The 272,950-nt window shown below is 38.2% G+C and overlaps 1 protein-coding gene and 2 long non-coding RNA genes across 3 annotated transcripts; 2 read left to right on the plus strand and 1 right to left on the minus strand.

The window, feature by feature from the left end:
* Positions 1-24,688: 24,688 nt before the first annotated feature.
* On the minus strand, positions 24,689-156,537 carry TET2 (tet methylcytosine dioxygenase 2). The gene is made up of 11 exons (XM_020901220.2): positions 156,449-156,537; positions 117,815-117,958; positions 64,692-68,140; positions 63,009-63,099; positions 61,507-61,600; positions 60,673-60,881; positions 47,407-47,557; positions 45,445-45,534; positions 34,574-34,711; positions 31,491-31,845; positions 24,689-29,521 (listed from the first exon to the last, which is right to left on the minus strand). The coding sequence occupies exons 3-11, from the start codon at positions 68,092-68,094 to the stop codon at positions 28,026-28,028; spliced, it is 6,027 nt and encodes a 2,008-aa protein (XP_020756879.2). The 5' UTR covers positions 68,095-68,140; positions 117,815-117,958; positions 156,449-156,537; the 3' UTR covers positions 24,689-28,025.
* Positions 155,543-179,061, plus strand: LOC139030234 (uncharacterized). Its single transcript, XR_011482531.1, has 2 exons — positions 155,543-156,180; positions 177,821-179,061. It is a non-coding gene; the product is annotated as an uncharacterized lncRNA (long non-coding RNA).
* Positions 179,062-195,706: 16,645 nt separating this feature from the next.
* LOC139030235 (uncharacterized) lies at positions 195,707-207,270 on the plus strand. Its single transcript, XR_011482532.1, has 2 exons — positions 195,707-195,764; positions 203,998-207,270. It is a non-coding gene; the product is annotated as an uncharacterized lncRNA (long non-coding RNA).
* The last annotated feature ends 65,680 nt before the right edge of the window (positions 207,271-272,950 follow it).

The following is a 272,950-nucleotide window of genomic DNA, read 5'->3' on the forward strand; positions in this document are numbered from 1 at the left end:
AGCACAGGCTCAGGAGTTGTGGCTTAGCTTAGCTAAGGCTTAGCTAGGTTTAGCTAGGTTTAGCACAGGCTTAGCTGCTCTGAGGTATGTAGGATCCTCCTGTATCAGGAATCAAACCTGTGTCTCTTGCACTGGCAGCTGGATACTTTTACCACTGAGCCACCTGGGATAGAATTTAAGTCACATTTGTTAAAGTCTACGTTTTCAACTTGGGTTTTATTTTGTCATTTTTATTGTGATTAAATATGCATTACAAAAGTTTTTTTTTTGTTTTAGCAGTTTTTAGGTATGTAGTTAAGTGGCATTAAGTACATTAACATTGGTGTGCAAACATCTCCATTATTCATCTTCAGAAATGTTTTGGCTTCCCAAACCAATGTTCTCTATCCATTAAACACTGACTTCCCATTTCCCCCTAGACCCAGCCCTGACAACAACTATTCAGTTCTGTGTCTGTAAATCTGACTACTCTAGGTGTTTATACATCATATAAATGAAATCATATAGTTGTCATTCTGTGTCTGGCTTATTTCACTCACACAATGCCGTCAAGGTTTATCCATGTTGTAGCATGTATCAAAATCTCATTTTTGTGACTTCATGATATTCCAACATATATATACATACTGCTTATACATATTTTCCCTTTTGTCTTAGTCAGTTTGGGCTGCTGTAACAAATTACCATAGACTGGGTAGCTAAAACAGTAAACACGTTTCTAATACTTCTGGTATTAGAAGTCTGGTGCCAGACTGTGTCTGGTAGTCAAAGATCAAGGTGCCAGCAGATCTTGAGTCTTGTTGAGGTCCACTTCTTGTTGTGCAGATGACTGACTTCTTGTTGTATCTACACATTTTGGGAAGCAGAGAGAGGGAGCAAGTTCTACTGTCTCTTCCAATAAGGACACTAATCTCATTCCTGAAGTCTCCATCCTCATCACCTGATCACCTCCTGAAGACCTCACCTACTAATACTATTGCATTAGGAGTTAGGATTTCAACATGTTAGTTGGGGAGAAGGGCACAAATATTTATCCATAATACCATTCACCTGTCAGTGGATATTTGGGCCGCTTTCACTTCCATTATTATGAATAATGTTAGGTATGGACATGGGTGTACATATATTTGAGTATTTCTTTTCAATTATTTTGGGTATGCATCCAGAAGTGAAATTGCTAGATGGTATGGCAATTCTGTTTGATTTTTTTTTTTTAAGAACCACCAGACTGCTTTCCACAGTGATTGAACCATGTTATATTCCTACTAGCAGTGCATAAGAATTCCAATTTCTTCACATCCTTGCCTACATTTGTTATGGAAATCCTGATGGTTGTTGTGGTTGATTTGCATTTCTGTGATGATTACTGATGTTGAGCATCTTTTCATGTATGTCTTCTTGGGAGAAACGTCTATTCAAGACCTTCACCCATTTTTTAATTGGGTTGTATGTTTTGTTGTTGAGAAAGATAATTGTTTTATATTTTTTGTCTGGTAAATCTGATGCCTGTGCTTTTTGAGGTGCATCCTGCCAGTTTATTTTCTTATTTGGATGTACCGTATTTTCCTGTTTCTTTGTGCACCTTGTGATTGTTTAAAATCGGGCATTTGGGAAAGCAGCAATCCTCCCCAGTCATTGCAGACCGGTTCTGTGCTGTGGTCGTCCTTTGCTAAGTTCGGTGTGCTCTGGGCCTTGGGATAAGCCTGAGTTGAAAATTTAAGAACTTTTCCGAGCATGAGTTTTGTCTGGGCCCACGCATAACTTTTAAAATCACGTACATACCTACACACACACACACACACACACACACACACACACACACACACACACACACACACGGCTCCTTTTGAATGTTTTACTTCTCTAGGGTGTCTCACCCAGCATCTCTGCAAGGCCTTTGATTGTCTTTTGTATGTCTTCCGCAATACCTACTGGTCTCTGTCTCCTTGTAACTTTTGTGAGCAGCTCCTATTCCTTCTCCCCAACTGAGCTTTAAGTTAAATCAAATGGAGACTGGCTGTTCAGGTGGACCCCAGAGAGGCTAGAATGCTGCAGGTGAGGTCTGCTGTGACACAGGACATGGGAGGGAATTGGAAACGGATGCTCTTTCCAGACTAAGAATCTGCTTCATCCAGGGACCCCCGCCTTTCCTGGGGGGTGATAGGGCCAGGGCAAGTGAAATGGCACAGAATGTCCCACCACTGTGAGTGTGTCTCTCTTGACTGGGTGTTCTATTGGTTCCTAGCAGACCTTTGACTTTTTTCCAGTACTTTTTTGTTTTTGGCTATTTTTTTTTTTTTAGCATTTTGTAAGATTCCTCTATGTTGTTGAGTGCACTTGTGATAGAACTTTCTTACCACTTGAAACTAAAGGTTTTAATTTAAAATTAATCAATTCCAAGGAAAAATCCAGATTTATGGAATACTAACCTTGGACATGAGTTTGAGTAAACTCTGGGAGTTGGTAGTGGACAGGGAGGCCTGGCATGCTGTGATTCATGGGGTCGCAAAGAGTCGGACACGACTGAGCGACTGAACTGAACTGAACTGAACTGAACCTTCCCTAACCACTATTTGCTGAGGATGTAGTGACAGACACTCTGCTGAGAACTGACATCCATGAACAGTCTTATTTAACCCTTCAACCCTTTTTCTGAGGTGTAGGTATCATTTCCCCCACTTTCTTGATAAACCCAAACATAGAGAAGTTAACTAGCTTGACAGTTAATTACAGGCTCATAAGTGATGGAAACAGTGTCAGACTTTATTTTGGGGGGCTCCAAAATCACTGCAGATGGTGATTGCAGCCATGAAATTAAAAAACACTACTTTGGAAGGAAAGTTATGACAAACCTAGACAGCATATTAAAAAGCAGAGACATTACTTTGCCAACAAAGGTCCATCTAGTCAAGGCTATGGTTTTTCCAGTGGTCATGTATGGATGTGAGAGTTGCACTATAAAGAAAGCTGAGCCCCGAAGAATAGATGCTTTTGAACTATGGTGTTGGAGAAGACTCTTGAGAGTCCCTTGGACTGCAAGGAAATCCAACCAGTCCATCCTAAAGGAGATCAGTCCTGGATGTTCATTGAAAGGACTGATGCTGAAGCTGAAACTCCAATAGTTTGGCCACCTCACGTGAAGAGTTGACTCATTGGAAAACACCCTGATGCTGGGAAGGATTGGGGGCAGGAGGAGAAGGGGACGACAGAGGATGAGATGGTTGAATGGTAACACCAACTCGATGGACATGGGTTTGGGTGGACTCCGGGAGTTGGTGATGGACAGGGAAGCCTGGTGTGCCGCGGTTCATGGGGTTGCAAAGAGTCGGACATGACTGAGTGACTGAACTGAACTGACGGAACTGATGGAACCCTCAGTTTGGACTCAGGCCTTGCAGTCAACCATGCCTATGTTTAATTGACCGCTACTCTTATTTGCCTTTTCCACATAGGATGTCTTTAAGAAAGTGTTGACTCATTGGAAAAGACCCTGATGGAGAGACTGAGGGCAGGAGAAGAAAGGAGCGACAGGGGATGAGATGGATGGATGGCATCACTGACTCAATGGACATGAGTTTGAGGAAACTCCAGAAGATGGTGAAGGACAGGGAAGCCTGGCATGCTGCAATCCATGGGGTTGCAAAGAGTCAGACATGACTTAGCAACAAAATGCAATGGGGTCAAACTAAGGGAAAAATGGGTCTGGTTCTGATTTCGAGATGGCTATCTTTTAGCAATCTGCTCCATGTGATTGTACAGCTTCCCAGGACCTCTTCACTGTCATGAACCTCATATACATGGACCCTTTGGGTCCTCTGCCCACCCTACCATCAAGGCTGACACAGGGACCCAGAGCCCAGGAGAAGAGGAAGAGTGGACTTGGCCACCAGCCTGTGTGTTACAGATTTCAGCCTCAGCATAGAGTCAGAAAGAATTGTTTCCTAGTCATGTTCTATTTCTTCAGGTCCCAACAGTCACGGGTCACAGGCCCAGCTAGAGGTTGACTCCACACCAGCTGTTCTCAATATCTATGCAGGAGGTGGTGACCTTGGCTTGAATCAACCCCAGTTGAGAACTGGATTCCTCTGGCAAGTGGTGAGCTGCATCTGTGCAAATTCTCTCCAGAGGCAAACCCTCCCAGTTTGGGATTTACTGTGCTTACTTCCCAGCTGTTATTAACACACCATTCAGAATGATGCAAGGGTTTTTTTTTTTTTTTTTTTTTCCCTTGTTAGCTTTATGTTGGGCCAACATTTGGCCTTCTCCATTTTTGTAGACCATAAATACTCCAGGGTTGCTTTGACTCCTGCCTTTGCATTCATTTCGTGAAAGATACCAGTAAGCAAGAACAGAGCTAACATGAGCACCAGCAAAGGCTATATTCACACCCCCTCTTCTTGCTACTCACCATGACCTGTCCTCAAATATCTGTTCTCCTTTTCCTTACAATTTTTTTGTTTTAAAAAAGTTTTTTATTTGCTGATTTCTACAGATGTTTGTCAACATTTAACCCTTAGTTTAGATTTTTCACTTTCTCAGTTTGGCAGGGGGGTGGTGAAATGCATGCCCTCTGTCTCAGGTCTCTTTACTAAATTCTCTTATTCAAGCCTTCAAGCCTTGGGGTGAGCTCTCTCAGTGTCACCAGCTTCCTCTGTCAGTTCAACACTTTCCTTTATCTCTCTGTTGGTTTTAAAGATATATACTTTCTGGGGTTTTTTGTTTGTGGCCTTTTCTTATTTCCTCTGCTTATCTAACTCTTTAAAAAGTGTCTGTCTCTGGCCTCTCCCCTTTTCTGTTCCACTTCCTCTTGTCTAAGATAATGATTTTTAAACTGGTAAGCACAAATTCATGCTCCCCGCAGCCTCTCTGAATTGTCTGGAAGAGCCAGGCGCCTTGCTGGACGCATTCCCACGCTTAGCTCATGCAATCCTTGCAGCCACCATTGGGAGAGACCTGCTACTACTGCCGCTCAACAGAGATGAGGAAATTGTGCCAAAAAGCACAGAACCGGGAATCAAACTCAGGTTTATTCAGAGCCAATATTTTGTCTGCTTTCCCCCTTGCCTCCAAGTCCTTGGACATTTGATAACTGTAAAAGAAAACTGTCCAGAGGAGACAGGTCCCATCTTACAGTCTGTGGGGGGAGTTTCCTAAAGAGGGCCGGTCAGACAGTATTTCCGAATCCATTTGGGCTTTGCTGGTGGCTCAGATAGTAAAGAAAATGCCTGCAATCCAGGAGACCCAGGTTCAATCCCTGCATTGGGAAGATCCCCTACAGAAGGGAATGGCAACCCACTCCAGCATTCTTGCCTGGAAAGTCCCATGGGCAGAGGGGCCTGGTGGGCTACCGTCTGAGGGATTGCAGAGAGTCTGACATGGCTGGGTGATTAACACACATTTACCTAACGAAATCCTTCCATCCTTCAAAGCCCAGCTCAGACCTCACCTCTTCTGCGCAGCCTCCTCTGGGAACAGCCCCTCCCAGGGCCCCCTTGTTCCTTTGAATAATCCAGAGGCTTGTTTGATCTTGTCTTTGGCAACTACTTATTTCACACTTTTATTTCGTTGTTCACACTAAGGCACATGCCACCTCCCAGGGCGGCGGTTCTTTCATGCGCTTTCATTTATCTTCCAAGTTGCCCTGAACACAGTTTGTACCCAGGAAATACATTTTGATAAACTGGATTATCATGTAGATTCAGGTTATTCTTTCATCATGCATTTTGTTCTTTCTCCCTTTTCCCAAGTTTAAGCATTTACTCTTGAATCTCCCCTTTGCTTGCTACTCAGCAAAGCCCTTGTATGTTTCCAGGCAGCTCAAGTGTCACCATCCTAGGCTGCTCCATGTCTGTGTCTCCTGCCTTTGAGCTTTGTACCTCTTAACAGCAGCAGCCTCCATGGGGCTTCAAGCCTCTGCAACCCTATATTGATACACCTTCGCAATAAATTCTTTTAGGAAATTGTTATTCAGTATCATTCAGTATCATATATGACAGACACTAGGTGGGGAATTGAGGGGTGGGAAGTAAAATCAGGACCTCTAGTGACCCCTGGCCCTGTTTCCGAGGACCTAAGCAAGCCATTATAGCCTGATGAGTGGTGTGAGATGGGAGGCGGGGCTGCGGGGGAGAGATACTAACCTGGCTTGGGCATTGGAAAATGTCCTGTGAAGAATTGCTGCAGTAGGGAACTAAGGAGAGTCAATATGTCCAGAGGGTAAATTGGGACTGCAGATAGGGGGCAGAGGAGGGGCAGGAGATGTGAACAGAAACTGAAGCCTGGGTCCATCACCAAGGATGTTGTAAACCCTGGCCAGGAGATTGACCTTGATTCTGGGAGCAGTGAGATGCCCCTGAAGGGACCTGGTCAGGCATAGGTGCTGCTCTCAAAGCTTGTCATCCTGACTGCTAAAGTCTTGGAAAGCAGATGCTTGTGTAGGTTTTCTGTAGCTCAGCAGTACTTGACACATGCTTGCTTAGCTATTGCTAGTGACGAGGAGCCAGGGCCAGGATGCTGGCCTTCCTCCTACTAGCCCCGATGTCTGCAATGGAACCCAAGAAGGAAGCAAGTGGACTGCATGGACTACATGTGTAGCAGAATGTTCTGGGCATTATTTTATATAAATAATTTTACTTAATCTCCACAGCAACCTTGCAGCAAATATGTTATCCCTCATTTACCAGATGTGTTAACAAAGCTTAAAGAGATTAGATAATTTAATTAATAATTGTCTAATAATAATTATTAGATAAACTGAGTTACTGCAATTGAAGTGTCCAAGAAATAACCAATTAACTGAGTTAAGTTTACACTTAACTCCCAGTTCAATCTGACTTCATAGATGGACCTTATTAAAAATGCACTCAATTATTTTCTCCCTCAAATGTCTGTCTTAATGAGGCTTACAATGCATTATATTCTTTAAAAAAAAAAAAAAGGAAGAAAGAAATAGGAATAAGCCTCAGCAAAGATTGCTCTTATCCAAGTTCTATACTAACTTGGACTAGAGTGTCTGTGTCTTCATAATATATCTAGATGGTAATGCTTCCTGGTTAAGAAACTGTCCGTACACATTTGGGGTAGGAGAGAAATTTGCCTACTTGTGATTTACAAATGAGCATTTGAGGCATGAACTGTTACTACACCAATTTTTTTCATTAGTTATGAGCTTTATATATGAAAGACCTACCAGCACTTCTGCTTAAAAAAAGCACCACTTTAGTTAGGAATGGAACATATATTTGTCACAAAATGGCATTTATTTAATACAGCAAAGGAGTCTATCAAGTCAGTGGGCTTTTATCTCCCTGTCTCTCTGCCTTTAGTCACGGGGCCCGCACTTGTGTGATCAGGTGGGAAACCTCTTGCAAGACAGAGCAGAGGCCTGGGTTCATCCCTTACTGCCTTGTGACCTCAGCCAACTTGCTTTACTACCCTAGGCCTCAGTTTCTTCAGCATTTTTTTTTTTTAATTTAAAGAAATCTCTTGCCACCCCAAGTATGTCAGTCCAGAGTTCTTCCCTCACTCTTTCTCCTGCATCATCAGTTTTCCTTCTCTACTGGACCATTACTGTCTGCCTATAAAGAGCTATGGTATCCCAGCTTCACCTTGCTTCCACCTGCTCTCCAGACACCCCCTCATTTCTCTTCTCTCTTCATAGCGAAACCCCTTGAAAGAACCACTGTCTGAAACTCCCTCTTCTCTACTTCTTTTTTTATCTAATTTTTAAAATTGAAGTATAGTTGATTTACAGTGTTGTGCCAATATCTGTTGTACAGCAAAGTAACTCAGTTATATGCATATATACATTCTTTTCTTATATCCTTTTCCATTATGTTTTGTCAGAGGATATCATATTTCCATGTGCTGTATACAGTAGGACTTGTTGTATGCCGGTCCCAAATGTAATAGTTTGCACCTGCCAACCTCAAACTCCCAGTGTCCCCACCTTCCTTCCCCTCCTCTTCTCCACTTCTTGACTTTGTCTAGTTGGGCTTTGGCCTGTGCCATTCTCTCAAAACAACTCCTGTGAATGTTGACCATAATCTTTTATTTTTTTACGTGGTTTGTCTCCTTCTCATCCCCACTGCCTCCTATATCATTAACGGCTCTTTTTCAGTCTCTCTTGCAGATTTCTTTTCCACATCTCAGTTTCTGAATGTTTTAGAGTTCACCCACGCCTCCCTCCTTGAGTATCTTTTCTATCTATACTGCTCCTTAGGTGATTTTATCTAGTCTAATGGCTTTAACATCATCTTATTCTAATGATTCCCACATTTGAATCTCCAGTCACACTTGTTCCTGGACTCCAGGTTTTATTTCCAGTTGACTTTTCCCCAAACCTCCACTTGAATATCTGGTAGGTATCTTAAACTCAACATCTTTGAAGCTGGACTCCTATCTCTTCTCACCCCAGACCCCCAACCTTTTCTTTCTGTAATCCTCCCACCTGAATTTCATTCTTTCCTCCTGAGTAAATGACAGTTTTAATCTTCCAATTGCCTAAGTCAAAAACTTTGAGGTCACTCTTTTTTCGTACCCACATCCTCGATTCAGCCACTTCTTATCACGTCTGTCACCCTGGTCTCTTACTTGGCTTATTACAGTGGCCTTCTTCTGCCTCATCTCATTTCCATCATTACCTTTTCCACCAGCTTTTTTGAGATCTCTTGACACAAAACATTGTATAAGTTTAAGATGTACAACATGTTGATATGATTCATTTATGTTTTGCAAAATCATTACCACCACAGGCTTAGCTAACACCTCCAAACTGTCATACAGTTATTTCTTTTGTTGTTGTTGTTGAGAACACTTAAGATCTATTTTCTTAGCAACATTCAAGTATATAATAAAGCACTATTAGCTAAAATTACCATTCTGTACATTAGATGCCTACACATGTCAATCATATAACTGGAAGTTTGTACCGTTTGACCAATGACCACCACTCTACTTTCTGTTACTTACTTTGACTTTTTTAGATTCTACATATAAGTGAGATCATAAAGTATTTGCCTTTATCTGTCTTACTTAGCACAATGCCTTCAAGGTTCAATCCAAGTTGTTGCAAATGGCAGGATTCCCTTCTTTCTCACGGCTGAATAATATCTACTAAGTATCTCAACCACATCTACTTTATCCATTCATCCATTAGCAGACCCTTAGGTTGTTTCTATATCTTGGCTATTGTGAGTAATGCTGCAGTGAACACAGGAATGCAGACATTTCTACAAGACCCTGATTTCAGTTCCTTTGGACACATATCCAGAAGTGGATTTCTAGATCATATAGTAGTTCCTTTTTTAATGGTTGAGAAACTTCCTTGCTGTTTTCCATAGAGGCTGTGCCAATTTACATCCCCACCCAAGTGCACAAGGGTTCCTCTCTCCACACCCTTACCCATACTTGCTCTCTTGTATTTTGATGATAGACATTCTAACAGGTGCGAGGTGATCATCTTATTGTGGTTTTGATTTGCATTTCCCTGGTGATTAGTGATGTCAAGCACTTTTTTCTGTCCCTGCTGGACCTCTGTGTCTTCTTTGGAAAACTCTTTACTTGGTGTGTCTGCCTGTTTTTCCATCAGGTTGTTCAGTTTTTTGTTTTCATGTTCTGTTGGTTTGTTTGTTTTGCTATTGAGTTGTGTGAGTTCTTCATATGCAGTAGCCCCCCTTGTCTGTGGTTTCACTTTCTGTGGTTTCAGTTACCCACTGTCCACCATAGTCCAAAATATTGATTGAAAACTCCAGAAGTAAATAATTCATAAATTTTAAATTGCATACCATGCTGAGTTGCATGATAAAATCTCACTGCTCTGTCATTCCCAGGATCCCCAACAACTGACATGGTCATGGCTCAGTGATCCAGGAGCCCCTAAAGCAGGTGATTGTCTCCTCACGTGTTATCAGAAGGCCAGTAGTAGCCTGACACTAGGTTACAGTCCTGTGCCCTTCACTTCCCTTCATCTCATTACACACACACACTTTCTATCATCTCGCATCATTACAAGAAGGGTGAGTATAGCACAATAAGCTATTTTGAGAAAGAGAGAGAGAGAGATCATATTTACATAACTTTTATTACAGTATATTGTTATGGTTCTATTGTATTATTAGTTGTTTTTAATCTCTTATTGTGCCTAATTTATAAATTAAACTTTTATCATAAATATATATGTGTAGGAAAAAAACATAGTATATACAGTGTTTGGTACTATCCAGTTTTAGGCGTTCACTGGAGGTCTTAGAACCCTGTAAGGACGGTCTACCACTTTTGGATATTAACTGCTTATCAGATGTATGATTTGCAAATGTTTTCTCATTCCATAGATTGTCTTTACTTTTTGTTGTTTCTTTTGCTGTGTAGAAGCTTTATAGTTTCTTATAGTCACATTTGTTTTTGCTTTTGCTGTCTTATCCAGGAAATCACTGCCAAGAACAATGTCAGAGAGAGTTTTCTTTATAGGTATAATGTTTTCAGGTTTTAAGCTTAAATCTTTGGTTTATTTGAGCTATTTTTTTTTTCTGACTGGTCTAAGATAGGGGAATAGTTTCATTTTGTGTTTGTGTTTGTTTTCTTGCATGTGGTTATCCAGTTTTTCCCAGCATCATTTATTAAAGAGACTATCTTTTCCATGTTAAGTATTCTTAGCTCCTTTGTCAAATATTAGTTCACTTTATATGTGGGGGGTTCATTTCTGGGCTCTTGATTCTGTTGCATTGGTCCTTGTGCATATTTATGCCAGTACCATACTATTTTGATTTCTATAGCTTTGTGGTATAATTTGATACCAGGATATGTGCTGTTTCTGGCTTTGTTCTTTCTCAGGATTGTGTTGGCTATTTGGAGTCTTTTGTGGTTCCATGCAGATTGTAAGATTTTTTTCTATTTCTGTTAAAAATGCAATTGGAATTTTTGTAGAGATTGCATTGGTGGCTTTGGGTAACATGGATGTTTTAACAATATTAATTCTTCTAATCAATGAACATGAGATATCTTTCCAACTGTTTGTGTTCTTTAATTTCTTTTATTATTATCTTGTAGTTTTCGTTGTGCATCTTTCATCTCCTGGTTTCAGTTTGCTCCTAAGTATTTTATTGTTTTTTGATACTATTGCAAATTAATTGTTTTCTTTTTCACATATTTTGTTGTTAAAGTATAGAAACACAACTGTCTACTATATGTTTGTTTATTTTTGTATCTTGAAACTTTGCTGATTTTTTAAATCAATTATAGCAGTTTTTGGTGGAGTTTTTAGGATTTTCTATACATAATATCATATCATCCACACACAAAGATAATTTTACCACTTCCTTTCCTATTCAAATGTCTTCTTAAAATTGAGATATAACTGACATTCTAGTGTTATATTAGTTTCAAGTATATGTTAATAACTTAATGGTTTGATATATGTCTATACTGTAAAATGATTACCACAATAAATCTAGTTATCCACTACCACACAGCTACAACTTTTTTCATTTTTATGATAAGAACTTTTAAGATATGTTCTTCTAGAAACTTTCAAATATACAATACTGTTTTATTAACTTTAGTCACCATGCTGTACACTATATCTTCAAGATTTATTTATTTTGTACTGAAAGTTTCTAATTTTGGAGTCCCACCCCCATCCAACCCCTGCCTCTGGAAACCACTATTCTGTTCTTTGTATCCATAAGTTCATTTCTGTTTTGGTTTTTAGATTCCACATATAAGTTAGATTGTAGGGCATTTGTCTTACTCTTCCTGGCACTACTCTTAGCAGAGTGCCCTCAAGGTCCATCCATGTTCTTGCAAATGACAGGATTTTCTTTGTATGGCTGATTAACATTCCATTGTGTGTATATATGCGTGTGAAGTGTATATGTATATATGCATATATACATATAATACACACACACTTTATATATTCTTTACCTATTCATCCATTTATGGACACTTAGTTGCTTCCTTTTGAGCTATTGTAAATAATGCCAAGGTGAACATGGGGTACAAATATCACTTTAAGTTAGTGTTTTCTTTCCTTCAGATAAACACACAGAAGTAGGATACTAGGTCATATGGCAGTTATATTTTTAATTTTTTGAGAAACCTCCATAGTGCTTTACATAGCGGCTATACAAATTTACATTCATATCAACCATATATAAGGTTTCCTTTTCTCCACATCTTTGCCAATACTTTTAAAAAATTATTATAGCTATTCTAACAGGCACAAGGTGCTACCACATTGTGGTTTTGATTTGCATTTCCTTGTAATTAGTGATATTAAATACTTTTCATGTATCTCTTGGCCAGCTGTATATTTTCTTTCAAAAAATTTCTATTTAGATCTGCCCACTTAAATCATATTGTTTTTTGCTCTCAAGTTGTCTGAGTTGTTTTATTACTTGGATATTAATCCTTTGTCATATTTTCTATATCTATATGATTGAAAAATATTTTGATTGACTCCACAGGTTTCTTTTAAGTTTGTTGTTGGGTTCTTTTGCTGTGCAGTGCTTTCTTGGCTTATCTAGTGCCACTGTTAATTTATGAATTTGTTGGTGTCCAGTCGAAAAAATCATTGCCAACACTGACGTCAAGGAGCTTACCATCTATATTTTCTTCTAGGAGCCTTGCTGTTTCAGGCCTTATATTCAAGTCTCTAATTCATTTTGAGTTAGTTTTGGGTATGGTATAAGACAGGGGTTCAGTTTCTTTTGCATGTGGAGATCCAGTTTTCTCAACATTGTTTATTGAAGAGGCTGTCTTTCCCTCATTGTATTAATATATTCTTGTCTCCTTTGTCATAAATTTATTGACCATATATGCATGCTTTTATCTCTGGGTTCTCTATTCAGTTCCGTTCATCTGTGTCTAGATTTTTTTTTGCCAATACCATCTGGTTTTGATTATCATAGCTTTGTAATATAGTGTGAAATCAGAAATTTTGATGCCTTCACCTTTGTTCATCTTTGTCAAGATTGTTTTTGCTATTCATACTCTTTTGTGATTCCATACTAATTTTAAGATTATGTTTTTCTGCATCTGTGAAGAATGAACATTTCAACAATGTTCTTTCAATACATGAGCACAGAATATCTTTCCATTTATTTGTATCTTCAATTTCTTTCATTGGTGTTTTATAGTTTTCAATGCACTGGTCTTTCACTTCCTTCATTATATTTATTCCTAGGTATTTTATTATTTTTGATGCTAGTGTAAATAGGAATGTAAATGAGATATTTTTCTTTTCTCTTTCCAATAGCTCAGTAAATAGCAATGCAGCTGATTTTTTTATGTTGAATTTTTTGTATCCTGCAACTTTACTGAGTTCTTTTATTCTAACATTTTTTGGTATCATCTTTAGAGTTTTCTAGAGAAAATACACTGTCATCTGCAAATGGTGACTATTTAACCTCTTTCCCATTTGGATACTCTTTTATTCTTTTTCTTTCCTAATTGCTCTGGCTTGGGCTTCCAATGCTTGGGCTTCCAATACTATGTTGAAAAGGGTGGTGAGTGGACATTCTGTTTTGTTCCTGATCTTAGAAGGAAAGCTTTCAACTTTTCATCATTGAGTACATGTTTTGTTATATATATTGCCTTTATTAAGTTGAGGTACATTCCCTCTATACCCACTTTGTTGAGAGGTTTTTTTTTTTTTTTAATCAGTTTTTTATCAGAATGGATGTTGAATTTTGTCAAATGCCTTCCTGGCATCTGTTGAGATGAACATATGATTTTAACCCTTTATTTTGCTAATGTAGAATATCATATTCATTTATTTTGAAGATGTTAAATCATCTTTGCATCACTAGAATAAATCCAACCTAATCATTCTGTATAATTATTTTAATTTATTGTTGACTTTGGTCTGTTAATATTTTGTTGAGGGTTTTTTGCATCTATGTACATCAGGATATTGCCCAGTAATATTATATTCTTATAGTGTCATTATCTTGTTTGGTATCAAGGTAATGCTAGCCTTGTAAAGTAAATTTGGAAGTGTCCTATCTGCATCAATTTTTTGAAAGTGTTTAAGAAGGGTTGTTGTTAATTCATTTTTAAAAAATTTTTTATTTAAGTCTATTTGACTTACAATATTAGTTTCAGATGTACAATATATTAATTCAATATTTTAATATATTACATTCAAGAGAAAGTTATTAAATATTTTTATATTCCCTGTGATGTACATTACATCCTCTAACATTTATTTTATACCTAGTAGTTTGTATCTCTTAATCTCTTTCATCTATTTTGACCCTTACACCACCCTTCTCTTCTCTAGTAACCACTAATTTATCCTCTGTATCTGTGAGTCTGTTTCTGTTTCATTATAATGGCTTGTTTTATTTTTTAAGCAAAAACATACAGTATTTTTCTCTTATTTTTCTAAGCATTATACCTTCTAGATCCATTCACATCAAAAAAGGCAAAATTTCATTAGTCTATTTATTTTTTAATTGGAGGAAAATTGGTTTACAATGTTGTGTTGATTACTACCATACAGCAACATGAATCAGTCATAATTATATATATATATATATATATATATCTCCTCCCTCCTAAGCCTCCCTCCCCTCCCTGCATCCAACCCCTCTAAGTCTTCACAGAGCATCAAGTGGGCTCCCTGTTATATAGCAACTTCCCACTATTTCACAGATGAAAGTGTGTATATATATGTCAATACTACTTTCTCAATTCATCTCATCCTCTCCTCAACCTTCTGTGTCTGCAAGTTTGTTCTCTACATCCACGTCACCATTCCTTTTCTAGATTCCATATATATGCATTAATGTATATTGTTTGTTTTTCTTTTTTTGACATAGTTTACTTTGTATAAGAGGCTCTAGGTTCATTTTTGTATGGCTGAGTATTTAAGTGGGTGGGTTGGTGGGTATATCTCTCAGTGGGCCTTTAAGTTGCTTCCATAGTTTGACTATTGTAAATAATGCTGCAATAAATTCGAGTCTGTATTTTTTTTTAACTAGTATTTTTTCTTCAAATAAAAACCCAGGAAGGGAATTGCTGGATCATATTTGTAGTTCTATTTTTAATTTTTAAAAGAATCTCCATACTGTTTCCCATAGTGACTGCTGCAAGTTACATTCTTAGCAACAATGCACAAGGGTTCCCTTTTCTCCACATCCTTGCTAACACTTGTTATCGTTTTGTAATAGTCATTTTGACAAGTGTGAGGTGATATCTTAGTATGGTTTTGATTTGCATTTCTCTAATGATTAGTGATGGTGATCACCTTTTCATGTGCCTGTATTCTTGGGCACAAGAATATAGGGGAAGATACCTATTCAGGTCCTCAGCCCATTTTTAAATTCTGTTGCTTTTATTTTTGATATTAACTTTTATGAGTTATTGAAATACTTTGGATATTAATCCCTTATCAAACAAATTGTTTGTAAATACCTTCTCCCCAAATTTTGGAAAAAGTAGGTTGACTTTTCATTTTTTTAATGGTTTCCTTTGCTTTGCAAAAGCCATTTGCTTATTTTTGCTTTTGTTTCCCTTCCCTGAGGAAACAGATCCACAAAATATTGCTAAGACCAATGTCAAAGAGCTTACTATTTGTTTTCTTTTAAGCGTTTTATGGTTTAAAGGCTTACATTTAAGTCATTAATACATTTTGAGTTTATTATTGTATATGGTGTGAGAAGATGTTCTAGTTTCATTCTTTTACACAAAATTCTCTGGTTGTCTCAAAACCACTTATTGAAGACACTCTCTTTTCCAGATTGTACATTTTTGCCTCCTTAATCATAGATTAGTTGACAATATAAATATAGACTTATTTCTGAGTTCTCTTCTATTCCATTCATCTATATATTTGTTTTTGTGCCAGTATCTTATTGTTTGGATTACTGTAGCTTAGTAGTATAGTCTGAAGTTGGGGAGTATGATACTTCCAGCTTTGTTCTTTTTTCTCAAGATTGTTTTGGCTAGTCAAGGTCTTTTCTGGTTCCATACAAATCTTAGGATTATTTTTTCTAGTGAATAGTATCACGAGTATTTGATAGGAAATTGCATTAAGTGTGTAAATTGCTTTGGGTAGTATGGACATTTTAACAATGTTAATTCTTCCAATCCATGAATGTAGGGTGTCTTTTGATTTATTTCTATTGTCTCCAGTTTCCTTCATCAATGTCTTATAGAGTATTCACATCCTTGGTTAAATTTATTCCTAGGTTTATTCTTTTTTATTTTATTACATGTGGGATTACTTTCTTGATTTCTGTTTGTGATAGTTCATTATTAACAGGTGAAAGCTCAGCAAATTTCTGTAATTATTGTATCTTACAACTTCACTGAATTGAATTCACTTATTAATTCTAATAATTTTTTGGTGGAGTCTTCAGGTTTTTTTTTTAATATATCCTATCATGTCACTTCCAGATAATGACAGTTTCACCTCTTCCTTTCCAATATGGATGCTTTTTAGTTTCCTTTCTTTGTCTGATTCCTGTGACTAAATACTATCAATACTATGATGAATGAAAGTGATAAGAGTGGACATCTTTGTCTTTCTCACCAGTGAGAATGATGTTAGCTGTGGGTTTGTCATAAATATCCTTTATTATTTTGTGCCATCTATACCAACTTTGATAAGATCTTTAATCTTAAATGGATGGTGAATTTTATCAAAGGCTTTTCTGCATCTATTAAGATTATCATGTAATTCTTATACTTCTTTCATTAATGTGGTATATCACATTGACTGATTTCTGGATATTAAATCATACATGTATTCCTGAATAAATCCCACTCAGTCATGATATATGACCCTTTTAATGTATTGTTGAACTTGATTTACTGATATTTTGTTGAGGATTTTTGCATATATGTTCATCAAGGATTTTGGTGTGTAATATTCTTTTTCTTCTTTTAGTGCTTTGTCTAATTTTCTTATCACAATAATGCTGGCCTTGTAGAAGAGTTTGGAAGTAACCCCTCCTATTCAATTTTTTTTGGAATAGTTTAAGAAAGATCTCTTCTTTAAACATATGGTATAATTCCCCTGTGAAGAGGTCTGTCCTATTTATTGAGAAATTTTGATTACTGATTCAACCTTATTACTAGTAAATGATCATTCAGATTTTCTTCTTCCTGATTCAGTCTTGGAAGATTAAATGTTTCTAAGACTGTTTCTGTTTGTTCTAGGTTGTTCAGTTTATTGGCATCTAACTGTTTATAGTATTCTCTTATGATTATATTTCTGTAATACAGGTTGTAACTTCCTCTCTTTCATTTCTAACTTAATTGGACCCTCTGTTTTTTTTCTTGATGAGTCTGGCTCAAGTTAAAATTAAAAAAAAAACAACTCAATTTCATTGATCTATTGATTTTATTTTTAATCTTTATTTCCTTTATGACCCTTATTTCCTTCCTTCTGTTGAATTTGGGCTTGATTTGCTTTTCTTTTTCTAATTTCTTTATATGGAAAGATAGGTTTTTTGAGATTTACTTGTTTCTTGCTGCTGCTGCTAAGTTGCTTCAGTCATGTCTGACTCTGTGCAACCCCGTAGACAGCAGTCCACCAGGCTTCCCCATCCCTAGGATTCTCTAGGCAAGAACACTGGAGTGGGTTGCTATTTCCTTCTCCAATGTGTGACAGTGAAGTCACTCAGTCATGTCTGGCTCATAGTGACCCCATGGACTGCAGCCCACCAGGCTCCTCTGCCCATAGGATTTTCCAGGCAAGAGTACTGGAGTGGGTTGCCATTGCCTTCTCCGTGTTTCTTGAGGTAGGCCTGTATCACTATAAGCTTCCCTCTTAGAACCACTTTTGCTGTGTCCCAAGGGTTGACTGATTGATTATTTATTTATTTTTGGCTGTAGTAGGTCTTCATCTCTGCACAGGCTTTTCTCTAGTTGTGGCTCATGGGGGCTACTCTCTAGTTGTGGTTCCTGAGCTTCTCATTGCAGTTACTTCTCTTTGCAGAACACAGGCTCCAGGGCATTCGGGCTTCAGTAGTTGCAGCTCCCAGGATCTAGAGCACTGCTGCTACTGCTAAGTCGCTTCAGTTGTGTCTGACTCTGTGTGACCCCATAGACAACAGCCCACCAGGCTCCCCCATCCCTGGGATTTTCCAGGCAAGAACACTGGACTGGGTTGCCATTTCCTTCTCCAATGCATAAAAGTGAAAAGTGAAAGTGAAGTCGCTCAGCCATGTCCGACTCTTCACGACCCCATGGACTGCAGCCTACCAGGCTCCTCTGTCCATGGGATTTTCCAGGCAAGAGTACTGGAGTGGGGTGCCATTGCCTTCTTCGATCTAGAGCACAGGCTTAGTATTTGTGGCAAGTGGGCTTAATTTATGTGATATCTGCTTGACTCAGGGATTGAACCTATGTCTCCTGCATTGGCAGACATATTCTTTACCACTGAGCCACCAGGAAAGCCTTGTCCCATAGATTTATCAAGTTATGTTCCTATTTTCAATTCTACTTATATAACATTGTGGCTGGAAAAGATGCTTCATATTTCAGCCTTCCTAAATTTTTTGAGACTTGTTTGTGGCCTAGAATGTGATATATCCTGGAAGAAGTTCCACATGCACTTAAGAGGGTGTATTCTACTGTTTTTAGATGGAATGTTCTATAGATATTGTTTGGGTGAAATGTATTATTTAAGGCTATTTTCCTTATTGATTTTTTTGCCTGGAAGAACTGTCCATTGATGAAGTGGGTGTTTGTTCTTTAAATATTTGGTAGAATTCACCAATGAAGTAGTCTGGTCCTGGACTTTTATTTTTTGACCTACTTGAGTGCTGATTTAATCTTTTTACTCACTATTGACCTTTTATATTCTATTTCTTTACGATTCAGTCTTTCTAGAAGTTTTTCTGTTTCTGGGAATTTATCCAGGTCTACATTATCTAGTTTTGGGCATGTAACTTTTTAATGGTCTATCATGATACTTTGTACCTCTGGGGTATCAGTTGTAACATCTCCTCTGTTTTTTGTGATTCTGAGTCCTTGTCCTCTTCCAGTTTTTCAAAGTTTGTCTAACTAAAAGTTCATAAATTTTCTTTATCTTTAAAAAAAAATAAAATCAACTCTTAATTTTAATAATCTTTTCCATTGTTTTTTATGGTCTCTATTAATTTCTGCTCTGATCTTTGTTATTGCCTTGCTTCTGCTAACTTTGGGCTTCATTTGTTCTTTTTTTCTAGTTGCTTGTATTATAAACTTAGGCTGTTTGAGATATTTCTTTTTTTCTTAATATAGGCATATATAAACTTCCCTCTTAGAACTGCTTTTGCAGCATTCCAGTTTTAGAAATAATTTATTTAATTTTTGGTTGTGCTCGGTCTTCATTGCTACATGCAGATTGTCTCTAGTTGCAGAGAATGGGGACTAGTCTCTAGTTATGGTTTGTGGGCTTCTCATTGTGATAGCTTCTCTTATTGCAGAGCACAGGCTCTAGGAAGCATAGGCTTCAGTAGTTGAAGCACATGGGCTCATGAGCTGTGGCTCTTAGGCCCTAGAGTGTGCAGCCTTCAGTATTTGTGGTGCGTGAGCTCAGTAGCTGCAGCTCCTGGGCTCTAGAGCACAGTAGTTGTGGTGCATAAGCTTAGTTGCTCCACAGCATGTGGAATCTTCTGGATTAGGGATCAAACCTGTGTCTCCTGCATTTGCAGTTGATTTTTTTACCACTAAACCACCAGAGAAGCCCACCATCTTTTTTACTGTGCTTCCATTGACAAATTGTTGAACCTAGAGCTATTTTTATGCTTTTATGACTTAACCTTTATTCTAGAGTTAAATAGCACATCACCATGTTATAGTATTAGAGTATTCTGAATATGACTGTGTGCTAACCTTTACCCCTGGGTTGGAAAGATCCCCTGGAGGAGAGCATGGCAACGCACTCCAGTATTCTTGCCTCGAGAATTGCTACGGACAGAGGAGCCTGCCAGGCTACAGTCCATGGGGTTGCAAAGAGTCAGACAGGACTGAGTGACTAGGCACAGCACAACACAGCATCAATGTGGGATACACTTTTATGTTTTTACTTTACTAGTTAGCAATTTTTCCTTTCACCTCAAATAACTCATTTCAGCATTTCTTATAAGGCTGGTTTAATGGTGATCAGTTCCCTCAGCTTTGGTTTATTCCGGGAAGTCTTATTTCACCTTTAGTTCTGAAGAACAACTTTGCTTGGTAAAGTATTCTTGGTTGGCAGTCTCTTTGACCACTTTGCCTGTATCATCCCCATACTCTCCTGGCCTGTAAGGTCTTTGCTGAGAAATCCAGTGATAATCTGATGGGAGAAAATTTTTGTCTCTTGCCTCTTATAAATTCTTTTTTTCTTTGGTTTTAAACAGTTTAGTGATTACCTGTCTTGGAGAAGAATGTTTTGGATTAAAATTTTGAAATGACCAATTAACTTCATGAGGTTAGATCTGTCTTTACTTTTTAAAATCCACTCAACACAGAATTACCCTTTAAAACACAAATCAGGTCATGTTCCTCCTCTGCTGAGAACTCTTTAATATCATCATCTTAGAGTGAAGACCACCATCTGACCTTATCCTCACCACACTCTTCATGGCTCATTCTGGTCTGGCCACAGCTTTTCTGAGTTTTCCAACTTTAGAGCTTTTCTCCTGCTTTTCTCTCTGCTTTTATACTCTTTCTCAAATATCCACACGACTTTCATCTTCAAATATTGTCAGTAAAACCTCCTTGGCTGACTACTGATTATTTAGAAAATCCAGCATTCCTCCCAATAGTAGTGCTCCCTTTCCCCTTAACTTGCCATACTTTTTCCTCCTGCACCTATCTATTAATACTTTATTCTGTGTCTATCTTTCCTAGCTAGAATATAGGCTCCAAGAAGATAGAGACATATTGGTTTTGCTCATTGCTGGATGCCTAACTCCTAGAAATGCACTTGAAACCAGCTTTGAGAGTAAAGGTTTAAACTATTTCTTAATGGATGGGTGAATGAATGAATGATTATACAAAACCAGGGTGGTGGAAAAGGTGATTTCTAAGATCTCATTCATATCCGCTTATCCCTGATTTTGTAAGTTGAAATGTACTTCCTTTTCCTCATTAATGACTTGAAAATGCATAAAATAAAACCACTATGTTAGGAAATTATAACTTTAGCTCAACTAATTGACATAATATCTGACTTTTTTTTTAGTTTGTTTGATGTGCTTTAAATGAACTCATTTATTCCTCACAACAACCTTGTGCTATAGTTATTATGATTTTCATTTTGGGGATGTGTAAATTGAGGAAAATAGAGGACAGATTAGCACATAGCCCAAGGTTGCATACTAGTAATGCAGAGCCAGTATTTGAACCCAAAGTTATAGTTCTTTATTGTAAGTCATCACCTAGGGAATATAAAAATGAAAATTTAAGCAGTGGTACATAATATTTAAAACATAATCTTTCATTTTAATATATTCTCCCTTAAAATATTTTATTCAAATACACATATGTGAAACATGGATGTTATAGACATTAATTTCATGAAATATATACCTGTTAGTAGGTGATATTATAAGGAAAGGAAATACAAATATAATTTCCTCAGTCATTTATTTTATGCTCTGGTTGATTTTTTTTTTCCCTTCTGATTTTAACTCAAATTGTTTGAGCTTTTTATTGGTCTTGGATGTGTATTTAGTATCTTAGAAATTGTGATGTCATTCCAATTACTGGAATTTTTACACAGTCACCAGGGAATTATTTACTATACCCTGATGGCTCAGGCAGTAAAGAATCTGTCCGCACGCCGTGCAAGAGACCTGGGTTTCATCCCCGGGGCAGGAATATCCCCTGGAGGAGGGCATGGCAACCCACCCCAGTATTCTTGCCTGGAGAATCCCCACGGACAGAGAAGGCTGGCAGGCCACAGCCCATGGGGTTGCAAAGAGTCAGATCCGACTGAGGGACTATCACTTTTACTTTCTTTTCTGGAATGATTTGCTTCCCTGAAAATCAGTTTGAGCCTTAATCAGAGTATATGACAGAGAATTATTTCCTTGTTTCTGTCCCTGTCTTCCCTCTGGCTTTGAGGTCCTGTTGGTGCTTCATGATCAAGAGCTCATATGCTGTTACACAAACCTGTTTGGTCAAGGGTGAGGGATTCCAGGTCCTGTGGTGAGGAGTCAGTTGGATGAACACTAGGGTGTGATCAGTGGGATGCACCTGCTGGCATGAAGCATGAAGCAAAGGGGAGGGAAGGAGGGGAAACACTTTGTAAAAATAACCGTTTATTCTAGTTTGCACTCAAAGTTTTAGATTCTTATTAATCCTTACCATATCCCTGTGAGGAATGCACTGTTTTACTGATTTTTACAGATGAGGCTTAACCAGTTAAAGTGCTAGTCTGCATCCAAAGCCTGATGCTTTCTGCTATATTGCTGCTGGAGTTTCATCATGTTCCTTAAAGCCTCAGGCAAGAGCTGCTTGTGAGAGAGGCATTAGGCCACCAGGGGCATCTCAAGTTTCAAGCAGCACCACCCAGATTTCTATTAATGGGACTCTTCTGTGCAAGGAATATAAGGCAAGTGCTCAGTGAATATGCCTAGAAATCCTTAATTCAGTGATTTTAAATGATCCGAATTCATTCTTGTGGGGGTAGGGAAGAAGTAGACTATCTCTGTGTAACTACTATTTTACTCAACACCTAAGGAGAAATCTCATTTCAGTTTGAATTAAGAATTGATTAGAGAGTAAAATGTCAATTTGAGTCGAGAAATTCTTTTGAAATTGCATAAAAGGAAGAAAGCATATTTGTGCAGCATACATGCAAGGGAAAGAGTGGCTCCTTTCAAGAGGGAAATGTTTCGAGAGGGAGCAAAGACATTTGTGAGAAATTGCCTTGTAAGAGAGGGAAATGCAGGCAGGTGGCCTCGAGAATATGGGAACAAAAGTATCTTTGTTCTTCGAAACTGAAGAGTGCTGGCAAAATTGAAATAATCTATAATTACTGCTAATTCTCTGCTGGGCATCTTTTGTGAACATTTTCTCACCACTCTAACAACTCGAGAGTGTGTTTCTCACGGGAGGGAGGCAGGGAGGAAGTGCCCCACCCCTTACTGCAAAGCCTGAGGCTGAAGTTAGTTAGCAAGTGTCTTCCTGTGGCCAGCAGTCTCCCATTACATTGATTTGAGAAAGATGCTGGACACTCGCCTCCAGGTGGCCTTTAAACCCACAAAACCAATTAAAAATTCTCTGCAGCTTGAACAGTAGCTGCCTGGATGAATAAGGTCTTTTCTCACTGAATTTGGTTCTTACACAGCTGATGGAAAGGAATAGAAGCTCGAATTACCCAAAGCAGGAGGGCTTTTACACTAGAGCAACTGAAGGGACCGAGGAAAGGAGTGAGGGGTCCTGTGTGACCCGGCAGCTGTGGGCATGCCTGCTGGCATGAAAAGGTTCATTCTTGGCAGTTATTTCCAGAGGAGGCAAGTGGCCAATAAAGCTTTTGACGCTGGCTCGTCTGTCATTGGCAGCTGTCTCCCGGGTTCAAGTCCACCTGCAGGCTCGGCAGCAGCAAAGTGGCCCACACCTTCATTTATGGGGCATTGGCATCACCAGCCTCTGCCAGACCAGTGAGACCAGGAAGGCCCCTGGCAGGAAAAGCTTTTGCACTCACAGAATCTTAAATTCCCCTTGCCTGGAACAGTGCAGGCTAGCAAACCTGAAGAGCTAGAAGTTCCCAAGGTTAAGCCAGAGGATGGATTGTGAAATGAGAGCTGACAACATCTTCAGAAATTAAAAACAAAAACAAAACCCACAAATGGTTGGATTCCTGCTTTTTAATGGTGAGGTTGCTTCTTAACACCCAGGCTTTGAGTAGAATGCTAGAGGAATCACCCAGGCAACGAGTTCAAAGGTTATTAAATGGCAGTCATTTTCTGGGTTCAAGAATGACTATTTGACAGAAAAATATGAGAAAGAATTCCCTTACTTCGTGCGTGATGTAAATGATTTCTCTACCAGTTTCAGAAGGGGTGGGGACGATGGTTGGAAGACTCAAGGTAATTAGAACGTGTAACTGTGCTTGCTATCTTGCGTTTCTATGCAGTGTTCAGCAGGTGCGCACAGGGGCTGTGTGAGGAGTGGTTCACAGGACAGGGAAGGGATAGAGCAGGACAACCTGGCTTCCGGCCTCCTGAAGCCACGTGGGTGGATGTGGACATGTGTGTTTGGTGCTTCTCAGTCCACCCCTCCCCACGCCCCTTCCTAACACTGCCTGCCTTTCTGATCGGCAGGGAGAGGAACTTTCCATTAAGAGTGGACAGGAAGAGGAAAATGAGAATCTGAGAAAAGGGCTGGCCTTAGACTTAAGCCACGTGAACTCAACTCTGGGGTCCCTGCTGCCGCCGATGGTGCAGAGACTGTTCACCAGGAGGGATGGTCAGCTGAGGTTCTCAGAGGAGCTGTTACTCCATTCCTGACACTGGCTACACGTGAAAAGTGCGTAGGTTAAAGAGCAAGCTTGAAAAAAAAGTCAGCTGAGTAGCTATTCAATCATAGAAATATTTTGGCCTTAATTATTTGGATGCTACCTTAGATATAGTTTACTATTAAGAATAACCATCTAAAAAGTATCTTTAAAAAGCTACTGTTTTTTTTACCTTCTGCCCCACTGAGGTGGCAGTAATTCAGGAAGTGAACAGAAACTTCAACAACAAGACAATACTTAGAGTGCATTAAATAAATATAAATTTTATTAAAAACACTCACATAGCGTTATCAGGAATGATATAATAATAAACGCTTTCAAATAACCTGCATTCATAACATTACAATACTTACAGTATTTATAACCATCCTCAGATTTTTATAGACAAACCAAACATCTCATGAAAATAAGTTTTTAAAAAAAGCGTAGAAAAATGCACACAGAACTCATTATCTTAGTGTCAGACTGCAGAAGTTTCCTACACAAGTTAACCACTAGCTTTAGAAGTGAACTGTACACCACTGTGCGTCAATCAGGATGAAAAATTCATTCAAGTAAAGTTGACACCACTCAGAAGCATTTTCAAGTATGGCTATATAGTCAACCTGATATTCCTATATAAGCAAATTGGAGATCTGCTTTCCATTCATTCTGAGGCAGGTTTGATATTTACAATTATAGGTCTGATATTTACAATATGCCACTTAATTTCTTCTCCTTCCTACCTCAACTCAACTCTCTCCTCAACTCCCCAAACTATACTTCCTGCTCTGTTGGCCAGCAGTTTGACAAATGACAGTGGATTGGTACAGAAACCAAATATTCACTCATCTAGGGATGGATGACTCAAAACCAACAAATGTGCATGTAGTAACCAAATATTTGGGGTTAGATACATGGCATATGCAAAACATTCAAATCATGCAGTTTGACATATATAAAGCAAATGTTCTTGAAATGCTTGTAAACTGGTCACAGCCAAAAACTAGAGAAAAAAAGTTTTTTAAAAGACAAAAGCCATGTTTTGACCAAAAAAAAAAAAAAAAAAAACCATGAAGATTTGACCAATAAAACACAAAGGCCTCCATTGATTAAGAATTTATTTGAAATGTTAGTAAGCAAAAATGTACACAGACTAAGACATAATTGTACAGTTGATTGCACGCCATCCCCTTAAGTGTTTTTCTTATGTAGAAAAGTCCTGTGGATCTGTACCTGTATTGATTACAGGATCAAAACATCTTTTATTTAGAGAGCTAAAGACTCTAGCCAACAGCCACTTGCCAAACTCCTGACTTACAATTTTCCCTTTATCAACTCAGTGCATTCTATTTTCATGTAATTTTTTTCTGCTTGAAACAGTCAAAAGGATTTTCCAAACTCTTAAAATGTTTTTCTTTACAATAAAAACAGCCAACAGATTTACAAGATTAGTTTTAATTACATCAGGACATATACAAGTAAAATAGGAGGGATTCAAAATAAAAGGGTTAAATCCCTGAAAAAGAATATATTTATTAACCTACAACAATTTTACATGAACACAGGTGACATGTTGGCATAAGGAGAACATGAGCTGAAATATCCCTGAATTTTTAGAACAAAAAGGTTGAAGTTCAAGTTATACTTGCTAAGAAATCAAGTATTGGAAAAAGGTATGTTTTTTTTTAACTAAAAAAAAAATAAAAGCCTTGGAAAAAAATGATGGTACACAATGCTATAAGCTTTCACTCTCAGTTCAATATCCTATTGCCAAACTAGTGTTGAGGTATATGACAAGTAGGAACAGCACTCAAACCTTTAATGAATTCTTAGCTCACATTATGATATATTTGTAGCAGGTTGAGTAGCACCATCATGATGTGAATTCTGTTTCAAATCTATATATATATATATATTTATATATATATGTATATATTTAATTTCTTTTTACAGTACTAAAATACTAAAGCATTGCGTTAAAAAAGTTTGTTTACAATTTAATTTACTTACTATACATCTCTTTCATTTCTTTATACAAATTAATGATTTAAAACCACCACAGCAAACCAGCTGCCTGTTTTTTTAATTTTTTTTAATTAATAGATTCACATGGAACTAACCCTGTTTATTCATCTTAGGCAGGCATCAGTCTGCTCAATCTTTCTGGTAAAGAGGACACTTAAGCTAAGAAATGACAACATTAAAATGTACAATTATCAACACAAAGGCAGACTGCCATTTGGTTCACCAAAGGGAACCATACAGATCCATAAAATAGCATTGGCTTAAGTGAACTAGCTTTGTTGAGTCTGTAGCATGCTTTTATTTATTACCTGCAGTTAATAGAAAATTCTTAAAACTCTACATATTTGAGCAATGAACTTGTCATACAATTTTGTATAAAACTGTTTTACAGTATAGCATGTGAGATGAGCACCAGAAAACATGTGTTTTGTGGACTAATGTATTCCCTTGAATCCAGTAAGCCCCATTTTGGATTTAACTGGCTGTAATAAAAATGGATACATTGCTCATCAGCAGATGCATGGCTAAAAGCAAAAATATTTTAAAAGCTTTCCTTAAAAAAATCAACTTTTCATTCTAAAATGAAAGTAAACGTTTTTTTCTTTCTTTTTTTTAAACATCTCAGTACCTTAGCATTGTTCAAGTTGTCAAAGCTTAGGTAGACAAAGTGCTTCTAAAACACCATTTAAAATATTTATAGATATACATGTTTGTGCACATATACATATGTGTATATATATGTACATATATACGTTTATTGTCCTACAAGGACTTCACTGGATGAGCAAAATCCAGAGGCCTTTAAAATGTCCACATTTTAAAAACTAAGCTTGTGTAAGAATAGGTAATTATGATTAAAAACTTGAATGAAAAGGTACCCCCATTATTCAAGGGCGTTGGAGTACACTGATAGCATCATGATGATATAAAGGCATTAAGTTTTTAACTGTGAAAGACACCATTTTCTTAGCACCATTTCTTAGAACATCCAAACAAATTCAGTGTTTTGCTGTCTATTCATGCTTCCTGTAGCTATTTCGATAAATAAAAGTTAATATTAAGATTACAGTAAAAACTGCATGTTTAAAAGCCATTAATTCCAGTATTTCAGTACATTGTGTATTCAGCACCAGATGGTATTTTAAGATTCCTGCCCCTGTTAACACTACAGTACTTGATTTGTGTTCCATGACTATGCAAACTCGGTATTATTAAAAGTGGTCACAGATGTGTAGAGTTGTAAGGGGGGGGGAATCACATTTACATATCATCTCGTCCAGTAATAGAACCAGTGTTTAAAAATGTAAATTGTGGAACACTTCCTTCTCCACCTTCTTTTTGCATAGAATGCTTTGGTCTTTTGCCTAGATTCCATCTGTGACCACGGAGGAGTCAGTGGAAATTAAGTGCTATGGTCAGACGACCTCTGGTTTTGCTGGTGAGCCGAGGTTCCTCCCACCACATTTGTCAGGATTACTGTGTCCTGGCACCACTGCCCACGTCATGAGAACGACACTAACGGACAAGTTGGTTGTGGTCTTTTCAAATGAGGTAACCAACTCGAGGGGCGACATCATATGTATCTGTTGTAAGGCCCCGTGACCCTAGTGAAGGCATATGGGGACGTAGTCACCGTGGAGTCTGTGGTCACGGACATGGTCCTTTCAGCAAGGGACTTGATGAAGCGCAGGTACGTGGGTTCGGAAGGTTCATGAGGCTCAGTGGGCTCCCGTTTCACTTTTTTGCCGTGGGTTTTCTGGGGCACATAGTCCGGGCCGTACTTTTCACATTCTTCCTCTTTCTCACGGGCTTTCTCGGCCATTTTGGCTTCCCAGAGCGCCAAGCCATGTTTCGGCTCATTCATGCTCTTGTGCTGGTAAAAGACGAGCGAGATCCTGGTGGGGTGATTCCTGTTGGGATTCTTTAAAGGGGTTGTGGCGTGCAGCTCGCGCTTTGCACACTCGATGAGGATCGACCCATGAGTTGGAGCCACAGCCACTCCCCCGATGTCAGGGTCCAGGAAGCTCTGCTCGCTGTCAGACCAGACCTCATCGTGGTCCTCGGAGGCCGAAGGCTGCTTTTCCTGACTGCCAGCCTCGTGTACCTTCTGCAAGCCTTCCTGGACAGAAGGAGTTCTCTCGTGGTTAAGACCCGGAAGCACCTTAGATAAGCCATTCGCCGTGTGGGAGAGCATGTCGTTCTCCTTGTTTTGGAGATGCAGAGCATGAAGGGAGCTGCTGAACATGCTCGGAGCTGCACTGTAGTTATGGATTAAATGAGAAGCTGGGTGATGCTCACCGTTTTTATAGTCTATGTTTGAACTGCTCAAATTGGGTGGTAATCGAGAGCTGGCTCCCATGAAGTGGCCATCCATCTCATGCATGGCATAAGGAGGAAATGTCCCTACGTGGTGTACATTTGGTCTGATAGTACAACTGCTGAAGGCATCTCCTTGCATATTTTGGTTTCCGTAACCTAAGTATTTAGAAGTAAAACTCTGGCTGTTTCCGAACCTTGGCTGGTAAAGCGTGTGGATGGGTGGCAGATTTAGCTTAGAGAGAGGGTCTTGGTTTGGATACCTATAGAGATCCATGGGCTGAGACTGGGGAGAATAGGAGCCCAGATATTGGGAGCAGTTGTCCATTGATATGTTTCCATTGCATTGATATGATGGATACTGGTTATTCTGATTCAAAAGCCCAGGGTAGGGGCTCATGGGATTAGAAGAATTCAAATAGGAACCTGCAGCTTGGGATGAGGTGGAATAGAGGTTCACAGGGTTGGCACCTCCATAAATATCTGAAGTGTGCGAAGAGCCAGGATAAGGGCTCATTGCATTGGGCCGTCTCATGTACAGATTGGTGGATCCAGACGAAGAGTAAGAGCTGACAGACTCTGACTGAGAGTTATTAGTTAAGGGATGATGTGGCTGCTGCTGCGGGGGCTGCTGCTGGGGTCGCTGCACCTGTGGCAGCTGCTTCTGCGGCTGTGGAAGTTGTTTCTGCAGTTGGGGTTGGGACTGGGGCTGCTGGGATGGCTGCATGACTGGTCCTGAAAGTCGCAGAAGTTCTGTGGACAGGATAAGAGAGAGCAGGGGCAAATATGCTTGATTATCATTTTATGAAAGCCAGCGAGGATGTTTACATGCATGTGAGAACCAGGACTAGAATTATGCAAGACCCGTCAAACAAGGATGAGAGTAACATCAGAGCTCTCTAATCACTGTCTTGCATAATTTTCTGTGTCTAAAGCGTTAGAAATACAATGGCAGAATCCATAACAGTACAACTGGGTGAATGGTGGGAAATGTAGTAAAACATCCAAAAGCCATTCCACTGATAGCACCATGTGCTCTGGAGCTTCCGTGCTTTTGATCACGCCACGCTGTCTCCTGGAAGTGCCCTGCCCCGTCCTCCCCACCCCCTGCCCTTGACACAGTCATCCCTTCAAGGAAGCCTTCTCCAAACCCCACTTCTAGTGCTTTTGTAATTCTTGGTCATGGCCACTGCAAACATAAGTCAGATGAAGCAACAGTCATAATATACTGGATGTTGGAATTATATATAATGGATGCTGGAAGTTTTAGTTCTTTCTTCACCTCACTGTAAAGCAGTTTCTTGAGGGAAAGGATCATGTCTCATTTTACTTTATTTCTCCATTGCCTGGCAAACAGTGTTAAATGGGTAAAGGAGCAAGAAAATTTGTTACGGAAGATTTAGCAATGCTATGAGAAAAAAAAAAATGTCATTCATTTAAATAGCCAAAACACCTTATACAATTGGCAAACTCTATTTCATTAGCATGCTTTCCAGGAAGGAAATTCACACAGTTGTAGATAGAACTTTAAAGAAACTTTCAGCTTTGTATGTGAAACTGGTAAAAGTCATACATCTGTTTCACTTTAAAAAAAAAAGTGATATGAGATCAGAACAGATAAATGGAGCTGCAATGGCAGTTCTGAGAACTGAAATGATTACTGCAGAGGGCAGTTAGAAGGAACTAGATGCAAAGTTCTTACTGATTATAGTATACAGCTAACTTAAAGGAAATATCAGGGAATGGATAGGATTTACTTAGTGTAAATCAACCTATCAACAAATGTTTACTAAACATCTTTGACATATGATTCTAAATTACGTAGTTTTATCTCTGAGATTCAGAGACAAATCAATCAATAGGGAGATTCACCTTAGTGAAGCAGAGATGGGTAGTTCCAAGCAAAGCAGGATATTAATGCAAAAGATATACATTTTTCTTTTGTTACGGCTAGGCCAATACCATCTCTTAAATTTGGATATGGACAACATGTTGTATGCTTTTATTTTTTAGAGTATTAACTATAGTTATAAGGCAAGAACCTTTAGAAAGAGAATATTCACTTAGCATTGATAATAATGCTCTATTGCTAGAACTATAGATGTGATCTACTTTGATGGGTAAAAGGTTTATAAGAACTATATGTGCATACCTGGTTGCATACCTCAGACTCAACCTGGCTAAGGAAAGGTATCTCATTCTCCTGCCCCTTCCCCTTCCATATTTCAATAAATAGTACTATTATCTGGGTTAATAACTTTAGAGTCATCCTTAACTATTTTTTCTCCTGCGTTCTAATGGTTTGTCACTGATGTATTGATAATCATTTTGGAAGAATTCGCTTCTATCATCTTCACTACACCAAAATCCAAGCTCTTCTTATCTCCCTCTCAGCTCACTGCATTGGTCTCCAAACTGTTAGTTACTCCACCTCCAGTTTGGCTTGCCAGTCATTGCTAATAACTAATTTCACCACGTCACTTACCATAAAACTCTGCCATTTATTAGAGAATAAAATCCAAACTTCTTCCTCAGACTGGGGCTAATGGTGCAACATCTCATTACATCTCCAAGAACAAAGCCTGGGCCTTGCTACCTCAGAGAAAATTCTAGTACAGAACAAAGACCATGGCTGAACTTAAGCTTCCAAAATGAACAATGTTCACTTTTAAAATAAGTGTCATCTAACACATGTATCTACAGTGCTTCACACTGGATTTACCTGCTAGCTGTTTAGCCTGGCTTGCATTTTCAGTCTGTTTCGGACGAGATGAGGCTGACTTTTCTTTCTCACTCTTATTTGTGCTGTTCTCCAAAGAGGAAAGCTTTTCAGCTGCAGCTTTCTTGGCTTCTAGCTTCTTCTGTCGGCCCGTCTTGACCGGCTCTGCTAACATCCTGACCTTCCGCCGGAAAGAACTCAGTACCTGAATGGCGCCGTTCCGTTTTTTCTCCTCCTGAGCTTCTACACTGCCAAATTCATCAACATCAGAGACTTTGTAGAGAGGCAGAACGTGGAGCTGCTCATCCTCAGGTTTTCCTCCAATTTCTCGATTGTCTTCTCTAGTGAGGGTGCATACCTGGTGGGGAAGTAAGAGCACAGCTTCAGTTTCAGTCCAAATGAAACCTGTGAGTGTGAGTGTCTCCTCAGTATTTAGATTCATGGTGCTGGGCCAGACTGGTTTGTTACCATAAAACCATATTTGTCTGTTATTAATGAAGACTGCATCAAAATGGCACATCAAGATAAATAAGTTCATGTTGATTTTTTTTTTTTTTGAGTCTATCAAGAATTGTTAGTGACCCTGTTCCTCACAGACATTCTAATGGAAGAAACTATATTGTACCCAAAGTGTAGCAATCTTCCACTTTTCACACTTACAAAATAGATGTGCTAGAGGCAAAGCCTCTTCAAAAAGAAACTACGGTTCCCCCACCAAAACGACTTCCTCTGTTTCTGGTAATATCACATTTGCCTCATTTCATACTTTTGTGCACAAAGAAATTTCACATCTTTCTTCACACCTAACTCTCCTTAACTGTGTTTAGGAAATTTGCACCAGATACCAAAGTGAAATCTAAATAATGTAAAATTGAAGATTTGATTCATATGTAACATAATGCTGTTTAACCTTTCTTTTCTCTCCTCTATACTCTGTGAAATCTAGCTTATTGTTTCTCTTCTTTCTCATTCTTTTCTAAAAAGGAAAAAAACCTACTTCTACTGCTTTGATAACTTGATGGTACTTTTTTCCTTTAGTTGGCCATAATCACATTGGCTTTGAAAGACTGTTGGTTGGTTTTGAAATACTAGCTTTGAGTATTCAGTGTTTTTAATTAACAGAGAAAATGTGACCACAGTTATTTAAAACCCAAGGTAACAAAAATCATTGGAAGTCACGATTGAAAGGAATGTGATGGTTAGATTTATGTTTGTAAATAAGTTTAATGTGCGATGGTATTAAAATGGTACACAGAAGTCATCCCAAATCCTTGTCTCTCAGCATCTGTCACCTTTCCCACAATTAATCCCTACTCACTTCTACTTCTCTTGTGCAGCCTTCCATCTAACCTCACAGAAATTGCAGTTTATCAGAGGTAAATGCCCCTCCACTTAAACACTTTTTCTTCCTCTGCCTACTCTCCAGCTCCTTGCTGAAGAGGAATCTGGTTATCTTCAGGACCAACTATAGCTCCATCTATCATTTATTTCCCCTACGCCCCAGAATCTAGCAGCGCCTCTGAATGAGCAGATGTTCAATACCTGATTAGTGATGATGTAAGATATTGTAGATGATAAGCTTCGTGTTTGTTCTCCCGGATCAGAAGTCAGCAAGCTTGGGTTAGCGGCTAATCTGCCTCGCAGTCTGTTTTGTGTATGGCCAGTGAATTCAGAATCTTCTTTTTTTTTTTTCATTTTTAAAGAACTTTTTATTGGGCAGAACCCAAAGAATATTACAGACATCCTATGTGGCCTGCAAAGCTTTTTAACAGAAAAAGTGTCCAAACCCTGCTCTAAATCATAGGTATTAATCAATACCTTCTCTGCTTTTCAACAAAGATTTCACACCAGCTTCCTCAAATTACTTCTACTGCCTACTACCTCTCTGAATTATTCTCTCCTCTGTAATAGAACTATGGTGCTTGACTTATATTTTCCATGTTAGGTCTCATCTTCCTCAATGACACTTATTTTTATGTTGATGACTCGCTGTTCAGTCGCTCAGTCATGTCCGATTCTTTGTGACCCCATGGACTGCGGCACGCCAGGTGTCGCTGTCCCTCAGCATCTCCCGAAGTTTGCCCAAGTTCAAGTCCATTGCATCGGTGATGCCACCCAGCCATCTCATCCTCTGATGCCCTCTTCTCCTTCTGCCCTCAATCTTTCCCAGCATCAGGGACTTTTCCAATGAGTCAGCTGTTCGCATCAGATGACCAAAATACTGGAGCTTCAGCTTCAGCATCAGTCCTTCCAACGAGTATTCAGGGTTGATTTAAGACTGATTGGTTTGCTCTCCTTGCTGTCCAAGGGACTTTCAAGAGTCTTCTCCAGCACCGCAGCTTGAAGGCATCAATCTGGCATTCTGGAGGAGGGAATGGCAAACCACTCCAGTGTACTTGCGATCAGAACCTCATGAACTGATGACTCATTGGGTTGATTAATTTATAATTTCTGTACTTGAGCTTTTTCATTCTTTACCTCCATCCTGGGTCATCCCTCTAGGTGCATGGCCACACTCTGGGTTTTGTTGGTATAGAACACACTGCTCCCTCCTAAGATGGGTCCATTTTCTCCCCTTAGCAAAGTTTCCAGTTAAGGCCAATTCATTTCACTGACTGTAATATGTAGCTACAATAGGTTGTTTTGGACTTTGAACCTTCTATAGTAGTTACTGTGACAATGGCGACTCATTTTTCATATATCTTCTCTATGTAAGTTAAACTGGTATCTTGGCTTGTGTATGACTTTTTGCTGAACTGATTATAATATTTGATACTAAATTCTGAAAGATGTTTTTTGACGTCCAATTATAGCTAGCCATGGTTAGTCACCAGTTTAGATTAGCACCAAGAATTTTCATGATTTTCATGTACTTCTAGACAGTTTTCCACTGATGTGATATGCCAACCTGTTATATGAGAACTAGTTATGCCAAATAAGGTCACTTACAACAGCAATCATTCATGAAAACACTGGCCTCTACAACGACATCTGCAGGAAGCAGATCACTCTAATTAAATGCTGCTAACTTCCGTCCTCTGCTCTTCAATAGCACATGCTGCTGACCTCCGCTCAGCCCCACCTACCAGTGTGCTGCCATTCTGCATGTTTTGCAAATCTCTGTGGGCATGAGCGCAGAAGTCCAAACACGCGGTGACCCCTGAGAATGGACGGCCTTCCTTCAGACCCAGACGGCACTCTGGTGCTCTGTGTTCGTACTCAATCTGAAAAACAGAAGTGTGTCCGTGAGTGGGAAGTACTTAGGCATTTGAAATTCTCAGGCACACATTTGACAAAAAAAGTATAAGACGGGTATAATGAGCAGGTCAAAAAATCCCTTTGTATTATATTTTATATCCCAAAACACAATGGAATGAGGCAAAACAGGGCAAATGCTTTGACATAGTAAAGTTTTTATTTTACAGTGTTATTGAGATATCATTGACATACTTTAAATATATGCTGTTTAGTGTACTGTTTAATATGTATATCAAACAGTACACTATATATATATATGAAACCATTGTCACAAACAAAATAATGTACATAACCATCATTCCCCAGTTTCCTCAGGCCTCTTTACTTTCATGCCTCCTACTTTGTTCTCAAGTAAGTAAGTGAAAGTCGCTCAGTCGTTTCCGACTCTTTGCGACGCCATGGAGTATACAGTCTGTGGAATTGTCTAGGCCAGAATGCTGGAGTGGGTAGCCTTTCCCTGCTCCAGGGGATCGTCCAACCTAGGGACTGAACTGGGGTCTCCCACATTGCAGGCAGATTCTTTACCAGCTGAGTCACATGACTTTTTTCTCAAGTACAAGCTACTGATTGGCTTTGTCACTAGAGATTAGTTTGCATTTTCTAGAATTTTATACAAATGGATACGTTTTGAGTTAATTTCTATATAGGGTGTGAGAATAAGAGTCAAAGAATTTTTTTTTTTCCATATGGATATTCAAGTGTTCAAACACCAGTGGGTAGAAAAAGTTTATACTTACTCCATTGAATTGTCTTTGTTGAAAATCACTTGATCATACATATTGAATCTATTTCCAGACTATCTGTTCTGATCTTTTGTTTTTAATACTGTGTGTGTGTGTGTGTAGGCCAATAACTAACTGTCTTGATTTGTAGTAAATGTAGACTTGTAGTAAATCTTGAAATCCTGGAGTATAAATATTCAAATTTTGGTCTTTAAAAAAATGTTTGACTCCTATGGGTTCTTTATAGGTCTCTCTATATTTTAGAGTCACCTTGTCATTTCCTTCAGAACACCTGGTAAAATATTGGTAGGTCATGTACTGAATCCATTGATTAATTTGGGAAAGCTGACATTTAAATAATATTTAGTCTTGTGATCCATGAACACTGCATATCTTTCCAGTTATTTGGGTCTTCTATAATTTCTCTCAGCAGTGTTTTGTAGTTTTCAGTGCATAGGTCTTGTACAGTTTTGTCAAATAGGTGTCTGTGAATTTCATTTTTGATGCTACTGGTTTTCATCTCAATTTTTAATTGTTTACTGCTAGTATATAGAAATATAATTGCTTTTTATATTTTGCAACTGTTGTAAACTATTAGTTCTAGGAGGTGTTTTTGGTGGATTCTTTGGAATTTTCCATGTAACACATGTTGTCTGCAAACAAGGACAGTTTTATTTCTTTGTATTGAATCTGTATCCTTGCCTTCTGCACTAAAATTTCCAGTTAGATGTTAAATAGCATAAGCTACAAGGATATATTATATAGCACAAGGAACATAGCTAAAAATTTACAATAATTATAAATGAAGTATAATCTTTAATACTTTTGAATATCTATGTTGTACATGTGAAACTTATATGGTAAATCAACTATACCTCAATTTAAAAAATTAGGATGCCACACAAAGCTTGCTGCCAAGATGAAAATTGAAAACCTATCTTGAATTTTATTAAGAAAACATCCACTTGATAAAGATTTATGTACTTTTATTACTGTATGACAACTGTACATTAAACTTATGTTTATAAACATGGCACAGAGAACACTCTCAACAAACAGTAAAACCTAGTTGAGAAGTTAAAAGAAAGATGTTAACTAGAAGTGGTAAGAGTGGACATCCTTTTCTTATGCTGAGTAATATGTTTTCTTGTTTTTTAATTTTAGCTTTCCATTTATTGAGTTTTCACAGATGTCAAAGGTCTACCTTAGATAACAGGCATGATCCCATCACAAAATGGATGGGTGGCTCAGATGGTAAAGAATCTGCCTGCAATTCAGATTCGATCAATGCAGATCAACCCAGGTTGGATCTCTGGGTCAGGAAGATGCCCTGGAGTAGGAAATGGCAACCCACTCCAGTATTCTTACCTGGAGAATTCCATAGATAGGGGAGCCTGGTGGGCTATAGTCCATGGGGGTACAAAGAGTCAGACAGAACTGAGCAAACACTCACTTTTTATCACAAAATAACATTAAAAAGCTTCATGTCACAAAATAGAGTAAAGCAAATTACAGTTCTACCTTGAACAAGTTAAGGAGTGAAATGCTTCCTTAACTTGCTGCCATGCCATAAAACCACTAAGCACTTTAGTTGTTAGGGGTAAAGTTTTCAGTCTTTCACCATTACTCATGTTAGCTTTAGGTTTTTCATCTATGACCTTTATTAGGCTGAGAAATTTTCCTTCTATGGATGTTAAATCTTGTCAAATGCTTTTTCTCTGTTGAGATATTCCCCCCCCCCCAATATGTTGGTTAATATAGTGAATCACATCAATTGATCTTTGACTGTTAAATGAACTAACTGTTCCTGAAATAAACTCCATTTGATCATGATGAATTATCCCTTTTACACCATTATTGGATGTATTTGCATGAAATTTTGTTAAGAACTTTCTTATTAATATTCATGAAGATCACTGGACTTTATTTTTTCTTTAATGTCCTTGTCTGATTTTAGTATCATGATATTTCCAGTCTCACTCCTTTGCTACTTTCTAGAAGAATTTCCATTGTTATCTCTTTCTTAAATAATGGGTGAAATTTGGAAGGGAAATCATTTGGGTTTGGAGTTTTCTTTTTGAGAAAGTTTTTAATTACAAATTCAGTTTCTTTAATAGACACAGAAGTATTTGTGGTATTTATTTTCTTTCTTAAAATTTATTTTTAATTGGAGGATAATTGCTTTACAATATTGTGTTGGCTTCTGCCACACAGCAGTGTGAGTCAGTCATAAATACACACATGTCCCCACCCTCCCCCTCACCCTGCACCCACCCCAGCCCTCTACATTGTCACAGAGCGCTGCGCCGAGTTCCTTGTGTTATCCAGCAACTTTCCATTAGCCATCTATTTTACATTTGGTAATGGATATGACTTACTTCACTCTGTGTAATAGGCTCAAGGTTCATCCACCTCCCTAGAACTGACTCAAAGGTGTTCATTTTTATGGCTGAGTAATATATGTACCTGGAGAAGGCAATGGCACCCCGCTCCAGTACTCTTGCCTGGAAAATCCCACGGACGGAGCAGCCTGGTGGGCTGCAGTCCATGGGGTCTCGAAGAGTCAGACACGACTGAGCGACTTCACTTTCACTTTTTGCTTTTATGCATTGGAGAAGGAAATGGCAACCCACTCCAGTGTTCTTGCCTGGAGAATCCCAGGGATGGGGTCGCACAGAGTCGGACACGACTGAAGTGACTTAGCAATATATGTACCACAACTTCTTTATCCATTCATCTGTCAATGGACATCTAGGTTTCTTCCATGTCCTATTTATTTTTTTCTTTAGTAAGTTTTAGTAATTTGTGCCTTTTAAGGACATTGTTCATTTCATCTGAGTCACTGATTTTATTTTCATAAAGTTTTAATAATGTTTTCTATTATTAATTTGTAGGATCTATAGTGATTTCTCATCTCTAATTCTTGATATTGACAATTTGTACCTTCTGTTTTTTTCTTGATTAAACTGACTCAAAGAAATAGCTTTTGGCTTCACTGATATATTTTGTTTTCTGCATTCTATTTTATTGATTTCGGTTCTTAACTTCTGCTTTTCTTTCCTTCTGTTCCTTATAAGGCTAAAAGTGCTCCTTTTCTCCAAGTTTCATAGGGTAGAAGATCACTGATTTGAGGCTTTACACTTTTCTGATATAACTGTTCGATGCTATAAATCTTTCTTTAAGCAAGGCTTCATTGTTGCATCCCACAAATTTCAATGTTGCATCTTCATTTTCATTCAGTTTGAAATAGTTTCTTTGTTGAGATTTGTGATTTTTACTTTGTAGGGTCAGAGAACATACTTTGTGACTTTTAAATTTACTGATAGTTAATATTCCAGGTCACCAAACAATTATCTTGGTAAATCATCCTTGTACACCTGAAATTAATGTTAACTCTGTCACTGTGTGGGGAGTTTTATACATGTCAATAACATCAATTTGGTTAAAAGTCCTCTGTTCCCTTATTAATTTTCTGTCCACTTGTTCTAACAGTCATTGAGAAAGATATACTGAGAACTAATTGCAGTTGAAGATTTCTTAGTTCTATCAGTTTTTGTTTAATATAATTTGAAACTATTATATGCATAGTTAGGATTATGTTCTCTTGCTAACCTGACCTTTTTATCATTATAAAATGATCTTTATAATATTCTATGCCATGAAATCTACCTTGCTATTAATATCACTCTAGCTTTTGACTGACATTAGTACAATATTTCTTGGTTCTTGCCTTTTTAAATAATTGTTTTGCATCAGTGTGATTATTCAATATCATAAGCTCTACTTTTTAAGTTGGGAATGGTAAAAAAATTTACTTTTGATGTGGCTTTTTTATATTGCTGGGATTAAATATACCATATGCTATTTGTTTTATCTTTGGTTCCATATTTTTAAAAATGCTTTGGGATTCTATTCTCATCTCTTTACTGGGGGACTATACACTTTTTTAAGTGGCTGCTTATTTTAAGATTTATAGTGCAGTGTAATAGTTTATCCATGTAGTATTATACTATTCCATATATAAGAATCTTACAACCATATCCTTCCAATTCCCCAGCTTCTGCACTTTTACATGTTATAAGCCTTAAATTACATTTTAAATATATTTTAAAATAGCAAATTATCTTTTAAAGAAAAAAAATTTTTTTTAAGAAAATTTTTTTAAATAAGAGGAAAAAGTGTTTTTTCTTAAATATCTACTATTTATGATGTCTTCATTCCTTTTTGTCAATCCAGATTTCTATCTAGTATTTTTCTATCAGAGGGCTTCCTTTAACATTTTTGAAGTGTTAGTCTGCTGGTGGAAAATTATTTCAGCTTTGGTAGGTCTGAAAATAAATTTTTATTTTGCCTTCAGTTTTTAGAGTCTTTACTGATTTCAAGGTTAATAGTTTTGTTTTTTTTTTTCCCCAGTACTTTAAAGATGTTTCTCCTCTTTTTTTCTTGCATTTTTCTATGCCTCTTATAATTTTTTCTCTATAAATAATGTCTTTTCTTCCCCTTCTCCATCTGTTCTTCATGTTATTGATTTTAATGTGACTTTATGTAGCCTTCTTTATTAATCTCCTTCCCCCCCACCCCCACCCCACACACACACCCTGTATTTGTGGCTTGCCGAGCTTCTTCTAGGATCAATGGGTTTATTGTTTTGAACAAACTTAAAGAGTAATTGGCCATTATATTTTAAAATATTGTCTGTCTTCCTTCTGGGATTCTAATTACACTATATTAGGGTAATAATACTGTGCCATAGGCATTTGATCAATTCATTTTATTTTTCAGTTTTGCTTGTCCTCTTTCACATTGGGACATTTCTATCACCACATATTCAAGCTCACTAATCTGCTGTTAATTCCATCTACTGTATTTTTTATTCAGATATTATATATGTTTTTCATCTCTAGAAGTTCAGTATGGGTCTGATGTCTTCTTAGCTGTTTCGAAAGTCATGCTCATACTTTCCTCTATTGTCTTGAGCAAATGAAATATTAGTGATTTTAATGCCCTTGTCAATATATTCCTATCATATGTCATTTCTGGAACTATTTCTGTTGATTGCTCACTACCCAAGCACCCCTGCCCCCCCCAATTATGGGTCATGTTTTCTAATTTCTTTGTATACCTGATAATTTTTGATGAGTTACTAGACACTATTAATTCTGTCTAAAAAAATTTTTTTTTGTTCTGAGATGCTGTCGTGTGTGTGTGTACTCAGTCGTGTCTGACTCTTTGTGACCCCCATGGACTAGAGCCCGCCAGGCTCCTTTGTCCATGGAATTTCCCAGGCAAGAATACTGGAGTGGGTCGCCATGCCCTCCTCCAGGGGATCTATACCTGACCAAGGGATCAAACCCACATCTCTTGCATCTCCTACGCTGGCAGACGGTTTCTTTGCCACTGCGCCATCTGGGAAGACCACCCCCCACCCCCATTAAGTTTGTTCCTTTCAAGTCTTACTTTTAAATATTATTAGATGGAACCAGAGCAGCCTAATCTACTTCTGTTACCAAGGCCAGAAAATTCTAAATACTGTATTTAATATCTGTCCTGTTAGGGTGTCTTTTCCTTCTGGATGGTATTAGCAATAACTATTCCAAGTACTGCATAAAATCAAAGGATAGTTTTGCCTGTTTCTTTTGATGATTCTTTCCGTTCTTTCCCTGGTAATCTCTTCACATGCGTGCAACATTTAGTACACAGCTGAAGACTCTACAGATTTCTGGAGCTCTTCTCAATGAAGCATTCTCCTCTTTGGGACTCTGAATTGTGAATTCCAGCACTTTTACCAAATTCTGAACTTCTTATCCTAACACAGAGAAAACCATGGGGTCTGTGTAGGTCCCTCCTTCCTGCCTGAAGCCTAATGTGCTCTTTAGGAAGCAAGTTGAGGTAATTGTAAGTTTACCTTTTTAAATTCCCTTCTCTCTAGTGATAGTATCTCGAGTTTCTTATTGTCTTATATCTAAAAACTACTGTTTTGTGTATTTTTTCTTTTTTTTAAATGTGTGAAAGTAAATCAGTTTCTGTTAATCTACCATGGCTAGAAGCTGAAGTCATAACATAATAAAGTTTGTTTTGGCTTGAATATTATTTACTGTTAGGTTTATACAGCATTTTTGAGAGACTGGTTAAAGGTAAACAACCACTATATTTCACAAACCAGTGGTTTGTGACTATTTAGTCCATGCTGTGGTCTAGTTTGCTTTATTCTCTTCCTTGAATAAAAATGATACAAAATCTAGTTGGTTTTTAGACTTATGTCATCTTATAAGAAACACCATGCAGGGGTCTGTGAATGAATTACTGGAAATTCATCTGTCTGGAAGACAATTCTAAGTGGATGACTTTCTGATGGTGTAAAGCTGTGCTGTTCAATTTGGTAGCTAGCAGCCACATGTGGCAATTTAAATTTAAATTAATTAAAATGAAAATTTCATTAAATCAATTGCACTATCCACATATCAAGTATTCAGTAACCACATGTAACTACCATTCTAAACAGTGTAAACAGGAAATATTTCCACTGTCATAGAAAGTTCTCTTGATCTAAAATGTCATCTCCACACATGATGAAAGCACATGATTTTAAGATTTAAGTCTGCTAATTCAGGCCTAAACTTTAGTGGTAAGATAATCATAGAAAAGACAGAGAAATACAAATCTACTGGCAGATATGAAGATATATTTAAATTAAATAAATATATTCTAATATCATGGAGCTGACAGAAGAAATGCTGTGAAGACCCAAGGAAGCTTAACTTTAGTAATAAGATTTTATGAAATCAAGGACTAAAGCAAGCAAAAACATGCATATGTGAGAAATAAAGGTATTATATTCAGCTGGGGAAAAGGAAGCAAAGACCAAATAACAGACCTTGGAAGCATCCATAACTTTTATGTTTTATATATTCTATAGAAATGATCACATGGTTGTTTTTCAGATCTCTAAACCATGTTAAGACATATGGATAAATATTGCCAATAGTACCTCCCATGAAATTTAAAAAAACACCTTATTCATTCTTAGCCATTAGTTGATTTAGTTTATATAGACATTACATCTATTTTTTAATGTATAAATGTCTGTATGTATTTTATGGTGGTAAGAACACAACATGCGAGCTATAATTTTAGAAAATGTTTAAATGTAAATTTGTTGATTATAGGTACAATTATACAGTGGATCTCCAGACATTATTGATCGTGCTTAACCAAAACTTTATGCCAACTGGTTAGGCTCCCTTGACCATGGGATTTCCCAAGCAAGAATACTGGAGTGGGTTGCCAAGTCTTCAGGGGATCTTCCTGACCCAGGGATCAAATCTGGATCTCCTGCATTGGCAAGCAGATTCTTTACCACGGAGCTACCAGGGAAGCCCATAGTACATCTACACATCTGCTCATATACAAATATTAAAACACATCTAAGGAATTATATATAATCATAATCATGTTGTTAAAACTTAAAAATTTGAGGCTCCTTCGTATTTTAGATATTCCAGGTTTAGGAAATGCATAAAATACTCCAAACACAAATAGAGAATATAGATGCTTAGATAATCAAGTTTGTATGATAACAGTCTAGAGTAAGAATGAAAGGAGTAAGGTGAACATCAATGCTTGTTGTTTTGTCCCATTCCTCAGTTAAATCCACTTGATTAATAACCCCTATAAAAAATTCATTCAACAGAAAATGGCCAAACTTGAAATCTAGCAGTATAGACTCAATTCATTTTCTTTTTATAGCTTGATTTATTGTGTTGCTTACCCAGAGCTGTTTTACAACAGTATCAAACCATTCCTTATACTTTCCTGTGACACTGATTAAAACAGGTAAGATTGTAAAATAACAATATTAATCCCACTGTTATTAACTGCATTTAAAATAATTTTCATAGACAGTCACATATATATCTCTAATAATCTTGGTGTGACATAAAACAACTTATAAAGAGACAATCATTAAAGTTGCCCTCTTTGCTACTTAAAAAAAAAAAAAAGTGAATTGGGGTTTGAGGAAAATATTGAAGTCCATGTGTTAAAGCATAGCTACATTGTTAATTAGAATTGGGTCCCCTGTCTCTGCTGTGTAGACCAATCTAGTCCCCTTAGAGTTTTTAACATTGTTAAGTATTGCAAATAACAATGGTTGCAAAAATGTTGCGCTTCACACTTCCTCATATCCCTGCTGCTGCATACTCTGAGTGAATACCTTCTCATCACTTCCAGCTTTCCCCCATCCATCAGTCTCCCTCTTCCTCTTAAATCTTTAACCTCTCCTATTCCACTGTTCCTGCCCCTCCCCCAGCCCTTTCTTCAATGGTTTCTCTTCCTCCACTCACCCCTAAACTGTTAAATGTCAACATCGTTAGCCACTTCTCATCTTTATAATCTCCACTCTGAAAAGTTGCATTTACTACTAACTATTTCCTGCATTTTGATAATTCCTACAGTGCTAACTTGGACTTTTTTTCATATTGTTTTTCTAATTATCCTAGAAATATGTCAACTCTAGCATGTCCAAAATGACATTTATCGTCTTCTCCTTATCTCCTCCAAACTTAATTTTCTTCACTGATTCCTAATACTAATTAGGAATTAATAGCCACCTAAGCCAGAAATTTATGAAATATTTGAGGTGGAACTGATAGTGACCAATTGGATTTGAGGATGAGCAAAAGAGAATTTGAGGACCCAAATTTGGTGGATCCTCAAATTCTCTTTTGCTCATCCTCAAATCCAATTGGTCACTATCAGTTCCACCTCAAATATTTCATATATTTATTTCATTTTATCACTGCTGCTATTTTGTTAAATTAGGACCTTAACATGTCTTGCCCAATGACTGCAACAGTTTACTTCTCTATTCTTCCACTAATCTAGGCTGTATTTCATTAATTTGGCTTGAGTAGCCTTATAGAGTTAAAACATTTCACTCTCACCACTTCCCCGGTGGCTCAGACAGTAAAAAATCTGCCGGCAATGTGGGAGACCTGGTTCGATCCCTGGGTCAGGTAGATCCCCTGGAGGAGGGCATGGCAACCCACTCCAGTATTCTTGCCTGGGGAATCCCGTGGACGGAGGAGCCTGGTGGGCTACAGTCCATGGGGTTGCAAAGAGTCAGACACAACTGAGCAACTAACACTTTCACTTTCAACCTTACAGAGTTAAACTACTTCACCCTCACTGCCCCCAATATACACTTAGAACACACCCCAATATACACTTAGAACACCCCAGTGATAGGTCTCTTCTCGTGTCTACAGGATTTTAAAGTTCAAAGATCTTTGTATGGCCTCCAAGGCCATTTATGACCTTATAGCTCTCCTCTACTCAGGGAGAAGCTTTTTTTCCTTCAGAAATGTGTGTATACCTCTGTCTCAGCTGTTATCATTTTATTCTATAGTTGGCATTTTACATTTCTCCTCTAAAGAAGGAGTTTATTGAAACCATGTAGACTTCATGGTCTTTTGCCTCCTTCATGAGCATCTCTAAACAAATCACCAAGACTTCCAGATAGGCAGAACCTGGCACACACTTAGAAAATAGGGGGAAACTAGCAAAATCTAATATATCTCATCACATGTATATACATTTACAAAGTGGTACACCCATAGCTTTATATGTATAGACTTGCTATGAAAACAGTTAACAGGTGGTTGGAACTATATACTTTAATTAACCACTAAAGCCTGTCTATAGAGATAAAATTATCCATATGAGAACAAGATTAGTAAGTAAAACAGCTTGTGAGCCTTAAAAGCTTTTATCTTTACAGATTAAAAGACCAGAAATATGCTCTTTTGGATGGTATAATTTTCATATATCAAAAACAGAACACTACAGTGGCTTCAACTAGGATGAGAAAAAGTTACATAAATGAAAAGCATTGCTTTAAAAATATTTCTGAAAAGACAGGTCATCAATAATGAGTAAGTAAAGTGTCTCAATAAGTGTTAATAATTGTTTAAACTTACCTGATTATTATATGCATCGGGTGCAAGTTTCTTGTACGTTGGTGCCATAAGAGTGGACAGGTTTTGTAAATGAGACTCCAGTTTCTCTTCCTGTATAAAATGAATAATTCTGCATATTAAATTCCAAATCCATTCTATCCATATATGAAAGGTGATTAGATTTTTTCCCCTACATCTTAGATCCAAATCACTATATATAGCATCTCTTATTAAATAACTGCCATCTTAACACACTATTTCTAAGTGAAAAGCATAGACCATTTATAACCTATTTTTGTGTTGTTAAATGTCTATCACTTTATTTTAATAAGATTAATCAATTTTCTACTTTGCATGCATTTTATCAATATATGTCTATACAAGTAGTAGATTAGGAGAATGAAGCCATACCATTTTAAAAGGTCACATTCTTTACTCCTCTCCAGTTAGTGGCCAAGGAAGATGGGGTGTTCAAAGGATTTGTTTGGTTTAACCTATTTCCAATCTTTATATTTTTAAATGTTTATGAAAATAGCATTTCAAAATTTGAAATGATATCTCCATAGAACTAAAAATAGCTAGGTGATTCAAATATGAATAAAACTCTAAGAACTACAATGTGGTATATGTGAAAATTTTGTAAAGTTTAAAAGAGGAAAAATGTTCAGTTACATTCCCTCCCCCACCAAAGAATATGCTTTTTTTAAATGCTAGGTGATAATAGTCCATTGTTCCATTCATACTTAGAGGTTCTCATTTCACTTTGATATTTCTCTAAAAACCATGGGAGATTTAACCAGCTGGCTGAAAAACATTTGTATTTCAGAAGGTGAGGAGATTTCTGACTGAAGCCCTCCTATCTAACAGACAGAGGATGTTACTAGCCATCCCCTGGATTTGGTTCACATGAAACACAGGAATAAATATATATGAAGTAGTGGTGAAAAAGCTCTCCAGTGTGAAAAATTAAAGTGGAAGGCAGCATGCAAATTTGCTATTCATTAGGTTTGTTAAATAGTTGGGTGTTTTTCTTTATGAAAAGAGGACTCTAGCACATTAATAACAGCTTATTAAAATATTATGATTCTATGAAAAAAATTATATCATGACTTGAAGAGCTTTTGCACTTTATTAAATTTCCACTTATTATTATAATTACAAATAATAGAGATAACAAATTTTTCAATTAGAGGGACATGTAAAAATTATTACATCAATAGTATACATATCTATTTCAATTGCATCTAAAATTTAAAAGAAAACTATACTGTGTACAGATTCACTAAAAATTTGATCATATTTAATGCTAAACATACTGAAGTTTTCCAATTAGTCAATTAACATACCCTAGAACAAAAGCTACCCAAAAGTTGTTAAATTTGATACCAGTTTACAAGTTATATTTCGAGAAATTGATAGTCTAGAGAAAGGACAAACCCAGTGATGTCAATGAGAAATCAGAGTTCATTTATTTCAACTACATTTTTATATTAAAATATAAATATGTTTCAGTTACTTGAATGCAGTTATTATAGTAGCATTAAACCATCAAATCTCATGGGCTGAAAATGTGAATAGAAATGGTCTTTTATGAATGTGGCAGTCACAAACATGGCTTCTATAATTCAGGTTTAAAAGATGAAAGTTTTAACAGTGAAGTATTAATAATTTTCATATGGATATGACAGCTGTGTAAAACTCTGGGATTAACATAAAAGACAAAGAATAAAAAGCCATAAGCATAAAGAGTTTGTGTTGCTCAAACCCTATTACTTTGGTATCACATGGTTGTTATCACGCAGAATTTTATAAAATGTTATTTTGTGTGTCTACAGTTTAGCCAAAATTTTATTGATCAATCTTTGAGATGAAATTCTCTCTGATAATGAGAGTTTAACAGAGTATATCATATTATTCATTTCATCTGTGTTCATCAATTCTCCATGAAAAATAAACAGATTATACATCAGGAAGTAAACAAACCTCTTTTGGGTCATCCCCAAGCAGCTTAAATTTTCTTGGGATCTTGCTTCTGGCAAACTTACATCCATTGTAGTACATGCTCCATGAACAACCAAAAGAAAACGAGGCACCACAGGTCTCTGGGTCCAGCCCCTGACAGGCACAGGTTCTCCTGAGAAATCAAAGAACCAAGTTCATGACTATGGGTAGCACTGTCTGGGCCATCTATCTCATATTCTGGGTATCTACATTCCAAAATGGGTGCAAATTAATTTTAAAAGTCTAACTTTATATTAAGCTGTGCCACAATCAAATGAGAAAAGAACTATTTCAATTGACTCAAAAAGACCGTTTAAACAAACATTTTATTGTAGTATAAACCATAGAAAAGTACACATGATTTTATAGTTTGCAATCACTCACAAATGGAACATACCCACGTGGCACTTAAACTAAGAAACAAAACATACACTTGCACTTTCAAAACCCCATCCTTTCAGGCGCTGTCCTCCTAACAGGAACTTCTATCACAGATTAGTCTTGCCTGTTTTTACACTGTCTGTGTGCCTGTGCCCATACATTCAGGCATGTCCGACTCTTTGCGATTCCATGGACTGTTGGCCGCCAGGCTCCTCTGCCCATGAGATTCTCCAGGTAAGAATACTGGAGTGGGTCGCCATTTCCTTCTCCGGGGGATCTTCCTGATGCAGGGATCGAATCTGCATCTCCCGCATTGGCAGGCAAATTCTTTACCACTGAACCACGAGGGAAACCCTTTATACTATATCTACTACCGTGTCCACTGTGCATAGTCACTCAATTGTGTCCAAATCTTTGTGATTCCATGGACTGCGGCCTGCCAGTATCCTTTTCCCATGGAATTCTCCAGGCAAAAATACTGGAGAGGGTTGCCACTCCCTTCCCCAGGGGATCTTCCCGACCCAGGGATCAAACCCAGATCTCCTGCACTGCCAGTGGGTTCTCTACCATCTGAGGCACTAGGGAAGCTCTTTATACAATACATACTGTGAACCTACTGAATATAGTGTGTATGCGTGTGTATATGTATGTGAAAGTTAGACATAAAAGTGAAAAAGTGTGTGTGTGTATATATATATATAGTTTTGCCCATTTTCATACTATGTATAGTATAGATCACACATACATTTATAAACACACACACACATATATAGTTTTGACTATTTTTACACTACATGTAAAGAAAAGGCAGAGGAACCAGAAATTAGAAAAGGCAGAGGAACCAGAAATTAGAAAAGGCAGAGGAACCAGAGATCAAATTGCCAATATCTGTTAGAACATCGAAAAGGCAACAGAGTTCCAGAAAAACATCTACTTCTGCTTTATTGACTACAACAAAGCCTTTGACTGTGTGGATCACAACAAACTGTGGAAAATTCTTAAACAGATGGGAATACCAGACCACCTGACCTGCCTCCTGAGAAATCTGTATGCAGGTCAAGAAGCAACAGTTATAACTGACCATGAACAACAGACTGGTTCCAAATGGGGAAAGGAGTCCGTAAAGGTTGTATATTGTCACCCTGCTTATTTAACTTATATGCAGAGTACATCATGCAAAATGACAGGCTGGATAAAGCACAAGCTGGAATCAAGATTCCTGGGAGAAATATCAATAATCTCAGATATGCAGATGACACCACCCTTATGGCAGAAAGTGAAGAAGAACTAAAAGGCCTCTTGATGAAAGTGAAAGAGGAGAGTGAAAAAGTTGGCTTAAAACTCAACGTTCAGAAACTAAGATCATGGCATCCCGTCCCATCACTTCCTGGCAAATAGATGGGGAAACAATGGAAACAGTGACAGACTTTATTTTTGTGGGCTCCAAAATCACTGCAGATGGTGACTGCAGCCATGAAATTAAAAGACGCTTGCTCCTTGGAAGAAAAGCTATGACCAACCTAGACAGCATATGAAAAAGCAGAGACATTAATTTGCTAACAAAGGTCCATCTAGTCAAAGCTATGGTTTTTCCAGTAGTCATACATGGATGTGAGAGTTGGACCATAAAGAAACCTGATCATTGAAGAATTGATGCTTTTGAAGTGTGGTGCTAGAGAAGACTCTTGAGAGTCCCTTGGACTGCAAGGAGATCCAACCAGTCCATCCTAAAGGAAATCAGTCCTGAATATTCATTGGAAGGACTGATGCTGAAGCTGAAACTCCAATACTTTGGCCACCTGACTCATTTGAAAAGACCCTTATGCTGGGAAAGATTGAAGGCAGGAGGAGAAGGGGATGACAGAGGATGAGATGGTTGGATGGCATCACTGACTCGATGGATATGAGTTTGAGCAAGCTCCGGGAGTTGGTGATGGACAGGGAAGCCTGGAGTGCTGCAGCCCATGGAGTCACAAAGAGTCAGACACGACTGAGTGACTGAACTGAACTGACACTACATGTAGTATGCTATATATTTTATACTGTAGTATAAAAATAGGCAGAAATGTGTGTATGTATATTATACACATACATACATACATAACATACACATGTACATGCAATTATTTAGTATAAGCTTATTTGTATCTTTTCTTTAATATTTTTTGGATGTTGCAACCATATTGTTACATGTAGTTTTACTATGTTTACATGCATACAGTTTTCAATTGTATAAATATGCCATAAATTAACCATTCCAACACAGATGGGCCTTTGAGTGCTTTCTAGTTTTTGGCTAAAATACAGTACTGTGACTTTATAGACCAAGTCAGTTCTATCCTAAGGGCAATAAATAGGCAACCAAGCAAAGAAATAAAAAATTAAAAACAAGATAAAACAAGCCACAAGGAAAACTATATTCAGTAGGTATTTTTTTCCTAGATGTACTGAGGTATAATTGAAAAATAAAATTGTACATATTTAAAGCATTCAATGTGATGATTTGATATAAGCATATATTATGAAAGGATTCTCCCATCAAGTTAGTTAACATATCTATCACCTCACAAATTTATCTTTTTTTTTCTTGCAAAGAACATTTAAGTATGACCCTTTTAGCAAATTTCAATTATACCATAAGGTGTTATCAACCATAGTCACCATGTTATACATTAGAGCCTCAGATTTTATAATGAAAGATTATATATATCCTTTTACCAATCTCTATTTCCCTCAGGCCCTAGACTCTCACAACCATTATGCTACTCTGTTTCAATGAGTTTGATTTTTGTTTGTTTTTACCTCCATGGATAACTGATACCATTAGTATTTGTCTTTTTCCATCTGGTTTATTTCACTCAGTTTAATAATACCCTCCAAGTTCATCCACATTTCAAAAATGACAGGATTTCCTTTTTTTAAAGCTAAGTAATATTCCTGTGTGTGTGTACACAAACCACATCTTTATCCATTTATCCATTAATGGAATCTTGGAGAGCAGATACTTCTTTGAGATAATTATTTCATTTACTATGAATACATATGGATAAGTGGATTGTGGCATCTTTCATTTATGTATTGCTCTCCTGACCTCACTGGACAACAATAGTCTTATCTGTAGTAATGATATTAGTTTGAAGTTACTTATGTATGTTCTGACATGAAGAAATCATTGTTAACTTCAATTGAGAATTTCGGTGTAAGATGAAAGAAGTCTAAAGATAAGTAAAGATCCTGTAATCCTATGAATAGGAAATAGCATGAATTCATGGGTTAAAAAGTTCAAAATTTCTCTTTCTAAAAAAAATTTACATATCTGCCCACTGAAAATACCTAAAGTAACAATATTGTTGTAGCAATGGGCACATCTGGATACAGATTGTGATCTCTAAATACCATTTCTCATTGAAAAGAACACAAGTTAAAACCCATGAGGTTTTAATTTTTCAAATCAGTTAATAATGATATCAAAAAGAAACCACAAACTAATCATTTTTGGATGGTTTACTAAGGCAGCAATTCACTATTTTGAAATTTCACAACTAAAGATACTTACCATGCATTATTCTATCATTTGTTTACAAACTATATGTAATGGTAACCAATCAGTTAATAGGGAAAAGATTTTTAAAGTCAACTTTTCAGAAATATGGAAATTAACAAAAGGCTTATAGCAGTCCAGTAAGCATTTATTCAAGAAGAGCAGTGAAATTTCGATAAGAAGCTAAACTTTACACAATGTTTTAATTTGCCCTATTCCCACTGTCCCAGAACTCCACAACAGCCTTGAAAAGCAGCAGTTCACATTTATGGTGAAAATCAGCAGGCTGACAACCACTGGAGAGGACAGAATTAGGCTGGATATCCTCCAAAGCCCTACTCCTGGAGAAAAGTCACCGTTTTACCTATCTGGCAGCTCTCTAGAAGACCCCACTGACAAGGCTTTCTTTATTTGATCTGACCTGGAGCTCATCTATTATACACAGCCTTTTCCCCACTGGAGGTATTTGTTGACAATAGTCAGAGGCAGTTGTTGAACACTGTAGCTGTCTGAGGTCTTGGTAGACAAAACTAGCTAGACTGACCAAGAAAAAGAGAGAAGACCCAAATTACTAAAATTAGAAATAAAAAAGAGGATATTACCAATGACCTTATTATAAGCATTATAAGGGAATACTATAAAAATGATCTATTAACAAATTAGATAACATAGAGGAAATGGACGAAAATCCCAGAAAGCACAAACTACTGAAACTGATGAGACAGAAATCTGAATATATCTATAACAAGAAGATTGAATCAATAATCAAAAAAAATGCCCACAAGGATAAACCCAGGAGTACATGATTTTCCTGGTACATTTAAAGAAGAAGCCCCAATCCTTTACAAATTCTTCCAAATAATATGAGAGAACCCTTTCCAATGTATCCTAGGAATCCAGTATTACCCTGGAACTATAAAACAAAGACATCAAAAGAAAACTATAGACCAATATCCCTTATCAATACAGATGAAAAAATCCTCAATAAAACACCAGCAAACAGAATCCAGCAATATACACAAAAAGTATACACTATAGCCAAGTAATAAACTATGCCAGAAATGCAATGTTGGTCCAATGTACAAAAAAATCAGTCAATATTATATACTGCATTAACAAAATGAAATACAGAAAAAGCATCTGAGAAAAGCCCAACATCCTTTTATGATAAAAATATTCAACCTAAGAACAGAAAAAGAATCTTCCTCAATCTGACAAAGAATGTTTACAAAAACCCTACATTTAGCATCATACTAAGTAGTGAAAAACTAAAAGTTTTCCCCTTAAAATCAGGGATAAGACATAGATGTTTGCTTTTGCTAGTTCTGTTCAATATCCACTATACGTTCTAGCCAGGGAAATAATGCAAAAGGATTTAAAAAAAAATAAAGACACTCAGATTGGCAATGAAGAAGTTAAACTATCTCTATTCATAGATGACAAGCTTTTTATATGTATAAATCCTAAGGAATCCACTAAAAAAATTAGTACTAATCAACTAGTTTAATAAGTTTGCAGGATACAAGGTTAATATATAAAAACCAATTGTGTAAGTGTATCGTAGCAATGAACAATTCAAAAATGAAATCAAAATAATTCCACTTAAAATAGCATCAAAAATAATAAATTACTTAGGAATTTGACAAAAGTACTTGTATACTGCAAACTATAAAACATTGTTGAAAGAAGTTAAAAACCTCAATAAATGTAAAGACATACTGTCTAATAAATAGGAAGATGTAATATTGTTAAGATGTCAACAGAACCTCTGTCAAAATCCCAGATGGGGAGATTAATACGTTGATCCTAAAATACATAGAGACCTGAAAAGGATACAAAGTAGCCAAAACAATCCTATAAAAGGAAAACAGATTTACACACCCAATTTCAAAACTTACCACAACTACAGCAGTCAATACCATGAAGTATTGGCATAAGGACAGGTATGTAAATTAATGAAATAGGAAAGTCCTGAAATGACCCATACATCTTTGTCAATTAATTTTCAACAGGAATGACAAGACAATTCAATATGGAAAACATAGTCTCTTCAACAAATGGTGCTGAGACAACTGGATAGTCACATGCAAAAGAATGAAGCTGACTTCTTATCTCACATGATAACTCAACAGTGATCAAAAGACTCAAATGTAAGAGCTAAAACTATAATACTCTGGGAAGAAAACATTGGTGTAAATCTTAAGACCTTGGATTATGCAGTGATTTCTTAGATGTGACACTGAAAGTACAAGCAATTGATTTCATCAAAATTAAAAACTTCTGTGCTTCAAGGATATCACCAAATGAAGAGATAACCTACAGAATGAGAAAATATCTGCAAACCATATATCTGATGAGTGCTAATCCAGAACAATTAAAAATTGAGCAAAGATTTAAGTAAAGATTTCTTCAAAGAAGATAGAGGAATAGCCAATAGCAAATGAAATAATGACTAACATCATTACTCATAGGGAAATGCAAATCAAAACCATGAGATACACATTATACCCACTGAAAAGGTTATAATGAAAAAGGCAGACAATAAGTAGTTTTGATTAAAATGTAGAAACATCAGAACCTCTATATTTTGTTGCTAGGCATTAGGAGTGTTGCAGCCATTTTGGAAAACAGTCTGGCAGTTCCTCAAAAAGTTAAACAGCATTACCATATGACTAACAATGTCATTCCTAGGTATATACCCAAGAGAAGTGAAAATATATGTCTATACAAAAACATGTACACAGATATTTATAGTAGCCAAAAAGTAGAAATAACCAAAATGTCTATGAACTGATAAACAGAGAAAATGTGGTACATATACACAATGGAATATTATTTAGTCATAAAAAGAAATAAAGTACTGATTAATGTTATGACAAAGATGAACCTTTAAAACATTATAAGATACCTAGGAATAAAATCCTACCTAAAGAGGCAAAAGACCTGTACTCTGAAAACTATAAGACACTGATGAATGAAATCGAAGATGACAAAGATGGAAAGATATACCATGTTCTTGGATTGGAAGAATCAATATTATCAAAATGACTATACTACCCAAGGCAATATACAGATTCAATGCAATCCCTATCAAATTGCCAATGGCATTTTTCACAGAACTAAAACAAAAAATTTTTAAATTTGTATGGATACACAAAAGACCCTGAATAGCCAAAGCAATCCTGAGAAAGAAAAATAAAGCTGGAGGAATCAGGCTCCCTGACTTTGGACTATTCTACAAAGTCACAGTTATCAGAACAGTTTGGTACTGGTGCAAAAACAGAAATATATTAACAGATCAATGGAACAGAAATAAAGCCATGTATCTATGGTCAATTAATCTATGGCTAAGGAGGCAAGAATATACAATGTAGAAAAGACAGTCTCTTCAATAGGTGGGGCTGGGAAAACTGGACAGCTCATGTAAAAGAATGAAATTAGAACACTCTCTAAAAACATACACAGAAATAAACTTGAAATGTATTAAAAACTTACATGTAAAGCTGAGCACTAAAAACTCTTAGAGGAAAATATAGGCAGAATAGTCTGTAACAAAAATTTTGCAGCAATAGCCTTTTTTGATCCACCTTCTAGTGAAAATAAAAACAAAAAACAAATGGGACGTAATTAAACTTAAAATCTGTACAGCAAAGGAAGCCATAAACAAAATGAAAAGATAACCCACAGAATGGGAGAAAAGATTTGCAAAAAAAGTGACTGACAAGGGATTACTTTCTAATATACAGTTCATGTAGTTCTATATCTCCCCCAAAAAATAAAAAAATGGGCAGAAGATCTAAATAGACATTTCTCCAAAGACATACAGATGGCCAAAAAGCACTTGAAAAGATGCTCAACATTGCTAATTATTAGAGAAATGAAAGTCAAAACTACAATGAGCAATAACCTTACACCAGTCAGAATGGCCATTATCAAAAAAATCTATAAACAGTAAATGCTGGAGAGGGTGTGAAGAAAAGGGAACCCTTCTACGCTGTTTGTGGGAAATGTAAATTGGTACAGCCATTATAGAGAACAGTATGGAAGTTCTTTAAAAAAAAAAAAAGAACTATTTTAAGGAACTTAAAAATAGAGCTACCATATGATCCAGCAATCCCATTCCTGGGCATATATCTAGAGAAAACCAGAATTTGAAAAGATATATGCACCCCGATGTTTACTGCGACACTATTTACAACAGCCAAAACATGGAAGCAACCTAAATGTCCACTGACAAAAGAATGAATGTGATATATATATACAATGGAGTATTATTTGGTTATAGAAAAGAATGAAATAATGCTGTTTGCAGCAACATGGATGGACCTAGAGATTACCATACTAAGTGAAGTAAGTCAGAGAAAGACAGATATCACATGATATCAGTCATGTGGAATCTAATTTCTTAAAAATGACTTACAAAACAAAGGAGCTTGGGATTAGCATACACACACTACTATATACAGAAAACCAACAAAGCACAGGAAACTCTACTCAGTATCCTGCAATAATCTATATGGGATAAGAATCTGAAAAAGAATGAATATATGTACCATTGAATTACTCTGCTGTGTACCTGAAACTAAGACAACACTGTAAACCAACTATACTCTACTAAAATTTTTAAAAAAAATTTAAAGAACACACATTATGCTAAGTGGAAAAGGCCAGACAGACAGGTTAAATATTGTATTATTCTATTAATATGAAATGCCCAGAGGGGGCAAATTTATAGAGACAGAAAGTTGATTAGTAGTTGTCATTTAGGAGAGAAGAATGGAAACTGACTAACTAATGTCTATGAGGTTTATATTTGGGAGTGATAAAAATATTGCACAACTTCATGAATATACTAATGCACTGTATTGTATACTAAAAGGGTGAATTTTATAGTGTGTGAATTACATCTAAATTTTAAAAAATCACTACATAACAAAGTGACTTCAAGGTGATTTCCTACATGAAGTGGATACTAAAAAGGCACATTTCTTTTGACAGAGGCCTTTCAATTCCGGTTAGAATTTTCACACTGTAGCCTCATTTTCAACATGACTCAGAATTTGGCTAATTGTTAAATAACAAATCAGAGAAATTGTAATAAAAATATTTGCCTATGCAACATATTTTTAAAGTGCTTCAACCTCTTTGGACTTCTAACTGTAAAAATGAAAAAAGAAATTTAAGCTAAAAACTAGATCAGCTATTCAAACTTATGCAAGCATAGAAAACTAGCAAAATAATTCAAATGTATACAACACATAAATTTGTACAACATTAAAAAATAAGAAACATTTCAATTTTCAAACTAATAGAAGCAGGTAATATTCATCAATGGATGTGCTAAGCCGTTAAGTAAAAGTTTTCTAGGAAACTTTATGATGGGTGGATCAAGCTAATAACTTCTGAACCGAACACTGATAATGTCACTATAAATGGGACAAAGCAGGTATTATGTCCCTCATGATGGGCCTAAAGAAGTAAGATTATTTCATGACCACTTATGAAGCATTTTGCTAATATACATGTATACATACATATTTAAGTCTCTAACTACCAGCGTATAGAAGATATTAGTGGCAGAGTAACAAGTTAAGCAAGTGTGCACAGTCAAATTCAGAGTGTGGGAAATTTTACAAAGCAAATCAAAATCATACAGTCTAACAAATTCATTAAAAGAGGGGAAACTAGTCACAAGAGGCTTGTGAATCATATACTTGATCTTACAAACTGGGACACTTTTGAGAATAAAAGGAAGTTCTAGCAATAATTATGCTAGATGATAGGCTTGAACTAGGACCTACTGAAAAGTCTCAATCAAATGCAAGATACAGACTTCCTTTTTCTCAGTATTTTTTTCCTCTCTGTGTATATTGGAAATAGGATCCAGTTAGGGAACTTTAAATGTGGCCTCAACATTAAATGATATTCAAGAATCACTCAATTTTGAAATGAAGGATAATGCCACTGTGACTAGGTTTTGTTAAAAATGTCCTTATCTGTTAGTGATATACATCAGCGTGAACGTAGCTGAGATGATATGGCATCTGTTTTGCTTTTAAACAGTGGTGTATGACAAAACCCACTGCAATGTTGTGAAGTAATTAGCCGCCAACTAATAAAAATAAATGGAAAAAAAAAAAAACAAACCAGGGCGGGGGTGGGGTTAGGAAGTGTGGCGGGGAGGATATATGGAATAGTATTGGCAAAATGTTGATAAATGTTGAAGCCATGTGATAAGTTTCTAGCGATTCATTATCCTGCACCCTCCATTTATGTATATTGGGAAATTTTTATAATATACAGTTTCTTTAAAAGCTTAATATCACCCAGCATGGCAGAGACAGTTCTGGCTTTGACTTTCTTATAATGACATATAACACTCCCACAACTCTCACTTGCCAAAAAAATACTGGTGAGGCTTAGTCCATAAAATGGACATCTCAAACGGAAATCTTTAAAGGAGAAACAAATGGCTTGGCTCAAAGGAAAGGTAAAAATTCATTCTGACTTTCCCACTGGAAGATGCTTTCAGAGTTTGTTTCTGGACTCACAGTGGGTGGTTATGGTACATGAGGGCACTGGGATTTATAAGAGTTCAGTGATGAGGGTCACACAGCTTTGAACATTAAAAGGAGTCAGCAGCCCCAATTTGAGATTATCCTTCATTGTTGTTGTTTAGTCACTTCAGTCATGTCTGACTCTTTGTGACCCTATGGAGCCCACCAGGCTCCTCTGTCCATGGGATTCTCCAGGCAAGAATACTGGAGTGGGTTGCCATTTCCTTCTCCAGGGGATCTTCCCAACCCAGGGATCGAACCCAGGTCTCCTGCATCGCAGGCAGATTCTTTTCCTACTGAGCCACCAGGGCAGCCCTTTGACCCTGTTACCAGGAATTTTTCAAGGCCTAAGGATAGAGAAACAATAAACAAGCTACAATAAAAATAAAATCTCATGCCATGAAAATAAGTATTCTTCATACTTGGCAAATACTAATAATTTTAACTTTTGCCAGACATGAAATAAAATTTATTTTATAGGGCAGGAGAAACTTCATAAGCTGTATCTGAGTGATATATGGTATGTCATTGGTTAAGTGTCTATTTGAATCATGTACTTCAAGTATATTTTTTGTTTTTTGGGGGACTGCTCTAAGTATGAGTAACTCAAAGCCAAAATATCATCTAAATAACTCCTCATCTTTACTTTGAAATTCCAGACCAAGTTAAGCAAAAGTATATAGACTGCCCTTTAAAATGTTTTAATATTTGCAGCACATCTTTTAATAGTTTTGTACCTGCCTCCTATTTAGACCAGTGAAACAAATTACAATTTTTCTTAGACCCCCAGCCCCATCAACATTCGTGATTTTCAAAAGCAAAATAATGTAATTTAGCAAAGTTCTTAACATAAAATCTGACATATAGAAATAAATTCTGTTTCAGACAATGGCATTTATAGGAATCAAAGAAAAGCCTTCAGGGGAAAAATAACAGATGTATAATATTATAAAAATTAAATCAGTTACAAAGGATGTGAAATATAGTTTGCAAGAAACTTTAAGAAATGTAAACAAAACTGTCATTTTCACAAGATCTTTGGTGGTTTAGAAGTTCCAGCCACCAAGTCTAAGAGGAAGTCTGCTTTATGAACACAAGGCAGTATCACTGAATTCCTGAGAAAAATGTCACCAACACCAGCTCAAGTTGTCTTAATGTTCATTTTCTTTCTGATTAAAGGCACCTAAATACATTTTTTTTAAAAAGATGAAACATGAGATGTTAGGATAAATAGAATATTACCTTACACCTAAAGCAATGCAGAAGACCCCGGTTCGATTCCAGGGTTGGGAAGATCCCCTGGAGAAGGGATAGGCTACCCACTCCAGTATTCTTGGGCTTCCCTTGTGGCTCAACTGGTAAGGAATCTGCCTGCAGTGTGGGAGACTTGGTTCGATCCCTGTGTTGGGCAGATCCCCTGGAGAAGTGAGAGGCTACCCATTCTAGTATTCTGGCCTGGAGAACATCATGGACATGGGGTCGCAAAGAGGTGGACACGACTGAGCGACTTTCACTTCACTTCAAAGCTGTCAACCATAAGTTTGAGTCATGTCTTATGAATCAACAACTTCAATCCTCCATCTATTATTTGTGAAAGTGGGTTTATGGCCATAAGATACACATCATGAAATTTCTGGATCATAACTATCATAGAAAACCAAGCCACATTTTCATATCGAAACAGTAATTTTGATAGATTATTTATAGCTGATTTAGGACTCCCCTACCTGCCCCCAGTGTCCCAGAGGGAGCACCTAACATATACTAAACCATACCAATTAGAGTAATAGTCAATGAAACTACAAATTTGGTTAGCAGTGAGTTGTTGCAACGAACAGACAATATTTCCATAAGCTCAGTAAACTATTTTGTCATCTGGTGGACATGGGAGAAAGGAGACTAAAGGAAGAAGCACAAAATTAAATGTGACTAAAATAGTTACATAGGATTTCAGTGCAGCACTGTGAATTTTCCTGTATTTTTTAAATGATATACAAGAATACCAAAGCAGAAGGAAAATTAAAAAATATACTTTCTTCAAGTGAAGATTTAAATTTCCTGCAAGTAGATGAGATTAAATAATAAAAAAAACACAAACAAACCATAAATTCTTGGTTGCATTAAATATATTTAACTGTATACCCTTGCTTTCCTATTTCAAATTTTTATATTCCTAGAAAATAACGCCCATCCATGGCTAATGTGTTGATTATTTAGCAGCAGTAAAAATAGAAGCAATTTTGATTATTACAATAGAAGTAATGAACTAGATTGCAGTGAAGTCAAAACCAGTTTGTTCCTACAGGATCTCTACAGCCTTGTATTTTTGTCTGCTACAGATATAGTAAAATCCTTGATCTGGAAACCCTAAAGTTTCTTACCAAGCTTACTGTCTCAAATACTGCAGCACCGAAGTGGTATCAGTATTCTAACATGATGGCCAGGCACACAAAAAGAGCAAGCTTGCAGCGAGCAGACACACAGATATTTTCAAGTTTATAGTATGGTCCAGTTTGTGGATATACGCAGACTTCCAGCAAGCTGCTTCTAACTCAGAGCTACACTGTCCAAAGGTACAAAATACTAGCGAGTGCACCTTCCTCAAAGTATGCATGTTAGCAAATACAAGATCCTACTGCATGTTTGTGAAGCGGGCATTTTGAGCCCTGTTCTATAAACATGAAAACGCAAGTTTGACTCTTCACCCCCAAGCCGATGGTCGGGTTTTCTAGCAGCGGGGGAGGAGGAGAGGCCCCCGGAGGCACTTACTCTTCGTTCAGGGCGCAGCGCCGGTTGGTGAGCATGCCGTACTTCCTCAGCGTCTCGGTGAGCTCCGAGTACAGCCTGTCGGCCAGAGAGACTGGGATGCCTTCCCACACCAGGATGAGAATCACGATCACCGCGGCCTCACACGTGTGGCCAGCTCGCTCCCGCACCAAGCACAGTAGCTTCTCCTCGCTGCAGCTTCTGCGGACCACCTGTCCGGGTCGCCATTCCCCCCCAACACCCCCCCCAACCAGAACAAAACAAGGGTCACTTTCAGCAGAGGACAGCATCGCCTGATGTCTGTATATTCTCTCACATCTGGTCACAGTCAGGTTGACGTCTATCACACATGCCACCTGCCTTTCGTTGCCCATCTACAACGCTGGGGCTCACCCCGGGGTCAGAACCAGGAGAGCTGCAAACGCAGGCTGTGTGGAGCAGACACACTCCCCAGGACACTGCGGGCAACGCTCCCTACATTAAAGCCAGAGCTACATGGGCAACACTTTAAAGTTCCAGGGCTTCAAGAATGACAACATAAAGATTAACTGCAGGTTTTTAAAGGATTAAGGACCTCACATGCTGGGAAGAATTACACTTCTAGCAGGCACCTGGACAGACCTCCTCCTCACCATTAAGTTCTTTCAATTAAGTACAGTTTGTACATGGTTTTAAACTGCCCTTTTCTTAAGAGATGACACAATAACAAATATAAGCAATATTCCTTTCTGCTGGCATAAACGACTGTCTGATCTGGGCAACCCAATTCTCAGGGTCAGATGAATGAATCAAAATGCCCAAGACTGAGGATCAAAGGCCTTGTCAAGTCACACTTACCCATTTGGCAATAGGACATCCCTGAGAACTTTTGCCTTCTTTACCAGTATAGATGACTCTTTCAATCCTAATAGCTTTACCCTTCTGTCCAAACCTTAAAGAAATCCACAGAAACACACACACACATAAAATTAGCAAATGAATCTAAGAGGCAACCAAAATACTGAACATTTGTGCATAATTTTATTCTATGATCACATCCTGAGAAATGAATAGTTTAATTTATTAAAAAAAAACAACACAGAACTAAGCCAAGGAAACTGGATAACAGACTTTAAGCCTTGTATCTCTTTAGTATCAAAATATATTGATAATTGTAATGAACTATTTTGAAATTATATGTTGGGTAAAAATAATGGGGAAGCTTATTTTTATACATAATTTCACAAAGCACAAAACTTTTCCAAGTTTGTTAAATTTAGTCTTCCAAGATATGTACTATTTGATTTGTCCTTTGCTGAATTTAGCTATTTTAAAACTTGGGGAATCTTAATAGATTTTAGTTAGAATCTGTTCCTCTAAGAATCTCTCTCACATTGTTTAAAAGGCTCTCAAATAACTAGTATCCAGCAATTTTGAAACTATGGGATAATTCTAGAAACAGATTATATTTTCCCTTATCACCAAGACACTACTTACTACTTGCTAATAAAAGAGGGCACTTAGGTAAATTCACTATTTTTGCCAGGCTACTAGATGATTATTTAGTGAATTTTTATATGCTAATTTAGAAATAAATAATTTGGAATTGGGGCAACAATGATACAGAATATGTTCTTGCTGCCCAGGAGGCTTCCTAATGTATTTTAATGATGAAACTGCCTACCTCTTAAAGAAAAGGCACCCTAGCATAACAGCAGCTCAGTGCTGTTGATACCTATATGAATGTCTCTCTCTGACTGATTCTCACTCATAAGAGTCTTCTACATGCGGGAGGAACCATGTAGATTCAGGTAAGTACCTGTATGCTTATGACTGACAGTTAAACATAAATGTAGCTATAAATAGAATCTGTCTCTATTTCTATTCGGTATATCATTCTTGCCCTCTGCTCATACCAGTGGACAACTTCCTTAGAGATAGCTACTTGTTTACAACTGGAGGTGAATTTAACTCCATGGTTCCTTTCTTATACCACCTTTCCCCCTTTCTGACACTTTATCAAGTGGGAAAACCAGAGCGGGGCCTCTCTTTGCAGTCTGCGCCAGCACCCTTATGCCTGGCAGGCTGGCTGGCTGGCTGGTTCTTGTCCATGCCTGGGTTTTCTGGCATCCATCTCAAAGTGGGCAGCCTGTGCCAGCTTGCAGACTATTAGTCCTGTCAAATATTGTGACTCTCTGGTGAATAGCACAGTGTGTAGCGTTGGCAACCCTGGAATAGCTAAGCCTACTAATAATTACTCAGTTTACAATTGTTTACTGCTTTGTATGTGAAAGCTGGAAAAATTCTGACATATACAAAAGGATAACCGTTCATCTGCCCTGTGCCTTTGTGTTAATTACCTTTCTTCCATGATTTCTCTAATAGCTGCCACATTAGGACCTGCTCCTAGATGGGTATAAAAAGGACCTTCATCTTTTTCAATAATTTGCTCTGTTGAGATAATAGAAGATTATTATTTTAGACCTCAATTATACTAAATATAAAGGCTACATCCACAAAGCTTATCCCCCAACTGTACAGTAAGGGCCCTAAATGTGACTTTAAACATTTTTTTTCCTTTAAAATGAATTGATGGACTAATCTATTAAAAAATGTGTGAAATAATTAAGTATATGTACATTCTGCCTGTTGGATAAAAATATATTAAATACATTTCAGATATGGGATAAGGAGCTATTTTAAACCAAGTAATTGGAAGTAAACAAAGAAAACAGTGAGGGAATTAGAATATATTATATGTAATATCAACTACAATCCAATTTTTTAAACTGAACAAAAAAATTACAGCTTACTAGAAGCCTGCCTGCTATTTGGATGTTAAAAGATTAAAAGTAAAATCTCCTGTCCTCTCATCCCCCAGGATCTTGTTCAGTTTATTGTCAAGATACCTTTTTCTCCTCTTCTTTTCCCACAACATTCAATCACTCTGTTTTGAAAATAAGAACACTGAATCCAGATCCATGTTTGTATGTACTTTAGAACAACTTATGATGAGAGAAAACTTAAAGAGAGGGTCAGATAAAAGGAAGAGGCTCTTGCATTCCATCAAAGATGACAAGTGCGGGAAAAAAGGGTTAGTGTGATAGGAGCGGGGCGTGAAGATGAGGATAACTTACCCAGTGTTGTCTATGACATGTGTGGCACATTAGCCCCATGAGGCAATAATATTAACCACACGCCAAGGGGCAGTATGGATCCTCCCTCCATCCTCCTATAAAAGGTGGGGTGTCCCATTGTGAGAGGAATAACATGGAGTGGGTGGACTATTAGCCACAGTAGTTTAACACTGGTTTTTACAAATACTGTATCCAACAATACACCTATCAAGCATCTTGAATTTTAATAAAAAGAAGCTTGTTTAAATAAAAAACAAAGGGAAAATACCATATTTTCTATCAAATAGATGAAATTTTAAAGAGAAAATATTATCAAAATACATATAAATCACACAATGTTTCAAATGAATACACAGAGAAAGGGCAACTTTATGAGTATTCAGAACTTCAGCATTATTATTTCCCCCAACTCACTGAGGCAGAAGGATGATCATTTCCCGCTTAACTGGAAGTTAACCTTGAAAGACTACTAATACATTCAACCTTGAATTAAAAAAAATATTAAAAGCTCCTACATCAATTTGCATATGGCAGTTATTTTGCCATTTTAATGAGATGATTTTACAGCTTGGGTATCTCTCCAGGAGTTGATACACAAAGAGTTAAATAGATTGGTTAGTCTAAAACAGATACCTTTATATTTTAAAGGGTTTGATGGTAGGGACAAATGAGCATGCACAATTATTATTATTTTTTGAAAAATTGAGTGTAAATGAAGTTCTCTCTTGCACAGCACAAGCATCTGTAATTTAAAGACAAGAAATGTAAGCTTCAGGTTTTTATGAGCCTTCACAAATTGCTGCCAGACTCAAGATTTTTTTTTAAAAAAGAAAAATCCCATATCTGAAGACAAATTTGCTAATTCTGGATAAACACCATGTGTCTCAGAACATTTCTGGCACTTACCTACACATCTGCATGATGGGAAATCATACTGAGTCTTGACAGGTGTATCCAATAAATTTTTTATAGGAGTATCTAGTAATTTGGAAGGTGACTCTAAAAAATTATTGAGAACAGAACCAACTGTTCTTTTGGTTGGTGTCTTTTCTGAGGAAGGCGTTGCTTGCTGCTCTAAAGCTGGGGTGTGGGTCTCAAGTTCTGCAGCAGTGGTTTGTCTAGTTAAAACCGTGACTGGCCCTGACATTTCAACTTTTACTTGCTTCTGTGATTTGAGATTAAGAGCCTTATGGTCAAATAATGATTTGACCTGAAATTGCTCCACATGCTGCTCCATGGTCTCAAGGATGCTCCGCGGCTGCACACTGTCACAGCTGGGAGGTGGAATCTCTTGCTTGGGTATCTTTTTCCACATTTTATTTTCTGGCTGTGCTGACAGGGGGCGCATACAGGCATGGGGTTTGGATCCAGGCTCGACCTTAATCGGCCTTTGCATCTGACTATGGCAAGACTCGGCTTGGAGTTGTGTTTGCTGCTGTTCTTGCTTCTGTAAGAGGTGCCACCTCAGAGCAGCGTGCTTTTGAATGTCCTTCTGAGGTGGGGTCTGAACATGAGTTCCTGTCTGATCGGGCACAGGGAATGCATTTGCTTGGTTTTGCATCAAGTACCTTTGCTGAGCGAGTTGTGCAGCTTGTTGACCAGACACGTCTTGGTTCCTACTTTTATATCCCTGCAGAACTGAAGCCTGTTGAGGCTTTTGTTCCTGTTGTTGAAAGCACCTGTGAAGAATACCTTGCTTAGGGGTCACATTATTTGGAAAATATTGCATGTGATGCACGTTTGGGGTCTTGTTTCCTGCAAACAGGTCAGAATTTACAGTCTGTTCTTTATTGTCTGGAACCAGCTGTATATGGTTTGAACCAGAAATCTGTACTTTGCTTGCATTTGACTTCAAGATCTGCCCATAGGCAGAATTTATACTGTTCATATTCTGTACTTGCTCCAGCCCCATTTGGGGATTATGAGTCTGGAACTCACTTGATTTTGAATATTGCTCTTCACCAGGAAAGCATTCTTCTACTTTAACCTGGCTAAAGAATGTTCCTTCTCTTGGCTCATCACTGTTGCCCTGGAACTGAGGAAAGGTCTGGGGCATTTGTTCTTTATTCTTCAGCTGTAATTTTTGCTGTTGTTGCTGGTTTTGAGAGAGATGTGAATTCTGGGGTGGTTGCGTTTGTGCTGCCTGCTTTTGAGGCTTATGCTGCAAAAGGTGTGAATTTGAGAAGGGTTCAGTCTCTGAAGTCTGTTGATTCAAGTGCTGTCTTAATGTTGGGGGCACGAGTTTCTCAGTTTGGGGATCTGGTCTTTGTTGGAAATGACATCTCGGGGCACACAGTGACTGCCTGTGAGTGTCAGGTGAAGGCTCCATTTTGGAGAAGGGCACCTGGAGTGAGGGGTTTTGGAACTGGAGATGCTGGTCCACTGTACCTTGAGACTGCCCTTGATTCATCTCAACTTGGTACCTTGGTGGCCTCTGCTTCGGCTGCATTATTTTCTGGATATAAGCCTGCCCTGGGAGCCCCCCAGGCATTTTGGAATTTCCAGTGTATTGTTTGGAGGTCATTTGATTGGAGGGGTTGGACTGATACTGAAGAATTGACCGCAACGTTGCCTCATTACATTTTAGATGGGATTCTGCTTGATGATAGTGAGGGACCTTCAATTCAATCCATCCTGGTTTCAGATAGGGCTGTGCTGGGAGCATGAGGTCACGTGTTTGTTCCTTGTCTTGACTCTTGAGAACCTCTTGCTGTTTGTGTCCCATCAAATGCTGGCAGTGATCCTGTGGATCTCCACTGCTATGAAGAATTGCTGGGTTAGGCTTGAGATGTTCTGAAAGTTGTCTGGTTTTCTCAGAACCCAATGGAATTGTCATTGTCCCTGGAGCCTGACTGTCATTCTTGTTAACACAATTATTCTGAGGCCTTACTGGAAGCATCAGAGAGGGGTTGGATACATGGGCGGAGGGAGTGGGACTCTGGGGTGGTGGTGCCTCATGCTGACCCTCTATTTTCACTTCCCTTAAAAGAGTTGGGTCACTTTGGTTGGGGTAGTGATGGAGTTCTTCCAAAACCCCATCATTCAGAGTGCCGTTTCCTTGAGAAGGAAGCTGAGGAACCTGTGGAAGAGGAGGAGGGGGAGAAAGAAGCAATTGTGATGGTGGTGGTGTGGTAGTGGCAGAAAAGGAATCCTCAGTGAACACTGAGCTTTGCTTGAAGCAAGCACCATTCATTTCATTTTGCTTTAAATACCGTTCAGAGCTGCCGCCAGGAGACTGCAAATTGCCACTGGGACCCAAGCAGAATTCTTCACCAGAGCCTAGCTTTGCAGTGCCTTGGATGTTACTGTTTTCTGCTGGAGATGGGCATATCTCAAAAGCGGACTTCTGCTGTTCTGGTTTCTGAAGGGGGCAGGCCCCTAGCGTTGCAGCCGGTTTACTGGCACCATCAGCCTCACAGCTCTCAGTCGCCGCTGCGGCTGGCTCTGGAGGCAGCTCAGAGTTCGAGGTCTGCAGGAAATTGATCTGCCCTGAGGTATGCGCTGGGTGAGTGACCTCACAGGACAACTCATTAGTAGCCTGACTATTAATGGCATGTATGTGAGATGTGGTTTTCTGCACCGCGATGGAAACACAGTCTGGATAATATTGAGACAGTGTTTTTTCCAGGAGTTCACCGTGTGTGTTTTCCATGGAAGAGGCAGAAACTGTAGCACCGTTAGGCATGAGCACTGCCTTGTTTAGAAGTAATACAATGTTCTTGTCGTGGTAGTTAGCACTCTTCCCCTCCTGTTCGTTCAGAATCTGAAGCTCTGGGTTTTCAGACCCACCGCAATTGTGTGTTGGAAAACTGGTGAAATCTTTCACTTCATTTTCTTGGGCCGCAGAGCTCACAGATTCCCTCTTAGCACTCACATTGGAGACATTTGTTTGACTGCTGCCTTTGTCTGGATTTCCTTCTTGGCTTTCCCCGAAGCTCTTTCTTTCTCCATTAGCCTTTTGGTCTGGTTTCAGTTTCTTGTTCTGATGGAGCCCAGAGAGAGAAGGTTCGCTAACTGTGCGTTTTATCCCGCCATTCTGCAAACATCTGGAATACCCTCTACCTTCCTGTATGAAATCCGGACTCACGCGACTATTTTGGCTTCCTTTCATGTGGGGTATTCCATAATAACTTTTGAAAGACTGCCACTTGGCGTCTCCATTCACTTCCAGATAAGGTCTCTCGGTTAATGGGCTTCCATTCTGGAGCTTTCTCGCCAGAGGTTCTGTCTGGCAAATGCGAGAAGGAGATGGTATCAGGAATGGACTTAGTCTGTTGCCCTCAACATGATTGGTTCTGTCCTGTTCCATCAGGCTTGCTTCGGGGCCATCCACAAGGCTGCCCTCTGAATGAATTCTAAAGAGCAGAGAAACAAAAAAAATAAAGTACATTAATACATATCTAACACTAACAGCACACCTTACAGAAAAACTGTGGCCTTAATAATATTGGTATTCCTAGACATAGCAAACTGTGATACTCCTTTTCATGTCTCAGAGTGACAATCAAGAGCTACTCAGGATAAGCTTATTCGTGTCTTCCCAGCAACCCTCAAATATTTATGCTCACAAAAAACAAAGATCAAAATCACCAGCTAATGTGAGAAGTTCACACTGTATTAGTAAATATTATCAACTTCCTTCCCAATAATTTTTCTTGTCAAAATGTGAAGAACAACAGAGGAAGACTACCTCCTTTCTTTCTTCTCTAGCACCTTACGTATCCAATCGCTCGTTAAATTCTATCAATTCCATATCCTGTGTATTCCTTGAATTATCTTCACTGCCATTTACTGCCCAGATCTACATTATCTTGCTTCACTATCTACTGTAGTAGTTTTTTAAAAGATTTTTCTCTGGAACCCAGCTTGTCCTCTTCCCAGTTCTTCAAGGATCCTTCAAACTGCTATCAAAGGGAAAGTTCTAAAATGCAAATCTGGTGTCATACCCTTCTTCACACACTTTGGTGGTGGTTTGGTTTCTCCGTTGTGTCCGAGTCCTGCAAACCCATGGACTATAGCCCACCAGGCTCCTCTGTCCACGGGATTTCCCAGGCAAGAATGCTGGAGTGGGTTGCCATTTCCCTCTTCAGGAGATCTTCCCAACCCAGGGATCAAACCTGGGTCTCCTTTATTACAGGCAGATTATTTACTGACTGAGCTACCAGGGAAGCCCACACACTTAACTAACTCTCATTGCTTGCATTAGCAGTTCTCAAACTCTTTACCCAAACACACCTGGAAGACAAGGCACAGTCCCTGCAGTGTTAACAGTCCAGGGGGTGGGGTATAGGGGTGAATGTATAATTTATATGCCCTTTCTAAGTGATTCTGTATTTTCCTCTCTAGGATCCGGCTGCCTCCCTCTTCTGTGAATTCCTGCCTAATAGACATGGTTTTTCATATGCAAGTTTCTATTTTTCTGTCCTACTTGCTCCCATAGATTATACTCCCCCCATAACAACAGCTTATAAATACCCACACACTGTAAGCTGTTTCAGATCTCCACAATGTTGTTTTATCTCCTAGAATGCCTTCCTAGTCCCCGTATCATGCCCAGTGACTTCTGTATCCAGCTAAAACTCTCTCAGATCACCTTCTAGGGATTCCCTTCTGATTTTCCAGAAGAATTAGTCACTCCCATTTCTATTCTCCTTCTTTACCTTATATATAGTCTACTGCTGAACACATCACATGCAATTGTATCTTGCTTGGTCTCTTTTACTGGGCTGTGAATTCTTTAAAAATATCCTACTCTGTTTATTTTTGTGCTTACTATAGAGTAAACATCTAATCAGTTTCACTTAGACTGATATAAATTTATTCATCTTGAGTTCATTTCTTTATTCAGTCATTCATTCAAACATTTTTGAGACCAATATTGATGGATATTTTGAAGTCCAAATAATAGGGAAAGCAGGATGAAATGGGCACTAAAAATAAAAAATAATCCATTATATAAAGTGAATGCTGTCCCATTTATTATGCAGTCATGCTTTATTTTCCCACAGTTTTTCTCATTAAATTTATTTTAAGGATGTAAGCAGAAAAAGAAATCAAGACTATTTTCCCTTTGGGCTATAAAAAAGGCCTATTAAAATAGCTACTGCTTACTAACCAGGACAAATGAAACAGAGGAAGAAATAAATATTAGAAAGCAACACTAAAGTTACCATTTGCAGAGAATAAGATTGTACACTGGCCAACCAAGAGAATCAACTGAAAAACTGTCACAAAGGACAGTAAAGTAGCTAGAGAAAAAAATCAGCCACCTTGGTACCTAACAGCAACAACTAGTCAGAAGCTTTGGTGAAATAAAAAACTGTAAACTTTTTTTAAACACTAAGAATACACTTAAAAAGACATGTGAAAGGCCTATCTGAATAAAATGTTAAAACAAGACTGAGGGATCTATAAATACAAACACAAAACAAGTAGAAAGGTAGTATATCTTCTTACAGAGTGGTCAAATCAACCAATTCATTTAATATAGTTTCATAAAAATACTAGCAGAATGTTTTGAGGAATTAAGAAGCCAGACTGTAAAGTTTATGTGGAAAATAAACAAATTGGGTATCCAGGAATAATGTGAAAGAGAATTGTAATGCGGTCTGAGCAGGGCGGTAGCCAAATTGAAAGATATTAAAAAGCAACAAAAGCTCTACTTAAAACAGCGTGTACTTGCACATCAATAGATAATAGGGTGTTTATATGACCAATGGAATAGAATATAAAGAAATAGATTCAAACACGCACAGAAATAGGGTATGAGGTAATACTAGATCGATGGGATAGTGTTCTGAAAAAATGATGAAGTCGGATTAATTCCTTATATCTCATACCAAAATACATTCTAGATAGATTTAACATCTGAATATGGAAAACAAATCACTAAAAAATTTAAAAACAGTCTTACAAAACTTAAAAGCATAATCTAATGACTGGACAAGTTCTTTGTGACACAAAATCTAAAGCCATGAAAAATGAGGAAGTTCAGTAAAATGTATGCATGCAAACATAAACCCCTAAGCAAAGTTAAAAGTTACATAGTACTTTTCTTAATATGTAAGACTCATACAAATTGATAGAGCAAAATAGAAAAAGTGAGTCAAAACTAATACAAATAACATAGAGGGGATTTAGCAATAGCTACAGAATTTCATAAAAACTTCCTTTGATTCTTCAGTTTTAAAAACTTTTCTAACAAATATGCTCATATATATATGTTAAATGATGTATGCACAATGTTTTGCACTAGCAAAAGTTTGGAAACAACCTACATTTTCAGATAAAAGTATTTCCAAGTAATTAAATGAAATAAATAAAGCTGCAGGACAGTACATATAAGAATGCCACAACCTGCACATTTACAAGAATAAAAATAAAATGAGCTCTGGTTTAAATACTTTGCTTCCAGGAAAAGGAACGGAGAGGCAGGAAAACAGCACTGAGAGGGAGATTGCTTTTAACTGTGTCATTTTATAACATTTAGGCTTGCATATAAGTAAATAAAACTTAAATCAAAAGGTCGCAATTCATAATGGACAAAGAAAAACAACAGAACAAAGTGATATCTTAATTTCTGCTGGACCTACTTCCTTTCAAATATTGAGAGATGGCCTAGATGTGTATCATCACTAGTCACAAACAGCCATTGGGCCTTTGAAACCTGTTTAGTCCAAGTTGTAGTTCTGTATTTCAAAGAACTTAGTGTGGACCAAAAAAATATAAAATAAGTCAATTCTTATTACTTGCTGAAACAATGCTATATTGGATATAATAAGTAAAAACAGATCACATTGAATTTCATTTGTTTCTTTTTACTCGTTTTACTGTGAGTACTGGAAAATTTTAAAATTTCAAATGTGGCTTAGGTTGCATTTCTTTTGGGTATCTGAGCTAAACTGATACTTGTAATCACTGATAATCTTTAATAAAAATAACCTTTAGCTTTCAGAATCATTAATATTGATTTGTTGTCTTTGATAGAGGAGGTTTCTCCAAAATGAGGGCATTACCATTTTTCAAAAATTAAGAGGCGTATGAGAGCAGCCAAGATGGCAAATTGGAAGGACCTTAACGAGCACACCAAAATCACAACAATCTACAGAACCATCCTTGAAAAAGGCTGAAACCTACCAGAAAACACCTTCTACAGTTAAAGACAGAACCACAACCAGACTAGTGGTGAACTCCCAAGATAATCAAATCCCATACCCCTCAAGTGAATGACCCACAAACTGGAGATAATTACATCACAGAGGTTCTCCCACAGAAATGAGAGTCCCATCCAGCACTGGGAAGAGGAGCCCTCCAGAGCATTTGGCTCTGAAGGCCAGTGGGGGTGGACTGCAGGAGCTCCCCAGGATTGGGGGAAACGGAGGCTCTTAAAGAGCACACACAAAATCTCACCATGGAATATTACTCAGCCATTAAAAAGAATTCATTTGAATCAGTTCTAATGAGATGGATGAAACTGGAGCCCATTATACAGAGCGAAGTAAGCCAGAAAGATAAAGACCATTAACAGTATACTAACACATATATATGGACTTTAGAAAGATGGTAACGATAACCCTATATGCAAAACAGAAAAAGAGACTCAGATGTATAGAACAGACTTGTGGACTCTGGGAGAAGGCGAGGGTGGGATGTTTCAAGAGAACAGCATTGAAACATGTATATTATCTAGGGTCAAACAGATCACCAGCCCAGGTTGGGTGCATGAGACAAGTGCTCGGGCCTGGTGCACTGGGAAGACCCAGAGGGATCGGGTGGAGAGGGAGGTGGGAGGGGGGACCGGGATGGGGAATACATGTAAATCCATGGCTAATTCATTTCAATGTATGACAAAAACTACTGTAATGCTGTAAAGTAATTAGCCTCCAACTAATAAAAATAAATGGAAAAAAAAAAAAAAAGAGCACACACAAAATCTCATGTGCACCAGGACCCAGGGCAAAAGCAGCAATTTGATAGAAGCCTGGGCCAGACCTACCTGCTGGTCTTGCAGGACCTCCTGGTGAATGGTGGTGGATATATTGGGGAACATTCATCTGTGTGAGCTTTCCAGGAGGCTGACGTTTTGGCACCAAGACCTGGCCCCACTCAATAGTCTTAGGCTCCAGAGGCGGGGTGCCTCAGGTCAAATAACAAACTGGATGGGAACGCAGCCCCACCCATCAGCAGAAAGGCTGCCTAAAGACTTCCTCAGCCCACAGCCTGAGAATAATGGGAAAAAAAATTTGCAGATAATGCTACCAATAAGGGCGTAATTTTCAAAATGTACACACAGCTCATACACCTTAATATATATATTTTTTAAAAAAGGCAGTCTAATCAAAAAATGGGCAGAAGACCTAAATAGATATTTCTCCAAAGACATACAGATGGCCAACAGGCACATGAAAAGATCTCAACATTCTTAATTATTAGAGAAACAAGAATTAAAACTACAATGAATGAATTATCACCTCACACCAGTCAGAATGGCCATCATCAGAAAGTCCTCCTAATAACAAATGCTAGAGAGGGTATGGAGAATAGGGAACTCTCAGACACTGTTGGTGGGACTAAAACTGGTGCAGCTGCTATGGAGTTTCCTTAAAAAGCTAAAAATAGAGCTACCGTATGATCCAGCAAGCCCACACCTGGGCATACATTAGAGAAAACTCTTAATCTGAAAATGTATATGCACACCAGTGTTCACAGCAGCAATATTTACAATAGGCAAGATGTGGAAGCAACCTAAATGTCCATCAACAGATAGATGGATAAAGAAGATATGGTGGGAGCTTCCCTGGTGGCCCGGTGGTAAAGAATCTGTCTGCCAGCGCAGGAAACATGGGCTTGATCCCTGGGCCAGAAAGATGCCACATGCCGCAGAGAAGCTAAGCCCATGCGCCACAACCATCTAGCTTATGCTCTAGAGCCTGGGAGACACAAGTATCGAGCCCATCTGAGAGCTGGTGCTCCGCAAGAGGGGAAGCTACCACAACGAGAAACCCACGCCCTGCAACGAGGAGCGGCCCCTACTCACCGCAACGTGAGAAAAGCCCACGTGTAGCAATGAAGACCCAGCACAGCCAAAAAGAAATACAATAAAGCGGATGTGTATATATTGGATATGGTATAATGGAATTATAATTCAGCCATTAAAAAGAATGAAATAACACCATCTGCAGCAACATGGATGGACCTAGAGATTATCATACTAAGTGAAGTAAGTTAGACAGAGACAAATATCATATTAATATTACTTACTTGTGAAATCTAAAAACTGATACAAATGAACTTGTTCACAAAAACAAACACAGGTTCACAGACATAGAAAATAAACTTATGGTTATCAAAGGGAATAGTAAGCGGAAGCAGTGGAAGGATAGGGTGGGGGAGATAAATTAGGAGATTTGGATATGTATACTACTATATATAAAATAGGTAAACAACAAGGACCTAAAGTATAGTACAAGGAACTATACTCATTATACTATAATAACCTATAGTGGAAAAGTATCCAAAAAATAACATGTGTGTGTGTGCCAGCATGTGTGTGTGCATGACTGAATCACTTTGCTGTATGCTTGATACTAACAAAACATTGTAAAATAACTATACTTCAGTTAAAAGAAATTAAGTAAAAAGCACAGATATAAGCTAGATAATTCTTTATAGGATTAGGTCAATTATTTTCCAAACACCATAGCAAAAAATGCTATTTTGGCAACTGTAAAATCGATTTACACATACACCAAACATATATATATGCACACACATACACATGTACATTGAAGGTGAAGTCGCTCAGTCATGTCCGACTCTTTGTGACCCCATGGTTTGTAGCCTACTAGGCTTCTCCGTCCATGGGATTTTCCAGGCAAGAGTACTGGAGTGGGTTACCATTTCCTTCTCCAGGGGATCTTCCCGACCCAGGGATCGAACCCAGGTCTCCCGCATTGTAGGCAGACGCTTTTACCATCTGAGCCATCAGGGAAGATATTGTTATATATTATATGAAATTTGCAGGCCCTGAATATATATTGTCCTAGTTACTTTTTTAGATAAGAAATATTTATATATTAAGTGGGGGCTTCTCTGTAATGCAGAAGACGTGGATTCAATCCCTGGTTGGGAAATAAACATCCCACAAGTCTTGTGGTGTGACCAAAAAAAAAAAAGATATTTATATATAAAGTAATACATTATCATAATCCATACCACATAATTTGGACATTCTTTAAAGTGTCAAGAAGAGAATTACAATGGATGGAGTCTGCAAATCTTTTATGAGCATAATAATAGCTTCTAAGAAGAAATGAAGGTGACTCGAAATTTATTTCAATATGGAGTTTTACACACATTAGCCAGTTTTAACACTACTTTAATCCCAGTATCAGAACTATTCTGCCCATGACAGCAGTTCCTTTACTGAGTACAGCCATCAGATGTAGAAAGCTACATGGTTAATTCTTTCAGGGAGGACAGGAAAATTATATTTTATCTTTTCATTTTTGGATGGGGATAACTTATGTGAGAATTATTTGTTACTGGTCTATGAATCTAATTCAGACAATTTAAACCAAAAAAGTGCCATTTTAGAGGGAGAAAAGAGAAATATTTTCTTTGACTTCAGTTTGTCCCAGACCACACTTTTTGCATATGTACCCCAGAATATTACACAATCCAGGAGCCCACTTGCAACAGCGCTCTTAAAATCACCAAGTGCTTTCATACTGACATTGGAACATTATTTATCTTGTAATGAAAGAAGAAAGAAATGAGACCTGTTCATTTTGATCATTGTATAATACTGAAAAAGCTTTCCTGCTGTAATTTTTACAGTGTATATAAATATTAAAAGTCTTTTCAAGCTTACAGAAGTCAATAATTTGTATATATGACAAAAAATCTTCCAAGATAATTTTTATCTGCTAAGCTGTGAAAATAGAGTTAATATTTTTACAAATTCAAGGGGAAAAGGGAAACGTTTTTCATAGTTAAAATAAGTGGGGTTTTTTTTTTTGAATGAATGTAAATTTTTTATTAGAGAGATATTTTTGTGTGGCATTCCTTTTGCCTCACAGAGACTAAAAAAAGAAATAGAGTTTTTATTCATTCATATCTGTTCTTCTACATGACTGATCGCAGAAACATTTTTGAATCCTCATAATTGAGATTGAAATGGAATATCCTTCATTTTTCCTACACTAGAGAGCACATAATTAATATGATGTATAGTACTAATCAGGATGCTATTCCATTGTGAAGCAATATTAAAATGTTTTTAAACTAATACCAGCTCTTGGAGGTTTGTATATGATAATTTATACCAAATACACTTGTCAAGTAGTTAATGCCAAATAAAAGTATATCTATAAAAATCAGAAGATAGAATTTTTGTTTTAGAATAAGATTCAATTTCTACAATAAGGACAATGATTTATCTACAGGGACAATGGCCAATCAAAACTAAGGCACTAATTTTTTCTTAAAACTGTTAGGAAGTTTGTAGGCAGGAATATAGGCAGAAGAGACTTTGGCAGACCTAGAAAGGATGACTGGCTAAGCTTACCCAGTAATTTTTTTTTTCATGGTGTCAACACTTAATGTTATAGCATTTAGTCACAATTTTAAAATAAATAGTGAGCTTTTAACATATTCCTTAAGAGATGTTCTGACAGATGATGGCTAATTTCAAGCTATCAACCGCCAACTCACAAAATTCCTGAAAATTCCACAACCTGCTCTTGCAACCTGTTAAGAGGTAGTTCTAGGCACACTACTGTTAAAGCTACTGAAATATTAACAAATCATATTTGTTTCTTTTCTTCTTTTTTGGAAACAGAATAAAATTCCCTGAGAACAAATACGTGCCATTTTATTTGCAGTAGTCTTCCTTATTTCCAGAATAGCAGTGGACAAGGCACTCTGGCCTATAGACTTACTGAACTGTATGTTAAACTTTTGGAAGGCTAAGAAATTTTTAATTATTCAAAATGAGTGATAAATGTGATGATGATGGTCATGACAATGTATAAAACATCTCAGAGCATAAGAAAAAAATCTAGTTCCACTCTGTTATTTTACAGATGCAAAAACTGAGCAGTTTGCTTAAGTTAGGCAGCAAAATAATTGCTCCCACAGAAGCTAAACTGGCAGCGCCATAGAGGCATAGGTTCTGCTCTGCCCTGGACTGCGCTTTTGGTAACACAATATGAGTATTCAGTTGCCACAGGAGTACAGGAGAGGGGGAAAACACTTCAACTGTCCAGGTCTGCATGCTGTCAATCCCAAGTTCTCTCATGAAATTTAACTCCATTCCCTCTTGCCGTAAGAGAAATACATGTGCCACTAAGTCAAAGTTAATTTTAAAAGGATGACAATGCATCTGAGCCTCTTCTTCTGTTTTGCATATAGGGTTATCGTTACCATCTTTCTAAATTCCATATGTATGTGTTAGCATACTGTAATGGTCTTTCTCTTTCTGGCTTACTTCGCTCTGTATAATGGGCTGTATAGAACAGACTTGTGGACTCTGGGAGAAGGCGAGGGTGGGAATGTTTCAAGAGAACAGCATCGAAACATGTATATTATCTAGGGTGAAACAGATCACCAGCCCAGGTTGGGTGCATGAGACAAGTGCTCAGGCCTGGTGCACTGGGAAGACCCAGAGGGATGGGGTGGAGAGGGAGGTGGGAGGGGGGACCGGGATGGGGAATACATGTAAATCCATGGCTAATTCATTTCAATGTATGACAAAAACCACTGCAATGATGCAAAGTAATTAGCCTCCAACTAATAAAAATAAATGGAAAAAAAAATTAAAAAAAAAATAAAAATAGTAAAAAAAAAGAAAAAGGACAATGAATGTTCATCAAACAGATCTATCAAAATCACTGAGGCGGAAGAACTAGTGTTCTAAGTAGAATATACATCAGTAGTTATCAGATACAGAGGGGACTACATAAAAAAAACTCAGTGCCTTAAAAAAAAAAACCAATATTCAATAAATAACTTATGGAAACTTTTCTGGCTATTGAATCTTTAACTTCGGAAAAGCCATGGCATATATTTATCTACTTTAAGTGCTCTAACAGTTATCTTTGCTAATCAAAATGTAATAATGAGTTTCCCAGGTGGCTCAGTGGTAAAGAATCCCCCTTACAATGCAGGAGACGCATGAGACACGGGTTGACCCCTGGGTCAGGAAGATCCCCTGGAGGAGGACATGGCAACCCACTCCAGTCTTCGTGCCTGGAGAATTCCATGGACAGAGGAGCCTGGCAGGCTACAGTCCCTGGGGTCGCAAAGAGTCAGACACGACTGAGCATGCACAAATGTAATAAGTAACTCATTGCTTAAACTGTGTACACACACTACCAGCTTTGGCAATTTTTGCAAAGCCTAAAGAAGCAGTTTTAGAAATTACCTAAATGATGGGTGTTAATTATATCATAGCTTAAAATGTCATAATTTAGATTTTACTAGTCATGTTATTTATGTTTCTCCATTGTAACAGTCTAATGTTCCTCATGAAGTATGGTCTTCTAAAGAATCAAAAACACTTTTGTCTATTATAAATACAGCCGATTTTTTTGAAACCTAAAGGTCAAGTTACAACCAGATAATAGAAATGTACAAGAATATGTTATGGCCACTTCATGATTTCAGCAACTGCTCCAGGATAATTTTTTGTAAGCTATAAGGGAGAGGAAGAGAAAGATACTGAGATAGAGACTGAGAACTTTAAGTAAAAATTCCAAGTGTCAACCTTCCTCCTCAGTGTTAGAGGTACACATTAATGAAGCCCCTTTATCTCAGTTGAAAATACTAGCCTTTTGACTAGTAGCTAACATTTTTGGTTTCCTAAGACCAAAACAGTCACAGCAGCTTTCCTTTGGTATTTGATTTTGCTCCTTCTCCCACCTCTCTGACAATAATTTATTATGAATTCAAGTCACATTGGCAGCATCTGTGAAACAATTACTCCATCTAGGACTGACTCTGCAGTCTAATCCATCATAATTATGACAGGCCTCTTTGAAGATGCTATGATGCATGACTTAAAAATAGCACATTAGTGTGCAAATGGATCAGCATCTCATTTCACCAATACGCATTTAGGGTTGTAATTTAGCTCAACACCATTTGACTCTCTTTGAATCATTCGAGAACGGTAGCTGCATCTCTCACCACATAAAGCTGTAGATGATGCTCAAAATTTGTGAAAAGGGCTTTCTGTTTTTGCTTTTACTTTTTGGTTTATTGATTTTGTTGGTGGTGTGGCTTTAACTGCTCCAAAAGAAAAGAAGAAAAAAAAAGTCATTTAAATCTCATGTCAGCTTTTTCCAAGGAGACCAAAAAAAGTCAATTTATAGATATGTATAGCTACCATATGATAAGACAATAATTTTTTTCTATAAAAAAATTGACTTCATGTTCTAATATTGAAAGTATATAAAATACTCTGCCATCATCATATGAGTCCTGTTTATTGACACAGGCACATTGCAGGGAGTAAATTCTTAAGACTAGTTACTTTCAAGTACCTGTGTCTCAGCATCAGCCTTAGATTACTGTATATCCCTATTGCCTCCTTGACAGGCTCCGTCCCTACTGTAATTCAGGTGTTAGGAATTATTTAGTTCCTAACATGGAAAACATTGAATAAAGATGATATGTTTCACTACCCTTCCTGTGAAGATGGCACTATTCTCCAAAACTATTTTAGATTCTTCCCACCAAAGTGGGAGATAACTTGAGTTGACATATTTATTTCAAGATGCATGCAGGACAACAGGCCTTGGTTTTGTCTACTGAAGGTCCCCGTGGGTAATGCTCTAAAATTCTGACAGATTTCCATCCCTATTTTCTGCATCTATCAAATTCTCTCCACTCAGTTTGACTTACTTTCTTACTATATAATATCAGTATTGCTAAGTCCCATTCTGGAAGTAAGCAAAGTGTTTTTTATAGGGCATAACTTAAAAAATTAAAAGTTAGTTTTCATTAATATTAAAGCAAAAATTTTCAAGAAAAATAGTCAATCTATGCAAAACCAACTTTAAATAGCAAACTTTGTCTCCAAACTACATGGAACATAATGCCTTATATATGCATTAAATATGGAGAATATAAAGTGAATGAATATTTTTACTTCAAAAATGACTTTTCAATGTCTCATCTAATAAGAACTTTAAATTTTAATATTAAGAAATCTCTTAAGATATACGTCCCATGATTTGGGGGAAAAAACCCAGCAAACACACAAAAGTGTATGCATCTCAGAGAAAGTGTCTGCATTTCCAGAAGTGTATTAATTATACAAGTAGCTATGCACGCAACCAGCACTTTGCTTTGCTCCTGTGCTGTGTCACCCATGCTGATAGAGAGGACTTGTCCAATTTTTCATAATCCTCAGTAGAAACTATATAGTCCCAATGTTGCAAGTTTTAAAATGTGTTTCTTATCTTAAAAATAACGGTATAGACGCAACGATTTGAGGGAGGAGACAGGAGAAATGTCAGTGAAGATTAGAGAAGAGGCCTGTAAATAGAAGTCTGCATGTAAAACGTGCAGCCACCTGGCAGTTTAGAAATAGATCTGCTTCCAGTTTACAACTCGGGTCAACTGGTTTCCCAACTGATGAGATGGGCATGCTCTTTTGTCAGTTTTCAGTTATCCCCATATGTGTTAATCCTGGGATTGTTTCTTGAATTTGGACTTATTCCTGGTCTCTAACTCTCACCAAATTAATATGTGTTGAGGGAAAAGATCACCAAACATAATTACAAATGCCATTTGTCACAAGCATCATTTGTTTCTCATAAATTAGAAAAGTTAGATTTTTCAGCTTCAGTCCATTTTCATCATTAGAACAGATAATTGTGAGTGGCTCATTTTTACTAGGACGCTGGGATACACTTTTGGAATACTCTCCATCCAATGCCTGACATTTTCAATTAAAAAAAAAAATGTATTGCAGAAACTGTCGTTCTTTGGGCTTGACCTCACTGACATACTATCTGAAGATCTGTCCGGTGGACAGGCACTGTGACACAGAGAGCGTGTGGAGTGGACCTGCTGCAGGCAAAGCTGAGCTGGATGCAGTGACAGGAGAAACTGAGAGGACGGACTTCCTGGCCCGGCAGCTGCGGAGGAAGAGCCCCTGTGGGCGCCTCTCCAGAGCCATAGGCGTCAAGACAGCCAGTGCTTCAGCGCCTGCCCCAAAGTCCATGTCAACCACCAAGACAGCGACATTCAAAGTCCTGCAGCCTTGTCCTGCAGGCGAGTAAGGAGCCCTGAGTTTCCGTCCTTCCTCAGCCCTGCCTAACTTCCCTGTGGCTGGTGTTTAAAATGGAGGAGGCGGGCGCAGAGATATCCAGAGTCAGACTCTCCACGTGTTGGAGCCACAGATAAAGACTCCGCTGGGGGAGGAAGAGTACTGGATTAGGCTTGACTTGGGAGTTTTAAGATGAGTAGGGCTGAACTTCAAAGACCAAGATAAAACTGTTCTAATACCAGAGGATGCTGTCAAAAGTGTAGAGTCTAGCCAAGAAAACACCATAGGGATAGTGGGGTGGGGAATGGGGGGACACTATCATAGCATGTTTGCAGGTAAACTATAGGGGAAAATGCTTTTATTTTTATATCCTGGAGTATGATGTTTCCAATAAAACTGCCATATAAATCCAACAAAACGGTTTCTAGTAAAATAAAAGAACTTTGTATAATTTTTGACAGGGTTAATCATTCAGAGGCATAAAAATAAAAAAAAATAAAATGATACATTCACATTCAAACTAATATTATCTCAAAATATAAAATAATTTTTGTCCATCCAGAAGAAAATAAGTTAAAGAGACTTTCTAGTAGACAAAGCATTAAGAAAATGGGAAACATCAACTATATATATATAGTGTATATATATATAGTGTATATATAGAGAGAGTGTATAACCACGTGTTCATCAGAAACATTTTCCCATAAGTTACGAAGGTTACTGTCATCTTTTTTGATCTTCTGTGTTCTGTTAGAAGATCTGATAAATACTTCATATTGTCCCAAATTATAGTGTACATTTTAACTGGTATCAAAATAGAAATAAAAAGGCCATACATTTTTCTTTCCCCTCAAAAAGGCTCTTACTCTGGATATAAAGTCTTAAGGGATCCAGAAGAAGCATTAAATATCTATCATTAAAAATTCTGAATTACTAGATTGGTGGGATAAGACATACATATACAAGACCAGCTCTTCAGATCTAGTCCTGGATATAGATTTTTGGGCAAGTCATAACATTTGCACATCACAATTTAAAACAAAAACAAAAACAAAAAACCTCAATTATAATCTGAGGGAAATGAACAGGATTATGTCGAAGATCTTTCTGAGTGCTAAAATGATATGATTTTTTAAAATTGGCAGCGATTAACAACTACTGTGGAGAAGGCAATGGCAACCCACTCCAGTCCTCTTGCCTGGAAAATCCCATGGATGGAGGAGCCTGGTAGGCTGCAGTCCATTGGGTCACTAAGAGTTGGACACGACTGAGCGACTTCACTTTCACTTTTCACTTTCATGCATTGGAGAAGGAAATGGCAACCCACTCCAGTGTTCTTGCCTGGAGAATCCCAGGGACGGGGGAGTCTGGTGGGCTGCCATCTGTGGGGTTGTACAGAGTTGGACACGACTGAAGTGACTTAGCAGCAACAACTACTGGGGTCTCAGTGAAATAAGTCATCACAAAGACTAATCGTGACCTGGAAAGTATACTTTTCACTTCATTTAATAATAAGTAAATAGAAGCTAAAAGAGTAAAGAAGCTTGGCATAGCTGATACAGGGCAGATACAGATATGAAACACAGATCTGTCAACCTCTGAGCCAAAATGTGGCTAGATGGAGGTGGTCAGTTCACGGCCAAAAAGCAGGTTTGGTGCTCCTCACAGCTATATAAGCACTCTATATACCGTCCTGGGAAGAGAAACTCCAGATTGGCCAATATGAGTACAGTCACTAGCTGAGCAAATTCTCCGACATGTGAGGAAGACTGCTTTCTTTATTTTTTTATTATTTATTTATTTATTTATTTATTTATTTTTGACTGCTTTCTTCATTGAGATCTAGATAAGAAAATATTCCTTAAGTTCTCCAGATCCAAGAAACACCGGGCACCCTGAATGCAGGTACTTTGGACAAGGCACGTACGTACATCATATTAAGAAGTGTGAATTTCTGATTATGAATTGAGAAATATATAAGTTTATTTAAACACCAACTTCACGTGCATTTGATTAAAACAAATCACTTTCAATCCAATCAACTCTGAGAAAAAGATAAAATTGGGTTTCTGGATTTTCAAATTAAGGAGCAGATTCAGGGCAATGGTGTTCACCCCCAAGTGATATATCCTTGACATTTCTAGCAAGTCTCTTTTTAAGTGTGTTGCTAAATACACTGGAGATTAGTCTGTATGTACAGTTGCAAGAACACAAATAGACAACCAAACTATAGGAAGAAGGTCACATCATATGATCTATAAAGTACTAGTTCTATTGCTTATTAATACATGTTTTTAAAAGGAAGGACAAGGCTGAGAGAAAATAAGGAAAACTGGGTTATAAATAAATTTAAATCTGCTTTTAATGAAAGTCCTCAAAGCCGTTAATATGATGATGAGATCCAAAAAAAGTCAATGCATGTGTGGCATTTCCCAGACATAGCTTGAGTGTAGAATCACAGTTTACAGAATACCCTGCAAAACCAACATCCCACGGAACAGCACACACTAAATAATCCTAATTCAGATGTACTTGATGACTTTATGCAGTTTTAAATATGTACATAGATCTTGAACATGTGGTCTAGGAAAATATAAATTCATATCCATAACTTAGGTGTAAAGAGCTCTGAGTTCATCTTTGAGAGCCAAAGACATCACATGTGCCAGCCTTGCTTTAACTTCAAATTAAACATGTAAAAACTATTCTCCCTAATTTCTTGCAATTTTATCACCATTCTAATACTTAAACTCTTCCTTAGAAAAGGCTCTTGCCTTTAGCTCAAAATCTCTTCTGTCCTGATGAATATATTTAGGAATGGCTACAAAATCTCAAACCAAAATGTTTTGAAATAGTGACTCAAAATTCTTCAATTAACGGTAACAAATCTTTCTCGGTAATTTTAAGAGTAGAGTCATTTAATTAATGTCTAAAGTGATTTACATTATACATAGATATTTAAAGAGACAAATAAATACTTGCTTTTAAGATTAAATCTTATAAACATAAGTCTTTGTGATATCTGTGTTACCACCTGCCACATGAAGAAAGCCACTCCTAATTGTCCAAGACCAGATCACATAAAAATGTAATGGAAGCATGAGGACTGACACAAAGTAATTTTTTATGTACTAAGTATAAATAATAGAAATAAAATCAGATTATAGCTGAGGAACTACAGTAATTAAAGAATCCAATTAAGGATAATATTGGATAAAATAGGAATAGAAAATCTAGCTTTTCATGATTATTTTCTAAACATCGAAAGTGCCAATACACATATATTTAGGAGAAAAAAATTCTATCAGAAATTTCTTCAGCCTTGAAGTGAACAATTAAACTTTTGATAACATAACTGCAAAACCCCTTTTTCTCTCTAAATGCTTTCAAATCTACCATATATTAGAGTACAGTCTTTAGCAATAATATTGAATATAATAACCCTGAAGTATACTTTTAAAAATAAAATGAAGACAAACAGGAAAATTCAGATTCCCAGCAGCAATTTTACTCATGAAACTATCCTACTTTGCTCTAGTACTCAGAAATTGCTAATTTTCTGTGTGTGAATTAAATAGATCATTTAAGTCATACCCTTAAAATTAAGAGAAAGGCTGCTCTCAGGGTGTAATCTGGGTGACTGTTCCTTTAATGGAGCACTGCACTAACGTAATCTCCACAGGGCACGTGGAAAGGATAAGAGGAAAAAAAAAGGATTATAAACTCACTAAATCTAAACACTGAGAAAAACTAAAAATATACTTTGACTATGTCTGTGTTAAAAATATCATCTGAATTCATGAGAAGATTTAATAACCTACAAAGTAATTTCCATACAACCACAGCATTATTTAGGGGATAGCACAGATTCACAGGTCACACCAAAGGATGCATTAGAGGTTGATTTGGCTAGTGATTTGCACAACAAACATAGCTATATCTATTATCATGACTATAACTAAATTCACTAAAAATGAATTCGCTTTTGTTTGAAGATCATTTCAAATTAATAAATCAGTGAATAATACAAGTTCATGGCATTTTCATAGAAAACAATTTTCTAGAGAAAAGAATATTATAGAAAATGTCATATATTTTCTGTCTGTTATCAAATTGTCATGTTTACACTTCAGTTATATTTGAATATGGTATATGTAACATAGAGCTTCCTTTGGAGCTAGTGGCAAAGAATCCACATGGCAACCTACTCCAGTATTCTTTCATGGAGAATCCCATGGACAGTGGAGCTTGGCAGGCTACTGTCCATTGGGTTGCAAGGAGTTGAACTCAGCATGCCACATAACATGCAACTTATATGCAACATAAATCTGAAATAATGTACATTTAAAATATCACCAGCTCTCTAAAAGTTGTGCAAAGTTCCCTTGCACCCCTTTCTTCCTTTCCATCTTTCAGTGGGTATACACACTCAGACTTTAACTGTCATCTTATAAAATGGTACCATAAGATAAGGTTACTGGTTAAAATATTCACTGAATTAAGAAGAAGAAAAAGAACATCCTAGAATAACTTACAAAGTTTACAGAAATCTAAGAAGCAGAAGTACCAACATTTCCATGAACAAACTTTATTAAAAGTCAAAACAGTATTTCCTTTCAGCTCTCCTCCCCCTCACCTGTTGCAAAGAATTATAGACAAATAAACGCATTTGAAACAAACATTCATTTGCATTAGTCTTTGGCTTTAAAAATATTTATTTCTACTCTACTTGTCCTCTTTCATCTCCCCAAGAAACTCTAACCAAACTCCAAGTCCACTATCTCCAGTATTCAAAGTGTGGAAATGTTTTACACAGTCTTCTAAACCCATGGTGAGCAATAAGATCATAAAATTTTGTTTTTTGTTTTAGTTGCTAAGTTGTGTCCAACTCTTTTGTGACCCCATGGACAGATCATAAAATACTCTGAAGCAAAATTAATTTTATTTGAGGGGAAAACAACAGGTAGAAGGCAACTATGGTGTATCTCCTAATGGGAAAATTTCTTTAGTCACATATGGAGAAAACAAAACTCTGAATTGTCAAACTTTTCTATTCAAAGGTAAAATGTTCCTCAGGCCACCCATTTATGGTACTGCATAAAAATTCTACACTGTTCTGCTGAAAGAGGTTATGGGTTATAATCCCAGAACTGAGTTGGCATTCTGGTCCCCCTTCAGTTTCTTACAATTCAAGGCAAATTCCCATGTTTAAATGTTCTCTTTGTGGCAAGAGGCAGCTTGAAGAGATGGTGAAATCATTGCAGCCAAGAAAAAAAAAAAGAAAACTGGCTGATCTCATCTTAACTATCGTTAATGCTTTGAGATGATGCTTAAAATGGCATTATTGAAGCAATACTGGGAAAATGCTGTATTCCTATCTGCTTTTTCATTCATAATACTTTCAAAACTCTAAATCTTTCCTCAGAATGGACTCCAGCATTTCCAACTTTGGAAGACTGCCACAGAGTTACCAATCAAAGATTTTAAATACCTACAAGCTAATTTAAGTTTTAAATAATTGAAATTATAATATGCAGAATAAGAATTCAGCTTCTGGGTAATAAATATAAGTCAAGACTCACAAAGTTTAAAAAGCTCTTTCATTAATTTTCTTGAACATATATTTCATGATCTGCTAAGTGATCATAAGATGTTACTACAGAAAGAAACTGAAAGAACCCATTCTTTTCAGTTTAAATGCTACTTACTTGAAGAATATTCAATTTTATTAAAAAGTCTCATGTGGCATTTTCTGTAAAAGTAAGCATTATATCTATATTATTATACATGATAAACTTTCATGGTATGTTTTCTGACATACACTTTCAAATCTGTAGGTCAACTTACAATTTATTAGGCCTGTGAACTGAGTACTATGCTAGATACCATGAGAAAAACAATGACGATGGTCATAGTGCTCTCAGGGAACTTATACCTAACTTAGAGGTGCATCATAGAGTTTTAAGAAAATCAATGAAGGAATTCCCTGGTGGTACAGTGCTTTGGACTTGGCACTTTCACTGCCAGGGGCCAGGGTTTGATCGCCTGGTCAGGGAACTAAGATCCTGCAAGCCACATGGCACAGACAAAAATAAATAAATAAAATTTAAAAAGAAGATAAATGCTAATTGAAAAAGAAGATAAATGCTATCAGGCTCATACAAACACAGAATCACAGAACATAATGGAGATGATTTTTGTAGAAACTCAAGAATTTTTAGGATATCTTCAGTTGCAGTGAAATAAGAACATCGAGCCAGAGGGAAATGCTTTAGGAAATTTATAGAAAGGGGGCTTGAAACAGATCTTAAAATAACAAGAAATCTATTTGATCAAGCAGATACATAAAACCTTAAAATGAGAAAGGCATAGAGCATATAGATGTGATAGCAATTAGGGTGTCATTTTGAGTAAGATTATTTGTGATTATCACTATAAGCTTTGATGCACAATCACTCAACTTGATTAAAATTGGCTAAAAAATTTTGGTTTGCTTCTTCTGACTTTACTGCTTCTGAGTATACTTGAAGAGCTGAAAGTGAAAGTTGCACAGTCGTGTCCAACTCTTTGCGACCCCATGGACTCCTCCATGGAATTCTCCAGGCCAGAATACTGGAGTGGGTAGCCTTTCCCTTCTCCAGAAGATCTTCCCAACCCAAGGATGGAACCCAGGTCTCCCACATTGTAGGCAGATTCTTTAACAGCTGAGCCACAAGGGAAGCCCATTACAACCTCCCTAAATTGTACCTTTATAATCTTATGATAATCAAGTAAGCATACTGTCACATTTCAGCAAAAATATTGAGCTCTAGTCCTAAAAATAGCCACTGTAAGCTATTTCATACTGCAGCTGTATATTTCCATCTTAGAAGGGTTGATGAGTTGAGTCAAGAATTAAACTCAGACTTGATGTAGTTAAAAAGAAAACAAAGAAGCAGATACATTTGCAAAATAAACTTCCATGGAGTCTTTTGGTGGGAGAAGGGTATGGTGAAGAATGAATGCATTTTTTTTTTAAATAATGGAAAGTTTAAAAAAATTGAGATTAATAACATGAACTCAACTTTTTATGTATTTAAAGAACAGCACTAGAAAATATAGACAACCTTCACAATTTCAGTTTCCAAAATCTAGGGTATCTTAACTTTCACTCAGTGTGCACAAATGAATAATTTGACTCTAGCTTAAAATACAGGCTTGTAAACTAAACTCAAAGCAGAAGGAAGGAACTAATAAAGATTAGAGGAGAAATAAAATTGGATAACAACTGAAAAGATTTACAAAACTAAGAATTGGATCTTTGAAAAGATAAACAAAATTGACAAACTTTTAGCTGGACAAGAAAAAAAGATAGGACTCAGATTTTAAAAAGAGATATATTACAACTGATACCACTGATACACAAAGGATCATAAGAGACTACTTTGAAAAACTATATGCCAACAAACTTGGACACTCTAAAATAAATGGATGAACTCCTAGAAACATACAAACTACCAAGAGTAAATCATGAAGGAATAGAAAATATGAACAATAATGAGTAGGGAGATTGAATCAATAAGCAAAAAACCTCCCAAGAAAGAATGACTCAGAACAAGATAGCTTCACTGGTGTATTTTAATAAACATTTAAAGAAAAATTAATGCCAATCCTTCTCAGACTTTTCCAGGGAATAGAAGAGAACACTCCCAAATGAGGCCAGCATTACCCTGATACTAAAGCCAGATAAGGACACCACAAGAAAACTGCAGGCCAATATCCCTAATGAATATAGATGTAAAAACTCCAAACAAAATACTAGCAAACTGAACTCAACAAAACATTAAAAGAAGGATACTACAAGAAAACTGCAGTCCAATATCTCTAATGCATGCAGATGCAAAAACTCTCAACAAGATACTAGTAAATCAAATTCAACAACACATTAAAGGAATCATACACCATGATCAAGTGGGATTCATCCCTGAAATGCAAGGTTAGTTCAACATACCCAATCAAGAAAAGTGGCACATCACACTAATAGGATGAAAGATAAAAATCATATCATCTCAATAGATTCAGAAATAACATGACAAAATTCAAGATCCATGATAAAAAGAAAAAAAAAAAAGACTTTCAACAAACTAAGCAGCGTGAATGTACCTCAACATAATAAAGACCATTTATGATACTCAATGGTAAAACTTGGAAAAAGTTTCCTCTGTGATCAGGAAAAAGAAAAGGGTATCTACTCTCACCACCTGTATTCAACATGGTAGTGGAAGTCCTAGCCAGAGGAATCAGGCAAGAAAAGGAAATAAAAGGCATCAGAACCAGAAATGAAAAAGTAAAATTTCTCTGTTTTCAGATAACATGAGTTTATATGTAGAAAATCTTAAAGACTCTACCAAAACACCCTAGTCAACAACTTCTGTGAAGTTGCAGGATATGAAACACTACAAAAAGCAGTAGTGCTTTTATACATTTGCAATGAATTAGCTGAAAAAGAAATAAAGAAAATTATTCCATTTACAATAGCATCAAAAGCAAGAATCCCGGAATGGGTTGCCATTTCCTTTTCCGGGGGATCTTTCCAACCCAGGGATTGAACCAACGTCTCCTGTACTGGCAGGCAGATTTTTTACCACAGAGCCACTAGAGAAACCTGGGAAAACTGAATATTTACATGCAAAAGAATGAAACTAGATTCTTAATTTCTACCATTCACAGAAATTAACTCAAAATTTATTAAAGACTTAAGAATAAGAGCTGAAACAATAAAACTCCTAGAAAGAAAACATAGGGAAAAATCTCCTTGACATAGATCTTGCTAAAGATTTTCTGGGTTTCTTTGATGGCTCTGATAGAAAGGAGTCCGCCTGCAGTGAAGGAGACCCTGGTTCAATCCCTGGATCAGGAAGATCCTCTGGAGAAGGGAATGGTAACCCATGCCAGTATTCTTGCCTGGAGAATTCCATGGACATAGAAGCATGGCAGGCTACAGTCCATAGGGTCACAAAAATTTTCTGGATATGATACCTAAAGCACAAGCAACAAAATATAAGATGAACAAATGGGTCTACATCAAACTAAAATGTTACTGCAAAGCAAAAGAAACAATCAATAAAATGTAAAGACAATCTATGGACTGTGGAAAAAAACTGCAAATCAAGTAACTGAAAACAAGTTAATGTCCAATGTATATTAAAAATTCATACAAGAGCAAAAACCTCAAATAATTCAATTATTTGAGCAAAGGACCTGAACAGACATTTATACTAAGAAGATATAGGTATGGCCAACAGGTCTATCAAAGGTGCTCAATATTAGGGAAATGCAAATTAAAACCACAGTGAGATATGTAAGCTCATGGCTTTTAGAACAGCTATCATCAACACAACAAGAGACAACAAATTTTGGTGAGAAAGTGGAGAAAATGGAACACTTGTACACTATAGGATTGTAAATTGGTGCAGCAGCTACAGAAAACTATGGTGGATCCTCAAAAAATTAAAAACAGAACTGCCATATGATCCAGAAACTCCGTTTCTGGGTTTACATCCAAAGTAAATAAAAGCACTATGTTGAAGAAATATCTGCAACCCCATGTTCACAGCAGCATTATTTACAACAGTCAAGGCATGGAAATAAGCTAAGTGTATGTTAGTGGATAAATGGATAAAGAATTGTGAAATTATTATATATAAAGTTGAATATTATTTGGCCATACAAAGAAAAGGAAATCCTGCTATTTGCAACAATATGGATGGACCTTGAGGGTATTACGCTAAATGTCAGGCAGAGAAAGACAAATACCACATGACCTCAAACAAACTCATACTACAGAGGATAGATTGACAGTTACCAGAGGCGATAATGACAAAATGCATGAGGGTGAGCAAAAGGTACAAACCTACAGGTATAAAATAAGTCAGTCATAATTAGAGTTAACAATATTGTATTGTAGATTTGATAGTTGCTAAGAGGTAGATTTTATAAGTTCTCATCACAAGACAAAAATATCTCTAACTATGTGAGGTGATGGATATTAACTATTCATGGTGATCATTTTTCAATAACTACATATATCAAATCATTGTTGTGCACCTTAAATTTGTAAAATGTTATGTGTCAATTATATCTCAAAACTGAAAAAATAAAAACCAACACACAACTGTTATAAGCTTAATCATTTAATAGTGTTTGGTGATTAAATATAATCTTTGGAAAGTCTGCTATTCCTCTCAATCTCAAATGGGCTTCAAATGATCAGTAGAGATCATTTGGCAAAGTAGAACAATAAGGGGATAAAGAAGAGGTGCTCTTCATTATGAGTAAATTGGACTTGTCAACCATCTGACAAGATAAAAACTGCATGGTTCAAATATTTTAAATTTTCTCCTATTTTGGGGACAATGAAAATGCTACAATGAGAATAGTTAATTTTTTCCTCAGCCTCAATTTTTCTTGATACTATAATGGGAATAAAGAGTATCTGGGTTCACTGCCACCTACTCATTCACACTTCATTCCATCACTGGCATACTGTTATTTACAGGGTAGATATGAGGTTTTTATACAGAATCTCAATGACAAGTCAGAACAAAAAGAAGTAGACTTGCAGTCAGGTAGATCTGCATTTAAATCTTCATTCTTCCACTTACTGTGTAACTCTGATGGAGCCTTTGTTTATTAGTCTAGTGTCAACACTAACACTAAAAGGGTTACTGTTAACTGAGGTATATGAAAGGTTAATGGGATGACTTTCTGTTCCCTACCAAGGCATGTATATTCTGCTTCTCTGCCTCCATCTCCTCCTTCTTACAAGATTTCCCTACCTATCTGCCAAGGTGCAATAAAAATTTACTTCCTCCATACAGCATTTCCTGTTCCTGTCCAAACAGAAGGGCTGCTCTTTTCTGAACTCTCTTTTCCTTAGACTTGTGTTAGGACACTCTCACTTCAGTAACATCTTGAGTCAGCTGTTGTCTATTTCTCATTGCTCCTTCTCACTGTCCTACCAAGCTCCTCTCCCTGTTTATTCATTAAATGCCAGTGTTCTTGGGGTTCCAGTCTACAACTTCTTCAATGTGCATCCATCTATCTACTCATTCTATTTAACAGGGACCTATAATCAAGGTATTGCTCTGAATTCTAGGGATGTAGGGATGAACAAGCTAAGCTAGATTTCTTCATTAGTGGTTTATTTAGACAAGCAAATAAACAAATAAAACAACTGCAGATTGTTAACTGCTGTGAAAGAAATATATCTGAATGATGGGATAGAGAAGGATTAAAACAGAACTATTTAATAGAGAAGTTACAGAAAAGCCTCTTTAGTTGCTGACATCTATCTGAGCTGAACGAAAAAGCCAGTGGTAGGAAAAGTTGGGGGAAGAATGTTCCAGTCAGAAGGAACAGAAAGTACAAAAGCACTGAAGCATAAATGAGCTTGGCTTATCTGAGGAACAGAGAAACTGGTTTGGGTGGTTCTCAGTAAGCAAGAGAGAGAGGGTTTAAGATAAAGTTGGGCTTCCCCAGTAGCTCAATTGGTAAAGAATCCACCTGCAATGCAGGAGACCTTGATGTGACTCCTGGATCAGGAAGATGCCCTGGAGAAGGGATAGGCTCCCCACTCCAGTATTCTTGGGCAGCCTGGTGGCTCAGATGGTAAAGAATCCATCTGCAATGAGGGAGGCCCGGGTTCAATCCCTGGGTTGGGAAGATCCGCTGGAGAAGGGAAAGGCTACTCACACCAGTATTCCGGCCTGGAGAATTCCATGGACTGTCCATGGGGTCACAAAGAGTTGGACACAACGAGCGACTTCACTTTCACTTTTCAGATATATATATATATATAGGCCAGGCAGGGGTGAGGCACATAGCTGATGTTGTTTCTCAGTTACTAAGTCAGGTCCAACTCTTTGCAACCCCACAGACTACAGCATGCCAGGCTTCCCGGTCCCTCACTATCTCCCTGAGTTTGCTCAAACTCATGTCCATTGATTCGTGATGCTATCTAACCATCTCATCCTCTGTAATCCCCTTCTCCTTTTGCCTTCAATCTTTCCCAGCATCAGGGTCTTTTCCAGTGAGTTGGCTCTTTGCATCAGGTGGCCAAAGTATTGGACCTTCACCTTCAGCATCAGTCCTGCCAATGAATATTCAGGGTTGATTTCCTTCGGGATTGACTGGTTTGATCTTCGTGCAGTCCAAGGGACTCTCAAGAGTCTTCTCCAGCACCACAATTTGAAAGCATCAATTCTTTGGCACTCAGCCTTCTTCATGGTCCAACTCTCACATCTATATATGACTACTGGAAAAACCACAGCTTTGACTATACGGACCTTTGTCTGCAAAGTAAAGCTTCTTAATATGCTATCTTGGTTTGTTATAGCTTTTCTTCCAAAGAACAAGCATCTTTAATTTCATTGCTGCAGTCACCATCGTCAGTGATTTTGGAGCCCCCCAAAATAGTCTATCACTGTGCACCTAGATTACTATTTAAATCCAATGGGAAGCCATCTGAGCATTTTATGTAGAACAGTTGCGTACTCTGATTTGGACTTTTAAAAGATCACTCTGGTAGTTTGTGAAGGGTAAACTGAATGCATTAACAGCAGATACATCAATATGGGAGACTGCAGTAATCCAAAAGAAAGCATATAATATCCTGGACAAGGATGACAGCAGTGGAAATACAGAGAAGTGAATGAATTTGGATGCATTTTGGAGGCAGAAACAAAACTACTTGGTAATAGATGGGATGTGAGGTACTGCATGAACGAGAAGAAGAAACCAGGATATACTAGAGTTTTATCCTGAGTCACAAGATTGATGATGGTGCCATTTACAGAGAGGTGAATGCCAGTAATGAGATTAATGGAAAATTATGAGTTAGGTCTTATACAAGCTAAGGCTGAAATGCATATTATCATTCAAATGGGTATACTAGGCAGGGAGTTGGGTATAAAAGTTGAGAACTAAGTAAGTAGTCTGAGCTGGAGTTGACTTTGAGCTGTGTCAGCCTACCAATGGTATTTAAAGCCATTTTATACTTACTCCATGAAATTATCTTCAGAAACAGCACAGTTAAAGATGGTCTAAAATGGGAGCTGAGAAATCTTTAGAATTTAGAGATCTCAGTGAGAAAGAAAAGAGAGCAAGGTAACCCAAGAGATAGCCAGAATGATAGTAACATAACCATTTCCTGGGTGACCTATTTAACACCCATGCTCTCAAGTTGTAGACCAACCTCAGATCTCTACTTCTAGTCCTCAGCAGAGTTGACAATTTGAATTTACAACAATCTCCTCGTCATCTATATAACCCAAACTGAACTCATTGTCTTTTGCTCCAAACTTATCCTCTCTTGTGTATTCCTATCACTGGTAATATCATCTATCTACCCAGTTACTTAAGAAGGGCAATCCCAAAGAAGGGAATGCCAAAGAATGTTCAAAGTACTGCGCAATTGCATTCATTTCACAGGCTAGCAAAGTAATGCTCAAATTTCTCCAAGCTAGTCTTCAGCAGTACATGAACTGAGAACTTCCAGATGCTTAAAATGGATTTAGAAGAGGCAGAGGAACCAGACATCAAATTGCCAACATCCATAAGATCACAGAAAAAACAAAAGAATTCCAGAAAAACATCTACTTCTGTTTCATTGACTATGCTAAAGCCTTTGACTGTGTAGATCACAAAAAACTGTGGAAAATTCTTAAAGAGATGGGAATGCCAGACCACCTTACCTGCCTCCTGAGAAACCTGTATGCAGGGGAAAAAGCAACAGTTAGAACTGGACTTGGAACAATGGACTTGTTCCAAATTGGGAAAGGAGGACATCAAGACTGTATATTGTCACCCTGCTTATTTAACTTACATGCAGAGTACATCATGCAAAATGCCGGGCTGGATGAAGCACAAGCTGGAATCAAGATTGCCAGGAGAAATATCAATAACCTCAGATATGCAGATAATACCACCCTTATGGCAGATAATACCACCCTTTTGGCAGAAAGCAAAGAGGAACTAAAGAGCCTCCTGATGGAAGTGAAAGAGGAGAGTGAAAAAGTTGGCTTTAAACTCAACATTCAAAAACCGAAGATCATGGCATCCAGTCCCATCACTTCATGGCAAATAGATGGGGAAACAATGGAAACAGTGACAGACTTTATTTTCTTGGCCCCAAAATCACTGTGGATGGTGACTGCAGCCATGAAATTAAAAGATGTTTGCTCCTTGGAAGAAAAGCTATAACAAACCTAGACAACATATTAAAGAACAGAGACTTTACTTTGCCAACAAAGGTCCATCTAGTCAAAGCTATGATTTTTCCAGTAGTCATGTATGGATGTGAGAGTTGGACCATAAAGAAGGCTGAGTGCCAAAGAATTGATGCTTTTGAACTGTAGTGTTGGAGAAGACTCTTGAGAGTCCCTTGGACTACAAGGAGATCCAACCAGTCAACCCTAAAGGAAATCAACCCTGAATATTCATTGAAAGGACTGTTGCTGAAGGTGAAGGTCCAATACTTTGGCCAGCTGATGCAAAGAGCCAATTCATAAGAAAAGACCCTGATGCTGGGAAAGATTGAAGGCAGGCGGAGAAGGGGATGACAGAGGATGAGATGGTTGGATGGCATCACCAATTCAATGGACATGAGTTTGAGCAAGGTCTGGGAGATGGTGAAGAACAGGGAAGCCTGGCATGCCGCAGTCCATGGGGTTGCAAAGAGTTGGACACAACTGAGCAACTGAAAAAAGTTACTTAAGAAGAAACTTTGGATGTTTAATTCTTTCTTTCCTCTTACAAACATCCCATCAAAACCAAGTATTATTGGTTCTACCTTCTCTTTGTATCTGGAATCCATAAATCATCCACATCCTCATTCTTACTATCATGGTCTTACTGTCACCATCTCATTCCTAGATTACTACAATAGACCATTAAATGGTCTTCTTGCCTCTGGTCTTCCTCACCTTCTACCTATTCTCTATACCAAAGCCCAATGATGAACACTCTTGCTTGTCTACTTACTCCTATCATTACAGTAGATCCTCTTAGCCAAAAGTCCTTAATCCCCTTAATATGACCCTAAAGCTATCAGGATCTACCAGTGACTCCTCTCCAAACCTTTCTCTGACCTTCATTGCTCCAGATTCTTACGGATGTGTTTATAATTTACAGTTTCTTTAACTCGGAGGATTCTCTCTGTTTCTTGTGTCTTTGCACATGTGGTCTTGTTTGTTTCACAGTACAAATCTTCCCCATCTCTTTCTTCACCCTTCCCATTCTAGACAAATTAACTCTCATTTATTCTATTCAGATCTTGATGTAGACAGTACTTCCTCTAGGAAACTGACTTTCCAAGGGCATGCAACATGGTTGCATTTGGTTTAAGAACACCATTGTATTATTAGATGCATTGCTGTATTTTTCTTCAACATAGCACTTAACACACTGTACTCTATCTGCCAATTTCCTTCTCTGCATCTTCTACTAGGCTTAAGCTTCTTGCAGAAAAGAAGCAGTCTACTGGTTTCACAGTCATAATCACAATAGTTAACCCAATACCTGGCAGAAAATACTCAATATTTGTTGAATAAATGATTGGGTATACATATTTTCTCTCCTACTGGTCTATAAAAATCTTAAGATTTAAAATTCAGCATTTTTACATAGATATTTATTTTAGTGAATAAGTGCATTAAAAACTAGAACACAAAGTACTCGGTAAAGAGAAAAGGTACAGGCAGGTATAGATAAGATACCACCTGGAAAAAAATAATACCTGGTTATTGAATTAGCAGTTGAGGAAAAATAAGTTTAAAATCTCTTGCCATACATATTTATTTTAACCCAGGTCCCACACACAAAAAAATAAATCCTCACAAAAACTACTTTGACTACAATATAAATGATTTGTTTAGTTTTTAGCACACAGGATTAAAAGGCAAGGACCTCACACAGGGTTTCTAAATTACCTTAGTGACTTCCCTGGTTATCACTAACAAGGTCTGTCCATCTTTGACTCAGCTTTGGACTCCCAAGCGGCAAATTCCAGGTCTTATCTACCTTACTTCCCAACCAAAGCCTAGCAATATATGCAAAAGGCACTCAAAAAGTGACTATTCACTGAAAGAAAAATAGAAGAGATACAAATATTCTAGATGGTATGTGTATGTGTATTCTCAGTCGCCTAGCTGTGTCTGACTCTTTGTGACCCCGTGGACCGTAGCCCACCAAGCTCCTCTGTCCATGGGATACTGCAGGCAAGAATACTGGAGTAAGTTGCCTTTTTCTTCTCCACAGGATCTTCCCAATCCAGGGATCAAACCTGTGTCTCTTAAGTCTCCTGAATTGGCAGGCAGATTCTTTACCACTAGCTCCACTATAAACAACAAACACACCTAAAATGTCAGTAAAATATCTATAACTAAATATTTTATGCCAACTACATGGGGAAAATATTAGCATGTTAGTATTCCCAGATGATGAGAAATAAACTTTAGTTTTCTATATCTGTTTAAAATAGTAATTGCATAGCTACAAGTTTAAGATTTCTCAATTTTCTTAGGCATCTTTTATCAATAAAACATCTTCACTGTAGAAAAGCAAAATCATATATTTAATTCCATTAAGAAACACAAAAACATATCTGAGAAATCTGCTGTTAAATTTCTGTCCTATTTCCACTGGGACACCCCAACCTGGCGTGTATCCTATTTTAGTTACAAGAAAGTTGGAAGTGCATTATGTCAGGTATGAACCTGCACCAAAGGATTTAGATCTCTAAACCTGAAAGTCAGTTCAGCCGACTACTTAATGTAAAGATCTAAAGGCAATGAGTTGTGTATCCAGGATCATCTAGAGCATCTCCGTTAAGGTAAGGACAGATATTTCAACTTTCCTCACAAATAAGGCTGAAGACTTATTTTGATTCAAAAATCTGTGATTATGCTTGACTTAGCCTAGAACAAATTCAGCCTTCAAATACTGCCATTCTCATAGCTGGAATGAATGCCAAAGGTGAATGTATAAACAATATTATGCAGACATTCATCCCAGTGTATTCAGTTCTGCTGAACGCGGCCTCCGCCCAAACATACACACCATGCATTAGGCATCTATTTGGATTTCTGTTGTGCAAGTTGTAACGTATTAAATACCAAACTTAATTAAACTGGCATGCATTTTAATTGTTCCCCGGTAGATGTTGAAATTTAATAGCTTTGCTCTTTTATTCTGTTTCATCTAAAACACTTATTACTATTTGAATTTGAGATTACATTTGCTGACAGTTCACTTCTTTGGTGGAAGGAGGCTGGTTTTAATTGGCACCGAGTTTCCTGCTGTTTCCTCTTTGTTATGGCAGGTCACTATGTCAAAAAAACAGGAAGATACCAAAGAACAGAATTAATGCTAAATTAATTCCAAACATGGAGATTAATTGGAAACACCATCTACTCACCACTATTCAGCCTTTACACACTATTTTACTCATCTTCATCCTATAAGCTACTAAACAAAATTGAGCTTGCTCAGCATCTTTTCTATGATTGGAAAAGATGTAAGAAATATAGAAGGATAAATGGTTAAACAAAGATGCCTAATAAACTTTAACTTCCTGCACATAAAAGTAATCAAGCCTCCATGTCCCTTATACTTAATGGCAAAAAAAATAATTAGATGTTAAAAATGAATGAGAAAAATGGTTTCCCAATTTGGGAACTTGATTCCTCAGAGAACTCAAAATGTAATTCAGAGAAAGATGTTGGGGAGTCCTGCTCAATGCTGGCCAGTTTGGATTGTTCACAAATCGAATGATTTGTTCAAATTTCGCTGAAAACTGTTCTACCAGTTCCCACCAAACCAAAAGTGCACATGAAAATATTCTGATAAAGTGGGAGCTGTCTCATCCTGCTAATGCCTAACAACAAAGGTATTTATAGTGCCTTCCACAGCAGAAAAAAAGAGCTGGGCTCCCCTCAGAAACCACAGACCTGCAGAATTGCCATCATGACCAATCATTTCAGTTCCCTCTTATGATGCCTTAATATAGACACTGAACCTGATGTCATGGCCAAAACAAACTGACTGTGCTCTCTACTTGTCTTTTAAAACTCTCTGCTTCTTCCTCTTCAGCATACTCAAGAACTTTGCGATCAGGACTGTGTTAAAATCTAGTATTAATTCTAGATACACTTCGAATGGTAGCAAATCTAGTTTTCTGCACTCCAGTCACATATCTTCACTCTCCTTTATGTAGCAAAACTAGAAACTCATCAGATGGTACATTTTTTACTTAATTTTCTTATATATTTACAGCACTAGTTCCTAAATTTTGAGATCCCACATTGAGGATCTTAAGAAAGCAACTTAGTCTTCATATCCTAAGAAAATTTATGGAAAATTTCCAATGAGCTTATAGATTCTTATCAGTGAATGCTTAGGATCCTTATCAGTTAAAAATTTTAGCTCTCTGGTTTCATCTAAAGAATTCAACTTGAATTGGAAATGTTAAAAAAAAGAAAGAAAGAAAAAATTACTCCAAAAAACTTGGCTTATTTTTATCCTTGTGAGACTGACTGATAATTTATTCTCTCTTCTTGAGAGATTGCTTTCTATTCTGAATTTCCTTGAAAGCAGCATCCAATATTAAATTCATTTAAGGAACTAATTTTCATCATGTTCAAGAGCAAAATTAGGCTGAAGAACTTGGAGAGAGAAATGGTAACATAACACCAGACATCCAAGCCCTTTTTCCATTACATGACTGAAATAATTAAAAACAAAAAAGAAAAGTGGAAATATCCTACATGAGTACTAAAGTAATAGAGAATAGTGACAGCTGAGAGACAGTAGTTTTGAGGAATTTCTGGATAAAATGCAGATAAATCCACATTAAAGGAAATATCTAAGAGTCTAATCTCAGCCCCTCTTTTAGGCAGCTGTGGAATGAAGAAAATGAAGAAGATGCTAGCCAACTGCCCCAAAACTCTTTCATTAAGGCATGGATCGGGGCAGTCAGGGCTAACAGGAGAAAAGGAGATTTTGCAGTGCAAGTCCTCCATTACTATACCATAGCTGAGAGGCAACTGAAAACACAAACTGAACAGAGCTGTGGTATTTCTCTCCCAGCTACACATTCTTGTGGCAGGCTCACCCTGACATAGGGATGCTCAACGTCACTAGTTCAGTTCAGTTGCTCAGTCGTGTCTGACTCTTTGCGACCCCATGGACTGCAGCACATCAGGCCTCCCTGTCCACCAACTCCCAGAGTTTACTCAAACTCATGTCCATTGAGTCAGTGATGTCATCCAACCATCTCATCCTCTGTCGTCCCCTTCTCTGCCTGCCTTCAATCTTTCCCAGCATGAGGGTCTTTTCAAACGAGTCAGCTCTTTGCATGAGGTGGCCAAAGTATTGAAGCTTCACCTTCAGTATCAGTCCTTCCAATGAATATTCAGGACTGATTTCCTTTAGGATGGACTGGTTGGATTTCCTTGCTGTCCAAGGGACTTTCAAAAGTCTTCTCTAACACCACAATTCAAAAGCATCACTTCTTCAGAGCTCAGCTTTCTTTATAGTCCAACTCTCACATCCATACATGACTACTGGAAAAACTATAGCCTTGACGAGATGGACCTTTGCTGGCAAAATAATGTCTCTGCTTTTTAATATGCTGTCTAGATTGATCATAGCTTTTCTCCCAAGGAGCAAGTATCTTTTAATTTGATGGCTGCAGTCACCATCTGCAGTGATTTGGGAGCCCAAAAAAATAGTGTCTCAATGCTTCCACTGTTTCCCCCTCTATTTGCCATGAAGTGATGGGACCGGATGCCATGATCTCAGTTTTTCTGAATGTTGAGTTTTAAGCCAACTTTTTCACTCTCCTCTTACACGTTCATCAAGAGGTTCTTTAGTTCTTCTTTGCTTTCTACCATAAGGGTGGTGTCATCTGCATATCTGAGATTATTGATATTTCTCCTGTCAATCTTGGTTCCAGCTTGTGTTTCCTCCAGGCCAGCATTTTTCATGATGTACTCTGCATATAAGTTAAATAAGCAGGGTGACCATATACAGCCTTGATGTACTCCTTTCCCGATTTGGAAGCAGTCTCTTGTTCCATGTCCAGTTCTAACTGTTGCTTCTTGACCTGCATACAGATTTCTCAGAAGGCAGGTCGGGTGGTCTGGTATTCCCATCTCTTGAAGAATTTCCCACAGTTTGTTGTGTTCCACACAGTCAAAGGCTTTGGCGTAGTCAATAAAGCAGAAGTAGATGTTTTTCTGGAACTCTCTTGCTTTTTTGATGATCCAGCAGATGTTGGCAATTTGATCTCTGATTCCTCTGCCTTTTCTAAATGCAGCTTGAACATCTGGAACTTCACAGTTCACATTCTGTTGAAGCCTGGCTTGGAGAATTTTGAGCATTACTTCGCTAGCGTGTGAGATGAGTGCAATTTTGTGGTAGTTTGGGCATTCTTTGGCATTGCCTTTCTTTGGGATTGGAATGAAAAGAGAAATGCAAATCAAAACTACGATGAGGTCAGAAAAGCCGTCATTAAAAAGACCCCAAATAATAAATGCTAGGAGAGGGTGTGGAGAAAAGGGAACCCATCCACACTGTTGGTGGGAATGTAAACTTCTGCAGTCACTATGGAGAACAGTATGGAACTTCCTAAAAAGGCTAAAAATAGTTACCATATGGTCCAGCAATCCCACTCCTGGGCATGTATCTGGAGGAAACTCTAATTCAAAAAGATATATGCACACCAATGTTCACTGCAGCACTAGTTACAACAGCCAAGATGTGGAAGCAACCTAAGTATCCATCAACAGATGAATGGATAAAAAGATGTGGTATGCATGCATACACACACACACACACACACACACAAAATATGGAATATTACTCGGTCACAAAATATAATAAAATAATGCCATTTGCAGCAACACAGATGGTCCTAGAGATTATCATATTAAGTGAAATAAGTCAGACAAATATATGATATCTTGCAGAATCTTAAAAAACAATACAAATGAACTTACTGACCAAACAAAAATAGACTCGTAGACATACAAAACTTATGGTTACCAAAGGGGAAGGAGGGATAAATTAGCAATTTGGGATTAACAGATATACACTACTATATATACAATAGATAAGCAGTAAGGAACTATTCTATAGTACAGGGAACTGTATTCAGTATCTTATACTACTCTAAAATGAAAAAGAATAGATATATGTATAATTGCATCACTTTGCTGTATACCTGAGACATTGCAAATTGACTATACTTTGATTAAAAGAAAAGTTTTAAAGTACTCATTGCCTATAGGATGGAAGAAAACACAAGAATAAATATTGCAAATAATGACAATAAAGTGAAGTATAAACTGAAGCGATTTTTATTTCTTTTTCTAAATAACTTTTTGTTCAGAGAAATTAAAACTTTTATAAATTTCTGAAAAAAATGATAATGAATACAGCACATCTCAAAATACATGCAAGTTAAAGTCGCTCAGTCATGTCTGACATTTTGGGACCTATGACCTATACAGTCCATGGAATTTTCCGGGCCAGAATACTGGAGCGGGTAGCCTTTCCCTTCTCCAGGGGATTTTCCCTACCCAGGGACCAAACCCAGGTCTCCTGCACAGCAGGTGGATTCTTTACCAGCTGAGTCACCAGGGAAGCCCAAAATATATGGGCTGTAACCAAATTATTATAACTAGAGTCTTAAAATCCTTTCATTGACAACACAAAATAAAATAAATGCCTTAGGCATTCCAACCAAATAATTTAGGAAAACAAAACAAACGTAAGTGGGAAAAAAAAAGCAGGGGCAGATTGACAATAATAAGAGAATTAATAACAAAAACCTGTATATTATACTTAATTAGTGAATTCAAGTGTAAATTCTTAGAAAAGATAATACAGTGGATAGAAAAATCACTCAGGCAATTTAACAAAAATAAATAAATAAACCTAAGTGCCATATCTATAGATAGAAAGAATATTAAGAAAAATAATAGAATGCCATATACTTTAGACCAATAAATTAGAAGACCTAGCTAGATTGGTGTTACAGGGAAATATATATTGCTAAAATCAAGTCAAACGAGTTATAATGTCTAAATAAATTTCAACTTTTGAAAAAAAATTTATACTTTTGGCATATTACCTTTAAATTTTTCAAATTATTGTTCTGCAATTAGACCCAGAGCTCAAGTATTCCCATAAGCAATACCTTTCAATTTTCCAAGAGACATCTTACTTTTATCTCTCTCTCTCTCTCTCTCACACACACACACACACACACACACACACAAATTCCCTGGCAGTCAAGTGGTTAGAACTCTGAAAGAAAGTGAAAGTGAAAGTGATAGTCACTCAGTTGTGTCCAACTCTTTGCGACCCCATGAACTGTCCATGGAATTCTCCAGGCCAAAATACTGGAGTGGGTAGCCTATCCCTTCTTCAGGGGATCTTCCTGACCCAGGAATCAAATCAGGGTCTCCTGCATTGCATGTGGATTCTTTACCAACTGAGCTATCTGGGAAGATAGGACTCTGGGCTTGGCAGGAAAAAAAAAAAAGCATAACTAAAGAACCCCACTAGAAAGTTATTCTGAATAACTGACAGCACTTCTATCTACTGTTTGCCTAATATTATACAATGTCTATAATTTTTGGCAGTAGTAGCCCACTATTCATTCAAATATATCTGTTAAGTGTCTGGTATGCACCAAGGATTCAAGATTCTTGTCCCTGAGGAAGAAAGTTGCTTTAAGCACCGAAGAAAACAGAGTGGTTAGTTTCCTAAAAGATGGTATACAACATGCTTTGGAGACATAGAAAAGACAGGGGATAAATTTACCTCAAGGAGTTGGGATGCCGTCACAGAGATTACATATTCCTTATTATATTGAAATTTTACTTCTCTCAACCTTGTTAATCTGAGTCCTTTTGGTATTACCTACTGCTCAGCAGCATCAGTACTGTAGTTAAGAGCTCAGGTACCTGTGCACGCCTCTCTGTGTGATGAAATGTACTGACAAATATACAAAGGCATTTCATGGACAAAAACACGTTCAATTCCCAACTGTTCACAGTATTACTTAGGATATCTTTTAAAACTAGAAATATTATTTCCCAGTAAATTCAAAGTATAAAACCCTCACCTACCACTCCTTCCCAAATCTTCTATACAAATTTAGTTTCATGTATTATGGTATAATTATACAGGCCAAATATGAATTTATATGGTCTACATAAGAATGGAAGTAGTTCTTCACTTAGTATAACATAGTCATTTTTCTCATATAAACTTACATAAAATGTTTTAAAATAACTAACTGGATGTTAGTATTTTTCCAGCTCTCCTCCTTGTTTAGTAATCATTATAGATCCACCAAACATTTATTATTCTAACATGTGCCAAGCACAGTGTTAGGAATCCTAATCTAAGTAAGAGGGAAGTCCAAGTACTTCATGAGCTCAAACTCCACTATGGTCATTTTCAGTTTACAAGGATAACTATGAAATACAATGTTTCCAGTGACATTTCTGAGAGGGTTTCACTAAAAAATATTTGCCCAGGTATCCAACTCTATTTGATACTTTTACTTACTCACATTCTGTTTTGTTTCAGAAAATGTTTGTATTTACCAGTTTCATTTTGCCTGCCATAGTAACAACCAGCCCATGTCTTCATAATAAAATCTTTATAATGTTAACATAGTATCCACTACTCTTTGACAGTAACTCTGTCACAAAACTATGGAACCTAAAGACAAAGTACTCTTTGATAAATTATACATGATAATAATAATAAAAACCCAAGCCTTGCTATAAAAAGAGAATGTGGTTCAAAATAAGGGCTTGTTGTGGCCATTAACTAAAGTTATGATATTACTAAAACTACTAAGTGTTATTTAGAAGAAACTAAACAACTATTGCCTTTGAGAAAATCAGAATTTCAGAGAAGAAAAATGTTCACTAACTGAAAGCAATAAGTAATTTAAAAAAATCTTTCCAGTATTTATTTAATAATCATAGTTAAGGGAAAAGATTTAAAAAATAAAGTATGAATTACAGATTTTTTTTAAATAGAGGCAGGTTGTAGCAGTGGAAATAGAACCACTATGTATTCAGAGGATTGGACAGGCAGATCTGTGCCACAGTAATTCATCACTCCACCCTGAAGCAGTCACCTCACCTCTCAGAAGACTTAGACTTATCAATGATAAAGGCTAGGAAAACAATATCAATAATTTGATTTTCATATTATTTTAAGCATCAGCTACCCATTAAGTAAGATTAATACATGTTTGCTACTTATCCACAGTTTTTGCAAGCTTTCCATAAAACTGAAGTTTGAAGAGATAGCTATGTAAGTACATATTCATTATATTTATGAGTCAGGGAACCAGTTCATTGGACATATATCTATGTTTACAAGAAGTCAAAGAAGAGAGAAGATGGGAGTGCTTGCTATCTCCCAAAATATACAGTTAATTTCTATGGTCACACAGATCTGGAGGACAGTAGACAGTAAACCATAGATTCTGGATGAAGATGTCCTGGGAGGGATTCAACTCTAGTCCCAACTTGGAGGTGACTTTTTATTGCTTTAGAGTTTGCTTTGTAAAATTCATAATAAGTAGCCTTGAAACCTCTCAGTGAAATGAAGTTTTTCTTTAAAAAGCTCATGAAGAAGAAATAACCCCACTTAAGAAGTTCCTGGTTTAAATATTATCAACTGATGGTTTTAAGACTGAGCACTGCAACGGGAAGAAAAACAAGCATTGCACCAAATGTACTCACAACTTATCATGTAAAAAACAACGCTTTTGCCTCAATATATATTGTGTTGATTGCTATCAATAAATGGAAATACAGTCTTAGACCTTCCATAAAATTTTTAGGAAATACTTTAAACAATAGAGCAAATATGGTATGTAAATATGAACCACCTCAACAGGAAAACAGTTCTCAATTACATATTTGAAGGGGAAATGGTGTCTTTTTTGAGAAAGAGATAATTTTGCCTTTAAAGGCAATTCATCTAACTTTTAAAATATATCCGTGGTACATACAATGGAATATTACTCAGTCATAAAAAGGAATGAAATAGCACCATTTTCAGAGATGTGGAGGGACCTAGAGACTGTCATGCAGAGTGAAGGGAGTCAGAGAAAAAAATATTGCTTATATGTGGAATCTAGGAAAATGGTACAAATGAACGTATTCGCAAAGCAGAACCAAAGACACAAGTGCAAAGAACAAACTTACGGATACCAAATGGGGAGAAAAGGGAATGAGTTGGGAGATCAAGATCGACATATACCCAATACTGTGTAAAAAATAGATAACGAGTGAGAACCTACTCTACAGCATGGGGAACTTTATTCAGTGCTCTGAGGTGACCTATGTGGGAAGGAAATCTAAAAAAGAGAGGATATATGTGTACACATAGCTGATTCACTTGGCTGTACAACAGAAGCTAATGTGACATTGTAAAGCAATTATATTCCAATCAAAATTAATGAAAATAAATAAAAATATATCAAATGGAATGTTTCTAAATTAAGCTCTTAATTTAAAGGTATTTAAATGATTTAGCTAAATACTTGAATTTAAAGAAGAATTTAATTCTTTTCACTTTTCTGGGGTAGAAGGATTCAACTACAAAGATTTTTAATCATAGTATTATCGAGTGTCTCAAGTCATAACAGCATTCCTGCTGGCTCAGACAGTGAAGAATCTGCCTGCAATGCAGGAGACATGGGTTCAGTCCCTGGGTCAGGAAGATTCGCTGGAGAAAGGAACAGCAACCCACTCCAGTTTTCTTGCTTGGAGAATTCCATAGGCAAGGAACCTGATGGGCTACAGTCCATGCGCTCACAAAGAGTTGGACACAACCGAGAAACTATCACTTTCATTTCACTTTCAAAGTCATAATTATCTCATGAACATAAACCTTAGACCTTGAACATAAAACCTAAGTACCACGGTAAAGTCAAATTTCTTTCTTATTTTGATGAAAAGTATGACATGAGTGTGTGTGTGTGTGTGTGTGTATATACATGCATGTGTGTGTGGTATATAGAAATATAAATAAATATGTATATCTGACACATGGTCTCTGAACTACTGAACAGCAGGAATCAGTGTTCTCAGAAAGGGAGGAAAATGAAAAATGGTTTAACAAGCAGGAGGGAGGAAATGAGAATTAAATGAAAAGGTAATTATACAAAGGTTGAATAAACATATAACAAGTAGAGATGTAGCAGGATTTTTAAAATTAATGTATCTTTTACTACATTCACAAAACAAAACTCTAGAAGAAATTTTCAAAATAGTAATAATTATTGAGCTGAGGCTTAGAGAAATAACAGTGGAAGTTTAAAGCTTACATTTTCTCCTGAAAAAACAAATTCACAGTTTTTCATATCAGTGTCAGTTGTGCATATCATATCATTGTGACCTTTGTATTCTAATAGGATATAAACCAAACAGTCTCAGGTTTATACTATCTATCATCAAGAGTATTATCTGCTATTGCTGATAAACTAGTTTGATGGAAAAACAGTCTACCAATGGGTCAAAGATGTTAAGTACATCATCTGCAGATCCAGCAGGAAAGCATTTTTCCCCCCTGTGCTATATCGCTCCAGTCCTGTCCAACTCTTTGCAACCCCAAGGACTGTGGCTCATGACTCCTCTGTCCAAGGGATTCTCCGGGTAAGAATACTAGAATGGATTGCTATGCCCTCTTCCAGGGGCCCTTTCTGACCCAAGGGGCAAACCCACGTCTCTTATGTCTCCTACTTTGGCAGGTGGATTCTTTACCAGTAGTTCCACCTGGTAAACCTGCATTGTAGATGGATTCTTTACTGTCTAAGCCACCCTCTAAGGGGTTGGGAAGCCCTAAGTAAAGGCAAGTTCAATTCAGTTCAGTCTCTCAGTCGTGTCCGACTCTTTGCCACCCCATAAACCATAGCACGCCAGATCTCCCTGTCCATCACCAACTCCCAGAGTTTACACGAATTCATGTCCAATGCGTCAGTGATGCCATCTAACCATCTCATCCTGTTGTCCCCTTCTCCTCCTACCTTCAATATTTCCCAACTTCAAGGTCTTTTCAAACGGCAAAAGTAACCACAAATCCAAAAGTGAGACAATTGCTTCTACATGTTCAAGCCTACCTTCTAATATACCCTTAAGTTCATGGTTCATCACTGGCCTAGTTCAGTGAGGTATCACCTCACACCAGTCAGAATGGCCATCACTGAAAAGTCTACAAATATCCGTAATAAATGCTGGCGAGGGTGTGGGGGAAAAGGGACCTCTCCTTCATTGCTGGTGGGAATGTAAATTGGCGCAGCCATATGGAGAACAGTGTGGGGACTCCATAAGAAGCTGAAAATAATTACCATATGATCCAGCAGGGCTTCCCAGGTGGCAGGAGTGGCAAAGAATCCACCTGCCAATGCAGGAGATGCAAGAGACATGGGTTCAACCCCTGAGTCGAAAAGATCCCCTGGGGTAGGAAATGGCACGCCACTCCAGTATTCTTGCCTAAAAAATTCCATGGGCAGAGGAGCCTGGCAGGCTACAGTCCATGGGGTGCAAAGAGTCAGACACGACTGAGCGCATGCACATACACATGATGCAGTAACCCCACTCCTCAGGATATATCTAGAGAAGACTCTAATTTGAAAAGATACAGGGACCCCGATTTTCATTGCTGCACTATCTACAATAGCCAAGATGCAGGAGCAAGCTAAATGTCCATCAACAGAAGAATGAATGAAGAAGGTGTGGTACATATATACAGTGGAATATTCCTCATCTATACAAAAGGATGAAATAATGCCATTTGCAGCAACATGGATGGCCCTAGAGATTATCATACTAAGTGAAGTAAGTCAGACGAGAAACACCAATATCATACGCTGTGAGATCTAAAAAAATGATACAAATGTATTTATAAAACAGACACAGATCCACAGACACAGAAAAGAAACTTATGCTTACCAAAGGAGGGGTGAGAGGGTAAATTAGAAATCTGGAATTAACAGATGAACAGTACTATATATAAAATAGATAAACAACAAGGACCTGCTTTACAGCACAGGGAACTATCTTCAGTATCTTGTAATAACCTATAATGGAAAAGAATCTGAGAAAAGAATATATTCGTGCGTATATAACTGAATCTCTTTGCGGTATACCTGAGCTAACACATTTGAAATTAACTGTATTTCCACTTTAAAAATGGTTTTTAAAAATGTATGAAATTAAGTAAGGGAAAAAAACCTTTTTGAGGCCATCTGGTTTTATACTTTTAGTAAATATATATCAAAACTCTATACATTTTTCTGTTGTTGTTCTAAATAAAATACATTTAAAGTGCCCAAGTATTCAAATCTGCATTTGATGTGGAAAGTTTATTTACCCTCCTCTGAAGCTATGAATTTTAATAAACATGTCACTGTTTGGTTAGGGAACCTAGAGCTCAGAGGTCTTTCCTGAAATGCTCTCTAGAGATCCAGAAATATTGATTTAGCCCTGCAAGCTTGCATACATTCCCAGCGATGTCCTCATATCATCACAAGGCACCTGGATATCTCTGCCAAACACACGGCTCCCACAAAAGCCTAGATTCAAAAGTACACTGACCAACCTGCCTCCTCTCCCCTGATGGTGAAAAACAAAATAAAATAAAAATCTGCTGGGTCAGAAAATCCATCATCAACTAAACTTTCTGGAATTTTCAGGACATTTCCTGTATTTATGTCTCACCAAGCAAGGTCTTGAGTGTGTTTATTCATTAAAACTATCACCCAATAGACATCATATATTATTTATAATAGTTTTTAAATTTCTCTTCCTATGGTGAAGCATTTGTGTTATTGAATACTCCTGGAATCAGAATATCCTTAATATCTCCCAAAATAGCCAACAATCCCAATTGTAATCAATTTACTTAGGGTAGGATACTTCAGGGATACTTTCTAGGTGGTGCGAGTGGTAAAGAACCCACTTGTCAATACAGGAGACATAAGAGACATGGGCTTGATCCCCGGGGTGGGAAAATCCCCTTGAGAAGGGAATGGCAACCCCCTCCAGAATTTTTGCCTGGAGAATCCCTTGGACAGAGGAGCCTGGAGAGCTACAGTCATAGGGTCACAAAGAGTCAGACATGATTGAAGTAACTTAGCAAGCACGCACTTTTGGAGAAGGCAATGGCAACCCACTAGAGTACTCTTGCCTGGAAAATCCCATGGATGGAGGAGCCTGGTAGGCTGCAGTCCATGGGGTCACAAAGAGTCAGACAGGACTGAGCGACTTCACTTTCACTTCTCACTTTCATGCATTGGAGAAGGAAATGGCAACCCACTCCAGTGTTCTTGCCTGGAGAATCCCAGGGATGGCGGAGCCTGGTGGGCTGCCGTCTATGGGGTCACACAGAGTCGGACACGGCTGAAGCAACTTAGCAGCAGCAGCAGCAGTAGCAGCATGCACTTTAGAGAAAAAACACATAACCATCCAATGATACTTATGCAAGTGATAGTTACAACTGGGCTTCCCAGGTGACTCAGTGGTAAAGAATCCACCTGTGGTGCAGGAAATGCAGGTTTGATCCTTGGGTCAGGAAGATTCCCTGCAGAAGGAAAGAGCAACCCTCTCTAGTATTCTTGCCTGGGAAATCCCACGGACAGAGGAGCCTGGTGGGCTACTGTCCATGGAGTGGCAAAAGTTAGACCAGGACTGAGCAACTCAACAACAACAGTAACAGTTGAGTGTCTCTGAGGTTCAAGTTCTGAAATAATGTAACTCTGTACACAAAATAACCAAGTCTAGACACTGCAAATTCTAATTTACCCTCCCAGTTCCTCCTCTGCCCCATTCCCACTTAAGGGGCGGCTGTTGTATCTATTTGAAGGAGCCAGAGAGAACAACAAATAGAAGATATGATCACAAAGTGAATTCTTTCTTCTGAAGAGTGTGATTAAGTGCCTACTATGTAACCAAACACTGTACAAAATGTTAGGCATGGAAGATAAGACAGCCTTTGTCCTAAGGATTTCAGAGAAGATGAGCACCAGGACTCCAATAAGTGTGATGTTTGAGGGACGAGAAATGCCACAAATATAAGGATTTGCTGATAAGAAATCTGAGCTGAGGCTTTATGGGAAAAGAACCAGGAAAAGTTAACCAGGAGAGGAACAACAAGCATAAAGACTTGAATGTATGAAATATAATGCTATGTTTAAGCACTATAGTTAGGAATAATTATACCACACAATCTGAGAGACAGTCAATATGGTGACAGGAAGTTGAAGAGTAATCAAGAGTCAGATAAGGAATCTCAAACACAGAGTTTGATCTACTTCTTATAGGCCAATGGTTTCCCAAGCTGAGTTCTTTAGATTGCAAGAGTTCATATAGCTCTTCAGGACCACACTGGCTGAAAAGGGGGTAGGTAGGTGGCCCTACAAGTCCCCACATTGTATCCAGTTCTGCACTTACCAAATGAACTTCATTCTAATTGTAATAACTCTGAAAGGCAGGTGTGTATGGAGGGGCATGGGTGCTCTAACAAAGTTTGCTGACATCTATCAAAGGGTAGTAAGAAGTATACATGCTTATGGGCTTTCCTGGTGGCTCAGAGGTAACGAATCTGCCTGCCAGTGCAGGAGATGTTGAGTTTGATCCCTGGATCAGGAAGATACCCTGGAGAAGGAAATGGCAACCCAGTCCAGTATTGTTGCCTGGAAAATAATACGGACAGAGGAGCCTGGCGGGCTACAGTCCATGGGGGTCACAAAGAGTTTAAACAACAACAACAACAATACATACTTATATTTGCATTTAAGAAAGAGCACACTAAAGTGCTTTAAATTGACCAGTGGAGGGCGGGGGAGGGGGAGTGGAAGAAAAGAATCACAGGGAACAATTAGGAAATGATTAATTCATGGAAAAAGGAAATTAAGAGTGGTAAGAATGAGCAGAGAGACATGGACAAGCTGGATTTGTGGGTGTGAGTGGAAAAGAAAGTGGAAGACATTCCTGCTTAACGAGTACACTGCTCTCAATGAAGTAAGAAGAAAGATGACCGGAAGAATTTAAGGAAAGATGTGTGTGTACATGTGCATATGAGAGTGATTCAAGATCTGGAAAAGATGGTCAAGGTATTTTCTTGGTTGCTTGGTTGTTTTTGTTTTGTATTTTTAAGTCCCCTCAACTCGACCACTAACACTCAAAGGACTGTATGTGTTCTTGGTTGAAAATTACATGACTGCATGCTAAGTTGCTTCCTTTGTATCTGACTGTTTGTAACCCTAGCGACTGCGGTCCATCAGGTTCCTCTGCCCATGGGATTCTCCAGGCAAGAATCCTGGAGTGGGCTGCCATTTCCTGTAACAGGGGATTTTCCCAACCCAGGGACCGAACCCACATCTCTTATGTCTCCAGTATTGGCAGGTGGGTTCTTTTCAACATTAAAAAAGCCAAGATAACAAATTAATTTCACACTTTAAGGAGAAGGTTTGGTTAGATTAACATCTGTAAAGACAGGTAAACATTTCCATTGTCTCTGGTTGCATTGCAACTTTCTTTCAGAATACAAAGTGTTTTCACCAACTCTTTCATTTATGCTTAAAATATCCTATGAGATCAATAGAGGCAGCTGATGCCTTTTGATAGGGAAACTGAAATACAAGAATGGTGGAAATAACTGTCATAGGGTGCAGTCTATTTTAGCATGGCTGACTCGTTCCAAACTCACAGTACGTGTCATTCGTGGACAGGCACTGATGCCCAAAGTCTTCCAGTGCTATTTGTGAATTCAAGGACTGCCAAAGTTCTCAGCAGAAACCCGTGTCTTACAGAATTCACTCTCTTGGGACATAGAGACTATGAGGCCAAACTGAGCATTATATGAATATAAGAGAAGATACCATAGATAATGAAGATTTTGCTTTCATGACTTGTATTATAATGTGCATGTATAATGGAGAAAGTAAAGGAATGCATAAAGAAAGACGTGTAGCACTATTGAGAATAGAAAATTAAAATTTTCTCTTTTAAGTACATTTCTGCTCCTTTGTTAGAAAGTTACATTTTATTAAAAATGAGAATATATTTAATAACAAATAGATGGGTAGCAAAATAATAGTTTGAAGACTGCAGTTTGAGGAGCATTGCATTGGACAATCTCTAGGGTATTTTTTTTTTAAGTCTTATGGTTCAAAGGAAAAATTGATCAGGTTTGTCAGAACAATGACAATGAATTTCAGTTTATAAGACTGATCTTTATAGAAGGGACGTCTGAAGTGTTCATTTTAAAAATATGGGTGGTGATTTATATTTAGGATGACAAAAACCATTTTTCTTTAGAAAAATAAGCAGGAAAAAAAGGTACAATAATAGAAATAACTGTTTCATCTCAAACTACTGAAAAGACAGTTTTAAATCAGAAAACAATAATCATCACAGGTGGGAGAATCTAAGCATATACGATGAACCTCTTCTAGTTTTACCAATGCTTCTTTGGCCCTTTCTAAGCAACGTAGATCTGTTTCATGTGAGAGTAAATAAAAATGCCCACATTAATTAGAAAAAGTGGCCATAAGACAGTGTCAACAGGCAAATCCAAACAGTCTAACTCTGTTCTCCACAAGCAATCTGGCAAAAAACAAATCACTAATATTTCCTACAGAAGGCACAGGTGCAGAGGTAGGAGCTGTTCTGCCAATAACCAGTGACACAGATTTAGGGAAGCCATACGTCACCTCTGGGTACCCTATTTCCTATAATGGCCACACTTCATTGGTCACTTTAAAACTTGAAAACATTTCTTCTTAATCTCTTGTGTGCAATTAAGCAGTTAAATCATTTTTCTTTAAAATATATCAAATCTATCTTCCCTTTTCTGTCTTATCTGTTACCAGAATCCAGGTTTTCAACCTCATTCCTCAGTGACTCCAACCACTTCCTTCATCTCCCTACTCTTCTAGACTACTTATAATAATATCCCTAACGACCTGAATTTACAATGTCACTTATCTGCTTCAGCTGTTCCTCAATATTTCTATGATAGCAGGTAATAATCTTTAGACTGCCCTTAGAGTTTTACAAAAATGACCTCACTGGTCTTTCCATCTTCCCTCCCACTACTTGCAACTCTGTAAAAAGCTGTCTGCCTCTTCCCTTTTCCTAGTGCACCCCTGCCTGCAAAGCCAACATCTTAATTTTATTCCACCTCATGGTATTTCTTGTTTACTTCAGTCCACTGCAATGTCATCCCTATCGTTTATTTATTTTATGGCTGATGATGTGAGGCTGTATGACTGTGAACTGTATAAAAATAATTTTAACTAGAACTTTTACTTTGGAGTTTTTTTTAAGCTTCATTGAGGTATGAATGACAAATAAAACTAAACTCTATAAAGTATACAATATGATGATTTGACATAGATACTGTGAAAGAATTTCCTCCATCAAGTTAATTACCACCGCCATCACCTGATGTTTAGGTTCTTGTGGTTTTTTTTTTTTTTTTGGTGAGAACATTTAAGTTGTACTTTCTTAGCAAATTTTAATTATACAGTACAGCACTGTCAGCTATAGTCACCATGTTATATATTAGATCTTCAGATTTTGTTTATTTATTTTGTAACTGAAGGTATGTACGCTTTTACCAACTATCCAAATTCTTCCTCGCCTCTGAGATCCCGACCACCACCTTCCTTCATAAAGTCTTCTCTACCCATTTTAGTCTAGATGTACCTTGCCATTCTCTGAACTCCCAAAGTTCTTATCTGTATCATTCACTTGGGAACCTGGGCAAATGTTTATTGGTGATGCATGAAGAAGCTGTACATGATGTTCTGATTCTCTTTGAATCACTCCGAAAAAACTGCTCGAGAGCTTTGCGGTATTTCCCCTCTACTGGAAACATTGCCCCCACGTAACTTTATGGTCTGAGCGTATTCCTTTTTCATGTTTTTTACTCAACAAGTAATTTTATCCTGATGTCTTTTCTGACTACTCTATCTTCAATTACTAACTCACTATGCCTCCAATTTCCTTTTCCTGACAAAATGCTTATGCTTAGTATTCCCTGATATTCTACATAATATGCATTTGTATTTATGTCTGGCTCCCACTCTATAAATAAGGAAAGACTTTTCTCTGTTTTGCTCATTAATATGTCCCTTCCTAAAGAGTGCCTGGTATTTGATAGGTGGTCAAGAAACACTTTTTGAATGAATTCATTATTAAAAAACTAAAAGCAACATTAGTAATAGTGATTAATGATAAAAAAATGCTACTATACAATTGAGAACTTACTATGTGCCAGGCCCTGAACATACTATCCATATAACATTACACAATTCTATTATTATTTAACTCTGACCTATTTTCCTCCTTGCCAAATAAAACAAGGCTTAAAGAGGTTAAATAACTTTCCCATGGAACACACAGCTAATCAACATTATTAAAAATAAGCCCCAGATTTATTTACTACTGAAAATAAGTCTTAGGCTGAGTTTACCAAACTGTAAAAAAACTAGATTAGACTAAAACAAAATTAGATTCTTTTTGAATATGAAGGAAGGACTCCTTCAGGAGTGACTTGAAATTAAAAAAAAAAAAATAACAGCTAATATTTTAATCTCCTGTCCTCTTTTCTTTCTGTTTTAAAAAATATTTATTTATTTGGCTGCACAGTCAAGCTGCAGCATGTGAGATCTGGTTCCCTGACCAGGGATCGAATCCAGGTCCTCTGCATTGAGAGCATGGAGTCTTAGCCACTGGACCACCAGGGAAATCCCTGTCCTTTTTTCTTGTTAGTAATTTATCTTATACTTTTCCCTAAACTTTTGTTTTTCCTTACTTATCCACCCATCATCTCCAATAAAAGAAAATCTTCTGACTAATGTTATGACTTAACTGAAGAGATAAACATTTTCTTAAAGGCTGTCTCAGTTCTCATGTTAAGGCCAAACACAGAAAGAATAGCCACAGTCCCCACGGTGAGGGGCAGAGCATTCACTCAAGGAGGAGGGGAAAGGCAAAGAAAGCTTTATTCATAATTACCTAACATTTTCCAGCGTGAGAGGGGAAAGAGGAAGTCTATTTTCAGTGACGATTACTCTAAAAACATTAGCATGCAAGGGGAAAATTTTCATTCTGAGAGTTACCACTGAGTTCTGAGTTCTCTTTCCCTTACATGGCGACTTAAAATTCCCAGGGCAGAGAGGTAATCTAGGCAGATGCACTTGCCCTATGTCTTGAAAATGGCAATATCCAGGAATCATGGGAGTTTAACTGAGGACACGTTGGAAAGGATTTCTCAGCACCAGGTCAGTCTCTAAGAAGTATCAAGTGGCAGAGTGGATACTTATATCCTCAGGCATCTGTAGTGAGGGCAGAGATTAAGCTACACAGGCTTTTTAGAAGATTTACTATGCTGTATGCATAAACAAGATTTCGTGAAACTAATGCAGAATTAATTACCTGCTGAAGAATTATAGATGGAAAAAAAAAATCTCATTCTTCCTTTTTCCAGCTAATCTGTACTTCCTCTTCTACAATGCATCTACAATTTAAACAAACAAAGGTATATACCATAGAATTTATTCTACTATTCATCTTAAGGGCTTCCCTGGGTAGTTCAGCTGGTAAAGAAACCGCTTGCAATGCAGGAGACTCCGGGTTGTTTCCTAGGCTGGGAAGCTCCCCTGGAGAAGGAATAGGCTACCCACTCCAGTATTCATGGGCTTTGCTGGTGGCTCAGATGGTAAAAAAATCTGCCTGCAATGTGGGAGCCCTGGGTTTGATCCCTGGGATGGAAAGAGCTCCTGGAGGAGGGCATGGCAACCCACTCCAGTATTCTTGCCTGGAGAACCCCCATGGACAGAGGAGTCTGGCAGGCCATAGTCCATGGGGTGCCAAAGAGTCGGACATGAACCAGCAACTAAGCACATTTATCTTGAATGTTTTGGGGAAAAAATAAATCAGTTCTGTATGTCTATATAAAAGATAGTGATCTGATTAAAAAAAAAATAAAAAAATCTTTAGGTTGGGATGCTCATTAACAAAATAAATTAATCTTTATTAAGATCAAGTATAAGAACATAATGAAAAAAGTGTCTTTCTCTTTGTCCATTCCTCTATTTGCATTTTTCAGAAAAAATCATGTGAAAAAATCAGATAGACTCTTCTGACATCTGTCATTCTAAACTTTAGTTCTCAGCTAGGTCTACGAAGCCAAACTGTCATGAAGCCCAGCTGCCTAGGCTCAAGAGATGCTCACTTTCAGACCGGTAAATAACCATAAAATAGCATTTTTCTGGTCCTAAACAAGATTGAGACAAAGTGGCCAGAGGTGAAGTAAGAATGGAGAAAAGAAATACTGTGACAAGTGGGTAAAGACGGGAACTTTCTCTGTGCTTACTGTATTTGAATGGTTCTTATTTCTCTTTTACTAAGATATCAGACATTAAGAATCTGATGAAAACCTTCCTTTTCTCCAGAAAACAAAACAAAACAACGTATACACTTAAAAGTCAGCACACAACTTTAGGGGATTCACAGACCTTAAAATCTAAGCCATGCATCGTAAGCATAGATAGCAGAGGCATTTGAGAGAGCACAGAGCTGGAGCCTGGACGAGAGATTGACCATTCACGTGAAAACAAACGTCCTTGCAAACTAGCATCACTGTCGCCGAGCCTTACCAGCAGCTCTTCCCTCACTGCACCTCCTGGATCATGGCCTGCTGGCTGCCGCTGGGCCCATCTCCTGCTTCCATGAGGTAACTCAGCCAGGCGCAAAGGCAAGTGGACAATCTGGAGAGGGTCTGCTGCTGAATGGTGGCCAGCCTGGAAAAGATGAAGAGTTTAAATATTTTTAAGAGAGCTGAAAGGAACCAGGCATGTACATGTGGTATGAAAGCTATGATGCAGAATTTAGAGGTTTTAGATGCCTATAGTTAGGTATTTCCCCACTGTGCCATTGACTGTGAAAAATTTTGGGGTTTAAGGATCTTTCTCAAGACCATCAAAGTCTCAACGGCACTGTAATATTTGTCTAATATTTGCAGAGCAGTTTGCAATATCCAAAGCATCTCTGACTATGTCAGTCTGTGGTCATCACATCTTAACTGTGATTATCAATTAAGTGTGAGACCCACTGGCTTCTATTATTTCATTGGTTGAAGCCAATAGTTCTCAGTCTTGGTTGTAATTATCACCTGGGTATAAAGCTGAGGCCTAACACTCAGAGGTTCCGATTTGTTGGCCTAAAAATGAAACCTTCCCCAAGTGTTTCTAAGGTGCAGCCAAAATAGAGAATCATTAGTTTAAGTCCCCGTACTTGTTGAGATGTAGCACTAGCTTAACTCACATATAGCAGATGTTTATTCCAAATGCACCACATCAAGGCAATGTGCTAAGTGCTGTGGAAAAGGTAAAGAATGATAGCATGTAACCCGGTGCTCAGGAGCTTTAATTTAGCTCAACACATACTTTCAAAAGATCATGTGATATGATAAATACCTAAAAAATATAACCAAAGTAAGGCTTCACTGATCAAAGATGTAGTGAAAATCTTGGGTGCTACGAAATGAGAGATATCCATGCACTGAAATGAGAGGAAAAGTTTAATGCATGAGGATAGGCTTCTGCTGAGTTTTAAGGCAGGATGAAATTCAGAGAGAGGAACAGGGAGAGAGCACTGTTTTCAAGAAAAGACACTGTTGCAAAAATATGCAAAGCAACTTTAGGGGGACTAAAAAAAGTCCATTCTGAAGGAAGGGTTTCTATAAAATAGCCTTAGGAGAATCTGGAGAGGCAATTTTGAGCCAGAAAACAGAGTATTGGTAAAATGGCAAAGGAGGTGGACCACTTTCCAGAGTATCTGGAAATAGTATCTGAAATAGTACTGGAAGCTGTTGAAGGCTCATGTCCCAAGAGGTCTTAGTAAATTTACTAGGTTCTTAGTGATGCCAGATACCGTGCTAGAAGTAAGTAGATATGTTAACTCATTTAACACAAACATCTGGAAAGGTAGTTACTATTACCCCTATTTTACAGAGTCAGAAGGGAGGTCACTTAATTTTCTCCATTACATAGCCAGAAACATTAAGCTGAGACTGGGGCATACTGTTTCTTCAGCAACATGGCATCATAAAAGTCAATGTATTAAGACTGTCTTGTCTCAATTAAAAATTGAGATGTAATTCACATACCATAGAAGTCATTATTTTTAAGCATATAATTTTACTTTTTGTCTCTATGAATTTGACTATTCTAGGTACCTCATATAAGCAGAATCATATTTGTCCTTTTGTGACCGGTTTATTTTACCTCACATAATGCCTTGAAGATTCATCCAAGGTGTAACATATCAGAATTTCCTTCCTTCTTAAGGCAGAAGAGTATTCCATTATATGCATATACTACATTCTGTTTTTCTATTTATCTGTTGATAGACACAGATTGCTTCCACCTTTAGGCCATTGTGAATAATGCTGCTCTAAACATATTTGTTCATTGTTTCTAAGTTTTTGTATGGACATATGTTTTCAATTCTCTTGGGAGCAGAATTCCTAGGAGTGAAATTGCTAGGTCATAAGATAATTTTATGTTTAACCTTTTGAGGAGCTGCCAAATTGTTTTTACAAAGTCTCTGCTATTTTACATTCCCATCAGCAATGATATGAAGGTTCCAGTTCTCCTACACCCTCACAAACACTTGTTATTGCCTGTCTTTTCTGTTTGTTTGTTTAAAGCCATCCTAGTGAATGTGATGCAGGAGAAGATGCAGACGCTTGGGGCTTCCCCAAGTGGCTCAGTGGTAAAGAATCCATCTGTCAGTGCAGGAGACACAGATCAACCCCTGGTCCATGAAGATGCTACATGCTTTGCAGCCAGCTAAGCCCATGCACCACCACTACTGAGCCTGTGCTCTAGAGCCTAGGAGTTGCACTACTGAAGCCCACGCCACCCAGAGACTGTGCTCTCCAACAGGAGAAGCCACTGCAATGGGAAGCCCATGCACTCTATCTAGAGAGTAGCTCCTGCTTACTGCAGTTAGAGAAAAGTCCACACAGCTGGAGACCCAGTACAGCCAAAAATAGATAAATAAAGAAAATTGTTTTTTAAAAAAGATATTGGCTTGTTGCCATAGTTCAGATGTACACGATAAGTCTGAACAGAAGGGTGGCAGAGGAAATGAAAAAAAATGATAAAGTAGGGAAATATTACTGATTGAGAAATGGGTGGATACTAGTAACACTGTAGATACAGGAAGAAAGACTCAATTATAGCAACAAAGCTTTGAGCTTGGTTGCCTGGAAGAATGATGGCATTAATCAGGAAAAAAATTCTATAAAGGAATTTGAAATGACAAAATAAACTTCTGACAAGATATATTTGAGGAATCCATGTATTGCAAATAATTATTATCAGACAAGTACAGTTTAGGAGGTTAGGGTTGGAGGCAACGAAACATTTTGTCATTTTCGAGAAGGTCAAAGAAGCAATGGTAAGAAGAGGGTCTTTGTCTGTATATCCTTAGATTCCTAAGGCTGGGTTTAGCAACTTATGGACCAAATATTGAGGAAGGAAGGAAACACTTGCCTTCCTGTTTTCTGTTTAAAATAGTAATGCAAAACCTAAATGGCTAATGCATTCTCAGAGTAAACTCAGAGTTTTATCAGAACGTAATTGTTATAAAATTTTTATCTATACTGTAAGGCATTCAGGACAGCAATGTCCTTGGCTCAGAATGGTGTGAGCAGGCTTAGTGAGACTGCTCTCTAAAGACCGGCACAAGACGGGGCAGCCTAGAGCAAAGCAAGTCACTACGAGCAGTTATCTGACTGGCTGGGAACCAAGCTGGCAAATCATCAAAGAGACAGTGAAGTCCCAATTTTCTATGCCTCCAAAAGGTCCTTTATAGAAAGAGGCTATCCCAATAAATAGAATGCACATGTGTAAGAGACCGCAAGGCTCCTATAAGAGCACAGTTCTGCGCTGACCACTGATCTTGGCTGTGTTCAGTCTTGGAATGTCTCCAACACAATATCATTCACTAATCATTGCAGTGATGACTCATATACTTGGGTCCATGGTTTGAAAGAGAACCTTAATAATACTACTTAGGATGCTATGGTAAATACTCTCAAAGCAAATGTAAAACAATATCAATCTGCTTATACATTGAGTTTTCCCTCTGACCTGATATACTAAGATTATAAAGAAAACAAAAATCATTTAGAAGGCTAAACAGAATAAACATGAAGGGTAACTGCAACCAGACAGAAATCAAGGTAACACCCACCTCCCTTCCGCAAACCAAGAGCACATTGAAATTTCCTCACTCCTATCCATATTTTCAACTGAATGAAATAAATCTCACAGTCAAAATCACTATCTTTCTAAGGATAATGTGGTTCCAAGACAGATTTTTCTTTTGTCTCCCTAGATTGAAGCTTATTCTGCTATTTTATCTTCATCAACTATTCACTGTTCCAAAAGGATAATATCCTTCTGCAATCTTTTCCAGAGTGTAGATGAAAAAAATAACAGTGACAATAAAAACAGCTAAGATTTACTGATTGCATTCTTAGTCATATAATCTTCAAAATGCTGTCAGTCATGTTAGCGCACACTTTGTAGGAGGCAGGCCTCCAACAGCTTATAGGAGATTCAGGGAAGAACAGAATTCTTTTTGGTGAAAGGCAAGTTATTCTGTACTTCAAATACTAGTAGCAGGCACTTTCCTTCAAAAGTGGAACCAAACTTCTCCTTACAAACTATCAAGATGTATACATCAATGTACACTAGGCATTGTATATAGAAATCTTTCTTGGCGGTCTTATATTCATTCTCCTTCCAACAGATGGATATTTCACTGATCAAATCATTAGATAAGTATTTCCGCCGCAAACAGGGCACTATGTTCATGCTGCTGGGTCTAGTCCTTCCTTCCCCCTTTGTGCTATTCAGCCACCTTTACTGCGTGTCTCTACAAAGTTTCCCAGTGATAGGTGTTTCCTTCCTGGTGTCATGCTGCCCAGGCAGCTTCCCTGCTGGATGTGAGCCTTCTCCAGGTCTAAAAGGGGTCAGACTGGACGTCCACTGAACAGCAGGTTACTGACCTCAGCAGGATATCCCCAGGACTCAGGTCTCCTCCCTCCTTCCTCGCCCTTCTCCCCTCCCCCGCCCCAACAAGCCTGGGCTCAGGCTCCCTCCTTCTCTCTCTGCAAGTAAATGATCCCCACTGCAAGGTGCCCAAAGGGAAGTGCTATTTCAGAATGTCAGCTACTTGGCAGCAATGTTAGTTCTATTAAAGCTTTGAAAAAAAAAAATCACTACCGCAGTTAAAGCTCTAAGAAGAAAACTAAAGGAAGTCCTCATGTGTATTTACTCCTCATTCTTCCTAACACAAAGTGGTAACTCCAAGGAAAAATTCAGTAAGCACTTACAGAACAAATTCCATGAAGATAAAAGTATACATATATACACCAAACAAGACTGTTCCTAATGAACAGTCTTTATAGAACTAAAATTGCCAAACAAAGCTGAAACATTAGGCAGCAGTTATAAACTATTTGACATAGTATTTCTATTGCACAAAAATTAGGTACCATTTACCAGGTATAAATTCATTTGGCGTTGGCGTTGTGTATAGATTATCAACGTACATACCTTCCAAAAACAAACAAGCAAACAAAAGTTATGAGGGAATAGATATTTTGAAACACCAAGATGAAAAACCCACATTAAAAAAAATATTGAGTAAAAATCAAGCAGAATAAGCATACATAATTTCTTGCATCTGAAAAGCAAACATATCTACGACACTCTGACCCTTGCTAATACTTGACCTCTTTGGTCAGAGACTGGGCTATTATTTAGATAAACCAATGGAGGTATGGCCATTTTTTTTTTAACTCTGAAAAGCCACTAAAATAGGAAACATTCATCCACTAAAATAGGAAACACAATTCTCTGTAATTCTCTAAAACAGAGCTGCCATTCGCAATGTCTAAGCATTTTGGGGATCCCTTCTAGGAACTGTATGTAGTGGAAGAAAAGAAAGGGGCAAAGAAGATGAAAGAGGTGGAGAAAAATGCATACACTGATTTTTTTTATGGTTCATGTGTTCCTTTTTCTCCACACAAGGAACTTTAGATCTTGGTGACTAAATTTCTTTGGCTGACTGCAGAACAATATTTCTATTAGGAGTGAGGTTTTGAGCTGAATCTCAGAAGCTCACAGCTCACCCATCACTCTCGTAAACACATAAGCAAACTAAGGAAGTAGGAAGGTAGAAAAGATAACCAAAGTATAAATCCATCTCAGTTTTAATTCTACCACTAATTCGCTAAAACTTAATGATCTCAGGCCAATCACTTAAGGAAACTGAGCTTTGTTTTATCTCTATTCCAAACTAGATTTAAGGTGTTATGATTCTATGACTTAAATATGGTCTAATTTGATACAGATGGAACAAAAGCATGTTTAAAAAAAGAGGTATTACACAATGAATAAGGTATAAAACCATGACAAAATTATACTGATAGGAAATTAGAATTAGAACAAGCAATATAATTTTATTTCACATGAGTCTGAGCAAACTCAGAGAGATGGTGAAGAATGGGGAAGCTTGGCATGCTGCAGTCCATGGGGTCACAAGAGTCAGATACAACTTAGTGAGTGAATAACAACCACTTTCATATACTAAATATTAAAACTTTGTAATGAATAATCCTCACATAACAGGTAACTGTAAACTGATAATCACAATGTTTACTGATTTCCCCTAAATTATTTTACAAGGTATTGATATATTCTCTTCTGTTAGATTTGGTAATTTCATATTATAAAGTAATAGAGCAAATCTTTCAGAGTAATGAGAGACCATGGTTTTATTTACTTGGATTATTAAAAGCAAATTATGCATTTTACAAAATTAGAAATGTTATTAACATGACATAAAGTATTTCTATCATAAGGTACTCTTAAAAACACCAAGACATGTAAATGATGATTCTCTCACCACATGAGTGATAATAAAAACGTTTAACAGCTAGCACATCAAAGCATGGGTCACGGTGTTGGAGGAGGGTCCAAGAGACCACCTGTTTTAGCTTCAGGACTGTGGGGAAGATGAGGGAGTCGTGGAGAGGGAGCCAGGGTGTCTTAGAGCAGCAGCATTCCCTCACCACCTTGGAAATAGTTCAGCAACCTTCAGCACAGCTCCACTCATGAATACCTGCTACATACCAGCTCTAGCTTTTTGAATGATTCTTAAATAAAGGATTTTCTTTTAAAGGCTTTAAGCAATAGCTTAAATCTTTGCAAATCACAATACTGTAAATCAACTATACTCCAATAAAATAACTGTTAAAGTCTTTGCAAACGTACTATTTGTTACTGGGGAAAATGTAACTATTAACTTTGGCAGTAGCTAGAAAGAAACATCATGGGGGAAATCTGATAGAAGAAATGAAAACTTAAAAGATAAAAGGTTTTTTTAATTTTTAAAAGTTTTGTGTAAAAATTACATGTTTTGTGACACTGAAATTATTTAAAAATTAGAATATGAGGTTAAACATTTAAGTAATGACCAGGATGACAGAATTTAAGTATATTGTCCCCCTAAGTAAATAAAATGCTTAGTATGAACAGCTGTACCACACTTAAGATTGGACAGTCATATAAGTAAATGAGAAATCCAAGTAGATATTTTTTTCCAAGTAGATATTTTAATAACACAATTTTGATATATTTTCATAAAATTACTATTTTCAAATTAAACTGGATTTTCATATATTTCCTGGAGATAGCAAATGTTGCTTAGAAGTTAATTTCTTAAGAATAAGCAGATCATAATGTTGAAGAAGTGGCAGTTTAATTAAAAAATATTTGATGCCATGTTCCAAAGATGTAGAAGGTGGTCTATATAGAACTGCACACTTAAAAAAAATGTGTTAAGTCATTTTTTATTTGCCAGATCTTCTAGATGGAATATACAATCTAAAGAGAGCAGAAATTTGTTGTTGTTGTTGACTGTTCTCTTGTAGAAAGAGATTAAAAGTTACCTAGCAACCCTTGTGTTGTAGAAAACCAAAATTAAAAAGAGCCCGTTGTCAACTACCAGTTCTTCTAAATGGAAGAGTGCAAGCAGGTAAGAAAGCATTATTTTGCTACAGAACTCTCACACGTTTTTAATCACAAGACAAAGTAAATATAATATCATCAACAAACTCCCAAGAAAAAGAAACTCATCTAAAAGCATGTTAATTGTGGCTAAATTTAAAGTTTATCAACCATGACCACACAGACAGACAGAGACATATAACACACACTCCAATAAAGAAAATAACAAAAGACTTGGCCAAAGAGTACACAGATAATAGTGTAGGGAGGGTGACTGAACAACGGAAACTTTTTGAGGGCTTTAAAATATTCTAGGTAGAAATACAAATAAGTATAATAATAATGATTTATAGTAGAGGCTTTATTTTTAACCTTATTTTATAGAGGCAAACAAGGAATAAAAGTGGGACAGGAGGTAGCTGTGGAAAGCAACTTTAACTCAGAGGAATAAACAGGAGGAACTGAGTTATAAAGAATGATAAAAGGGCAAATCAATAAAAATGTGAAATACTATTGGTGGTGACGATACAGGGAAAGGTAAATGATGGAAAATATTTAAATGTCAGAACTTACTTACCTTTTTTTTTTTTTTTGGAATGTCATTATACCACAGTGTAACATGTAAGCTCTAAAATAAAAAAGTATAATGTAGCTCCCTTGTAAAACAAAGAAACTATATATTTTAAAACAAAAAGTTCAATAATTACAAAACATGTGAATGTATTTTATACAATTAAAAGTATGAGAACAGCAATGTGAGAGTATGTTATTTCCCTCGGTGTATTAATGTTGAGGTTCTGGAATATAGGAAGCATTTTTAGATACTGAAAGAATAAAATCACCATTTTAAAATCATCATTGAGCAAAACAGAGTTTGGAAAAAAGAAAGGAGTCACTGACCCTGCCTTTAGAGAAGGATGTCTGAGAAAAGCCCTTTGCACCAAGTTGACTCGGGGTCACAGGCCATGGGAATCAATACTGAATGTCCTGATTCTTCATTGAGTGGATGAGATGCTCAATGAAGCTGGAGCATTATCTTCTTATACTTGGAGATATGAAAGTGTCTTTTCTAAGAAAGGTCAACCATCTGCTGACCAGGAGGGCGTAACCACTGTAACCTCCAAGAATGAGTCAGTTAACAAGCGAAGGGAAAACACAAACGAGCAGCCAAGTATAGGTATGTTATTTCAGCTCTGTTGCCATCAGAAGGGGCTTCCCTGGTAGCTCAGGTGGTAAAGAATCCGCCTGCAGAGCAGGAGACCCTAGTTCAATTCCTGGGTCAGGAAGATCTCCTGGTGAAGGGCATGGCAACCCACTGCAGTATTCTTGCCTGGAGAATCCCCGTGGACAGAGGAGGCTGGCGGGCTACAGTCCACGGGGTCACAGAGAGTCGGACACGACTGAGCACCTAAGCACACGACAGCCATTAAAAGCCAGATACTCTGCATGCTGGAAAAACCTCTTTCCTTTTGAGAAAGATGAGTAATACTGAAGAACCTGATAGCAGGATAAACTTAACCAGGCCTCACTAGGAATGCAGCTGCTTTACAGAATCTCACGGTAGACAGCCTTACAGTGGGAGATCAATCCTCTCTCCAACTGTCATTAAAATGACTTAACACTCCGGGTTTATGCCAGGTCAGTGTACACAGGTCATCTCAGAGCCATGAATGAAGTCATGTTTTATCAGAAAGCAGGTCAGAGGTGACATAAATCATCTAAGGGGAACAGCTGACTAAAAATAAGTTTCTATTACAAGCACTCATTTCCTAAATGAGGAGGATAGATATCCTTCCTTTTCTGAGGAGTGATGAGGGGGGAAATCCTCACATAAAACCAAACAGGACTCTCATCTTCAATACTCGGTGAAAAGGCATGGAGTCTGTAGGTACATGAATTTGGCTTGTAGCCTTTGATCTATCAAAGGCACTGAATGAAGCCAAGTTAATCTTGCCCAATGGTCATCTTTTGATCAAATCATATCCCCTCCCTCACCTTTGGTATAAAGGACTGGTACTAACTGTTCATTGAAACAAGGTTGTGACTTGATTAAGAAGATTAGGTTATTTTCTCAACCTCAGATAGAAACCTAGAGACAAGATAGGACTTGAACTGAAACACTAAGAAAAACAAAAGATACTTTTACTGCTTAGCTTGTTTTCTTTTAACAAATTTATGGTTGCATTACATTTTTAAAATTAAACATATTTTTTAGAGCAGATTTTGGTTTGCTCTAAAATTTAGTGGAAAGAATAATGAGTTGTAATATACTTTGGTCTACACACATGTGGTAAAGAACCTGCCTGCCAATGCAGGAGACATAAGAGATGTGGGTTCGATCCCTGGGTTGGGAGGATACCCTGGAGAAGGGAATGGCAACCCATTCCAGTATTCTTGCCTGGAGAATCCCATGGACAGAGAAGCCTGGTAGGCTATAGTCCATGGGGTCGCACACAGTTGGACACAACTGAAGTGACTTACCACACATGCACACACACATAATCAGATTGATTATATCCTTTGCAACTGAAGATGGAGAAATTCTATACAGTCAGCAAAAAACAAGACCTGGAGTCAACTGTGGCATAGATCATGAGCTCCTTACTGCAAAATTCAGGCTCAAATTGAAGAAAGGAGGGGAAACCACTAGATGATTCAGGTATTACCTAAATCAAATCCCTTATGATTATACAGTGGAGGTGATGAACAGATTCAAGGGACTAGATCTGGTAGACAAGAGTGCCCGAAGAACTATGGATAGAAGTTCATAAAACTGTACCAAACCCATCTCCAAGAAAAAGAAATGCAAGAAGGCAAAGTGGTTGTCTGAAGAGGCCTTACAAATAGATAAGAAAAGGAGAGGAGCAAAAGGCAAGGAGAAAGGGAAAAATATACCCAACTGAATGCGGAGTTCCAGAGAACAGCAAGAGGAAATAAGAAAGACTTCTTAAGTGAACAATGGAAATAAGTAGAGGAAAACAATACAATGAGAGATTTCTTCAAGAAAATTGGAGATACAAAGGGAATATTTCATGCAAAGATGAGCACAATAACGGACAAAAATGGCAAAGACCTAACAGAAGCAGAAGATATTAAGAAGAGGTGGCAAGAATATGCAGAAGAGCTATATAAAAAAGACCTTCATGATCCAGATAACCACAATGGTATGGTCAGATATCCTGGAGTGTGAAGTCAAGTGGGCCTTAGGAAGCATTACTGCAAACAAATCTAGTGGAGGTGATGGAATTCCAGCTGAGCTATTTCAAGTCCTAAAATATGATGCTGTGAAAGTGCTGCACTCAACATGCCAGCAAATCTGGAAAACTCAGCAGTGGCCACAGGACTGGAAAAGGTCAGTTCTCATTCCAATCCCAAAGAAAGGCAATGCCAAAGAATGTTTAAATTACCACACAATTGCACTCATTTCACATTCTAGCAAGATTACGCTTAAAATCCTTTAAGCTAGGCTTCAGCAGTATGTGAACTGAGAACTTCTAGGTGTAAAAGCTGGATTTAGAAAAGGCAGAGGAACCAGAGATCAAATTGCCAACATCCACTGGATCACAGAAAAAGCAAAAGGGTTCCAGAAAAACATCTACTTCTGCTTTACTGACTATGCCAAAGCCTTTGACTGTGGAAAATGCTTCAAGAGATGGGAATACCAGATCACCTGACCTGCTTCCTGAGATATCTGTGTGCAGGTCAAGAAGCAATAGTTAGAATGGGACATGGAACAACCGACTGGTTCAAAATTGGGAAAGGAGTATGTCAAGGCTGTATATTGTCACCCTGCTTATTTAACTTATATGCAGAGTACATTATGTGAAAGGCTGGGCTGGATGAAGCTTAAGCTAGAATCAAGATTGCTGGGAGAAATATCAATAACCTCAGGTATGCAGATGACGCTACCCTTAGGGCAGAAAGCAAAGAGGAACTAAAGAGCCTCTTGATGGAGGTGAAAGAGGAGAGTGAAATAGTTGGCTTAAAAGTCAACACTTTAAAAACTAACATTATGGCATCCGGTCCCATCACTTCATGGCAAACAGATGGGGGAAAAGTGGAAACAGTAACTTTATTTTCTTCGGCTCCAAAATCACTGTGAACAGTGATTGCAGCCATGAAATTAAAAGATGCCTGCCCCCTGGAAGAAAAGCTATGACCAATCTAGACAGTATATTAAGAAGTAGAGACATCACTTTGCCTACAAAGGTCTGTATAGTCAAAGCTATGGCTTTTCCAGTACTCATGTATAGATGTGAGAGTTGAACCATAAAGAAGGCTGACTGCCCAAGAATTTGATGCTTTTGAACTGTGATGTTGGAGAAGACTCTTGATAGTCCCTGAGACAGCAAGGAGATCAAACCAGTCAGTCCTAAAGGAAATCAACCCTGAATATTCATTGGAAGGACTGATGCTGAAGCTGAAGCTTCAATACACTGGTCACCTGATGCAAAGAGCCAACTAACTGGAAAAGATTCAGACGCTGGGAAAGATTGAGGGCTGGATGAAAAGGGGTTGACAGAGGACAAGATGATTGGATAGCATCACTGACTCAACAGACATGAGTTTGCACAAACTCAGAGAAACAAGTGAAGGACACGGAAGTCTGGTGTGTTGCAATACACATGTAAAACCTCTCCCACTATGAGGCTCCCTTTTGGAGTGGTGCATTTGTTACCGCTGATGAACTTACACTGACACATCATTATCAGCAAGTTGACCCTAGGTTTTACTCTTGCTGTTTTACATTCTATGAATTTTGACAGATGTTTAATGACATGTATTTACCTTTGTAATATATTACAGAACAGTTTCACCCCCCTAAAAATCCTCTGTATTTTGCCTATTCATCCTTCCTACCCCCAATTCCTGGAAGAACTAATCTTTATAGTATCTGCATAGTTTCATCTTTTCCAGAAAGTCATACAATCAGAATCAAAGGGTACGGACTTTTACAGAATAGACTATTTTTCTTGGTAATATGCATTTAAGACTCCTCTGTGTCTTTTCATTGATTGTTACCTGTTTTTTTTAGTGTTAAACAATATTCTATTGTCTGCATGCCACAGTATAATTATCCATTTACCTACTGAAGGGCATCTTGGTTGCTACCAAGTTTTGGCAACTAGGAAGAAAGCGCCTATAAACACCTGTGTGGATTTTTGTGTAGACTTAAATTTTCAACTCCTTTGTGTAAATTCCCAGGAGTGCAATCACTGGATTATATGGCAAGAGTATATTTAGTGTTACTAGTAACTGCCAAACTTTCCTCCATAAGTGGCTCTACCATTTTGCATTCTACCATCAATGAATAAAGAATTTCTGCTTGTTCCATAACCTCACCAGCACTTGGTGTTTTTAGCATTCTAGCTTTTGGCCATTCTATTAGGTGGGCTGGGTAACCTCATTAATTAATTTGTAATTCCCTAATTACATATGATGATGAACACCTTTTCATAAACTTATTTACCATCTGTATATCATTTTCGATAATGTGTCTGTTCAGGTCTTTAGCCCAATTTTTAAATAGGTTGTTCATTTTTTAATTGTTTTCACAGTTTCAAGAGTTCTCTGTATATTTTTCTCCACATATAGTTTTCTGTATATGACTGTCCTTTATCAAATGCATTCTTTGTAAATATTTTCTCCCAGTCTGTGGCTTGTAGTCTCATTCTTTCTACATACACTTTAGAACAGAAGTTTAATTTTTTTTTTTTTTTGGCAGGGCTGCTCAGCTTGTAGGATCTTAGTTCCCTTATCAGGGATTGAACCCTGGCCCTTGGCAGTGAAAGCTCAAAGTCCTAACCACTGATGGCCAGAGAATTTCCAGTTTTTCATTTTAATGAAGTCCAGCTTAAAAACTATCCCTTTCATGAATCATGTCTTTGGTGTTCTATCACCAGGAGTTTATTAACTCACACCAGTCAGAATGGCTATGATACAAAAGTCTACCAAAAAAAAAAGTCTACAAATAATAATGCTGGTGTGAGTATGGGAAAAGGGGAATACTTTTACATTCTTGGTAGAAATGTAAATTGGCACAGCCACTATGGAAAACAATATGGACTTATCTTAAAAACTAAAAATAGAGCTATCATATGATCCAGCAACACCACTCCTGGACATATATCCTGAAAAGATGAAAATTCTAATTAAAAAATACATGCATGTCAATGTTCATAGTGGCACTATTTACAATAGCCAAGCCTTAGAAACTACCCAAGTGCCCATAACAGATGATTGGTTTAAGAAGATGCAGTATGTGAATGTGTGTGTGTGTATATATATAAATAAATGTGTATACACACACACACACACAGTGGACCATTACTCTGCCATAAAAAAGAACGAAGCATTGCCATGTGAAGCCATATGGATACAAAACAGAAACCGACTCACAGACATAGAAAACAAATTTATAGCTACTGAAGGGGAAAGAGAGAGCGGGATAAATTGGTAGCATGGGAGTAACACACACAATGCTGACTTCAAAGAATGAGTGAGAAATTATTTTCTCTGCTTCTATTCTCTGAAATTGATATAATTTCTTCCTTAAATGTTTGGTAGAATTCACCAATGAACCCATAAGAAAGACCAGGTGTTTTGTTTTGCAAAGTTTTTAATTACTGATTCAATTTATTTAACAAATATAGGCCTATTTTGATTATTTAATCCTTGTGTGAATTTTGGCAGATTGTGTCTCTCAAGGAATTGGCTCTTTTCATCCAGGTTATCGCATTTGTGGGCATACAGTTTTCACATTATTCTCTTATTATCTTTTTAATGTCCATGGCATCTATAATATTGTCTCCTTTATTGATTTCCTGCTTTAAATTTCATTGGTTTTACCTCTGATTTTTATTTTCTTCTGTTTACTTTGGATTGAATTTGCTCTCAATTTTCTAGTTTCCTAAGATGAAGGCTTAGCTTATTGATTTTATTTATTTTTGCCATGCCATGCAGCATGCGAGATTTTAGTTCCCTGAACAGTGGTCAAACCCATGCCCTTTGCAGTGGAAGCACAGAATCTTTACCACTGGGCTGCCAGAGACATTGCCTTATTGATTTTAGATTTTTCATTTCTGATATCTGGATTCAGTACTATATATATGTTACCTTTGTACATCATATTCATTGATTTCCCACAAATTTGTATAAGTTGGATTTTCATTTTCATTTAGTTCAAAATATTTTTATATTTCTCTTGAGATCTGTTCCTTGGCCTATGCTTGATTTACAAGTATGTTAAATCTCCAGGTGTTTAGGGATTTTTCAATGGTCTCTCTGTAATTGATTTCTAGTATAATTTCCTTAGGGTCTGAGAGCAAACTCTTAAGGGAATTTTAATTCCTATTCCTTTAAAACTTGATAATGTATTTTTTATGCCCAGAATGTAGTCTATCTTGGTGAATGTTCCATGAGAGCTTGAAAAGAATATGTAATATGCTATCATTGTATGATATCAACATATACTGTGTTAGACTAACACACAATCTATCACTGTATGAAATCTATAGATGTCAGTTATATCCAGCTGATTGATGGTGCTACTATGTTCTGACTGATTTTTGGCCTGCTAGAGCTGGTTATTTTTCATAGAAAGTTATTAAATTCTCCAACTATAATAGTAGATTCCTCTTTTTTTTTTTTATATTCTATCGGTTTTTGCCTCACTTATTTTGACACTATTGTTAGATGCACGCACATTAAAAATTGTATATCTTTTTGGAGTCTTAACCTCTTTATCATTATGCAATGCACTTTTTAGGTCTGAAGTCAGCTCTGTTTGAAAGTAATATAGCTATCTTAGCTTTTCTTTTTATTTGTGTTAGTGTTCGCATAACCTTTACTTTTAATCACTATGTGTCTTTACATTTAAAGCAGGTATCCTGTAGAAAACATATAGTTGGATTTTGTTTTTTGATCCACTCTGATGATCTGTTTTCTAATTGGTGTATTTAGACCATTGGTATTTCAAGTGTTTATTGGTATAGTTGAATTAATATCTGCTATTACTTGCTTTCTAATTATAGCCTTGGGTTTTTTTTCTTATTTTTGTCTTAACACTTTCCCTTTCTTTTGTGGTTTTCACTGAGCATTTTGTATTTCCCTTCTCTCTCATTTCTTAGCATGAGTTATACTTTTTAAAAACCGTTTTTTAGTGGTTGCCCTAGAGTCTGAAACAGACATTTACAACTAATTCAAGTCTACTTTCCAATAACAATATATACTACTTCATTGGTAATGCAAGTACCTTATAATATTCTTAATTCCACCTTCTTGTTTGTATATCATTGCTGTCACTTATTTCACTACATGAGAATATACACTATATGTGTATATATGTAATTACAACATACATATATAGCCATGTATTTTGTATATCCACCTATGATTTAGTATTGCTACTATTATTTTGAACCAACTATTATATGTTAGACCAACTAAGAATAATAAAAATAAGTCTTCATTTTATTTTCAGTTGCATCGCCAATGCTCTTCCTTAATGCAGATCTTTGCTTCTGATCTATGTCATTTTCCTTCTCTGTGAAGAATGCCTTTTAGCATTTCTTACAGGGAAGACTACTTGCAACAAATTCCTTTGATTTCTTGTCTGAGAAACACTTTGTTTCTCCTTCACTTTTACAGAACAGTTTCACAGGGTACAGAATTCTAGGTTGATGGTTTTTTTTTTTTAATCTCCATATTTTAAATATCTCCCTCTACTTTATTTTTGCTTTCTTGGTATCTTGGGATAAGTTGAATGTAATTTTTATCTTTGCTTCTCAATAGGAAAGGTATTCTTTTTCTTTCAAATTTTTTCTTTTCCTTTGATTTTCTGAAGTTTGAATACGATATCTATGTGTGGCTTTCTGTTTTGGTTTTGTTTTTGTTTTGTTTTGGCATTTATCCTGTTTAGTGTTCCCTGAGCTTCCTGGAATATGTGGTTTGGTGTCTGACATTAACTGGGGGAAATTCTAGTCACTGCTACTTCAAATATTGCTTCTGTTCCTCTCTTCCTCTGAGCATTTCCATTTTGCCTACAGTACATCTTTCGTAACTATTCCACAGCTCTTGGATATTCTGTTCAGGATATTCTGTGCTGTCGTTTCTCCTCTCCTGTATTTTCCATTTCTGAAGCTTCTGTTGTTATAACAACAGGAGACATGGACCGAGGAGCATGGTGGGCTACAGTCCATGAGATGGAAAGATTCCTTCTTCAGGCATATACAGTCTACTGGTGTGCTCAGTCACTCAATCCTGTCTGATTCTTTCCATCTCATGGACTGCAGCCCACCAGGCTCCTCTGTCCATGGGATTTTAAGCAAGAATACTGGAGTGGGTTGCCATATCTTTCTCCAGGGGATCCTCCTGACCCAGGGATTGAACCCATGTCTCCTGCGTCTCCTGCACTGCAGGCAGATTCTTTACCCACTGAGCCATGGGGGAAGCCCACAGTCTACCTGAAAGTGAAACTGAAGTCAGTCATGTCCAGCTCTTCACGACCCTGTGGACTGAAGCCCTACTAGGCTCCTCCATACATGGGATTCTCCAGGCAAGACTACTGGAGTGATTTGCCATTTCCTTCTCCAGGGGATCTTCCTGACCCAGGGATTGAACCCAGGTCTCCTGCATTGTAGACAGACGCTTTGCCATCTGAGCCACCCTTAGGAGTATGCAAAGGTAAATTCTTCATTTCTGTTGCAATGCTTTTCACCAGAAGCGTTTATTTTTTTTTCCCTAAAAATTTTCATTTCTGTGCTAACATTATTCATCTGTTCTTGCATGTTGTCTACTTTTCCATTTAAAATCCTTAGGTTTTAGTTTAAAAAAAAAAAAAAATCCTGGTCTGATAATTCCAACATTCCTGCCATATCTGACTCTGGTTCTGATGCTAGTTTGGTCTCTTCAAATTCTGGGTTTTTTTTTTTTGTTGTTGTTGTTTGTTTGTTTGTTTTAACCTTTTCGTATGCCTGGTAATTTTTTGTTGTAAGGTGGACATAACGTACTCAGGAGAAGAAACTGCAGTAAACAGGCCTTTAGTAATATAGGGTGGGAAAAAATCCGCCTGCCAATGGAGGAGATGTGGGTTCTATCCTTGAGTCAGGAAGATCCCCTGGAGGAGGAAATGGCAGCCCCCTCCAGTATTCCTGCCTGGGAAATCCCATGGAGACAAGAGCCTTGTGGCTATAGTCCATGGGGTCACAAGAGTCAGATACTACTTAGCAGTAATCAATAACAAATGTGGTAGTACAGTGTGGAGAAGCAGGAAGCATTCTAGAGTCATACGATTAGGTCCTATCTCAGTCCTCTGGTGAGTCTTTGCCCCTGGACTGTGGATTTCACTAGAGCTTGTCAGTCCCCTCTGCCCTCACTTTTAAAAGAAGGATAGAATAGCTGGAGGAGTCTGGAGATGCATATTTCCCTTCCCCTACATGGAAGGTTAAAGGGGTCTGCAGTATTCTGAGCTCTGATAAAAGTTTCCCCGAGGGGAGGCCTTGTCAAGAACACAATACTCTGGCATATTTCAAAACTGTTCTTTTCCCTGCTCCTTCCAGAAGCAGAGACAATTTTCCTCTAATGTTTCTATTAAATATAAATATTTAAATATATTTAGTATTTACTTTAAGGCCTTGGTAGAGTTCCTGGCGGTAAAATTCACAAAAATGTGCAGCCTGCCTACCCTCCATAGCTGGGCTTCCCTACTGACTTATCCCTATGATTTTCATCCACAGTGAAGCTCCAGCAGTTTGCTAATTACAGGATTTTTTCTACCATGGCACTGGTTCCTGTGGCCATTTCTACTCACATATTTCTGCCCCAACAAGTTTACAGTTCTCAGAATCTGCCTGTTTATCTCCAATTTTGGAAGCAGTAGTTTGCCCTATGACCATACTTCTTCTGGTGGAACAAAGAACAGTTGTTGATTTTTCACTTTGTTCAGCTTTTCACTTAGTAGGATGGCAAACTCCTCACATGCTGGACTGGAAATAGAAAATCTCAGTATTCTCTTTTAGGATTTTTAAAAAACTTTTATACCATATGTCATCCTAGAAATATATCAAGTCTTCTTTTACAATATGTATTGGGAAATGGTAGTGACTAAAATTCTGTGATCACAGTGAGCTGTTTCTCAAAAAGGGTTTTCATAATGTACAAATAAAGTTGTTAGAAGACACTGGTGAAATAACCTTTAAGACCTATCAAAGAAGGTGTAGACTGACCAAGGTTTTATAAATATTTATAAAAACACTTGCCTTTTTCTAACTCTGATACCCATCAGATTTTATTCATATATGTAATATAGTTATATATGTAATATAGTTATAAAACAAGTTAAAGTTCTGGGTGAGAATATAATTAGCATGCTAAATTCACATTTATAATGTTTTTGTCAGCGTGTATGTTTACAGAATGACCTGTGGTCTTTTGAAGTCACTGCTATCTACTATTTAAGAAATGATATACATAATTTTTATAGGCATGGTATGTTTTATATTTCCATGTACAAAACTAACCTTCAGTGAGTATGTTGTAAACTGAAATCTTGAAGAAGTCTCAAGATTGTTCCTAACTAGTACTAATCTCTGTTAAATTATAACCTGTTCATATATCAGTTTAAGAGGAGTTCTCTTAAGGATATTAGCCTGACTTCAAAGATGGTTTAATTTAGCATGTAATTAATATCTGAAAAAGTGAACTTTTGTATTCACTGAGTAAAGAAAGTAAATCAGCAAATTTCTCTGAATTTCCTATACTCATCAACTTTGCATTCTTGTAGACAATCTGTCATTTTCAACTAGACTTTATTTCCTTTACTTACTAAAATGACTCATTGTTATCTCAAGTTTTTCAGTAAGTTTGACATTTTCTTTAAAGATTAATCCAGGAACTCATCACTTTAGTAAACTGTACACAGCAAAAGGCAATTTTAGAACATTTTTCTTCAGGGGTTAAAGACAAGTAAACTTTTTATCCTTTGTATTGGTGTGCAGAAATGAACTTCCTCTTAAGAACAAAATATACATCCTTAAGAGGTCTGAAAAGCAGAATACTTTTTTTTTTCTTTCTACAACATCTATTCCCTCAAGGAATATTTAAAGTTTGGTTTATGGAAATAAGACCAAAATAATTTTACTCTCTATTTCACGTTCTGATAAATATTGCATAAAGTATAAAAACAATCTGTAAGTAATCCTGAATTCAACCTTCAGAGTTCTGAAATATTTCTCATAAACATTCAAGCATCTGAATGAAATACTATTGCTTTTTCCTTGAAAGGAAATAACAAGGTCACTTATAAAATGGAATGAAACAAATACTTAGTTAATATCTGTGATAGCTGCAAGCAGTCACATGAAAGCGAAAGTTGCTCAGTTGTGTCCGACACTTTGCAACCCCAAATTCTCCAGGCTAGAATGCTGGAGTGGAAGCCGTTCCCTTCCCCAGGGGATCTTCCCAATCCAGGGATCAAACCCAGGTCTCCCGCATTGCAGGCAGATTCTTAATACTGGAGTGGATACCCTATCCCTTCTCCAGTGGATCTTCCTGACCCAGGAATCAAACCAGGGTCTCTTGCATTGCAGATGTATTCTTTACCAGCTGAGCTACCAGGGAAGCCCATATGTATATCCAAATTCAAATTTTGAAGTTCAGTGAAATTTCAGAAAACATTATTTTGCCCAAGTTATTCATTCTATAGATGAGGAAATAGTAATAAACTTCCTGCCCAGCATCCCATGAACAGCTAAAGAACTCATTTAAAGTCAATAATGTATTTTCACAATACCAAATATGTATTAATCCTGTTTGACCTGTCTCAAAAATGCATGCTATAAACATAGGAGATGATATGCCTTGGAAGAAGATTAGAAAACAGACCTCCAAAACAGGTAAAATGAAAGTCACTCAGTCGTGTTTGACTCTTTGCGACCCCACTGACTACTGGACAGGGACAGTTTTCTTTTTTTTCCAAAACAGGTAAAGTATATGAAAATGAAAAATGAAGTCCAGAAGAAGCTAGTTTACTTCTGTAGGTGACTGTAAACAGGCAAATGTAACAATGGCAGCAAGGACCAGTATCTTTTATCAAGAAACTGTTGTAGCTCAAGAATTGTACCTTGGCACAATTGTACCTTGCACAGAATTGTGCAGTCATTAAAACAGTTTCATTACCCCCAAAAGAATCCCCATGCCCACTATCACTTAATTCCCATTTCCTCCTAATCTCCCCAGTCCTAGGCTAAAAAAAAAAAGAATTGTACCTTGGTAATACCAGTATAAATTTTAAGAATTTCAAAAGATGCTTCAGTAAGTTACACTGTCAAAGACTACTGGCTTTTCTTATCTGGCTATGTGGTCATGTATAATTATGTCAATAAAAGATATTAAAAATCTTAAACCAACTCTCTGGTTTTAGAAAGTTCTCTATATTTGGAAGAAAAGAAAAGAAAGAACTACTCTTTCAGTTTATACTTTATTTTACTAGCATCAAGTAGAATATTAATCATTATGAGTTTTTATGCTACAAAAACTTTGGAATCAGAACTCTCCAAAAGTATGGGTCCACATTCAACAAATAGCTATTATGGGCTTCCAATGTTCCAGGTGCTATGCTAGGCAATGGTCATAACCTTTAAAACAGAAATAGAACTCCCAACATGAAACTTACAAATCACACTCAAATTCTACTGGACTTTGAGCCTTTAATGATAAAAACAATAATGAGAGAAAAATGCACTCAAACCACCATGAATTTATATTCCACTCTCCCCCCCCAATTAATTAATAAAGAGGGTATTTCAAAACTTTTGGAAAACTTCATTGAAGAATCATCGATCTGTAATTATTTTTCCCTATGAAATAAATGTCAAGGATACTTGAGTTCATAACTAGTTTTCTGAAGGATATGATCTCATCTGGATAGAAGAAGCTAAGAGATACTGAGAGCAGTGCCATTTCTCCTAGCTGGAAGGAAGCTGGTAACCACACAACTCAGAGAAAGGAAGCAGAAAGAAGAACATATGCACTGCTCATCTTTTAGGAGGTTTTAGCTCCAAAAATCTACTCATAAATTAGTTGTTTAAAACTTAAGGTGGCTTTTAAAATCCTGTTTGTATTTTAAAGTAGATTTTTAAACACATAAGGTACCTGAAATACTACCCAATTATAATAACATCAGAAAGGAATACAGCTGCCAGTATGTGTGACATTTTAGCTACAAATGTTTCCTTGGCCCTAGAAACTCCCAGTATTTTGTGTCAAACAGAACACTGGTAGCCTTAAAGGGAAAGCAGTAAAAGTAAAATTATATTATTGCCCCTTTACTCACCATTTTATTCATATATATATATTCACCAAATATTTATTCAACGTCTACCACATGCCAGCCACCATTCTAGGTGCTGAAGCTATATGTGACCCAAACAATGCCCTTGTTCTCATAGAACTCACATCTTCTGGGAGAAGCAGAAAATAAGTTAAAAGAAACTTTTCTGATCACACCTCCTGGCTTGCAGGATCTTAGTTCCCCAAACAGGGACTGAACCTGTGCAGTGGAAACTCAGAGTCCTAACCCTTGGACCAACAGGAAATTCCCAATTTTCTTTTTTTTTTTAAAGCAGCGAGTGCTCTAGCAAGTGATGATAAACCTAATGAAAGAAAATCAGACAAGGTTAAGTGTGGTAGTTCTGTTAAATGGTTATGGGTTTGTTTTTCCTTTTGGCCACACCACATGGTATGTGGGATCTTAGTTTCTGGACCAAGGATCGAACCCATAACCCCTGCAGAGGAAGTGCAGAATCTTAAATACTGGATTTCCAGAAAAGTCCCTGAATTTTATTCCTGGAAAACTAACACTCTCAAGGAGAGATTAGAAGAAAGGAAGAAGCAATATACGTGGATAGCTAAACAAAGGCTGTTCCAAGAAAAGCAAATAGGGAGCACAAAAACCTAGAGGAAAGAGGATGCTCCTTTTGTTGCTTGGACAGCAACAAAGCCATGGCTATTAGAGTGAGGGAGAGAACTGGAAAGAAGTGGTACCGGAAATGTAAATATCAGCTGAGATCTTGGAGGCTACCAAAACACCCTGGCTTTTACTCTGAGTTAAATAGGGATTCATCAGTGGCTTTAAGCAGAGGTATGAGCTGCCAATTTTTAAATGATTAAGCTTTGATTTCTGGATTTGGGTAAAACAACTTGGTAAGGTGAGGAAGGGAGGGCAAAGTCAGAAGCAGGGAGATCCATTAGGATGACAAGATTATATTCAAAATTAGACATGATAGTGGCTTGCAAGAGTGTGGAAATGGTGAAATGATAGGAAATGGGTCAGATTCTGGATATAGTTCAAACTAGAGTCAACAGACTTTGTTGAGGGATTGAATATTTTTATCTGTCTTTTCATTCCCTCCTAAAAGTCCTACTTCCCTAACTTCGGGGAATAAGGTTTTTTTTTTTTTAAGTTATCTAAAAAAGATGAACCATATTTATATCAGATATCTCATTAGCCAACACTGGATGAAATGTTGTTTCAATGCACCAATGTCTCCCAAGTTCTGAGGGAAAATTACTTTGAACATGGAATTCTATACACCATTATTTTATCAATTAGCTCTGAGGGAAAATTCAAGGCATTTTGGACATGCAAAGACTCAGTTTTCCTCCTACACACCATTTCTGGACAAAATAAATAAATTGGGGATGTAAATCAGTGAAAAAAAAAAAGGAAAAGAAAGAAAGAATAAAATCCCGAGAAAGACATGGAACTAAAGCAATGGTGGACCTAACCAGGAGAATAATGAATGAAAACTAAATCAGAATAGAATAATCAGAGAGCACAGAGAAGAATGAGTTTAAATAGAAGGTATATTTCATTCACCAAGTGGGATAATTAAGAAACTTGAAAAATCATTGAGACAGATGAGAATTTTTAGTTGGCCCCATTTGACAGATGGGAAAGCTGATTCAGAGAGGCTAAAGCTGCCGTGTTGTGCAAGAACATACACAGCTTATAAGAAGGCAAGTCAGGATTCAAAAATAGATCTTCCTAACTCCAAAAACCAGACTGTTGGTGAATTTTCCAGTGCTCCAGTGGTTAGGACATTATTCTTTCGCTGCCAAGGGCCCAGGTTTGATACTGGTCAGGGAACCATAAGCTGCACAGTGCAGCCAAAAAACAAAACAAAAAGAAATTGTTTGGTGGAATCCAGCTGTTTAGGAGATGATTAATTTATCAGAAAAAAGGAGACAAAGAACACAGAGTCCATAGAAAATATGGTGAATAGCTGAAAAAGCCAAGAAGGTGGAAGAGAAAGCTCATCTAGGTGAGAACACCAAGAAGGAAGACATTTCAGGCACAAAGGAACAGAGTGAAAAAAGAATAATAAAAATAAATGAAAAAAAAAAAAAGAATAGGGTGAGGGCTTCCCTGGGGGCTCATTGGTAAAGGATCTACCTGCCAATCCAAGAAGCATTGTTCGATCCCTGATTCAGAAGATTCCATGTGTCATGAAATAACTGGGCCTGTGCTCGAGAGTCCAGGGAGCCGAAACTCCTAAACACACGCCACAACTACTGAAGAGGCCCACACGCCAGAGCCCACGCTTTGCAACAAGAGCCGCTGCAACAGGAGGCCTGCGCACCAACACCCTGCTCTCTGCAGCCAGAGAAAAGCCCATGCAGCCATGCAGACCCAGCACAGCCAGAAATAAATCAATATTTTTTTTAATTAAAAAAAAGGGATAAGGGAAGCAGAAATGGACACAAGCCAAATGGCCATGGTAAAATATTCTATAGGGTTTAAGGATAAATTTGCAAATTGGGAGATGTCAAAGATAATTCAAAATGTATAGGGAAATTATTTAATCCGATGTCTTGATTTCTTCCTTAGTAAAATGAGGATAATAATAGCACCAACAAAAATAGATGTGATGTAAGAATTGAATAAGATAACCTCTGAAAATCCCTAGTATGGTTCTTGACACAATGTGAAGACCTTAGTAAACACTGACTATTACTAAAATGATAAATATCCTACTATTCAATTTGAGGCAATGGTCTTCACCTCTTTACACCTCCATATTTTTTCTAGTTAATGCAACAGATAGTCTCTAAAGTTTCTGTTTCTTGTCAATAATAGTCTATGATTCTATCTTTGAAAATGAGCTACATTTTTTGCAAATCTGATGAATGATTTATTGACATATTGAAGTAAATGTGATGGGAGTCCAGGGAGCAATATCTTATAAGTAGTAGGAGATGTCTCCAGTTTGCATAGCTAGATCTAAAATAGAAAAACATACTCAAACACATGCATACTCAAACACATACATACATGCAAACAAAATTAAACCCACAATTAAAATTAAGTCCAGAAAATCTGTTAAAAGTTCAGAGAGAGGTAGATAATGTCTTGGATAATTTGTCACAAGAAGGAAAGAGTTTGAAACATATCTTTTAAATGTCCATAGTTTGTAATAAAGCATTTATTCACTGAAAACTATATTTTCCTTGTTTATAACATGTTCTCCCCTCACCCTTTTAGGTCTTTCCCATGTTTAAAAAATAGTTGTTTGCCATTTAGTTGTATGAATACTGCCATGCTATTATTATATATTTTTCTAGAATTACCATTCACTCTTTTTCCCCCTTTATCATGATTCTACCAGATAAAAAGGTATTTTCCTCTGTATTGTTGTAGACATAGGCTCTTTGTAAACAAAGTAGTTCTATACAAATATATCCAGTGATTTTGAAAAGCATTTTTATATGTAGTAGGATTGACCTATTTTCACAAATAAAATTGGAATAATGGGTAAGAAACAATTTTAAAACCAGAGAAAATGGCAGCTCTAGCTCCAATTATCTGTTCCCATGCACATATGCGGTAATATCATTAAAGCTGGTTAAATTGCCATAAAACCTTCCAAAAGTCTGAGTCAGCTTGGTTACGAAAGAGTGACACTCTTGAAAGCTTTGTCACCTCCAGTCCCTGGATACCAAAGCGCTTACTCACTTGTCCGGTTAAAAGCTACTATTTTAAGTTCAAAGTAGAAAGCTCCTTTTGGGTGGTAATGATAGTTTAAAATAAACAATCTAGAGGTTGGGGGGTGAGGGGAGGAAGCCTGTATTAAGTATCTACTCTATTTCCCCTCCAGGCACATTTTATCACAATCAGTTCTTTCTTATTCTCTATCAATATTCATGACCCAGGTCATTAAACAGTTTGTGAGATACAGATCACCCCTTCCCCCACTGTTGCATCACTGGTGTTCAGAATTCTGGAACTGTGTGTGTAAACATGAAAGCCATGTGTGCTTGACCACATGGGAAGGCATCATTATGACCTAGGACTCCTACGCTAGAGGGAACACCCTGGCCAATTTTAACATCACCAGCTGTTTGTTTTATGTGTGAGCGTCTATGTGATTCCTCAACTGTCTTCTAAGGAACCATATAAAAGTAGTTTCTGTAAAAGACCCTGGGGATTTTTCACCTTCATGATATGTGGGAAAATGCATGACACCAATTTTTTTAAAATTTTATATTTGTAGACAGTTTTACTAAATCATTCCTACCAAAGAGGAATTAACTCAGAAGTCCAAAAAATTTGAATGAGAGAAAACACACATGCATGTGCAAACACATGCTCTCAATAGTTGGAAAGAGAAAACAACCTAAATTCCCACACTGTATCTTGCTAGGTATCTTTCACGTTTGATCTACCATTTTAACCTTTTATAATACAGAGACAATTGCTATTCATCTCACCTTCATGAAGGAAGCACATCTATTGAATAAATGTTTACTGAATGCTTGAAGCTTCAAGTGAAACAAAAATACAAAGTTATATTTAATCCCTTTCTTAGCAGAAATGAATCAACTTATAACCTCTATCAAATTCTGAGCAGATTCAGCTTACAACCAGATATAATTTACTGTCCATAAAGGTATAAGCAGAGAGGAAAATGGTAATGTTCTAACATAGGCTAAGATCATCCTTGTGAAAGCTCAAGAGTGTTCAGACATGGTACTGCTTTTAGAAAGAAAGTTTACATGTAAGTATTTTCACAAAAACTTTCACTATTTGGATCTAGGGCAATTAAAATAAATACACCATCTTCAGGTCAAAACAATGATAAGCATGAAAATAAAAAAAGAAAATAATTTTTAAAGCTTATAATCTAAATTCACTGAATCTTAATGTATTAGAAAAGTATAATAAGTTATAACCACTAAATGAGTTACATATCTTCAAATTTAGAAGGAAATTTTGCTCAGCAAGAAAAAATGGAAAATGTCTATTCTCAGATTTCCTTATGTTGGTTAAATTAGTCAATCTCTTGATAATTTCTTCTAAAAGACAGCACATCCAGCTGTTAAACAGTTCAAATTTAATTTCTAAATCTCACAGGTAAATAACAGACTTGGAAGACATAACCTCTAAATTATTCCATACCTAAACTTCTTATACCAAACATTCCTTGGTGTTTGGTTTATCTCTTGGGGAGAAAATTCTTTATTTTGAAAAGTTAAATTCCTCCCATTTACAGTACCACATTTCAAAGATTCTGATCATTCCTCTTTTTAGAAAGATAGTGTGATTAGAAAAAGAATTCTATGAAAGAAGAGTTCAAACAGCCCAACTTTTTAAGTCACTACAAGTTTATTTTTTTGATGACTTAATTTCAATTCTTTGTTAGGCAAGGTTTCTATTTTTGGATAATCAGTGATGACATCCATCAAAAAAGATCCTAAAATTCCAACCAAAAAAGGACTGAAAATTTACTCATATTTAAAAAATTCCAACCAGTCAATTTACAATGGAAAAAAAAAAAAAAAGCACCAGGAAATATATATCAGGCACCCAGGATGAGACACAAATTCTTGGTGTTTTAATTATTTTTGACTTGAGACTTAAAAAAAATGACAAGTATAAATCAAAAACTCTTAAAAGCAATATGGGGAAAGAAGAACAATAACCTAAGTATTGAAATCTAACTTAAAAAAGAAATACCACGTCTCGATATGTAACTTAGGATGGAGGAGGGCTGAGGGAGGTGTGATAATGGGAAATTTAAGAGGGAGGTGAGAAAGGACAGGGGTGGGTACAACTGAACTGGATATGGAGGATGATCAAACAACCATTTTCCTGAGTATTCTGTGGTCAGTGTCAAGTTGCCAAGTCAGTTTACCAATTCTCTTGCGTCTGAAGTTGCTTACAAATAAGAAAATATTAAAAAAAAAAAAAGCATTTGTGAGACTGTGTGGCAGGCATGTGCATTTCTGTCCCAAGTGGCAGAAGTAAATCACAACCAGAACCAAGACACAATTTGCCCACATTTCGAAAACACACACACACAAAAAGTTTGGCGTAACGGATTCCGTTTGCTGCAGGAGGGGGAGGGGAAAAGAAGAGACTAATCCTATATTAAGGCTCAGCCTTTGAGGCTCCGGTAAGCTGCATATTGGGAAGTTTCAGACCTAGACTTCGGTGAACTTTGATGCAGGACCCCATCAGAGCCAGACAAGGGCTGCTCCACTATGAATAAAATTGCTTGATTCCTCCGCGCCCACGGACACACAAAGCCCGTACTCTCAGCTGTTACATAAGTCTCTGGAATCCCTGGATGGTGTTTGTAAATAGCGCTGCCATGCGCACGGAACCCACGTGTCAAATGTTGATGTGACCGCGTGTAATCGCAAGGCGAGAAAGTGTCAACAGGCTCCAAAGAGAAACCTCCTATTTCTTTGGCCCTAAAAAAAGAGCATGTGAGTGTCAAGGAATTATTTCTAAGGGAGGTTATTTTTTTCTCTCCCTCCAACCCCTGCCCCCTGCAAAAAAAAAAAAAAAAAAAAAGTAGTGGGCAGAAGAACTGGAGGAAATGACCAATCTCCATCACATTTCTTTTCTTCTTTAAGTAGCTCCTGACCTAGGACATGATCAAAATTAACTGCCTGCCTAATTAAATTTAGGGCAAGTTTTGTAATCTCAACAGGGCATTCTGAATGCACTTTCTACCTCCTCTCAAGACTTCTTGTTTTTCTAATTATGAAAGATAGCATTACACAAAAAACTACTAAGACACTAAATAGACAAACTGTTTGCAAAGTAACAATTCTACATCCAAATAAAATTACAATATGATCCTTTCAGAGGAAAAGTATCCAATAACTTCATCTGAGTGAACAGAAATACAATTTAGTTTTCCACCTGTCTTCTTCTTTTAAATTTCACCCTCACTATACTCATTGTATGGGTCTGTTAACAGAAAACAAACTCTATTCCTTACGGAGGGTAAATTCTTACCAATATTAGAGGAAACTGACAATGTCAACAACCAACCTTTTTATTCCTACATATGAAAAGCTTCCCATAATCTTCAGGATTACTTGAAACATGACAAATTATAACAATGCAAAAATACTGATGCAAATTGTCAGTAGTAAATTAAACTATTTAAAAAAAATACTGACTTCAGCAAAACCTCATATATGTTCTTTAGTCATTTTAAAATACCATACCCTCTATCTTCTATACGCTTGATTTAAACTGTTTCAATATATTGAAATTTTACTTCCCTAAGGTTAACCAAATGTCTTTTCTAATTTTGATTTCTGGTAGAAATACATTTATTATGTCATAGTTATTTTACCTTCGTAAGCTATTAGTAAAATGTTTACTAGCTTTCTTTTTGGTCAATATGTTTTTCTCCAAGCTATAATGTGGTAGATAATTCAAAAATTAAAATAAAACTTTGTTTTCATTTCAATGTTATATATAGTAGAACTTCACAGGAGAAAAAAAAACAACATTTAGGTGAGTAGATTACAATAAAGATAGATGAAATCTAGAATGCAAAGTTTAGAATGCGTGCTTTCTTGCTGAACTGTACCTGCTTCTCCTTTTACAAAAATAATTTATGTGGTGAGTATTTTTAGGTTGGAAGATTTGTTGTTCCTTCATGCTTTTTAAAATTTTTCCTGTTTTAATGAGAAATAATTGACATACATCATTGTATGTTCTTCCCTCATGTTTGAAAGTATCCATTTATGGTATTTTTTTCCTTTTATTAGTTACGTTTGGCATATGAAAATATGAACACAAAGTAAATTCATATCCTAATAACTGAATTCACTTTTTTAGAGGCTCACTCTAATTTTATGAACTATCACTGTATTTGCAGAAATGACTTCTTGGTCTGTTATGATGTACACAGTAAGACAAACAAAAAGCTAATAGTGATCCAAACTAATTAGTGGGAGTCCAAAAGTAATCCTTTTAATACAAAAATCATGAAAGGTTATAAAAGAACTGACAGAACGTAATAGCCAATGGCAAATACGAAAATTCTGTGACTTCAAAGTAAGAAACTTCAAACAAAAATGGAAAAAGTGCTGAAAGAACAAACATTAAAAAATAAATTAATAGGAACAAGACAGTAGGCTAGGGATGGAATCTGGGTGTGGTGTCATTGCATTATTTTTAGATTCTTGTGCTTTACTTTAGAATCAGCACAGCTAATAATTAAGGTATTTTTAAAATAATAATTAAGTACTCTTGTTTCTCAATGCAGGGAGGAATGAAAAATAGGAGAAATAACTCAGAGATAGATCACATTATATCCTCTAGGCTTCATTATTACTATTGAAGCCTTTTTTCTTATCCATTGCTAGATTTAAAAAAAAATCAATTTGAGGAGAAATAATAAAAACTCTGAGAGTTGGGTGAACAGTTTCCATTAAAGTATAATGTAATCACAGAAATTATATTTAATACTCTATCAAGAAAAAGACATGATGAGGCAAGTTTTAGCAATAACTAATGAATCATGACAATAGTAATTAAAATTATTATTACTTTGTGACAGCCACAAATTTAATAAATCTCAAAACTGCAAAAGCAGCAAATGAAAGGCTTCAACACTATGTATGGTATACCTTTGTGGGAGATCTACTGTCTATATTTGACCATGGGCAAGTATGTTCTCTCTGAAGAGAGCAGTCATTCCATCAGCAAATATCCATAGCCCACTGTTTTTCTTTTGAATATAGTGTATCCTTCATGGGCTTCTGATAGCTCAGTTGGTAAAGAATCTGCCTGCATTTGCAGAAGTCCCTGGTTCAATTCCTGTATCGGGAAGATCCGCTGGAAGGGATAGGCTACCCACTCCAGTATTCTTGGGCTTCCCTGGTATCTCAGCTGGTAAAGAATCCAACTGCAATGTGGGAGACCTGGGTTTTTGATCCCTGGATTGGGAAAATCTCCTGAAGAAGGCAAAGGCTACCCACTCCAGTATTCTGGCCTGGAGAATTCCATGGACTGTATAGTCTGTGGGGTCACAAAGAGCTGGACATGACTGAGCAACTTTGACTTCCACTTTAGAAAAGCAAAGATGGAATATTACACTCAAATTCAGTGAATAGCTTTTTGAATATAATAAAAATAGCATGAAAATCTACTATCAGCTGAGGTGGTTCATATAGTGTCACAAGAAATAAGAGATGGTAGAAGCAAATAAGCTACTCATCTCTCCCATAAGAAAGATCAGACCTATATTCTACCTTATTGCTTTCCATAACAGTCACTGGATATGGAACAACAGACTGATTCCAAATTGGGAAAGGAGTACATCAAGGCTTATATTGTCACCCTGCTTATTTAACTTATATGTAGAGTACATCATGAAAAATGCCGGGCTGGATGAAGCACAAACTGGGATCAAGACTGCCAGGAGAAATACCAATAACCTCAGATATGTAGATGACACCACCCTTATAGCAGAAAGTGAAGAAGATCTAGAGTCTCTTGATGAAAGTGAAAGAGGAGAGTGAAAAAGTTGGCTTAAAACTCAACATTCAGAAAACTAAGATCTGGGCATCGGTCCCATCACTTCATGGCAAATAGATGGGGAAACAATGGAAACAGTGACAGACTTTATTTTGGGGGGCTCCAAAATCACTGCAGATGGTGACTGCAGCCATGAAATTAAAAGACACTTGCTCCTTGGGAGAAAAGCTATGACCAACCTAGACAGTATATTAAAAAGCAGAGACATTACTTTGCCAACAAAGGTCCATCTAGTCAAGGGCTATGGCTTTTCTGGTAGTCATGTATGGATTTGTGAGAGTTGGACTATAAAGAAAACTGAGCACCAAAGAAGTGATGCTTTTGAACTGTGGTGTTGGAGAAGACTCTTGAGAGTCCCTTAGACAGAAAGGAGATCCAACCAGTCAATCCCAAAGGAAATCAGTCCTGAATATTCACTGGAAGGACTGAGGCTGAAGCTGAAACTTCAATACTTTGGCCACCTGATGTGAAGAACTGACTCATTGGAAAAGACCCTGATTCTGGGAAAGACTGAAGGCAGGAGGAGAAGGGGATGACAGAGGATGAGATGGTTGGATGGCATCACCAACTCAATGGACATGAGTTTGAGCAAGCTCTGGGAGTTGGTGATGGAAAGGGAGGCCTGGTGTGCTGCAGTCCATGGGGTTGCAAAGAGACAGACATGGCTGAGCGACTGAACTGAACTGAACAATCACTATGTCAACTTCTTGACGGGTTAAAAGGTTCTAACAATAGTGTCTAACATGAACCTGGCACAAATATACAACAAACCTACCAGTAAATGTTATAATCATAGTCTTAAAAGGTATCTCTGGGTCATTTCTACAGCTATTCCTTGAAAAAGTAATGATTACAGTAATTACATGAAGCCAAGACATGTCCTCATTGAGTATAACAACAAGCACACATTATTAAAGCTGAATGTTTCAAGATCATTGGCTCTTCCCCCGGAGCTGTTAACAGTCATGGTGCCAAGGTAAGGGACCCAACTGGCACCATTCTCAACAGAATAAAAGGGAAAGAAGTACCGCTTAACAAGAAGAATGTTTGGTATCTAGAAGTATATAAAGTTAGAAATTAAAATAAAGCCAACCCCAAGTAATTCCTGTGTGTCAAAAATAATGTCCTAATTTCATAGGGGCTATTCCTAAAAATCTGAACTCATTTTACCATTAACAATCTGCAAAATTTTGTTGGTGTTTGTAAAGATTGGCTATATGTAGCAAAACATGGAGAGCCATCAATGTTCAGATTCTTTTCCCCACTTGTCTTGGCATCACAAAGACTTCTGTAGACCAGTTTCTTTTCTCAAACTTATTTCACATGTATATTGTTAATAATGCTGCTATGAATATTCAGGCACAAGTTTTTGTGTAGATAGATGCATGCATTTTAAGTCTCCTTTTATGACTTTCCCTACACAGCCTGTTACCGAAACATGTTTATTATTAGTGGTGGTATAGTATAGTGGTTAAAAGACTGACTCCAGAGACAGACTGCTTAAATTCAAATCCTAACTAACACATGTACTGGCTGTGTGAACTTGGGGAAGTTATTTAATCTCACTGTGCATTAGTTTCCTCTCCAGAGATAGGGATAACACCACCACCACCTATCTCTAGAGTTGTGATGAGAATCAAATGATGTAACTTGAAATGTCATAAACATTAAAACTTAAAATATTTTTAGCAAAAAAACATTTGAGTAAACAAAAGTCTATATTCTGATACACATTTTGACAAGGCATGGTAGCATAAGCACACGATTGATGAAGTAAAACTGTGTTAAACTTCTGTTTTCAGGGGGGGAAATGTTTAAAATTATCTGATCATGTGATAAAATGGTATACAGAATGAAATATACACATACACAAACATTCAAGTCAAATCTGAGTAAGGTTGGTAGACTACATCAATGTCAGTCTCATGACTGGGATATTATACTATAGCTTTGCAAAATGTTACCACTGGGGAATACTGGACAGAATGTCCATGTCCAATTATTAGTTCAAACAACTGCCTGTGAATCTACAACTAGCTCAATAAAAACTTCAATTTAAAAATATAAATTTACTAAACATCATTCAACTGTATGCTTATAATGGATAGCTTTTATGGAACAACTACCATAACCTGTAGAAGTTACATTTAAGGAAAAAGCAGCATTATTACTTTCATCATCAGTATCACCAAAGACCTTTTACTTTGTTTTTCTCTTATGCATTGAGAATAGATTACACATTTTCTAATTAAATTACACTTTTTAGCTACTTCTACGTTATTCATTGTATCTTTCACCCTCAGCTTTTATTTAGAGTAACTGACATATAATAACATTGTATAGATTTAAAGTATACAATGTAACAATCTGTAATAGGTATATATTGGGAAATGACTACCACAATAAGGTTAGTTAACATATCCATGACCTCACATAGTTATGAGCAACTTTCAAATATACAAAAGGGTATTGCTGGCTATAGTCAGCACACTATGCTTTCAACCCAGCACTTATTCATTTTATAACTGGAAGTTAGTACCCTCTGAACACCTTCACCCCACCACCTCTGACCCCCAACAAATTAAACCTTGACTTAGTAGTATACCAATAGATTCTGTTAGGGAATAAAAAGACATAGAACATAAATATTTTTTAAAAATTTATTTATTTTAATTGGAGGCTAATTACTTTACAATATTGCAGTGGTTTTTGCCATACATTGACATGAATCAGCCATGGGTATAAATGCGTTCCCCATTCTGAACCCCCCTCCCACCTCCCTCCCCATCCCATCCCTCTGGGTCATCCCAGTGCACCAGCCCTGAGCGCCCTGTCTCATGCATTGAACCTGGACTGGCGATCTATTTCACATATGATAATATACATGTTTCAATGCTATTCTCAGAGCATAAATCTTTCAACAGACATAAATCTAACTTGAAAGAAACATCTATGGTATTTTTAGTGACGCAATCACTCCATTTTATGTCCTAAACTGTCCTCCAAAACACTTCATACCAATTCACTCATCTTTTTACTTAATTCTCAGATTATCCAAAGCTTGAATTCAAGTCAGTTTGAGGAACAACCCTTAGTAAGTATAAAATATTGATTTCCAAATTCTTAATACTGCAGGTAGGTTGACATTATCACCGAATTTATTTTTACACAAAATATTGAAAATCCACCTACCATCTATTTATACTTCTTGAAACCTGGCACATTTAACTGCATTTCATGACAAATGGGAAAGGTATAAATGAAAGCTGATAGAATTTACTATTTTGGAATGGGCAACCAAAATCTATTTTACTGAGAAAGTATTGTATGTCTATCTTAGGATTTTTCTGCAGTGCACAATTTAGGATAAGAACAATGCTGGAAATAAGCAAATACACACAATTCTTTTTGGCTGGTAGTCACACATGATTCAGGTGTATTGCTTTACCCTCTTCCTTTCTGAAACTCTTCTACAACATACCAAACCAACAGATGCACTATGTAACCTTCTTAAATAATGCCACAGTATTCACTGAGTTTTGGCAGTGAATCAAAGTAGAAACTGGAGATCTAGACCAAGTAAATACTGTATATTTGGCAAAATCATTTGTGGTTGTGTTCTTCAACACAGTTTCCAAGATAACCACCAGCTCTACTTGGCAACCTTACTCTCCCACAGTTAGGACTCCAATTGTAAAGCTGGCTGAAGAGATATTTTCTTGCTTCTGGCTCTGGTGCCATTACCACTCTTAAGAACTACTGTGCAGTGATGGCCTAACAGTTGAGAAAATGTTACTTTCATGAACCAACACTGACAGCTAGCTGATTCAAAGTTTTAACCTGTCTTCATGACTCAGATTAGGGTAGAACAGACTGCATGGTTGTTTACAAAAGAAGTCTCTTCCTGGTGAAGATGGCTAGGTAAGACTAATAAATTCTTCTAACTAGCAACAACATCAACAACAAAGACAACAATTGAACTCTTGTAGTCGAAGGAATTAGGGCAGAGAAAAGCAGATTGAACACTTTCTAAATGTTAGACATTCTAAAAGCTGTCAAACATCTATAGCTTTTGAGAACATTTTATGGTAATTTCTTGAGAATTCATAAGAGCATACTAACTTGGATTTGGGGCAGGATGAAAAATAAGAAGGTGCCAGGTGTTTCTGTGAATCATAAGAACTTCTTAATGAGTCAGCAAATAAGGAAATACATTTCAACAGTGACATCTGGCTTACAGCACTGTGTATGGGTGGAGCACTGGAGAAATTGATAGAGAAATTCTAACTCCAACAAGTGAAACCAAAACATTAACTCCAGTCTTTGTTACCTAATATAAGTCTAGTGCCCAAACAGAACTCTGGAAGTCTGTCATAACAACTCCTGGGCAGCTGCATTTCACTTGCTGAGAGTGACATGGGCCTGCCAATGCCTAGGTCCATGTGCCACTGAATCAAAATTCCATCAATCCTGTTGGCTCCTAGCATGGACCAGCAGGAGACCAGACCTAATTGGAGCCTTAAGAAGTTTGGTAAATGTGTGAATTTAAACAAGACAAGAGACTTCCCTTATTCCAAGTTAATTTCTCATTAACCATTAGCTTAATTTTTAAACATAAGCAAAACTACTGTCGTTTAAGAAAAATTATCTATCTTGTTATTCTCCACTATGACTCCACTAAAATTCGATTACCCAAAACAGGCCAAGCTGTGAAATTTTTGGTGAATCCAGGTAGCACTGACTTTCACAAATATGGTAAACAAAGAGCTGAGGTTATATCTTTCATTGTAAATTACTCCATAGTAATTCAAGTAATTTTTCTAATAAAAGAGAAAGCACTTTTATTTGGATTGATGAATAATATGCACAGGTCCTTCTTATAATCTCTGAAGTCCCTCATACAATATTCATTAGCAGTTACTTTCAGAAAAGAGTCTAAATTGGATGCTGGCAAAGAACAGGCCTTCATGGTCACATTCAAAACGATTAACCAATGTAGATATTCTTATTTATCAACATGAGCAGCAAATATTATATTTATTATTAGTTGAATAGCCTGAAGACAGTATATACAACATTGGAAAAGTCCCCCCAAAGTAGTTAGACACTACTCTTGGCAAAAGGAATTATATATTTTAAATTCTGAATTGTTGGGATAATTAACCACAGTTTTCTCAACAGATAGTAAGCATTTCTGCTAAACTCTTTTAGTGTTTTCTTTATTATCTGAGGACAAATAAGAACAACCAAATGAGCTGTTTCTATTCCACAAAGATGAGTAACATGTCTCCCTTTTAATCATGCCTCCACAACGATTAAACTTAACTGCTTTCCAGAGATCAAAATGTAGAGTTACAAAGTGAACTACTAAGGACAAGTAGTTTTGGAGATGTGATTTATTGAGCAATGTCCATTATTGCGTTTTTTCCCCATCCATCTTTTAATCGTACACATGACTTCTAAACTTGTTTGACTTCCCAATCTTTCACTAACACTTCTCTGTTTAAGAGCATTGAAATATCAGTATTTATTATGTTGAAATGTATATTCTACTTCAAACCTATTATGAAACACACAAGCAAACAAGGAAAAGAATATAACTCCCCTCCAGTATTTCGACTTTCCATTAAAATGCAAATATAATGATTTCATTAGCCAGGCAACAATACCCACAGTCTTAAATCAAACCAACCAAAGCCAGTATCTTTCCTATATACATTTCCAACTGCCCCTAAGATAGAATCTTACTCTTACGTTGGATTATTTACTGATGAATATTTTTGAATTTGGATTTGCCATTATCTATCCCTGATTGGAGAAAGAAAAGCATGATGTATGATTCGAGATTTTAAACTGTGGCTGTATTCTACTCCCTAGACAGGCAAATATAAAAATATTTTACTAAATTTTAAACGACTGGAAAATGACCCCTTTTCAATTCCCAAACAGTACAAGGAGGAGAAGAAAAACTCACTCAATACAATTAAAAGTATGTCATGAGGGCAATAGCCTGTAAATTTCACTTAAATTTCACATTCGACCTTCCCAGCAGTCTATCCAGCCCACACTTTATTTTGTCACAGATAGAAAACTCTCCATAGAAACTTAGCTTAGTATCACTAGAAAAGCAGCCTCCATGAAAAAGATTCAGCAAGAGTCATGTATGAGTGAAGGAAGAAGGGGTGAAGGAAGAAGGAGAAAAAGAAGAAGAACGGGAAGAAACGGGAGGAGAAACGGGAGACACACAGAAAGGCAGAAAGATAAAAAGACCAGAGAACTGCGAAGAAAGAGAAATTTGGATGCGACTGTTAGAAATCTGCTCTCTGCGTCTCCGTTTCTTTCCTGGGATTGGGTTTCATTTCTTTCTGCGCCCCTGACCTTGCAGTCTCCCAACTCTCCGCTCTCCCCCCGTCCCCGCGCCCGCCGCCTGCCCCCTCCCCCGGCCTGCGCCTGCCTTTGTGTCTGCCTGTCACTTACCGGTGAACCCGACGAAGCGGATTTGGGAGAAGCACAAAGCCAGGACGCAGATTTGCCCACAAATGCTCTCACACACGTTCCCCCACGCTGGAAGGTACAGCCCATCGCAGAGCTGATGTACCTTGAGAAAAGTGGGGTTTGGGTCTTGGCTGGGGAAGCCGAGAAACTATTCTTTCCTCTCTCGGCTCCGCAGCGCTAACAAAACCCGCGGACTTCAGGAGGGGGAGAAGGAAAATAAAAAAAACAACCAAAAGACAACAACCCCCGACCGAGTGGACTCCTGTTCCACTCGCCGTGACACTCGCTGAGCGCGGCCCCCCGAAAAGGGGACGCGGGGCAGGCAGAAGGGGGCGGACGCAAACGCACACTCAGATCCAGATCCCCAGCGGAGAAAAGGGTCGAGAAGCACCCGGTCCGTGTGCTCCCCGGGGGTGGGTGAGGATACTCCCGGGGCTCGTCCGCCTTCCACCGAGGGAGGGGGTGGGGGAAGGGTCACGGGGAAAGTCGTGGCCCCCGACTGCCCAACTAGTTTAGCAAGGAAAGCAGGGACAAAAATCACTTTCCGGAGGATAAAAGGCCGGGAAAGCGGCCGGCCGGACTCACAAAGGTAAGTTTTCTGGGTGAGGAGGGCACGAGCATTCACGAACAGGAGAGAGAGCACACACAACTACAGGTTTAAAAGGGGGGTGGGGGGAATTAAAACTATATTTGTCAGCCATGTTGAAGAGGCTCCAGTAATTTGTGAAGCTTCCCTTCTTCCCTCTTGGTATTTGTGGGTGACACTGCAGGCTTCGCTCCCCAGTCCCTGTGAGCCCGAGAGAAAGCGGAGGGGAGAGGAAAGGGAGAGTTTCGCGGCATAAGAGAAGCGCTCTGACCTCGTTCTCGTCCCTCAGCCTTGCAGCAATCCAGCAGTTTGCAGTCGGGTCTCCTTTCTAACAAATCCTAAAGGGCAGCCATCTTGCTTCCTTCTGCTTCTCTACGAAAGCAGTCTAGCCTCCGCATCAATATTCATAAGGCAGTTTGACGTCTGTTCTCATCACTCGGCGGGGCTGGCGTCTCGGGGCGGCCGCGGCAAGGGGGCGGACGTGACTCGCATGCGAGCCGGGCCTGGGCGCGCGGCGCTCGCTAGGAGGAGGCGGCGGGGCCGCCCGAGCTCTAGCCGCTGCCGCCGCCGCCGCTCTCCGCCTCCGCCTCCTCCGGCTTCTCCGCCTCCTCCGCCCCGCTTCCTCCTCCTCCTCCTCCTCCTGGCCTCCTCCTCCTTCCCCTCCGCCCCGGACACCGCCTTCTCCGCCCGGGCCTCCACCGCCGCCCCGGGGCTCTCGGCCCGGACTCCCCGGGAATTGGCTCCTCGCCCCGGGGCTCCCGGCACAAAAGCCGGAGGCACCTGGGGCCGAACGGAGGGGCGCGCGCTCGAGGCTGGGACTGGGGAGCCAGGGAGGGGAGCGGTGCGCCGGGAGGAGGGCGGGGGAAGGTCCGGACCCCGGGACCCTTGGATGGGTCTCCACCCGGGTGGAGGCGTGGGACTGGCGTGACGGCGGAGGTAGTGTGGGTCCCTGGCAGGAGGATGCGAGACCCCAGCTGAACCTTTGAAACTTTTTTTGGAATCGCACCCACGGCCACCTTAGAGTAGGTGCGCACCTCCCCAGTCCCCAGAGCCCGCGCACCCGCCCGGACTCCCACCTCCTGGCAGGTATCCCCGCGCACGCCCCGGAGCGCACCCACCTTCGCCCGCGCAGGCCCGCACCCCACCCCCTGGTAGGTCCATCGCCCCGCCTCGCCCCCGCTTTAGCATCCTCTCCTCTCGGTCGTCTTAATCTCGCTCTGCAGAAGCACTCCCCAATTTCTCAGAGGGCATGCCCTTAGTGCGTTTAGGGGCCTGTAGTCTCAAAGACGCGACAAATTAGGAAATTGACCGAGGCCCGCTTCTCACCGCCCCAGTCCACCTTCTGTTTACTTTGGCCACGTGGGCTGAGAAGAAGGATTCACGCAGATCCGAGAAGACTTTCTCAACAGTGACTCCTTACTTCTCCCTAAATTCGGTCGTAAGGAATAAACCTGCAATTTCAAATGGTTAAGTTTACTCGCGTAAGAGCCTCTATTTTGCAAAAATGTCCAGCCTTATAATTAAGTAATGAAGAAATCGACCCGTAAAGAACTAAACTCCGAATGACGGACGCTCGATTTTCCCTGACGTTCGGGATTCTATAATCACTCGCATCCGTTGACAGTTTTTCTCCTCTATTGCCGAGTACATTTTCTCCTCCTTTTAATGCTTTGTTAAAAAGAATCATCATTTATGTTGAAGATGAGATAAAGAACAAAGCCCACGTGAATCGTTATAGTTTTTGAGATTCGCCCTCTATTAGAAGTTCTCACGTTATTGGCATTCAAATTTTAGAGATTTTGGGGGGCACATCTTTTGGGGGATCGCTACATTATGATCAGGATATTCTTAAGTCAACACAAGTTATTTTGTATAGCTCACATTTTTTTTGTCCGTAATTTCTTTAGAAGTGAAGGCTTTACCTAACTTTATCAGTTCGGAATATTTCCTCTTTGAAAAGGCTTTAAAAAGGGAACTCTGTATGTTACGTTGTTACGAAGAAGAGCGTTTAAAGTGTGTTCCAATGAAACATTGTTTATTCCACTTTGAGACAAAGTTGACTTCGACTTCTGGTTTCGAACTTGTCTAAGCAAGATCGTTCGTTTCCCTAAGCGGTAAAATGAATTTTCATCTTTTTTAACTGCACACCAACGTGTCTTTGAAGTCTTGGTAATTGCTAATGAGCTGTAAGCTGTTTAAGAGGTGCCTTGTAATTTGTTTTTCAAGTGCCAAAAGTCAAGTTTTCCGAAGACTGTGACCTACCTTTGTGTCCAGCACAAAACAGCAGAATTGTGGAAAACATGGGCTTTGGAGTCAGACAGACCTAGATGGATCTGGACTCCACCCCTTACTAAATGTGGGACCTTGAGCATGGTACTTAACTCTTTGTGTATCAGTCCCTCATCTGTCAAGTATGAAGTGGTAGTCCGGCAGCGGTGTGCTACTCTTGGTGATCCCATGGACTGTAGCCTGCCAGGCTCTTCTGTCCATGAAATTCTCCAGACAAGAATACTGGAGTGGGTTGCTTTTCCCTTCGCCAGGGGATGTTTCCTGGGTCTCCTGCATTGCAGGTGGGTTCTTTACTTTCTGAGCCACCAGGGAAGCCCATCTTAAAACAGTGTGTTGTGAGAATTAAACATGACACTAAGTGCCCGGGTAGTTATTATTAATACTGTTACCAGTCATCAACTGTCTACTTCCAGGAGTTTTTCTTGTATAAGTAAATATATGTCTTCTCACATTGAATAACATGAGGCAAGTATTGTACTGACAGGAGTTTGATATGACCGCCTGAATGCTCCCTTACTTATGTGTATGATAACTGGGGAGATGATCTGTAGGGTCACCTCCTTCTCATTTATCTTTTAAACACCTCCCTCTCTGTGTGTTGGAACAGGTGGTTCTTGTCTGCCTGGAATCACACTTGACTTGCAGTTGGTTTTGCGACAGGCCCTGAACCTTTTCTTGCCAACTTGTCTGCACCCCACCCCGCCCTTAACCACGAAGACATTTGGTTAATTTGAAAGAAAATTCCTTACTCCTCTTGGCTATTGTGACTTCTCAACAGCAAAAGGAAGTAAAATTCTAAAAGTCTACAGGTATAAAATATTTTAGTAAAATTTTGTATTGTTGATTTAAAAAAAAAAAAAGCACCCTCTTTCTTAACCTCTATTTCTGGGAAAGAAAAGCTATAGTACACATAATCAGCAGTTTACTGAATATTAGTGCACATTTGTATGAGTAATTCAGAGCCAGCTTTTATTAATTGTGTGCATTCTAGAGATTCCTCCTCTTATAGGTGTGGATAATCTGTTTTTAAAAGATAATTTGTTGTTTTAACAACAGTCAATTGTTATCAAACTCCTTACCATTCCCCCCCCCCCCCCGCCCCCAACTAGAAAGACCAGAACTGCTTCCACACAGAAAAATTCTTGCTTCCTTACCAGAGAAAAAAGACTAATAGAACAAGTTCCACAGCATGCTCTTCTGTGTTAGAAAACTGACTTGATTGGCCTGGGCACCTGCTGTCTAACTCAGTTGCTGGTCTCTAAGCCTCTTAGGGTGGAGGCAGCTTCCTGTCTGCACTGTCCTTTAAAGAGCTGACAACAGCAGCTTGCTTTACAATGCAAATTTCTTGTACTAACAAAAAATAATAGGTGATTCTTAATTTCCTCCTCTCCTGCAGACTAGGAAATTTTCTTAAGAACTTGATTTTCTCTTTAACAGAAAGAAAAGAGTTGTGGTACATACGCCTTTGAAAGAATTACAGTGGTTTAACAAAAACATTAAATTATGGCCTGTTGTTTCCCATCTCCAAAAACATATTTCTGAAGCATGACATGATAAAGATTCTCTGCATGCTTAAAAGACAGTTGACCTTCAAACAGCACAGCAGTCATTTCTGTGAAGGGACTTTCTTGTTTCTTTTGTCGAGTGACATTACTGCACACCATACAAGGTATCTATTTAACATAAGTCGAATGCCAGTTTAAAAAAAAAAAATCTCCAAGAGATGAAACATTTAGACAGAACACTTTAAATTATTGATATACATTGTTACTAATATAAATAATCATTGTCTAAAGACAAGGATCATAATGTAATTCTCTTTTGTTAATGTGATTTTTACTAATTTTTTTTCCTGACCTTGTTTCATATGGTTAATTTCTCTTTCTATAATTTGGATTTTTTAAATTTGTCCTTCATATATTTTTAAAAATAATAATTTGTTGAGTGGCAATTTCTGTAACATAAAATTAACCATTTGGAATTAATGCAGTGCCTTCACAATGTGGTATGACCACGCCCTCTATCTCATTTCAAAGCGTTTCCATCATTCCAAAGTAAAACCCTTTACCCATTAAGTGGTTTCTCTGCATCTCTCTTCCCACCAGCCACTCGCAGCCACCAATCTGCCTCCAGTCTCTATGGATTTATCTCTTCTGGATATTTCATGGAAAATCACCTTTCCAAAATTTCCTAAATTTTTCTTGTTTTTATTTGTAGTCACCTTCTCCTCCACTTTCAGTTTAGGGCAAACACTGATCTCATTTTGTTTGTGTAATTTTGTCTTTTCACTTGTATGAATGAAATTATAAAGTATGTTGCCTTATCATTCTGGCTTCTTTCACTTAGAATAATACATTTGATATCCATCCATATTTTTCTGTTTAACAGTAGTTCATTCCAGTTTATTGTTGAAATGTATTTTATTATATGTATTTACCAAAATTTGTTACCTATTCAGTATTTGGAAGGGATTTGGCTTGGTTTCAGGTTTTCACAATTATGAATAAGGCTACTAAAACATTTCCATGCAGTCTTTTGTATGAAAAAATTACAATTGTCTTTTGGACTCTGTGGGAGAGGGCGAGGGCAGGATGATATGGGAGAATGGCATTGAAACATGTGTATTATCATATGTGAAATGAATCCCCAGTCCAGGTTCGATGCATGATACAGGGTGCTCGGGGCTGGTGCACTGGGATGACCCAGAGGGATGGGATGGGGAGGGAGGTGGGAGGGGGGTTCAGGATGGGGAACACATGTACACCCATGGCGGATTCATGTCAATGTATGGCAAAAACCAGTACAATATTTTAAAGTAAAAAAATAAATAAATAAAACTGAAAATACATGCATACATACATACTTAACATAAGGCTCAGAGATGCCCAACCCTAGATGCTTACCAAAGATAATTTGGAAATTTTTAAAGAAATAGATACAAATGATATAACCTAACACTCAAACCAAATGTGTGTACTGACTTAATGGGGGTTAAAATGAGATGTCAGATGAAACTCAGAAATCTAATCTGATTAAAATACTGCCAAAGGTGTTATAAAAAGAATGTTAGGATTGCTAGAGATCTCATGGAAATGCCTCTAGAAGTATTGCCAATGCATTCCTGACATCCATGTCTTTCCTTCTCATGAATTCTGAATCCACAATCCAGTAACTGCTCTTCTTCTTCTCATCCAAATTTGGTAACACATTTAATGTCCTACTTTCTTTGAGAGGATAATTTTTCCGCTTCAGTGATAAACTTCAGTAATGAAGTTTATTAGTAATTACTTTAGCACCAGTCTACATTGCTATAAGATTTTATAGTTTTAAAAGCATTTGGGGGTACTTCTCTGGTGGTACAGTGGAGGAGAATCCACCCACCAATACAGGAAACAATTCCATCACTGGTGCAAGAAGATTCCACATGCCCATGGAACAGCTAAGCCCACTTGTCACAACTACTGAGTATGCGTGCTGCATCTGCACGCTCTGGAGTCTGTGCTCCGCAACAAGAGAAACCACTGCAGTGAGAAGCCTGCGCACCACAAGGAGTAGCCCCCTGTTCTCTACAACTAGAATTCTGACTGCCAACGGTCCAGAGGTTCCATATGCCACAGGGCAACAGTCCACTCCCCACAACTACCGAGGTGGAGCTCCAGAGTCCCTGAGATGCAACTACTGAAGCCCACACGGCTAGAGCCTGCGCTTGCACTCTGCAACAAGACAAGTTGCAGCTCCTCCTGCAATGAGGAGCCTGCATATTGCGCATATTGCACTAGACAGTAGCTCCCACTCAGGACTCGAGAGCGCCCGCACAGCAACGAAGACCCAGCACAGCCAAAAATGAAAGAAATGAATAGTTAATTTAAAAAACATCTTTGTACACTAGTCTTTCTATGGTTAGTGAAAGTGAAGTGAAGTTGCTCAGTCGTGTCTGACTCTTTGCGACCCCACGGACTGTAGCCTACCAGGCTCCTCTGTCCATGGGATTCCCCAGGCAAGAATACTGGAGTGGGTCACCATTTTAGGTATACACTAATAAAAGTTTAATATTCAAAATCATATGCCACATTCAAAATGGCCTTTAATTCCCATCTTATAAAAATGAAAAGTGAGGTTAAGTGACTTTGTCTGCAAATAGAGGATCACCTCTCAAACCCAAGTTTTGTGAATCCAAGATTAGACGTTTTTCATATACCCAAATTGTCCTCATATCTTTTCCTGCTCACTTTCCTCCAAAATTTTTGTACCATTACTAGTAGTAACTAGTATCACAATCTTCCCTTCAAAACTCACGGTAATTTTCCAATATTCTGTTACTTAAAAAAACAAAAACAAAACTCAACATCTGCATTTACATATACCTAGCATTATGTTTCTTTGTTAAATACTGGCTATGCACCAAGCATTATGATAATTCTTTTAGATTTATTATCTTTTCACATCAGGTGGCCAAAGTATTGGAGTTTGATGCTGGGAAAGATTAAAGGCAGGAGGAGAAAGGGACAACAGAGGATGAGATGGTTGGATGGCATCACTGACTCAATGGACATGAGTCTGAGCAAGCTCTGGGAGTTGGTGATGGACAGGGAGGCCTGGCATGCTGCAGTCCATGGGGTCGCAGAGTCAGACAAGACTGAGTGACTGAACTGAACCATCTTTTAATAGTTAGAATAACCATATAAGGTAGGTAATAGTTTACTGGGAATTAAAAGTCAAGTAACTTGGTTGGGATTAAAGAGCTTGAACCAAGGTCCAAATCTGAATCTAGATTTGTCTGTTTCTAAAGCTCATGTCCTTGCAAGCTACACTGTGCTCTCTCCCCAGCTTACAGATACAGATATCTATATTTGATGCCATAATAAACTTTTCACACAATTAATGTGTGTGTGTGTATATATGTGTGTGTGTGGGGGGTTGTTTTGTTGTTGTTGGGGAGTTTTGTTTTTTTGCAATAACACTGGTGTTCCCTGTTCTTCCTTATAAAACAGAAGCAGAAACAGAAACTCTTCTTTCTTAACCTCTACTTGATTTTGTTTGTTCCTTAGCATCATTTTCTCTATACCCTGTTTCTTAACTCTATATTAGAAATTGGCATGTTTGAGCTGTTTCGATCAGTGATTATATTTATGTAATAAATAAATACAGCCACACACCCTTGCCTACTCCCTCCACCCCTTTAATGTATATCTAACTCCAAATTTGTCTTACTAACAAATTGTTTACAAACATAAGTTCTGCTATCTATTTTCAGTATTGATTTGGTAAAAGGTAGTTGCATCCTTGATCTGCTTCTAATTTCCAGGGATACCTTAGGGTTCATCCCCACCAAAGAGGGAAGCTGACAGGTGGAAAGAGTGCCACCTACTGAAATTGTCATAGGACATATGGATGTTTGAGGATAAAATACTCAGAATAGGATGGCACCAAATCTTTCCACTGGGAAAATGAACGAAGATCACCTCTGGAGCATTTGAAAAATACACATAACTATGTTCCACTTTTATACTCCCCCAGCAGCATCTTGGAAGATTCTGATTAACATCTGGGATGGGGCTGGAATAACAATATTTTTCAAAAAATTCATGGAAATCAGATGTACAGCTTTGCTTAAAAATCACGGGTATAGCCTAGTGTGTAAAAATATGATGAAAATGATTAATGCTTACACACAATATTAATAGTTAATAGGCACATACTGTTGTTATTCATGGAGCATTCCATGACAAATAGCAAACAGTGTATATTTTTCTGGTGAAGCCCTCATACATTTGCGAAAATCCAGCAAATCTGCCTGTGATTCCCTTTTGGTATTTCAGGTTGGTTAAGTCCTTCTAAGAGGAGATGGAAATGGCAACCCACTCCAGTATTGCTGCCTAGAGAACCCTGTGGATGGAAGAGCCTGGTGGGCTGCTGTCCATGGGGGTCCATGGGGTCACAGAGAGTCGGACATGACTGAAGTACCTTAGCATGCATGCATGCATTGGAGAAGGAAATGGCAACCCACTCCAGTATTCTTGCCTGGAGAATCCCAGGGACAGAGGAGCCTGGTGGGCTGCTGTCTATGGGGTCACACAGAGTTGGTCGCGACTGAAGTGACTTAGCAGCAGCAGGAGCGGCAAATCCTTCTAAGTTCTCTTATAACAGGTTAAAAATAAAGACTCTCCTTTGAGAAAAAGATAAGTAATTAGCTGCCAAAGAATGATCCCAACTATCAGTTGTGAAAAGGAAGAAGCAGAGGAAAATGCAAATGACAGGACTGGTAGCTTGGTGCAGAGAGGAGGAAGGAGTGTTGAAGGTTGCCTGAGTTCAATTGGCAAAGACTATTTGGGATTTTTGTTCTAATAAGAAAAATCTATTGGTTTAGTTTTATTACAGTTTTCTTTAAAAAATGTAAACCAATCTTTAATCCAGGCAATTAGACAAATTGATTCTGATTTCTTTCTTTCTCCAAAATAATAGTCAGGCAGTAGTTTATGAATATATTACAAAGCACCATGCTAACCATTAGAGCAGCTCTTCCTGAAAGGAAGAGCTTTACAGATTAAACTAATTTTAGGCCCCCATGAGCTAGATTCTTTACTTTCTTATGATACTCTGTATGGAAAAGAGAAAAATTAAAGAGTATCACTACTTGACATCGAATTTTCTTCAAATATTTTAAGTGTGTTTTCATACTTTCAAGAGATGTGTGAGAAAGTGTAATGAGATCTGTCTCATGCCAACTCAGATCCTGTGAGAAGGCCAAGTAGTTTCCTGCAAAGATCTAAACCACCAACCTCTGTTTAACTTGTTTTCTTATTTTATGTCTTAGAATAGAATACTATTACTATTTGGCAGAAAATCTCCTTGATCTGTCAGTAATTAGGCATGCCTCTAAGTTGAATGTGGGTTGCTTGCCAAGCAATTGTTCTGCATTTCACAATGACTTTAATCCCCAAGAGAATAAATTATATTTAAGCACTGACCACAAAATAGGTGTTCTTGAAAGAGCAGTTAGAGTGGAAGGTGAAAAGAAATACACACACCCATTAAATCAGAACATCAAAAACAGATGCTACTTTGGACTCAGTGGGAGAAGGAGAGGGTTGGATGACTTGGGAGAAGAGCATTGAAACATAAAACATAAACATTACCATATGTAAAATAGATAACCAGTTTGAGTTCAATGCATGAAGCACCCAAAGCCAGTGCTCCGTGACAGCCTAGAGGGACTGGGAGGGAAGGAGGTGGGAGGGGAATTCAGAATGGAGGGGACACATGTATCCCTATGGCCAATTCATACTGATGTACGGCAAAACCCACGCCAATATTATCATTATCCTTCAGTTAGAATAAATCAATCAAAAAACCATGCTAAAGAAGCATTTGTTTGGTGGTCCCTAACATTTATTTCTCTGAAATCTTATGACCACTGACCCTAGTTAGACTGGGGAGAGAGAGAGAGAGAGAAGGAAGAGAGAACTATTGGAAAATGGTATGGTTAGCATGGGGCTGGAAGAAGTCAGGTGGCTGTAATTCTAGTGATAATACTGGTGTAGTTTAATAAAAGAGACATTCCTGATTCTCCTTAAATCTTAGAACATTAATAACTACTGTCAAGAATCAAAAGTCTCTCTCTAAATTTCAAATTAAAAAAAAAAGGGTAAAATCATAATTTTGGTGGGTAAGGCCCACTGTTAAAGGTAAAGGCCCACTGTTATCAACTCACAAAATAGATATTAAAAAAATTTAAAAAGAGAACCTAATAAAAACAGTTAATGGAAGTGTTAAACTCAGTCTGATATGAGTAAATAACATGGTTTAGGTCTGTAGTTTAAACCTACCCCAATCATTTAATATGTATTATCTCATTTAGTATTTACAATAATCTTTAAAATAGATGAGACCTTTATAAATCCCATTTTATCTTATTTTTTAACACTAGGGAACATGTGTTCAATGTATGAGGGGACGTGTCAGAAAGATTAAGTAGCTTGCCCAGGGTCACACAGCAGGTGATGCCTTCTCAGACTTAAGTGTTCCTCAGTACTTTTGCGCAACCAAAGGAAAACATATAAGCCAACTTTAATTCCTTCTTGGGAGCAGAAAAAAATGTTCTGGCCAACTTGTGACATTGTATCCTAGGCTGATTCTACGTTTGTATTCTTTGCTGATGGTCACACAGGCAGAGCAGAAAGCTACAGTAATGGAAACATTTAGTGTGTTTCAATGTTTTCATGTATTTATTCACTTATATTTTAATGTAGCCCAGCCAGTGTGGTAGGCATCTGTTCACTCAAATGTGAGGGTAAAGTTAATATGTTACCTATTTATTAAGTGAAAGAATAACAGTTTACTCAAAGGTATGAAAGATAAAAATACTGGCATTCTTCCTTGCTGTCTTTCCCTCTCAGAGCATAGAGAAATATTTTGGTTATAGGTGTGTGGGTGGGTGTGAGTGTGTGTTTAATGGAGCAAAGTCACTAGATACGAAGACATAACTTACATTTACATAAAAAGCAATTTTAAAAAAATCTGAAATTAATCAAAATAATTCCCTTTTTATTGAATAGGGTTGTAGAGGGTGGGGGTTAGTAGATTTAGTTTAAGTCAGTTACAAACTCACAGATTTTCTAATGAAACTAAAACTCAAAATGAAACTTCATACACAATTTGGAATGAGTAAAACATTTTGCTTTAAACTATTTCATGAAAAGGCAAGTTTCATACAACTCTAGCAAATGAGAGTGCTCTCCAAGACGGCTGCTTACCAAGCCCTTCGTTACATGCCATATATAGAGGGAAGGAAAAGCACTGGTGTTTGATAAATTTACTGTAGAATTGTTAACTCTTGGTGACAATAATTATTTTACTTGCTGGCATACATTTCTATTTTTGGCCTTTTTAGACTTCATGCCTGACATGGAGGGTAGAGATCCGGGGATAATGCATACAATTCAAAAGCATAGCTTTATTGACCTTAGCACTAAATTGCAGTCCCCACCTTTTGAACTGCTTTTCTCATGAAAGGGTTGTGCTGTGACTGCAAAGGTTTGGGAGTAGCTTACCAAACGATTTGAAGTGATTGAAAACTAACCTAGGCGAGACGCTTTCTCAGAATTTTTTTTTTTTTAAAGCTTTAGAAGTGAAGTCTCACTAGTCTCATTTTCCATTGCCAAAAGGTTAATCTGAAGTTTCTAAACTGTCACAGGTTATGGTGGTGCTTGAAATACTGATGTCTCATTTGTGTTTCAATTCCATCTTCTCAAGAGGCAGCTTGATCAGCACATGACCATAAGCAGAGTCAAATGGCACCATTATGAAGGTCTGCCCAGGAAACCCTCAGATCACAGAAGGACCAGAAAGGAATAGAAATACCATTGCAAAAACATCCATTAAGATATAATCATAACGACATATCTGGTCATCCTTGTTTCACCCTAGTGGTGGCATTTCCCAGGCTCTGCTCTCTCAGCCTAGTTCTATAATTAAAACTGAATTTACGTGGTGATGGTTCACTGCATTATTCTCCCCTCAACATATTTATTTTCTTATTCAGCGATATAACAGTGAACAAGATGTGTCACCTACCTGCCAAGAGCTTATTGTCAGGTGGGAAAACAGACATGTAAATTGTTGTTCAGTTGATCAGTCATGTCTGACTCTTTGTGATCCCATGGGCTATTGCATGCCAGGTTTCCCTGTCCTTCACCATCTCCCAGAATCTGCTCAAACTCATGTCTGTTGAGTTGGTGATGCCATCCAACCACCTGGTCCTCTGTTGTCCCCTTCTTCTCCTGCATTCAGTCTTTCCCAGCATCAGGGTCTTTTTCAATGAGTCAGCTCTTTGCATCAGGTGGCCAGAGTATTGAAATTTCAGCTTCAGTATCAGTCCTTCATATAAATATTCAGGGTTGATTTCTTTTAGGATTGACTGGTTTGATCTCCTTGCTGTCCAAGGGACTCTTAAGAGTCTTCTCCAACACCACAGTTCATAGGCATCAATTCTTCAGCACCCAGTCATTTTTATTGCCCAGTTCTCACATCTGTACATGACTACTGGAAAAACAATAGCTTTGTCTGTGTGGACCTTTGTTGGCAAAGTAATGTCTCTGCTTTTTAATACATTGTCTAGGTTTGTCATAGCTATTCTTCCAAGGAACAAGTGTCTTTTAATTTCAGGGCCGCAGTCACCATCTGCAGTGATTTTGGAGCCCAAGAAAATAAAGCCTGTCACTGTTTCCATTGTTTCCCTATCTATTTGCCATAAAGTGATGGGACCAGATGCCATGATCTTTGCTTTTGACATACATATAGGCAATGATAAAACACTCTATGTTGTGTGCTAGAGTACTATCGGAAGGGTGCTTACCTCACACTTGCAAGCTCAGTGCAAACTTTCCATGAAAGTAACGTGATACTGAGATATGAGAGCTTAAAGATGAATAGGAATTATTCAAGCCAAGTAGAAAGTCAGAGAAGAGCACTTGTTGGAAAAATATATGAAGAACAGGGACAGGAGAGAACATGATGCATTTGAGAGAAAAAGCACATTCCAAATGACTTGCATAGGAAGTGAAGAGGAAGAGGGTGACTGCTTAGGCTGTGGCAGTGTGTGGTGACCAGTTCTTGAGTTAGTGATAGTCATGATAAGGGGTTTGGGTTGTGGCCTTAAGTGCAGTAGGAAATCAATGGTTAGTTTTAAGAGGGAGGAATATGATCAGTTGTGGAGGTTGAAAGTACATCTCTAGTAGCACTGGGGAGAGTGAGTTGAGAGAACACAATAGGAGGGGCTAGGGCACCCATGGGGATACTGGGGTAGTGACTTAGGAAAAGTTAGAGTGGTCTTGAGTTAGAGATTAGGCAATAAGCAGGAGAGAAATGGGCAGCTCCGTGGGTATCACAGAGGCAGAAGAAAGAGAGCCAAGTAAACGGCTTGGAAGCAAGATGAAGCTGAGGCAGGGCTCCAGAATGTCACCCAGGTTTCTGAGCTGCCAAGGGTAGTTGGTGGTGAAATTCACTGGAGACAGAAATAAAAGAGGACCTGGAAGTGGGGGGTGGGGGGGGGGGTTGATAGAAAAACGAAACCAGTGATCAAGAAATCAAGTTTGTGTCACCCGAGGGACATCCATGTGGAGAGGTGCAGTAAGCAGTTGGGTAACTGAGCCTCAAGCCTAGATTCAGACTGGAGTTAAAAACTTGGGAACCATCTGCACAAAGTTGGCAGTTGAAGAAGAGACCCTTCACTCTGAGTGAGAAGAAAAGTGGAGCTCTAGCACCGAACCAGAGGGACACCCCCTGTGAGGTTTGAGAGAAACAAGAGCGACCCCCAAAGAAGGAAGCCAGAGGTGTGTGCTGTTGTGGGAGCCAGGTAAGAACAAGCCTCATGAAGGAGGTCTGGCCCGGTTAGCAGCTGTCACCCGAGACAAGTAATGAGAAGTCCCTTGGATATAACAGTGGGGCATTCATTGCAATCCTTGGCAAAGTGAGTTTCAGGAGAAGAGTCCTGTGACAGAAGCCAGATTGCCTGAGGTTGAAGGATAAACAGGAAGCGAGGATGTGGAGACAGGGAAAGCCGATGTTTAAAGAAGGTTGGCTGCAGAGAGGAGGAAGCAGATAGCAAAGGAACTCCAGGGGAGAGGTGGGGTTGAGGAAAGAATGTTTTAAGATGGAAGAGACTCAAGCATGTTTACTGATGGGAGAGAGCAGGTGGAGGTGGGTGGTTAAAGATACAGAAAGTGAAAAAGACTAACTGAGCAAGGTCCCTGAAAGGTGGGGTCTTTAAGAGCGTATTCTGCTGATAAATGGAGGAAGAGGATTGGCCTTTTAAAGGGGGTGAGATGGGTGGGGATTGGTTTAAAGATGTCTTTCCATTTTTTGTGGTTCAGGTGGTGTATAGTCCATAGTTGCTGATGGACTAAAACATTTCATTTCACTTTGTGTTTCCTCTACCTCCTCCTTAGAGGGCTCTGTAGGTTATCTTCATAAAGTTTCATCATTGCTTTGGAGAGAAAGAGGAATGGGGTCTGTGAAATGTATTATGGATTAAAGGCTGGTGCTTGGACAAGGCTGAGGTAGTGTCTATAATGAGAATTTCTAGAAATCAGAGCTTCCTTCAAAACACAAGGTGTATTATAAAACACTCCATGGACAGCCCATGCAGTCACAAAGAGTTGGACATGACTGAGGACTCACACACACACACAGGTAATAAATAAATAGTAAAGGGATCATATGGTGGCAAAAGAATCTCCATCAGGGTGATGTGTAGTGATGGCCATGGTTTCTAATCCATGCTTCTTACTATATTGACAACTCTCTGATCCATGAAATATCATAAGAATATATACCAAATACTGATTGCCTACTAAGTACTAAGCACAAAGTACATGTTATTTTTATACTCCTATGAGAATCCTGCATGGTAGATTGCTATTTTCAGTTTACAGATAAGTAAAGGCTCAGAGAGAATAAGCATCTACAATCAAAGAGCTGATTAATGGCTCAACTAGTAGTAGAACCCAAGTTTATCTATATCAGCATGTGAGCACTTTACAGTAAGTAACATGATGTATCTTGCATAAATACCTAATTGAAAAATTTTCTTTTTACCCTCAATTTCCTTCACAGTCACATGTTATTATGCAACTAAAATATCTTCTTTTAGATATTAGTGAACAATCAGCCTAGGGAAAAACTAGTATTGTTGTACAAGGAAGAGAGAGTTTGAGAAAAACTAGATCCAGACGTATAGAGATTAATGAAAGAAAAATGCTGGCCTATTTGTTCATGCACTTTATTTATTCCATGAATAAAATTCTAAAATTTACAGAAGTATTGTGTCCTCCTAGAGCTACAGTAATTACACAACTAAATACTTAATTGTAATTATGACAGGTGCTACAAAGGAGAAGTTTAGCGGCTGTGGGGGAAGATAAAAGGACACTGCTCAGTTTAGAAGCCCACTTAAGCTTTCCTTGAGGAAGTGATAATTGTGCTGACTTGAAAAATAACTAGAAATGAACCAATCAAATCGGGCATGAGGAGAGGAGTCTTGTTTCAGGCAGAAGGAATTGCACAGGGGGACAGCCAAAAGCAAGGCTTCCCTGGTGGCTCAGAGGGTAAAGAATCTGCCTTCAATAAAAGAGACCCACGTTCAATTCCTGGTTGGGAGGATTCCCTGGAGAAGGGAATGGCAACTCACTCTAGTATTCTTGCCTGGAGAATTCCATGGTCAGAGGAGCCTGGTGGGCTACAGTCCTTGGAGTTGCAAGATTTGGGCATGACTGAAGGACTGACACTTCTGCTTCTAAGGCCAAAAGCAGAGATGGATGTAGCATAAGGCAAGTGCAGCTGTAACCCCAAGAGTTAATAGAATACAATCAGATGAGACTGGAAAGATAGGCAGGGATCCAGACATACAGGTCCTTGTAGGTCATATTGAGTCTGTTACTGGCTTAACCTATTGATTTAACCTGCTCAGGATCCATCCTCCCTTTTCTCATATACTGATACTGTGATGTACTGATACTGTGATATTATCCTTGGGAAACTGTAAGTAGATAGGGGAGAAAAAGAACCAGGCATGACTTTCTTAACAGAAGAGAGGCCATCTTTGACCTATGCCATTTTGTGATCTAAGCCTGGCCACAGTGCTTGCCCTTGAATGTGGAGTGCTAAGTTACTTCAGTTTTGTCTGACCCTTTGCCACCCCATGGACTGTAGCCTGCCAGGCTCCTCTGTCCACGGGATCCTCCAGGCAAGAATAATAAACTGGGTTGCCAGGCCCTTCTCCAGGGGATCTTCCTGACCCAGAAAACGAACCTGGGTCTCTTACATTGGCAGGAAGGTTCTTTACCACTAATGCCACCTGGGAAGCCTGCCCTGAAACAGGTCTCAGTAATAATTCTCAACTTCTCAAGCAAGAGAAGTAACCATAGCAAAATAATATATCAGTTGTATAGACTCCCAGTTCTGTTTCAGTGGTAAAGATGAGCCTGAAACATTCAACTGCCAGATCATCCTGAACCTAAAGAAGGATGATGTTGACATTTTCTGACCCTCATGACTTCGATTAACTAAAGCTTGGACTCTGTCAATGGTCCATGTCAACTGCCCAAGTGCTTGCATAAATGGCCATGTGCCTTTAGCTAAAAATTCCCCCAGTTTTTCTGTTCAGGGAGACACTGCTTTAGGAAAGATCCCCAGTGTTCTCTTTACTTACTGCAAGAGCTAATAAAGCCTTCTTTTTGAAACAGGAAGGAAGGGGACAGGGTACAACATTTAAAAGAATGACATAGCCCAAGGACACAACATAAACTGGCCCAAGAAGGTAGACTAGTTGACTCCCAATACACCTTGAGCATCAGTATGCACTCACTGTAACACACAGCAAACTAAATGATACCCCACAGGTGCCAAGAAAGGAAAATCTGCCACTGCTTCCACTTTCTCCCCTTCTGTTTGCTTCTATGAATGATGGGATCGAATGCCATGACCTTAGTTTTTTGAATGCTGAATTTCAAACCAGCTTTTTAACTCTCTTCTTTCATCTTCATTAAGAGGCTCTTTAGTTCCTCTTCACTTTCTGCCATTAAAGTGGTCTCATCTCTATATCTGAGGTTGTTGTTGTTTGTGGTCTCATCTCTGTATCTGAGGTTGTTGATATTTCTCATGGCAATCTGGATTTCAGCTTGTGATTCATCTAGCCTGGCATTTCACATGATGTACTTTACATAGAAATTGAATAAGTAGGGTGACAATATACAGCCTTGGACTCCTTTCCCAATTTTGAACCAGTCACTTGTTTCCTGTCTGGTTCTAACTGTGGCTCCCTGACCTGCATACAGGTTTCTCAGGAGGCAGGTAAGGTGGTCTGGTATTCCCATCTCTTTAAGAATTTTTCAGTTTGTTGTGATTCACACAGTCAAAGGATTTAGCATAGTCAATTAGGCAGAAGTAAATATTTTTCTGGAATGTCCTTGCTTTCTCCTTGATCCAACAGATGTTGGCAATTTGATCTCTGGTTCTTTTGTTTTTTCTAAACCCAGCTTGTACATCTGAAAGCTCTTGGTTCACATACTGCTGAAGCCTAACTTTGAAATACCAGGGCAAACTTCAGAAAGAAGTTTCTGAAGATTTCTTTCTATGAAGCATGTCCTCATAACCTGAGGACACAACAAAAATGAATTGGAATCAAATGGGTCCAAGATGACAGACAAGTCAACTTCAGACTAGACAATGATCCTCAATCAACAAGCTAAATGACACAGCCAGAGGCACCATGACAGTTCCAAGTCACTGTCAAAAAAAAAAAGTGGGCAATGGCCCAATTCCTGGAAATCTCCACCCTTTCCCCAAAATAGTTGGAATAATCCTTCCACTCATTAGCTTATGAAATTACCCAGCCCATAAAGGCTAACCATGCCACATATCAGGGCCATCACTCTCACCCTCTGTGATGGCCCACATTCTGTCTGTGGAGTGCCTTTCTCTGTAAATTAATCCACTTCTTACCTATCACTTTGTCTCTCAGTGAATTCTTTCTGAAATGATACATCAAGAATCTGAGCTTCATTAGGTCCTGAAACCAGATACAGTAGGTTTTGGCTGTGTTTGAGTCCTGGCCACATGGGTTCAAGTTCCAATCTAAGGTAAATAAATGGCTTCAGCTTGAAGGCTTTTGAGTATAACCTTGCTAGCATGTGAAATGAGCACAACTATATGATCACTTGAACATTCTTTGGCACTGCCCTTCTTTTGGATTGGAATGAAAACTGATCTTTTCCAGTCCTGTGGCCACTGCTGAGTTTTCCAAAGTTGCTGACATATTGAATGCAGCACTTTAACAGCATCATCTCTTAGGATTTTAAATAGCTCAGCTGGAATTACCTTCAGTAGCTTTGCTCCATCAGAAGACCTCAAAGATATTATATATACTTCTTGAGGAGGAACCAGGACCCTACCCCAAGGCGACACTATTGTTTCCTTGACTACTCTCATTTCTGCATTCCCTCCCTTCTGCGATTAGTAACAGTTTGAAGATTGGGAAAGGAGTACATCAAGACTGTATATTGTCACTCTGCTTATTTAACTTATATGCAGAATACAACATGTGAAATGCTGGGCTGAAGCACAAGCTGGAATCAAGATTGCTGGGAGAAATATCAGTAACCTCAGATATGCAGCTGACACCACCCCTATGGCAGAAAGTGAAGAGGAACTAAAGAGCCTCTTGATGGAGGTGAAAGAGGAGAGTGAAAAAGCTGGCTTAAAGGTCAGCATTCAAAAAACAAAGATCATGGCATCTGACCCTATCACTTCATGGCAAATAGATGGGGAAACAATGGAAACAGTGACAGACTTTATTGTTTTGGACTCCAAAATCACTGTGGATTTTGACTGCAGCTGTGAAATTAAAAGACACTTGCTCCTTGGAGGAAAAGCTATGACAAACCTAGACAGTATGTTAAAAAGCAGAGACATTACTTTGCTGGCAAAGGCCCATATAGCCAAAGCTATGGTTTTTCCAGTAGTCATGTACAGATGTGAGAGTCAGACCATAAAGAAGGCTGAGTGAAGAAAAATTAATGCTTTCAAACTGTGGTGTTGGAGAAGATTTTTGAGCATCCCTTAGACTGCAGGGAGATCAAACCAGTCAATCCTGAAGGAAATCAATCCTAAATATTCATTGGAATGACTGATGCTGAAGCTAATGCTGGGAAAGATTGAAGGCAGGAGGAGAAGGGGATAATAGAAGATGAGATAGTTGGATGGTATCACTGACTTGATGGACATGAGTTTGAGCAAACTCCGGGAGATGGTGAAGGACAGGGAAGCCTGGCGTGCTGCAGTCCATGGGGTCACAAAGAGTCAGACACAATTGAGTGACTGAACAACAGTTTGAACTTGCCCTGTGGAATTCAGGGAACGTCAAGGAGGCTGAATGAACTCTATTGCCTACAAATAAGAAAGAGGGATATGAAAAAGACTTTTCCCTGGGAGGGTTGCACAGAGTCCTGCTCCATTTCAGCTTCTTGGAGGATATTGAACCAAAAGACACAACCAAGCCAAAGATCAGGAGATGGATTTATTACTTGCAGCCAGACTCCTCAAATTGGCACATGAGTAAGAGGGCAGGGCACAACCTTTGAACGAATAACATAGCCCGAGGACTATGAACACTACAAAGACTGATTTGAACCAAATGGATTCAAAATGGTCGACAGAGTCAACAACTTCCATTAGATGTTAAGCCTCAGTATATGCTCTACATAACACATCAACAAGCTAAATGACATACCTACAAGGCCAGGATGGTTCTAATGACCATCAAAGACCAAAAAAGTGGGTGGGGCCCAATCCCTGGAAATCTCTGCCACTTTCCCCAAATAGCTTGAATAATCCTCCCACTCATTAGCCTGTGAAATTACCCAGCCCATAGAAACTAACCATGCTATATTTTGAGGCCACCTTGCCTTTTGAGATGGCCTACATTCTGTCTGTGGAGTGTGTTTCACTCTAAAATCTGTCACTGAGCTTCATTGAATCCTGAAACTAGGTGTGTGATTTCAGTTAAAAGTTTGTGGGTTTTGGCTGGGTTTGAGTCTGGGCCATGTGGATTCAAGTCCCAGTCAGAGTTAGGTTTCAGAACAGCAAAATTGGGGAAGTTTTAAGCTAAGAGTACATGTCAATTCATGCACAGAGGAGAGTTCAGCATAGAATTGGGACAAAGATTGTCAGAGTCCAAGCTTTAGTTAATTGAAGTCATGAGGGTCAGAAAGGTCAACTTCATCACTCCTTAGATTCCAATTGATCTGGTAGTTGAGCACCAGAGTGGGGGGATTTAAATTCTACAAAACAGCTCAAGACAGTGCTTTACGCTTGTCTTTACCACTGAAATAGAGCTGGGGTTCTTTACAACTGGTTTGTTATCTTTGTTATTGTTACTTTTCTTGCCTGATAAGTTTGTCCTTCTGTTTCCTTAAGATCAGTATTACTGAGGCCTGTCCAAGGGCAAGCATTGTGGGCAGGTTTAGATTAAGGAAAAAAAAAATGGCTTAGGCCAAACTGGCCTCTATTCTGTTGAGAAAACCATACCTGATTCTCTTTTACCAGGGATCCCCTACCCCATCTGCTTACATTGCTTTAGCTGAGAAATGAAACACAGCAATTGATTATCTATCTGTAGTATCTTGGGATTCAGAGCATGGGTCTACTGAGACTGGAGATTTGAGGATGTGTTTTTTTAAAAAAATCAGTAAAGTACTGGTTCCCTCTTGTGAGGTTTAGTGAGGTCCTTTAAGAAAGGGACAAGCTGCAGTTAACATTGGTTTGTCTGAAAGCAGTGAAAACACTAATAGCAGCCCCTGAGCCCTTATCCTGAAATCTCAACCAGCCAGGAGTCAGAAACTTTAAAGCTGGAGTTTGGAAAGTAAAGTCCTCTGTTCCAGTCTAAATTTAGTGCTGGCAAAAGTGGGGCGGGTAGAATGAAATGAGAAGATAAGATTGAAACCAGGAGCTGCACCCACATCTGTTGACAGAGCACCAAGGTTAATTGTTAGAAGACAAACTATCCCTTTAGGATCTGGAATCAAGGATTAGGCTGAAGTACCAACACTGGTTTTTGTTGCTAACTCCCTGAATTTATAGGAAACACGGTTGAGTTGACTAAACTCGACATTTTGTTGAGTTTACTAAACTTTTAAGGAACTTGGGTTTCCAGAGAAACTTCAACACCCATAAACTCAAGGCTGTGATTGCTCAACTCCCAAGGCAGTACTCAGCCAGGATCCTAAACCCACACTAACAGAAATAGCACCAGGAGAAGGCTGTGAAGACCAGGAAGTAAACACTCCCCAGTGCCTTTCTCAGCGATGGCCATAGAGGACAAATGACTAGCAAAATCCTCTTAGAAGACACCTCCTGGAGTAGACAAAAGAGTTCTCAAGAAATTCACTCCAAAACCAGAACAAGAGATCCCTCTACTCCTGTTCTGCAAACAGTCCATTGTAAGCTACTCCTCCCATTTCCTCTTTTTCAAGTAGAAATTCTTATGGTAGCTATTTTGTTTCCTTCTCACAAATATATGTTTATTGGAGATGATTAAATATCATTGTGCAAGAAGTTTCTGAGCCAGGAGAAATGCGCATTAACAAGAATCTAGACTCAGCCTAGGAGCAGTAGCTGGGTAACAAGTGCATGGTGCTGGTAACATGTGTTTTTGATTCCACATCATATTATTGTTTAATGTAAGCTTGGGGAATTTTTGAATTTTTAGGTATAAGAAAAAGATGTGTGGATGGTGTGCAGCTAGGAGATGGACTATAATAAATGTCTGTGTTTTGACCTATCTGGAATTCGTTTCTTCTAGGTCTGCTCCCTGATTTTCCCAAAGGAACTACTCTTAACTTTCATTACATGTGAATAAGTGAATCTGATTTCACTTTGAGCTTCAGACATGGCCAATCAAAACATTGTAAACCTCTGACTTCAGTGATCGATTCTGGATATCTGAAGCATATGTTGATATCTAGGCCAGTTAAATCAAAAGAAACAAAACAGTTCTGGAGCTGGCTAAGAGTCAATTTCTTTCTGTTGGGATTGTTGTGAACATAGAATATAAGCCTGGGTTTTCAAGCACCTATCATAAATTATGAACCTACCTGACAATAAAACTAAAATAGACAAATGAGAGCATTTGACTCACTTGAGTCACTTCCATCTAGCTGAACCTAAAAATAATCTATCCTTGAATTTTTTCATTATGTGAATCAATCCCCTGCCTCCACTTCCCACTTTCTTGGGGGATAATCTAGATGATCTAGATTATGTTTGGTTTATTTTCTTTCCAACTGAAAGACTCTTTAACCCAAGTGCAACTGGAAGTCATGAAATGGATTTAATCAGGGATGTGATCATGTTTGGGCTTCCCAGGCAGCGCAAGTGGTAAATAATTCGACTACAATGCAGGAGACATGAGACACAGGTTCTATCCTTGGGTTGGGAAGATCCCTTGGGGAAGGGAATGGCAACCCACTCCAGTATTCTTGCCTGGAGAATCCCATGGACAGAAGAGCCTGGCCTGCTACAGTCCCTGGGGTTACAAAAGAGACGAAACTCAGCGACTAAACAACAACAACAAAAGTGAAGTATATAACTTGTGAAGTGGAAGTTGCTCAGTCATGTCCAACTTTTTGCAACCCTATGGACTGTAGCCTGCCAGGCTCCTTTGTCCATGGGATTTCCCAGGAAAGAATACTGGAGTGAGTAACCATTTCCTTCTCCAGGGGATCTTCTCCTGACCCAGGGATAAAACCTGGGTCTCCTGCATTGCAAGCAGTTTCTTTACCATCTGAGTCACCGGGGAAGCCATAAAACTTGTAGACCTCATTTTAAATTTCATTGCTCTCCATTTCATCTTTCCCTACTGTGGCTGAATTGTGGACATGATGATAAGAGCCAGTGTTGACTATGAGCCATGAAGATGAGGCCAATACTCTTGAGGAGGCAGAACAGCAAGATAGAAGTAGCCTGGATCCCTAAGTGGCCACCTGGATTGGAGTCACCTACCCCCCTGGGACAACCCATGAGAAATAAACTGTTTTATCTAAAGCATGGTATCTTGGTGGCTCTTTAATACATCAGTTTAGTGTGTACATCCATCAGATGGAATGGATTATTATTTCCAAATAATGTGTGTGTGTGTAGCAGACTAGGTGACCAAAAGCTAAACAAAAATCTAACTTTTTCTTTATTCTCAGGATATAGAGGAAATACCGTCTATGCCAATGTCTGTCAAACTTTAGAATACATAAAAATTCCCTGGGGAGCTTGTTTAGAAAGATGATTTTGGATTCTATTCCCAGAGATTTTCATTTACTAGGGCTGGAGTATGGTCCAGGAGTCTGCATTTTTAAAAAACACCCCAGATAACTCTGATATAAGTTGTCTGAGAAACTTTATTTGTAGATCTGTCAACACTGTGCATGAAAGATTATGAGTGTTCTATGAAAAGTAGGAATATATAACAGAATAATAGGGGTATTTCTAAATTCATAATTTTGAGAGCTTAGAAATTTAATTTGATTAATCATTGTGTAAATAGAGATCTTGTAGACTTATTCTTTTAAAATTAGTTTGTATTTAATTATATCTAAGACAGAGACATAACTTGAAACATTTAATTCTGTATATTCTAAAAATGGACTTGATGAGGGGAAGAATCAGGGTGTTTGGGATGGACATGGTAACCAACAAGGACCTACCATATAGCACATGGGACTCTGCTCCCTGTTATGTGGCAGCCTGGATGGGAGGGGAGTTTAGTGGAGAATGGATACATATATATGTTTGGCTGAGTCCCTTAGACATTCACCTGCAACAACTTGTTAATTGGCTACACCCCAATACAAACTACAAAATAAAAAATAAATGGACTTGAAATATGTGAAAATTATAAATAATGATTCAATTATAGGAAGTGACTTAGAATCTGAAATTTATATCAGAAAGATACAAAGCAAGATACAGACTTTTCACTGCAACATTTAGTTCTGCATGGAAGAAACAGAAGTTCTAAACTTTAACTTAAACCTAAACTTAAGGATAGAATGATAAGCTTCATATTCAATTCTTAGGTGTTTTTGTAACTTTCTGAAGCAGCTAGAGGTAAGAAAATAGGTGAGAAAAGTGAAAGAAAATACTAAATTAGGCCCCTCTTACTTCTAATCCTCAAGTCTAAATAAAGGTTCAAGGAAAAAAAAAAATCCATCTGATTATACCTTGGTGGAAAACAAAAGCCAAATCGGGAGGGAAAAGAGTCCCCAGACTCTACATTGATAAATTCTTTCCTTCATTTTTATTGAATTCTACATCTTTTACCTCTAACATATATTTATTGTGACGAAAAGAGGGCCTACTTTTAAGCTGGGGACTTATTCCACTTCCTCAGCATGCAAGAAAAGTTCAAAAAGAGGAAAATTATGACCAAGTGCAAAATTTCCTTCAAGGCGACTATGTTCATTTAATGGTGGGAAGCAAGTCACACAAGGAGGCCTGAGAGGCAGGAGGGAAGCAGATTTCCCTCTCAGCCAAGTGGCTTCAGATGCTTCTTACAGAAGCAGGAAACGAGTTGGACCTCACATCTGTGCAACTTGGACATAAAGAGGTGAAACTTCTCACACATGACTTTTTTCAATAGGTTTTCCAAATGATTAAGTCGTTTGCCCTTAACAAACATTTTAATATGCGCCCATTAAGTGTTCTCATTCCAGAGGAGAGAAATTGCTTGACACTCTTGAGTATATACCCTTCTCCCCAAGAGACTAAAAAATTACTTTTTATAGGACTTCACTGGTGGTTCAGTGGCTGAGAATCTGCCTGCAAATGCAGGGCACATGGGTTTGATCCCTGGTCCAGGAAGATTCCACATGCCATGGAGCAATTAAGGCCGTGAGTTGCAACTACTGAGCCCATGTGCTCCAGAGCCCACGCTCCGCAACAAGAAACATCACAGCAATGAGAAGCTGCCCACTGCAGCTGAAGAGTAGCCCCCACTTGCTGCAACTGGAGAAAGTGTGTGTGCAACAAGGAAGACCCAGGATGGCCAAAAATAAAACTAACTAAAGAAATAAAATCGCAAAGCAATTTCTTTGTATAAACAAAATTCTTTCTTTGGTTTCTAGAACCTGAAGTCTTATCTGGGTAAAATATATATTTAAAAAGTAACTAGCAATTAATATCAAATGTCTTGACAACCTGTTGTGAATCTGAATTTGGACAAACTACTATTATCTACTTTCAGTTCCAGACTGAAAATTTTAAATTAGATATTTACACAGAGATACTCAGGGTGTCAAACACTATGAGGAATAAATGTGTAGCATAATGATGGTAACATGTTCCTTATTGAAAAGTTTTAGGAAAGACAATTTTGAGAAAAGTGAGTCAGCTTTTTAAAATGCCTTTTTGTATGATTTTAAATTCTATTGATATATTTTAAAAGATGTTAACAGTAAGAAGCATTTTCCTCCATGTAATGTTACTACCACATTACCACATTCTAGTTGTGTAATCTCACTGTAAAAGTTTAGAAAGTTCTGATGGTATAATGCCTGACTTGGCTTCCCATTCTCATATTCCAGTGTCAAGACACCAACCTATACATACGTTTTGGTTTATACACAACGCCCCAGAGCCACAAGATTTCCTTCTTTATAGCAATGTTCTTTTCCCTCTACATTTCTCAACATATTTTACAGAGGAAGAATGACCTAAAAATCTAGATCACTCACTTTTGTAGGTGAAATTTTGCTTAATGGATTGGCTAAGAGATATTTGCATTAATAAGTTGGAGAGTATTTAGGGTAATTCACTGGCCCCTTCCCAGAAAAAAATACGCTGAGACTCTTCTTCAACAACTTAACCTACTAATATTCTAAACTGGTGTTTTCTTTTGTACAGAAGCAGAAGATGGTAAGCATGAAGCCTAATTTACTGTTTGACAGAGTTTGTTATTCAAAACCAAGCTTCTGTGGCCAATTCTAAGTGATCGAGGTTTGGGGTAAACCCTCTTGTGGTTTTACAAGTTATTGTCCTTAAAATCTGAGTTTCTTCAGATGAATCCACATATGCATCAGTGAAGCCCACAGTTTAAGAGTAATCTCCTCACTCCCCATTCTATTTTAACCAATATTTAAGAGTAGGTTTAGCCACAAGAAAATTGGCTTCACCCATAATGTTATGGTGTTAGGGACATCTGCCAACTATTTCAAAACATTGAGGGCATTGGCTGGCATCAGTGAAACAAGTGGAGTTTAGCTTTGAAAACTGATTTTGCAAGTACTTCTCTTTCTAGTATGCCTGCTGGAATCTCATTCAAATATATTTTGCAACGATGTGGATACTACCTCATTGATCTCTAAAAAAAAAGCACTTTACTTTGTAGGGGAGTAAATATTTTCATCCCATTAGGTTAAAATCAATTTATGAACCCTAAGTACTTTTCATTTCAGCATAGATTTTTTCCATATGTCCCCCAAACAATGTCTTTGGCCAAGAAAAGCATCTACAAAAACAAACACTTTATGTCTGGATTTCACTAGAGAATAATATATAACTGAATTTTCTGTGTTTCAAAAATATTTGAAATTATGACCATAGTTTGTGATAAAGGAGACATGCATTTCCATAGGTCCAAAAGTATCTAAAAAATGTTCTCAAACAGCTTACGTAAGAGATCACAGTACTCAATTGAATAGACTTCTTTTATCCATAAATGGGCACAGAGTGAGTTTTTGTATTAACAGGTGCCAAAGATTTTTTTCTACAATCTATGTATTATTTGCCAGTTAGAAAGATTATTTATATATAATTTCCTTCTTGGAACTGATAGCAATTCTTATCAAAATAAATCTTAGAAATCAATAATAAAGCTAACCAAATCAATATCTGTGTTACATAAATGGATTTTTTTTCTCACGTTTTTTTGAAAGAGGATATTTTAATCCATAAGATCTAAGACTTATAGGGCTTCCAGAAGTTTTATTCTTGCTAGAATAGTGTGTTCAGAAGTCCTGGAACATAGGAAAATACTGACATTTAAAGTTTCTAGATTGTTTCAACCTTTAAAAATCCAGAAACTTTTCCATGTTGATGATTTTTAATTGACCAATAGGTATTGAATACAGAAGATATACTCCTATTAGACACCTTTATAATTACATTAAGCAAATTTTCGTTTATCAAATTCCAGTGAATTCTACTTATTAGTGAACTTTTTAGGTATACCACCCTATCGTTTAACAGGTTCATACTTAGAACTGACCATTCCTAATATAATACTTTCAGGAACATAACCCTTACACCTTTTAGAGAAATGCCAATAAAAGAGATGAGTCAGAAAGGGTCCCAGCTGGAATGGATACTTAGAAAAGGTTTAATAAAGAGAGATTGCAGATGTTTGGAGAAGGTTTATGCAAAATACAAAGGAGTGCACTGCTAGCACCCCTAAGCTTGAAGGGGCAAGTTGAAGAAATGGTTACCAGAACCCAGAGGAGAACAATGTGTAGAGGAGGCCACCCTGAGGGGAGCCATGAAGGACAAAACCAGTCTGGTGATCCAACAGGGAAGGAACGTCCCAAAACTACTCTTTCCCTCTCTCTGACTCATCGCCATGTTTTCCATCGGCTAAACTGCACTGCTTAACATGGTAGCCTAGTCACAGATAGCTACTGAGCACTTGAAACTAAAGTGTAAAACACACCCAATTTTGAAAACATAGTATGAAAGGGAATTTAAAATATATTACTAATTTTATATTAATCAAAAATAGGAAGGATAATATTTTAGACATCCCACTCCTGGGTATATGTCTGGATAAAACCATAATTTGAAAAGATACATGCACCCCAATGTTCATAGCAGCAGTAAATCCAACAGCCAAGACATGGAAACAACTTAAATGCCCATTAACAGAGGAATGAATAAAGAATATATATACAATGGAATGTTATAGGCAATATTCAATGGAATATTATTTAGTCATTAACAAAATGAAATAATGCCATTTGCCACAACATGGATTAACCTAGAAATTATCATACTAAGTGAAATAAGAAAGAAAAACAAATACCATACAATATCATTTAGAATGGAATCTGAAAAATGATACAAATCAACTTATTTGAAAAACAGAAATAGACTCATAGGCTTAGAAACAAGTTTATGGTTAACAAAACAGAAATGTAGGGGGAGGGATAAATTAGAAGGTTGGGATTAACATATACCTACTACTATATATAAAATAGTCCACAAGGACCTACTGTACTCTATAATAACATTTATAAGAAAAGAATCTGAAAAAGAGCAGGTGCCTGTATATGTTTAGCATATATGTTTAAATCACTTTGCTATATACCTGAAAATAACACAACATTGTAAATCAACCATACTCCAATATAAAGTATAAATTTTTAAAAATGCACACTTGGCCAAATTCTAGGATACATATTCTTTCCTCATGTCCTTTGTCCTGGACATTTATCTTACAAATATAAGATTCTTGTGTTCTTGTCTTAATGAGAACAAGATTTATGTTTGAAATCTGTTTGTTTTTACAGTTTTGAATGTGATGATATAGTACTGATTATGGTTTTATAAAGCAGATATAAACAAATATCATAGAGAAGTCTTTAGTTTCCTGATTGTATAGTCTTTAATTAAAATGAACTTGAGTCCAATTAATACTAAAAAGATTATTTTTGAAAATCTTACGTAAGCTTGAAGGAAAAATTAAGAACTTTTCTTGCAAGAAAAAAGCATGCTTCATCTACATTTTGAAATTCATTGATGTAAGAGAGTACTTTTTTTTTTTTTTCACTTTTGCCACTTGGGCAATTTTTGTCTTTCTTTACTTCACCCAGTGTGCTGGATCACCTGCATAGAATACTAACAGCCCAGATGTTTGAGACAATGTACATTTCAAATTGGAGACACCTCAAAAAATTATAAAGGAAATGCCATTTAAAAAACTCTGAAAGCCTCCAGAAGCAAACAGACCAAATTCTAGAAGTCAGTAAACACTATATACATATGTCTATTGTGTAAATGCTGATTTTAAGTATTATTTTATAGCATTTACCAGAGAAGGATAAACAGTGAACAACCTCTTTAGGGTATTACACTTTCTATACTTCCCAAAACTTCTGTTCTCTTCCTCTTTTTCTAGGCTCCAACCTCTTGCTTATATTCTTCAAGTATCTCGTTCCATCTTCCTCTTCTTTTACTGTCATATAGACTTAGTCACCACATTATGCCTTCACATGACTTCTCAAGTGGCCCCACATATCTAGAAAAATCCTATCTTTTATCAACACTCCACCTTTAAGCCAAAGGCCTACTCTAGGCTGAACCAGAAAAAAAAAATCATCCTTCATCATCTTTTAGTCTTTCTTTTAAGTCCTTGTTGATTTCCTTTTAGCACCTCTACCAACTGTTCATGGATATCAGGCCTTCTTTTCCTTTTCCAACATGAAAGTTCAGATTCAGCCAGATCGTGTTGGAAAACTCTTGTACATTTACTGAAGTTTAAACAATGAGTAGTTTCTTGTGTGCAAGGAGTATCTGCATTTTAGCATGGGATAATTGGTTAATTCAGAGGGCTGAAGATTTAATCATAAAATATTCAGAACCATCAGGTCAGGCGCCAGGCATGCCCAATGCCCCCATGAATTGCTCTGCTGAGGAGAGCAACAGCAGGCTCTACATGCAAAGTCAGAACGAATTTGACCAGAGTTGGTACCTTATAACCTGTAAGACTGACTGGTTCAAAATGTTCTGTCCAATAAGCGTGAGATAATTCACTAAACCAGTCATCCTATCTCCTTCAGAGTTTTATATGAGGATTTCAGGAAAAATTTCCCAGGAAGGGTATACAAGAACAGAATGGGTAGGCCAGTCAGGAAAAACAGATTAAAATAGGAGAAGGGACTTCCTTGATGGTCCAGTGGCTAAGACTCCATGCTCCCCATGCAGGGGGCCCGGGCTCCATCCCTGGACAGGGAGCTAGAACACACATGCCAGCAACTAAAAAGATCCAGTATGCTGCAGCTAAAGGTCTGCATGCTGCACAGAAGACTGAATATCCCTTGAGCCACAACTAAGACCCAGCACAGCCAAATAAATAAATAAAAATGTTAAAAATATAAAAATAGGAGAAAACCGATAAAGTCTTAAAAGAGAAAATAATTGGTCCCCAAATGTTTTGGCTATCTATTGCTGTGTAACAAATTACTCCCATACTCAGTGCTATCAACAAGAGTTTTGCTTGCCCATGATGGAGTCAGGAATTGAGGCAGAGTTTGGGCAAGCTTTTCTGCTCCACGTGGCCTGAGCTGTCTCGTTCACTCATTTGCATTCACCAGGTGGTGGAGCTGGACTGGAAGTTCCAGGCAAGCTCTTCTCACGTAAATGGCACTTCTGTGCTCCGCCACATGGGTTCTCACCCTCCAAGGGGCTAGCTTGGGCTCCCTCCCTCCTCGGTGATCCCTGCTTAGTTGTACTTCTTAAGTGGTGGCTGGTTTCTAAGGAGCATTCCAGGAAGGGTTAAGTAGAATACACAGATCTTTGAAGACCAGCCTTGAAAGTTATATAGCCACTGCCTGCCACATCCCATTTGTCAAAGTGTGTGTAAGGGCTAGTTTAGAATCAAGGGGAGGGGAAATAAACCTCACCTCTCAGACTGAACGCCTGAGCATGCGTGCATGCTTGATGAGAGTGTGTGGCAAGAATTTGATGATATCCTTCAGTCACCATATCAGGGTTACTTTAGAGACATGTGGTTTTCCAGTTCTGAGTCTTTGTACTATGCAAATAGAAGGTCCCAACAGACAACTCATTTGGGGTGTTGGTGGTGAGAACGGGGTGTGTTCAGGGCCACTTGTCGTAACTTGCTGAGAATCACTCTGTTAATTAGCAATGTTTTCCTTAAATCATGCCACATACATAGTACTTCTCTAGTCTAAGGATATAAATAAGAACTTTTAACTTTCCTGAAAGCTGTACAGGCAATTGTTTTCTATGGAATTGCCTTTAAAAGTGCTAAAAGAAAAAACTTCTGAAGTTAATAGAACAAATACAAAACTAAAAAAAAGTACAAAACAGATCTTTATGGAAGATTTCTTTTTTTTTTTTTTTGGCTTTGTCGCACAGCTTCTGGGATCTTACTTGGCCCACACCAGGGATCAAATCTGGGTCCTTGGCAGTAAACACAGAGTCCTAACCACTGGACTACCAGGGGATTCCCTAGACATTTATTTTATTGTGCCCTATTAATCAAGGGCACATGAATGCAATACATATGGGTAAACTCTTTCCTGAACTGTCTGTAATGACAAGGCTTTTCAGAATAAATGCTGTTTTTACATTTTCATGGACTAGAAATCTACTCATAATGTGTATAGCTCCTGGCAGAGTTGAGGAGGGGGCAGAAGGTGGGCAGGAAGCACATGCTGTAGCCAAACTAGAGTGACCTAGGGTGAAAGAGATGCCCCGGTTCATTTCTGGGACGCAAAACCCAATGCACTTGAGGACAAGAGGAAAGTCTCATCAGGGCTAGAAGATATCTACTTTGGCCTTTTCTTTTCTTTTTTTAAACAAATAATTCTAACAGCGGTCAAGAAACTTACCTAAAGTTTCATAATTCCTTGGATACAGGCATTTGACTTTATGTATCTACCACACATGACGTATGAGTAAAATTTTTGACCTTCCAAACCTCACATTTGGTCCTATTGCCATTTATGAGATTTTTCTCCCCTTGTGTCTCCTTTTAAGGCAGGCTTTTGTGTTGATTTTAAAACTATGTCACCTGTTTTAAATCAGGTTTTTTCAACCTTTATCAAACCCAGGTGACACTAGTGGTAAAGAACCCACCTGCCAATGCAGGAGACACAGGAGATGCAGGTTCAATCCCCGGGTCAGGAAGATCTCCTGAAGTAGGAAATGGTACCCCACTCCAATACCCTTGCCTGGAGCCTGAGAGGCTACAGTCTAGGCGGTCACAAAGAGTTGGACACAACTGAGCATGCATGCACATAATGTGAAGATGCTGGTTCATTAGGCCTGAAATATTGTAGTTTTCACAGGCTCCCAGGTGACATTGATGATGCTTGTCTGTGGGCCAAATTTTGAATCTCAAAGAATTAGAGTATCAAAACTTGTCCCTAAAATACCAGTGGAAATTACCAGGAGATTAATCATAGGCATAAATGCCAAATGAATTCTACTTTCCTAGGCTAGTCAAAGAGCTATTCATTTATTCAACCAATACTTATCAAGAGCTTAAAACAGGTTAGATATTGTTCTAGGAAGAAAAAAGATAAACTTTTTAACTGTCGTTTTTATTATCATAGTAAAACAAAGTGTCAAGTTTGCGCTTACTTAGAAGTCACTTTTGATATGTCCAAGCAGAGTTGCTTTCTAATGCATTTGGGCTGTAGATTATACATATATTTTGAAAGACTGTTTCCAGGAATAGACTCTCTTACTCTACCAGTGAATTTTTCAAACTCCTAGAATTTAGAAATACATTTGGAGACTACTTTTAGTGAAATTTTGCTGCTAAATGAAGTATCTTTATCAGTCAAATAAGTGGAAGAACAATTTTGCTTTTAGTCCACAGAGGAAAGCCAGCTTATATTGTGTGGTACTTGAACTTGATAAATGTGCACAGAATGCTTTGTGTGACACATGCTAGCATCACTTGACTTGCTTCCACAGCTGCCCCATTTGGTCTTTTGTGACTCAACCCAAGGCACGTTGACCTGCCAAATAACTAACACTGCTAAGTGCCAACCAGATAGAGCAAACTGAATTATTTGGTACTATTTTCCCTCATTTCTAGGGCAACAACCTCAGTATTTATTAATCCAATGAGATGCTTTCTTTATAATTAACCTGGGGGATGCATCAAATGTCTAATCGAACCTCTGACAGCAAAAGAGTGAACTTTTGTGAGTCTTGAAACTCTCTCAACACATTTTTAGTAGAAACAGCCTTTGCAGCTATCCGTTGGTGGCTGAGAGAGTTAAAAAAAAAAAAAGCAGTCATGTTATTGCAACACTGATTGCCCCAGCCTCTCCTTTCAGTTAATGAGGTGTTGAAAGTTCAAGACCTAAGTTATTTGTGGAACTAAAAAGAACCTAAAGATTACTACCTGCTGGAATGAAGACTTTAGGATTTAAAGCTCATTCACAATCATGCTATCAGGACTGTATTTTGGATGCATTTACTAGTCCACCATAATTTATTTATTCATACATATATTTTGATCACATAAAGTGCAAGTTTCCTGCAAGCAAAAACAGTGCCACCTGTTTCTCCACTGTGCTAACGTACAGCCTTATTTAAGTGTCCAGAAGTGCTTGGTGAGTAATAACAGGATGCAATCTGCATATTTATCTTCTATTATTTAGGTATTTTTATTACGTCAAATTTTCTTCTTATTTTAAAGAGAAATTCTTGGCCAACTTCTCTATTTCTTGATTATGGCTGGATTAGACAATTAGACCAGTCCCTCAAAGAAGCTTGGATGAATTCCCATGATTATGTAATTGATTTTTCTAGAGAAAAAAAGGGATGCAGATTATCTAAAATGTCTCAATATCTTCTGGGGTATTTAAATCCTGAATCTGGGCATTACGAATGTAGCAAGAGGCATTAGAAAAATGAACTCTTTCAGAGCTAGTTCCAGGAAGAACCTAAAGTTACTCTTCAGATTCCTCTCAATTGCACATATTCTATGGGACTTGAGAAGTAACATATCTGGACATAACTTTGTAATGTTTTTCTTTTAAAATCTCCCACAATGCTATATAATTTTATATATTATGTAATAGAGCCCAATAATATATTATTTAATATATCTTATATGGTGATAGAATTATGCCACTGAAGATATTTTCAAGGAACATTACCCACTGAATACTCTGACTATACAGTAAATGAGTCCAAATAGAGAACCGGGCCCTATAGTGTTTCTGACCATCCCTTGTTAAAGAACTTAAAGAGACCAACAGCAATCTCTGATGTTCATCTAGCATCGTCGTATGTCAGATATTGTGCTGACAGCTTTATATACAGCAACTCATTTCATCTTCATGATAGCCCTACAACAGGTGTAATTTTTACTCACTTTACAGATGGGGAAGCAAAGGTGCAGAAAGTTGCTAATAAATATTCTCAGGGATTTTCAATATACAAAACACATTCAGATTTACCTAACTCTAGAGCCTGTATTCTAACCTCTGGTGTACTATGTAACCTTCTAAACCAAGTTTCCTCAAAATGACAAATAGATGTGTTGCTAGTATCAGAGTCACATTGTAAAGGTTAAAACCTAAAATAAGTAGTCTCATCAAATTGGCATATATTGTTTTTCTAATCTTGTAAATATTATTTTCGTATCTTTTGATTTCTTTATATAAGAACAGGCTGAGGAATCATGGGGGTTTCATATAATTTCATATGGACAGTCTGCAGTAGAGTTGGAGAGAGAATTTATATTTACTATACCCCCAAATTTATATTCAATTTAGTATACTTTGCTGCATGCATGGGCTTCCCTGGTGCCTCAGTGGCCTGCCAATGCAGAAGACATGGGTTTGATCCCTGGGTTGAGAAGATGCCCTGGAGAAAGAAATGGCCTGGGAAATCCCATGACAGAGGAAAATAGTGGGCTAAAGTCCATGGTGTCACAAAAGAGTTGGACACAGCTTAGCAACTAAAAAACAGCAATAACAAAGCTGCATGCATGCCCTGAACTATTGAGAATAATTAAACTCAAGTCTACTCTCATAACAATAGCAATGGGGATTTTAAAAAGATAAACCCAATTCCCATCCTGGTTATAATCCAACAGATCAATATCTTTGTGCTTCATGACTTTACATAGTTGAATTAAAAATGTAGATGCAATTGTTAATTCTATGTGCCTGGCGCTGTAAGCATTTTTCCTTCTTCCTGTATAGTCTTACAGGCTTCCGAGATGGTGCTAGTGGTAAGGACCTGCCTGCCAGAGCAGGAGATGTAAAAGACATGGGTTTGATCTCCGGGTATGGAGGATCCTCTTGAGAAGGAAATGGCAATCCACTCCAGTATTCTTGCCTGGAGAATCCCATGGACAGTCTGGTGGGCTACAGTCCATAGGACTGCAAATAGTTGAATACGACTGAAGAGATCTAGTATGTATGTATAGTCTTACAATTTGCAAAATATTTTATTTTATTTTTTTGCAAAATATTTTATATACTTAGTGTTGATGTTGGACATGACAGTGAATGAACGACAACAACAAATGTTGATGTGCATTATGCAAGCATGTCATCATTATTGAACATTTTCCTTCTTTTTCCTCTCTCTCTTTTTAGCCTCTCTTTGTTTTTGTAGATATCTGCAATGACCATCTTATTATATATAGCTCACCTTTCCTTCTGCTCTTTTCACTTCTTTCTTTCCCTTCTTTCATTTCTTCCTCTTTCCATCACCTCCTTCTCCCTTACTTCTCTCTCCTTCCTTAAGATACACTGTGATAACTGATTAAAGGAAAAGAATATTTTTGTAACTCTTGACACTTCTTGTGAAATTATTTACCAAAAATGCTGTACTAATTTATGCTGAAATCAGTAATGTATGGGAACACCATTTCTTTTTCTCCTTGCCAGAATTGTTCATTATAATTTTAAATTTAAAATGGTGATAGAATGCTTCCTCATTAAGAAAAATTCCACCTTTCGAGGGTTCCTTTAAAATTCTTTCACCTTTTGTATTTTTAGACAAGTTGATTTTTTATAATTAAAAAAGGCTCAATAGACTACCAAAATCAATTTTCTACCACCCATGCCTGCCCAAGAGATGTGAGCCATATGGCTCTATGTATTGAGTTATCGCTTCTGGTTTATCCACTCAAGACTTTACACCACTTCAGTCTAGGGGAAGAAATTCCCCTGACTAGCTTTATTCTCACCACTGGCTGACTTTACGTTTAGAGGTTCCCATTTTTTTTTTCTCTCGATGTTACCCAATAGATACCACAAAATAACTGGCTCTAATTATAAGAAGAGCACTAACCTCCAAAGCCCCTGATGTTCTGATGTGTGAACTAATCAGCAACTACGGGTTTATTTTCACACACTCCTCCTTCGATTAAGTTCTAGGGGAGGAGGAGAATGGACAAGGGTCAAATACATCTGAAAGCTCATTTTTTGGGTAAACAATAACATTTATTCAAAGGTTATATGTGAATTTTTTTTAATTTTGAGAACTTCTTTTTTTTAAAAAATGTCAAACCTACAGTCAAATTACAAGAAAAATACAATGATCACTTGCAGATTGTTCACCTACGTTCATGATTGCCAATATTTTGCCACATTTACTCTATTTCTTTTTAACATTTCCCTCCTGAACCAGTTGAGAATAAGCTGCATCTTTTCACTTTACTTACCCTTAAATACTTGAGCATATATCTTCTAATAAGACATTCTCCTACATAACCACAATCTTATTATCATTGACACCACACTGTTACCTAATATGTTGTCCATATCCAAGTTTCCCCTATTGTCCTGATTGCTTTATAACTTAAAAAAAAAAAAAAACTTCCTCCTGATCCACATATCTCTTCATTATCCCTCTATTTATCTGGAAAATCCCTTTGTTCTCCTTTATCAGGTTTTTTTTCTTGTCCAACTTTTCTCTTGAGGCACTCATCTGTTTCCTTGAGATAATACTATCTTTGAAGATTGAAATTGGTTTGTCTTCTTTCTGACTCTTTAGCACCTTCCTTCAAGACTATGGGCTCCCTGCAAAGATGACTCTGTTTTAAAAATGTTTTTTAAAAGTGTAATTTAAATTTTCCTTTAAGAGTTACACTTGCTTTCTGTTATCTCCCTATATTTCCTTTATATAGCTCTTAATTGAAGTCCTTATTTTCCAAGTTGCCCTAAACTAGAAGTTTATGTTTAAAAAATTATGTTCATTTCGAGTATAATATGTTATTATTGACTCTTTGGTATAAAAATGCATTTTGTTGTATTTCTGGCTCAAAATTCATGAAATCCTGTTTTAGTTAACACAAACCCTTGATTTAAAGTTTAAAAGAAGGAAAACATACCTAAAAGCAAACATGCAAACATGCCTGTTGAAAAATGGTTGTTAAATAGTTGCATCCCAATTGTTTCAAGATAGTCAAGTACAGTCTCTTTTGTAAGATCTGGAGGGAACTTAGAGATAAAAATTTTACTCCCTTCAGTCTTCAGATAAGGAAATAGCCCAAATCAAGTATGATCACCGTCAGTTGGTGGCAAAGACAGTCACTATAGCCCTATTCTCAGTTCAGAATGATTTCTTTTGCTCTCATTGCATTCAGTTTACTGGAAATGTGTGAATGAAATGTTAAGAAGGCCAGTCACAACCTCATTAGCTGCAGCCACTGGGAGCTTTAAAAATAAAAATATAGTTTTGCTTTCACAGCTATAGCCGTGGACTTAACATTTGTTGAATTATTTTTTTTTTTGGACCAGGTACTGGTCTAGATGTTTATAATATTCCTAAAATTTGTTTTATTATTATCATCCCCATTTAAAAAATGCAAAAACTGAGACACAAAGACCTTGATTAACTCATTTCAGGTTATTTATTGTGTTGGGCCTCCTAGGTGGCGCTGATGGTAAAGACCCCACCTCCCAGTGCAAGAGATGTAAGAGATGCAAGTTTGTTTCCTGGGCCAACGGTCCATAGGGTCACAAAGAGATGAACATGACCATAGCAACTTAGCACGCTCGCACACACATTGACTGTGTAGAATGGGCTGCAAACTCATTCAAGTATGTTCCTGGGGTTATACACCTAACCATTGTGATACACTGCCTCGCCTGGTCATAAGAGCGTCAAACCCAGATGCCACTGATTTCTTCCACTGAAATGGAAACAGGTGTACATGTGTAGAATACTTTATTATTGTTACTCAGTGAGATGCCAATAGCTACCCCAAACTACCTTTGCCTCAAATTGGTTTCTTCTATCACAAGTGTGCTGAACTTTTCATTCTAAGAGGATTGTTGGTGAAACCCTTGGTAAGAAATAGGAATTTTATCTAGAGTTACATGAATTTGTTTTGTTGTTGTTTTTTTTTTTTTGCCAATGTGAATTAGCAGGATTGTTGTCTGTAATTTGTGTTCTATCACCTCTGGTGATGAAACTTTTTGTCCTTATGCAGAACTGAGTCACTTGAATCTGCTAGAAACCAGATATTTATGACTAATTGACACTCTCCTTTTAAAAATAGAAAATAACACTTTAGTGAACTAAAACTTTGCATTTCTGATTAATTTTAACATTTTCATTGAAGAGGTAACAATGTTAGAGTAGTTGTTACTATAAAAGAGTTTTTTAAAAAGTTATTAAGACTAGAAATAAAGTCAGTAACTAAGTACATAATAGAAAATTGAATTTTTGGCCAACAGGATGATGTATGAACTAAATTATCATTTGGAGTCAACCTAATGTAAATTTTGAGCCAATGACATAAGTCTTGAATGTTTCAGACACCTCTGGAAAGGTGAACTGTAGTATACTGTACTTGGTGAATAATGTATGACACCGCAGCAACTCTCGCTTAATTCAAGGCAAACAGGAAATGATACTTAAAAGTTGGAAGACCTGGGCTAAATTTCACGAGGTGTGCACCCGTCTGCCTGCTTCTCAGCTATGTGTTGGCCAGCAGACAAAGACTATCTCAAGAGAGAAGAGTTGTAGGATCTCCTGAGACTGGCTGGGAACTTGAAGGCTTACACTGAGCTAGGTTTGATGCTAACACGTAATTTTTCACGGCAATCTTGGGAATGAGAATGGTCACTAACGACTTAGAAAGACTATTTATACAAAACCCACTGGCGTCTCTAATACAATTCCCCCTGCTGTACTGGGGGACAGTCTACACAGCAGGCAATTACAGCTGCTGGTGCAGAATGTAAGTCAGCCAAGACCTTATCTCAGTAGCATGTCTTGCTTGAAAAATGAAGTGTAAGAGTCAAGCTCTGGAAGAGTGCATGGCTGAGCAACTTTCTGGAAAAAAGAATAGAGAGGAAAAGAGAGCAATAGGAGGGGAGAATGACAAATAGAACCTTCTTTTTTGGTCTAGACACTTAAAATCCCAGAATTAATTCTTAATTCAGAATCCAAGAATTTATTATGTCCATCATAAATTCAATAGGGAATTATAAGTAATGGCTGTATAGTTTCCCTGGTGGTAAAGAATCCACCTGCTAATGCAGGAGATTTAAGTTTGAGCCCTGGGTCAGGAAGATACCGTGGAGAAGAAATGGCAGCCCACTCCAGTGTTCTTGCCTGGGAAATCCCATGGACAGAGGAGCCTGGTGAATATGTCATTCTGGAACATGTAAGGTAAGGCCATTTTTGATTGAGGAGATTCACTGTTGAAGAACATTGAAATGTGAGTTTAGTATCCCTGGCAAAGGCTGGGGATATACCATAACACAAACATTAAACAGTTCTCTAAATACAAATGAGCAGTGGTTTTACAAAACAGCAGGGCAGTGTGCAGCCCGTAGCACCATTACTGGGCAACCGTTCCCGTGAGACCACTAACCGGAAGTTTAGAGCGGTGGTTAGAGGTTCTGCCCAGTCATTGGTCCACCCTGCAGTGGGCCCCTCCCCCAGGGAACCGCGGTCACTGAGCAACCGTTAGCGGCCCGTTTCGTCTTGGCTGGTGGAGTGGCGGTCTTCAGGCAGAGAGTGAGGTAAGAGGTGGATACCGGCTTTCTCCCGAGAGCTCTCCAGCTCACCTGGCCTCAGGCCAGCCTTCAGGGCTCCATAGCCCTTGCCAAGGCCACCAACTGGCCAAGCTGAGGCATTGAGGTGGCTGTGAGCCTCTTTCCCATCACCTCTGTGACCTGATGGAAGTGGCAGTCTAATGGGACACCGTCTGTAAGACTGAGGCCTGGTTGGCTCCTGGGCTCCTGGCCCCCTCAGTGGTGACAGGGCATGGGGCCCTGGCCCCGAGGGAACTGCCAACTGAGATCTGCCTTGTTAGCACTGGAGGGAGGACCCAGGCTGGGGACTGGAGGAATTCTCCTGGGCAGGGTAACAGCCTTGCAGGGACCCCCTCCTCTTAGCTGGGGTCTAGACCTCAGAGGGTGAATATTGTGCCCGGGGACTGTGCCCTTTCTTTCCAGAACAGAAAATAGTATTTGTTTTGTAGAGATTTATAGGAACATTATTACCTGACCATGATGTCAAGAACAAAGACTCTGACACCAAGAAATTTGCAACAACCAACCACAGCCCTCCTTCACCTTTCGTATAAAAGGGATTTGCTGAAAGCTTTTGGGGAATTTGGGGTTTCTCAGGTGTGAGCCACCACTTGCAGGCCCCTACGATAACCTTTCTCTGTTCCAAACTCATACATTTTGGTATTGTTAGGTCTCACTGTGGGTTGAGCGAAATGACTAGTGGTTTTGGTAAGTTTCAATTTGGAAGGAACTGTTTCTCAAGGGATAAGTGAGAAAGAAGACAGCAATAAAAGCCTCTGTGAGGAAGAGGTAGGCAAAGGCTAATGGTTTCTTATGCTTAAAGAGTGACAAGTTATATTACGGGTCTTATCATGGGTCCCTGGAACATGGAGGAAAATTACTGGCAGAATAAAAGCTCTATAGTTTTAGAAAGAAAAATATGGATTGAGATAGAAAAAGTGAATGAAACCACTTAAGGTGTAGCAGTTTTATTTTAAAATGGAATGAAAACATTTTTTAATTTATAAATGAAATTGAAAGAAACTTAGGTCAAGTTTTGATTTGGATAGAGGGAATATTCTGCTATATATCTTGAAGATTTTTGATGTATGAATGGCAAATGTATACATATGTTTGTTGCCATAGGAACTATCTTCCTGGACTACTATGGACCCTGCTTTTCCTCTGATCTCTATCTTTGGTGTTTGCTTAGCTTAGGACTCAAAGAACTTGGGTTGTTGTACTCAACATTTGAATGGTCTGGATTTTCAACTGCATGATTTTATGTAATTTTTTGGATTCATCTAAGAACCTGAACTACAGATTTAGTATTAAAATATATATATATATATATGTTCCAATGCCAATCAACTGATTTACAAATGCATTTTGGAACACATTTTATTATGAAACTTTCTTCTCTGTGTTTATGAAGACAGGTAATATACTGTTCTCTATCAAGTGTAAACGTTTTGGGGACTGCAGAGTTTGTGTCTGTCTGAGCCTGTGGAGGGTGTTTATTTAAAAGCACAAGGCTTCCTTTGTTTACTCTTGGTTCATGCCTAAGAAATTATATATTTCACCCCTGCCATTTGACTTAAAATCTCCCTTTGGATCAAGTGAGAAAATCTTCATATTTATGGATTTGCTTAAAGTAGATTTTCCAACTACTTAAATGAAGAGATTTATGACTTCAATTTTTAGAAAATTCCCAAAGAACATTGCAACAGCTCTCGTAGCCCCTTAGGCCTCTCTAGACACTTCTCAACCTGTTGCTCCCACCCAGCACTGATTTCCCCACTGCTCTTCCAAGAACAGGAATCAAGGCTGTGCTGGCATCCTGATGGTGAGGCAGCATCACATTTATTCCCTGACATTGGTGGCTTCAATTAATTTCCTGGTGTTTTTGATTTAGCAATTTAATGTTCTTCTCTCTTCCTTCTTTTATTCATTAGCTAGTTAGCACCAGATAGTATATTATTTTTCCAGCAGCCAGCCCATGAAGAGGAGTTGGAGTCAGCCTCTCTCTAGGTTTCAGACGCATCAAGAAGCCCATAATCAGTATCAACATTATTACCTTGATGATATCTCAAGTGGGAAGAAAGATTAAGAAACACAGAGTACGTGGATCACCCTGTAGAACAGCCCTATGACAGAAAATAACTCCTTGTTCCTTATATTTTACAAGATGTTTTTGTAAAATTTCTAAAGTAGAGAACTAGCACCATTTCCCTGATTACATAAGTTCACCTACCAGGACAAATGAAGAACAAATGTGTCATTTTCAGTATTCAGAAAATAAATTCCAGCTTATTTTTAAAACATGCTCTCTGAATGCTTCTGCATGGTACATAGGTGGCTGCTGTCATGAGAACCACTTTCCTGGGTCACTATAAAAGCTGTTATTCCTCTGGTTTCCCACCTTCAGAGTTCTCAGTAACTTAAGATTCAAATATACCTGCTAAGTCGCTTCAGTCGTGTCCAACTCTTTGGGACCCCATGGACAGTAGCCCACCAGGCTCCTCTGTCCATGGAATTCTCCAGGCAAGAATACTGAAGTGGGTTGCCATTCCCTTCTCCAGGGGATCTTCCTGACCCAGGAATTGAACCTGGGACTCCCTCATTGCAGGTAGATTCTTTACCGTCTGAGTCAAAGATTCAAATATATCTGAGACTTAAAACTCAGCTCTTGGATAGTAGGCTTTTAGCTACATCATGGTTTGATTAGAAATTTTGTGATGCACAGAACCTAACCAATAGGTATTGTGAAGGCATATATGCCAAGCTCCAAATAGTTGTATCCACAGATTTAGCCATAGAAATTGGGCCTGGTTTGGTGGTTTTAGGACAAGTAATGGTTCATGTAGTTTACTATTTCTGGTTCAAGAATGTTGAAAACAGAGAATTTGTTTTGGTACTTAGGGCTTGGTTTACGAGGCAAAACTAAAAGAAACAAAAGAATAGCAGCACCAAAGTAGAAACTAGTGTGGGAAGAGACTGTAGAAAAGCCCAAGCAGGGCAATTTATAAAGACATATAGCAAAAGAGATGTGATGATGTCTTGAATACCCAAGTCAAAGAGAAGTTAGATCAAATTCAAATAAATAAAGATAGAAAGGGAATAAGGAATTATACCGAAAAGGACAAACCCTAGAGATGTGTCCTCAGGAAATAACTAATTGAACAAAAGCTCTCTTGACTAGGGCCATCTGGTCTTTAAAGAAGTTCATTGGATAGAATGGACTTGTGGAGACTTTAGCAATGTTCATGTAGCCTCACACAGTGAGAATTTTCACTGTATATATTTTATTATGGTGCATGAAAAAATACAATGCTGATCTATGTTAAACAGTCATTTCTACATTCTTCATGGAGTTTTGTAGCATAGACTTGGATGTAAGATAATAAACTCCTTTGCCTTATTTTTAAAGATGCAAGAATCTAGCTACAAGCCAAATTATCACCTTCTCATGGTTATTAAGTATTATTGGATTGTGTTTTATATAAAGTAATTATATAAAGTAATTACTTTATAAAGTAATTAAACCAGCCTTAAAACTCAGGAATTTAAGGGACTTCCCTGGTGGCTCAGTGGTAGAGAGTCCATATGTGAATGCAGAAGACATGGGTTGGATCCCTGATCTGGGAAGATCCCATATGACACGGAACAGCTAAGCCCATACGTGGAAGCTACTGAGCTTGTGCTCTAGAGCCTGGGAGCTGCAGCTGCTGAGCCCATGTACTGCAGTGATGGGAGCCTGTGTGCCCGGGAGCCCGTGCTCTGCAACAAGAGAAACCGCTGCAGTGAGAAGCCCGTGCAGCTCTCAACTAGAGAGTTGCCCTCACTCACAGCAGCTAGAGAAAAGCCCATGCAACAATACTCAGCATAGCCAAAAATAAATAAATAAAATTTTTTAAAGTCTCAGGAATTTAAAATTTGAGTCAGAATATTAGAGCATTTTAGATCCGTTGAATACACAGAATAAGCAATCACACACACACACACACACACACACACACACACAATACATTCCTGCAACACAGGCTTGAAAGAGGGTTTTTCTTTTTCCCCACAAAAAGACTATTAGAGAAAAATTATATAAACTGACCTAAATCTTGATCTTACTAGCTGAAAATTCTAGAAACTCTTACTGAAAGAAAAAAGATGAGTATTCCGATAAGAGAAAGTGTGCCACCATCAAACCTTAAACACAAATGTGGTGGAATGAGATGAGTGACAGGAATAAAGGGTGACCATAGTATATTCATTCATTTTTTCATTCATTCAGAGATTATTAAGTGCTGCAGTGGACTGTTTTACTTTGTTTTCATAGATGGCTGCAACACCGTTTGCCACATTAAATGCTCTTTTGCAGTATAATCTTGTTACTTGCACATCAAGAGGTGGAATCTATTTCTCTTCCGCTTGAATTTTGATTGGCCTATGGCTGCTTTGTTCAACAATATTGATAGAAGTGATGCTGTGTAACTTGCAAGGCTGGGCTTTAAAATATCTTCAGCTGCTACTATTCACAATAGCCAAGGCATGGAAACAACCTAAATGTCCATCAAAAGATAAATGGATAAAGAAGATGTGGAGGGTGTGTAGTATGCATATATATATATAAATATTCTATTGTGGATATGCATATATATGAATGAAATATTGCCATTTGGAGCAACATGTATAGACCTAAAGATTATCATACTAAGTAAAGTAAATCAGACAGAGAAAGGCAAATATGATATCACTTCTATGTGGAATCTAAAAAAAGAATGCAAATCAACTTATTTACAAAACAGAAACAGACTCACAGACATAGAAAATAACCTTACAGTTACCACAGGGGAAAGGAAAGGGGGAGGGATAAATTAAAAGTATAGAGTTAACAGATACACACCACTATATATAAAATAGATAACAAGGATTTATTGTATAGCACAGGGAACTATATTCAGTATCTTATAATAATCTGTAATGGAAGAGACTTTGAAGCTGTATACCTAAAATTAATAGAATATTATAAGTCAATTATAGTTAATAAATAAAATTTTAAAAATATCTTGAGCTGCTGCTTTTGTTGCTTGGAACACAGACACTATGCTGTGAGGAAACCCAAGCAGTCCTATGGAGAGGAGAGGTCCATGTGAAGAGAACCAAGAGCTCTGGCTGACAGTCCCAGCTGAGTTCCTGGTTGTAAAGTGATAGTCATGTGAATGAAGCCATTTGGTAGTTTTCACTTGTCTTTGTGCCCCAGATGACACTACATGAAGCAGAAGAACCATCCCAGAATGGTTCTTCAGGGTTCAAAATTCTGGGTTCAAAACCCAGAATAAAGAGAAATTATTAATCTTGGTTGCTTTAAGCCAGTGATTTTGGGCAAGTTTTGCTAGGCGACAATATATAAATGTGGGCTTCCCTGGTTTGCTCAGTCAGTAAGGAATCTGCCTGGAATGCAAGAGACTGGGGTTCAATCCCTGGGTTGGGAAGATCCCCTGGAGAAGGAAATGGCAACCCAATATTCTTGCCTGGAGAAGTCCATAAATGAATCTGGAGGGATACAGTCCATGGGGTCACAAAGAGTTAGACATGACACAGTGACTAAACCCCCACAATATATAAGTGTAAGTATTTGCTATGTGCCTGTCATTGGGCTAGTTGAAAGCAAACTTCTCTTTTAAGAAACAAATAGAATTAATAATCTAGTGGAAGAGACCTACACATTAGACATGCATATAGTATATGGGGACAAATTCAAATATATAAATTTCAAGTACAAATTTCTCTGTATTTATGTACAGAGAAAACACAGTGATCCAGGTGACAAACACATTCTGAATAATTAGGAAAAATTTCCAAGGAAGATAATATTTAACCAAAGTATTTAAATAAGGCATTTAGGCATTTATACATGCACAAGTACACAGACACATGAAACTATATATGTATCAGTTCAGTCACTCAGTTGTGTCTGACTCTTTGTGACCCCATGGACTGCAGCACGCCAGGCCTCCCTGTCCATCACCAACTCTGGAGTTTACTCAAACTCATCTCCATTGAGTTGGTGGTGCCATCCTACCATCTCATCCTCTGCTGTCCTCTTCTCCTCCCGCCTTCAATCTTTCCCAGCATCATGGTCTTTTCTGAGGAGTTAGCTCTTTGCATCAGGTGGCCAAAGTATTGGAGTTTCAACTTCAACATCGGTCCTTCCAGTGAACACTCAGGACTGATTTCCTTTAGGATGGACTGGTTGGGTCTCCTTGCAGTCCAAGGACTCTCTCAAGAGTCTTCTCCAATACCACAGCTCAAAAGTATCAAGTCTTCGGTGCCCAGCTTTCTTTATAGTCCAACTGTCATGTCTATACATGACTACTGGAAAAACCATAGCCTTGACTAGATGGACGTTTGCTGGCAAAGTAATGTCTCTGCTTTTTAATATGCTGTCTAGGTTGGTCATAATTTTCCTTCCAAGGAGTAAGCATCTTTTAATTTCATGGCTGCAGTCACCATCTGCAGTGGTTTTGGAGCCCCCCAAAATAAAGTCAGCCACTGTTTCCACTGTTTCCCCATCTATTTGCCATGAAGTGATGGGACCACATGCCATGATCTTAGTTTTCTGAATGTTGAGCTTTAAGCTGACTTTTTCACTTTCCTCTTTCACTTTCATCAAGAGGCTTTTTAGTTCTTCACTTTCTGCCATAAGGGTGGTATTATCTGCATATTTGAGGTTATTGGTATTTCTCCCGACAATCTTGATTCGAGCTTGTGCTTCATCCAGCCCAGCATTTCATGTGATGTACTCTGCACATAAGTGAAATAAGCTGGGTGACAATATACAGCCTTGACACACTCCCTTTCCTATTTGGAACCAGTCTGTTGTTCCATGTCCAGTTCTGTTGCTTCCTGACCCGCATACAGATTTCTCAAGAGGCAGGTCAGGTGGTCTGGTATTCCCATCTCTTTCAAAATTTTCCACAGTTTATTGTGATCCACACAGTCAAAGGCTTTGGCATAGTCAATAAAGCAGAAATGGATGTTTTTTCTGGAACTTTCTTGCTTCTTTGATGATCGAGCAGATGTTGGCAATTTAATCTCTGGTTCCTCTGCCTTTTCTAAAAAACCAGTTTGAATATCTGGAAGTTCACAGTTCACGTATTACTGAAGCCTGGCTTGGAGAATTTTATATCAGTTAGGACATATTTAATGGACAAAATGAAAAAGTTCTGAGTCAAACTAAGTTAAGCTAAAAATGGAATGCCCTGTTCATGAACATGAGCAGCCTAGAGCAGATCTAACTTCTGTTTTGGCTATACATAAGGTCTCAGATGAGGTGACCATTATCCAGTTCTTTCTGCTCCATTATTTACTGTGCTTCCTTTGTGTTGGCTTTATTCTCATGGCTATCCCCCATGGTCTCCAGGTGGCTTCCACAGATGCAGAGCTCACGTAATTCATTGGTTTACATTTAATAGGAAAGTTTTCTTTCAATAGGAAAGTTTTATTTTGTAGGATTCCTGAAAAAACAAATCTCATTATGATTTACTGGCTCTGATCAAGTAGTGCCCATTCCTGGGACAGTAACTGTGTCTAATTGTAAGCACTTAGTCTGGAAAAGGGGGAAACGCTGATCACCTAGAGATAACTTAGAATATGGCTTCCAGAAGGGAGAATGGATAGTAAATGCCTATTACAAGGTATCTGGAAGCTTTAGCTACTTGATATTTTTATAGAGTGAAAAGGCTGAGGATTAAAAAAATGATAGGAAATCAGACTAGAGAAGTAAGCAGAGAAATACCATCCAGGGCCTTATATACCCAGCTAAGGAACTTAGTCCTTAACTTGTAGGTGATATGATGCCATTGAAAGATTTAAAGGGCAGAAACATAACTTTCTTTTTAAAAGCCTGTCTTGATATTAGAGAAGATTTGAAATTAGTAAGACTGCAGTCAGGGTGCCCAGAGGAGACACAGTTCAAATGATAGATTCAACAGACTCTTGGGAAGGAGAGACAACTGGATGTAGGAAGTACTTGGATGAATGGAAGTGAAGGAAACCTCAAGAAGTATGAGCCGCACTGAAGTTCTGTCAGCCATGGGACTTCCTATTGTGCTAGAGAAGGCCCTGGGACAGAAGGCAGGAAGGTGTTTAGGTGAATCAGTAGTATAGGCTACAATCTGTGTTGTTTCAGTGGTCCTCAGACTGTCATTGATTTCTATCTTCTGCCTCTTCTTCCTGACACTAGGTTTTTAACCCTTGTGAGAGTTGGACCATAAGGAAAGTTGAGTGCCGAAGAATTGGTGCGTTCAAACTGTGGTGCTGGAGAAGACTTTTGACAGTCCCATGGACACCAAGATCAAATCAGTCAATCCTAAAGGAAATCAACCCTGAATATTCATTGAAAGGACTGATGCTGACGTTGAAGCTCCAATACTTTGGCCCCGTGATGCGAAGAACAGGAAAACACCTGGTGCTGGGAAAGATTGAGGGCAGGAGAAGAGGGTGATAGAGGATGAGATGGTTGGATGGCATCATTGACACAATGGACATGAGTTTGCACAAACTCTGGGAGATAGTGAAGGACAGGGAAGCCTGGCCTGCAGCAGCCCATGGAGTCACAAAGAGTTGGACACAACTAAGTGACTAAACAACAAGAACAGTCCAACACCAACTGGTTGAGGTTGCCTGACTGGTTGGATGGAAGGGCCTGAGTCCCTTGTGTGGCGTGATTGCTCCAATTGCCAGTAAACAGTCATCAGCAAGCATGGAAGCACCATAGTAGACTATGGTGAACACTGCAAGCTGCAGATGCAGTCCTTTTTATCTCTATTTTGTATCAGCTATAACCCCTCAAGAGAATCAAGTTTGAGTGTTCTTCTCAATAGAGTACTTTCTTCTATGCCAATTGGTCCATTGACATGAGGAACTACAGTTTCAAATTCAATGGAATACTTACAATGTTGCCTGGTAGAAGAATTCCCAAATATTACCACCCCTTTCAGAATTAAGACCTCAAATACAACAAAGTCTAAGACCACAGGATATGAAAACACAGGTTTTGCAAGCACATTATTGGCAGTGATAGTGAGGAGTCAATAGTACTATTGCTTCTTGGTAATAGGAATCCAATGCCAACTCTATTACCTCTGGGTAGTAGTAATTCACTATCTTTATATATCCTTACTCAGGCCATTTGTCTCTCTACAAATAGTGGGCAACTAACAATACTGATCAAGTTTATGTCAAACAGCATTTCCCTTTCTGTGTCCCTTAGGGCCTACTTTGTCCACGAGTGGAGCTCTGCTGTAGAGCAGAGCTTTTTGTCTCATGTCAACATATTGAGCTGACTGTGAGCAGGTCCAGTATTTCCCTTTGTTTATGACAAGGAGGACTTATCATAGACAATAAACATAGTTGTGTGATGAAGAGGAGTTCACCAGTCCTGAAGACTGGCCCTCAGTTATCAGGGGTAACTGATACAGTGATCATGGCCTCATATTCATGTAATTTACTTGTATCCTCTAGGCCTGTTGAGACCTGACCCCACTGAGATACTATATCCAATATGATTGATTGGAGCTGTGCAATCAACATCCACCTTACAAAATTTGGTGGCTCTCACAATATCCAGCTCAAATTGGGAAGATCTGATTGTATATACATGATTAGCCATAGTGAGATATTCAGTCTCTATTGTGGAAGATATGGCTGCAAACCAGAGGATTCTGTGCTGAGTCTCCTACTGAGACCCCATAAAGCATGTAGCTTTATCACCACTGGGTCTTCTGGGTCTTGTGACCTGAATGGCAGGGAGGCTTGCTTCATAGACTGGACCTATTGCTAAGTCCTCTCTTGTTCTGAGCCCTCTCAGAATTTTCAGTCCTCTTCAGTACTGTGATATGGGTCAGAGTAATATTCTCAAATGTGGTATATGATGATTCTAAAATCCAAAGCTGCCTATTATTTTAATTTTCCCATAAAATATGCAATGACAAAAGGGATTTGTGTGTAATGCAAGTTGTTTGTTTGGGAGATAATCAGAGGAAATCATGGAAAGAGAATGGGAAAATGAAATAAAAAATGAAGGAAGCCAAATAAAGGATTTATTTTCTTTTCTTTTTTTAAAAATAGCTTTATTGAGCTGTAATTTATGTACCACAAAATTTGCCCATTTAAGTGTATAATTAAAAATAAATTTTTTTTTGGTATAGTTAAAGAGTTGTGTTACATCACTATAAGCTAATTTTAGAACATTTTCATTATTGCAAGAGACACTCGATCCCCATCAACATTCATTTACCATTCCTTACATTCCTCTTTCCACTGCCTTACACAGTCTTAGGCAACGACTCACTGACATTCTGTCTCTACAGATTTGGCCATTATGGGTATTTTACATAAGTGGAATCATGCAATATCTGATCTGATGTTACTGGCTTCTTTCATTTAGTGCAATGTGTTAGGGTCATCAAAATTGTATTTACAACATATATCAGAATTTCATTTCTCTTTTTTGGCCAAATAATATTCTATTGTATGCTACATACTGTCTATCCAGTAACTAGTTGATGGATATTTGAATTGTTTGCATTCCTGGCTAGTATGAATAATACTCCAGAAATATTTATGTGGGCATGTATTTTCATTTTATATGGATCCACATGTAGGAGTGAATTATGTAGTAACTCTATTTTGACATTAAACAGTTAGCTCCCAAATTATTTTCCAAAGTAGTTATATCATTTTACATTCCCACAACAATGTATGAGGGTTATGATTTCTCTACATTCTTCCCAATATTTGATATGGTCTTACAGCTTGATTTTAGATCCTAGTAAATGTGAAATGATATTTTATTGTGGCTTTGGTTTGCATTTTCCTAATGACTAGAGATAATATGCATCGTTTCATGAATGGCCATTCATGTATATTTTATGAAGAAATGTCTATGTAAAAACTTTTATTCATTTTAAAATTTGGTTATTTTTTCTTTACTACTGAATTGTGTTTTCAAATACATTCTAGATAAGAGTAGTCTCTTATCAGATACATAATATGCAACTTTTTTCTGTTCTGTAGGTTATTGTATTAGTCATGATTCCCCAGGGGAAGAATACATATATTGAGAAAATATATATATATATAGATACAGAGAAGAGATATCTTAAGGAATTGGTTCACATATTGTGGGGGCAAGTCTGAAATCTGTAGGCTGGTTGGCAGGCTGAAGATTCTGGTAGGAGTTGATGTTGTAGTGTTTCATAATTTGCTGTATAAAGGCAAGTCTGGAGGCAGAATACTTCCTTTTCCAGGAAACTCAGTCTTTCCTCTTAAGGTCTTCAACTGACTGGATAAGACCCATATACATTATGGAGAGTAATATGTTCAAAGTCTACTGATTTAAATATCAATTACATCTAAAAAATGCTGTCATCGCAACATGTAGATTGGTGTTTGACCAATTAACAGAGCACCATACCATAGCAAAATTGGAAAATAAAATTAACAGTCAAAATTGTCTTATCATTTTCTTGATGGTGGCATTTGAAAAAAAAAGTTTTAAAAATAAAGTTGAATTTATTATTTTTTTCTTCTTATCCCTTGCATTCTCTTATCACATGCATGTCATCTCTAAGAAGTTGCCTTACCCAAGGTCATGATGATCTACTTGTGTTTTTTTTATAAGCGGTTTATAGTTGAGCTCTTTAGATTTATAATTTATATTTATATTGAGTTAATTTTTATGTATGGTGTGAGGAAAGGGTCCAAGTCCATTATTTTACATGTGGATCATCAGTTGTCCCAGCACTATTATTGAGAAGACTGCTCTTTCCCTATTGAATTTTCTTGGGACCCTTGGTGAAAATCAACTGAGTATATTGTGATTTTCCAGTGTGGAGGCTGACATCAGTCACTGCTCACCAGCCCTTGATTTTTTTTCTGTAGGCAGATGGCCATCTGTGTCATTCCCAGGAACACCATTGTCCAGGTACTCTGATTGCCATTTTGGATTTGATGCCTATTAATGGTAATCCATCCTAAAGGAAATCAATCCTGAATATTCATTGGAAGGACTGATGTTGAAGCTGAAGCTCCAATACTTTGGCCACCTGATGCAAAGAGCAAACTCATTTGAAAAGACCCTGATGCTGGGAAAGATTGAAGGTGAGAGGAGAAGGGGACGACAGAGGATGAGATGGTTGGATGGCATCACCGACTCAATGGACATGAGTTTGAGTAAACTGCAGGAGTTGGTGATGGACAGGGAGGCCTGGCGTGCTGCAGTCCACAGGGTCACAAAGAGTCGGACACGATTGAGCGACTGGACTGAACTGAACTGATGGTAATCACTTTTACCTTGCCTCTGACTATTAACTGCAACAACTTGGTCTCTAATTTTTTGGAATTCTATCAGCCCCATCAGCAAAATGGAAATGCACTACTGTGGCATTAATTCCTACTATCTACACAGGCATGCAGAGAAAAATTAGCACTGAAATTCTCAAAGATAGGAGAGAGTCTTACAAAAATTTGATTATTTGCTATCTTAGTAAAGGATATATCCTCTGGGCTGTCCTGCAGAACATGGTTAGGGTGTTTTCTTTCCCTCTTTCCTGAGCCTTCTAAATCCTTTTACTGTACTCTGCCAAGGCAGTTCCATTATCTCTACCCTTACAGGCCATAATTGTGACTAAGCTTTAAGAAGGCATTCCAGTTCTGTGTTAGAACTGGGTTCCTGTGTTCTTGCCAAGATATTAAATCCTGAGTCATGGAAGAGAACTTCAATGTCAACAAATCACCCTTATTCAGGTTAATATACTGCCTCCCCATCTTAACCCTCACAATCCTTTCCCACACATATTCTTCCAAATCCTGTCAAAACAGATAAGCTAGTATTGTTGTCATTGTTGTTTAGTTGCTGAGTTGTGTCTGACTCCTTGCAACTCCATGGACTATAGCCATGGCCAAATTTAGACTTAAATTGAAGAAAGTAGGGAAAGCCACTATATCATTCAGGTATGATCTATTTTATATCCCTTATGATTATACAGTGGAAGTGACAAACAAATTCAAGGGATTAGATCTGATAGAGTGCCTGAAGAACTATGGATGGAGGTTCATCACATTGTACAGGAGGCAGTGATCAAGATCATCTCCAAGAAAAAGAAATGCAAAAAGGCAAAATGGTTGTCTGAGAAGGCCTTACAAATAGCTGAGAAAAGAAAAGATGCAAAGGAGAAAAGGAAAGATATACTCATCTGAATGCAGAGTTCCAAAGAATAGCAAGGAGAGGTAAGAAAGACTTCCTCAGTGATCAATGCAAAGAAATAGAGGAAAACAATAGAATGGGAAAGATTAGAGACCTCTTCAAGAAAATTAGAGATACCAAGGGAATCTTTCATGCAAAGATGGGCACAATAAAGGACAGAAACAGTATGGACCTAACAGAAGCAGAAGATATTAAGAAGAGGTGGCAAGAATACACAGAAGAACTATACAAAAAAGATCTTCATAGCCCAGATAACCACAATGGTGTGATCACTCATCTAGAGCCAGACATCCTGGAATGTAAAGTCAAGTGGGCCTAAGGAAGCATCACTACGAACAAAGCTAGTGGAGGTGATGGAATTCCAGCTGAGCTATTTCAAGTCCTAAAAGATGATGTTGTTAAAGTGCTGCACTCAATATGCCAGCAAATTTGGGAAACTCAGCAGTGGCCACAGAACCGGAAAAGTTCAGTTTTCATTCCAGTCCCAAAGAAAGGCAATGCCAAAGAATGTTCAAACTACTGCACAATTACACTCATCTCACACACTAGCAAAGTAGTGCTCAAAATTCTCCAAGTAAGGCTTCAACAGTACATGAACTGAAAACCTCCAGATGTACAAACCGGATTTAGAAAAGGCAGAGGAACCAGAGATCAAATTGCCATCATCTGTTGGATCACAGAAAAAGCAAGAGAATTCCAGAAAAACATCTACTTCTGCTTTGTTGACGATGCCAAAGCCTTTGACTATGTGGATCAGAACAAACTGTGGAAAATTCTTAAAGAGATGTAAATACCATATCACCTTATCTGCCTTCTGAGAAATCTGTATGCAGGTCAAGAAGCAACAGAACCAGACATGGAACAATGGACTGATTCCAAATTGGGAAAGGAGTCCGTCAAGGCTGTATATTTTCATCCTGATTATTTAACTTCTATGCAGAGTACATCACGCAAAATGCCAGTTTGGATGAAGCACAAGTTGGAATTGCCAGGAGAATTATCAATGACCTCAGATATGCAGATGACACCCCCTTATGGCAGAAAGCAAAGAGGAACTGAAGGGCCTCTTGATAGAGGAAAGTGAAAAAGCTGGCTTAAAATTCAACATTCAGAAAGCAAAGACAATGGCATCCAGTCCCATCACTTCATGGCAGATAGATGGGGAAACAATGGAAACAGTGACAGACTTTATTTTCCTGGGCTTCAAAATCACTGCAGATGGTGACTGCAGTAATGAAATTAAAAGACGCTCCTTGAAAGAAAAGGATCAACCTAGACAGCATATTAAAAAGCAGAGACATTACTTTGTCAACAAAGGTCCCTCTAATCAAAGCTATGGTTTTTCCAGTAGTCATGTATGGATGTGAGAGTTGGACTATAAAGAAAGCTGAGAGCCAAAGAATTGATGCTTTTGAACTGTGGTGTTGGAGAAGACTCTTGAGAGTCCCTTGGACTGCAAGGAGATCCAATCAGTCCTTCCTAAAGGAGATTAGTCCTGTTTATTCATTGGAAGGACTGATGCTGAAGCTGAAACTCCATTATTTTGGCCACCTGATGGGAAGAACTGACTCATTTGAAAAGATCCTGATGCTAGGAAATTTTGAAGGCAGGAGGAGAATAGGATGACAGAGGATAAGATGGTTGGATGGCATCACCGACTCGATGGACATGAGTTTGAGCAAGCCCCAGGAGTTGGTGATAGATAGGGAGACCTGGCATGCTACAGTCCATGGGGTTGCAAAGAGTTGGATACGACTGAGTGACTGAACTGAACTGGATTATAGCCTGTCAGTCTCCTCTGTCCATGGGATTTCCCAGGCAAGAATACTGGAGTGGGTTGCCATTTCCTTCTTCAGGGGATCTTCCTGAACCAGGAATTGAATCTGCATCTCTTGGATTGGCAGGCGGATTCTTTACCACTGAGCCACCAAGGAAGCCTTAATAAGCTAATACTACATTTTGGTAAAAAAAAAGCTATTTTCTTCTGGAGCAGGGACTATATTTCCTTACTCAGTGAATACTGGGTCATGACCTTAGTTATTAGTTTGTGCATTGTAAGGGGAGACTATGGTGGGTCTTAAGGAGGCAATATCATCTTTCTAGGACTCTTCCTCATGTGAGATCTTTACAAGATATTCAGGTAAGGGACACTCTTTTTCTCTAGCAGAAGGGAGCAAGCTGCTTCAGGCAGTCTGAAGGCTCCAGAAGAATTTGGTGCTTCAATCCTCTTAAATGAATCTACCCAAATGTCTTCATATCAGGTCTCAGGATTCCACTATTTTTCTATGATGGCTGTGTCTTCAGCTTGGGAGATCTGTCAACATTGTATATCCAGTCTTTTCATAAGGTTTAGCTCTTTGGCCTGACTTTCAACATAGACTACCATCTAATTGTAAGAGTGAAGGTCTTTTTGAACCTTCCTATGGAAGCTTTCTGATCTTCCAGTGTGCACTGAGTTGATAGCTGATGTGATTCTATTTTATTTCTACTCCATATCCTATTCTATTCTCTCAAGCCTTTTATGACATCTAACAAAAAACTTTCAATTCCACAATACTGGTAATTACCATCAGCCCATATCATTCATGCAATGCTTTTCCTTTCCCCTATATTTCATCACATTCACTATGGGTGAGAGTCTCAGTAATTGAATGCTACATCATGCTGGGTTTTATCACTCTCCTGCTCCCACCAGTGATTATACTACTGGTATCATCTAAATGGAGACGGTCTGGCCATAGAGTCTCATGTTGAGAATCTGCTTTCCAGGACCATTCTTGGTACCAAATACCTTTGGGTTTCACTAAAAGCAATGCCTGAGATAAGAACCTGGGTGTGGGTAGTTTATTTGGATAGTGATCCTACAAAGCAAGAGCATCCAGGTAAGAAGAATGGGATGGTAAAGGAGGAAGAGACAATGTCAGGGTACTTTATTGAGATCAGTACTCTGGGCAACAAGGGATTTTTGAGAACAAAGAATGCTTTCAAGAATTAGTCATCTGAAGGATGGAAGTCTGGAGCTTTTATCTACTGACTCCCCCACTGTGGGCTACCCAACTCCTGTGGTATCAGAGAAGGTCCTGGGGGCAGAATGCAGAAAGACGTGCAGCAGCAGGCACTTGTGGTGGGAGTCTGGCTGCAGGAGCTGAGTTCGAACTGTTCATAATAATCATGACTACAGTCAGATGGGGAGGTGAAGATGTAAGGACTTAGGGAGGAAGTCTAGGCTAGAGATACAGATGTGAAAATTATGTAGAGGTGATGTTGAAAGCATAAGAACAAATAAACAAGATAAAGAAGAGGTGGAGAACACAAAAGAACACCTATTTTTAAGATGATGGGGAAGAGGATTCAGGAAAGAACTCTAAGAATTGATCTGATTTAAAAGTTAGAAAGTGTTTACTTAACTCTTTATTCTCTACTTGAAGAATACTAAAAATTTTATAATTGCTGCCTTAAAAAAAAAGAATTGTTCTCAGATGTCAGAGAATCAGGAGAGCATGTTATCATGGCAAAGAAAAGAGAAATATCTCAAAGGAGAAGTTGGTCAGCATCTAGAAATACAGCAGGGAAATCTAATAAGATAAGGACTTTAAAATATCCACTGTGTTTGTCAATAAGCAGGTCATTTTGATCATTTTCTTTGTAAGTTTCAGTAAGGTAGTAAGGGCAGACGCCAGATTACAGTGGGTTGATTACTCAGATGAGAGGGACTAGATATCATAAAATGGCAACATTTTCAAGGTGATTCACTGAGAAATAAAGGAGAGATGCACTATTCAGGAATGACAGGAAAGTGAGAGATTCTTTCTTAGGAAGGTGTTCCGTTTTCAAAGCTACAAATTCGCCAGCTCAAAGATTTCTTTTCTTTCTTAAACTAGTTCAGTTGACTAATTTTTGTTGAGGAGTTGGTTCTTTAGCCAGTTAATAGGAGATGCAGCTGCTTTAAGGAAATACCATCCCTTTATTTATCTCACCACTTCCTCTTACAAAAGGAAAGATTTGAGTTACAACCAGGTTGTGTTCTACTGTAACCACCACAATTCAAGTGAGGGCCAGGGGTTGTCCAGAGCCTGGAAACAGGAGGAAAAAGTGATTAAAATAAACACAAAGCTTGTTTACGTATTCACAGGAAACTTCCCACGACCTATTAAAATGGAAACAAAGAGATCAAATTCGAGAAAGGGACGCAAAATTTCTCTTAGTCCGTGGAGGCCAATGTTCTTTACAGTAAAAAGCCCTGCAAAAGAAAATTTGCCAAATACACTACTGTTTTCTCTGGCTGCCAGCTTTCCAGCATCCGGTCACATTATTGCACTGATTTTCCCCCTTACTACAGGCAGGCGGGAGCTTGCAATTCCCTGCTGAAGCAGCAGGCATCCGTGCAGATGCCTGTCCTAAGCGATTGCAGTGTGACTCACACGGTGAGCCTGGGAATCTTGGGAGTTGAACTGAGGACAAAATGGGAGGGATTTCCCTTCGCAGGGCTGGTCTCTGGGTCTCTTTACACACCCCGCGCTTCATGGAAGCTTATTGCTTGGCGGCTGAGTGCCTCCTGGAGAAAGAGTATGAGGCTTATGGGGAAAGTTAGTGCTTGCTGCTTTTTTTCTTCCTCAACCAACTTCCTTGACTTTGTGCTTTACTCTGGTCTTACTGTTGTTTTTTTCTAAAGTTTCCCAACTTAGTATATGAGTTTATGAGAAATTTTATAGCTATGATTGATGATGATGATATTACTACTTAGAATTTGTAGAGCAATTGCTACCTTGAATTTCAGAGGCAACTTTCCCCCCTTCCTCCTTTCTCTCTTTCATCCCTTTCTCCCTTTCTGCCCTTCCTTTCTTTTCCGTGCTTCGTCTTCTTAATACTGCCATATCTGCTGTAATAGCCTGCTTTTCTCACAAGGCGATCATGAGATGAAACAGCACACAGGAAACTATTTTAAATTTCATAATGTCCTATGGTATTGTTTTGTGATTATGATGGTCACTCCTTGCTATTTTTGGAGTGAAGATCAAAGATGATACCACTGATGGGAACACAGTAATCGACACATGAGTATTTCTTTCTTTTACCCTGCACATGACACTGAAGTAGTAGTAGTAGTGGACTTGTCATGCTATTTTTTAACTAATTGTTGATAATAGTCATATGTTTGTCTCAATTCTACCGGCATTAGGCCTTGTATGTATGTGTATATATTATAGCTATGTCTATCTATACCTATTACAGATTTTTAGGATTATTAATCATAAATCTCATTGGTTTCCTCAAATTATTTGCTGATGTGTTGATGCTACAACTGTTTGTAGAGTGACTGTGACCTTCCTTCTTGGCCTCGTCTTTCCCTAACAATTCTCAGTGTACTTACAAAAAGATCATTTCCTGTCTTGTTTCTAACAGAATGAGTGGGCTGGGTCTGTTTCTCTCAGGTCAGAACTATGAGAACAGCCCTGAAGCTTTCCTCAGTTTCTGAGATCATAGTAGCTGCTTTTCACCTATTTCTGAGCATTCAGTGAGGAAGGTAGTAGTGCTTCAGTACATGATACAATATACTTTCAGGATATCAGGTCCCATCAGATAATAGATACAAAGCTGATCCAGCTAATTTCCAATAGGGCTTCTGGAACTTTCTTGGATTTCTGTGTGGACATCAGGATATCCATGATAGCTCACATATCAGGATCATATGGAAGGTTGGCTCTGCTTTTCAGGTGGACATCGACTGTTGGCCTGTTGTTCTTAGTTTCAGGTCTGCCCTGAGCTGAGACACTTGCTTCTTGCTTCCTAGATATTAGGGAGTTGGCCAAATCTTTAAATAGGAGAGAAAAATAAAAATGAAGCAGAACCTTTTCCCCATGAGGTCTCTTTGATTCCTCTAGGTAGTTCGGTTTTCCCTAGGTTGACAGGATGGGATTTTCTTCCAGATCTCCTTTTGTTCTCTTCCACCCTACAAAACCATAATAACACCCAAAGCATCACATTCCAGGTGCCCAGTCTTAGCACAAGTGTCTGCAGGATGTCTAGCCTTCTTTGAGGACCAAGCACTACAAGTACCTGTTGACTCTCCAATGGGGACAATGCCTGTAGACTGAAATGGAAAAGATGATCTACATGATCTCTAGGGCTTTACAGATTTGTGATTGTCTAATAACAAGATTATTTCTCCTAACTATACCCTTCCACCTGGAAGTACTGCTAGATGTCATAGGTGTAACAAAGAAGTTAATTTGGCAACTGTGGATGCCACTTGGGATTGCTCCCCAATAAGTGTGCTCCAGTTCTGCAATCTCCTTGACTACTGAATTTTCTCAGTGGAATATGTTTTCTGTGATGGAAATTTAAAAATCCTTTTGGAACTGAAGAATTGCTCCTTGTTGATGTTAGAGAGGAAAAGAGAAAAGAGGATCTTCCCAGTTGGAGGAAGTACATGACACTTCCCATGGGCCTATTTCCCCCTCTTCCTCTGCAGATCAGCTAAAGGTTTTATTGTCCATCACTTTATGCTTTATGTCTTTATGCTTTATACTTTATCACTTTATGTATAGGTCATAAAACCACCTTTAAAAAAGCCTTAAAGCATTTACAGTTGCAAATGCTAGATAATTTTATTAAACTGGAACCTAACCAGGGTCCTCTTGGCTAGCCAACAGAATTCTATTCAAGGGGTTTTAGTTTCATTGCTGAAGTAATGTTACGTGAAGATTATCAACCTTTAAATAATATTCCATTCATGATTTAAATTTAGTTCAAGACCAGTGAGTGTTCAAAACGAGACATAGAGCTATAGTCTTTAATTCTAGGAGAGTTGCTGCAGATGCTAATTTAACTTTATGGAGAAAGACAATGGCCCATGGAAAGCTAAGCAGAACATTTGGGAGGCCATTGGTATTCTGGGCGAACACTTCCTAATTAAGCTGTACACCTCCTTCTCCTCCTCTCAAGCCCAGTGTTGTGTATGACAGAAAACTTACCATTTGTTATTGTGCTCAGTTTCCTCCAAGTTTCTGGATTTTATTTCTGCTAGCAAATTTTGAAATTTATCTAATTTACTGGATAGCTCTTCCCCTAAAGGGGACATACACTTGAATTAAAAATTAACTTTTGCCTCTTGGAAATATAGAAATTTTTTCCTTTTATGGACATATGACAGAAGAAGTTTGTTTTGGTTTTCTTTTTGTGCAGTTTCCCAGATTATTCTCAGGGATACACCAAGACCTGTGAGGGAGGGAAAGCAGAATGCAAGCACAGGCACTGTGGTGCCTTTCAAAGCATCAGGAGAACCCTATTATCACAGTGAGAAACTGAACTCTTAGAGAACTCACCCCATCCTAGGTGCCATTCTTAATTTCTTTCTTTCTTTGGGCTCTCTTTCCCTTGTCCCACACTTTTCCATACTTCATTAGTGCTGACATATTGCTTTGAACCTGCTCAAGGTCATATTTTATAAACGATGATCTAGATTTAGGAAATCCCTGCTTATTGATGACGAAGGGGTGTGATCAGAAATGGTTAGTGATTCTCAAGGAGTTAAGTGAAGCATTTGAACTGTTCACAATTGCTTTCGTGGAGAGGGCAAGGATGATGGAGATAGCACAGTGAATGGAAGAATATGCAGCCATCTTTCCTGAGAAGTTCCCATGGCAGAAGGAAGGTAAGTGATTAGTTTCTAGGCTTACTATTTTTCACAGGCCAGTTATATGGCAGTCAAGTCTCCTTTAGGTTTTGCAGTCTCATATTTTTCCTTGCCGTTTCTTTACTCAAGTGTAGGTTTCCTACTGATGAAAGGACACAGATTAATTCATCAGGAGACCAAGAGTGAGTATTCTGTCTTGTAAAAGTCTGGCCTAAGACCAATGATGTGCTGGAGAAGGAGAGATGAAGATGGCAGAGTCAGAGGACATGGAGCTCACCTCCCTCCATGAACACATCAAAAATACACCTGCATGTGAAACACTTCTCAGAGGAAACTAACTGTACAGGACTCCTGTACAACCAAGACTCTAAGAAAGATACACACATAATAAAGTAGGACAGGAAGAAAAGCATCAGGTTGAGACCTGCAGGCCGGGGAGGGAACAAGAGGAAAAGGGAGATTGCATGGATGGACACTTGCCCTGGGGAGTGAGTGGATCCAGTCACAGACTGGGTGTCACAGTCCTTGAGTCCTCTGAGTAGGAGACAAACCCCTTTGGCTGCCTGGAGAACTGCTGGGACAGATAAAAAGGCAGGAGAAGACTAGACCCCCACTTGTGAGGAGTGCCCAGGTGTGCTGTGTCCCCAGGAAGGTGGAGAGAGGTCTGTCCTACCTGCTACCTCCTTGCTGCATTCCCCAGTTGGAACCGAGTGAACACCCTGGCACTGCTCACTCTGCCCCACAGCTTGGCGCTGGATCTAGGCATCCGGGACCTGGAAAAAGACCTGACCTAGGAATGCAATGGCAACCTGAAGCTCTGGGGTGTAGCTCAGGTGGAGTGGTGGTGGCCACTGTGGGTGCTTACTCAGGTTGCACCCCAGAAGCAACCTAGAGTTCTGACAGCAGTACAGCTGCAGGAATTCCCACAACAGCCTTGCCGTGAGTCCTAACCCAAGATGAGGGGACACAGAGCCCCCGCTCTCTCCACCCTGCATCCTAGCACTAGATCTGGGGTGGCCATGACAAGGGCAAGATGTGACCATGAACTCTGTCTGACTGCAGCCACGGTTGCCTACACAGACAGAGCATTGGACTTCTGTAAGCACGCAAACCCCACTTGCTTCAGCACTCCCCTCCGTGAGGGCAAAGGTCCCAGAGCAGGAAGGAAAAACTTAAAGGGAACAGAGCCACCTTGAGCCCAACCCTCGGAGCTTCTGATTCAGCAATCTGAGAGCAGATCCTGCTCCTGACAGGGCAGTGACAACGACTGAGCAGAGAGGATATCCCGTCTCACACTCCAGGGAAGCTCTAGCTCCACCATAATCAGCCATACCCGCTGCTAGCACATCCTAAGGAAAGAAGTGACTGGCAAACTCATCAGGCCCAGCTTTCCCACCAAAGGCATTGGCATATGCAGCCTGCATAAGGATGCTCTCACATAGGAACCCCTCTTTGTGACCACAATAGGAAATTGTTTCACCTAAATTTGTAGAGACAGAGAAAGTTAAGTACAATAAGATGGCAGAGGAACTAATTTCTACTAAAAGAGCAAGAGACGGGAAAACCAGATGGCGGAGGAGTAGGTGGACGTGGAGTACGTCTCTGTCCACAGATACATCAGGAATACACCTTCAGACACAGAGGTGCATGCAGAACACCAGCTGGGAGTGGACAGGAGTACCTGACCAGTGGAAAAGAATATATAGAACCATGCAACACTCGGTAGGATGAAGGAACTAGGGGGAAAAACAGGGGTGTTAGTAGGACTGGACCTGCCCTTGGCGGGTGGGGGAACTGAAGCAGGGGTCCGATCCCCACATTGCGGCAATTGTCTGAGTCAGAGGAGAAACATTTAAGGCTGAGAGTGAAACAGCTGGCCTGTGGCAGCCTAAATGGAAGGAGAATCAGTCAGTCCTTGCTGCAGCCATACATACCCCGGACAGGAACGCTGGTCCCCTGGAAGGTGCAGAGACTAGGAGCTAGAGTTTGGGGAGTGTAGAGCAATCCGGGGATGAGGGCTGCTGTTGACTGCAGAGAGGATTGAGAGGATGTGAGGAAGGAGACTGTGATGGGGAAATGCCGGTGGAAGAAAGCCAGGCAGCCATGGAAGCAAGGTGATACTGCTGAGTTACATGTAGCGGGTGGAGCCATCACCATAGCCTCCCTCTCCCCACATGCCAGCATCAGCAGCTGAACAATAGAGAGGTTCACCCATCAAACGCCTGAGGCACTGAACTACAGAGTAGGACCCCACCCAGGGTGCTCCTTTAAGTGACTGATGCGCCAAACAGCAGAGAAGGACCCCAGGCAAGGGAGCCCTCTAAGTGCATGAACGGGTGGAGCTACAGAGAAAGACTGGCCCAAGAGGCCTTCTGATGGCCAGCTACAAGAGGCTCGAAAGAAGACTCTGATAGGGACAGGACTCCTGCGGCGGAGGCAGTCCGTGTCCCTGCACACTTGGCGCCACCAGGGTCCCCGCAAGCCAAGCAGCTGTGCCCCCTTCACGCTCAACTCCCACTGGGGCAGAGCTGCCACAAGCAAAGAAAAGGCTTGCATCTATGCTCACAGGGTCACTTCAGTGGTGTCTGACTCTTTGCGACCCTGTGGACTGTGGCCTGCCAGGGTTCTCTGTCAGGGACTGGGGTTCTCCAGGAAAGAATACTGGAGCATATTGGCCAATACTGGTTGCCATACCCTTCTAGAGCTTTATATTTCCTGCCGCCCTAGCCGCCAGCCCCCTGAGTACCTGGTGCTGCCAGAACCCCTGCGACCCAAGCAGCTGCACCACCTCCATGCCTGGCCCTCACAGGGGTGAACCCAAGTCCTCCAGGGCAGCCTCAGGAGCAAACCCCAGTGGAACCACATGCAGAGGTGGAAATAAAACCACAGTTGAAACCTAAGGGTAGTGTGGCTAAGGAAGAAGACCCAAAACCTTCCCACCAGCTGTACAAGCTGCAGATTAAATCCATACATGGAATATATAAAAGGCCACTGAGAGCTCCCACAAAAGAAAACACACTAGTTCTGATAGCTGTGGACACTAGGGGCAAGAACACACAGGAGTAGGACCAAATTAGAATCTGAGCTGCCCCCCAGCAGATCCAGAGATCAGCACAGTGTTGGAAGGCATCCTAAGGCAGGCGAGGTGGACTGTGACTCCCAGCGAGGAAAGGGACTCTGACAGCAGTGACTCAAGAAAAACATTTATTATTCTTATTTTTGACTTGTTTTGTAGATTCTTTTGAATTTTTACCTTTTTTGTCTTTTTCCTTTTTTTCCACCTCTGTTGTAGTTGTCAATTTTATTGGCACTAGGAAATCCAGTTAAGCTTTTGAGCTTTTCTCCCCCCTCAGTCACATTTTTTATTGTTGTTATAAACCTCTGCTTTTACATTGGGCTTTTACAATTCTGTGGAGTTCCCCCTCTCCTTTTTTTTCTTTACTCTTTTTTATTTTCAATTAAAAAATTTTAAACCTATTATTATTTTTTTCTACAATTATTCCTTTGCTGTTCCTACTGCTCTTTTCCCCTTGCAGTTAATCTTTAATGTATATAAATCTTCTTTATCTACCTCTATTTAACTTTGCATATAGTTTCTTTTCTTTCTCTCCTTTCCTCTCAACATATTTGTTAGTTTTATTTTCATTGCTTTATTCCCCAATTGGCACCTTGCTTTAGTTTTGTTTTCCAGTTTGTGCTTTAGTTAGTTTTGCTCTGGTAGATATAACTATTGATATCCTTTGTTTGCTGGGTCAGTGCATTGTACTTTATTCTTGTTGGACTGTTTTGATTTTGCTTATGGGTGTATATGTATATGTGTATACTCAGTCACAGATTTTATTGTTATAAACCTTTGCCTTTACTTTGGGCTTTTGCAGTTCTGTGGAGTTTTCCTTTTTTTCCCTTTTTTCTTTCTTCTTCCTTTTTTTTATTTTTCTTCTTTTTATAATTTTAATTTTTTAAAACCTGTTATATTTTTATACATTTATTCCTTTGTTTGCATTTCCTACTGTACTTTCCCCCTTGCAGTTAATCTTTAATGTATATAAATCTTCATCTACCTCTATTTAATTTGCATATCTATTCTTTCTCTCTTTCCTTTCCTCTCAGCATATTTGTTAGTTTTGTTTTCATTGCATTATTCACCACTTGGCACCTTGCTTTAGCTTTATTTTCCAGTTTGTGCTTTAGTTAGTTTTGTTCTTAACTGGTAAATGTAATTTTTGATTTCCTTTGTTTGCCAGGTCAATCTACTGTGCTTTATTTTTGTTGGACTGTTCTGACTTTGCTCATGGGTGTATATGTGTATGTGTATATTCCATTATTTTAATTATTATTTGCCTGATTTTGTAACTGTTATTTGTCTGGGGTTCATCTTTGATTTATCATTTTTGGATATTTGTTTTAATCTCACTTAATGCCATAACAAACCACGTGTGGAATCTTTGTCCCTGACCAGAGATCAAGCCCTGAGCCTTTGGAGTGGGAGCACTGACCCCAGGACCCTGGAGTCACCAGAGAACTGACCCTGGGGAGCATCACACAAAGTGAGACTCACACGTGAGAGTATCACACACAGTGAGACTCACACGTGAGAGTATCACACAAAGTGAGACTCACACGTGAGAGTGTCACACACAGTGAGACTCACAAGTGAGAGTGTCACACACAGTGAGACTCACACGTGAGAGTATCACACACAGTGAGACTCACACGTGAGAGTGTCACACACAGTGAGACTCACACGTGAGAGTGTCACACACAGTGAGACTCACACGTGAGAGTATCACACAAAGTGAGACTCACACGTGAGAGTGTCACACACAGTGAGACTCACACGTGAGAGTGTCACACAAAGTGAGACTCACACGTGAGAGTATCACACACAGTGAGACTCACACGTGAGAGTATCACACACAGTGAGACTCACACGTGAGAGTATCACACACAGTGAGACTCACACGTGAGAGTGTCACACACAGTGAGACTCACACGTGAGAGTATCACACACAGTGAGACTCACACGTGAGAGTATCACACACAGTGAGACTCACACGTGAGAGTATCACACACAGTGAGACTCACACGTGAGAGTATCACACACAGTGAGACTCACACGTGAGAGTGTCACACACAGTGAGACTCACACGTGAGAGTATCACACAAAGTGAGACTCACACGTGAGAGTATCACACACAGTGAGACTCACACGTGAGAGTATCACACACAGTGAGACTCACACGTGAGAGTATCACACAAAGTGAGACTCACACGTGAGAGTATCACACACAGTGAGACTCACACGTGAGAGTATCACACACAGTGAGACTCACACGTGAGAGTATCACACAAAGTGAGACTCACACGTGTGAGTATCACACAAAGTGAGACTCACACGTGAGAGTATCACACAAAGTGAGACTCACACGTGAGAGTATCACACACAGTGAGACTCACACGTGAGAGTATCACACACAGTGAGACTCACAAGTGAGAGTGTCACACACAGTGAGACTCACAAGTGAGAGTATCACACACAGTGAGACTCACAAGTGAGAACTCACACAAGTGAGACTCACACGTGAGAGTATCACACACAGTGAGACTCACACGTGAAGTTCTCCATCCAGTGGCTCACATTTGGTAGTTTTTTCATCACCATGGACTTGCTTTAAGTTTTTGTTGAGTAGTTTACTCTAGTAGACTCATAACTGAGATATCACCGCAGTGAGTACTTTATCTGTTGAGTTGTTTCCATGGTGATACGTCACATGTGTATATCACACACATTTTTGAGACTTCCACTTGGGTTTGCAACAGTGGAGTTCTCCACGTTGTCTCCACTCATAATTAATTTCAACGTTATATATACATTACCTTGTGCATTCCTACTGAGAGTTAATCAATGTATATGAGACTCATCACCTTATTAGCATATCATCTCACCATTCATCTCTCACAATTGTTAGTGTTCACATACAGCACTCACCTTGTTAGTTTATCCAGCATTATTTTGGTTCTAACTGGTAAATATAATTTGATTAGTTTCACATCACCTAGTTGGATGGACTCTCAGGGTGTAGAAGTATATCCATAGTTAACTCATATCCGTGTAGATTTGTTCACACTACATGGATATTTGCTAACCACGTTGAAGTGACTGACCATAGGGAGTGTCACACAGTGAGACTCACAAGTGAGAGTATCACACAAAGGAAACCACTTGAATCCAAGACCCAGCATCAGCCAACCACAAGTAGCACCCTGTGTAGGATGCCTCATCTAAACAACAAACAAAACAAAAATACAAACCCAATCATTATCAGACAGGATTACCACCTCACTCAGCCTTTCCCATCAGAGGAAAAACAAACAAACAGGAAAACTCAGCACAAATCTCACCCTATACTAATCTTACACAAACCACTGGACCAACCTTAGGAGGGCAGAAACCAAAAGGAAAAAAGAATTCAATCTTCTTCAAGGAAAGAATTCAACTTTCCTTGAAGCCTGGGAAAAGAAGATCTCAAACAAAATAAGTTAAAAAAATAATGAATAGGCATAGAAATACTACACAAATGAAGGAATAAACTAGAAACACAGAAGTCCAAATAAGTGAAGAGGAAATAGGCAAACTACCTGAAAAAGAATTCAGAATAATGATAGTAAAGATGAGCAAAAACCTTGAAAACAAAATGGAGAAAATGCAAGAATCAATTAATGAAGACCTAGGAGAATTAAAGAATAAACACACAGAGACAAACAATACAATTACTGAAATTAAAGATACTGTAGAAGGAATCAATAGAAGAATATCTGAAGGAAAAGAATGAATCAGTGAGCTGGAAGATAAAATGGTGAAAATAACTTCTGAAGAGCAAAATAAAGTAAAAAGAATGAAAAGAACTGAGGACAGTCTCAGAGACCTCTGGGACAATATCAAATGCACCAACATTTGAATTATAGGGGTCCCAGAAGAAGAAGAGAAAAAAAAAGTATGAGAAAATTTTTGAAGAGATTATAGTTGAAAGTTTCCCCAACATGGAAAAGGAAATGGTCAACCAAGTCCAAGAGGCACAAAGAGTCCCATACAGGGTAAACCCAAGGAGAAACCCACCAAGATACATACTAATCAAACTAACAAAGACTAAATACAAAGAAAGAATATTAAAAGCAGCAAGGGAGAAGGAACAAGTAACATACACGGGAAACCCCATATGCTTAACAGATAATCTTTCAGCAGAAATTCCACAAGCCAGAAGGGAATGGCAGGATATATTTAAAGTACTGAAAGGGAAAAATCTACAACCTAGATTACTGCAACTGGCAAGGATCTCATTCAAAATTGATGGAGAAATAAAAAGTTTTTCAGACAAGAAAAAGTTAAGAGAATTCAGTACCACCAAACCAGCTTTACAACAAATGTTAAAGGGACTTATTAGTCAAGAAATACAAGAGAAGAAAAAAGATCTATAAAATCAACCCCAAATGATTAAGAAAATGGCAATAGGAACATATATATCAATAATTACTTTAATTGTAAATGGATTAAATGGTCCAACCAAAAGACACAGACTAGCTGAATGAATACAAAAACAAGACGCATACATATGCTGTCTGCAAGAAACCCACTTCAGACCTAAAGACACATATAGACTAAAGTGAGAGGATGGAAAAATCTATTCCATGCCAATGGGAAGCAAAAGAAAGCTGGAGTAGCAATCCTCATATCAGACAAAATAGACCTTAAAATAAAGAAGATTACAAGAGATAAGGAAGGACACTACATAATGATCAAGGGATCAATCCAAGAGGAAGACATAACAATTATAAATATCCATGCACCCAACATTGGAGCACCTCAATACATAAGACAAACACTAACAGACATAAAAGGAGAAATTGACAGTAATACAATAATAGTAGGAGACTTTAACACCCCACTCACACCAATGGACAGATCATCAAAACAGAAAATTAATAAGGAAACACAAGTCTTAAATCATACATTAGATGAGATGGATCTCATTGATATCTTCAGGACATTCCATCCAAATGCAGAAGAATACACCTTCTTCTCTAGTGCACATGGAACATTCTCCAGGATAGACCACATCTTGGGTCACAAATCAAACTTCAGTAAATTTAAGAAAATTGAAATTGTATCAAGCATCTTCACCGACCACAATGCTATGAGACTAGATAGCTATTAGAAGAAAAAAACTGTAAAAAACACAAACACATGGAGATTAAGCAACATGTTTCTAAATAAACAACAGGTTACTGAAGAAATCAAAAGGGAAATAAAAAAATTTATAGAAACAAATGACAAGGAAAACATGACAACTCAAAACCTGTGGGATGCAAGCAAAAGCAGTTCTAAGAGGGAAGTTTATAGCAACACAATCTTACCTCAAGAAACAAGAAAAACTTTGAAGAGACTAACTTTATACCTAACACAAGAAGAAAAAGGAGAACAAAACGATCCCAAAATTAGTAGAAGGAAGGAAATCATAAAGATCTGAGCAGAAATAAACGAAATAGAAAAAAAAAGCAACAGTAAAGGTTAATAAAACTAAAAGCTGATTCTTTGAGAAGATAAACAAAATTGACAAACCTTTAGCCAGACTCATCAAGAAAAAAAGAGAAGAATCAAATCAACAAAATTAGAAATGAAAAAGGAGAGGTTGCAACAGACAATGCAGAAATACAAAGGATTATAAGAGACTATTTATGAACAACTATATGGCAATAAAATAGACAACCTGGAAGAAATGGATAGATTCTTAGAAAATCTCAGTCTTCCAAGACTGAACCAGGAAGAAATAAAGAAATAGAAATTATGAACAACCCAATTACAAGCACTGAAATTGAAGCTGTGATGAAAAAATCTGCAAGAAAAAACAACAACAACAACAAAAGCCCAGGACCAGATGGCTTCACAGGAGAATTCTATCAAACATTTGGAGAAAAGCTAATGCCTATCCTACTAAAACCCTTTCAAAAAATTGTAAAGGAAGGGACACTTCCAAACTCATTTTACGAGGTTACTGTTATCCTGATATCAAAACCAGGCAAAGAGAGCACAAAAAAGAAAACTACAGGGCAATATCACTGATGGACAGAATTCATCAACACATCAAAAAGCTCATACACTATGATCAAGTTGGGTTTATTCTGGGAAGCAAGGATTCTTCAATATATGCAAATCAATCAGTGTGATAAACCATATTAACATATTGAAAGATAAAAACCATATGATAATCTCAATAGATGCAGAAAATATTCTGCAAATTTTTTGACAAAATTCAGCACCCATTTATGATTAAAACTCTTTAAGAAATGGGCATAGAAGGAACCTACCTCAACATAGTAAAGGCCATATATGATAAGACTACAGCAAAGATCATTCTCAATGGTGAAAAACTGAAAGCATCCCCCTTAAGATCAGGAAGAAGACAAGGGTGTCCACTTTTGCCACTATTATTCAACGTAGTTCTGGAAGTCCTAGCTACAGCAATCAGAGTAGAAAAAGCAATAAAAGGACTCCAGATCAGAAAAGAAGAGATAAATCTCTCACTCTTTACAGAAGACATCATACTGTACATAGAAAAGATAGTATCAGGAAATTATTAGAGCTAGTCATCTCTAATTTAACAAAGTTGCAGGATACAAAATCAATACACAGGAATCACTTGCATTTCTATATACTAACAATGAAAAATCAGAAAGAGAAATGAATGAATCTATCCCATTCACCATTGCAATAAAAAGAATTAGATATCTAGGAATAAACTTAGCTAAGAAGACAAACGAACTGTACACAGAAAATTATAAGACACTAATTAAAGAAATCAAAGATGACATAAACAGATGGAGAGATATTCCATGTTCCTGGGTAGGAAGAATCAATATTTTGAAAATGACTATACTACCAAATGCAACTGACAGATCTGATGCAATCCCTGTCAAGTTACCAATGGCATTTTTCACAGAACTAGAACAAAAAATTTCACAATTCACATGGAAACACAAAAGACCCTGAATAGCCAAAACAGTCTTGAGAAAGAAGAATGGAGCTGGAGGAATCAGCCTTCCTGACTTCAGATTATACTACAAAGCTACAGTCATCAAGACAGTATGGTACTGGCACAAAAACAGAAATATATACCAAAGGAACAAAATAGAAAGCACAGAAATGGACCCATGCACCTATGGGTCCCTTATTTTTGACAAAGGAGGCAAGAATATACAATGGGGCAAAGACAACCTCTTCAATAAATGGTGCTAGGAAAACTGGACAGGCACATATAAAAGAATGAAATTAGAACACTTCCTGACACCATACACAAAGATAAACTCAGAATGGATTAAAGACCTAAATGTAAGACCAGAAATCATAAAACTCTTAGAGGAAAACATAGGCAGAACACTCAAAGACATAAATCAAAGCAAGATCCTCTATGACCTACCTCCTAGAGCAATGGAAATAAAAACAAAAGTAAACAAGTGGGACCTGACTAGACTTAAAAGCTTTTGTACAACAAAGGAAACTAAAAGCAAGGTGAAAAGACAACCCTCAGAATGGGAGAAAATAATAGCAAATGAAACACTGACAAAGGATTAACTTCCAAAATATACAAGCGGTTCATACAACTCAATACCAGAAAAACAAACAACCCAATCAAAACATGGGGAAAATATCTAAACAGCCATTTCTCCAAAGAAGGCATACAGATGGCTAACAAACACACGAAAAGATGCTCAACACTGCTCATTATTAGAGAAATGCAAATCAAAACTACGAGATATCACCTCGTATCGATCAGAATGGCCATCATCAAAAAGTCTGCAAACAATAAATGCTGGAGAGGTTGTGGGGAAAAGGGAATGCTCTTGCACTGTTGGTGGGAATGTAAATTGTTACAGCCACTATGGAAGATGATATGGAGATTCCTTAAAAACCTAGGAATAAAACCACCATATGACACAGCAATCTCACTCCTAGGCACATACCCTGAGGAAACCAAAATTGAAAAAGACACATGTATTCCATTGTTCATTGCAGTACTATTTACAATAGCTAGAACATGGAAGCAACCTAGATGTCCATTGACAGATGAATGGATAAAGAAGTTGTGGTACATATACACAATGGAATATTACTCAGCCATAAAAAAGAATGCATTTGAGTCAGTTCTAATGAAGTATGGATGAACCTTGAACCTATGATACAGAGTGAAGTAAGTCAGAAAGAGAAAGATAAATATATTCTAACACATATATACAGAATCTAGAAAAATGGTACTGAAGAATTTACAGGGCAACACTGGAGGAACAGACATAGAGAATAGACTTATGGACATGGGGAGAGGGGAGGAGAGGGTGAGATGTTTGGAAAGAGTAACATGGAAACTTACATTACCATGTGTAAAATAGCCAATGGGAATTTGCCTTATGACTCAGGAAACTCAAACAGGGGCTCTGTATCAGCCTAGAGGGGTGGGCTGGGGAGGGAGATGGGAGGGAGGTTCAAAAGGGAGGGGATATATATATGCCTATGGCTGATTCATGTTGAGGTTGGAGAGAAAACAGCAAAATTCTGTAAGGCAATTACCCTTCAATAGAAAATAAATAATTTTTTTTTTTTTAAAAAAGAGCAAGAGAAAATTCCCAGAAAAAAAAAAAAAATGAAATAAGAGCAGTTTTACCAAGGAATTCAAGATATTGGTAATAGAAATGCCACCTGAATTAGGGAAGAGAATTGATCTCAACACAAATCATTTTAACAAGTAACTAGAAATATAAAGATGATCCAATAAAAAGCAGATAATTCAATATCTGAGATAAAAATATGCTAGAAGCAATGAATAACTAAATTACACAGAAAAAAGCACACATGTGATTGGGAAGATAGAATAATGGAAATCATCCAATGAGAACAACAGACAGAAAGGCGATTAAAAAAAAAAAAAGTGCAACATATGAGGTCTCTGGGATAGTATGTTAAATAAGTTGATAAGGGATCAGATAAGCTGTTATAATGCCTCAAGCCAGTACAAAGATTAAAAAGAAAAAAAAAATTTTAAAGCACTAATAGGTACAATAAACAGTAAAGGAATAAGATGGAAGATGCAAAATATAACATCAAAGATACAAAATGTGGTAGAGGGGAGAAAAAATGTAAATTGCTTAGCATGTATTTGAACTTAAATGACTATCCATTTAAGTCAAGTAGATATAATTATGGGTCAACATATGTAAAGCCAACAGTAGCCACAAATCAAAAACCTACAGCAGATACACAAAAACCAAAAAGAAAGGAATCTAAGAATACTACTAAAGAAAATCATCCAAGTGCAATGCGAGAAACAAAAAGAAAAAGAAATGGACAGTAAATAACTACAAAAACAATGGAAAACCAGTAATAAAATGGCAATATATACATATCTATCAATAATTACTATAAATGTCAATGAACTAAATTATCAAAAGGCATTATCTGACAGGATAAAAAACCAGGACCTTCAATAAGCTGCCTATAAGAAAATCACTTTGGGGCTAAAGACACACACAGAGGAGATAGAAAAAGTTATTTCAAACAAATGATAAAATAGTGGGGTTAGCTATACTCATATCAACAAAATATATTTTAAAACAAAGACTATAACAAAAGATGAAGGGCATTATATAATGATAAGGCGACCAATGTAAGAAGAAAATATTACACTCATTAACCTATGTCCTTCCAATACAGGAGAACCTAAATATAAAGCAAATTACCAACAGACATAAAGAAACTGACAGTAATATTATAAAATAATAGTAGGGAAATTTAACACCCCAGTGACATAGTAAATTCTAAACTAATGTGTTTTTTTTAAAATCAATTATTAATTACTACTGTTATTATTATCCTCTATCTCTCTTCCTCTTCTTTTGTGATCCAGTGATATGCTGGAAAACTATTTTTAAAAAACTTAAATGAAAAATTCCTGATTTTCATCATTGCCAATTTCTGTGTAAATTCTTACACAGTGGGTGATTTCAGAATACCAAAGCCTTAGTGCTTAGATTGTGAAATTCCTGACTATTTAATAATCTGTCTTCTCAAGCTGGTAAAAAAGTGTTCCAACACTTAAATGTCTTAAGAGTTTATTTCCAGGGATGTCTGTATTGATCTCAAGATTTTGTTTACAAACATTGAAAGGACAAGTTGTAATTGTTAGATTCTGTGTAAGTGATCCTTTTCTCTTTTGAGTAAAAACCTATGGGTAAGTGTTTTCTATTTCTTTTTCCCAACTCTTCTATTTGAATAATTTTACCTCCTAGTTTACAAAAAAAAAAAAAAAAAAAGAACAAAATTTTATATTACCCGACTCACCTGACATTTCTTAGAAAGTCTTATTAACATAGAGTTTTGGACTTAGAACTTATAGTTTTATATACTGGACTCTTGGTCTGTCTTTTAATATTTAGCTTTGTAATTTTGGTCAAATCACTAAATAAGGATAATGAGATATATCTCAAAGGACAGCTGTGAGGTATGTGAAAGGAGGTTACAAATTTGAATGTTTAAACATATGTTCTTACTGTCCCAAGAACCAATATAGTAGCTAATTTCATATCCACTTGTGCATGGGGGTAAGCAGGTGGAAGGATGATATGGATTTTTAGGGTCATAGTATTTGAGTGAAGGAAGAGATCACTAAACTTAAGACAGTTTGGAGAGAAGCTGAGACTATGAAAATAGTTTGTATAGATAAAAAATGGAGGGGGCACCCTAGGTAGAAGAAATACATAAAGTATCAGAACAGGGAAAAAGTTAGTAGTATTCAGGGGGAACAGTCACTCAGTGACTCACTCCCAGGTCACTAAAAGCCTGACACTGTAGTTGGTGCCAGAGCTTTAAGCAACGAAACAGAATTTCCTGTATTCATAGGCTCTGACATGAAGTAAGAGAAAGAACAGAAGATTGGAAAAGGATGGGTTGGGAAAAGAGCAAATTAACTTTTCTTGGGTGAATTAAGGTAGCTTCATGGAAGAATGTGAGTTTGTAATTATTAGATACATAAAATAAGTCACTGTAGACCCATGAGTAACAATTAAAATGGTATTTTGCAGCAATCAATTTAGTGGAGACATGTAAAACGGATCAGGAGATTGGAGACGGGGAGAGATAAGAGAATACTGAGATAACTTAGAAATAAAGAGTCTGAATTGATATTGATAACACTTGCTCACTGATTGTACACCAGAAAGAAGGAACCAGAGGTCTAGAAAATGAGTTGGCAAAATTTTCCAAAAAAGCCAGATAGTGAATATTTTAAACTTTGCAGGTCACATGCTCTCAGTTCTGCCCTTGTGGTATGAAAGCAGCCATAAGCAGTACAAAAACAAGCAAGCATGACTGTGTTCCAGTGTAACCACCAGCGGTGCCTTCGTTCACTGGCTGCCGTTAACCACCCCCTGGTACAGAGTATAGAGGCGATGACAATGGTCCTTGGGAGAGAGGACTGTAACTTAGATTTTGGATATGCCAGCTTTAGATGATGAAGAGGAAATCTAGGTGGCAATATGGACATTTAGGATTGGATTTTGGATGAGACACCAAGCTGGACTCACATTTGAGTCATTCACTGTTAAAAGTAAGAAAGGTAACACACATTTAGCTTCAAATCAGTAACACAGAAACCAGAAGCAATCTGATGCAAATAATAGGTTTAACAGGTGATGAAGGAACTAAGGAGATAAGTCAGAGATTAGGAACGGCGTGCAGCTAGGGCTCTAAGCCATGGTTAGGATGGGGGTAGTGTTTCTGGACGGATGGGGCATATTGTTACAATATTGGCCCCCACGGAATAACATTCTCTTGTGTCCATGCCCTTTGTAATATATTATTTCTGCTCTTCTCATCAAGAAGTAAAGTCTATTTTTCTAGCCGTTGAATAAGGGCTGGCCTTGTAACTTGTGTTGACCGATAGAACACAGTGGATGTGACTCTGTGTGAATTCTAGAACCCATATGCTGTAAGAGGTCTTGCTGTTCCAGTCTTGCTCTCTCCACACCTTCAGACCCCGCTCTGTGAAAAAGCCCAGTCTTATCTGCTGAGAGGTGAGTTATCACATGAAGGAGAACCTTGCTAGCAGCCAAAATAAATTGCCAGGCACGTGAGTGAAGCCTGCACCACCCAGCTCCAGTGAAGACATCCGAGATGACACCCAAGACAGAGAGGGAGGGAGGGACCTACCCTGGCTCTCCCACCCTTTCCCCTCCTGTCTCCCTCAGAGCCTCTGAGGGTGCTTCCATGCTCTCTCCATTGCCCCCATTTGGTCTAACCAAATGAAGCCAGCTGACAGGTGATACCCAGGAAACACAGTCTGCCAAATGAAACAGAACTGGGGAAACGAGACCAGGATCAGTATGTAGATGAATCAAAGGAAAGCAAGTGTGAAGGGTGAGAGAAAAGCAGAGGGGGTAGCCTTGTTGCAGCCACGGAGAAGGAAGAGGAACTGGTAAAGAAGCAGAGACGAGCTAGCTAGGTAGGTTGGAGAGACAGTAATACAATGTTGGCCTTAATTAAAAAGCAGCAGGATTATAAGGGAGAAGGAAAGGTCTGATAAATGGTGTAAAATAATGCAGAGACTTCAAAGACTGTGACTGGCTAAAGAGAATTTTTCTTGATGACATGTGGTAATTAGTGAGCCATAAGTGGCCTATAAACAGTTAAATTTTATTTCCTGAATTGTGGTTTGAAAATTCTCAGAAGCTTGTAAAATTGTCACAGGGGATTCATCATTAAAAATGGTATTGACATCTATTTTGGCTTCTGGTATGTTTAAAAAGTTACCTGTTTGGTAAGTTTATAAAAGATTTTTCTGTTTGGTCACACTGCACAGCATATGAGGGATCTCAGTTCTCCAACCAGGGATCAGACTGGTATCCCCTGAATTGGGACCACAGAGTCTTAACCACCGGACCACCAGAGAAGTCCCTATGAAAGATTTTTGAAGGTAATCATAGTGGTGGATTAGTCGCCAAGTTATGTCCGACTCTTGCAACCCCTTGGACTGTAGCCTGCCAGGCTCCTCTGTGCATTCACTTTCCTGGACAAGAATAATGGAGTGATTTGCCATTTCCTCCTCCAGAGGATTTTTCCCACCCAGGAATCTAACCCACGTCTCCTGCTTTGCAGGCGGATTCTTTACCACTGAGCCACCAGGGAAGCTTTAATGTATTATATCTCCCTTAGAAAAACAATAGAGATGCATATAAATTAAGCTAGTGACCTCTAATTTCTGTCTTAAACATACTTAAATGATGATGTGATTATTTTTTCTTTCAGAACTGAACACTTTGAGAGTTTGATAGAGTGTATGGAGTGGCCAGGCATACCAATCACTGGATATAAGATAATTACACTTGTGATTTGGTCACCCAGTTTAGCCATTATATTGATTTTGATTGTTATAAGGCTAAAACTTAAAAAAAAATTTGTACCTTTTAAATTTAATTTATATCCATGATCAAACTTTCTATAGACAAAAAACAAAATGAATATGAAGTTAAATATGATTTAACTAAGAGTATAGAAATAATAGTAATTCTCTAATTTGCTTTAAGACATACTGTACAAAATTTTGATTTCACTAATTTCAACATTTTTTACATAGTACATCAAAATCTCTTTAGTACTTTTGAAGCCTGTATAAAAAGAAAAAAGCAAGAGTGGCAAATACATCTAACTTAGCTTTTTAATTTATTACAGAAATGATAATTCATATCTGTAATGTGACATTTGGAAAGAAGTATTGCCTTAGATAATTTTATCTTGTTATTTAAAAACAAAATGTAAATACTACAGGGCTTCCTGGGTGATTCTGCGTTAAAGTATCTACCTGTAATGTGGGAGCTGCAGGAGATGTAGGTTAAATCCTTAGGTCAGGAAGAGCCCGTGGAGGAGGTCTGGGCAGCCAGCTCCAATAGTCTTGCCTGCAGAATCCCACAGACAGAGGAGCCTGGAGGGCTACAGTCCATGAGGCTGCACAGTCACACACAACTGAAGTGACTTAGCATGCATGCACAAATACTACATGATGCCATTTATATAAAACTGTTAAAAAGTCAAATCTAAACTACAATGACAGAAAGCACATCAGTGGTTTCCTAGGAGCAGTGGTGGGGACAGATAACAGCAAAGGAGCATGAGGGAATTTGGGGGATGATGGAAACATCTGTATCTTGATTGTGGAGGTAGTTACATTGTTAAATTCAATAAACTATACATTTACAAAGGGTGTGTTATATTGAATATATATTAGATCACAAGATAGTAAATTTAAAAATATATAAACTTCATAAAAATAGCTCAGCTTATTTTTTTAAATATTCAATTAGATAATTTCAAATATCAGATCACAAAAGCAGATTTTTGTCTATGAGGGCTAGGACAGAGGTGAGGCAAATGAGACTCCCAGGGCACAAAGTTGAAGGAGGTGTTCACCATCAGATTTCCAAAAGGGTCAGCCCTGAACTTGTATGTCTCTACATTATTCCTCCTTAAATTTCATGCCCTGAGTGCATCACCCTTTTTGAAGACATGATAGAAGATAAATTTTTATTGCATATTTTAAATATGCATTTGGTACCAAAACCTAATGTTGTAAAATATGTTGCCATTAAATTTTGTTTATTGCCAAACAAACAACAACACAGCAGCGTGACTTGCTGTGTTTCTTGAATGTGAGGATTGCAATCTTTCATTTCTGGAAAACTCTCAGCCATAATCTCTTGAATATTGCACTCCCCCCACCCACACCACTTCTCCTTCTGAAACACTGAAAGGGTATGTGTTAGAAATTAACCGAATTTTCATGTCCTGTTATCTTGAGTTCATATTCTTCACCCCTCTGTCTCTTTGTCCTACATTCTGGATAAAAGCTTGAGTTCTCTCTATAGTTGTTTCTAACATGTGTCTTATCCTGTCCTTTTGAGTTTCTAATTTCCAAGAACATTATTTTCATTTTTATTTCAACAAGTTCTATTTATTTATCAAATTTGCCTGTAATTTTGTCACCCTTTGTATGCGTGCGTGCTAAGTCACTTGAGTCGTGTTTGACACTTTGCAACCCTATGAATTGTAGCCTGCCAGGCTTCTCTGTCCATGGGATTCTCCAGACAAGAATACTGGAGTGGGCTGCCCTCCTCCAGAGGATCCTCCCAACCCAGGAATCAAATTCATGTCTCCTGCATTAGCAGGTGAGTTCTCTACCCTTACTGCCACCTGGGAAGCCCTTGACACACTTTAGTATCTTCAAAAATTTTAAAGGGACATTCCTTACATTTTAAACATTGATAATAAATATCACCAAGATGGAAAGAATTCAGTTTTGCTCACTGATACATCAATGATCCCAGGCACCAAGGACAGTCTGACACAAAGTATGAGATTGATAAATGTGTTTGTAAAATAATTATTTGCAATCTTTGCAACTCAGATTCTGTTTTTTGCCGTTTTTGTTGATTCTTGCTAGTGACAACTTGTTTCCTTGGGTGTTCGCAATTTTTTCCCCCTTAACTGAGCTCATGTTTCTTGGAAATATTTTAGGGAAAACTTTGTGCCCTGGATCTAAGGTGCTTTCCTTTGGAAACTTTCTATATTTGATCTTCCCAAATGCTTCCAAGGCACTAACAATCATGGGTCACTTTAAAGTCTCCGCTTAGGCTTTTCATGGCTTATGTAGGTAGAGTGTGTGAGCCTCAAACCTACTGGAAGACTAGCTGTGATACAGAATTCTCATGGAAGAACTTCTACTTTCTTCACATAAGACCAAGGCAAGACGTTTTACTATTTTGCCTGAAGGTAGAAATGGAGGCTTAAGAAAATTAAGGTAATGTAGCTGAAAAAAGGAAAGAGTTATGGTGAGTACATAGATTTGAAGGGCTTTGAAGCCCATGCTTTTTTCTAATACCAAACATCTTGATATGACTTTAATTGTGTTCATATATGAACCTGACTTGACCCAGCTCTCCAGTGGGTGAACAAGGCAGAGCTTGCAGGAAGCCGGTTAAGTCCAGCCACTAGAGTGGAGCAGAAACAGCACTGAGTTGGAAGTCTGCTTCAAGTTTCTCCGTTCTTCACGGCTAACGCCTCTGAACTCACCACAAAGGGTCTGGAGGTAGCCTGGGGCTGTTATTGGTTAGCAGAGCAGGCAGTCAGGTAGGAAGGTGGATCTAGATCAAGGAGAGCAGGACAACATAAACCTCTCTGTCTCTCTCTGACTTAAGCAACCACTGTCTTCTGAGTATGATGCCTGCTGATTTACTCCATCTCCCAAGTCTCATGCAAACATCTCCATGGTGGCACTAACACATCCAGGGAAGAAGATTCTGGGTGATGTCGTTATCCAAACAGACACAGTAGACAGCCACCAAAGGCAGGGAAAAACTTGGCAACCTGTATACTGATCACATCTTTCTCCATCTCTGAGCAGAGAATTGTAGTGCTTAGATTCTTCATGTGTGACCACCGGTTGCCTTACCTTCTTACCACAGGACTTTTCATCATGAAAGTGAATGTGGGAAGTTGTATATACAATGCATCTAGTGTTAAACATGTATTTATTTTCTTGGGGTGTTGGTTTCAGAAGCAAAAATACACAGTAGTTTTTGATCCATAATTCCTGCAATATTTTTAGGATGCTGTTTTAAAATCTTTAGTTCCTGAAGCAATGGATCACTATGAATTTTGGAGCAGAGATACAGTAATGAATGCTTGCCACTGACAGGCACCTTTGGGTAAGGCTATATAAACATGTGGCCAACTGATTTATTGAGAGAGAAATATGACCTTAAAGTTAATGTGATCCCCCACCCCCGTTAGGTGGGCCAAGGTCTTTTGAAACCCTGCAAACTCTCTGAAGAATAGGATCCTTAACCAGCCCACCCTTTGCTTTTGAAAAAGGCTCTCAGAAAGATGTGATTTTAATTCAAGGTCTGCAGAATTTCTTTCAAAGAATACATGTTAATGTGACGAGTCCACTTCAGTCAGAACAGACTCATTTTTTCATAGGGGATTAAGAGGCCTCTGTGTCTCCTTTTCCTCCAGAGCATAAGAACAACATAGTCTGAGGTGTACCATCTACTAATTTTCAGCACTTCTGGGCAAGACTTACTATTTTCAATAGTAATGATAATAATTGTCATTATATTATTTAATAAAATTGCTTTTACAATTGTTTTATTGTTACTATTATCATTCCTCTAGCTCCTTTTCTTCCTGATGCTCTTAAGTGTTTTACTGTTTGCAAAGCCTTTCACATTTTCCCATTTCCTATTCACAATTAGGGGAAACTTTGACTATTTCTGCTTTATAGATGAAGAAATGGAAGCTCAGAGGCATTAAGAGATCTGCCTGGGTTTTGCCATCAAAGTCAGAGCTGTGCTCAACTCAAGGTATTGTCTGTTCCTTTATTTTTTATCATTTTTTTCCAATTTTTAATAAGGCTGATTATTCTTATTTCTGATGTTTGGTCTCTTACAATGTGACCTTCCTTCCAGTAGGAATTATGGAAATGCTACCAATTTACTTAACATTACCTGTTTAAACAGGGAATGTGTGACAATGACTTCCTGGACAAATTGATGAATTTGTGCCATTTGTTCATCCTCCCTTAGAAGCCTGGTTTCAGGATCAATCTTTGAGGTAAATTGCATATTCTAAAGAAACTGATTAAACATGGGAACATTTTGACTTTCTTAAAATGTCCAGCCCACAGAGATGGGTAGGGGATATTTCCTTTTGCCTACATGGAGCAGAATAAAAAATGATTCGTCATGCACTGATAATTGCAGTACAAAGAAATGTGACTATTTTTAAAGCGCTATTTTCTCACTAAGACCCAAAGCTTCCCAACCTCTTATAAAAATCCATTCACCTGATATTAAAAGCTCCATTCCCTGCATCAAGCCTCAGTCTCTGACCTGAAACATAATGGCAAGTTCCCAGCAAATGATGCAGCCGCTGCCACAGTCGAAGCCTTTGTTGTTTGCATTTATCCTCACACGCAGACATCTCTGAAAAGAGAGGCAGGTGCTGTTTGATAAAAAACTGGTCCCCACAGTCAATGTGAACAGCAGTCAGAGCACATTTACATTTTCTTATTTTCAGAAGGAAATGTTAGATGAGTTTGAAATCTTGCACTATCCTTCTGTAGTTTAATGCCCACCTCCCTCCATCACTGACCAATTTCAGTATTTTAAAGCTGGGTTACTTATAAATTCACATAAGTAGTTCGGAGGCAGGCATCCCAGTAGATGACAAAACAATGACAAAGAGAAAAAGAATCATTGTATATTTTGACGAACGCCTTGGATTTAGAATTAAAGACTCTGCTTACATGTTCCCATTTCTTATTATTGAGAAAGATTCTTTGGAGTTGCTCTTTGCAGACACAGCAAATTCACTGACAGGATTAAAAAAATTTTGGAGCTGGATTTTAGATGAAAGTGTCGCTGTCTGCATATCAATGCCAGCTACAAATCAGCACAAACAATTGTTCCGTCATTAGCAAAAGCCTGTGAACAGGAGCAGTCCTAATATTAAGCCTTCTGGCACTCTCATTGGATTTGTTTGACTTGATTGCATCCCGTTACATTTACAATCTGTTTTGTGTTATCGGCACATAGACTGACAGACTTTTAAATTCACATTTAGAAAATTTGAGAGCAGTTTTCCAAAAACAAACACTCCCCGAAAGAGTAATATATCAGCAGCATTGACTTACGCTGCCAATAAATAATATTTAGCCACTGGAAACAGATAGTTTGATCCAATTAAAGAGGAATCCTGCAAGATGAGAGACCTAGATTCTGCTAAGGGTTTACTTGGTTTTTCTTTGTGCCTGTGGAGTTAGTTTTCTATACTACAGTTCTTTTGAATAAATAGGCCATTGTATGTGCTCCCGCCTTTACTAGTATAAATAAAGTAGATAAGAATTCATATTTTCCAGGGTTTTGGTTCTCTGAGATGGAGGATGCTGTGGAAACTCAAAGGCCTACTAAAATCATGAGTTCCAAATGTTGTTATCATTTGGCCCAGACAGACGAGGAAATAGTTGCATGCAAAGGAAAAATAAGAGTGAGTAGCAATGATTATTTAATGAGTATTTCTCCTGTGCTGGCCATGTGCTAAATGCTTTACACTTGCTGTTTCTTTTGATTCTCACAATAACACTATTAGCACAGTATTAGTGTGAAACACTCAAGGAAACTGTGGTTAGAAGTGTTCAACAAATGGTTCAAGGTCACACAGCTTAATGCCACACACAGGATTCAAACTAAGGCTCATTTGTCTCTAAGCCTGTGCTCCTCACCATGATGCAAACTCAGAAAGCCACTGTCAAAGCTTTATTTTCTGAAGTGACTCTTTCGTGATCTGTCCCCCAGTGCTCCCCATCATCTTTCTGTGTAGTGGGGAAACCCTTGGGGTGAGTTTCTGGGATGAGGACTTGCTGTTGATTCCCATGGCCCACATCTATCTTTTAGCCAAGGAAAAAACCTAGTTAAAAAACTTTGGGTTCTTAACAAATAGAAGAGTTTTAATGCTCTTGAGAGAGTCCATCCACGTTGATGTGGGTCCCACAGAATAAAGAGGAGAATGTGTTTTCCTCTCTAATATACTAATTTGTTATCAAAATAACTGGAGAATTAGAAGAAAAATTAACTGTGTTGTTTGAGATTTCCTATTTGGCTCAGCATACACAAAATAAGTAGCTGTAATATTTAGGCCTTGCTCTGGGTGGCAGGGATGAGATGAATTAGACATGATAACTGTCCTCAAGGAGGTTAAATTTAAGTGAGAGAAATAGATCTATGAACAACTATTAGGTTGGTACAAAACTAATTGCAGTTTTGCACTGCTGAAATTTGATGTTTGTTATTGGAATAAATTCTTAAATGTGACTATGCTATAATCATTTTAATGCACATTTCTTGCTTTATGATTTTTGCTAAAAACTTATTACTTGCTGTGTATTTTATACTTACTGTAGACTCTGGAAATGATGTTAGACAAAAAGCAAATTTGAGTGATTTTCTTATTCAAGCTCAAAATAGGTTGTATAGCAGTGAAGAAAACTTGAACATTAACAATGCATTTGGCCCAGGAACTGCTACAAATGTACAGTGTAGTGGTGGCTCAAGAAATTTTGCAAGGGAGTCTTGAAGATGAGGAGTGTAGACTCAAGCAATCAGAAGGTAACAATGACTGATTGAGAACAATCATCAAAGCTGAACCTCTTATAACTATATGAGAAGTTGCCAAAGAACTCAGCATCAACCATTCTATGGTTGTTTGGCATTTGAAGCACATTCAGTTTAGTTTGGTCACTCAGTCATGTCTGACTCTTTGCAACACCATGAACTGCAGCACGCCAGGCCTCCCTGTCCATCACTAACTCCAAGAGTCCACCCAAACCCATGTCCATTGAGTCGGTCATGCCATCCAACCATCTCATCCTCTGTCATCCCCTTCTCCTCCTGCCCTCAATCTTTCCCAGCATCAAGGTCTTTTCCAATGAGTCAGCTCTTCACATCAGGTGGCCAAAGTATTGGAGTTTCAGCTTCAGCATCAGTCCTTCCAATGAACACCCAGGACTGATCTCCTTCAGGATGGACTGGTTGGATCTCCTTGCCGTCCAAGGGACTCTCAAGAGTCTTCTCCAGCACCACAGTTCAAAAGCATCAATTCTTCGGTGCTCAGCTTTCTTTATAGTCCAACTCTTACATCCATACATGACTAGATGGACCTTTGTTGACAAAGTAATGTCTCTGCTTATTAATATGCTATCTAGGTTGGTCATAACCTTCCTTCCAAGGAGTAAGCATCTTTTAATTTCACGGCTGCAATCACCATCTGCAGTGATTTTGGAGTCCCCAAAAATAAAGTCTGACACTGTTTCCACTGTCTCCCCATCTATTTCCCATGAAGCGATGGGACTGGATGCCATGATCTGGTTTTCTGAATGTTAAGCTTTAAGCCAACTTTTTCACTCTCCTCTTTCACTTTCATCGACAGGCTCTTTAGTTCTTCTTCACTTTCTGTCATAATTGTGGTGTCTTCTGCATATCTGAGGTTATTGATATTTCTCCCGGCAATTTTGATTCCAGCTTGTGCTTCTTCAAGCCCAGCATTTCTCATGATGTACTCTGCATATAAGTTAAATAAGCAGGGTGAAAATATACAGCCTTGAAGTACTCCTTTTCCTATTTGGAACCAGTCTGTTGTTCCATGTCCAGTTCTACTTGTTGCTTCCTGACCTGTATACAGGTTTCTCAGGAGGCAGGTCAGGTGGTCTGGTATTACTGTCTCTTTCAGAATTTTCCACAGTTTATTGTGATCCACACAGTCAAAGGCTTTGGTGTAGTCAATAAAGCAGAAGTAGATGTTTTTCTGGAATTCTCTTGCTTTTTCAATGATCCAGCAGATGTTGGCAAATTGATCTCTGGTTCCTCTGCCTTTTCTAAAACCAGCTTGAACATCTGGAAGTTCACGGTTCACGTATTGCTGAAGCCTGGCTTGGAGAATTTTGAGCGTCACTTTACTAGTGTGTGAGATGAGTGCAATTGTGCAGTAGTTTGAGCATTCTTTGGCATTGCCTTTCTTTGGGATTGGGATTGGTCAACAGAATGGGTCCAATTCTTCTCCATGACAATGCCTGTCTGTACATCACACAACCAACACTTCAAAAGTTGAACAAATCAGGCTACAAAAGTTTTGCCTCATCCGCCATATTCATCTGCCTTCTCACCAACTGACTACCACTTCTTCAAGCAACTGGACAGCTTTTTGCAGTCAAAATACTTCCACAACCAGCAGGAGGTAGAAGAGTTTCCAAGAGTTCATGGAATCCTAAAGCACAGATTTTTTTTTTGCTACAGGAATGAACAAGCTTATTTCTCATTTGCAAAAATGTGTTGATTATAATGGTTCCTATTCTGATTGATAAAAATGTATTTGAGTCTAGTTATAGTGATTTAAAATTCATGGTCCAAAACTGCAATTACATTTGCACCAACCTAATAACTACTTTCAGTTCAGTTCAGTTCAGTTCAGTCGCTCAGTCGTGTCCAACTCTTTGCGACCCCATGAACCGCAGCTCGACAGGCCTCCCTGTCCATCACCAACTCCCAGAGTTTACTCAAACCCATGTCCATTGAGTCGGTGATGCCATCCAGCCATTTCATCCTCTGTCGTTCCCTTCTCCTCCTGCCCCCAATCCCTCCCAGCATCAGGGTCTTATCCAATGCATCAACTCTTCACATCAGGTGGCCAAAGTATTGGAGTTTCAGCTTCAGCATCAGTCCTTCCAGTGAACACCCAGGACTGATCTCCTTCAGGATGGACTGGTTGGATCTCCTTGCAGTCCAAGGGACTTTCAAGAGTCTTCTCCAACACCACAGTTCAAAAGTATCAATTTTTCGGTGCTCAGCTTTCTTCACAGTCCAACTCTCACATCCATACATGACCACTGGAAAAACCACAGCCTTGACCAGACGCACTTTTGTTGGCAAAGTAATATCTCTGCTTTTTTAATATGCTGTTTAGGTTGGTCATAACTTTATTCCAAGGACTAAGCGTCTTTTAATTTCATGGCTGCAATCACCATCTGCAGTGATTTTGGATCCCCAAAAAATAAAGTCTGACACTGTTTCCACTGTCTCCTCATCTATTTCCCATGAAGTGATGGGACTGGATGCCATGATCTTAATTTTCTGAAGGTTAAGCTTTAAGCCGACTTTTTCACTCTCCTCATTCACTTTCATCAACAGGCTTTTTAGTTCCTCTTCACTTTCTGCCATAATTGTGGTGTCATCTGCATATCTGAGGTTACTGATATTTCTCCCGCCAATTTTGATTCCAGCTTGTGCTTCTTCAAGCCCAGTGTTTCTCATGATGTACTCTGCATATAAGTTAAATAAGCAGGGTGAAAACATACAGCCTTTAAGTACTCCTTTTCCTATTTGGAACCAGTCTGTTGTTCCATGTCCAGTTCTAACTGTTGCTTCCTGACCTGCATACAGGTTTCTCAGGAGGCAGGTCAGGTGGTCTGGTATTCCCATCTCTTTCAGAATTTTCCACAGTTTGTTGTGATCCACACAGTCAAAGGCTTTGGTGTAGTCAATAAAGCAGAAATAGATGCTTTTCTGGAACTCTCTTGCTTTTTTGATGATCCAGCGGATATTGGCAATTTGATCTCTGGTTCCTCTGCCTTTTCTAAAACCAGCTTGAACATCTGGAAGTTCACAGTTCACGTATTGCTGAAGCCTGGCTTGGAGAATTTTGAGCATTACTTTACTAGCGTGTGAGATGAGTGCAATTGTGTGGTAGTTTGAGCATTCTTTCGGATTGCCTTTCTTAGGGACTGGAATGAAAACTGACCTTTTCCAGTCCTGTGGCCACTATTGAGTTTTCCAAATTTGCTGGCATATTGAGTGCAGCTCTTTCACAGCATCATCTTTCAGGATTTGAAATAGCTCAACTGGAATTCCATCACATCCACTAGCTTTGTTCATAGTGATGTTTTCTAAGGCTCACTTGACTTCACATTCCAGGATGTCTGGCTCTAGATGAGTGATCACACCATTGTGATTATCTGGGTCGTGAAGATCTTTTTTGTACAGTTCTTCTGTGTATTCTTGCCACCTCTTCTTAATATCTTCTGCTTCTGTTAGGTCCATACCATTTCTGTCCTTTATCGAACCCATGTTTATGTGAAATATTCCCTTGATATCTCTAATTTTCTTGAAGAGATCTCTAGTCTTTCCCATTCTGTTGTTTTCCTCTATTTCTTTGCATTGATCACTGAGGAAGTCTTTCTTATCTCTCCTGGCTATTCTTTGGAACTCTGCCTTCAAATGGGAATATCTTTCCCTTTCTCCTTTGCTTTTCGCTTCTCTTCTTTTCACAGCTATTTGTAAGGCCTCCTCAGACAACCATTTTGCCTTTTTGCATTTCTTTTCCATGGGGATGGTCTTGATCCCTGTCTCCTGTACAGTGTCATGAACCTCCATCCATAGTTCATCAGGCACTCTGTCTATCAGATCTAGTCCCTTAAATCCATTTCTCACTTCTACTGTATAGTCATAAGGGATTTGATTTAGGTCATATCTGAATGGTCTAGTGGTTTTCCCTACTTTCTTCAATTTCAGTCTGAATTTGGCAATAGGGAGTTCATGATCCGAGCCACAGTCAGCTCCCAGTCTTGTTTTTGCTGACTGTACAGAGTCATCATATAGTATGAACAGTATGATAATAACTACTTAGTGTGGTGTTAATTGAGGTAGGGACAAAAATGATTACAGAGTTCATTATATTAAAATATAGCAAAAATCCTTTTTATATTGAAAAGAAAATAATTTAAACTAAAAAATTTTTATAACTCTTGCATAAGGCTCCCTTTATAGGTAAAATTTTTAAAAACAAAGATACAAGGATCTAGAGTCAATGATTAATCATTTTGATAATTAACTGAATTACTATGAACCAGTGACTTAACCTCTATAAACCTCAATTTTCATTTACGATATGGATAATAATTCCTACCCCAGAATGCTGTTGTAAGGATGAAGGCAGGAGACATTCATCAAGGGCATAAAGTAATGCCTGGCATCAACCAGCACACAGTATTTGTTTGCCTTGTCCTACCTCTTGTCACAAGCCCTATTTTTCTTTTCTGCTTTAACAATAGGGGAGATGCATTTTAGTTAGTAATAATGGTTGTAGAACAGAATACATTTTGAGGTCATGTCTGTAAGAGATAAGTGCATCCTGTTTTTTTCCTTGTGCTAAATATAAAGTGCTTAACATTGACTTTGGTGAGAAATAGGGCTTGTTGTAAATGCAGAGAGAGGCAGCGTCCATGGCTACCTATTTACACATGGAATTAAGGGCACTGTAGTTCTCTGAAGGACACGCAGGGGCTATGCCTATTATTCCCCTGTTTTTTCTTCGTTGAAGATATAACTTAACACTGTTAAAGAACCATTGTTGTTAAAGAACCTTCTCAGCATGGACTCTGAACTAGGCCTTTCCATCTATACGTACCTTTAGTTCTTCTGGCAACTTTGTGAGCAGAAGATGCCAAAGTGGGAGAGCTATCAAGTTAGTGATCCTCTGGTCCAGGATGATAAACTTCTTTTTACAGAGATAAACCTCATGGTGCTCTGAAAGCTCTCCCCTCTCCTGCCCCCTCCCCTTTCATCATTCACAGGAGTTTTTCCTAATAAATATCTTACAAGTTTAAATCCTATCTTAATGTCTGCTTCTGGGTTGACCTGCATTGATATAGTTGATACTAAAAATGTCCTGATAAATCAGGTGGTAAGATGGGTTTGGGGCTTGGCTCACTTAATGTCCAGCAAGCAAGGAGGGCCCCATCCTGAGAAGAATGTAGGACACAGACGTTCCCTGGCACAGAAGGCAGCCCCACGGCTGGACATTTCACCAGTGGGGATGTGCAGACACATCACAATGGAGAACACCCCTGAGGGTGTGATGAAATAGGAATTTGAAGGGTATGGGGATGGGGCACGCAAGGTCAGCAGCATTGACAGGTTGTCACTATCCTATCCTGATGCTCTGCAGTGGGAAATGAGGAAATGAGGGCTGTTCACAAACAAATACTAAGAGTGAGTGTCAGAGAGGCTCTGTGGTACCTGATGATGATGAGGAGCCCCTTATCTCCTCCAGCAGAACAGAGAACAGCCAAGAGCAGACTCAGAACTTGATAGAGTCTGAAAGCTGAAGAGGCATTTTGATGCTCAGCCAAAGCAGGTCTCTTACGGACCCTGATTTGGAAAACCTGGGATCTTGAAACATGGGATGGAAACATCTGGACAGATGACCCCCAGAGGATTTTGGCTCTGTAGACTGCCCTGAGTGTTCAAAGTTTACAGAGATAGTCTACTCTTCTGTAATAAGAGTTGGCCATCCTGACTGTGGGAGATGAAATTTCAGGGACTTGCTACTTCAGTGAAGTTTATAGATACCCAGTGATCAGAGATATGGTGGAATATGCTCTCCTCTATAGAAGTCAAATTGCTGCATTTTGCATCCCCATCACCAACAGGGAGACATTGCTCCCAGGGGGTTCTTCTCGGTTCTAGAGGCAATGCCTTCTAAACTGGAAATGCTACTGTAGCCCACACACTCGGTTATACAGAAGGCTGTCAGCTTTGAAGGGCAGCAGAGAAGGAAAGGACTCTGCATCAGGACTAGCCTGCAGTGGGGGTCCAAGACTTTAGGCTGTGTGATCCACCAGAGTCGATAGAGATGTCAGTGGTGGGAAAAGATGTTGTTTGGAGCTTCTAGCGATATCTAGCGGCAGATACTCAAGGCGGGTCTTTGGGAGTTTGGAGAAAGGCCATGCCATTTGCAGTGAGAATTACATACTTCTTGAAAAACAGCTCCTGTAGTGGTATTAGGTTCAGGTAAAGACGGAACTTTTGCCCATAGCACCCCAGTTGAGCTGCCCATTATGAGCTAATTTCTGTTGGACTAGCCAAGTCATGAATGTGGATGGGCCCAGCAACAGTCTATTTCTAGATAGAAAGGTGTGTCCAGAAATGGCATAGGCAATGACAGAGAACACAAGTAGCTGCATGGGTAGGCGGCCCAGAACCTCACGCCACTCATCACAGTCAAACCAGTGATATTCCCTTAGTTTGCACCTGTGCCCGTGAGTGGGTGGGGGAATACTATGCATTCATCTAAAGGAGAGTGAAAATACCTGTGCTTGGTTTATAGACAAATTGGCCAAATATGTGGACATGGACAGTGACTGTATTACATTTAGTATAGCTACAATGTATGGATAAAAATTTGACTGTAAAAGTAAATTTTTTAAAAACTGAAATATTTGTCAAAATTATAAATACATACTTTTTTCTCTTTAGCAGTTTTTTTCTGAAAGAATTTTTAAAAATTCAAAAAACTTAAAAATTATTTGAGATACAGTTATGTTCTCCTACTTTCTCTGACCACCTAATTTAGGATAATAAGGTTTTTAGTCTTTTACTTACACATTTCCATCTGCCCAGCAACTGGAGTCCATCTGGAATAATGTATTTTCATCAAATTGTATGGGTAACTCAGACCAGGATTATTCATCTGAAGAGAAAATTGTTGTTATTTCATAGGTTTCACACATGAGCAAATTGATCTATAGCTGTGAAATGAATAATAGCATTATTTGACTACACAGCTAAATGAAAGTCTTGGAAATTATATAGTTGAATATTTTGCATTATTATTGCCATTTTCTCTGGATTTCTCTTTGGGAGTGCCTTTACAGTTAGAAATTTTCTTCACTTTTCATCTTTCTATTAAACAACAAAAAGAACTATTTTGTTAGTCCAAGGTGGTTGAGCAGCTCTGGAATGCACTGTGGATGGGGCTAGAACTATGACAAGGGTATCACCTCTTTAGGCAGATTCATGAGTTTAAAATCAATGCAGGACCTTCACAATTAGGATTGATTACATCCTTAAATGGAATCATTTCACAATACGGGATTGAGGATAACTGGATAATTCGAGGTTGCAGATTTATTTCCTCATGCACAGAAGCATGAAACAAGCTCATGTATCTAAGTGACTTGGGTTGGCCTTGGCTTCTTTCAAGCATTGTATCAATGCTGTGATCTCTGGAGCCAATTTGTTTGTGCCTCAGTTTCCTTATCTGTAAGATAAGAGGGTTGGGGTAATTTATTTTCTTTTCTTTAACTCTTTAGAAAAGTTTTATTGTTGATTTACAATGTTGTGTCAGTTTCAAGTGTACAGCATAGTGATTCAGTCATACCCATACCTATGTCCATGCTTTTTCAGATTATTTTCCCATTTAGGTTATTATAGAATTTGAGTGGACTTCCCTGTGCTTTACAGTAGGTCCTTGTTGGTTATCCATTTTATATATAGTACAGTAGTGTGTGTATGTAAATCCCAAGCTCTTAGTTTATTCCTCCTTTCCCCCACATTTTCCCTTTAGATTTATTTTCTTCCAGCTTTAATTTTAAATTTATAGAAACCAGGTTTTTGAATACAGTTAAGGCTGGCTGAAATGAACATCCAACTGCCCGAAAAGTTTTTCAATCTAAAACAGTCTTTTAAAAGTGTTTGAAGGTTAAATGGATTAATACATGCATTGTGTTTTAATCTTCTAATGAACGAACACTTTTGTACTAAGTCCTCATTATGAATTCTTTATTCTTCCTCCAACAAGATGTCCCATTATGTTCCAAATTCTTTTCAGGCAGATGTAGACCTTGAGATATATTGATCATACTTTAAAAAAGAGTTAATTATCTGAATAGATGGCACATGATATCATTTATATAGCATATTTATATAGAAATTCTCAGAAAATAGATGAACAAGGTTTACCACAGGAGTGGTTCATTCTCTGTCCTTCCCTTACTCTATTGCCAACAGTGGTCCTGCCTGAAAATGTATCCACATCCTTCTAAAGTCCATTTACAGTTTTGAAAGTTATAAAGTAATAAACTCCATAAGCATTCTACATATCAGTGAAGCAGCAATTCTGATATTTGTCTAAAGATTGCCTCATTCATTCATTCTAATATTTGCCTGTGTTCCTCATATCTACTGATTTGAAGATATCTTTTATTCTTTATACTGGTGGTAAAATCCTTCATTTTGAGAATTCACCAGAGGAGAATAATATCAAAGCAGGACTGATGCATTGCAATTTTGAAGAATTATAAGAAAAGTCTTGTTGCAAAGGCTCATAAGCAAGAAAGGAATATACTATGACCTCCACAATCTTGTTCCAGAGTGAGAACTAATAGATATTTGCAAATAAATGAAGGGATTAAATTAGAACAGCAACTTTTTTTTTTCTTTCAGTTCAGTGCAGATAGTGATAGTCAGACAAAAAATATTAACTCAAATATTTCCTAGTCAGCAAGTGTTATCACACCCCGCACCTAATTTTGGAGATTTTATCATATCTAGCAGCAATATTGTGGATTAAGATCTGCAACTGTTTCATGGTAATAAGGTCCTGAAAATAAGATAATTAGAACATTCTGAATGCTCACTGTTCCTGTTGGAATTATATCAATATTATCATCTCATTTTTTGTTTGTCTGTTCCTCATAACAGCATTCCCATCTTAGCACTTAAGCAGAAAGCTTTACTTGTTATGGTTGTTTCACAGTTGATTCCATCCTTTGACTTCCTGTTTTCACAATTTGCCAACCAATCAAAGAGATGTGTGGTTTGAAAGCATGTGTCAACTGAACAGATAGCAAGAATAAAATGCACATATACATCCCAAAAGACTTGTGTCAAAATCAGTAAGATTGCTCAAGGCAGGAACCACGGGGATAGCGTGCTAACAGAAGAAAATTGTCAGAAATTAGTTCATTCAGTCTAGTATCTGGGCTGTAATAAGCCTCGTCTTATCTCCTTTGGCCAGTGGACAGCTTCTAATTGGTAAGGGTCCAAGGTAAGGCAAACAAATGCAGGGAAACCTGTCTGCCTGGCTTTATACATCAGCAAGATAGCCTATCGTACATCAACGGACAGGCTTCAAGTTGACAACAGGAAAAATGTGACTCAGCTTATACAAAAGGGGAAGTCCCGGTTTTGGGCTCAAACAATGGGCCTGTCATTTTACTGCCCTGATGGTCTGTCTTACTGTTTTGGAAGATATGCAGGGCAGAGGACTCAGTATTCTTCCCTGGGTCCTAGACAGGGCACTGAATGTAGACGGAGGGAGAGGTACCATTCACGGGCGAGAGAGAGCAGAGGAAACAATGCAGAGCTTGTGGTTAGGCTGGTAAGATGACACCTTAGATTCCAGGAATCCTTCATTTGGCTGTGGGAACAGGACAGGCCCGGCAGCGAGGCAGAAGCAGTGCAAAATCCTCCTGAGAGTGGTGAGACCTCAGAACGAATAAAACAGAGACAGCAGTCTGTGAGGGCTATACTTCTTTTCTGCTCCCATCCCCATATGCCTGCAGTTCCCCTTGCAGAGGAGGTCTTATTTCAAGTCAGCAACTACCTGCTCATCGAAGCACAAACATTTCTGTGATGTGACGCCAGACACCACGTCCATGTGGCTTACATGTTTTGTTATTTGAATTTGGGGGGAAATTCTTAAGACCTACATGGCTGAAGAGACCTTTATTTCTCAGACAACTGAGCTCCATATTACGTAAATGACATCATCAGGCAGACCTTGATGTAGAGTAATGCTTTCTGACCACCAGGCCACCATCATGTCTTTGCTCATAGGTTGTCCACAATCCCTGGCTTCAAGTGTCACCTAACTTCACTGTGTCCAGTTCTTCTATACTGAATTTTGTGACGCTTCCATCCTCATCCTTTCTTGTGGTGTAGTGATAAAATGGTAAATGCGGGCGATACAGTCCTTTTGTTGAAACACGGACTTACTAACAGGAACTGGGAGGTGTGGGTAAATATTGCTGGGGCCTCAGACTTTTATGGGAAAGACAATGGCAGTCAGAAAATAGTCATTGGGAAGAACATGAGTTTTCTTAAGCTTCAACTCTTGAGATGCCATTGGGAAAAATGTTAATTTTGACTAAATTATTTTTAGAGTATGACAAATATATTTGATTGTTTTCTTGGGATTTATGGTCACATGTCCTGGTGTTTGGTACATAACACCCCAACAGGGTATTAAAGATGGCTTCTCACTACTGATAGCATCACATCTTCTTCATCTTTGTGTCCTTGGAATATAGTCAGGATCAGTCAATCATTTAACAAACATATTTAGTTGAATGCATACATTTTCAACTGTGCTTTGGTCAGCTTGAAAAAGCCCCAAGGAAAAGAGAGATATAATGTGATAAGACTGACAGAGAGCAAGGATTAAAACCATAAAACTGGAATTCCCTCTCCTGGGCCAGAAATTATAGTTCTGATTGCTCTCCTTTGGATGCCACAGAAATACAGAATGAAGGAAAAAACCCAGTTAAAGAAGTCTTTAGCGGCAGCAAAAAGATCCTGTGAGTTTTCAATGGTAAATTTAGATAATTTAAACTTCCTACAGGGGAGAACATTTAGGAAATAGGAAAAGTTTTGACTTTTTACCACCCACAAGGTTTCCAGAACCTTCCTTGATCTCAGATTAGCATGGAGCTCCCTCTCCTCCTCGTCCCATTCTTGAGTCCTGTGCTTCTTCTCCTTTCTCTGTTCCTGTTCTCAGTCTCCCACGTCACACGGCAGTAACAAAATGACTAAAACCTTACTCACTGAATTTACTGCATGAGCCAAAAGCAAGTGCTCCGGCAGCTCAGCCGACTAACCGCATCTTCTGAATCTCAAAGACAGCACTGGCTGAAAGCTCTCCATGGAGTTGGGGGGCAAAGCATAATGCATCATTTCTCAAACATCCACTTGGCTAACCCCAATGCCTCCTTAAGTCTAGTCAAACCTCACCTTCTAAACGAGACACACTCTGACTCTTCTGTTTAGTGCTGCAAATGGCCCCACCTCCAGCTCTGATCCTGGCACTCCTGATCTTTCTTACTCTGCATTCTTTCTTTTCTGTGGCATTTATACTCTTCTATATTAGCATGTCTACTCATTATTATTACTATTTTTTTGGCTGTGCTTGGTCTTCATTGCTGCATGCAGGCTTTACCTAGCTGTGGAGAGGAGGGGCCACTCTCCAGATGTGATATGTGGGCTTATTGCCGAGGCTTCTCCTGTGGCAGAGAACAGGCCCTAGGGTAAGCGGGCTTCAGTAGTTGTGGTATATGTGCTTACTGCCTTGCGGCATGTGGGACTTCCTGGACCAGGGATCGAACCCGTGTCCCTTGCATTAGCAGGTGGATTCTTAACCACTGTACCACCAGGGAAGTCCCAGCATGTCTACTTATATTTACTTTCTGTTCCGGCTTCCTACTCAGATGTAAGCTCCACAAGGGCAGGGTTCTTAATTTGTTTACCAGTGTATCCCAAGCCCCAAGAACTATGTGTAGCACATAGCAGATGCTCAATAAAGATTTGTAAGATGAATGATTGAATATAAGTCTACAGCTCCTCTTTTAGCTAAGTTTTTGAGTAGGGCCTCTAGAATCTCAGTGGAGTTTCATTAGGGTTCTGGAGAAAATTTTAACCAAAGTCCTATTGTGTACACTAATAGGAGGGCAAGCCACAAATGAAACATCAAGAGGACTTTCAGTTAAATTCAACATATTAAGCTTTTTTTTTTTTTTTAAACTTAAGTATAGTTGAATTTCAATGTTCTATAAATTTCTGCTATATAGCAAAATGATTCAGGTATATAAATACATACATTCTTTTTTTATATTCTTTTCCACTGTGTTTTATTACAGGGTATTGAATATAGCGCTCTGTGCTATAAAGTAGGACATTGTTGTACCAAGATTTTAAAAATGCCTATCTGGTCCAGGAACTTTGCTGGGTACTAGAGAGACAGAGATGAATCAACTATTGCTTCTGTTCTCTGTTTATCATCTATTAGAGAAACAAGTGCATGAACAAGGCCTCACAATACAGTGTGATTGGTGCTAAAGTGGCAATATAAAGCAAGAGCAATGACATGAGACACTCCATTGAGCATCACACAATTCCACTGAATATTTGTCTCTCCTAGTGAGGTAGTCAAAATAGATCATGGGAGAGGGCTGAAGGGTATCAGGGCACTAAGAAGAGACCTTATGTGAGCTGTCAGCTCCTCTCCTTTCATTAGAATGGAATCTTGTCATTAGGACATTTTCTTGCCTCTGGTATTGCAAGTTGAGCCAGCAAGTACAGTTGGAAGAATGAATTGGTTAAACTGAAATTCTTCTATTGAGTCTCTTGGCTTCCAGGTCTCTGGTTAGAATATAGGCCTCTTTCCTTTTCCCATGGCAGTTCCTGCAGGTTTTAGGTCTCATCATATCTGTATCTGCCCGGTCTGTTTAATGAGGTTCTGAATAAATCAGTCTCCTTGTGATAGCTTCTCATACACTTCATCTTTCCTTCTATCATTCTAGAAAAACAGTCTGTTTTGCATTTTCTTGGTATTGCTTTATTCTTGGTTATTTGTATCTTGACTTATCTTTTCTGAATGAGAAGCAGATGGCAGATGACTCATCAGTACAATCATTATGACTTTCTTTGCTGCTCATAGCTTGAGATTCCTGTCCTAAATGTTTCTTACCACTTCTGCTTCAGATGAGTCATATGGCTTCAGGTGGTGGCTTAGAATCACTGCTTTCTCTGCTCTAACTAGTTCCAAGTATCTGTTTATAGGTGGTCTGATGAGGGTTTAGAAGTTATGCTGCTAAACAGACCCTCCCCAGTGAGAAGGATGGGAAGAAGTTCTCCTTTTGTGGTATCTTATTTCTATTGATTAGCAAAAGATTGTCATATTGAGTCATATTGATCATTTGTGTGTCTGGGTGTGGCTCAGTCTTGTCTGTTTGAGACCCCATGGACTATAGACCACTGTCCATGGAATTTTCCAGGCAAGAATACTGGAGTTGGTTTCCTTTTCCTCCTCCAGGGGATCTTCCCAACCTGAGGATGGAACCCACATCTCCTGTGTCTCCTGCATTGGGAGGCCAATTCTTTGTCACTGCATCACCTGGGAAATCATACATCATTATTATTACCCTAAATATTTAAAAACCATCCAAAGATTTCATGAGTGAAGACTTAAAATCTATCTTAGGCATCTATTTCTATTTATTATGTTCTCTGTGGCTTTGAAAAGTGAGAAACCAACGAGTTACACCTCATTTTTGTGAAGCTTTTACTGATTTCTTAAGATAGAGGCTGGGAAAAACAAGGGAAAGTACCTAACCATCTGCCTACAATGTGCTAGTCTAGGCTTCTTTGGGTCAGTTCAGTTTTGCATACCCAGTTGCTAACATAGATTTGCACATACAGTAGCTACTATTAGATGTTCTAAATTAGTGAATAAAAGAAGGCATGGGTTGGCCTGCTTAGTGATGTGAGAAACAACATTGAACCTGTAATGCAATTTATATGTCTGTGGGAAGGTAGAATTATACCAGTCAGTTTTCTACTAATGAGAGATATTATAGGGCAAATTGAACAGCTGAGACTTTTAACAAAATGTGTTAACTTTACATCTTTTTTCTTAGTTTATAAGGAGGGAAAATTTCCTTAGGCATATACTAAGTACCACCTACAAAGTACAATTTGCGGAGCTGTAAATAAGAATCCCTGGGATGCCTCCCATGAAGCAGTTTTCCTTTATATCTGGTTAGTAATTCCCATCAAAAGGGCTGGTCTGCAAAGTCAAGGAATGTGATCTTCATAGAGAGCACACATCCATTCAAGTGAAAAGAGAGTGTTAAAAGTTTTCTCAAGCCTTTTCCTTTTGTGGGTCTTTTTCACCTTGATTAGCACATAGGTGTAAATCATAGGTAGAATTTCTCAAAGTATATTCTGTGCATTCCTATACCATCTATACTCCAAGCTCAGCTGTCGTTGTTTATCTCCAAACTCTGTCTAATTTTTCTTCATGGTGCTTATGACTGCCTGAAATCATGTATTATTTTAATTTTTACTATCTGCTCCCATCACTAAAAGTATAAACTCTTAGAGGACAGGGACATGTTCATGACTTTTTAGACATGAAAATAGTGTTTGGTGTATACTAGATACTCTATAAATATTTTAATAAATGAAGGAGTATTATGATGTGAAAAAAAGACTTCTGTGAATAAATGCATTTTGAAAATGCTGGACAAACAAAGATAAACAGGTTTATCTACAGCAGGGCTCATTGGGTATTCTAGCAAACTAATTGTATTATGAATCCCAAGAAAGGCAAAAATATGTGTGTTTCCTTAACTTCTTTTATCACAGAGCTTTTTGTTTTTTTTGTTTTTTTTTTTTTTAGCAATAATGTCCTAATGTAATGAGTTAAGTGCATTTCAGTGGAGAGACCAAATAGGGGAGATCTCAGAGGATCACTCCTGTAGGAGATGATACAAATTAAATTTTGTTTATCATTCATTTATTGAAAACTTCAGTACAAAGAAGTGTAAAAATTACTTTATATATCCATTCATTCATTAAACAACTATTTATCAAGCACCTACTAAGTACACGATACTTTTTAAGGATGTAGGCTACATCACTGAGATTAAAGATAAATAATAATTATTATCTACCCTCATTTACATTTGATAAAACCAAGATAGAGATCTTTTAACTTGCCCAGGGTCAAGTTTTTTTTTTAATATTTATTTGTTTGACTATTTCAGGTCTTAGTTGTGGCACATGGGGATCTTTGATCTTCGTTGTGGCATGTGGGATCTTTAGCTGTGTCATGCAAATGCTTCATTACGGCATATGGGATCTAGATTCGTGACTAACCTGGGCCACTTGTACTGGGATTGTGGAGTGTTGGCCCCTGGACCACCAAGGAAGTCCCCAGGGTCAAGTACTGAATGAGTGATAAAGCCAGAGTTTATACTCATACAGTTCTCTCTGAAGCCCTATAATATTCTATGCAAACAGTATCTACATTTATTTGACCTTTCCCAAGAGTGAAAACTTGACTATTTATATATTTTGAAAGATCTTGGAAGAATTGTCCATAAAGACTCAAGTTGTTATTCATAAAATAGAAACTGCCTTTTATGAGGAGTTTTTATAGAGAAGTATTCTGTGATGATCACATTAAATACACCTATTTTGCTTTTAAAAATCAAAAAGTGAGATAGGCACAAGTTTCTATGGAGAAGCTGGTTTTGGTTTGCAGTACTCAAAAGTACCAGCCTTTTGGGTATCTGAGCCAACTCCTTATTTCTGGCTCTTGTTTTCTGTGATTCTCAAGAGACATGGTCTCTTGTAACCACTGATGGGTGGCATGATTGCGTGTATTACCTGCTTGACTCTTGATATACTCCCATGACATAATTTTGGTTTTTGCTTCGCAGCAGCATATACCATGAGTGAAGGTAGGAAGCCCAGGTCTACAGAGCCTTCCTACTTTATGACTGAATAGCATTAGGCTAATGTTTAAATATTTCAGTTGCTCACTTAGTCCATAATTCAAATTCTTTGCACTTGAGTTCCCTTTGGCTCTCTAGATACACAGAGTAAATTGTTTTATAATCTGGCATTTATTTTCACTTGACTCATTTTTAAAGTCTTCTTCATTTTGTTCCTGTTCATTTATAACTCTATTAGCTTAGAGACACCATTCATTTTGTAAGCAGTGCTTTAAACACATTTCATCTATCAGGATTAATTTTGCTGAATGCACACCAAATAAATACATTAAAAACAACTGTAACACTTCATTAATCAAAATGTCAACTTCTGTAGATGTCAAAAGTCCCCCACCTTTAAAATTCTCTTCCTTTGCTTGTGAGTGCTAGTCTGTTTGACTAAAACATAAAAAGTGAAAAGTGATTAAAAAAAAAAAAACACTGTTATTCTATTAGAATATGCATGCAGGATTTGAAGGTGCAATCCATTATAATTAAGGCTAATTAATTATTATATGGTCAAATAAGCAACAAACGCACATGCAAAATCTAAAAAGTTAATTATTTGAAAATTGGTTAATCAATTGTGCATTCAAATGCACATTTGTTTCAGCATGCAGACACTTTGCACTTTTATAAAGGATTAGTCTAGATAAAAAAACCATTAAAGTAAAATAGTTTTGAAATATCTCTGCTCTATGGGGAAAGGAAATACATTAAGATCAAATGGATTGGAGTCTTAAAAATCATAACTAAATTTCTAATAAACAATCTTCAAAAGAAAGAAAAAAATGTAAGCATGAACACTCATTTAGAATGACAAAAAGAAATCAGTCCAGATTACCTACTTTGTGGGAGGCATTCAACATGAACATAATTAAAAGGAAATCTCCACCAAGTTAAGCGGCCTGCCACCTGCATAAAGTCCCCCCAAAGCCACTATCCAGATGGAACTGCTTATTCAAAAACAAACTAGAACCATGTAAGGATGTACAAATCCCCAGTCAACAAAGTGGCTTCAAGCAAGTTTTTTTTCATCTTTGAATTTCACAAACTATGAAACTTAAAAAAGGGTGGGGAGGGGAGCACAAGAGACAGTCAGAGTGGCAGCAACAACAAAAACGCTCACAAACTGCAGGCAAGACTGGGGAAGAATGGCTGTTAAAAAATAATCCATAGTGCAAGTTACCTGTTTTTTCCTTTTTTTCAGATTTATCAGGGAGTCCAATCTATTGGTGGGGAAAGAAATGGCAACCCACTCCAGTATTCTTGCCTACAGAATCCCACGGACAGAGGAGCCTGGTGGGCTGCCGTCCATAGGGTTGCACAGAGTTGGACACGACTGAAGCGACTCAGAATGCATGCATGCGTTGGAGAAGGAAATGGCAGCCCACTCCTGGACTCTTGCCTGGAGAATCCCAGGGACAGAGCAGCCTGGTGGGCTGCCGTCTGTGGGGTCGCACAGAGTTGGACACGACTGAAGCGACCTAGCAGCAGCAGCAGCAGCCAATCTATTGGAAGCAGAACAAATGTTTTCTTGGCTATTGAATATCAGAAATAAGAGTCTCTTGTCCACTCAAGGTGACTTCCAGAAATCCTCTATGGGAGAAACAGGAGCAAAATCAGTAAACTGAGAGAGAGAGGACAGTGGCATGGCACGGTAAAAGCCCAGAGGTGAAAGTGAAGTTGTCCCACGGTAACGCATGTTCATTCTGGGGAAACAGACAGTTAGCTCAGATACATCAGTGGTACCAGATTACCGCTGGCCCTGAAAGGTGGTCTCATGAACCTGGACTTTATGTGATGGGTATGGGAGAGTCGTTGAAGTTTTCTGGCTCAGAATCATAACTTCATTTAAGCTAAATTTACAAGAGATTAATCTGTTTTAAAGAGATTGGAGAAAAGCATTTGGGACAGGGCGAATTGTTAGAGGTTATTTAGTTAATATGTCTGAGGTAAATATATCTGAACTTTGAAAGAAGAGGAAAATTGAAGCAATAGATATTAGAGACATTTCAAAGATCAAATCAACATGACAGGAACAGTTAGAGATGTCTTAAATATTTAATACTCTAACACTGTAAAAGGATGGCACTACTGGAAGAAAGAGGAAAATTGGAATAAATAGTATATTTGGACTTAAGACAATGAGTTTAGTTTTAGAAACTTTGACCTTGAAATGGCAACAAGGCAATAAGCACAGGTACAGGAATTAGCAGAATTGTTTTCATTACTTTGAGGAGTCGTCTAAATCAGGATGATCTGCTCAGAAGAAAAAGGTTTGAGGAGGGGAACAAAAGGTCTAACTATGAACTCTCAGGAGACAGAGAATAAAAGTGTTAAGAATAGTAAGAAAAAAAAGAGGAATCAGCAAAAGAAGCAGGAAATGTATTGCCTACCTCCAGACTTTTTTTTTAAGGCAATTAGTTTAGCAACTACTTAATCTGTTTTGTTGTTGTTATTTGTAGCCAAATAATTGATAACAAACTGAGACTTTGAGCACTTACGACATTACCATATTGATGGATTGAGTGGAAAAAAGTTTCTGGAGAGAAGGCAGATTAGATCTCTAAACTGACTCTCTTGAGCCTAAAACACTGGGAGAAGACTCTTGAGAGTCCCTTGGACTGCAAGGAGATCCAACCAGTCCATCCTAAAGGAGATCAGTCCTGGGTGTTCATTGGAAGGTCTGATGCTGAAGCTGAAACTCCAATACTTTGGCCACCTCATGCAAAGAGTTGACTCATTAGAAAAGACCTTGATGCTGGAAGGGATTGGGGGCAGGAGAAGAAGGGGACGACAGAGGATGAGATGGCTGGATGGTTTTACCGACTCGATGGACATGAGTTTGGGTAAACTCTGGGAGCTGGTGATGGACAGGGAGGCCTGGTGTGCTGTGATTCATAGGGTCGCAAAGAATCGGACACGACTGAGCGACTGAACTGAACTGAAAATTTAAAACGCCCTTTAATTGAATTCATTAGAAAAGAAAGAGGAAAGCAAGAGACTGGGGTGTACCTGGGTACCTAGATATGTAAATGAACCATACTGAGTACTCAAGTATTGGTTTTTGTGAATCTGTAAAATTCAAGGAAGGGAAAAACATTCTGGAAGCCACCTAAAGTGAAAGTCTAATTAAAAAATCCCTTATACATAAAGCTGGAGTCACAAAGGACTCTATCCCCAAAGTATGCACTGACTATAAATAAGATCTTCCTTTTCTTTGAGGAACTATAAGAAAAATTGCCAGTCTCAAAACTTTGTATTTGGTAGAAAAATTTTAAAAATTATCCTTTGATATTTGTAACCACAATTCAGTTTTGTAACCTAATTCATGCTACCCACTAAGCCAAAAATCTGAGTTGCGAATTCAGTTTAAAGTGTTCCAGACACCTGAATGGAACAGACAAATTCTTTCTGTAATAACCTACTTTGACACCAGGCATTAACACATCTCCACAGATAAAATTTCAGGGCATGTGAGCAGTATATAATAAAAAATATTGCTAAATACAAGGAAATAAGCTATCCTATGTGAGAAAGGAAGAAGAAATAGATGCTTAAACTTCATATTTTGGAGTTATAAGACACAGTATAAAAATATGAACATATATTTCAACAAATAAAAATTAAAAAAGCATAAAACAGAACTTATATCAACAAAAATTATACTAAAACCTCAGTCAATTGGTTGAATAACAGATTATACACATCTAAGAAAGGAACTATTAAGTCAGAAAAAAAATTACTGAAGAAAATTTTAGTAACTCAGAGAGACAGAGAGATGAGAAATATCAAATACAGATCAAAATATAGCAAGAATAGACAGAAATGGTCAGATATATATATGGGTGTGTGTATGTGTGTATATATATTATATATATAAATATAATATACATATTTAGTTAGAATTTCAGTTTAAGAGAGAGAATGAAACGGAAATACCTGGCAACATTAAGGCTTGAGGACTTTCCAGAAACAATGAAAGATACTAATATCATTCAGCAAATCCAATAAATTCCAAGCAAGGAAATTAAAAAGAATCACTTAGGCGCATTGTAGTAAAGCTGAAGAACATCAAAATCATCCTGAGAATTATATGCCTTTTGAAATGAACTCTTGGCATGCTGTTGGGCAATGCTATAGTGGAATGCATAACTGCATGTCTGGAAGTGCCAGCTAGGGTCTGTCTAACTCACTGAGATGTACATTTGGGTGGGCCCAGCAACAATCCATTGTAAAATGGAAGTAGTATATCTGGAACTGAGGATGAGCAGAGAGCAAAAGCAAGCTGGTGACTCCCGTTTCATCTGCCATTGCTACACCAGCAACCACTTACCTCACAATTTTAGTCATCATTTAGTTACAATAAGATAATTGAGGAATACAAAGTCCAAGCTTGGTTTATGAATGGGCCAGTCTGGTATGTTGGTGCCTGCCAAAAATGGACAGCAACTTCACTACAGCCACATTCAGTGGCTATGAAGGACAGTGGTGAGAGAAAATCCCCATTTAGGCAGAACTCTGAGTGATGCATCTGGTCATATATATCAGATAAAAGAGTAAGTGGTCCTATGGGCAGTCAGCCTATAAGAAGAATGGATGGTCAGAGACCAAAAGATATGGGGTGGAAGCATATGGATGGATATATACAAATAGGCACAAAGGCTAAAGATCTTCATATTACTTATTAAGCCCTCCCAGAGAGCTGCTATCACAGCAGCTAAAAACCAAAGCAGATCAAATACCTTGGCTGATTGATGTCAACAGTGTCATCAGCTACCCTAGTGCTACCCTTTATTAACTTATTATTTATTTACTTAAAATTTTTTTTTAATTGGAGGAAAATTGCTTTACAGTGTTGTGTTGATTTCTGCTGTACAACAGCTTGAATCAGCCATAATTATATGTATATCGTTTCCTTCTTGAGCTTCCTTCCCCTACTCCATCCCACGCCATAGATCATCATAGAGCGCCAGGTTGGGCTCCTTGTGATGTATAGCAACGTCTTTTCTCACCAGCTGTTTCACACACGGTGGTGTGTATATGTCAGTGCTACTTTCTCCAGTCATCCCACTCCTCCTACAGAGTGGAGTGCGTCAGAAAAAGAAAAATAAATATTGTATATTAACGTATGTATATGGAATCTAGAAAAATGGTACTGATGAACCTATTTACAGGGATGGAATGGAGATGCAGATGTAGAGAATGGGCTTGTTAACTTATTTTTTTTTTCAAAGATCTGCTATGTCTTTGTTGATTTTCTTAATTCTTCCTATCCTCTCTTTTTCATTTCTACTTAAAAAATTATGTTCTTTCTACTTTGTTTGGATTTGATATTTTTCTAGTTTCTTGAGGTGAAAACCCTCTTTTAAACCCTCTTCTGATTTAAATTTTATAAATTTCCTATTTAGGTACTATAGTAGTTGCATTCCCTAAGTTTTATTACATTTTATTTTTATCCAGTTCAGTTATTTCCTAACTTTCCTATGATTTCTTCTTCAAATTATAAGTTCTTTAAAATGTGATGCTTAATTTCCAAATAGTTACAAATTTTCTAGTTCCCTTTTTGTTATTATTTATTAGTAAAGTTTCACAGTGATAAGAGAGCATATTCTGTATAATTTCAGGGCATTGAAAATTTTCACTTTCTTTATTTACCAAAATAAAATCTATTTCAGTAAACAGCTCTTGTGTAGTTAAATACTATATATATATTTTCAGGTATTGAATGTAGTGTTTTACAAATGCAAATGTTCATTAATTGTGTTGTATAAGTCTTCTATATCCTTACTATTCATTAATTTTGCTTAAGCTATCAATTGCTGAAAGGGTTATTTTAAGATCTCCAGCTATCATTGTAGGATTGTCTATTTTTAAAATTCTAATTAATTTTTGCTTCATAAGTATGTGACTTCTTTGATATAGTCAATAGTAGAGTTGGGCTAATAATCTACCTCTCACATTGATAGATTTCTACTTGCCGTCTCATTTCTTAGAAAGTCTTTTGATAGTTCAGGCTTTTTGAAAAGCTCAAAAAAATATGAAATTTTATTTTTCTCTTACATGGGTCTGTAATAAGCAAAAGGAATAAACCTCATCCCATTATCCTTGAAGATGGATTCAAAATCATTAAATACACCTGAAATGTATTCCACTCATTGCTGTAGTTCATGGTTACAGCATGATAACATGCAACTCTTGGGAGCATTTGTAATTTTTTTTGGCTACTCTGCAAAATTTTTCTTCTTGAGGGAATTTGCCCATTGGGTAGATTGGGAGAATATGTAGTTTACTTCTCTTTACTCTGCCTATAAAGCCTAGCATGCTGTAGTCCATGGGGTCACAGAGTCAGACACTACTATGTGACTGAACTCAACTGATTACTACTACTGACAAGCTGAGGTGTAGGTTGCTGAACTAGGCTCGGCCATCTAGATGCTTGCACTCAGAATTTGAATGTAGAGAATTTAAATCATTTAAAAGTATTGAGAGTCCAGTGGTGGCAGCACCACACATTCACAACAGTGATGTCCAGTGAGGATAGAGGAACCTACCAGTGGTAACAAGGAAGTTATTCTTGTGGCATGACTTTAGTCTTGGTTCTGCTGCCCTGAATCCTTTGGTTCCTATCCATTTTCTGAGCCTATTTCTCTATCTAGCCCTCTCCTTGATTCTCTAATTCATCCAATACTTTTATTAATATATTTATTTTCTGACTTAGCCGTAGTTGATTTTGATGACCTACAAGCAAGGAATGTCACTGATATAGACACCTTCTAAATGCCAGGTGTGTATTCTAGATGCTGAGGTCATAGAGATAAAAGATATGGTTTTTCAATGGCAGAAAAGTACAATATAATGAGGAGCTGGATATACTAAACCAAAATTTTAAAATAGTATGTATAAATATGTAATGATATATACAGAAACTCTGATGGAGGTATGTGTGAAGACAAAAAGAATAGAGAAAGGAGTGCCTGTGTTTGCCCAGGGGTCAGGCACTTTCACAGGGTGGAGACTCGAGCTGAGGAGAGAATGCTGGCAGAGGAAAGCAGTCATGCTGAAGAGTGGGGAAGGGATTCTGGACCAAGGGGGTAGCAGGGGCTATAGTAGAGAATTATCAGGAAGTACCGAGAAGCCGCTACAGTAATGGGATAGACGCCTGGTGGGAAAATGGCAGGAGACCACATGTGTAGACTGATGCCACACTAACGGATTCGGACTTTAGAGAAGAGCTTGTGTGCGCTTAGTCGCTCAGTCGTGTCTGACTCTTTGCGGCCCCATGGACTATAGCCCAGCTGGCTCCTCTGTCCATGGGATTTCTTAGGCAAGAATACTGGAGTGGGTTGCCATTTCTTGCTCCAGGGCATCTTCCCCACCCAGGGATGGAAACTGAGTCTCTTGCATCTCTTGCATGGGCAGGCAGATTCTTTAGCAGTAGTGCCACCTGGGAAGCCCTAGAGACGAGATTACAATAATATTAGATGGATTTTTCTAAAATGAAGAGGGTGAATGAGAATGATTCATGAGGTGAAAACAGTCAGTTAGGATGGTGGTGTTTCTTTTGTATGCATGCTAAGTCACTTCAGTCATGTCCCGACTCTATGGACTGTAGCCTACCAGGTTCCTCTGTCCCTAGGGTTCTCCAGGCAAGAACACTGGAGTGGATTGCCATGCCCTTCTCCAGGGGATCTTCCCGACCCAGGGGTCGAACCCACGTCTGTCTCTTACACTTCCTGTCTTGGCAGGAGGGTTCGTTTGCCATTAGCACCACCTGGGAAGCCCAGTGGTTCTCTTAGTAAATTTCATATTTTAAAGAAAGTGAAAGTGAAGTTGCCTAGTCGTATCCGACTCTTTGCGACCCCATGGACTATAACCTATCAGGCTCCTCTGACCCTGGAATTTTCCAGGCAAGAATGCTGGAGTGGGTTGCCATTTCCTTCTCTGGGTGATCTTCCCAACCCAGGGATCGAACCCAGGTCTCTTGCATTGCAGGCAGATGCTTTAACATCTGAGCCACCAGGGAAACTGAAATAACATCTCTCTTCACAACATCTCCTATGTTCCTTTTACAAAGCTGCAAGTATCGTGTCTCAATAGCAGACTTGACTTTTTGGACTTTTGATTATTAAGAACCAGCATGTAAATCTCTTTTATGTTTCACAGTCCTAGATAAGCCTGTCACAATCTTCCTATCCTGTCTCACCTCTTCACATGTTATTGTAAAGCAATTAAAAAAAAATTACCTCATTAGGAGGAATGTTAGAAAGTTGCAGTGTCTTTCAACAAGTTGAAGGGTCAGTATCTTGATTGTGTATGTTGTTATTGCATTCCCAAAGGCATGGGTGAAAGCAGAAGTGAGTTGAGGGTAACAATTAGGTGCAAATAACTAGAGAGGTAGAATGTGCATAGGGACAGGGAGTTATAGATAATGAGATAGTGATGGTATAACTGAAAGCAACAGGATGTCTCAAAAAATTTAATAGAAGATAATGATCAAAGTAAAGAGGTTCCTGTATGCAGAAGGCAAGACACACAAGCTTAAGTTCTGCAAATTAAAGATTATTTTCCCCCTCTAGTTACTATGTTCCCTTGGTCTGGGCCAGGCTGTCACCGGATGATGAGGAACAATTGTGCTCATGATCTTCTCTTGCTAAAGACTATAGGAGAAACCACGGTTTACATCATGTTTTAGTTCCAGGAGCAACCCTTAAGTTCTGTTTCAACACATATTGTAGCTGAAACATTAAGGAAAGAGAATGTAGATTGGGTGAGATAGGAGGGGCAGGAATGGTAGAAAGGGAGAAAAAGGAGAGGAAGGGAGTGACAGGGGAAGAGGAAGCAACGAATGAAAAGGAGGAGGAAGGTGGAAGAAAGAAGAGTCTCTAAAGGCAGGGAATGAAGACAGATCAACCCAGAAAAAAATAATCAGTTGCACTAATTCCAGCTACTGTCTGGCTTAAATGGAAGTTGTGGGTCAGTCAGGCATCTAGACACTTTAGAGTGATTGTTCTAACATTGCTTAAATGTTTGCTGAATTAAAACAACTTAAATAAACTTTAGGATTTTAAAGAGAAAGGGGAAGGCTGTGGAGAAAGAAAAAGAGCTGCTGGAAGAAAACATGATGGAAATTATGAAACATTATTGGTCTAAAATAGGAAACAAATCACTTATCATACATGAGATGGAAACCAGGAAGTTTGGAAGAAAATGGTTAAGGCTCAGAGAAGCTTCATTGCCTCCGTTGTCTGTGACATTTAATATGCTGCAAGGGAAGTGTAGAAATTTAACTCCTCTGTAGAAGGAAGCTGCACAATGGCTCTGGGGATTTCAGTTTTTTTGGAAACTGTAGACTTGGGAAGTAACATTTTGGTGCTGTTTACTTTGTATATTATTATGAGATTTAAAAACTAATATTTAACTGCATCTTGGTTTAGTAAAAGAAGAGCTGGTCATGGCTTTAAAATACACACAGACACATTCCTCAAAGGATACATACTGAATTATTAATAGTGCCAACTCTGGGGAATGGGGGTGGGTTTGGGGCTGAGTGATGCTTTCACCTTTTACTTGACATATTTTTGTGATTTATGATTTAAAAAGTTAATTTTCAAAGTGAACATTTTAAGCAATTTTTTTTTTTTACCACCCAACCATACTTTAAAATTTTTTCTCGAGATTATAAAATGGATACAGGCTTGTTGTAAAAATTTGTGATGATTTATTTAATCACCTCCTATGGACAAATCTTTAGGCTGTTTCTTTCTTTTTTTTTTTTTTGCTATGACAACCACTGTTAAAGTGATCATGCTTGTATGTTTCTTATATTCCTGTATTTCTGTAGGATAAATTCATAGAATTCCTGAGTCAAAGCGATTGTGCACGTTAATTCTGAGGAATATAAATAGCTTGTTGAAATGTTGTAGAAATTTATACTTCCACAAAAGTATATAATTATGCTAATTTCACCAAGAATGGATATTAGTTTTCTTTTAAATCTTGGCCTATCTGATAAGTAAAATTTATTTCTTCTTGTTTAAATTGAATTGATTATTAGTGAGGTTGGGAATAGTTTCATATGCTTAATGGTGGGTAGTTATTTTAAAAGAAATTGATTTGTCAGAACTTTCTATATAAAGTGGTATTTATCCTTTACCATAAATATTGAAATATTTTCTCATTTGTACTGTCTTTTACCTTTGTAGTGTCTCTTTATATTAAAGTATTATATGTCAAATTTTTTCTTTAGGGCTTCTGGATTTCCGATCATCATTGGAAAGAATGACAGAAGTATTCTCATCTACATCACTGCCATCTTACTGGTGAATAGTGGGAACTCAAAGTGAAAGAAAGTGTCAGACTCCTTGTGACCCCATGGACTATAGCCCACCAGGCTCCTCTGTCCATGGGATTTCTCAGCAAGAATACTGGAGCGGGTTGCCATTCCCTTCTCCAGGGGATCTTCTGGACCCAGGGATTGAACCTGGGTCTCTCCAAGTGCCAGCAGATTCTTTATTCTCTGAGCCACCAGAGGAGCCCCAGCTATAGGTAATCAAGTTGATAGACACTGTTAACCACCTTAAAATTTTAAAAAATACCTCTCCTACCTTTTGTGGCCATTATTTCTTCCTTATTTTCCTAACAGCCTTTAGCAACTATTAGATGTTACTCAGAAGGCAAAGTTTAAAAACTGAAAGATAATTGTATGATTAGAAAAAGAAAGAAAAGACTAAATTCTCGTTTTTCACTCCCTATCATGAATGAAATGCAAGGTGTAGTCTCTTTTTAGAAAAGAGGTCATGCTGTGTAAACCATTTATTTACTGGCACATCAGTGTGTTCCCATCTGAGTCAAGATGAAGATGTATATTTTGTGTCACTCATGCGGTGAGGAACAGTTCCTAGTAGTCCATTCCTGCTTGTACCATTGGCATAAAGGGATTGCTGGATATCAAGCTCACCATTGAATAAACCACACCTTGCTTCCCCAAATGAGAGAGAGGATAAATACAAGTTTCTCTCAGTTACTAACTTTAGTCATCCCATACAGTTAGGTCTGCCTGTTTTTGTGTCCCAGCATGTATAAACAATATTTGCCCTTAAAGGCCCAACACAGATACACTTTTCTCTGTGATGCCTACCTTAATTTCTCTACCCTGGATCCATTATTTCTCTTTTCTAAACTCTCTTAGCCCTTTGTGTATACTACTGTTCTCTGAGTATTTCTATCTTGTTTTCTAGTTAAGTAGCCATGATTTATTCCTATTATAATGTAAGACTCTTTCAGTAGGAGAAAGCTGTTTGTTTAAATCAACTTGGTTATTTCCTCACAGTGCTTATTATGATGACCTTACTCATATGAATGGGTAAAAACAGAATTAAATTAAGTTAGAGAGAAATACAGAAATTCAAAATTAGAACTCAAGGAAATAGATGATTTTCTCATAAGAAAGGAAGACCAATAAAATGATTGAAAAGCTGATAGCTAACACAGGTAATTCAGTTATAATGGCTAACAAACAAGAAAAAAAAAAATGCCAATCTTCGGCTTCCTTACTTTTGCTATATAATTATTTAAATAATTATCTCAAATAATTATGAATTATAGTGGCCTCTTCTGCCCTTTGAGGGACTATTCAATAACTTACTCCTCTTACTCCAAGAAAGCCAGTTTATTTTATAAATAAAATTTTATTTTAATTCACAAAAATTAAGAATATACAAATAGTTCACTGAACTAGGAAGAAGAGAAAATTAACATGCCTAACAGCTGTTTTGTATTAAAATTTATGACTATTCTTTCTACTTGAATGATATTTATCATTCTTCATATAGGTATGATTCAGTAAACTTCATACTTCATATATATACAATTAATTTTATTGAATTTTTGACATGAGGGTTCAGTCTACTATAGTAATTGTGGAGACAAAAAAAGATATTCTGCATTAAAACAGAATTTAACCTTCTCAGATAAGGGCTCCAATTCTGTCTTATATTGCCATTTTATTTGAACCACAGGAACTGGCTTTGGGATCCTTTGAAATCTGCAGACTTGTAGATCTGTAGCCACTGACTTCCTCGATAGCTTGTCTGGGTGTGCTTAAATCAAAGCAATGTGATTTTCTTCAAGGAAAAATAGCTAATTAAGGTGCTGCCATTCCTCAGTCATCAACAGAGAATAGCCAATAATTGACTAGGGAAAGGAGAGAGAACCTGACATAAGCTGGCGCTGATTTTTTATTTTTTATTTTATTGAATCTGTCTCCTGATGATTAACACAGAAATTCCTCTAGCAATTATGGACTCTCTTGTAAATGACTGTCTCGTAATTTACAGCTTGCCAGGAGCAGATTCAACTCAAACATGTGTGTAATTCACTCTTCTAGCTCATTTCCATCACATTTCCCCCAGTCCAGATTCTCTCTCACATGTGAAATGTTTCACAGTGAAATTATATGATCCCCTTTGCCAGAAAAATTGACCTACCATATAGAGAATACTATAGCTGGTTTCCCAGGGTGTATCTTAATGGAAAATAAGGCTATTCTTCATAAAGGAATTCCATAGTCAGTTCTCACATTTAATTTCTAATTGCTGATTTTAGTCTCTTACCCCTTCTGCCAGTTTTTACCTACCCATCTTTCTCTTTTTTTAATATCAGAGTTATGGGTGTACAACCCAGTCAATACATTTTAATTTTAGTTCCTTTTCTATTTATATTTTTCCTCCTCTATTAGGCATGCTAATGTTCTGTGAAATGTCCAAAATATGGGTAGCAAGAGGTAAAAGAAAAAAATGATTGAGATCATATAAACTCTAAATCCCTCCCTGAACAATAAGTACCTGAATGGAGAAGCATATTAAAATTTCCCAGGCCTATGAATAATATGTAAATTGGCTCTAATGTAGCTCTTACCTTTATTGATAGTAACATTTACATTATTATTGAATGGTCTTATTTTTTTTCCTATTGTATATGGTGATGAGGTGCCAAGGAAAAGTAGAGAGCCATGTCAATAGCACTGGCCAGTAAGGTGGTAGGTTACATTTCCAGGAAGATAATTTGTTTGCTACAAATGCATTGCATATCCACCTTTTTCAGTGTACTGTACCTTGCCAGGATTCCTATCATGGACTCGGTGAGAGGCTCTCGAATGAAGGTGGGCAAGAGTAAAATGAGTAGGCAAAGATATTGCAGAAGAGGCTTCCCTGGTGGCACAGATGGTAAAGAATCTGCCTGCAATGCAGGAGACCTGGGTTCAATCCTTGGGTTGGGAAGATCCCCTGGAGAAGGGAAAGGCGACCCTCTCCAGTATACTTGCCTGGAGAATCCCCATGGACAGAGAAGCCTGGTTGGCTACAGTCTGTTGGGTCGAAAAGAGTCAGATACGACTGAGCATCTAAGCACATATGACAAGGAGCTAGCCAGGGAGTCATAAAATTGGAGCCAAAGGGACTGATCTAGGACAAACTCTCAGTTACTATTTATTCAGCTAACATTTTCCAGTCACCTGTTATGGGCTAGGCTGAAAAGGAAGGTTCTCGAGATAGAGCAGTAAATATAAGGAAGCCACTGTATTTCCCACCCAGAGTTTATGGTCTAGCATACAGCTAGAAAGAATTAGCAGCAGAAGAGACAGTCATGAAGCATAGAATGAAGCACAGTGAGAATTGGGAAAATAGACTTCAGGTCCAAAAACCTAAGTGTAAATAGTCCTCTTATACTACCCTAATGTGGCTTTATCAAGCTGAGAACATGGTCTAATGCTTAAAAAATATGGAGATAACTAGGCATTGTCCTTGAATGTAAGCATTTAAATTTAGAGAATGCTACATGTAATGTGCAAGGATTACTATATTTTAAGGCAGTGTGTGATCCATGACATTAGGGAGAAATGATTAGAAATTTACATCGGCTACAATACATTGTCTTTAATGCCTAGTGTTCCTGTGAACACTCCCTCTCCATCAGCTGTCAACTCAGAGAAGCAATAATGGGCTATTTTTGTGTATATGTGACCAGTGTATACCTAACCTAACCAGCCAATCCATAGCCTGGTAGATTGTGTATGATGAAGGTTGGCCTGAAACTATGAGTTAGCCAACTGAATTATTTTTCTCTGAAATTGAGTTTAGAGCCACTCAGAAGCAAAGCAATTAGCATGAGGAGATGAGTCGGAGAGCTGAGAGGGACTGTGCCCTTGGTGAAAGAAATCAGAATAGCGTATCGGGTTGACAGAGGAGCTGGGACAGCACAGCCCTGGAATTCAGGGAGAGGGCTGGGTTCCCCTCCCGCCTCTGACTCAGGAGAAGATGGCTTGCCATCGCAGGGTGGTGCGTGGATGACAAGAGCAGATCGGGAAGAGGAGCGCTGGTAGAAACGTGTTAGTTCTTTGCATCAGGTGGCCAAAGTATTGGAGTTTCAGCTTCAGAATCAGTCCTTCCAATGAACACCCAGGACTGTTCTCCTTTAGGATGGACTGGTGGATCTCCTTGCAGTCCAAGGGACTCTCAAGAGTCTTCTCCAACATCACAGTTCAAAAGCATCCATTCTTTGGTGTTCAGCTTTCTTTACAGTCCAACTCTCGCATCCATACATGACTACTGGACAAACCATAGCTTTGACTAGATGGACCATTGTTGTCAACTTTCAGGCTCACTTGATTGTTAGTGATCGTGAATTTGAAGTGAAACCATCAAATCCATCTGTGTTGTGGGTCTGGAGTAGGTGTAGACTTGGATTTAGTAGTGTTGTGGTTGGGCAAGTGAGGCCTGCACAGTGAGATAGATATATGGGTGTAGAGTGGGTAGGAGAGGGAATGATTATAGAAATTGTCTGAGGAATTTAAACTCATCACGAGAAATATGAGGTTGTGAGGGGGTAAGTGAAAAGGTGGTAGGTGGTCACCCTAGTTTTGGGAGTGAATGGCTAAGCTAGGGCAGAAGGCAAGACTCCTGCAAGGGAAGAAGCCAACAGACAGCTTTCACATTCCATATAAATTATCTGTTTAGGTGTCTGTTTCTCCCACTAGGTCAGGGATTCTCAGCCTTGGTGTGTTGACATTTTGGATTGCCTAAGTCTTTATTGGAGTGGGTAGAGCTGTTCCATTTATTCCGTAGGCTGTTTAGCAACTTCACTGGCTTCTACCCATTTGATGCCAATAGCACTGTCCCAGTGGTGACAATCAAAAATATCTCCAGTTTTGCTAAATGCCCCCTGGGAGACAAAATCAAGCTTGGGTGAGAACTGCACCCCTGGACCAAGGTCTCTTAATAGGGGATACACCTTACTCATCCTTATGTTCCCAATGTTTTAAAGCTACTTGGGTGGTGGTTGTTTTTAGTTGCTGAGTAGTGTGCGACTCTTTTGCGACCTCATGGACTATAACCCACTAGGCAGCTCTGTCTATGTGATTTATGAGGCAAGAATACTGGAGTCGGTTGCCATTTCCTTCTCCAGGAGCTCTTTCCAATCCAGAGACTGAAGCCACATCCCCTGCATTAATTGGCAGGTGGATTCTTTACCACTGAGCCACTGGGAATCCCATTTGGGTACACAGTGAAAATTCGATAGATATGTGATAAACTGAGGAGTTGTTGAGTCATAGTGCATAAGATGCTACGTTGAACATCTCCAGGATCACCCTCAGGTTTGGTGATTTGCTAGGAGAACTTACAAGATTCAGTATATACTTATACTCACAGCTATGATATAGTAAAAGGCTACAAAGCCCAGTCAGCTAAGGGAAAAGGCACACAGAATGAAGGTCGAGTGAAGTCAGGCATACATTTTGCAAGGTCTTCTCCCAGTGGAGTAGTGCAAGATGCACTTAATTCCCCTGACAATGAGTTGTGACAACTCATTGCTAGTTGTTGCTAACCAGGGAAGCTTGTTAAGAACACAGTGCCCAGGGTTTTTATTGGAGGCTGGCCAGATAGGTACTCTGCCTGGCACCCAAATTCCAAACTCCCAGAAGGAAAGCAGGTGTTCAGGAAAAACCATATTGTCTGCACACTTTTAGGCACAATGGGCCACTCTCCTCAGTTCTGGGAATGGTTCTCCCTGCTTCCCTGAAATCCAGCATTTCAGACACCAATCAAGGGTCAACCTTGCAAAATCTTGCAAACAGAACTTTCAAAGCACAGAAACAGGGTCTCCTGTGTTAACTCTTATCTGCACAGGGGATTTATATTACACAACACATGGAGAAACAATTCAATTTTCACTTAATCCCTGTTTTCAAAATTCTTAATCCCTTGACCAAATGCCTCATTTTCCATCTCATTTTTTTTCTATACAAACTTGCAAAAAGAAATGTCTCTAGTCCAGCATCACACAGCCCTGCATACCCCATTTCTCTAAATGGCAGTTCAGGGACCACTTAGTGTTAATAAATGCTGCCAGGAGATCCGAAACTCTGCCTTCACTCCAAACAGCCGAGAAAACAAAACATTCTTCATGCTAATTCATATGGGAAATGAAAGAAGGGCTTGCATTTGTACAATATTTAAGAATATTTTGGATACCCTGTCATTGCTGCTTCAAACTTAGAGCAAATATGCTTAATAGAATACATGCATGTGTGCACGCTCAGTTGTGTCTGACTCTTTGTGACCCCATGGACTGTAGCCTCCCCAGCCCCTCTGTCCATGGGATTTTCCAGGCAAGAATACTGGAGTGGGTTGCCATTTCCTTCTCCAGGGGATCTTCCTGACCCAGTGATTGAATCCACTTTTCTTAAGTCTCCTGCATTGGTAAGTGGGTTCTTCACCAGCTGAGTCACTGGAGAAGCCCATTTAATGAGTAAACCATACATAATACACAGATTAGAATGAAAATATGCATAGTAGATGAAAATAGGGTTTACTGCAGCAAATATATTAACACTAGTTACTTGAGCTGTTAATCATATTAAAAAATTCCCATTTAAAACCTCATCTTAAAAAAGAAATATTTCATATAAAGTCCTAACTATGAAAAATTGATCAGTAGTTTACTCCCTATTGACCACAGTTGAGAGCAGAGAGGCTGCAGGAATGACTTCCTCCTTGATCAATTAAAATGCCCTAGTAAAGAGACTCCAACACAATGCAAGAGAGTGACAAATGTGTATTTTAGGAAAATTTTGATGTATGCTCAAAACTTTTAAAAGGTAATTCACTTATTATTTTCACAGTTACTAAGAGCATGGTGGAGAGGGAAATGCCAACCTACTTCAATGTTCTTGCCTGGAAAATTCCATGGACAGAGG

The sequence above is a fragment of the Odocoileus virginianus genome, chromosome 21 (genome assembly GCF_023699985.2).
Source record: "Odocoileus virginianus isolate 20LAN1187 ecotype Illinois chromosome 21, Ovbor_1.2, whole genome shotgun sequence".
In the NCBI taxonomy this organism is placed as follows: Eukaryota; Metazoa; Chordata; class Mammalia; order Artiodactyla; family Cervidae; genus Odocoileus; species Odocoileus virginianus.

Coding starts and splice junctions, on each gene's coding strand:
- TET2 (XM_020901220.2), bottom strand. CDS start 68,094: ATGGAACAGGACAGAACCAATCATGTTGAGGGCAACAGACTAAGTCCA. Junction 60,882..61,506: donor GATGTCCTATTGCCAAATGG/GTAAGTGTGACT, acceptor CGACCCGGACAG/GTGGTCCGCAGAAGCTGCAG. Junction 29,522..31,490: donor CCAGGCTAAACAGCTAGCAG/GTAAATCCAGTG, acceptor TCCTGTCCACAG/AACTTCTGCGACTTTCAGGA.